Source organism: Marmota flaviventris, chromosome 10, assembly GCF_047511675.1.
Source record: "Marmota flaviventris isolate mMarFla1 chromosome 10, mMarFla1.hap1, whole genome shotgun sequence".
NCBI classification, from domain to species: domain Eukaryota; kingdom Metazoa; phylum Chordata; class Mammalia; order Rodentia; family Sciuridae; genus Marmota; species Marmota flaviventris.
In genome coordinates, this window is record NC_092507.1 from 121,984,042 (window position 1) to 122,243,000 (window position 258,959).

At 44.3% G+C, this 258,959-nt stretch overlaps 5 protein-coding genes, 1 long non-coding RNA gene, 1 other non-coding gene and 1 pseudogene across 30 annotated transcripts; 3 read left to right on the forward strand and 5 right to left on the reverse strand.

Annotated features, from left to right (window-relative positions):
• Positions 1 to 4,216: 4,216 nt before the first annotated feature.
• Positions 4,217 to 11,014, reverse strand: Riiad1 (regulatory subunit of type II PKA R-subunit domain containing 1). Of its 2 annotated transcripts, XM_027953875.3 has the most exons (5): positions 10,926 to 11,014; positions 10,389 to 10,465; positions 6,403 to 6,449; positions 5,082 to 5,210; positions 4,217 to 4,334 (listed from the first exon to the last, which is right to left on the reverse strand). In XM_027953875.3, exons 1-4 carry the CDS (start codon positions 11,007 to 11,009, stop codon positions 5,140 to 5,142), a joined length of 279 nt encoding a protein of 92 aa, XP_027809676.1. In that variant the 5' UTR covers positions 11,010 to 11,014; the 3' UTR covers positions 4,217 to 4,334; positions 5,082 to 5,139. The 2 variants fall into 2 exon arrangements, with proteins under 2 accessions (XP_027809676.1, XP_027809675.1); XM_027953874.3 differs by lacking the exon at positions 5,082 to 5,210.
• A 5,569-nt stretch (positions 11,015 to 16,583) lies between these two features.
• On the forward strand, positions 16,584 to 27,644 carry Celf3 (CUGBP Elav-like family member 3). Of its 19 annotated transcripts, none has more exons than XM_027953807.2 (13): positions 16,584 to 16,728; positions 17,861 to 17,943; positions 23,092 to 23,144; positions 23,515 to 23,642; positions 23,761 to 23,840; positions 24,873 to 25,016; positions 25,108 to 25,249; positions 25,415 to 25,564; positions 25,892 to 25,957; positions 26,227 to 26,285; positions 26,334 to 26,355; positions 26,601 to 26,744; positions 27,517 to 27,644. In XM_027953807.2, exons 1-13 carry the CDS (start codon positions 16,584 to 16,586, stop codon positions 27,642 to 27,644), a joined length of 1,344 nt encoding a protein of 447 aa, XP_027809608.1. The 19 variants fall into 19 exon arrangements, with proteins under 19 accessions (XP_027809608.1, XP_027809620.1, XP_027809605.1 ...); XM_027953819.2 differs by having other exon boundaries at positions 23,092 to 23,140; positions 23,514 to 23,642; positions 25,892 to 25,969; ... (1 more) ...; positions 26,337 to 26,355; positions 26,601 to 26,684; XM_027953804.2 differs by having other exon boundaries at positions 23,092 to 23,140; positions 23,514 to 23,642; positions 25,892 to 25,958; positions 26,222 to 26,288; positions 26,337 to 26,355.
• Positions 27,645 to 33,254: 5,610 nt separating this feature from the next.
• On the reverse strand, positions 33,255 to 108,784 carry Snx27 (sorting nexin 27). Of its 4 annotated transcripts, none has more exons than XM_071618425.1 (12): positions 108,309 to 108,784; positions 80,576 to 80,807; positions 65,600 to 65,792; positions 63,784 to 63,848; positions 61,003 to 61,107; positions 56,585 to 56,663; positions 54,838 to 55,001; positions 45,747 to 45,836; positions 39,914 to 40,063; positions 39,467 to 39,595; positions 39,072 to 39,131; positions 33,258 to 34,028 (listed from the first exon to the last, which is right to left on the reverse strand). In XM_071618425.1, the coding sequence occupies exons 1-12, from the start codon at positions 108,617 to 108,619 to the stop codon at positions 33,963 to 33,965; spliced, it is 1,644 nt and encodes a 547-aa protein (XP_071474526.1). In that variant the 5' UTR covers positions 108,620 to 108,784; the 3' UTR covers positions 33,258 to 33,962. The 4 variants fall into 4 exon arrangements, with proteins under 4 accessions (XP_071474527.1, XP_071474526.1, XP_027809496.1 ...); XM_027953695.2 differs by lacking the exon at positions 33,258 to 34,028 and adding an exon at positions 34,286 to 37,969 and having other exon boundaries at positions 108,309 to 108,783; XM_027953696.2 differs by lacking the exon at positions 33,258 to 34,028 and adding an exon at positions 34,286 to 38,961 and having other exon boundaries at positions 108,309 to 108,783.
• A 79-nt stretch (positions 108,785 to 108,863) lies between these two features.
• LOC114106712 (uncharacterized) lies at positions 108,864 to 117,984 on the forward strand. Its single transcript, XR_011708968.1, has 2 exons — positions 108,864 to 109,762; positions 114,424 to 117,984. It is a non-coding gene; the product is annotated as an uncharacterized lncRNA (long non-coding RNA).
• Positions 117,985 to 126,276: 8,292 nt separating this feature from the next.
• On the forward strand, positions 126,277 to 126,380 carry LOC114106753 (small nucleolar RNA U13). Its single transcript, XR_003585246.1, has one exon. It is a non-coding gene; the product is annotated as a small nucleolar RNA U13 (small nucleolar RNA).
• Positions 126,381 to 128,269: 1,889 nt separating this feature from the next.
• On the reverse strand, positions 128,270 to 129,343 carry LOC114106660 (RNA-binding protein with serine-rich domain 1-like; annotated as a pseudogene).
• A 6,463-nt stretch (positions 129,344 to 135,806) lies between these two features.
• Tuft1 (tuftelin 1) lies at positions 135,807 to 178,230 on the reverse strand. 2 transcript variants are annotated; one of them, XM_027953769.2, is made up of 13 exons: positions 178,115 to 178,230; positions 163,526 to 163,600; positions 163,030 to 163,131; positions 157,787 to 157,873; positions 157,015 to 157,104; positions 155,321 to 155,386; positions 150,563 to 150,676; positions 145,915 to 146,043; positions 145,155 to 145,249; positions 140,928 to 141,033; positions 139,374 to 139,457; positions 138,444 to 138,544; positions 135,807 to 137,355 (listed from the first exon to the last, which is right to left on the reverse strand). In XM_027953769.2, exons 1-13 carry the CDS (start codon positions 178,172 to 178,174, stop codon positions 137,292 to 137,294), a joined length of 1,173 nt encoding a protein of 390 aa, XP_027809570.2. In that variant the 5' UTR covers positions 178,175 to 178,230; the 3' UTR covers positions 135,807 to 137,291. The 2 variants fall into 2 exon arrangements, with proteins under 2 accessions (XP_027809570.2, XP_027809571.2); XM_027953770.2 differs by lacking the exon at positions 163,526 to 163,600.
• A 2,452-nt stretch (positions 178,231 to 180,682) lies between these two features.
• On the reverse strand, positions 180,683 to 200,329 carry Cgn (cingulin). Its single transcript, XM_027953873.2, has 20 exons — positions 199,472 to 200,329; positions 197,901 to 198,001; positions 197,724 to 197,790; positions 197,515 to 197,613; positions 195,163 to 195,290; positions 192,442 to 192,574; positions 191,767 to 191,979; positions 191,197 to 191,345; positions 190,814 to 190,946; positions 187,232 to 187,441; positions 186,834 to 187,040; positions 186,317 to 186,574; positions 185,280 to 185,450; positions 184,268 to 184,429; positions 183,276 to 183,365; positions 182,725 to 182,808; positions 182,515 to 182,633; positions 182,113 to 182,221; positions 181,296 to 181,459; positions 180,683 to 181,190 (listed from the first exon to the last, which is right to left on the reverse strand). Exons 1-20 carry the CDS (start codon positions 200,318 to 200,320, stop codon positions 181,049 to 181,051), a joined length of 3,588 nt encoding a protein of 1,195 aa, XP_027809674.1. The 5' UTR covers positions 200,321 to 200,329; the 3' UTR covers positions 180,683 to 181,048.
• Positions 200,330 to 258,959: the final 58,630 nt, after the last annotated feature.

Below are 258,959 nucleotides of genomic sequence, written 5' to 3' on the forward strand. Positions count from 1 at the left end.
TAGAAAGATCTGGACCTAACTTTTCTATGTGTTTATATATGAATACACCACTAGTGAAACTCCATACCATGTACAACCACAAAAATGGTATGCTGGGCTGGGGCTGTAGCTCAGTGGCAAAGCGCTTGCCTAGCATGCATGAGGCACTGGGTTTGATCCCCAGCACCACATTAAAAAAATACTAAACAAAGATGTTGTGTCCATTTACTACTAAAAAAAAAAAAGTTAAGAAAAAAAGAATGGTATCCTAATTACAATAAGTTATACTACATGTATGTATAATATGTCAAAATACACACTATTGTCATGTATATCTAAAAAGAACAACAAAAAAATAAAAATAAATAAGAACACTAGCACCCAGGAGTAGTGAGTGGCACACACCTGTAATCACAGCAGCTCAGGAGGCTGAGGCAGGAGGATTGCAAATTCAAAGCCAACCTCAGCAACTTAGTGAGGCTCTAAGGAACTTGGGAAGACTCTGTCTCAAAATAAAAAAGACTAGAGATGTGTCCCTGTGGTTAAGCACCCCTGAGTTTAATCGCTGGTACTCCCCCTACCCTCCCCCCCACCCCCCAAAAGAAAACAAAAAAAAAACCCTCTAGCTGTAACAGAATGAGTTGGGGAGTGCAGTGGGGCACATCCTGCTTTGGGGCTGACCACTCCTGACCACCTTTTTCTCTCTTCCCTGGTCTCTGTTGAACTTAGAGTGAGCCACTTAACTCTGGTCTGACCCAAGAGACACTGGTGGGGAGGTCTTTCAAGAAAGTTGGTCTGGCTCTGTCCCCTTCTCCTGTCTGCAATGTGGAAGTGACTCCTGGGAATGCAGAGGCCTTACTGCAACCAAAAGGTGGAAGCGATGACTGGCAGAGTCAAAGAGAACAGGCCTACTCTTGGTGACATTTCTAAACTTTGACCCTGCCTGCTGCCAGATTTCTCATTAGGTGAGCAAAATAAGTCCCTGTTTGCTTAAGGCACAATGAACTGGTTTTCTGTTACTTGCAGCTTAATACATGCTCAACTGCTGCAGTGGACAGGAGAGTTGGGAGGGGGTAAGAAGTGCTGAAGGGGTAGGGGTGAGACAACAGTGACAGACTGTCGAGACTGTCTCCCCATCGGCTTTCCGTTTCTGTCTTCACTCCCTCTAATTTGTCTTCCACGTGACCACACTTGCTAAATGCACGTCCCCTCATGAGTTCCTCGGGACTTAGAATTCTTGGCTGGGTTAACGGTCGTGTGTTTTCTCTCCTATGTGGGAGCTAGAGAGGAAAAAGGAAAAGAAAGGTGGGGACAGAGATCTCACGAAAACCAAAGGGAGATCAGTAGAGTCTGGGGACTGGGGTGGCAAGTAGCGAGTGACACTGGCCCAATTACTACGTCATGTGTAGAGAGGGATGTGTAACAGATTCCATTATTAAATACAACTATGATGCACCAATAAAAAATGTGGGGAAAGTTATTGGCTGGCTCTCCATTTCCTACAAGATAAAAATGTAACCTCCTTAGCTTAGCACACAGTACCCTCTGTGACTCACTCACCTCATCTGCCATCTCCTCTCACTACTCCCACCCTTGCAATTTACACACCTCCCACAAGGCTGGCCCACCAGTGAACACCTCCCACGCGACAGGCGATGTATCCATTCATGTCTAATCCAAGCAACCTCAGAGGTGGGTATTGCAAGTCTTGTTTATAGATGAGAACCTCAAGTGTTGGCCAAGGCCACACCTCTAGCAGGTGGGGGTCAGGATGTAAACTCTGGTCTGATTTCAAAACAGAATTAAAATTCATCATTCTTACCAAGAAGTCTGAAGGTAGGGATCGCTCTGCTGTTCAGGTACTCAAAGGTACCACCAGGACCCCAGGATTCTCTAATCTTTCAGATGTTTTAGAGGACTGGATTTCTTTCTTTTTTTGGGGGGGGTGTAGATGGACACAACACAATGCCTTTATTTTTATGTGGTGCTGAGGATCGAACCCTGGTCCCGCCCGTGCTAGGTCACTTCCTGGTCTTAAGATGGCTGCTCAGTTCTAGACATCACATTCAGGTCCAGATCAAAAAGGAGAGCTACACCAGCTCAATCAGTTGTACTCACTCCCCCTTTTTTAAGAAAGCTAAGGCTTTCCTAAAACCTCCCCCACCCCCAGTGCCCTTCTACCTGTATTCATGGGCACAGGGGAGCCGCTAGCTGCAAGGCAGGCTGGGAAATCAGAATGTCAAGAGTTACGGTTGGCCCAGATCAAATATGACCCACCACTTGAGGTTGAGCCCTGCTGCCCTTGACAAATCTGGAGTTCTGTTAGCAAGGAAGAATAGGGCAGTGAGGGTAACCAGGCCACAAACAGGGTCTGTTCCCACCTCCTACTTAGAAGAATGAGAGGCGCTGTGGTGCTCTGATCATCCCCTTCCTCCTTAGGTCTGCCGGGAAAACCTTTCTTGCGCATCACATATCCGTGTCTACAAGACTCCCTCACTCCCCCACCCAAACCTGACGCTCACTCCTTTGCTTTCTTCTGTATTATTACCGGCTTCTCTCTATAGAACTGCATTACAGCAGTTAGTGCATTGTAAGGTGACTGCTCATTCCTTATGCAGCATTCGTTCTCTCCATAAATGCTGAGCACTTGCTCTTTGCCAGAACCTACTAGGAACCAGGAATTCAGCAGAGAACAAGTTAAATCTTTAGGTTTGGTTCTTGCCCTCATAAAGCTTTTAGTCTGATAAAGTCATGGGAGGAAGAAACTCCTCTCCTCGGACCATAAACAACTATATGGCAGGACAGTCATGTCTCACCCCCAGGACCTAGCAAGAGCATCTGACACCAAGTAGAAGCACTACCTCCATGTGTTAAATTCATTCTTTCCTCAGGAAGGCTTTGAATCCATCCATCCATCCATCCATCCTTCCTTCCTTTTAAACCAGGGGCACTGTACCACATATTTTTGATATGATCTTGCTAAATTGACCAGACTGTCCTTGAACTTGTGATCCTCCTACCTTAGCCTCCCAAGTAGTTGGATTACGGGCCTGTCCCACCATGCCTGGCTGAAATGTATTTTATTTTTTTAAAATATTTATTTTTTAGTTGTAGTTGGACATAATACATATTTTTATGTGGTGTTGAGGATTGAGCCCAGGCCCTCACACATGCCAGGAGAGCGCTCCATCGCTGAGTCACAACCCTAGCCCAGAAATGGATTTTAAATGTAAACATTTTAAGAGAAATGTAGTCCTTGTTTCTAACAGGAAACCCCCAAAGAATGAGCCATCTACCCCCAGTGTTCCACTGTGACTCAGGCACCCTTCCCACCACTGCAGGTCTCTTCTCCCAGGAAAGGGTCCAAGAGCATTCACATGACCCTTCACACCAGAGGCCCTTGGTGGGTGTATGCTTTTGCTGAAGGCTTTGTTGGGTTTTCTAAACAAGGATATCTCATTGTCAGTGTGAGAGCTGCTTGGGTGTGCTCCTTAGCTCCGCAGGCCCCCATCCCACAGCTTATTGTGTGAAGTTTTAATAGTCCCCTAAACACCCTGTTTTGCCCCTTCTCTTCCTCAGGTGATGGCAGTTGGGAACAAGGCAGGCGGAGGCAAGGGAAATAAAAATAACAACCACTGCTTTGGTCTGTGCTTCTGTTGCCATAGTGACGTTGACAGGTGACACACAGGTGAGCGGTTCTTCCTACAATGGAGCCAATGGACAGTGGAGGCCAGAGAGGGATGACATAAACGTAAAAGACCCCATGCCTCCTAGCTTCGTGAGCCTCTGGGACTTCATGAGACCATCTGGTCCATTCCCTGCCTCTTAGCCAAAAATCAAATGGATGGACATTATTCCTAAATACCCTCAAGAACAAAGTCCACCACATCCTAAGGCACCTGTTAGGCTCATATTTCACAAGATTCATGACCTTGAGTGGGTTTTAATGTCTGATACCATTTTCTCTCCATGTCCTTCCAGCCCAATTCCTCCTCCACCGAAGACACTCAAATCTGGACTCACTTGTTCCTGTCCCACCGCAGCCAGCTGTGGTCCTCTCAGGGTCCCCAGCCCTGTTCTCTGCTCTGGAGTGGGAATGTGCCCTGCCATAGCAAGAAGCCCCTGACCACCAGAAACAGACACAGACACAGACCTGCTGCCTAACAGCTCAGAGTGGGGCAGGGCAGCCCTCCCAAGCAGGAGGTTGTCCTCCTTCCCAGTGAAACCAAGCAGAGAGAACAGGAAGGTCTGGTTTTAATGAGGATCTTTAAAAGCCTTTGCAATAGCAGAGAGAGCCCAAGGCAGCTTGGAGACCCGCACTGATGGCAACAGGGCTCTTGTAATTCCAGCGGACCCTGCAAAACAGAAGTGGCTCTGCTAGGTTAGGAGTGTGGCCTTCCCCCCCCCAACCCCCCCGCCATTAAAACAAAGAAACAAACCAAAAAGCAGCTTTTAAAATTGGCTCAGGAATTATCTTGCTTAAAAACTGTGTTGGCCTTGTGGGTGGGGCTAGGGGAGAATGGAGGACTATGGATTAGACCAGGGGAGTAGGGGGGGATGGGTAGGAATGACAGTAGAGCCAATCGGACATTCCTAGCCAGTGTGACGGATGTTCCGAGGCCCGTGTAACCTACAACCAGAAGATTAGAAGTTACACTCCACTTAGGTCTGGTGTGTCAAAGGCAAGCGCTCTCGGTAAGACTAATTAGAACAACAACAAACACCATGTTGGCCTTAGTGGCCCAGCCTGGGTTAGAGAGGTAGAAAGCAGCTGATCCCAGGAGCACCCGCCGGGGAACTGCTTCTGTTCACTGCAGGAGCACGACTGGGTGCTACATCCCGCCCCATCTCCACCTCTCTCCACCCCTCCCTGCTCCATTCTCTTGATCCACTTCACTCAGTAGGAAGAGCCCTGTCACTGACAGGTTGGACCAGCCTAGCCCTCTCTTCACTGTCCCTAATTCCCCAGAACACTGTCAGGATTTGAGACACTGGCACTGGACTTCTCTGGTTTCTCCACTTGATCTCTTCCACCCTGGACCAATAAGCCACTGCTTCTTTTCCAAGACTGAGGCCGCCTCGAGGGTGAGGCTGACACGCACCCCAAGGCTGACTCCGTCTGGTGTCTCCCAACAGCTGAGCATCGTGTGATTTTGCTAATTAAGCCGCTTTCTTGTCTTCAATTAGCTGCATGTGAATCTTGTTGGGAAGTCTTGGATCCGTGAAATAGTCTGGGATAAAAATCAAAAAGAAGAAATCCTCTCGACTCAGGGGAAAAGACTGGGAGACAGCTTCCTCTGCTAAAAAGCTAGGGTGGCAGGGTCCTAGCCACTGCTGGTGGCCCACTTTCCAACATAATGGGTGGTCACAGCAAATCCCCATGGTCACTGCCCTCACCAGAGCAGCTAAGTGTGCAGGCTCAAATGGCCCTAAGGGGTTGGGGATTTAGCTCAGTGGCAGAGCACACGTCTAGCACGTGCAAGGCCCTGGGTTTGATCCTCAGCCCAGGATTTAAAAAAAAAAAAAAAGGATCAAATGGCCCTGGGTAGGGCTGACACAGGGTGGCTCCTGCTCCTGCCACACCATGCTGTTTGTCCTTTGCTGACTCACAAGAAGCCGTCATCAAAGGGCTCAGGGATTCTCTGGGTTTTCTGCTCCCAGCCCATCTTGGGGCCCAAATAAATGCCAAGAAGTATTCTTGTCTCCACTCAGCTAGCCAGCTCCCGTCTCTGAAATGTACGCCTTCTCTGAGAATACCCTCCCAAAGGAAAGCCAGGCTCTGCTGTCTGACGACAGAAGAGGGTTTTATACACCCGCAGAATGTGAGTCAGGCAGCATCTGCCGTGGCAGCAAAGCGTACTTAGATTCCCTTAGACACAGTTGGAGGACACAGCCAACTCCCAGGGTTAACTGCACCCCAAAACAGCCCTCTAGATACCGCTGACCTTAAGCCATCTCGCAGCCAAGGGCATGACAAGCACCTGGGGAGCCTTTGAAACTCTGGACGCTGGGCCTACCCCAGGCTAATTAAATAAAACTCTCCAGGGGTGGGGCCTGAGCATCCGTGTTCTTTTGAAAAGCTCCCCAGGTGATTGTAATGCACAGCCAGGGTCAGAACTGCTTTCAGAGTCTCAGGGCAAGGGCTGCCCATAAGTTCCTTTGGGAATCTGGGAATTCTGAACAATCCCCACCAAGAGGAAGTTCTGCCTCATTTCTCATCTGGCCTCATTTTGAGGAGATGACAGTAGAGCTAGAAGCCTTCTGAAAACAGCTCCCTTGAGGGACATCAGGTGAAGGAGGACCCCAGACTCTGCAGAGAGAATCCTGGGCCGTCGGGAGTCTAAACTCCCAGGCATATTCCTTGCACAGGCTTTAGGACAACGCCCCACCCCGCCCCGGGGCAAACTGACCTGCCCTACTCACCTGCCGCAAACTCTAGGATGTTGTCTGGTCTTTTCAGAAACATTTCTCTGGAAAACATTAAGGGACAGGGAAGGAGATAGCACAGGTTTAAGAAGGCTGTGGCCACTGCTTCCACCCCAGGCTCTCTCATAGCAGATTGTCACACCCATTCCAGAAGTCAGTAAGCCAGGGGACCAAAGACAAGGACCTTTCCATTTGTGATTTTTCTTCAACTTGGATCTAGGCAAGGAGTAAAACATCCTAAGTGGGAACACGGGCTACTGCTCAGTTCACAGAAGAGCTGCACTGCTATATACATCTGGTCATCCATTCAACAAACATTTTCACAAAACCAGGACCAAGCCAGGGACAGAGAGCAAACTTGAGAGTGTGCTGCAGGTTCCTCAAGGGACACCAGTGTGATGGGACAGACATGCAGACCCACAGTGTCCCAAGGAAGTCTAACTATGAATTTCCATGGGGGAGCAGGAAGGTATACAGCAAGTCCAGCTGTATACCTATATTCCCAGTGGGAGCACTGGAATATAGAGGCTCTGGGTTTGATTTCCAGCATCACAACAAGCGAAACAGGGAGAATAGTAAATAGCATATGGTACAGTCATACAATCAGAAGAATGGAAGATCTACTAGATTCTGAGCAAAGAAGGCAGGCACAAGGGACACATTACAGAATTCCATTGATGTAAGATTCCAAAAAGACAAAACAAATTGGGGCTCTTAGAAGTCAGCCAGCGGCCTGGGAGGCTGAGGCAGGAGGATTGAGAGTTCAAAGCCAGCCTCAGCAACTTAGTGAGGCCCTAAGCAACTGAGCAAGACCCTGTCTCAAAATAAAAAATATAAAAAGGGGCTGGGGATGTGGCTCAGTGGTTAAGTGTCCCTGGGTTCAATCCCTCATACCAAAAAAAAAAAAAAAAAAGAATACTGGTTATCATTTGAGGGGAGTTGTGGGAGACCAACTTTACACGTGACTGAGTCACATTCCCCGGCTGGGTGCTGAGGCGCTCAGTGGCAGAAATGTGGCAGATCTTTCCCCACCCTTCTTGGGTGCGAGAGTGGAGGGTCGGTGTCTCGTGCATGGGTGTGTCTTGCTACAGCCCCATGGGTGAAGCTATGCTCACCTGTTCCTGTGTAATCTAACCCCTTGCCCTGTTTAGGATAGAATCTTCCATGGAAGTGCCTTGTGTGTGTCCCCTTCTCTTACTGTGCCCTTGGGTGTGGCCTACCCAGGTGTCAGCCAACCTGCTGACAAGTGGACATCATGAAGATACTCTGCCCCCTGAAACCTGACCCCTTGCCTCATTTGAATAGCTTCTCCTCAATAAAAGGGGTCAGCGTGTGCTCTTGCTCTCCGTTCCTGCGGACCCTTAAGGTCAGAGGAGCCGTCACAGCAACCCCAAAGAAAAAGGTATTTGTGTCTCTTGTGGGGTTATTGTGCGCAGCCCAGTCAGCCCAGTTCAACTGGAGTGACCCCTGAGCCAGCAGGGAGTGTCTAGAAGGGGCCACAAAAGGTCTTAGGTGCTGCTAACATTTAATCTATTCACCTGGACACTAGTAGCATGTGTGAGGACAAGTTCATCCAGCTTAGAATATGTCATTTCTCTATATATTTTGATAAAATGTTTGGAAACAAAAAAGATAAGGTAGAGTCACTGAAGATTTTTCCAACCAAGGAGTAATATGACCAGTACTACAATTTGGAAGTTTCATCTGCCTAGGTTTTTACCAAAACATCTAATAAAGCTTTCTACAGTTTCACATATGACTATCATATCTCTGGCCCCAAACCTTTAGTTTCTGGGTGCCTAAAATAAATTTGACCTCTACTCTTTTCATTATTCAGGTCCAAAATTGGAAGAATTAAGGTAAGGATTCTGTACAGCATATTTCTGTTATAGACTGGAGAGGTGTGGCTGAATGACCATCAATCACTAGATTCCAGAAAATTCAAGGGGCAAGTTCACAAAAATGGTTCTGAGCTTCTCTTGGCTTGGGGCAAGTAGAGAGCAGAGACCTGCAAGATGGACAGAGACAGGCAAGCTGACCTCTCCACACCCTTCCTCTTCTCACAGGAAGGACCCTGTGAAATATCAGGTACAAAGACGGGGCAGATTCTGGCTCACCCTGCTATCACTCAAAGGAAATCATAGTAACCCCCACACAAAGCAAACCCTGCAGCTTGTAACATTGCCCTCTTCCACCCTAGAAAAAGGCCTAAAAAGGGCCAGGAGGAGTTCATGCAGGGGAGCTTCAGGAACAGCAAAAGGAAGAGCCTGGTGGCCAACCTGGTCTTGGGAAGGGGGGTGATGGTAAGGAAGGAATGGGAGGGCGCCTGGGGCTGTCCCTGCAGCAGCCAGGCCCAGACACCAGGCCTCCTCCTGGAAACTCTTCTGTACAGAGAAGCAGGGCATCCCCAACATGTGACTGAAACAACAGCCCCCTCTTCACTCACCACCCCCAAGTGTTCTAACCCTGTTGTTTGTGAACAATGAAATGGTGATTTAATTCAGGCTTTTACCGTTTATACCCAATCTCCCTGCTGGAACCATTCCTAACTTGGATTGCACACTCCCTAGCATAAGAAACCATGTCCCTCTTTGTTCCCTTAAGAGGAAAAGATGCAAAAGGGGGTGGCCTGATCCCAGGTCTGGTACTGACAGATGACTCCTGTGCCTTTATCCCTGACCCCAGGAGCCCACTTTCACCAGGAACTGAACAGGTTTCAGCTTTCCCTGCTGCTTCCCTGCCGTGTGAGGCTGCTGCTGGGAGAAATGGCTAAAATATGAAGAATAGCGAGACCCAAGAAAACAAAAAGGGGCCTCCAGGTCTGCGTGCCTGTGTGTGTGTGTGTGTGTGTGTGTGTGTGTGAGAGAGAGAGAGAGAGAGAGAGACTCAGAGCCTCACTAGCCACTGAGCTCCACTCCAGCCCTGAGGCCCACTGAGCAGCCCCTTGGCTGTAAGCTGGCTCTCCTGTGGACCTGTGTTTACAGCACAATACAGTGGAAGAACCAAGGGTTCGAATCCTAGGTCAGCAACTTGAGGAAGGTACTTTACTTCTCTGAGCTTGACTGTCTCACCTGTAAAACAAAAATGATAATAAGCTATTTTTTGTAGTGTGGCTGGGGGGATCAGCAAAATGGAACCAAAATGCCAAACACTGTGTAGGGGTCAACACTGGAAACACACACACACACACACACACACACACACACATGGCTCCTCCAGCTTGGAGCTCTGGACCAGAAACAGAAGATTGGCAACACAATTACAACAGAGTGTGATGACTGCCCAAGTAGTGAAACAACACAGTGCCTGGAAATGGAAGCCATTATTATTTAAACCTTGCTGCTCTGTCTGTAGCCAAACAGTATCTGAGATTCTCTTGTCTGTTGTTTTCATCCTGATTGCTGCTCCGTAAAATTTTTTTTTCTTGCCTCAGTTTTTGCCTTTCCATTCAAGCAATGCCAGGCAGAAGGGGAAGGATACACTGGAAAATGGTCTTCTTTGGCCCAAGGAATTAGTGGCTTCTGACTCTTGCGGTTTTTCTACAACAATGTTCTCAGGTAGAGAAGGGCAGACATTTGACTTTTTTTTTTTTTTTTTTTTTTTTTTTTTTTTGAGGTCTACTGTTCATCTTGTTCAGTCCTTCTGATTAAGAATAGTGTTTACCCCAGTGGATGCCTGCTGGATTTCTCAATGCCAGATTCCCTCTTGATTCTAGTGTATACGGCATACATTTACCTTTACAGTTGAATGAAACTTAATATTTTTAAGAATTTAGAGATAACTGGAGGAAATCTCTAAGAAATAACTGAAGAAAACCCTTGGTGTGACAAATTCCAGAGTTAGAAAAAAAATTAAATCTTGGGATATTTTCCGACTTTGAAGAAATTAGAAGAGGGGGAATGACTACAGAGGTCATCCGTACTCCTCTGTCCCCTAGACCTGTGGGCTTTCCACGGTGCTCGGCCATCTGGAGAAGCGCCTACCTGAAGAAGCCACTGAGGAGCAACTCCACCTCTTTGTGTGTCCTCAGGTACCTTTCGTTGGCGATCCGGGTCTGGATCTGAGGGCAAGAGCAGAGGTCACGTCCCATCCGCAGATCAGGCTCCGCCCGCGGGGGTGAAGGCGGGGAGCCGCGGAAGCTCACCGGCTCCTCTCGGGGTGCGCCAAGGTCCAGGCCGCCCACCTTCGCACGGGCCTGACCTCGGCGCTGCCTCCTGCTCGGGCGAGCGGCCGCCGCGAGCCCCCGAGTCAGCCTCCGCCTGCCGCCACGTCGGCACCCTAACCCGAGGCTGGACCTCGGACCCACTGCTCGGCGCCACCCCCGCTGCCGCTCTCGCACTTGCAGACCTGGGCGGACTCGGTCCGGGGACCCAGCAGCCCGGAGAGCCGCCGTCCCCTGAGCCCTGCGCCCTCCTCTGGGGCAGCCCCGCTCTCCTCTCAGGGACCCTCCTCCCGCCCGGGCGCCTGTCCTCGCCAGCTACGACTCGATGGGCGTGGGCGCGGGGGCGCGCCGCTCGCACCTTGAAGTTTCGCAGCTGCTCCAGCTGCGCGGGGCTCAGCGCGCCGGGGTCCGGCCCCAGCAGCCCGCCCTGCAGCGTCGCCATCTTGGGGCGGTCGTCCAGGCGACGGGTCGCGGCCGCGAGGCCCCGCCCCGCCCTCGCCCCGCCCCTACGGGGGCGGGGCTGAGGGAAGCGCAGTGGGGTCCCCTCTGCCGCCGAGGAGCGAGCGTGGGAGGTGCGCCGGCTCTGGGGCTGGTTCTGAACTTAGTTTCTGTGAAATGAGCCTTCCTCTGGCCCCACCCAAGCGCCGTGCTTAGTTCTAGAGCAAAACAGGAATAAAGGTCCCTAGGGCAGGGTCCCCCGGAATCCGGTCCTGGCGGAGGCAGAAGCCGCAGGACGCCTGGTCACCGGGCGCGGAATCCACCGCCCCGAGGCCCACCTGCTGTCCGTCCCCAGACGCGGACGTTGAATCTCGCGTCTCCCCGCCCTCGTCCCTGCCCCCGTCCCTGCCCCCGTCCCTGCCCCTTGACACTGGCTTTCGAACCCAGGGCCTCTCGGCGTGGGTCACTCTACCACTCAAGTACCTCCCCAGCACCCAGACTTGCTCAGACTTGTGATCCTCCTGCCTCAGCCTCCCGAGCAGGGCGAATCACCGGCACCGCCTCCACGCTCTCGGCAGCCTTGGACTCCTAAAACAGGGGAGCGCCCCGGAGCTGGAGTGAGGGGCTCTGCAAAGGAAGGGGCCTTCCCAGAGAAGGTGTTGGAAAGGACCGAGAGGGCACCCTGGCAGAATTTCCCCTCTTATATGTAGATTAATATTCTCTTCACCCTGGGTTCCCCCAAAATTCCGAATTATTTCTCTCACTCCCTAGGGGATAAGGGAGGAGAAGGGGAATGGGCCTTCTAGTATCTGATTAAGGAGGGTTAGGGAGCTGAGAGTGGCCGCCTGGAAAGGGCAGGAGCCTGTCAACACGCACACGCTGAGCTTCCACACCCACGGGGTCTCGCGCAGCAGCAGCCTTCAGAGGCTGAGAGAAGCCGACAGGGATTGTGAACCACTGCCCCAAGGAACAGGGAAACAGCACGGGAAACCAGCTCAGCATTAGATGGGCCCTCAGTCGTCTGCAAAGACTCGGAGAGGCCGTTCCCAGCCAGGGAAAGAGGTACGCTAGCTACTGGGCTGCAGACCTCTTCCCGGAGCCTCCTGTGGGTTAGTGATCATTTTGGTTGTTTGTCTGCTTTTTAGGAGAGAAGGTTAAGAGAGTGAGAGGGAGAACAGTTAACAGTTCTGTCAGAACAGTTAGTTTTCCTGCGGGAGCAGAGGTTAAGCAGACTCGATGGGTCCTGTTGGCTAAGATCTATTTCTCCACCTCACGCTGCCCAGAAAAGCTAACGGTGACCCCTGCAGATCTGCACTAGCCAGTGTGGTCTCTTAGAACCACCCATGGCTCTGACACTTGAAATGTGGCTGTAGGTGTTAGATGTGCTGGAAATGTAAAAGACACTCTGGATCTTGAAGACTTAGTGTGAAAATAATGTAAAGTATTTTGCTAATAACTTTTTATTGATTACCTGTTGAAATAGAATTTGGATATAGCAGGTTAAAAAATATATATACTATTGGGCCAGAGTTGTGGCTCAGTGGTAGAGCACTTGCTAGCATGCATGAGGCACTGGGTTCGATCCTCAGCACCACATAAATAAATAAATAAATAAATAAATAAAATATATTTAAGAATTAAAAAATAAAGACAGGGTCTCGCTGAGTTGCTGAGGCTAACTTTGTACTAGTGATCCTCCTGTCTCAGCCTCCAGAGACACAGGGATTAAAGGTGTGCACCACCACACCCAGCATTCCTAGCCCTGTTTATGTATTTATTAAATATTTTTGAGTTGTACATGGACACAGTTGCTTTATTTTATTTATTTATATTTGTGTGGTGCTGAGGATCAAACCCAGTGCCTCACGGGTGCTAGGCAAGCGCTCTACCACTGAGCCACATCCCCAGCCCCTCTTTTTATGTTTTATTTTGATACAGGATCTCACTAAATTGCCAAGGCACCACCATGCCTGGCACTTTATCCTTTCTTGACTGATCACTCCCTATTGTCCAGATGCCCGTATGTGAGAGAGGCTACTTTGGCTTTCTGAACAGCATCTCCGTTCTCACTATTACAGATTGTGTTTTTCTGTCTCACTTCCCCACTTGGGGTAGAAGCCACTTGAAGGCAGGAAGGTTCCATAATCTGTCCTTTGTACTTTCATAATTCTGCTGCAGACGTTTTCGTTGGGTTCAGTGAAGCAGTAAGTACTGGATGATCAGCTGCTCTGCCCACATAGGCCATCACATTTTACCTTTTCTAAAAAATATCCCAGTTATCTGGCATTTCTCACTTCCTCAGAATCTAAAACCAGGAACAGGACTCTTCCTTTATAAAGTCAATGATCTTTTTACACTGGGCAGGTAGCTTTGACTGCAAAGGAATGAGAAAGAGGGATGGTAGGCAGAGAAAGTATCTTGGAAGAATCAGGGCGTGAGGCCTCATTTCCTCCTGGAGAAAAATTCCCCAGAATACGCCCCTGAGTCATAGGGTTCCACCCCCCAATCCTTACCTCACAGGGCTTCCATCCCCCTGTCCTGAAAGAACATGAGAGATGTGCCAGGAGGGTCTGATGAGAGCTCCCCCCCCTAAATCCAGCTTCTTTTCTCAGACTGACACCTCCCATCTGGGGCCACAAATAAAGGGAAGGATCAGAGGCGTTTTGTTGGCTGCCGCTGTCTCCCCAATTACTGACTGGGAGGAGGACTGAGAGAAGTTCATTGAAATTCATTTTTGTGAATGTTTAATATTTCAATTAATATGATTAGGTCCAAGCCTGAATGAGCCTCAGGGCGGCAGATCTGCTGAGAAGACACAGAGTAATGAGATCAGTGGGCTGTGGGGTCTTCCCTTCTGCATCCTCAGAGGGCGTGATCTATTTAGCATCTCCATAAATACCAAGATCAGATTAGAAGGCAGGAAAGCAGCAGCGGGGGTGGGCAACTACTACCTGACTCAAAGCCACTTTGGAGATAGGATCTGAGGGAACCTGGCCCCTGAGTTCCTACTACTAATACTACTGCCCTCACCCCATCTCCATCTCAGGGTCCCCTACTGAGGGCCTGGGCATCCACAGGATGAAGTGTACACAAATCTTCACACACACACACACACACACACACACACACACTTCCACTCAAATATACGCACCTGTCAGAATGTAGCTTCAGGACACAAAAACCCAGGTTAAGGAAGGATGGCAGGTGGTCAGTATGGAATCAAGCAGTAGAAAGAAGGACTGTCTCACCCAGGGCTTAAATGAAGACAGAAGAGGAAGAAAGGTCAGGGTTAACCACTGGCCCCACTCCCAAGAGGAATGTTTGATGTGGGAGTTAAGTGCGAAGACTCAGGGGCCAGACTGCCCAGGCTCCAATCTCAGCAAGACCTCTTTCTAGCTGCATGGCCTGAGGCAAGTTATTTAATCGCTCTGTACCTTGGATTCTTCATCTCTGTTTGGAGATAATGATAGAATCCACCTCGCAGGGCGCAGGGCGGTGGTGAGGTTTTAATGAGTTAGAAAGTAAAACACACTTGGAACAATGCCTGGGACAATGTAAGTGCCATATAAGTGCTGTTACTATTATTTCGCTTCCCGAAGAGGAGACTGTCAGCCTCTGGGATTGGGCTGGGACACATTTCAAAGACACCAGCACCACTGTGAAGACATCAGCCCCACCCTGGGGTGAGGAAGGGAATGACAGGGAGGGCGGGTGTGAGTCAAAAGCTGTGAGTCCTGGTAGGAGAGCCTCTGACGGCCACCACTGTCGCTGAGTGGGCCCAGTGAACGCAGGAGCAGGTTCCCTCAGATCCTGGAGCATGCCAATCATGCATACAGGTATAATTGTTTTCAGGGAATAATGGCCCCCAGAGGTGCTTCCGCACTCCTTTTGCTACCTGACTCAATCAGAGCGAGTCCCATCCAAGGAACTCACTTGAAGGAAGAAGCAAAGGAAGGAGTAATTTGGCTTTGCTTCCCTGACAGGGACTTGGCAGCTGTGTTTCTTCCCACCGAGAGAATCAGGAGTCCACTCTTGTCACGAAGTGTTTGTTAAGCACCTACTACGCTTGAAAAAGACACGGTGCTAGACACCGGGAACAGTAGAACCCTGGATTGAACGCTGTCTTGGTCTTGAAGGCGCTTCCAAGTGCGACCTCCCGCTGCGCCTCCCTGCCCACACACTTACACACCCGAACCCCGAGAGAGACAAGGGGGTGTCGGCAAAGGCCAGCAAGCGACAGTGCTTCTTGGTTCCTTTTCTGGAAAACACACAGTTCTCCTTCTGCCCTCATCCCTCAACCTGCTCTTCCTCTTCCCACCTCCCTTTCCTTTTTCCTCCCCGGGTCCCTTTTGCTCGGTCCCCAGACTCTGCGACCTGTGTCCCTCCCTGTCCATGCCTCCCTCTCTCTCAACCCGCCCAACTGTTGTATCCGTGATTTCCTTCCCGTGGTTTCTTTCCTTGGATCTCCACTCTCAGGCTCCCCCCATGCCGACTCCCTCTCCTCCCCGCCCCCAGCTCCCATCTCCTGGGTCTTCTTTCCAGCACCGGGGACAGCTCCAGCCCCCGGAACAATGGACCCCACCTTAGGGCTCCTCTATAAATTCTCCATCTTAGTGCCTGGCCCAACTCCTGGCTGGGGCTAAGATGGGGGAAGGGTTGTCATCAACAGGACCAGCTGCTCTTCTGGGGGCGGGAAGGGAGTCCGGGAGGACCGAGACGGAAAGAGGGCGTGGCTCTCGCCTGGGTTGTGCGTCCCTCTCCAGGGTAGAGAATTTGCATTCTGCCCCTGAGACTGACATCACCGCTGCCGGGGGAGAGGGGGTGGGAGTGGGGAGGGGGTGTGGAGGGGGAGGTTTTTGTTGAGGAGAGCGCGGCCGGAGAGCAGAGCTCCGGGACCCAGGTGACCGGGAGAGCAGGCGGCCCGCGGCGGGAGCAGCCGGCAGCAGCCCAGGCCCGGGGCCGGGGTGGGGTGGGGGGGCGAGGGAGGACCTGAGGGGGCGGCAGGGCCACAGGGACCCCCGGAGCCCTGCCGCCGTCCGAGACCCAGCGTCTGGCCTCTTTCGGACCCCGCAGAAGGACCGGCCACAGGGAGGTGTCCTCCCTGGGGAAGCCAGCGAGAGATCCACCTGCCCCACATCAGGAGGGCCCCCTCTGACGCCTGGCAGCCCTGTCAGTCTCCGCCCAGCGCCCGGGCCAGGCCCGGTCCCCCACCTCCAGCTCCCTCGCCGCGGCCCCAGCCCTCCAAGTCCAGCGCCCCGGCTGCGCCCCAGCCCTCGGGTCTTGGCCACACTGACCCCCATCCTGGGATCTCTGCCAGGTCTCCGGGAGGGAGACCGTGTGTGGGGCTATGCCCCCTGGTGGCGCGACAGTGTCTGCCTAGACCCCTGACCCCTCGGCCCGGCTCCCTGGGCCTCCTTTGTGTGAAGAGCTGCTCCTCGGCTCAGAGTGTTTGGGGGCCAAAGGGAAAGCCAGCCCAGGCGGGGCCCCCGGCCCCCACCACTTGCCTCCTGGTTGGGCAGCTCCCCTGGCTTTGGGGCCTCTCCCTGCTCCCCTCGGCCCCTCCTCGTGGGCCGCCCCAATGAAGGAGCCGGATGCCATCAAGCTGTTTGTGGGGCAGATCCCGAGGCATCTGGAGGAAAAGGACCTGAAACCCATCTTCGAGCAGTTTGGTCGGATCTTCGAGCTGACTGTCATCAAGGACAAGTACACCGGGCTGCACAAGGGTGAGGGGTCAGGCTAGGCTGGAGGGGTGGCGGTGGGTGGACTGGGAGGTTGGGACGAAGGGAGAGGCCAGGCTGGAGAAATGGAGTGACTGGGAAGGGCTGATCTGAGGGAGAAGTGCTCAGGCTCAGGGGACTCCGGATGGAGGAGGTGGACGAGAACTCAGGTAGAGTGACCAGGGGACTGAGGATGGGGGACTTAGGGGTGCGCTTTGGGGTGAAGAGTTTTCAAGAGGCTGCAAAAATGTGGATCCCAGAGATGAAAGGAGGTGTTGATGCTGTGGGTGGACTCCAGGAAGAATGAAGAGACAGGAGAGCTGGTCTGGAAGACAGGGAGCTGGAGGGGTGTGTGTGTGTGTGTGTGTGTGTGTGTGTGTGTGTGTCTTGGGCAGAACTGAGACTCTGAGTAGCCTCAGATAATGTTGGGACGTGGGTCAGGGCACAGAGTCAGGTGCCCAGCCTGTGGAAATGACCTGGGCACGACAGCCCCAGGACTGAAGAGGGGGACCTGAGAAGTAGGGCATGAAGGATAGATTGGTGAGGGTCTGAGTAGCACAGGGGACTTAGAAAGTTAAAAGGGAGGATGCCCCTGAGGTCTCTCCAAGGACTGTGTGGCTAAGCAGGGTTGACCCAGGGTCAGGGCTTGAAGAGCTCCAATCGCTGGGGAAAGGAGGGCCACACTCCCTCCCTCCCACTACTGGGCTCCGAGAAAAAGCACTTCCGGCTAACTGCTCTCTCCTCTCCTTCTCCGATCCACTCTCCACCCTGTACCTGCCTCCCCTGTCATCAGGGAGACATGAGAAAGCAGGCAAAACTGGAGAGCAGAGGGGTGGCCAAGATGGAGGGGAAGGAAAGGCAAGGGAGGAAGAGGAAGGAGAGCGGATGAGGAAGAGAGAACCAGGCCATGAGCTCTCGCCTGGGCCATCTCCTAAGAGCCAAGCACCCTCCCTGGTCCACCTCACCAGCAGGCCCACTTCTGAGACGGAGCGTCCACCCCTCAGAGCTCCCCAGCCCAGCAGGCAGGAGAGGGCAAGATGGGAAAAGCCCCCCCAGTCCTCCGTCTCCTGGGGGAGCCCGTCAGGGAGGGAGGCCAGGACTCACCCCCACCCTGTCTCTCTGCCCCTGCCGTCCTCAGGATGTGCCTTCCTGACATACTGTGCCCGCGATTCAGCCCTGAAGGCCCAGAGTGCCCTGCACGAACAGAAGACGCTTCCAGGGGTGAGTGCCTGCCGTCCTGTGCAGGGCCAGGAGGCCAGAAGGTCTTAGAGGTGGCAGGGGACTCCCCCCCTGTCATCACCAGGAAGTCCCTCTCTTCTCAGCATCCCCCTTTCTTCCTGCAGATGCATGCATTTTCCTCTTCTTACCTGGAGAGGAGGAACAAGAACACCTTTAGTGGAGTAAACTGACCTTTCCTTTCTGAGGCGCAGATGCAGCCCCCCCCCACTTCCCCACCTGCCCTCAGGACCGCGCTGGAGGGATGACTTAGTGGGGAGTGTGGGGAGAAGACCCTGGACCAGGAGCCACGGGTCGGGGTTGACAGAGGCACCCAAGCACTCTTTTGTGGCTCTGGAGAAGCAGCCTGGGGGGCTGTGAGATGGGGGAGGGGTGCTGCCACCCTGGGACTAGGCAGCTGGGCCTGCTGGTTGGCATCCTAGTGCTGGTTTCTGAACTCAGCCATGCTCCCCTCGGGTCTCCAAGGAAGAGCCCTGGGAACAGAGGCATAGGCCTAGGGCTCGAGCAAGGCCTGGACATGGGGACGAGGTAGCCAGGACAGGGCTTGCAACACTGTGGAGAAGTAGGCCTGCCCCTGCCCAGTGCGCCCAGGGAGGCCGGGATGGCCCTGATGTGGTGTCCCCCCCGCCCCCCCCCCCCCCCCCCCCCCCCCGCAGTAAGGTCACATCTCTTTGTTTCTTTTCTCAGTTGGCCTTGCAAGACTTGGGCTGACAACTGAGGTTAGGAATAAAGAATCTCAGACTGCCCCCCACCCAACTCATGGAACTGAAGGGAGAGGAGACCCCCATTCCCTTTTGCTCTGTCTGCTTCTGTTTTCCCCAGACTGTGAATCCCAGGAAGTACTTCCTGAGATCTAACCCCACCCCTGCTCTCAGCAAACATTTGCTCAGCACAGTCTGGGTGCTGGAGACACATCTGGCCTCTATTCCTTCCCCACGTGGGAAGCAGAGAATGGTGCTGATCATCCATCTCTTCCTGGGAGGGAAACAGACAGAACAGATGGGGGCGGGGAGGACAGGATCCAAGAAAATCAGAACTGTTCGAACCTCTCCCAACCTCAAACCCTTCCAGGTCCTCCCTGGCCTCTGCCCTCAGCTGGGAAGGTAACCCCGCTGCCCCTCCCCCATCACCTTGTCCCACTCAGTAGCTAGAACAGCGTCCCTGCACCGCGGAGGACCAGGCCTGTGTGCGAGAGGCTCTGGGGTCCAGGGCGAGCATGTGTTCGTGCACGCACGCATGTGAGCCCCCAGCAGGCCAGATATGGGGGGGCACACATGAGCCTGGTCCCCACTGAGCCCCATCTTTCTTTCCCTCCCTTCTCTCTCTGGAGGTCCCTAACAAATCAAAGAGTTTTCACATCCATTGCCATTAGTCTTTCCCTGTTGTCTCCCTATTTCAGAGTCTCTGCAGACACCAGAGGGGATCAGGGGAAGAGAGAGAGAGAGAAGGGAGACCAAAGTGGGGACTTGGAGACAGGCAGGGGTGGGTGTGAGTCCCAAGTGTGGGTCCTGCCACTGGGGGTATCTACCCTGTGTCCAGGACACAGAGACACTGCCTACCCTTCTTAAGGCCCCAGGGAGGGGGAGGGAGAAGGGAGCCCAGGTTAATGATTGTCTAGCCCTTCTCCAAAGCTTCCAGGTGACTCAGAGTTCCCACGTTGGCCCTTGCCCCAGGGGACAGAATCTAGAGAGATCTGACAGCTTCCAATAAGAAATGAGGGGTCCCACTCTCCCACGGGGTGCCTCTGGCCGGGGGCTTGGGGAGCAGACCCAAGGAGCTCAAGGCAAGCAGGTGTCTGCAAGCAAGTCCTCCCTGGCCCTTTTTACCCTCCTGGTTCTTTGCCACTTGCCTTTTCCCTTAGATAGTGCGCGCGCGTGTGTGTGTGTGTGTGTGTGTGTGTGTGTGTGTGTGTACAGTGTGTCAGCTGCTGCATGATTCTGTTGGGAAGTTCTTCCTACTCTGTAATCTCCAAGCCCTCCTACTGCAGGTCCCCTTCTGCCCAGTACCGTGGATTGACCCAGGGGTGCTCAACCACTAAGCTACAACCTCAGCCCTTTTTATTTTTTATTTGGAGACAGGGTCTCACTAAGATGCTGAGGCTGGCCTCAAACTTGCCATCCTCCTACCTCAACCTTCCAAGTATCTGGTATTATAAGTATGCACCACCATGCCTGGTGCAGGTTCTTTTTTAAATAAGGGCATTTAACCCTCTTTCCTTGCTCCCCATCTTTTTTATGCCCAAATCTAGAGGGTGCTACCATATTAGAGTAGTGTTTGGGGCTGCATGAAGAAAGAATGGGGGTTGCATCTATGCCCATTAAGGCCCACTTCCTCTTCTCTCCACTAATAGCTCCCAGGGGCTGCTTTGCTACAGGTTCCTGAAGGGTCCTGTGAGCCAGGTGGGGTCTCCTGGAGGATGCATCTGTTTGTCCTCGTCTTTTTCCTTTACTCTGTGAAATCCCACTCTGTGGACAGGGAAAGGTGGGCTCTGGCCCCACCTGTGAGTGGTCCCGGGCACAGAGAAGAGTTGTGGAGTCAGGAGTGGAAGACCTGCACCCTGGAGACAATCAGACTTTGTGGGAACAATGAGCTCTTCTCGAAAAGGGGGCTTTGCTCTTGGTGGGAAGAATGGGGACTTAAAAGTGATCCTGTCCGAGGCAGCTCAGCGATTCTTGGTTGGGGTATAAGTTGCCCCTTCCTCTTTGGGAGGCCCTGGGGAGGGCTTATCACCTGGCTGGTGGTAGCTAGGGAAGAGGCGCCTGCCGGGTTGCCAGGTAAACAGGGCACAGCTGGACTCAGGGGAGGGGGCAGGTGTGCCTGAGCTTCTCACAGGAAGTGCTGGGCCAGGAGGAAGGAGGCTGGCAGTGGGCACCGGGGGCCTGGAGGGAGTGGCGGTCTCCCTCGCCATGGTGCCCGCTGTGGCTAGGCACAGGAGTGTCTGAGAATCCACCTCAGCCGTGCTGTTTACTGTGAGCTATTTTCATACCTGCAAGTCTGTGCAGGGAGGGAACCACATCCTTTCTCTCTGGGTCCCAGGTTCCCGTCTCCAACCAGAACAGCAAATCCCCAAGAGCCTGTTGGGAAGGGGTTGGTGCCACGCATAAGAGTCCCCTGTGCTGAGCCCCTGGTGGGGCGAGCTGGTTCTGCCAAGGTGTCTGTGAGGAAATCTCCTGATTGTTTTGGCTGCGGTACAGGAGAGGAGGTGAATGACCATGAAGCCCCTGGCTTCTGACCCCAGACCTACACACACACACACACACACACACACACACACACACACTCCTAAGGAGATTGAGCCCCAGATGGGATAATCCCAGATTGGTGGGAGATAAAGCTGGGGGCTGTTGGCTGGAGGATTTGTGGACTGTGACCTCACTCCCCCACCAGCTGCTCTCAGATCCAGAGATCTGGGGGTGGGGCCTGGCCTGGCGCAGGAGTGCCCTTTGAGGTGGGTTAGGGTTGGTCCGAGGCTGTGAATGCCTTGCAGAGTGCCAGGCATGACTTGGCACATGGGTCCAGCATAAGGAGGTGCAGGGGCAGCTGTCATTTCTGCATTTTGTGTTGAGTGATGCCACACAGAGTCTCCAAACGCTGGGACACCAGCGTGGAAGGGAACCTGACTGGAGACCACCTGGTCCGCCCCCTTGGTTTTCAGATGAGGAAGTTGAAGGGCAGAGCAGAGAGTGACTAACCCAAGGTCACACAACTAGTGGAAGGCTGGGCTGGTTGGTCCCATGCCCAGGTCTCCTAACTCACAGCCCCACCCCCAGAAGGCAAAGTAGTTTGTCTACTTTTTTAAAAAACATTTTAGTTGTCGATGAGCACACAGCATCTTTATTTATTTTCATGAGGTGCTGAGGATCGAACCTGGTGCCTCACACGCGCAAAGCGGGCGCTTTACCACTGAGCCCAGCCCCGGCCCCGACTCTTACTTTTATTTATTCACAGGCACTGGAATAGGACTGCCCCACCATCAGGTGAATGAGGGGGACAGGTGTGGTCCCAGTGGTCAGAGTCCTCAGACATTGCAGCTGAGTCCTTCTCCATTTCCGGTTCCTACCAAGCTCCCCACCCTGCTAAGGAAACCAACCTGTGGGAGTCATTTCCAAGTCCTCTCACCAAACAAGACATGGAGAGTGGAACTAGCGATTCCCCATCCCCACTGAAGACTGAACAAAGGGGGACACTGCAGGGGTCAGGGAGAGGGGAGAGCTCTGGGGGACTTCTGAGCCAGGGAGAATTGCGAAGGAGCTGGGGACATCGTCTGTTCCTTCAGCGCTGTCTCTGCAGACAGCGGGATGTGCTCTGGAGGAGGGAGGCAGAGAAGGGGCAGTGTGGCCCCCACGGGCTGGCTCTGCACACCTCCCTCCAGGACCAGGACATTTTCCTGGCCCCTCCCCCACCTCCCAGCCCCCACCCAGTCCTCCACCCCAGCAAACCCTGTTCCCACCCCCCTCCCCACTCCTGCTCCGGGTGTGTGGAGCAGCCGAAGTGATGACGTCACCACGGTCGCCAGGGCGACGGGGACGGATAAATCAGGCTGAGTGGGCGGTTGCCATGGTGCGCATTCTCCCGTTGCCACGGAGACTGGGCATCTGCTCCCTTTGTGCTGCCCGAGTGCCTTCCCCCTGGGGTCAAGGGGTGTAGGGGGGCAGAAAGAGAAGCAGACACACCTCCAGGGGTCAGAAGGAAGTCTGGGCCTCTGTGGGATCTCCCTCAGTCTAGAGTCCTTGGGGGCTTCTCCATGGGGTGGCCTGTGTTGCTCCGACTTTGTAGAAGGAAGGCAGTTCTTGAATAGTCCCTTGGCTGGGTTTTGTCTCAGGACCTGGGTCCTATGGGCAGGACCCCTTCTTCCCTAGGAAGAGTAGCACTCGTCCCTGGCCCAGGCACTAGGGCCAAGCTGAGCCCATGTGCCCATGAGCATCTTCCTCACATCCTCTCTCTCCTGCCTCTAATCCCCTCGGGTCCTAATCCTAGACAAGATTAGGCCCGGCCCTTGCTGCCCATCGGGAAACTTAGTGGCTAGGGAAACTGCCTGGGCCTGGGGCTTGCTCTCCCAGCCTCTGCAGGCCAGCGGGGAGGCTCCTGGGAGTTCTGGGAGGCCCTAGATCTGCCTTCTCTTCTCTCCTTCAGATGAACAGGCCGATCCAGGTCAAGCCCGCCGACAGCGAGAGCCGAGGAGGTAGGTCCGCACCGGAGACTCCATGCCTCTCTTCCCACCCCAGGCCCAGGGCTTGGGGAGGTGAGGGGCAGTCTTCCTCCAGGAAGAAATTCTGATCATTCTGAAGAGTTCCCAGGCCAGATGGAGAGGGGAGTCCTTGTGGTTGCAGGGGATGGAGATTGGCCTCGGGAGAGATGGCCACGCGGAGGCTCGGTGGAGTGCAAGTCCTTCCGAGCCGCCAGCACCCTACTCCCAGTCGGCACCCACTTCACACCCTGGCGTTGGTCCCCAGGGCGGGAAGTAGTGGCAGACTCCAGGGAAGAGAGGCGGGGAAGAGGCTGGGACAGTAGCTGGAGGCCTGAGCATGTCCTTCCTCCTGTGCCCTACCCCCCAGAAGACCGGAAGCTCTTTGTGGGGATGCTAGGGAAGCAGCAGACAGATGAGGACGTCCGGAAGATGTTCGAGCCCTTCGGGACCATAGATGAGTGCACTGTGCTCCGGGGGCCAGATGGCACCAGCAAAGGTAGTTACCTGCCTCTCTCCCGGCTGGCCTTCCTGTCCCTCCCTGCTGGTCCCTTATCAGTAGGTCTCCCGTGGCCTTGAGGTGGGGCTCACCCCTCTCTTTATCCCCACCTCTCTAGGCTGCGCCTTCGTGAAGTTCCAGACCCATGCTGAGGCCCAGGCCGCCATCAACACCCTCCACAGCAGCCGGACCCTGCCTGTGAGCCCAGCCCCCTCCCCAGCCTCCCCTCCCCAGGCCCTGGCGCAGAGGGGCAGTCCACTCAGGATAGGATTCTTCACTCATTGGTGGTGCTGGGGATGGAACCCAGGGCCTCGTGACGCGAGGCAGGCACTCTACCAACTGAGCTAGTTCCCAGCCCTCTTCAATTATTTGAAAGGAATGTCTTGGCAGAAAAACAGCCCTCTAGGGCCATATGTCAAAGAGCATCTCCCCACCTCTCTTCTCCTGTACCCACCTCACCCTCAGTCCCAGTCCCTCACCTCCTCTTCCGCCTCCTTTCCTCAGCCCTTCCAACCTCCTACATGGCTTTCAGACCTGCCATATCCCCACCCCACTTGCTGGGGTGCCAGACTCTTGCTTAGAAGCCCCATGCATGTTGACATTGGTGTTGGTCACCTGAGTGCCTCTGGGAACTCCCAGCAGAGCAAACCTCTGAACGACTCCCGAGCTCTGAGGGGCGGCAGTTGTCTCCAGCAGAGCTGGGCAGCCTTGAGCAGGGCTCGGAGGGGAGGAGACAGCATGGGATGGAGAACCCTGTTAGGTGACCCCAGGCCCCTGCCACTCTAGAGCCTAAGATTCTATGACGGTCCTTGAAAATGTCCCAGTGTGTGTTTAACTCAGCTCAGGCTGGTGTTAGAGCCTGAGGCTGCATCCACTGAGCACACCATGAGGACCAGGCTGTGGGGCAGGAGCCCTATAGGGAGGTGGGGGCAGCTCTGGGGCAGGAGTAGACTTCTGCTGTGGCTCTTCCACCAAGGGGAGGACTTCCAGGTGTGGATCCTCTGGAGGAGCGGTGACGCCCTTTCACGGTCCCCGACTCTTTCTAGCCTTTTGCACATCCTGGCACAGGGAGCGGGTAGAGCAGAATCTCCCCATGTGGCGTGGACCAAACGGTGGCTTCTGATCCAAAGACACCAGTGCAGGAGGCGGGACGAGGCCAGGGGCTGGCCCCTGGGGAAGAGAGGTGCTGACTGTCTCTCTCTCTGACCTGCATGTGGGGCCCGTGCCCAGGGTGCCTCATCCAGCCTGGTGGTGAAGTTCGCTGACACCGAGAAGGAGCGCGGTCTGCGACGCATGCAGCAGGTGGCCACCCAGCTGGGCATGTTCAGCCCCATCGCCCTCCAGTTTGGAGCCTACAGCGCCTACACCCAGGCCGTAAGCACTCGCCCTGGCTCTCCTGGCCGCTGTGTCCTGCCCCATCTTCCTGGCACATTGGGCCTAGCCCACCTTGTGTCCCTCTTTCCAGCTGATGCAGCAGCAGGCGGCCCTGGTAGCGGCCCACAGTGCCTACCTCAGCCCCATGGCCACCATGGCTGCCGTGCAGATGCAGCACATGGCCGCCATCAATGCCAATGGCCTCATCGCCACCCCCATCACCCCCTCCTCAGGTGAGGCCTGTGCAGGGCAGGGCGGGGCTGGGCATCACGGGGGGCCAGGGCACTACGGCCTGGTGGGGCCCAGGGGGCTCGTCGCTCCGCTGCCCTCAGACTTGCTGACTGGGCCTCCGCCTCTGCGTCCCCTTCTCCCCTGTCTCTGTGGCTCTCTCCTCCCAGGAACCAGCACCCCTCCTGCCATCGCTGCCACGCCCGTCTCTGCCATCCCTGCTGCCCTGGGCGTCAACGGCTACAGCCCGGTGCCCACCCAGCCCACTGGGCAGCCTGCCCCCGACGCTCTGTATCCCAACGGGGTTCACCCCTACCCAGGTGGGCCCTCCGCCTGTCACCCTGCCTGGTCCTCCTCCAAGCCACCTGTCCCGTCCTGGCAGTCACGCCACACTGCCCCATCTAGCCCCAGGGTTCCGGTCAGGCTCCTCCATCCTGGGCAGGGGTACTCTCTATTTCTGACCAGGGAAGCTGGGGCTCAGAGCTGGGACCACACCTCCAGGGTAGCACGACAGCCAGACCCCAGTCCTTCCTGCCTTATGGCCCCGCACCCCGTGCCCAGCGGAGGCTCTCCTCCCCTGCCCGTCTCTGCTTGGAGCTGGTGGCTCCTGCTGGGTGCCAGTCACTCAGGGTCCCTGCTCTCCGCAGCCCAGAGCCCCGCGGCCCCCGTGGACCCCCTGCAGCAGGCCTACGCAGGGATGCAGCACTATACAGGTGAGGCTCCTCGCACAGGCCCTGCCCAGGTGGGGGGACCACAAGAGGAAGGAGGCCAGGCGTGGATCTGGGCTTCTCGGCTCTGCCAGTGCCTCCTTGCACTTTCCGGACAAGCCTTATCCACAGGATGGGTCTGGGGGGCTGAGGGGCTTTTCCTGACAGACCCTTAGCTCTGGGGATCCCACTGGCCTGGGTGAGAGGAGGGAGATCTGTCCGTTAGCGCTCTCTGTCCCCCCCAGCAGCCTGCCCTCGGCTCTCTGTCCCCCCAGCAGCCTACCCGGCAGCCTACAGCCTGGTTGCGCCCGCGTTCCCGCAGCCTCCCGCCCTAGTGGCCCAGCAGCCTCCACCTCCGCCTCAACAGCAGCAGCAGCAACAGCAGCAGCAGCAGCAGCGAGAAGGTGCCAGGCCTGGGCAGGGTCCCCATAGCCACAAGCCTTCAGGGATAGGAAGGTCCTCCTTGTGGTCTCAGGGACTTCCGATTGCCCTGTGCCAAACCTAGCTCCTGCCCGTGTGTGGGGATGAAAACAAATGGGGACGAGGTGGCCGGAGCCCTGGCCACAGGCTGGGCTAGGAGTGGAGGGTCCTGCGGGGTCTGCTTCCTGGCACCCTGTTGCTCACGACCTCGGTCTCTGCCGCCACCCAGGCCCTGATGGCTGTAACATCTTCATCTACCACCTGCCCCAGGAGTTCACGGACTCAGAGATCCTCCAGATGTTTGTCCCCTTTGGCCATGTCATCTCAGCCAAAGTCTTTGTTGACCGGGCCACCAATCAGAGCAAATGTTTTGGTAAGAATACGATGATCCAAAAGACCAAGTGTAGACATGTTGTTGTTGTTGTTGTTGCCAAACTCCACGTTAGAACACGGTCTGATACCACTGAAAGCGCTGTGGTCACGATGGGCCCTGTACCTGAGATCCTGAGTGTCCGAGGGCAGGACAGGACCATCTCTGACACACCCTGCATCCCATACTTGTTGCACCTGAGCTCTTCTCTTCCTGTAGAAAACCACAGCTTCGTCCTTGTTAGGACCAACGTTGGCCAGAACATGGCTGGCTGGTAGAGCGGGTGCTTAGCACGCCTGAGGCCCTGGGTTCGATTCTGGGCGTGTACATCCACAAAAGTTTGCCCGCCAAATCCATGCTTGATGGAGTCAAGTAGGCTCAGTCTGGGGAGTTTGGTTTTCCAAAGGGGGTAGGTCTTAGTCGCTTCACATCTTTGAAAGGCTGCTCCAGGGACTCCAGGGACTTTGTTTCAAAGCCATGTAAGGTCTGGCGATGACAGTTCTCAAAAGGCCGATTCAGACATAACCAGGCGGAGGAAGAGGCCGCCCTGCAGAGAGTGCTGGAAAGCGTGTCCTCATTCTGTAAGTGGCTGCGCTGGGATCGCGCGTTCAGCCCATCCGCCAACACGCACTTCCTGATGCCCACGGTGTGCAGGCAGTATTCTAGGCATTAGCGAGACCTAGAAGAAGTAGGTCTGGAAAGCCGGAGCGGCAGCCCTAGGCCCACGGCAGGAGAGGGAGGTGGGCCGGCTGGCCTTATGCCCCTCTCACCCCAGGCTTTGTGAGTTTCGACAATCCGGCCAGTGCCCAGGCGGCCATCCAGGCCATGAATGGTTTCCAGATCGGCATGAAGCGCCTCAAAGTCCAGCTAAAGCGGCCTAAGGATGCCAACCGGCCCTACTGAGGGCTCCAGGTGGGTGCTGCTCCGGTGTTGTGCCCCCCTCTCCGACCCCCACACTGCAGCCAGGGCCCTCGAGTGCGCCACCCACCCTTCCCACCATCCTCAGGGGCCACCCCACCTACCCGGCTCTGGGCATGGGAAACGGACCTGGGGAACTGCCTCAGCTGTTGTTCAGTCACCTCTCTCTCTCTCTCTCTCACACACACACACACACACTCACACACTCACTCACACTCACTCCATGTGAGCCAGGAGGAACCGAGTCTGTCTGTGTCTGCCCCAGAGCTTCACACTACCTGTTCTGTCTGTCCGGTCAGTGTGTCCATGTCTGTGTCTCTCTCACTCTCTGGTTCTCCTTTGGGTGGATGAAATTAGGAGAGCAGGTTTGGGGGAGCAAGGTTTGGTTTAGGGTACTTGAGGGTCCTAGAGTCACTGGCTTCTGGAATCTCTGTCCTCCCAGTGGTGGAAACACCAGGTCCTCACTGCCCTGATGTCCAGGTGACTTCCACTCAGAGCAGTGCACCCTGGCCCCTGGGCCAAGAAAGGGCCCAGGGCCGACTGGGGCAGCCCGAGCTGCAGGCCTCGTGGGAGTCACTTTGGTTTAGGTGGCGGAGGTTGGAATGTTGCATTGCCTGGTGAAGTTCGCTTAGCAGCCCCTCACCCCACTGTGGGCCAGCGTCCCAACCTCAGGGCCACAGATCTGTGCGCCTTGGTTATTTTTGTGTTAATCTCCTTTGGACTAAACCCCTGGAAAAAAAAAAAAAAAAGCACACAACCCAAGAACAATACCCACGTTTTCTGTTTCTCCCCTTTCCCCCCAATCCTGGCTGCTTAACTCCCCCCACCCCGGGGGCCCCCAGCCCAGGGCCCGTGTCCATTGTCGGCTGAAGCCCCCATCCCCGGACCCCTGCTCCGGGCCCCTGTAAGTTGCATGGAACGAGCGTGTTGTCTTTGGAGCCAATTGTTTGTTATTTGGGGAGGGGCCGTGGAGGGAAGCTTCCCCCCAGCCCAGGGACAGGGCCGGGGGCAGCTCGCGGGATGTGCTTGGTCAACAGTGGTTGGTGACTGTGGTCTGTGTTCTGTGCATTTCTCTTGCTTTTTCTGTTCCTTTCCAAAAAGGAATGAGAGCTCTGCTTAGAGGCGGGGCGGTCTCACCCCGAGACTCGTCCCTAAGCCCAGTCCGGGTGGCCCTGGCCTTGCGGAGGCTCCTCTCCAGGTGTCTGTCTGTCTCTCACTCCTCCCTTCTCCTGGTCCCCCTGCCTGCCTGTTGCTCCTCATCTCTTGCCTCCCCTCTGGCTCTGCAGCCCTCACTCTCCCCTTGGGCTGTCCGACTGCTTCCTTCCTAATGGCCTTTGGCTTCTGTCTCCTCCAACGCCCCCCATCCCCTCTGTTCCTGGCCTTTGCTCTTGTGGCTGGGGGGCCGGATGGTTCCGTTTGGAATGAGGCCTTTTTGATGACCTGCCTTCTCGGGCAGCCCCATCTTGATGCCACCACCCACCCCAGCCCCCTCCCTCTGCCCAGAGCCTGCGGCCAGCACTGCCCCCATCTTCCCCAAGCTTCACCCGTGTTTCCTCCCTTCACAGGTCTGGAGATGCCAGAGGCAGGGGTGCCTCACACCCTCCTCCCACAACTGGCTCCGGCCCTCTCTGCACATCTGCCCTGGGCCTCGATTGGGCTCTGGGGCCAAAGCTGCTTCACGGCCCCGGGGGCACAGGACACTGGCCTGCTCCTGCTGCGCACCTGCCTCTCTGACGGCCGTGGCTTGGCTTCCCTGGCTCCGCGGGCCTATTCCTCCCAGGTGCCCTTTGGGCCTTTGCGAGGGAGCAAGGAATAGGCTGGAAGTTTCCAGGGTACCTGCCTTCTGCTCGGGCTCCTGTGGTGGGCCCTCTGTGCCCAGTGCTCACACCTGCCTCCCGACCAGTGGGCCTGCTCTAGTCGTGAAGCCCAGGGTGGGCGGCGGGGCTCCCACACTCCCCAGCCCACCCTCACCCCAGCCTCTTCCCCGCAGTAGGGGCTCCTCAGAAGCTGGCCTCACACTCCCCTCCACCCAGCTAGAGGTAGGATATCCCTGAATCCTGGGCTCCCAGCCCTAAAACTCACTGCCTCCCCCAAGGGCCCCCTCCAAGGAGGGTGTGGGGGAGCCCTGAGGGCTGCCTCTCCGCCAGTCAGCCACAGAGACCCTCCTCCTTTCTCGAGGAAAAGACCTCCCCCTGAACCCCTAAAAATGTTTACAGTCTCTGCTGGCCCCCTCCGTGTAAATACCACGACCACCCGTGCGTCACCCAGCCCGCCCGGCCCGGCCCGGTCGCTGCCATCTCTCTTTCTGGGAGTTTAGACAATTTTGCCCTTGGATTTTTTTCTCTCTTGATTTCTCCCTTTGCTTTTGGGGGGTAACTGGGTATTTGGGAGGAAGGGAGTGGGGAGGGCTAAAGGGGTTTATTACCTGATCATTTTCTTTAGGAAAAGGTTTTAGGGAAAAGAAAATGGGGTGGGGGTGGGAGTGGGAAGGGGAGACTGGGGAGTCAGTTTCAGACAGTTCTCTATGCTTAACTTATTTATTTATTGCATTTTACTTTTAAAGAGTTGGTCTTTTCTGTCTAAATAAAGAAAAAAGTTTAAAAGCATCCAGTGAGAGTCTTGGAAAGTTGAGGGCAGGGACCGGAGGGAAGGAGGGAGGTTAAGAGAAGGAAGCCGGGGAGCAGCTGGGCAGGCGGCCCAGCCCTCCTTCAGCAAGTCCACGCCTGTTCGCGGCTCTGTGACTCTATTCTTCACCCCTCTTTGGGGCTTAATTCCGGAATGTTCTGTAGAATTGGGCACAGGGAGCAGACTCTCGGGAGCCCTGTCCCCAGGCATGTTCCATTCTGGACCTCTATTTCGTCGACCACGTTCTGTGTGTCCTCCTGTTCTAGGCCCTTCGTGGATATTCCTTCATTCCACCTCCAACAACCCCACGGGGTGGGACAGAACTTTGCAGACAGGGAAAGGGAGGCTTTGAGGGCAGCTGACTTCCCCGGAGTCACAAGGCCAATAAGGGAAGGCTGTGGGCCGTCTCCAGGCCCCACGATGCTGTTCTCACCTGTCCTCTGAGGCAGAGTCCCAACAAGTAGGGAGCAGATTGCTGCAGTGAGCTCCGTCAGGTAGAGGGTGGACTCTCTGAGCGCTAAGGTCCCTCCAATTCCTAGACCTTTTCTGGGCCCCTCTTTAGGGCTGGCTCAGGAGGAGCCCACAGGTGTGGCCTCTGACTTCATGGTACATGGGTCACTTGCTTTCTTATAAACTGCTCACCTTCCCACTTTGATCTGGCCATTACCCTGGACAGGAGTAAATCCCCATCCCTACCTCACTTCTGCCTCCTCTTCCAAGTGCCCCAGACTAAGACTATTTAAAAAGAGAAGCAAAAGGGGAAGTTCTAGGAGACAGCTCTGTGGATGTGGTTTCAGGGGAAAACGACTCTTGGGTGGTAGAGGCCAAGAATGGGACACTTCAGTAGGACCAGGCAGGATTCTTAGCCTAGTTCATAAAAAAGTCTCAGTTCCACAGAGACGGAGGTGTGTGTGGTCAGGGACGGGAAGGAGCCCAGAAAAGGACCAACAGGAGTTGGTATCTCCTATTATGAATTTTCCCTTGAGCCGTCTCAGCTTCGGGGGTTTGAGAGAACAGAAAGATGGAGAGGTAGGTGCTGGACCAAGAGCACCTGCCTCCCGGGATGCGGTGTGCGGTAGGCGACCACACTCCTCCTTCCTCCCTCTCCTCTGAGCTCAGGAGCTGAGGTGTGGCCGCCCCTCGCCCAAGCGCAGCGCCGGCCTCTACTGCTCTCTTCTTCTGTGATAATCAAGCTGTGTCCACTGTTAACAGCAGCATAAAAAGAAGGCAGATAACTTCTTGAGGCAGAAGAGTGGACTGGCTGTCACCAGCAGGGACGGGGAAACTTTCAGGCGTAGAATGAAAACAGACATTTAGAAAAAGGCCCTCTGTTAGGGAGACCGAGGTGATCAGAACATGGCGGGGCTCAGGGAGAGAAGCCCTGACGATTTCTTCAATGTGTTCTCATCCCCTTTCTGTATTTTTAGAGCTTTGAACTGTACCCACGGACCCAAGGCATCTCCTTTCCTTTGGGGTCGGACCCTGCTGGCTTGAGAGCCATGGCCTCTCTTTCAGGGTTTCCTTCGTCTTTCAATTCTCTTGCCAAAATTCCAAAGCCCTCCACAGCTTTAGCTTCCAGGGTTTGTGACTGAAGGAAGCCCTTCCACAGCCAGGCTCCTTCTCCTCCAAACCGGAGAACTTCCACGGCCCTGACCCACACTCTTGTTTCTAACAAACCCCTTGCCCTCTGCCCTGTTTTCTCTCCGCCCTGTTTTTTCTCCATGCCCTGCGGCCTTCACCACCTGATAGGAAGCAGGCGCAGCCAGGTGCTCCCAAGCTGGATTGCCTCCTAAACTGAGTTTCGTTATTACCTTTTCTCTTAGTCTTCATTAGTAAACAGCTCTCGATGTACCCATGAGAGCCTGAATCTGGGGTACCCTTTCTCCCACTTCGCGTATCCAATCCAGCTGCAAAGCCCCAGCGGGTCCACCTCCAAGTCCCTCGTCTAGTGCGGCCTCGCCATCTCCCGTGCACATCCACCCAGAGGCTGCAGTGTCTCTCCTCCTGCTCTCCTGTGGTCTCAGTTCTCCAAAGGAGCCGGAGTTGATGTGAAAAGCCAATTCAGGGACATTTCTTGAGGACCTGCCCTGTCTTGTTCACCACTGTATCGCCATTACCCTGGACAGCGTCCAGACACTACGAGGTGCTTGGGGAACAATTGATTAATAATGACTGCTGACATCTGGGCTGGCTTCCCACCCATGCCTAAATAGTCCAAGGCTAAAACTGTTTCTCTCCCAAAAGTCTCAACTCTTAAATATTTTTATATTCCAGTCATACAGACGTAAAGCCTTGGGAGTCTTTTTACTTCTCACATAAATTCAGTGTTATTAAATCATGAAAGATTTTACTTTCCCATTTTTTTCTCATATTTCCTTCCAATTATCCACTGCTTCTACTTATTAATTCAAACTGATAAGTTTTTTTTTTCTTCTTCTTTCTTCTTTTCCTCTTCCCTGACCCCTCTTCTTCCTCACACCTCCCTGGCACCAAAAGCTCTTCAAGGTCTTACTTTCACTTCATTCTACATCCTAAGCCCTGCTCCAGCAGGACTCTTGCATTTCTCTGGACAAGGCCGATTCTTTTTACCCCCTTCTCTTTTCTTTTGGTACCAGGGATTGAATCTAGGGCTGCTTTAACCACTGAGCCACATCCTCAGCCCTTTTTTGAAGACCTCCTTTTTGCCCTCTTCCCCAGGTCTCTCTGTTCTAGTCCCTCCTTCTCTAGTCCTTATAGCAATCTGAAACCTGCCACTGTGCATTATGGCCATTTGTGTTTCATTCTCTGTGAGGCTATAAGCGAGCAGAAAGTTTTTCTTTGCTTTTTTATCTGTCGTAGTTTCTTAATACAATGCCCAATACATGGTAGATATTTAATGTTTGTTGACTTTAATCTAATTCTAATTTTGTAATCCTACTTTCTACTTCTCCATGTATTCTTGTTAAAAAAAAAAAAAAAAAAAACTTTTTCCCATTTACATAGTAATATTTATCAGATTCCAAATATTCAACGCCAGTGGCTGGTGCATAAGACCCTGAATGACAAAGAAAATGTCAAACTGGAAGCCAGGTACAGTGGCACAGGCCTGTAATTCCAGTGATTTGGGAGGCTGAAGCAGGAATATCACAAGTTGAAGGCCAGCCTCAGCAACTTAGTGAGGCCCCAAACAATTCTGATCCTGCCTCAAAAAAAAAAAAGGCTCAGTAGTAAAGCACCAGGTTCAATTTCCAGGACACCTCCCCCGAAAACCAACAACAACAACAAATAACCAAACATCAAACTGCTCCTTGCTCTTATATCAATTAAGTACCAAAAGTACATAGTCAGGGATTATAAAAACAATAAGCAAGATTTATAAAAACAACAAAAATGTCTGATCCACTACAAATGCTTTTCAGAGCTGGTTCAGTCCATAAAAGAGCAGGTGATCTTGAGCAGGTAAGTGGAGCCACATCCTCAGAGATGTGGGCAGAAGAAGGGATACAACCACCCCGAGTGCCTAGTATTTCCTAGGCATTCATTAGGGGTAATGTGTACTTTTCAGTTCAGATCCCCGTAAGAGAAAGCTTCCCGAGTTCCTTGAAAAATGAACGTGTGGCTGGGCTGGGCTGGGCTGGGCTGGGCTGGGGGGGTCCAGTGCCAAACGCTGTCCCAAGGGCTCTGGGGCCTTAACTGTTCTCAGCTGGGAAGGAATGCCTCGAATGACCAGCAGACAGGAGGGCCAAGCTCAGTCACCTCTGAGAACTGAGAGAGAAAAGGAATTTTCAAAGGAGCTACTGGGCACAGAACTGCAAACCAGGGACCTCCCTGGATTCTCTCTGCTATACTCTCCTTCATGCCCTGCCTTCCAAAGACTGCCCCACTAGTTATCCGGTTAGATAAAAACTGGTTAAATGTTCCTTCTCACTTTCAGATTGACCACTCTAAACTCAAATCTCAAAGGTCCCTCTTCCCTTCTTCCCATACAACCCAAAGGATTTGTAGTCTAGGAAACCAAAGAATTGTTTCATCAATAAATCAATTTATTTAAAAGAATATGTTACAATTAATTACACTAAGTGACATTACCAAACAATTTTAGAGTGGTTAGCTCTAGAACAAGGAATGAAAGAAACACTGTTAGCCATTATGTGTCTGTGTATTTTCTCTTCACATTTCTTAAATCACAAATAAAAAATACAAGATACTGCAGTGAAAATACAATTAGAGTTTCTCTCAAATAAATTAAAAGTATGCATGGCCTGGGAAAAACTGAAGCCCAGCTCACCAGCTGAATAGGGGCATGAAATAAAACTGGTGTCCAAGTTTAGCAGTTGGCCAAGTGCCCCCAGCCCACGTCACTCCCCTGTTTAGGTTTGTCCCTCCCCAAGCCCTAAGCTTCCCCCATACCCTAGATTATTGCTGAGGAGTGAGCTGCTGCCATCCTGCAGTGAAGGAGGCCTGGCAGGATGCAGCAGGAGGGGAGAGCTACAGAAGCACACCCCCCCCCCCCCCCCGCCTGTGCTCAGCCACCTCAGCCCCCATCAGAGGAAGCCAGTGTGGTCCAGCGGGGCTGGAGAAGGAGCAGCAGTGTGCTGAAGTCTACTGCTGAGCCAGTCCAGCCGGACAGCGCGATGTGGACAGGGAGACTTCAGGTCAACTAGCATACGGTTCCCTTTAAGAAAACTGCTAGGCTTACAAGTTGGCAAATTCTGAGATGAGAGAGAAAGGTGCCACCTCCTGTAAGTGCCCTATTTTGCTGTTCCAAGCACAGGGTTTGGAGCTTCAAAAGGGGATAACCCAAAGCTACTGGCCCAGGTAACTAGAGAACTAACTGGGCCAGGAATGAGGATGCTGGAATATTTATCTAATTCCTCCCTGAGGGCTCTGTCCAGGCCTAGGAGCTGCCCGAGCACACACTTATCTGTACCTGTGCTGAGCTTAGGCCTAGGGCAAGGGGAGGGCAGAGAAATGGAGAATAGAATGAAAATACACAGAGCAGAGCACTCAAAGCGTGGCCCAAGGGAACCTTTCCACAGGGACAGGTTTCTCAGGGCCTACATTTTCTGCTGCTCCATAAAAAGCTGAGCTTTTGCCCCAGAGGACAGAAGGCCAGTATGGAGGGAACAACAGCGAGAGGCCAGGAAGACCCTGTGGTTCTGCTCGGGTGAAGCTGGGGGACGGGGAGCCCCATTTCCCAGAGACAAACTGCAAAAGAAGACTGGGTAGACACCTCCCTGGGCAGAAGCCAGGACCAAGAGAAAGAGCAGGAATTAGAGAAAGGAAGTGCAGGGGAGGAGGGGAAAGTAGAGTCACACCTGACACTGCTTCATGCAAAGAAGGGCTCGATCCTGTGGACCTCCACAGCCACAGCGACCTCTGCCTCCATCACTGGAGGCCTGGAGTACGTGAAGGACAAGATGCCACCCTTTAGGGTCTCCCTCCTTCCCACCTGCTTGCTGCAGCTGGGTGCTTTGTCTTGGGATACCCCTAAGTACAGGCTGTTCCCCAACAGATTCTGCCAGCAGGCTAACTACCTATGAGGCCCTTCACCCAGACTCCAAAGAACCAAGTAAATGCTAGTCAGAAAGGGAGCGCGCACCATCTGCCCACTCTCAGGGGCCTTCAAATCTCTGGGCGGCCTGTGTGTGGGAGGTCGGCATTTGGGCTGCGCACAGACTCACGGGTGTGTTCATCCCTCTCCCTCTAGCGGAAGGAGGGGTGCACTGCTGCTATTTTTACAGTTTAAACAAAGCTGGTGCCAAAAGCCTCTGTATCTGTAGCATCTTGAAGTGGAAATAAACATATCTTCTTTTTAGGGTCCTTTGGCTCATTATTAAATTCATTTAAGCCAAAAGGAGTCAATTCTGTATTAAAGCCTTCAAACCATGAGTACCCTCGGCAACTTTAAACATTAACATTCTTATGTTTTATATGCTGATTCCACTTGGGTTTGGAGAAAGGTCCCCAGGGCAAGTGGCTGCCAGGATAACAGGGTGTCAGAGAAGGAAAAGTGACCTCACAATAATCTGTAAAAACAAGTTATAAAAAAGAGAAACTTCAAATCACCCCACACTGCTCAGTGGAGCCAACTACAACCAATTCTGATCGATTTCCTGGCACACAAAGCAGACCATGCCATCCTGTGGAGGTTTTTATTTCAAAGGTGAAGAGGGGAAAAAAGAAGGTTCAAAGGTGTGTTTCAGTTGCATCTAAGCCTGACTTCGTGCTTCTTACTCAATCGTATAGAGCTCAGGATACAGTACAGAGCCGGGAATGTGACTCTACTTATCAGACCTGGCTTTAGCTGCAAAATCAGATGAGGAACTTGGAGGGACAAAAAGGTTTTCCTTCCAAGGTGGAAGTAAAAGGTGGAGATCCAACCCAAATCTACCATAATCCCACGCCTTCCTGGGTTCTTAGCTGGTTTAGGCAGGCCATGGTTTGATTAGACCACTTTCCCTTAAGGCCCTGAAGACACTGTCAGATCCCTCCCCAACGCTCTGCAGAAGGAAGTCACAGGGAGTTAACAGTTCTGGGGGTTCTCGGCAGGAATGGAGCAGGTAAGACCTGTCACACAGTACCCCTCCCTCCCTTTCCCTCTGTAAGTCCCACCTTCATGCCTAAGGTGTCTGTGTGACCTCTGGTCATGGATACTCTCCCTGCGGAACAGGCAGGGAGCTGGAAAATGACTACCGGGAGGTGCTTCGGGTTCCTGTGGCATCAGTGTCCTGAGCCCATGCTCAACTTGGCTCTGGGCCAGTTAAGGGAAAGCACATGAGGTGCCCTAGAGAAGCAGGAAGGAGATGCACAGTGGGCTAGAAAGCCATGAATGGGAGCGTGGGCCAGGAACACTGCCCTGGAATCAGATCACACCAAGTCTACAGACTCTCCTGCAGATCTGCGGCCTTGCTGTCCCAGAAACACACCTCCTTCTCCTCCCCAGCACCTTCTTGGAAGACAGACACTCTATGCTCCTTGCTCCTCAGACTCTATGGCAACCCATGAGCCAGAAACTGCACTCGATACAAAAAAGGGGGGAAAAAACCCAAGCAGGTTGTAAACTTTTCGAGTCCTTCATGAGGAGAGGTATTTTCCCTGTAATTTTTTTTTTTCCTTTTTAAAGTTTGTTTCAAAATAAAGAGAGCAAGAGAGAGGTCATGAATTCTAGTGAAAGGTGTGTAAAAACACAAGCTAAAAAAGGTACTGCCATCAATATGAAATTTAAAAAGAAATATATATATGTATATACGTGCAGTTAATTTGTGTATATATAATTTTTTACATACATACATATATATGTCTGAACAGTGCAAATGGATGAAGTTCATAGTTCCAGTTTTAAAAATATAGTACAAGGAGAGTCTGTCGATGTGAGGCCCAGGAGAAAGGACAGACACCTTTGGCGAGTTGGCTGGGCTTACTTCTTTTCCTGTCTTAACTCAGTGGACTTCTGGTACTGACCATCTATTGTTCTCTACCAGCTCAATTCCAGATACATGAAATTCAGAGGGAGTTATTAAGAATATTTAGATTAGGGCTTTTGAATATAATGACTTTTTTCCTTTTCTCTTCTTTTGTGTTAATGGTTACTCTGTCTGACATGGGAGACAAGAAGGATAAGAGGAAGAGGACGAAGGGAAGGGAAAAAGGGAAGGCTAGGTGGCCACATCCCTCTGCTGTGACCTTGCCATCTGGAAAATGTTCTGAAAGGAAAAAAAGAAAAGAGTTACTGGGAAGCTACATCTCCTCCAATCTCGAGACAATCCCCAACAGAAACTAAAATGGTGTACAGCTGGATGATTCAATCTCTTTGGCCTCTTCCCCTAATACATCTCCCATCTAGAATCACAGACTTTTAGAACTAAAAGGGTCCTATTTTATAGAAGAGGAAACTCAGGTCTAAGGAGGTTACTCAAAATTACAGAAAAAGAAAGCCAGGAGAAAACCTAGATATGAGTCCCAGAATCTAATGTTCTTTTTGCTATATGAATACAAACTTTCATATTCTGATTTAACCTCCTGATCCTGATTTTCTTTTGAGTACAGCAGCTAATTTTTAAAAAATATTTATTTTTTAAGTTGTAGTTGGACACAAAACCTTTATTCCATTCATTTAGTTTTATGTGGTGCTGAGGATCAAACCCAGTGCCCCGCGCGTGTTAGGTGAGTGCTCTACTGCTGAGCCATAATCCCAGCCCCACAGCAGCTGATTTTTAAGTTTGTTTTTGTATTTCAGTTTTTTTGGGTTTTTTTTTTTGGTGATGGTGCTGAGGCTCGAAACCCAGAGCTTTGCCATTGAGCTGCATCTCCAGCCCCTACCTAATTATTCAGAATATTCTAAATTCTGCTCTAGCACTGACACCTACAGATGGCAGTAGCAAAAACTTCCCCCTGCATACACATTCTTTGTTAATTTAGAGACTATCATGACTCATCGAGTCAGACAGCTAAATCTGAGGACAGCTGCCCTTCTGGGTCAGGGAGAACATGGAGGGTGATTTGATTCAAAATAAAACGAAACAGGAAGAAGAGAGTCCATGAAGTCATGAGAGATGGAAGAGCCTGTAGCAACCGTCCACCCTCTAGACAAGGGAAGAAGCAGGGCCTTTTTCACAGCCCATTCACCATCCAGAAGCCAGCCTTGCTGGAAGAATGTCCTGGCTCACATGAGATAACCAGGCTCTAACTAATATTCCTAGAAAGACAGAAATGGAGGTGAGGGTCCCAGGTATTTGGCCATGGGCCTACAAATTTTAAATAAACAAAAAAAAAAAAATGAAGAATTCAAGGATTTTTCAAAATTACCTCTTTTCTCCACTTGAGCTCGCAGAACACTCTCTCGAAGCATTCATGCATGTAATTGAACTGGGGGAAAAAAAAAACAGTAACACTCACTACTTCTCAGAGCCAGGTCACCCATTCTTCCAAACCCACTCAGTACAGAGAAAACCCTGGCCATCTTCTGTTCTCTAGCTCCCCCTAGTGGTAACTCTGTGAGCCAAGTGGGATGGGAAACTGTTGATCCTGGTGGGCCTAAAGGAAAAAACAGGCTGAACCAGGGGCTCTAGGATTCAGAAAGGTTTCCATCTCAAGAAAACTCTGTGTCTGTCTGTCTCGGTCTCTCCATTTATGTACGCAGCCTGAAGGAAACCTAAAGCCCAATCTACTTTCCCTAAGTATGCTCCCCATCTCCCACTCACATATGGTGTGAAGATTTTAACCCATCGGGGCTTCTTCTCTGCTCGCGCATATTCAAAACAGAATGCCATGCCTTCTTCATCTGTGTCCCATCGCTGCATCTCCTCCCATTCAAACGCTATGACCTGGTTCTGGACAACCAAGAACGAGAGAGTAAGGCCTACAGTTTGAGTTTGAGAGTGCGGGGAGTGAGGGAAGGGAGTTCTGAGCCGGGAAGCAGAAGATAAATGAGTGGAGATGGCTGCAGCATTTCAGGGCTCAGACAGTGACAAGAGAATAAAGCGGGGGGGGGGGAGGAGCAGCCAGTGAAGTGAAGGGTCAGTGTGGATCCCATCAAATCACCCCAATCAAAACACAGTTCGGATCTCATTTTCCTCACAAGGAAGCACTAGCACAGCAAGCCAGCAAGCCCGTCTGCAGTGCTGAAGCCCGGTCCATGGGAGACTCACTTCCGGCTGTCCTTCTTCAGTGCAGGCATGCAGCTTAAAGTGCGTGATGCTGATGGCTGTGATAACATGCCCCTTCCTTCTGGAGTCACAGGCACAGTGGGGGAAAATGATTTCATTGTAGCCCTCACAAGTCCTTAGCATGTTGAGGTACTAGGCGGAAAGGAAGGGAAACAGTGTTACCATGACACTGAAGCACAGAGGAGAGTTGCTGAGAAAAGCAAGGGGAACCCAAAGACCTGCCCTGGGGCTCAATCCCTTCCTTGACTGGAAAGAATTCCAGGGCAGCCTTTACCCACTCCCAGCTTCTGCCTCCACACTGCCAATCCTCTTTTCTCTATCTAAAGACATGTAAGTAAGAGACAGAAGAGACACTGTAATCAAGACCTCAGAGCTAGAAAGCACCACTGCACCATTCAGTGTGACCCTCTCTTTCCCTGAGGGGTGGGATCTAATCTGACCCCATGACTTCCTAACAGTGCAACTCTAGGCAGGTTACTTAAACTCAGGCAAATTCATCCCAGGAGGCTCAGTTTTCTCTTCTAGAAGGTGGGAAATAGTAATAGCACCTATAATGTTACTGCATTCAATTTAAATTATTTAGTATAGTATTTGGTACATAATTATGTATTTAATAAATGATAATTAAAAAATTTTAAAGCTCTATTATCATTAGTCAACCATTTTCTCTCTCAAGAACACCCTAGAAAATTAAATACTTGGGGGGGCTGGGGATGTGGCTCAGTGGTGGAGCGCTTGCCTACCATGTGTGAGGCACTGGATTCCATCCTCAGCACCACATAAAAATAAACAAAATAAAAAATATTTAATTTTTTTTAATACTTGGAAATTATATTTATGGATTCTAGGGACTTAATCCAGGGCCTCATGCATGCTGGGCAAGCATTCTTATCACCGAGCCACATCCCTTGTCCTGGAAATTACTTTTAAAAACTCCAGGAAAAGGGCTGGACATGCAGCTCAGTGGCAGAGCACTTGCCTACCAGGTATGAGGCTCTGGGTTCAATGCCAGCAGAGAAGACAAAGGAGAAAACTCCAGGGGAAAATAAGCCTATGACTGAAATAGATGAAACATGAGTGGAGAGCTGAAGGCTGCTGAAGCTGGAAATGGGTGCATAAGGGCTGACTGGGCTATTTATTAAACCTAAGTCCAAAATCAGGAAAGGTGAGCTCCTGCCAGGTATGGGGGTGCATACCTGTAATCCTGGCTACCAGGGAGCTGAAAGCAATAATAGCTTACTGTACTAGTGTATTTGAAAACTTTTTACAATAAAATGTTAATGGAAAAAGAAGTTCCCTGCAACCAGACCTTCAGCATACAGTCCAAGCCATGACCCCCTCAGAGTTATCAGAAACCCTGACATGCTTAGTAAGCAGCATTTCTGCTCAATGATATTAAGACTTCTGCAAATGCCAGTGGATATCATGGAGCCTTAAGATTGGCCCTGCTCATCATGAAATTCATTTGGAAAAATGAGAGACCCAGAATAGCCAAAGAAATCCTTAGAAAAAGTGAAGCAGGAGGTATCACAATACAAGATTTTAAATTTTACTACAGAGCTATAGTAACAAAAACAGTATGGTATTGGCACAAAAATAGCCATGAAGATCAATGGGATGGAACAGTACACACAGAGTTATCTCATACTAGACAAAGGCACCATAAACATACAATGAAGAAAAGATACCCTCTTCAACAAATGGTGCTAGGAAAAATAGAAATCCATATGTGGTAGAAAGAAACTAAACCCCTCTCTCTCACACTGCACAAAACTCAACTCAAAGTGGATCAGGATCTAGACATGAGACCAGAGACCCTGCACCTAATAGAAGAAAAAGTAGGCCCAAATCTACATCATGTCAGTTTAGGAACCGACTTTGTTATCAAGACTCATAAAGTGCTAGAAGTAAAATAAAGAATCAATAAACAGGGGCTGGGATTGTGGCTCAGTGGTAGAGAGCTTGCCCAGAATGTGTGAGGAACTGGGTTTGATCCCCAGCAACATAAAAAGCAAATTAATAAAATAAAGGTCCATTGACAACTAAAAAAAAAAAACTTTAAAAAAAGAATCAACAAATGGGATGGTATCAAACTAAAAAGCTATTTCACATTAAAGGAAACAATCAAGAGTGAGAAAAGCCTATAGAAGAGGAGAAAATCTTTGACATCTGTACCTCAGATACAGCATTAATCTTCAGGACATATAAAGAACTCAAAATATACTAAAATGTATTTAGTATAGTAAGGGACATTATGTAAATGTTCAATATTCAGCAAGACAGGTAAATACATAAATAGGACATTTATTAATACAGAGATTCAGTATTTAACAGAACACTTTGGGAGAATGAGTCAAGGTCCATTCTGAAGAACTCTCTGTGCTCCTCAACCTCCAAGGGTCAAAACTGGTCTAAAACTGAAACAAAGGCTTGAGAGGACTCGAGTACCAACTCTTCCTAAGCCCTATAGAGTGATACTGGAGTATCTAAGATTTCAGAATTACCAGTGTGCTTTATGAAAAAAAGATCCCTAGGTCCTACCCCCAGAAGCTCTGGCTTAGTAGATATGAGGTAGGGTTAAAATCTACATTTTAAGGGGCTTCCAAAGCGATTTCCGTGGAAGTGGGCTGGGGACCACACTTTGAGAAACACTGACTTTCATACATACTGCCTTGTGTGAAATCATTACAAATTGTTCTGAGAAACATTAATAATATAAAAACTCTGTTTAACAATGGTAAACAGGCCACCTCAACATAAGCAAAGCATAACTTATACATGTCTATCATTTGTATGAGCCGAAAAAGAAAGAAGAGAGCATAAGCAAGAGTAAGGAAGGAGGCAGGGAAGGAAAACAGACTTGTACATTATATTCTCAACCAGCCAAATTTGAGATTCATTCTAACTTGGTGATAAGAAGATTAAAAAAAATGTTTTTGATGACACTGGGTATTATAAACCATGGCAAGGATATGAGCTGTCCTCTATATTGAAGGACACGGGGAACGTACACAAATCTTATTAACTGACTAAGAATCCTGAAGTATTTTGTCAAGATTCTATTTGATAGCTGACAAACTGAATATTGGCAATTTGTGGGAAAGGAACTAAAACTGAGAATCTTATTGAGTTGCTGCAGATCTCATGGTAATTTAGCAACTAAATGTAGTGATTTGGCCTAAGTGCAGTCCTATCAAACCACGCTAAGTTACTGTAGTTAGTGTACCAGGACCTGAAGGGCATGTCTGAGATGATATTAGCTAGGCTGTCTTTGAACACAGATACTTGAATACATAAAAATTCAAACTTTGGTGAGATTCCCTTCCCAACATACTTACATGTTGGCTAAGTTTCCAACACAACAGAATTCCATAAATGTTTAAGCATATTTTAAAGTCCTTGCCTAAAATGACTCATGGGAAAACATCTGTGTATCAACTAAACTCTAGTTCTTAACTGGGTGACTATGAAATTACAAAACTGAGTCTAAAAATGACTTGATAATAGATTTCTGTGCTTTAATTAAATTCAGATTTCCTATATTTTGCTAAAGAACAATCCAAACCTATTTACTTCTCTAGTACCTTGTACTGTGTCTGGTACATACTTGGTGCTCAAGAAGTATTTTTTTGTTGAACATATAAATAGAAGGATAGTGTTTGGAGTCCTGTTTATACAAAGAAACAATATGTATTGTGAAACTACTTTGATTTCTATTATCTTTTTAGGAACAGGAAGACTTCGTTGGCTTTGGCAAAATCAAAGAACTACTGCAGAGGTTTAGGCCCTTTAGTATTTAGCCCTCATCACCAAAAAGATGTAAATGTATTAGTTAGAATGATCTATTAACATACAGAAGAAAATGTCATTATCTTAAAACAAAACAGGTGGAAGTTGCATTTTAAAATCCTGTCTCAAACACTGAAAAATTTCCTTCCCCAAAATTCTGCCAAGATTTAATTATATTTAAAAGATTTTTGCATTTTCTATTTCAGCCTCTTGATATGTACAAGAGGTAAGACAGCTCCCCAATCTTTGGTAATTTTCTGGGCCAAAAAGAGACTTATTACTTTCCATCAGATACATGATAAAATAACTATCCTACCTAGATATGAGATTATAGACTAAGGTCAATGGTTGACTTCTTTGTAGTCTTATCCAACTCAATTAATTTAAATAGATGAACATTCCCTCATAAAAAAGCATACAGAAGGTACAAAATAATTCAAGTGAGCTATCAGAATCATTACAAATGCAAGTACTACCCCATGTGAAATCATGAAAAATAAACGGAAAAATTTCAACTACATGTGAATCAGCCAAAAGAGAAATTCTAAGATATGAGTGAAAATTTTTGTATGTTTTCTTTACTAATTTTTGACAATTCCCATTCCAGTATTTGTAGCAGATGCAAATTGAAAACTAACTTTAAAACATTTAGGGAACATCTTAAGCAACACTGTCCAACAGAATTTTCTGTGGTAATGAAAATGTTCTACATTTGTGTTTCTAATATGACAGCTACTAGCCACATATAGCTACTTAGCCCTTGAAATGTGGCTACTGCAACCAAAGAAATGAATTTTAAACTTTATTCAAATGAATTTAAATCTAGATTTAAATACTCACATGAGAAATAGTAGCTGCCAAATCAAACACCACAACTCTAGGATATCAGACAAACCAAAGCACAACTAAGCATAAATGTCCAATCAACTGCGGAAATGCAAGTTGTAAAAACAAATTATTTTGCTACTGCTAAATCACAATTAAAAAAACTTGTAATGTTAAAAATCTATCTATGGGACTGGGGATGTGGCTCAAGCGGTAGCGCACTCGTCTGGCATGCGTGCGGCCCGGGTTCAATCCTTAGCACCACATACCAACAAAGATGTTGTGTCTGCCGAAAACTAAAAAATAAATATTAAAAAATTAAAAAAAAAAATCTATCTGTGCTCAGTGGCACACACCTGTAATCCCAGCAGTTTGGGAGGCTGAGGCAGAAGGATTTCGAGTTCAAACCCAGCCTCAGCGACTTAATGATGCCCTAAGTACAATATAAAAAAGGGCTGGGGATGTGGCTCAGTGGTTAAGCACCCATGGGTTCAATCCTGGGTTACAAAACAAAACAAAACAAAAAAAGAAAGTCTAAATGTCGTTATTAGGGGCTAGGGATGTGGCTCAAGCGGTAGCGCGTTCGCCTGACATGCGTGCAGCCTGGGTTCGATCCTTAGCACCACATACAAAGAAAGATGTTGTGTTTGCCAAAAACTGGGAAAAAAAAAAAATTAAAAAATTCTTTTTTTTTTTTTTTAAAGAGAGAGAGAGAGAGAGAGAATCTTTAATATTTATTTTTTAGTTTTCGGCAGACACAACATCTTTGTTTGTATGTGGTGCTGAGGATCGAACCCGGGCTGCATGCATGCCAGGTGAGCGTGCCACCGCTTGAGCCACATCCCCAGCCCTTAAAAAAATAAACAAATAAATGTCGTTATTATACAATTTTATCTTCAGCATATCATAATGTTTTGTGTATCTCTGTTTTAGCACTTCTTTTATAAAAAATGTTTAGTTATTATTAATAATAAAAATTATATGCCTAGGTATAGATGTATAGTAATCCAAGCTTTCTGGGTGCTAAATGGAGGAATTACAACTGCCTGCATCAACACCTACATATCCCTTCTTCTTCCTTTTTTTTTAAATTAGTTAAGTCACTTATCAGGCTACAGGACCTTTCAAAAATGACTGGAACAACAGGTTTAAGAGGTAAAAGGGGGCATTTTATAAAAGTATTATGGGGACATTAACTTACCATGACCATTTTCCTTTGTTCATATAGTTTTTGTAATTGGTAAGACTTTTCCTCTGCTTTGATGTAACCTTTCTTCACATCATCGACAGCCTATCACCAAGACAAAGGCAGGGAAGAAGGAAATGTAAAAGTCATTATCAAGTACATTTTTGATCAAAGTAAAGAGATAGATGCAATCTCAGAAAAACCTGTATCCATTTGGATCATCATTACCATCACAGTGAACTGCTACATGGGTATATTTATTGGAATAACTAGTATTTAAGGAGTACCTGGTGGGGGAGGAGCATGGGAGTAGGAAAGATGGTGGAGTGAGACCAAGATACATGTATGATTGCACAAATGGTGAGATCCTACTTGGGGTACAATCAGAGAAGTCAAAAATTGTACTCCATTTGTGTACAAAGAGCATTCTGCTGTCATGTATAACTGATTTAGATAAATACATAAGTAAATAAATAAATAAAGAGTACCTGGCATGTGTGTTCAAGGATTGTTCTAGGCATGTAAGGGATTTGATTTCTCTTGTCAAGAGACTTAAATTCTGGCAAATTTATCCATGTGAAAACAATTAGCACTGAAATAATACCACATTAAAAGTAATAATGATACAGAAAAAATATACAGTACAGACTATAAGAGAAATGTGCAGTCAAAACAGAAACACTTAAAGCTAATCATAATTACAAGGAAGGCCTTGGATAGACCTCCAAAGGACAGGCTGAATAAGAGAAAGTACACAGTGAAGACAGGAAGCAGGAATGGGTTTGAGCTTAAAAAACACTTAGAAAAGAGATATGCCTGATTTCAACAAAGGACACATGTGAGGGGAAAATGAAAGATAATGCTGGATAGATAGCTTAGCAATAGATTATTTAAAGATCCCAAAAAGCATACACAGGAATTTCATTTAAGGAAACAGGTTTAAGTAAAGAGCTTTATGAAAAAAAGAAAAAAAAAAAAGCAATAAAAGTTTGTTTGTTTTGTTTGCAGTCCTGGGGATAGGACCCATGGTCCTCTATCACTGAGCTACAGGGTTTAAGTCACCCAAATTGGCTCTAATTTGTATTCCTTCTGCCTCAGCCTACCAAGTAACTGGGATTTTTTTTTTATTGCTCACTCAAAACATTACAAAGCTCTTGACATCATATTTCATACATTTGATTCAAGTGGGTTATGAATTCTTATTTTTACCACGTGTACAGATTGCAGGATCACATTGGTTATACATCCACGTTTATACATACTTCCATACTAGAGTCTGTTGTATTCTGCTGCCTTTCCTCTCCCCTTCCTATCCCCCCTCCCCTCCCCTCCCCTCCCCTCCCATCTTCTCTCTCTACCCCATCTACTGTAATTCATTTCTCTTTTTTTCCCCCTTTCCCCTCACATCCTCTTATATGTAATTTTGTATAACAATGAGGGTCTCCTTCCATTTCCATGCAATAAGTAACTGGGATTATAAACATGTGCCACCACACCTGGCAAAAATTTGTGGATTTTTTTTTTTTTTTTTTTAAAGAAAGACAGATTTTTGTCTGAGTGCCAAATGAATTAAGCTGAGGAGAGAATCAAAGTGAGATCAAAGATGCTGTGGTACTTAAGGTAGGAATTATTTCCCATAGTCTTAAGGGAAAAGAGTTGGACAGTAAAATGAGTTCAGGACCAAATCAAGACACTAGTTCAACCTTTACCTCTGTCAACTACCAATATGTACTTGGGAAAGTCATTTAAACTCTCAATCTGTAAAACATGAATAATGCTCATCTCTTCAAAGACAATAAAATGAAATAATAGATGTTAAGAATGTTTAAAAGTATATAATCAATATTAGTATCAATGGTATTAGTATCTTTTTGCTCTAAGAACCACATAAGGATATGAACATCCTGCCAGGAACTGTTTAGTAGAAAGATTATGCCAGACTCTCCCTAAACTTGGCCATACAAGTGGGGCTCACTTGAGCACAGAAGATCATAAGTACAGAGGGGATGCTGAATAAGAAATGCTATGCAATGTCCTAAAGAACCCGAACATTTGCTATTTATCATCACAAGGTTGTGCTGTTCCTGGCCAAATTTAAATAAAAGCTGGGGCAGAAGTAAAGAGGGCAAATAAACAAATGCTGGTTTATCCAGTTTCCATCCATGTTTTTGGGTTTAGCATGTGCAGATTCAACCAATCACAGAAAATATTCCCCCCAAACCGTGCCTGTACTGAACATGTATAGGTGAGTTTTCTTGGCATTATTCCCTAAACAATACAGATGAGAACTAATACAATTTAATCTTAGCACTTAAATTGTATTAGTTCTCATCTAGAGATGATTTAAAGCATGCAGAAGGACGTGATAGGCTACATGAACATACTATGCTATTTTTCAGAAGGGACTTGAGCATCTCAGATTTTGGAATCCATGGGGGTGAAAAGTGAGTCCTGAAACCAATCCCTGAGAATACCATAGGTAGACTATAACTTAAAGTGTTATTTAGCTAAGGGAAAAGGCTTTCCAACTTTTTCTGATGACCAAATAAAAATACTTGTTTCTATTTTATTCAGATCCCAATACCTAGAGTGGTGTCTGTCTCATAGTAGTACTTATTTGATAAATATTTCCCCAGGGCAGAGGTGGGTCAGAGCAATTATCAATTCCATTTAGCTACACTGAATGAGCTCTATTTCACATGAGGCAGTAAAATGTTCTCTCCTTTTTCATTTCGAATCAAGATTATATTGCTGGACTATCCCTGAGTGGAAAATATAAATAGCACCACACTAGACTCCTTTTCTTCTTAATTAAAAAAAAAATATTTAAGTAAAAGATGCACATAATTTGGGGCTGGAGTTGTGGCTCAGTGGTAAAGCTCTTGCCTAGCATGTGTGAGACCCTGGGTTCGATTCTTAGGACCACATAATGAATAAAATAAATGTTCATCAACATCTAAAAAAAATTTTTTTAATACACATAATTTAAAACTATTACTAAAAGGCTCCTAATAAAAAGAGCAGTCTCCTGATCCAGAGCTTCATTCCATAATGGCAGCTACTTTTAAGCACCTTAAGCAGTTTTTATGATCATCCTTCAATAATTCTAAATGTCATGCTTACACTAATAATTTCTGACTTACTGATTTTAGACACTGTTGATTTGCTGTGTCATACACATTGAGCTCTAGCTCTCATATAACACCCAAATACTCCCTCTTCCTCTTCCCTCAACCTCTCAATAAAAATTTAATCAATTCTCTACATTACTGTGAGCGTGTGAACAGCACTCAAGCTAAGGCACTGCTGTACTCTGCCTTCCTTTCTTGTGTGTGTGTATTTGTTTTGCTTTCTCTGACATTAAACTGCTTCATGTTTTTGTTTGTAACTTTCTATTTACAAACAATATCCAGTTCTTGTCAACCACTTACAAACAGTAACCAGTTCTGCAACCCCTATAACCAACACCAAACACCAAAACTTCTCTAGAGTCATTCAAATATTTCCTACAAATTGTAGACAGTTATCATCTGCTATGGTGTCCTCTCCTGTTCTCTTTGTCCTTGCAGGTTTATGACCTTTGACAATCCCATTACTGTTCTTTTAGTAAATTTCAGGAAGGAACAGCTTAAATGTGTATATGATCTACCAGGTTTATCTAGAATTTGTGTCGATTTAATTGGCAGCTTTTTTCTTTCTTAGCAATACATAAAATATTGGTGTATCTTATAATCTATAACACTTTAGAAACACATTAGATATTCATTCCTATCATCAAAATAATAACACAAAGGCCAGGTACAGTGGTACACGCCTGTAATCAGCAGCTCAGGAGGCTGAGGCAGGAAGACCTGGAGTTCAAAGCCAGCCTCAGCAAAAGCGAGGCACTAAGCAACTCAGTGAGACCCTGTCTGTAAAACAAAAAAAAATAAATAAGGCAGGGCTGGGGATGTGGCTCAGTGGTTGAGTGTCCCGGAGTTCAATTGCTGGTACCCCCCCCAAAAAAATATAATTCAAAAATAACTAAAACTAATTAAGGGAAAATGAATATTACTTTCTAAAAGATACAATCAAAATATCATTTGAGCCCTGTACAATGTCAGCAGAAATATGAAATGAAGCAATCACTATGGAAAACAGTATAGTAATTCCTCAAAAATTAAAAATAGAATCACTATATAATTCAGTAAAGCCACTTCTAGGTATTTTATTTTATTTTATTTAGTTGTAGTTGGACAAAATACCTTCAATTTATTTATTTATTTATTATGTGGTGCTGAGGATTGAACCCAGGGCCCCACAGGTGCTAGGCGAGCACTCTACCACTGAGCCACAACTCCAGCCCCACTTCTAGGTATTTTAAAAAAAGGTATCTCAAAGGGATATATCTGAACCTCATGTTCAAACAGCATTATCCACACCTACCAAGAGGTGTGGAAGTAAATTGCATGTCCATCTACAAATGAACGAAAAAATAAAATGCAGTGTATACATACCATATATTATTAGTGAGCCTTAAAAAAGGAAAGAAAATCTGTCATATATGTACCTTAAGTATATTTTGCTAAGTGAAATAACCCAGTCCTCAAAAAAGACAAAAACTCTCATTCCACTTACATGAGTGAGGTATCTAAAGTAGTCTAATTCATTGAGATAGAAGAAAGGTAGTTATCAAGGGTGGCAGAGAAAAGGAAATGAGAAATTGTTATCTAATGGGCAGATAGTGTCACTTTTGCAAGATGAAAAGGTTCTGGAGATCTGTTGTACAACAATATTAATATACTTAACACCACTGAACTACATGCTTAAAAATGGTTAAGAGGAACTGGGAATGTGGCTCAGTGGTAGAATACTTGTCTAGCATGTGCAAGGCCACAGGTGTGAACTCCAGCACTATGAGCACACACACAGACATAAGCAAATAAATAAATAAATAAAATTACATATATTTACATATATATTTAATAAAGTTAAATAAAATCAAACTGTATATCTTAAATATGCATAGCCTACTGTATATCAATTACTTCAATAAAGCTGTGAAATAATTTGGGGCAATAAGAAGAGTTCTAAAAAGCTGCTGGTATGAGATACTGCTACAACAGCAATAGCTTTTTTATATCCCTAAATTATACTTTTGTCTTACAGGTTTATAATTCATAAAGCAATTTCATATGCTCGGCCTCATCTAAATTCTAATACTCACTTAATAAAAACAGCTGTGAAACACTATTATTCCTCTCTAATACACCAGAAAACAGACTTCATCAAGGCTCTGCTAGGGATTTACTCAATGTAAAGCTTACATTGAAACAAATATTCTGACTCCAAGCTAATGACTTTTTCACTCCAACAATGAAAAAAATTCCACTCATAATAGCAAAAAAAATGTAAAAATTTGGAGAATTAGTTTAAATCACATGTGAAACAAAACTATAGAACTTTATTTGAGGAAAGAGGAGTTGAATAAAATAGAAATCTTATGTATTTAGTTGGGAGTATTGCATTTAATAAAAACAGTAATTATTTTGGGAAACTATAAATTTAACAAAATTCCAACTGGAATAGTTACAGGGTATCTTATAAGGTATTACAAAATGGGATAAAAATCATTTGGTAAATCACAAGTAAAATGGGCAAGACTACTGAGTGTTTTAAAAGAGGAGGGTGCTATATGTAGATGGATGTTGAATGTTCCCCAAAGGCCTGTGCTAAAGGCTTGGTCCCCTGGGTGGCACTATTAGGAGACGGAGGAACCTTTGGGAGATGGGGCATAGGTCATTGAGGACTTGCTCTCAAATGGTACTTTAGGACCGCAGTCTCTTCCTTTCTCTAAATGCTTCATGGTTCATGACAAGCAATTTGTTCCATCATGCACTCCTGCTATGAGATGCTGCCCTGGCCAGAAGCCCACAGCAATGAGGCTATCCAATCTTGGACTGAAACCTCCAGAATTGTAATCCAAAATGAATCTCTTCTCTTTAAATTAATCACCTCAGGTATTCTGTTATAGTAACATGAAGCTGATTAATACAGAAGGCTTAGCTTTATGAAATATTATCACACAATAGTATCATAGTATCACACAAATAAATAATAACCAAAATGGGGAGCTTTTGGTGCTAAGAGTGCTCCTGCAAACATGGTAGACATTCCTAAAACCCCTCTAGACTTCCTTTCAGAAGTGTGTCAAGCACCAACCTCAAAAACTGACCTAGGATGGGTGCAGTGGCACATGCCTGTAATCCCAGTGGCTCAGGATGGTGAGGCAGGAGGATTGAAAGTTCAAGGCCAGCCTCAGCAATTTAATGAGGCACTCAGCAACTTAGCAAGACCCTGACTCAAAATTAAAAATTATTTTAAAAAAGGGCTAGGGACGTGGCTCAATGGTTAAGTGCCCCTGGGTTCAATCCCCGGTACAAAAAAAAAAAAAAAACTTGGGAAAAAAAATAGGGGATGTTGAGTCAAAAATAAAAGCAGAAATCAACAGAAAATCCAAAATATAGACTATCTGTGTATGCAGCATCTCTTAATTTTTCACACTAGCTTTTTCCTCTTTCATTCCCACCACATACCTGTATCCTTTTCATCTTTCTCATCCCCATAGTAGAGTCAAATTATAATATCTGTTAGATAATATTCAGTGTTTATGATTATTGCTCTAATAATTATGAAATTTACAGCAAAGTCACATAATAGATACTATTTTTAGTTTTCATCTCTTTTATAACATTTTGCTTTTCCTCAGCTAATTTTATCCTCCTTCTTCATTTGCTTAATTTTCTGTGTTCTTGTAATTAATTGGTGGTAGAGTGAGTGCATGCCGAGCATGTGTGAAGTCCAGTACTGAGAGCCGGCGGCGGGCTGGAGGTGGGGATGTTCTTATTACTGTACCATTTTGTGTGGCTTTTTTTTCTTTTCAGTCCTAGGGACTGAATCCTGGGCTTTGCATAAGACAAGCACTCTGCCACTGACTACTGTACCCTGGTCATTATGTGACTTTTTCTTTTCTTTTCAGAAGCCTATATAATTTTTTTTTTTTTTTTTTTTTTTGTCTCCATCAGTCTTGCTGGGCACAGTGGCACCGGCCTGTAATCCCAGCAGCTCAGGAGGCTGAGTCAGGAGGATCTCGAGTTCAAAGCCAGCCTCAGCAAATGGCAAGGTGCTAAGCAACTCAGTGAGACCCTGTCTTAAATAAAATACAAAAATAGGGCTGGGGATGTGGCTCAGTGGCTGGGTGCCCCTGGGTTCAATCCCTGGTACCAAAAAAATAAAATTTAATTTAAAAAAATCCAAAATCCATTAGTCTTAAATTTCACAAACACAAGGCTTGCTGTGGATTTATTTTCATTTATTATGTTGAGTGCTGTGGATTTATTTTCATTTATTATGTTGAGTCCTGTATGGGAAATCTGTGTCTTTTCTGATCTGGTTTTTTGAATTGTTATATTGATAATATCTAATTTTTATTTTTTTGACTCTCCTTTTGGAACTCTTAATATTCTGATAAGGGACTTCTTGTTCTGACCCATTGTGTCAATATCTTATCTCTCACATTTTTAATTGTTTTCTTGGTCTATTTTTTCCAGAACTTTCTCAGATTTATCTTCTAGTCATATGGGTATGTAATGAGAATGGAAATGGGGGAGGAAGAAAACAAGTATCTCATCTTTGATGGTAGAAAATTAAGATATACTGCATGATCTGAAAAATTGAGTAGAAGTAATATAATTCCTTGGTTTTTCTGTGTCAAAGTTGGCCATAAGGAAATTCTCAAGCCAGGAGCAGTGATACATACCTACAATCCTATCATCCCACCAGCTTAGGAGGGTGAAGAAAGAGGATTCCAAGTTCAAGGCCAGCCTCAGCGACTTAGTGAGACCCTGTCCCAAAATTTAAAAATTAAAAAAAAAAAAAAATTCTCTGATAATAAGATCCCCATTTCAGATGGAGTCCATCAGGAAGGAATGCTGCACAGAGCGGCCAAGAAGAATCTGAACAAACAAGCCTTGCCGGGTATTCCCTCTTGGTCTATTAGCATTAGATTGTAGTATTTTTGTCCAATTCCATTTTGACATGGTTGTCTATACTTCAATTATGCCCATGTAATAAAAGTCACCACAAAAGCCCAAAGGAGAGGGTTCTGGGAGCTTCTGGACTACTGAATACATGGAGATTCATAGGGAGGTAAACAGAACATATCCATGTGCCAGGAGGGGGCAGGAAGATGGAAGCTTCTGCACTCCACACCTTTCCAGACCTTTCCAGACCTTGCCCTGTATGTCTCTATATGTCTCTCATTTTATGCTTACTTGTAGCCTTTAAAATTTCTTTATAATAAGCCAGTAAATGTTAAGTAAAGTGTTTCCCTGAGTTCTGTGAGCTGCTCTAGCAAATTAATCAAACCTGAGAAGGCGGATGACCACCTACTTGTAGTTGGTTCAGAGGCCAGGATTTGTAACTGGGTCAAAAGTGAGGGCAGACCTGGAACTGAGGCCATGACCTTTGGGATCCTGATATTATCTCCAGGTAGACAGCCTTAGAACTGAGTTAAATTTAACAATGCCCAGCTGGTATCCACTGTAAAATTGCTTGCTTGCTAGAGGGAAGCAATCCCTATTCCTATACTGACTATGGGATGAGAGAAGAGGGGAAACAAGTAGTTTATTTTTCCCACACAGTATATATAATATTGATGAAAAAAATTCTGAACAGGGCTGGAGATGTGGCTCAAGCGGTAACACACTCGCCTAGCATGCGCAGGGCACTGGGTTCGATCCTCAGCACCACATAAAAATAAAATAAAGATGTTGTGTCCACCGAAAACTGAAAAATAAATATTAAAAAATTCTCTCTCTTCTATCTTAAAAAAAAAAAAAGAATTCTGAACAGACACCCAGCCATAATGCTCATTTCCTGTTGTTTAAAAATTATTTTACCTCTAAAACTTATGACATCTTTTGTAAAATAGGATAGAAATTTTATAAATATAACTCAGACCCAGGAACAAAGTGGCTTACCCAAGGATTCACAATGAATTGGCAAATTACCAACTATAACAAACAGAAAAAGAAACCAGGATTTTCAGGAAGATCAATTCACCCACCTGATGAAAGAAATAGGTAACAGCAAGGTCATTGTCATTTAAGAGGATTTCTTCTTCTGTTGTAAAAAGCCACTTTCGAATAGTCAGGCAGGTGCCTGGCACAGCGGATGTATAATTTTGGACGTAGAGTTTATGAGGAAACTCATTGGGAGCCAGCTTACGTACTGGAGAAAAGACAAAACAAAGAAAGCTGATATAAGGAATTTTCCTAGTATGAACTATGCCAGGCAGATCAAGAATGGTATGTTATCACTGACCAAAGCATCGGCTCAATTTCACCAAGGAGCTCTGCCATGGGAACACAAAATAACCATGTATTTAGCTAAACATATCCCTGCTAACTGTAACTATGACCAATCAAGCCTCAAACTGACTGAAATTTATCACTTGAATGGAGGCTCCTTCAGTTAACATGATGACTCTGTGGACAGCATGAACTCCAAACTGAGTTAAAATACCTGATCCATTATCTGAACATCTTCAGAGCAAGCCTCTCCTCTTACCCAACTATGGGCACTCACAAACTCTCCTGTGGCCATTCTCAACGAACTTTTTATTAAGACCTGAAAAGCTCTTCCCATCCCACCCCATCCCTGAAACCCTAAGGCTTCCATCACAGAAAAAAGTGTGTTCTGTATAATATTACTTCTCCCTAACAGTGCACAGCAGGATAAAACACCACCACTTGGGGCTGGGGTTGTTGCTCAGTGGTAGAGCAGTTGCCTGGCATGTGTGAGGCCCTGGGTTCAATCTTCAGTACCACATATAAATAAACAAACAAATAAATAAATAGATGTTTTAAAGCCAAATAGACATATTCTTGATGTCTATTTGGCTTTAAAACATTGTGAAAGACAGATTTAATATTTCTCATTTTATACAAAGTGAAACCTCAAGCTAACAAAGGGATAAGATTAGAATCCAAGTATTTTGGTACTCTAGCATCCTAGATATCCTAGTATTATTTTGTAACATAATTTACAACTTCCTAGTTAGGCTGTTGAGAGTTGGGAAGACAAGTAATAATAGGGACACAACTGCTTTGGAGGAACCAAAGTTGCTCTACCTTGACCAGGGATGGCAAGGCTCCCCATATTTATCACCCCTTCTCCTGGGATGAGGAAGGCCTGATATTTCTAGTCTTAACCCTGTGTAGGATGTGGAAAAGATCCATGAAGTGTAAAAAAATCCATGTCTTTCAGAGCAAGTCCTCAGATACCCTCTTCTGTGTAGTCTCGATGCAATCCCATGTGACCACCATCCCAACTTTTATAAAATAAAAAATTCCTGCCATTATGCAATATAACTTTCTAGGAAGAGGAAATTTATTCACACAGAAACTTAAACATAAGCATTAAAACAAAGGCTTTTAATCAATGAATCTCTAACTTCTGAAAACAAAAAACTATTCTTAAAAATCTTTACAAAAAACATAAAGTATATTGAAACCACATGTGGTTAAAGAGAACTTCCCCTTTTTAAGGCTATTTCATTAGAATATATGAATTTTGAACCTCTGATTTAGAAGAACCTCATGAAAGTGTAAAAACCTTTTTGTACTGACAACAGAGGCAGAAGAATCAACAGCAATCATGCATCTTTATGACCAGAACTAACAAGATTGGCCTGGTCTGGTTATTGTAGATAGTTCTGATGAGTGGGATCTCGCTTGTCTTCAAGCTATTTTCTATCCAATGGTATTAGACTAAAATACCCAAATAAAACAATATCAGCCACTAGCACTTACCAAAGGAATGATTGATCACTTCAAATAAGGCAAAGTAATTCACTGTCGTACTGTCCATGCCAACCTTTGCTGCAATAGCCTAAAGTTTAAGCAGGAGAGAATAGTTTCAGGAAAACTAAATCAGACAATGAACGCATGTGAAGAGGGGAGTGGGGAGAGGGCAGCCCATTTTGGTTTCATAAAAACTATCTGGTTCAGAGTTATCTTTTTATTTTGTACTATTTTTTATTTTGTACTTATTTTACACTAAGCTATATCCCTAGCATCCCCCCCCATTTATTTATTTATTCATTTATTTATTTAGAAATAGCATCCCATTAAGTTGCTGAGAATCTCACTAAGTTGCTGAGGCTGGTCTTGAACTTGTGATCCTCCTGCCTCAGCCTCCTGAGTTGCTGGGAGTATAGTGTATGCCTGTACCACCATGCCCAGGCAGAGCTATCCTCTGTAAGTGTACATGCACACATGTATACAGATATATCAAGAAAAGGAAAAAAAATTCCTTTATTTAACCCAGTTGTGATCTGAGTTTCTCCTTTCCAATACAAGCTAGTAACAGTTGTTTTTTTTTTTTGTTATATCAGTTTTCCTATGAAATATTACACAAAGATCTTCTTAAATATCTTATAAGAAATGTACTTGGTAAGTACATACAAATAAAAAATATTGTGACAAGAGGCATATTAAACAATGATCAGTCCTTCTCTCCAGGAACTAAGGTCTTAACATGACAAAAAATAAATCGAAAGATTCCATGTGCAATAAATGAAAATTGAAATTACATACAAACAACAAAGCAAAAATAGTAACAAAATCCCTTTTTAAGATCAATCCTGATATAAATAAGGTATTAACTTAACAAGATAAAACTGCTGACTATTAGTACCCCAGAAAAGCAAAGATAATTATATCCCTTCTTCTCCTATCTGTTCGAATATCAAGCCTAAGTTCATCACTGATGTGTTATGGGAACTGGGAATTAAAATACCATTTTGTACTGAACTGAATAGAAACCGAAATGCACTCAAGGTTTAGAAAATATCTTCTAGCTAAAAGTCTCAGTACTAGCACAGGAGAAAAAGTATTTAAAAAAAAAACCAAAAAACCTAGGCCTAAATATTTTCTGATATGTGGACACTAATCCACAATGGGGGTTGGGGGGGGTGGGACAGAGGTAATTTGGGCTAAACAAAGGGGAGTGAAGGGACAGGAGCGGGCATGGGGGTAGAAATGATAATAGAATGAATCAGACATTATTAGCCTATGTGTATACATGATTACATTACCTGTGTAACTCTACATCATGTACAACCAGACAAATGAGTAGTTATACTCCATTTATGTATGATGTATCATAATGCATTCTACTGTCATGCATAACAAATATATCAAATTAAGAAAATATATATATATATATATATATATATATATATATATATATATATATATATAACCTAGGCTTAAAAAATTGAGAAACGCAAAGAAAGAAAACAAAGAAGCATTTTCTTGGCAATTACTCCATCATTGTATAATTTTCAAAATTGCCTATTTTTATTTTTATATATTCTACATTTGTCCTTTGTCATGATATACAATAGATGAATAAATGTATGAGAAAAATATATTTTTGTTTGCTATAAAGGAGAAATAAGCACAGATACCCAGAAACCTGCTTGTCTCACTGAAAATCCTGATAGTTAGGTCTAAAGGCATACAAAAGGACTACAAGCAAGGATTATACCCAGCATATGATCTTTAAATACCATTTCTCACTAAAAAGAACCAAGATTCCTTAGAGAAATGACTTATTATAGATCTAGGGTAAGAAATGTACAAAGATGAGCACAGAATATCTTGTTATACCAAAAAAAAGGAAGAATGACATCATAAATTAATGGACTGCATCAAGAATAAACAGTTGCAGGTATGAAGGAACATCCACTGGCCAAAAATGGACTCGTTTGCCAGGCACGGTGCCTGAGCCTGTAATCCCAGCAGCTTGGGAGACTGAGGCAGGAGTATCCAAAGTTCAAAGCTATATTTACTAGCAAGGATCTCAGCAATTTAGTGAGACCCTGTCTCTAAATAAAATACAAAAAAGGACTGGGGATGTGACTCAGTGGTTAAGCACCCCTGAATTCAATCCCTGGTACCAAAACAAACAACAACAACAACAAAAACAACCCAGAGGAGCATCAAAAAAATAATACATGATTAAATCACAGCTAATTTAAAAACCTACATGACATTAAAAAATAAAATGTGGGGCTAGGCTGTGGCTCAGTGATAGAGTGCTGGCCTGGCACACATGAGGCACTGGGTTTGATACTCAGAACCACATAAAAATAACATAAAGGTATTGTGTTGTGTCCATCTACAACTAAAAATATTTTAAAAAATTAAATGCAAAAATGCGGATGCTAATTCACAATAAAGAGGAAGCTAGGGAAGAATAGAGTTACTTTAGATTAAGTAGAGGGGAATAAAGAGGGGGAGGGGGTATAGGAGTAGGAAGCATAGTAGAAAGAATGAGACATTACTACCCTATGTACATTGATGTATCCATCAAAGTGCATTCTACTGTCATGTATAACTAATTAGAACAAATAAAATAATCATAATAATAAAATAATAAAATAAAATGTAACAATCATCTCATTGGACATCATTGGAATCAAGTAGGGTCCCAATTCTTTACACTGAAAATTGTCAATAAAAGAAAAGAATTAAATATTTATCCTTTCCCACAAACTGCATTTAGGATAACTAAACAACCTTAGTTGCTAATAAAAAGATATGTACAAAGAACTTTGGTGACCTAGAGTGGTGGTGCACACCTGCAATCCCAGGGGCTCCAGAGGCTGAGACAGGAGGATCGTGAGTTCAAAGCCAGCCTTAGCAAAATCGAGGCTACTAAGCAACTCAGTGAGACCTGCCGCTAAATAAAATACAAAATAGGGCTAGGAATATGGCTTAGTAGTGGAATGCCCCTGAGTTCAATCCCTGGTACCAAAAACCAAAAATCAACCAAACAAAAAAAGAACTTTGGCTATATAAAGAAATGAGATAATTAGAAAACCAGAACTATGCAACCTTTATGAAATCATTGGTGAAGGCAATAATTCTGGACTCACTCATTTGATAAAAGAACAACGGGCAATTTTACAATGGAAAAATCAGATTACCACTAAACCTACTGATTATTCTTGTTACTACTAAAAGTGGAATAACCACATATTGTGTACTGCCTGTTGTGAAGTAATGATAATATATTACACTAATTATGGTATTTGTACCAAAAATACAGAACCTGAAACTAATCAAGCCACTAGAACAAAACTCATTTATAGAAAATATAGGCAGAAAGAAGGACATATTAAATGACACCACTAGGAAACAAACAGATGAATTCAGAATGTGGAACATTCCACAGGACACTGACCCAATTTCTGCAATAAAATAATGGTGTGAAAAAGGTTGGGGAGGCCAAGGAGACTGCTCTATATTAGAAAACCAAACAAACATGTATATCAAATGTGGTATAAGAACCTTGTTTAGATCCAGATTTTTAACAAACGAACTGTAAATATTCACTTCAGATAAATAGAAAAATCTGACTTTGGAAAGAAAATGGTGCTAATTTTTTAGGTCTGATAATGTTGTGCTTATGTAAGAAGAATGTTCATATTTTTTAGATGTATACTGAAGTACACATAGGTCTAATAATATGGATTTTGCTAGGAACCCTTAAATGTAAAGGAAAAAAGGATACATGGTAAAAATGTGGCAAAATCTTGATAATTATTAAACGTAAGTGGTGAGAACTGGGAATGTAGCTCAGTGGTAGAGCACTTGCCTAGTATACACAAGCCTTGGGGTCAAACCATAGGACTGCAAAAAAAGAAAGGAAGGAGGATTTTTAAAAAGAGTATAGGGATGCTAAGACCAGTGGCACATGCCTATAATACCACAGACGGGGGAAGCTGAGGTAGGAAGATCACAAGTTCAAGGCCAGCCTCAGTAACTTAGCAAGACTTGTCTCCAAATTAAAAAAATAAAAATCCTAAAAAGATAGGGATGTAATTCAGTGGTAAAGCACTCACGGATCCAATCCCCAGCACCTAAATAAATAAACAAATAAATAATATAGTATATGGAGAATTTTTACAATTCTATTTTAATATAAGTAAAAAGAATAGTAAAATCAAAAAGAGGAGGGGCATTAGCTCCTATACCTTGGGATATTTACGTACTATTTTTTCAAGGAGGGCAAAATTCTTTTATATTAATAACAATAATTTAATAAACTGATTATGTGCCTGATACTCTATTCACTTCATATGTATTAATTCATTTAATTTATGTTTCTTAGTTTCACACTATCCAATGTCAGATCAATGTGTTCAAGTATGACTTACCTGATATACTTGGTCTGTAGTACTGTTCTTTTTAACTCTGACGGTAACTGTTGTTCCATCTGGTAATGCTACTCTCAGCTCTACATCAGACACACCATTGTAGTTCTGGAGAAAAAGACACAGAGAAAGAATTTATGACCCAGTATAAATCCTCACTCTCCCTGTAACATGTTAGCTAAACAATAGACATGTGATGGAGAGGAAGTGAGTTCCAATAAAAAGGGGAAAATGACATCTTAAAAGTCAATATATTTACAAGTCGTAAAACTGACTTCAGACTGCAGCAGAAGTTAACCTTTAAGATGAAAAGGGAAAAAAGAAGCATATTGAAGCCAATGTGTTCACATTTCAAAACAGACAATCGTGTGAAGCAGTCTAGGTCAAACACAGATGAGATTTTTGGTTCACTTCTGTCACCCATTCAGAATTCACAAATGAGAAAGAAAACAACTGAAAGCAGTAATTCCAGCAAATATTCTCTGGTCTTAAGGGTTAAGAATATAGTCTGGCTCAAAGGGTATCTATCCTAAGTTCCTTTCTGAACTCTGAAATAATCGGGACAATTTAAAAAAATTTTTAAAAAATATTTTTATGTATATTTTTCATTGTAGATGAACACAGTATATTTATTTATTTTTATGTGGTGCTGAGGTTTGAACTCAGTGCCTCACACATGTGAGGTGAGCGCTTTACCACTGAGCTATAGCTTCAGCCCCATTTTAAAATTTTTTAGTTGTAGTTGAACACAATATCTTTATTTTATTTATTTATGTTTATGTGGTGCTGAGGATCGAACCCAGGGCCTCTCACGTGCAAGGCAAACGCTTTACCGCTGAGCCACACACCAGCCCCTAATCGGGACATTTTTAAAAGGAAAAATGGGACTTGGTTTTGAACTAGTTTAATGCCCAATTTTCTTCTAGCAAAGAGTAAACAATTCTTATTCTCTTTAATTCAAAAGAAATACTTATGGGGGGGTGTGTGTATAGCTCAGTAGCAGAGTGCTTGCCTAGTATGTGTGAAACCTTGGGTTTGATCCCCAGCACCAAAAATTTAAGAAATAATAATAAAATAAAATAAAATCACCTCATACTGATTTTAATGACTAATCTGTTTCTTTTAACAAATGTTTGACCTTGTAATTTTTAAAAAAGTAGTTTTATTAGATTTTGATGGACCTTTATTGTATTTACTTATTTATATTTGGTGCTGAGAATCAAACCCAGTGCTTCATGCATGCTAGGGCAAGCACTCTACCACTGAGCCACAATCCCAGTCCTGACCTTGTAATTTTTATTAGAGATAAATAACTATTTAGCAATCAGTCCATCTTCATTCACCACTTTTTAAAAAATTACTATTCATTGCCTAAAACATCCCAAGAATTACAGTAGTCTCCGTTACTCCCAGTGGATGACAGAAGGATAATACTAAATCCTATAATGCCTTTTCCTTCTTCATTATTCATTTATCATGCATTGTGCTCATACCTTTTGCAGTTTGAATTGCCACCTCAAAACTAGCATGAATTTTCCTTCTTCTTCCTTTTTTTCTGCTACCAGGGATTGAATCCAGGAGTGTATAACCACTGAGCCACATCCCCAGCCCTTTTTATTTTTTTATTTTGATACAGGGTCTCCCTAAGTTGTTGAGGCTGGGCTGAAACTTGTGATCCTCCTGCCTCCACCTCCAAAGTTGCTGGGATTAAAAGCATGAACCACCATGCCCAGGTTAGCATAAATTTCCTTTTCCTTCTTCATAATAGATATCTTTGATAGATGATTCATTCTTACGCTAGACCTTAGCAACCTCAGGATATGATTTTTAAAAAATGTTTCTTATTGTGAAGAACTTTTACCTTTCAAACTTAAAGAAAGCACTCTATGACTCCTTTTAGATATATCTGAATTGCTAGCATCAGCACTCCTATAAAATAAGGATTACTTGCAATATAAGCACTGTGATATCCGGGCACTCAATCTGATAATTTACCCAGCTCCTAAGTGGCTCATAGACAGGTGGCATATACAGAGTGCATATGCTAGACAAAGGATGATTCAGATCCCAGTGGCACAGGCTTCATCATGCTACTGGGAATAGCACACAATTTAAAACATATGAAATGTTTGTTTCTGGAATTTTATATTTAATATTTTTCAGAACATGGGTGACCACATGTAACTGAAACTGTAGAAAGCAAAACCATGGATAAGGGGGACCATTGTACTTAATTATAAGCCCTTATCTAGAAGAAACTCAAGATCTAATTGGAAAAAAACAAGGCATATACATATGAAATAACTAGTGAATGATATATTAGTATTACATATTCATTCTTCTACTCAATTAATATTTATTAGGCACCTACAACATGCTTGATGCTGTGGTAAGGCACTGTAATATAAAGATGATCAAGATTTAGCTCTTACCTACAGGTAGCTCACACTCTTGTAAGCTAAAAATATAAAGTGACAAACTGATTATATGTATAAAAATTAGAGAATGAGATAGCAAGAAGGTAATAACTGAGTGGTACTGACTGCAGAAATTCTTCATGAAATGAAAAATTGATGACCTGAGTCATTAAAAAGGCTTCAACGAGAAGGTAGACCTGACACCAGGTCTTAAAGGGTAGATAAGCAGGATATGTATGGAAAAGAGGTAAAAGAAATAGTCATTTGGAGAGTTTATTGAAATCCAACCCATAATTGATATCTTTGACTTATTTTTCCCCTTAAGGAGCTAAGAGGAGAACAATTATTAAAGGGGGTATTCACCTACCTCATCTGACTCTGACAGGAACTCCTGCATGATGTCACTCTCACCAATGACTCGTATTGAACACACTGGAGAAAACAAAGACAGAATCTAGCAAAAGGCCCCAAAATCAAGAACATAAGATCAAGAACATAGCAAGATTTAAAATCAAATCATTAGTGACAAGCAATGAGAAGGCAGCATGTACCCTGGTGTATGAGATTTTTTTTAAAATATTTTTTTAGTTACAGATGGATGCAATATCTTTATTTTGTTTATTCATTTTTATGTGGTGCTGAGGATCGAACCCAGTATCTCACATGTGTGAGGCAAGTGCTCTGCCACTGAGCCACAACCCCAGCCCCCTGATGTATGAGATTTTTAAGGCATAACATATATTCATCTAATTATGATCTAGAACAGAAGAATAATAGAAAATACAAAATTTTGCTAAAAATATTAAACATATCAAAAAAGAAAAAATTAAAGTACAGTAAATCTACTGTGCAGTCTTGTATGACCTATTAATATCCAAAACAACAGAACATGAGGGAAAAGAGGCAGTGGAAAAAAAGGGTCAATTAAGAATGAACCAAATAAAAAACTGAAACACTAGAGAAAAAATATCTATTTGGCCTAGGAACAGGTCAGAGAACAATAAACTTTTAATTGAGTATTAAGCTGAGCACATCATTTCACCTCACTGACGTTAGCTTCAAAACAATAATTAAAAAAAAAAAAACACAAAGGGAGGAAGAGCAAGGGAGGGAGGGAAGAAAAAAGGGTGGGAGAGCAAGGGAGGAAAGGAGGAGAGAAAGCAGGCATGTAGATAGCTAATCGTCTAAATCTAAGAAAGTTAATTTCCTGACACTCTCAAGAGGATGGTAAATTACACTGATGATTTTACTTCATTTGATTAAAAAAAAAAAATGCACCCTTTCTCATTTCCCTAGGGCTGTGTTGGAGAGGCCAGTTCATGTTAGGAAAAGCTAAAAACAGATGAGGAGTTCCATTACCTTCTGTGGGGGAAATGATTTTTCTTCAGGGATAAGGATCCCTACCAAAATTTTTAAAAAATTCAAGTAGGTCAATTAGTTCTTACACGAGGACGTAAGGACACAGAATTACTAAACATCACATATGGCCATTATTCTGTTCAACTAATATTTTAAAGCAAGACCTACTGCACAGCTAGAAAGTAAGGTAACTCTATAATGTAGCAAGGCAAGGCCTCTTCTGTTTTGGAGCCACAAGGTGAACTACCTCATTGAGGAGACTTGTGTCATTTCTCTGCCTTTCTAGAGAAACAAATATTTTGACATTCATATCCATAGACTCCCAATGTATCACTTGGAAGTTCTGAGATTAAAAACTTGCAAAAGTTCTGCTTGCTTAGAAGGGGACTTTTGGATTACTTCAGCAAATCTACCCATGAATACTTGTAAAAGGAATAAGGCATTTTCATGTAAGATATGCTAGTGAAACAAGAATCATTTAAATGAAAACATCTTAATACTGCTCACTTAGTTCCCAATTTCTATGTGTTTGCTGGCAAATAGTATGATCCTATAAATAAGGTCCATTAAGGACCATCAATGCTTCAAAAACAAATTATTTGTTTTTCTGTTGTTAAAGGCTCAATGAGCCATTAAAACAAGCTACTAATCACTGTGCTGGACATTTCAGTTTTCAAAGCTCAGATCATTCAACCCTCATAGTCAGAAACTTGACTCACTTTGACTACTGAGTTTCAAGAAACAGCCATGCAGTACAGGAGTTGCACTATCTATACTAGAACTTATGTCTATTCAGGATGGTAGAGTTTAATAGGCTAGCTTACCTTTTTCTAGATATTCTTCCAACCCCCGACGTCGAGCATCTAACTGCTGTTCTGATAATGAGAATGGCCACTTTCCTGGAAGTCGAGGGAATGTAAAGTTGGCAAACTCTCTCTTCAGGTTCTGGTGTAGGATGGCAAACTCCCGGTACCGCTTAGAACACAGCTGCCTCCCTGCCATGTAAACATTGTACACCTGGTGAGGCAGAAGAACAAAGAAAAGCCTACTTACTATAAATTAAATCACAGAATCATCTAATATCAGGCTCAATGGATATTGTTTAGGTGGTATTTCTATGCACTTAACAGAGACTATGTTAGAGACCATTTTAAAACAAGACTTTTTTTTTAAATATTTGTTTTTTAGCTGTAGGTGGACACATAACCTTTTATTTTATGTGGTACTGAGGATTGAACCCAGTGCCTCATGCTTGCTAGGCAAGTGCTCTACTGCGGAGCCACAATCCCAGCCAATTAAAACAAGACTTATTTTTAATAAACATGCCAAAAGCTGTATGTACAAAAGAGAGCTACTATCTTCAAGGAGGATATGATCTTATTTTTGAAGATAAAATTACCTCCATTATACTCTTAAACATTTTCAAAGGCAATTATCAATTTTTAAGCATGGATAGTATTTTTAAGCTTGGATAGAAGCTATCATATCAACCATTTTCATCAATCCCTTCCTTTTTTCTCCCCCCCCCCCCCCCGCTTGTTCTACCCCCTTTCTATTTATTTTTCCTTTGAGACAGGATCTCACTATATTCCCAGGCTCTGGGCTCAGGTGATCTTCCTGCTTCAGCCACCTGAGTAACTGGAACCACAGGCATATGCCACTGGGCCTGACTGCTTTTCTTCTTATGGTTGTTGCTTTGTTTTTGCATTTATATATATTTCGTAAATTTTTATCTTCTATTTTAGCTTTTACAGGTATTTTAATTCTATAAAAACAGAGTATCATGTTGAGAGTTTGGAGATTCTAGCAGGGGAGCACAGTTACTGATGCTGTCTTTTTTTTTTCTTTGTTCTAATTAGTTACACAAGACAGCATAAGGCATTTTGATTTATCATACACAAATGGAGCACAGCTTTTCAGTTCTCTGGTTGTACATGATGTAGAGTTCACCATTTGTGCAATCATACATGTACCCAGGGTAATGATGTCCAACTCATTTCACCAACCGATGCAGTCTTGACCAAAGAACAACCCTTCTCTCTCAGGGAAGGTCATCCTCTTCAACTAATTGAAGATAATAAAGTAGCTTCAAGAGGGACACACATGGAATGGTAAGGGGACAAGGGGACAGTTGTCAGCCAGCTCAGTCAAATCAATCCTGGCAACCAACGAGACAGCCAGATCGCCCTTACAACCCAGAGTACCACAATGAATGAGACGTCTAGGGATTTACTCTTAGCACTTAACATTAGTCTACATCCACAGTGTTAATATCTTTGTCATTTCTTCCATCTTCCATCTTCCATGGCATTTTGTTGTATGCATACATCATATTTCTTTCTTTTTAATCGGTTCTCTGAATGATGAGAACTGGGTTGTTTCTGACTCTCTGCTATTCATTGTGAATAATGCTGCCATGGGGCTGGGGATGTGGCTCAAGCGGTAGCGCGCTCGCCTGGCATGCGTGCGGCCCGGGTTCGATCCTCAGTACCACATACAAACAAAGATGTTGTGTCTGCCAAAAACTAAAAAATAAATATTATTAAAAAAAAAATAATGCTGCCATATGCATTTGTATACATGCTTCCTGTTGTACATACAGAAGAGATATTCCTAAGTACACTACCTGAAAGTGCAACAGCAGGGTTAAAATATATATGCACATTCTACTTCAGGATATTAATGTCAAACTGTAAGCTAGAGTGGTTGCACCAATTTATTCCCCTTTCAGTAGTGTATAAAAAGATCCTTTCAATTTTTGCTAATGAAGGGGTGTGAAAAGTTATCTTTGTGGTCCTAACTTACATTTCCTTAGTTATTAAAGATGCCAAACATGTCTTCCTACATTTATTGGCCACACGAGTTTATTTTTTGTAAAATACCAATTCATGTGTTTTACCTGCTACATACTGGATATTTGTGCTTTTCCATGTATTTGTAGTTTTTCTGTTTGTTTGTTTTTTCATTTTGTTTTTCATACAAAGTCTTGCTATGTTGCCCTGGCTGCTCCCAAACTCCTGGGCTCAAGCAATCCTTCTGTTTCAGCCTCCATATAGTGGGGACTAGGCATACATCACCATGTCCAACTCTATATGTTCTTGACATAATCTTTTTCAGTTATGTGTATTGTGAATATTGACTCCAACTTGTCACCAGCACTTTCAGTTTATTTAAAAGAAATTTTGAATTTTAAAGATCTCTTACTTTAATAGTTTAAATTTATCAATCTTTTTTCATAAATAACTGTTGTATCTTAAAAAAACTTTTTTTCTATCACCAAGATCTAAAAGCTACACCAATATTTTCTACTAAGAGCTTTAAATTTTTTATTTTGTCATTTAAGTCCTTAATCCATTTGGAATTAATTTTCCTATAAAATATGAAGTAGTGTTTCATTATTTCTTTTAAAGTCAAGAATATTTAAAAATCAATTTCTTTTTTTAAAAATATTTTTTAGTTGTAGACAGACACAATACCTTTATTTTATTTATTTTTATGTGGTGCTGAGGATCAAACCCAGTGCCTCACACGTGCCAGGCAAGTGCTCTACCACTGAGCCACAAACCCCAGCCCTAAAAAATCAATTTGGAATTGAATTATCCCTAATATAAAATATTCTATTTTTACAAGAAAATCCCAATCTGGAAACTTCCAGGTGGTCTGTAACTAACCTCTCACTATAAACAAATAGAAAACTAGACGCAAAACAGGAAATAACTATTTTTCAGACACTGGGCAACAGGCATCTAAGAATTGTGGTCCCTGAGAAAATGGAAACAAGCAGAGGCCTACTATATATAATCTTAGCTTTCTGGTTAGAAGTAACTTCTAAAGCATATCTCAGGGAGGATCACCCAAACTGAATTTGGCAACTTCACTAGGTTTAATAGACAGACTGGAGTTCAAGGAGGCCAAAGTAGCTAGAATTAGCAAGACTGAAAATACAAGAAAGAGCTAAAGAAAGGAAGAACTCAAAAAAATCCTCACTGGGTCACCTTGAATTCTGATTGAATCAACAACCTAAGGAAAGAACTATTATGAGGTAAGGGACTGTAAATGAACAACTCTCAGAGTTCCAACAGGATTATGGAACCATTCAACTTTCCTCCAACCAGAATAAAAACACCTCCCTGAATCTACATGGAATTCATAAGGGGAACTCAAATAGGCCATGGTTTAGGGGCTAACTAAATTAATTCTAGAGAAAAACTACTCTAAACTATCCTAAAAGCTTAAAAACGAATACTGAAAGGACCAGAGTAATCTGGTAACTTATTGCATGCCAGGAAAAGAAAAAAAAAAAAAATCAAACTCTCTTCAAAGGAATATAAAAAATCTAGGGCCAAGGTATGATAGCAAACAAAAATTACCAGACTTGTAAAGAAGCAAGAAAATTTGACCTGTAACCAGGAAAAAGAGTAGAAACAGACTCAGAAATGAGAGAAACAAAAAAGTTAGTAGGATTGGAGTTGTAACTCAGTGGTAGGGCATTTATGAGGCCTTGAGTTCAGTCCTCAGAACCAACCCTGACCAAAAAAAAAAAAAAAAAAGGGCTGATAGATGAGGACATTAAACCACTCTCAGTCTGCTTCTGCTTCTGTTTGAGATTTAGAAATCTGAAAGAAGAGCACTTCCACCATAGGCACAAGGATACATCCCACTTTTATGCAAGTCTTTTCCATGGGCTTCTCCTATGCTCACAAGAAAGACTAAATAATACAAAATATTCTGTACTTCTAAGGAGAGACAAGAAACCATTATTAGGTCCTGGTTCCCATACTGATAAGAAGAGGTCAATTATAGCCGGGGAGGAAGTAGCAACTCTTTTCCAAAAGAACCATACATACAAGGATGTGACCGTTTAGCTACAGTAAGGAGAAAGGGCAGAAGAACTAAGAAACAGAGACACAGACTCCACCTTAAACTAAAGCTAGGCCAGACAATATCTACCTCTACCGTGAATCTTGCCAAAATCAAAACCAAGAACATTCTACCAGTGGCAGGGGACGAGAATGTGGAGAGATAATCTGTCTGTGCAGGCAATGCAGAGGTAGCTGAAAGCTTAGGGAGGGGTAGGTTTAGGAACACAGAGAAAAACCCTCTAGAACCCCAGCCTCAACTCTAAATACCAGGTGATAGCAGCCTACAAGAGGAAATGGAAGCATGGTGCAATAAAGACAACAACAGCTCCAACGAGACCCAAACCCAGCTCAATTAATTGACTCAATTCCCTAACAGAAAAGATCTGCCCTTTTCCAGATTCAAATACTATTTCGTTCTCTACTATTCTACACATGATGTTTAGCAGTCAATTATATATATTACAGGACAAAAAAAAAAAAAAAGGCAAGAAAACAGAAACCCTACATGAGATACATCAGTCTCAAAGATGATATAGGTATTGCAACTATTAGACTTTAGACAGTGATTAATATGTTAAAGAATCTAATGGAAAAGGTGAAAAACATATGAACAGATTAGCAAATACAAAAATTAGAAGCAAATATCAAATGGAAATATAGAAATAAATGTATGAGAAATGAAGAATTCCTCCAATGATCTCATCAGTAGACTAGACACAGCTAAGGAAAGAATTAGCAAACTTAAAGACAGTCAATAAAAATGAACTAAACAGAACTAAACAGAAACAAAAGAACATCCAAAAGCTCTTGGACAGGGCTGGGGCTGGGGCTCAGTGGTAGCGCGCTCGCCTAGCATGTATGAGGCCCTGGGTTCGATCCTCTGCACCACATAAAAATAAAGATACTGTGTCCACCTATAACAAAATAAATCAATAAAAAATAAAAGCTCTTGGACAATATAAAATAGTCTAATATATTTGTAACTGAAATCTGAGAAAGAAAAGAGAAGAACAGAGATGAAGAAATATTTGAAGACAGACTGGCTGAAAACCTCCCCAAACTAATATATCAAACTACAGATTCCCAAAACAGAACAAATACCTGTTTATCTTGTTTTATCAAGAAACATCCACTAGACACATTAAAAATCTAACTTATAAAAACCAAAGATAAAGGTGGCAAGAAGGGGTCAAAATATTACATAAAGAAGATCAAAAATTAAAAGGAGCAAGTTTCACACCACAAACTATACAAACCAGAAGACTGAGTGGCATTTTTCAAGTACAAAAAGAAAACAAACAAACAACAACAAAACCTATCAACCCAGAATTCTAAATCCTGTAAAAAAATTAAAAATTAAAAAAAAAAAATTTCAAACATAAAGGTGAAATAAAAACTTTTTCAGACCAACAAATGCTAAAAGGATTCATTGCCTCTAATAGACAATGATGCCAGGTGGAAATTGGATTACACAAAGTAATGAAGTATACTAGAAATGGTAAATATATGATTAAATATAAAGTACTCTTTTTTCAATTTTTGGGGTGGGGTACAGCTCAGTGGTAAAGCATTTGCATTGTATACACAAGGACCTGGATTCAATGCTCATTACCACTTCCCCACCCACTCCCACAGAGTAACTACTTGAAGCAAAGAAAACATCATACCATGGGGTTTTAAAGGCGTGAAAGTAAATGTATGACAACGATTGCACAAAGGATGGGGTAGAAGAAATACATTCTTTTAAGAGTCTTGCATTACATGTGAAGTAAAAATGGTATTTGAAGGTTCACATTTATAAAGATGTATACAGTAAACCTAGAACAAATACCAAGAAAACAACAGCCAAGTGGGGGTGATGCATGCCTATAATCCCAGTCACTGGTGGGGGACAGCTGGGGACAATGGTGCTGAGGCAGGAGGATCCTGGGTTCAAAGCCATCCTCAGCAAAAGCAAGGCTGCTAAGCAACTCAGAAAGACCCTGTCTCTAAGTAAAATACAAAACAGGGCTGGGGGTGTGGCTCAGTGGTCGAGTGCACCAGTACCCCCCAGCCAAAAAAGGGGGGGGCGGCTGGAGATGTAACTCAGTGGTAGAGTGTGTGCCTAATATGTGCTGGACCCTGGGTTCAATCACTAGTACTGCCAAAACAAAAACTAAAAATAAAAACCTCCAATATAAATCCTGACATCTTTCTGGCTCAAAGAAATACAGAATAGATATAGGAAGATAGGGAACTATGTGTCACCAGAGTGAGCAAAGAATCCCAAAGGAGAGAGCCAGAGAAGGGCATCTCTTAATTCTGTGAATGAATACTTCATGTATCTCAGACTAAACTCTCCTTGAATGATGTCTTTAGATTCAAAGAAATACAGCAAAGGCTGAAAGAATTAAACTGACAGAATTAAGTTAAAAGAATGACTACAGCTCACAGGTGACACAGCTTAGATCGACAGATAAAACAAAACTATCAGAGGAATACTACAGGACCCAGAGTCTACACCATGTACACTCACAGTATCCAGAATACAATACAAAATTATACAATATACAAAGAACAAGGAGGATATGACCCATTTAGGATAAGACTCTTAAGAGGCCAACCCGAAAATTATGTTGAGATGTTCACATATAGTCAATGGAACAGAAAAAAGTCCAAAAAAAGAACGACACATAACATGGGTCAAATGATTTTCCATGATAATGCCAATGTATTTCAATGGGGGAAAGTATATTATTTTCAAAATAAGTGGCACATAACATTTAACATCCTGTCTCTTGAGATCAACCCTGAACCAAGAGGGATTTTGCTCAGCAGAGAAAAGATAAGCAGTCCACTCATGCCGCAGACACCTGAAGCACTTGCTAGTGGAGAAGAATAGAGCCCCTCATAGGCCCTGAGCCCAGTGTGGGGAGCTGCCAAGTTACCACGTCACTGTTCATCACAGAAAAACCTCAGCCCACATTGTCTCCATCCTTACGCAGGCTCCTACTGCACAGTGCCGTAGTGAGACTTTGCCCACCAGGACCTCACGGAGCAGCAAAGCAGCTGCCACCAGCAACTTGATGGATTCAGTCCCGCAAACTGGCCTCCTCACCGTCCCCTGGCCCCAGGAGTACGAGGGCAGCCCATACTGAGTGACTTGGCCCACAGAGGCCCTGGGAATAACAATCAGGCAACCTTCTATCCTGGGAAGCAATTAGGCAACCTACCTTGAACAGGTTGGCCCCTGGAGGCTCTGCAAAGTCCACCCCACAATCCTTGGATACTACTGATGGTCACCCCATCTGGGCCCACTGATGTGGCCTGGCCCTGCTCCCCCAGAGCAGGACATGTACCTTGCTCTGCTACCAAATATGCTACACCTCACCCATTAGGCGGTCCCACGCCTGCATGGCCCTTAGAAAGTAATGATACCACAGCTCTGCTGTTACAACATGTGCACCCATCTGCAGGCCTGTCAAGAGTGACCCCACCTCCAAGTAGCCTGCAGAATTCTAAGCCACTGAGATATCCACACACACCACCAATATAGATTACAGCTTAAGAAGCTACTCTCCTGGACACTCCACTAAAGCACCCACTATAACCAAAGCCAAGGCTGCCAATCCAACTGACACCCTAGGACACACTGCCAAGAGAAAGTCTTTGACTACGAAAGCCACCCTATTAAACTGGAAGAGGCAAATGATCCGCTAAATGCACAATATCAATGTAGGGACACTAGAAGCATGGAAAAACAAGACAACGTGACACCTCCAAAGGAACAAATAAGTCCCTAACAATGTACCTCAAAGAAAAGGAAATCAACAAACCACCTGAAAAAGAATCCAAAATAATGAATTCTTGCCTCTACTAATTTTAAGGAAATTTAATGGGATACAAAAGAATACACAGGCAATTCAATGAAATTAGGAAGAAAATTCATTAAATGTTTGAGAACTTCAGCATTCATAAAAGAGCCACACAAATCTTAGAGCTTAAGAACTCAATACATAAAATAAGGAATACAGTTAACAACCTCAATAGAGAGTAGAACAAGCAGAAAGAATTCCTGAGTTTGAAGACAGGTCTTTTGAAATAACCCTATCAGACCAACAAATACATTTAAAAAAAAGAGGATAAAGAAAGACAGAATTATGGGACACCCTTCAGCAAGCAAACATTTACATTATGGTATTCAAGAAAGAGAAAAAAGGGAAGAAGGCACAGAAAACTTTGCAAATCTGGGGAAACATATAAGACATTCAGGTCTGAATCTAATACATTTGGCCAAAAAAAGAATTTCTGAGGTATATCATAGTAATACTGTCCTAAGTACAAGGCAAAGAGAGGATTCTAAAAACAAGAAGAGAGCCATGTAAGAGAACCCCCATTACACCAACAGCAGACTTCTCAGCAGAAACCTTGCAGACCAGGAGAGAGAATGGGATAATATAGTCAGTTCTGAAAGAAAAAACTGACAATCAAGATACCTATCCAGCAAAGCTATCCTTCAGAAATGAAGAAATCAAGCTTTCTAAGAACAGCAAAAACAGGGGGCTGGGGGTGTAGCTTGGTGGTAGAGTGCTCGCCCATCACATGTGAGACTCTGGGTTTGATTCTCAGCACCACATATAAATAAATAAAACAAAGGTCCATTGACAAATGAAAAAATAAAATAAAAGTGAGGCTTGGCCTCCTTTCTTGAAAGAAAGAAAGAAAAGCAAAAACAGGGAATTCATCACTACCAGACTGAACCTACAAGAAATGCTTCAGGGAATCCTACACTAGAAGCAAAAGGATAAAAACTAGCATCAAGACCAGGCGCAGCAGCTCATGCCTATAATCCTAGCGGCTTGGGAGGCTGAGGCAGGAGGATCATGAGTTCAAAGCCAGCCTCAACAAACTTCGCGAGTCCCTAAGCAACTCAGTGAGACCTTGTCTCTAAATAAAATATAAAAAGGGCTGGGGATGTGGCTCAGTGGTTAAGCATCCCTGGATTCATTCCCAAGAACCACAAGAAGAAGAAGAAGAAAAAAAAAAAAACTACCATCATGGGCTGTGGCTGTGGCTCAGTGGTAGAACCACAGCCACAGCCACAGCATATGTGAGGCACTGGGTTCAATCCTCAGCACCACACAAAAATAAATAGATAAAATAAAGGTATTAAGAAAAAAAAAAAAAGAGAACTAAAACTACCATCATAAAAATGTGTGAAAGCACAAAACTCAATGGTAGAACAGTTTCACAGAAAAGAACCAAACCTTATCAATATAGAAAACTACCAAATCACGAAAATAAACAAAAAACAAATATATAAAACAATTAGAAAAAAAAATCAATAAAATGGCAAGAATTTCTCCTTACTTTGAAAGTGAACAGATTGTTTCCTAATTAAAAGATAGAGACTGAATGGATTTTAAAAAACAAAATCCAAAAGTACACTGCCTATAAGAAATTCACTTGACCAGTAAAAACAAATATAGACTGAAAGTGAACAAACGGGAAGAGATATACCAGGCAAATAGAAACTAAAAGTATGCAGGAGTAGTAGCTGTGCTTAACACAAAAGGGACCTTCAATCCAAAAATATAAAATGCTACAAAGATGGTCATTATATAATGATAAAGGGACCAAGAGGAAATAACCATTGTAAATATATATGTATCCAACACTGCAGCACCTCATTATATAAAGCAAACATTATTAGATCTAAAAGGAGAAATACACTCTTAACACAGTAGTTGGAGACTTCAACATCCCACCTTCGATATCCTGATTATCCAGATTAAAAAAAATCCATAGAAAATATCAAGCTATGTTATATACCAAATGGCCTAAAAGACATTCATCGAACATTTCATTCAAGAGCTGTAGAATATACCTACATTCTTCTCATCAGCACATGGAATTCTCCAGGACAGACTACATGTCAGGCCACAAAACAAGTTTAAACAAATTAAAAAGAACTGCATTTATAGCATTTATCTTCTCTGACCACAATGAGATGAGACCGGAAATCCACAAGAACTACTTTAGAAATTATACATTTATAAAAATTACACAAAATTCTCTCGAGTAACCAATGAGTCAATGAAGAAAACAAAAGGGGAAATTTAAACATTTCTTGAAACAAATAAAAATGAAAATACAATATGCCAAAATCTGGGAGATACAGCAAAACAGTACCAGGAGAGAAGTTAACAGCAACAAGTACCTATGTAAAAAAAATGTGCAACAAAATAAAGAGGTCATTTGAAAAGATAATAAAATTGACAGACTTTTAGTTAGCCTATCCAGGAAAAGAGAGAGAAGACAAAGGTAAATATAATCAGAGATGAAAAAGAACACATTATAGCTGATAATACAGAAATACAAGGATGATTAGAGACTATTATGAATAACTATATACCAACCAATTATAAAAGTCAAGAAGAAATGGATAAATTTCTGAACACATAAAACCTACCAAATTTGATCCATGAGGACAGAAAAAATAGACCAATAACAAGTAATAAGATTGAATCAGTAATAAAAAGTCCCCTGACAAAGAAAAGCCCAGGACCAGATGGATGGTTTACTGCCGAATTTCAACAAAATTTAAAGAACAAGCAATACCAATTATTCTCAAACTATTCCAAAGTATTAAAAGGAAGGGACCCCTTCCAAACTCACTGTATAAGTCCAGCATTACCCTGATACAAAACTAGACAAAGGTATAACAAGAAAACTACAGAAAGATGTAGTGTTCCTTTCCTGAGAAAGATGCAAAAAAACCTCAATGAAATACAAGCTAGTTAAAGTTAACAGCATATACAAAAGATCAAATCATCATCATTATCAAGTGGAATTTATCCCAGGGATTCAAGGATAGTTCAACACACACAAATCAATAATGTCAATATAATGAAGAATAAAAAATGTATGATTATCTCAACAAATGCATAAAAAGTATTCACTAAAATTCAACATCCCTTCATGATATTAAAAAAGAGAAAATTCAAAATTTAGGAATAAAAGTAATTCACCTCAATACAATAAGGACAAACCCACAGCCTATATCATACTGAATGAGGAAAAGCTGAAATTGTTTCCTCTAAGATCAGGAACAAGACAAAGATATCTAGTTACCCTTATATGATCATTACATATTATATACACATATTAAAATGGCACAGTGAGTCTGGCATGGTGACACATGCCTATGATCCCAGTTACTCAGGGATCTAAAACAAGAGGATTGCAAGTTCCAGACCAGCCTGCCCAACTTAGCAAAGTCTCAAAATAAAAGAATTACAAAGAGTTGAGGCAGGAGAATCCCAAGTTCAAGATCAGCTTCATCAACTTAGGGAGACCCTGTCTCAAAATAAAAAGGGCTCGGGATGTAGTTCAGTGGTAAAGTACCCCTGGGTTCAATCCCTAGTACAATTTTTTTTTAAAATTTGTTTAAACTTATACATAAATGATTAAAAGAAGCCAGGTACAGAGACACACACCTGCCATCCTAGCAACTTAAGAGGCTGACTTAGGAGAATCCAAGTTCAAGACCAGCCTCAGCAATTTAGTGAAGCCCTCAACCACTTGGCAAGACCCTGTTTCAAAGAAAAAATAAAAAGGGCTGGGGACAAGGGGTTGGGGATATAGCTCAGTTGGTAGAGTGCTTGCCTAGCATGCACAAGGCCCTGGGTTCAATCCCCAACACCCCCCCCCCAAAAAAAAAAAAGGGCTGGAGACATAGGCCACCCCTCGGTTCAATCCCCAGTACCAAACAGAACAAAAACCACTCATTAAGAGTAGTATTCATAATAGCCTCAAAGTGGATTTTTTGTATATTCTGGATATAAATCCTTTATCAAATAGATGTTTTAATAAATGTTTTTTCTGGTCCATGGATTGACTTGGCCTTTCTTTCTTTCTTTTTCAGTACTAGGGATTAAATCCACTGACTACATCACCAGCCTTTTTTTTTTTTTTTTAGTTGTAGATGGACACAATGCTTTTATTTTATTTATTTATTTTTATGTGGTGCTGAAGATCAAACCCTATGCCTCACGTTGTGCTATGCAAGTGCTCTACCTACCACTGAACCACAACCATTTGAAGAATGGAGAGATTAAAAGTTGTACATTTGGTAATAAAAATGAAATACTGATACATGCTATAACATGGATAAACTTTGAAAATATTATGCAAAATCAAAGAAATCAGTCACACACAAAAATCCTCATAACGAAATAATAAATTCAATTTTTTAAAATGTTCAGAAGGCTTAAACACATACTTCACCAATGAAGACAGATGAATGGCCACTAAGCACAGGAAAATAAGCTCATCATCATGAGTCATTAGGTAACTGTAAACTAAAACCAAAATGAGTTACGATTATACCCATGAGAATGGCTAGAAATAAAAAGACTAGGAGCTGAGGATGCAGCTCAAAGCATGTGCTCAGGTACACAACAACAAAAAAGACTGACAAGGGGCTGTGCTCAGTGGCAGAGCGCTTGCCTAGCACATGTGAGGCATTGGGTTCGATCCTCAGACCAGAAATACATAAATAGATTAAAAAAAAAAAAAAAAAACCACAAACCAATTAAGACAGAAAATACCAAGAGTTCAAGAAATTTTGGATCAACTGAACTCTCTACAGCAAATGAGAATGAAAACAGTAGTACATCCACATTGTAGAATAGTTTGGCAGCTTCTTAGTTTCCTGTAAGTTTTAAACTAAACTCTTATCATAAGAACCTACAATTCTGGGCTGGGGCTGGGGCTCAGTGGTAGAGCACTTGCCTAGCATGTGTGAGGCACTGGGTTCGACCCTCAGTGCAACAAAAAAACAAAATAAAGGTATTGTGTCCACCTACAACTAAAAAAATTTTTTTTTTAAAAAAAAGAGAACCTGCAATTTCTCTTCTAGGTATACACTCAAGAGAAAGAAAAACATATCTTCAAGAAGATCCATACATTAATGTTATTTCATGGCAGCTCAGTCGTAATAACTGAAAGCAATTCAACTGTGCATCAATAATGAGTGCATAAACAAATTATAGTAAATTATTTAATGGACTATTACTCAGCAGTTAAAAAGGAAAAGGGCTGGGCTGGGGACATAGCTCAGTTGGTAGAGTGCCTGCCTCGCATGCATAAGGCCCTGGGTTTAATCCCCAGCACCACAAAAAAAAAAAAAAAAAAAGGAACAGGGCTGGGGATAGATAGCTCAGGGGCAGAGTGCTTGTCCAGCAAGCATGAGACCTTAGGTTCAATCCCCAGCATCACCAAAGGGAAAATAAAAAAAGGATGCAGCCCCAAAATGAAAAATCTAACACACATTAACATGTAACAGTGTGTCAATCTTGTATCAATCTCAAGAGGACTATACTAACTAAAAAAGCCAGACACAGAAAAATACATTTTGTATAATTCCACTTATTTGATATTTAAAAAAATAAAACACAGTGACAGAAAGCCAATCAGTGGTTGACAAGGGCAGTACTAGGGAGAGAAGACTGGAAGAGGGCACAGGGAAATTTGTGGGGGGTGCTGAAAATGTTCTATCTTTATCGTGGCAGTGCTGAAGGTTATAAAACTATGTACATTTGTAAAAACTCATAAAATTGGACATTTAACTGGCTGAATGTTAAAATAGGTAAAATGTGCTCAATAAGGTTGATTTTTTAAAAAAGAATAATTAGTGATTTCAATCCTTTTCCCAAGTCCATAGAAATTCTCAAGATCTTAGGGTTCCCAAAAGGTCTCAGCAACCAATCTGCTCTACTTTGAAAACCTGACCCTGACTTCAACTTCTTATCTGCCTTATGATTCAAAGTCTGCACTTCTGAAACACAAACCTCTAAAATTTGAAGACATTTCTAAAACAGGTATGCAGATATATAATCAGATATATATGCAGATATATAATCTATGTGCTATAATTTCAGCTGATTTAGAGAAGCAAACAGTATTTGATTCCTCGGCAACTTTTCCAGCTTTCTTGCTTTCCCATTTTCCCACATTAAAAAAAAAATACTATAAATGTTTAGTGGCTCATTCCTATGGAGGGGACAGATTCTAGTTCCAGAGAACTTAACTTTAATCAGCAGGTCAGGCTTAAACGCTTGCAGTCTGTTTGCCAATATCTAACCCATGACATTATCTACAAAGAATAAAAGAATTCATTAATGAACGCTTTTCATTATATCAACATTCCCAATATAGTCAAAGGCAAATAAAGCCTACTGCAACCAATAGAAAAATATGTAGAGTGGGGTGTTAGTGGCAACTAGGTGCTGAAAAACAAACAGCAGCACTCAGGAAAGGGGCTAGCACATATTACCTTGAATTCAAGGTGGATTTCCTACATATTGCCAACAGCAGCAATTTGGAAATGTGTAAAATAGCTCATGGAAATTGCATTCAGAGTGCTAGGACCTTGGGAAAGACCAGAGTTATTCATGCACAAAAACACCACCAAAGAAATGGAAAAAAAAACTAAATATGAAGAAAGTGTAGGGAGGCCTGGAATCCAAAATACACAAACCTCTGTATTACCCCGATATTTTGAAAGACAGAACCTTTTTAAAATTAATCTTGCTCTATGCTCCAAAGTGTCAACAATAACCAAGCCACTACTATTAGCAAAGAAACATGACAGCCAATAAAAGAACAAACAGGTAAAACAAGCTCACACTTGTTTACTACGGAGCAGAAAGCAAACGTGAAACGGGAAATAAAATGGAATCGTGCTTAAGCAGAAATAGGACTCTTCTTCATTACTGTAGTTCACTCCTGGAGATAAACAGGGTTAGTTTCTTATTTATGTGTGAACCCATCTTTCTGATAGACAAACTGACCTAAGCTGCAGTCTTTTATTCTACTACTCTAATGTATTCATAATGGTAAGACTGCAGGAAAAGAAAGCTAGATGTTTGAGAATCATGTTGGGCTGACACTCACCACAAATTTCTCACCATTCTGCTCCACATGTTTGTATGTGGGGACCGATATGGGCACTGCTTGCTTTTCTGTGTAATCATAAAATGATTGTCCCAACGAGTCGTCACTGGGATCTAGGTTATCCGCCTCATGAGGAGGTACAGATAACACTGTCAAGATCAATTCCTTCTCGCCTGCTCGGATCAGGTCCACCACCTGCTTGTGTGTCGCCCCCTCAACATTCACGCCGTTCCTAAGGGGAAAAAGGGAAAAAGACAATCCCATAAACCAGAAGGGTCCAAACACTTTGTATCTCCACCCTCCTGCCCCCACTCCAGTGTCACACAGTGTGAACCATAAAATCAAAAGATTCATTTGGTTCTTTACAGATTCTACAGTGAAGAGCCGTTTGTGAACTTACAGCAGGGGAAAAAATGGAAACCTGGGAGAGAACTTATCCTTCCTCTGTTCTAGAACCCCCCCCCCCCACAGCTTCAAGAAAGAGCATGGGAAAGGGGGGAAGCCCAGGAGAAAGCAAAGCTTTTTAAGCCAAACACTCCAACTTCCTCATCATAATTAAGCACGTATACAACACAAATGGCTTTTGACAATCTTGCCATTTGAACTATTCTCTTCATCCTTTTAAAACTCGGGGGAATTTTATTAAAAGAAACTTCATAAAATGCATTCCCTTGATTTGTAAATAGGGACTCAAAAAATATGACTCAAAACAGTTCCTTTTCAATTAATATCCAGTTTCTCTCCATATCTTCAAATTAGTCAATTTTCCTTTATTACCTTGGGAGTTAAAGAGTACTAAACTTCATACACGCTAGTTTCTTCTAACACTTGGCTTTTAAAAGGCAAGGACATTTTTTTCCTAAACTTACATTATCTGACCCAACTTCCTTTGTTCTCCCAATCACTTCAATTAATCCCTCAGGACTTACTTTTTTTAAAAATATATATTTTTTTAATCGTAGATGGACACAATATCTTTTTTTAATTTATTTACTTATTTAATGTGGCGCTGAGGATTGAACCCAGTGCCTCATGCATGTGAGGCAGGCACTCAACCACTGAGCTACAACCCCAGGCCAGGACTTGTTTTTTCGACTCTGTGCTATCTCACTTAAAGCCCTGTGTAATCTGTCCAAGGAAACAAAACAACAACAAACAGCTAAGGTTAAACAGTAAATCAACCTATTCATTCTCCTTCCTGTTTCACTGTATACAAAAGGCTGAAATAGGAAAAGTACAAATTTGTAAAAAAAAAAAAAATGATTTTGCCAAGAAAGATGCTGAGTCTCATAAAACTTGCTCACTCCCCAGAATGCTGACCCAGCCTGTCCATCTCAGCAAAAACACTGGGCGGCTCGCCTGGAGGTTCCCTACCACGGCTATCCCAAGAGAGACAGGAAAGACACACCTGGCCTCTAATCAATTTAATATTTAAAACTTATCTACCCTTTTGGAGTTAAATTCTTTTTCAGTTCCGTTCCAAACCATTAGGGTTTTTCCTTCCTGAAGATGACACTAAGTTTAGTAACAAGCCTTCCACAGTCAGTCACTGGAATTGCTTTTGTCAGACAGAGAGAGTCTGGTATCCGAAACATCCACTTATATAAACACAACAGGCAAGAGATCACTCAGCTTGCATTCTTCCTTATTTTAGGTTTAACAATCTAGCCAGTAAATTCAGCACTCTTGACATTTCACAACCTAGACTTATACAAAAACAAACAAACAAACATTAGGTTTTATTTTTAAATAAATACCATAGAAGAACAAAGAGAGTCCCTTTTACTGATGGAAACTTGGACTTTTATTCAGACCAGGTTAGACTAATGATCAAAAACACACACTCAACTCTTATCATACAGCAGAATGGTAAAATGGGGAAAAAAAAAAAAAAAAAAAAAATATATATATATATATATATATATGGGCTTTGAACCTAGATGTAAGTGAACAAAATTCTGGCCCTGGCTATTAAATACCAAAATTAGTCTTGATAAGAGTTATTTAATGTTTCTTAGCCTTGCTTTTCATATCTGTGAAAAGGGGACAAGAAGTCCCTAACAGAGTCCTTGTGAGGATTAATGTAATTAATTAACATGTCTTGAATAATGCCTGCACACTCACATCAGAATATCTAAAAAGAAAAGGAGTACCAGGAAGCTAGAACGTAGCTCAGTGGCAAAGTGCTTGCCTAGCATGCATAAGACCCTGGGTTAGACCCCAGGACCACCAAAACTAACACAGAAAACTCTGTATGAAGCCATTTTAGTTAAAGAAGAAATGGAAACTGAAAGTTAGGGGTTGGCAAAGGATTCCATCTAATTCTTTGGCTTTGGCAGTTCTGAGGAAATATTTTATTGTAGAATAAATAATCAGAAATAATCAGAGAATCTATCCATCCTTAGGAACCTTTGCTTACTCACAAATATCCATGTTAATAGTTTGTTTAACAAAACAGGTGAAACTAGCATCTTAGAGACTGAACAAATTATCTTACATATTAAAACAAAATTTTTGGTTAAACAATTAATTTTATTTAATGAGATGAACATTTGTAAAAAATGTTTAAGGGCTAATTCTCAAATCTTACTTTTCAAACCCTAAATTTTCTTCCTTTAAGGGATTTTAGTCTGGGGATACTCTGGTAATAGTTTTGAGAGATCATCAATCTACAGAATTTGCATATACAACTGAATTCACAGACATGTTATGCATTTTCTTACTGGGAAAAGATTACATTAACTCTCATCATCTTTGAAAAGGAGTACGTGGGGCTAGGTTTGTAGCTCAGTGGTAAAATACCTGCCTAGCATGTGTGAGGCCCTGGGTTCGAGTCTTAGCACCGCATATTAATAAACAAAATAAAGGTCCATGGACAACTAAAAAGATATATTTAAAAAAATATGTTATCTCCAAAAAAATGAAGAACTACTGCTTTCAAAACACACCTCTACCCACTCATTTTTCAAATCAAAATGCACTGCTTCTTGGCTCTCTCACAAAAATAAGCCCTAAAAGTCTTCAGAGAAACTTAAGTGAGGCTTAACTTAAGAGGAGCCAGGGAGTAAGGGAGCTTGCTTAGGTTTTCCTTATTAGTAAGACTAAGCTTCAAATGGCTAACATCCCAAAAGCCTCATTTAAAAAAAAAAAAAAATAGGAAATAACTTGCAGTGCCATATCCTAAATATACTGATAATACTTACCTGGTTCAACTACAGAAGGAATGCTTCGCATTCCACAACTTAATACAAAGAGGGATCTTCATTCTTCAGAGAATGAAGTGAGGTCAGTAAAAACCCTAGGACGTCTGATTTGAAAAAGAGTCCTCCTTCCTCAAGAATTAAGAGGTCTTCACAGCCATAAAAATATTTTTATAAAAAAACACTCCATCCTGGGCTGGAGCTATAGCTCAGTGGCAGAGTGCTTGCCTAGCATGTGTGAGGCACTGGGTTCAATCCAGAGCACCTATACAAATAAAATAAAGGCATTCTATCAAAAAAAAAAAAAGCACACTCCATCCCATAAGAATACTATTAAACCAGGCTCAAATTAGGTGTGGCCCCAAAATTTGTATAATTCTAAAGATATGAGTAAATGCAAAATACAAATTCTGCAATAAAGGAGAACTTTCAGTAAAACAAACTCCTAGTTCAAAGCACAGGTTTTAGAGTCAGACACACTTGGGTTTTAAAACCAATTGTACCATTTACAGGTGGGACCTTAAGTAAATTACTCAATCTCACTAAACCTCAATTTCCTAATCCCCACAAAATGTGGCTAGTAATTTCTTTTTTTTTTTTTGAAATTTTTAATATTTATTTTTCGGCGGACACAACATCTTTGTTTGTATGTGGTGTTGAGGATCGAACCCGGGCCGCACGCATGCAAGGCAAGTGCGCTACCGCTTGAGCCACATCCCCAGCCCGGCTAGTAATTTCTGTAGCTAATGGAGATGTTGGAAGAACTACTCGCTTAGAGTCTCACTAAATTGCTGAGGCTGGCTTTGAATTTGCTATCCTCCTGCCTCAGCCTTCTGAGTTGCTGGGATTATAGGCATGCACCACCAAACCCAGCTTCCTCTGTTTTTGAAACATAATCTAGATGGAATTCATTTGAAAATAAATAGTTGAGATCTAAACCAATGATAATCAGGATCAAGAGATAGTCGCCAATTTTATATGACTATTTCATCAGAGAACCACTAAGTCCTACATGCCACACAAAAGTACCCACTGCCCAGTAAGATCTACCAATTTATGTTTCTTCCAAAGAAAGGCAGTAGCCTACACTATACAAAAAGTTCAACATGGGCTGGGGTTGTGGCTCTGCGGTGGAGCGTTCACTTAGCACGTGTGAGGCCCTGGGTTTGATCCTTAGCACCACATTAAAATAAAGGCATCGTGTCCAACTACAACTAAAAAATAAATATTAAAAAAAGTTCAACAGATATGTGATTAAGCAAAATCAGCTAAATGTTAATTACAGAATTGAAGTGGTAAGTATACAGGCACTCACATACAATTCTGGGGGAGGTGGCTGCCTAAAATTCCAACAATCCACAAATAAGACCAGAATTTTGTTCCCTTAGGCATCCAAATGAGACCTAAAGTACTCTATTTTCAGGAAGATATATACTTGATAGTTATAACAAAATTCTCATTTTTACATAAGACCAACATTTGATTACAAAGGAGAGGTTTTTAGCTAGATAATGGGAGTGACTTCAAATAAGACTTCTATTCAACCAAAGTTAGCCAGTCCAGGAAATTGGAAAGCTAATATAAATACTCCCAGAAGTAGAAGAATAAACCCTAAATAGGAATTTTATACAGCTTTTGAAGGAAGCTTAATATAATGAAATCTAGGTAGGAATGGAAATAGGACAAAAGCAATAACTACACTGTTTGGGAGCAAGGAGCCATTCTACATAGTAAGCAGAATACTTTTTTGTTTCCTTGTGACATGCAAAAAGTAATTAAATGGTAATTAGTCCCTCAGAAGCAGCCCATTAAAATAGATAATAAATCCCTATAACTGTTAAGCAATAAGACATATTTTTCAAATCTGCAGATAAAACACAATGGCTACACGCCCTTAAGAATGACTAAAGTTGGGGTTGGGGATGTGGCTCAAGCGGTAGCGCGCTCGCCTGGCATGCGTGCGGCCCAGGTTCAATCCTCAGCACCACATACAAACAAAGATGTTGTGTCCGCCGAGAACTAAAAAATAAATATTAAAATTCTCTCTCTCTCTCTCTTTAAAAAAAAGAATGACTAAAGTTAAAAGGGCAACAATACCAAGTTTTGCCAAGGATGTGGAATAAATGGAATTCTTGTATAATGCTGATGAGAACATAATACAACAATCTAGCCATTTCTTTTTTATTATTACTAACATTTTTTATTTTTTTCTAATTAATCTAGTCATTTCTTACAGTACATTTCTAGATGACCCAGCAATTCTAGGTGTTTGCCCCCGAAAAACTGAAAATGTGTCCACACAGACAAATGTAGTTGACCTGTTCATTGCAGTTTTATTCATAATATTCCAAAACTGAATTTCTATCAAAAGGTAAAAAAATAAACTGTGGCATATTCATGCAACAGAGTATATTACACCACTAAAAAAGAAACTACTCATCTCCACAACATGAACGAACACAAAAAACACAGGGAAAAAAAAAAAGAAACAAAAGGGTATGATTGATTTGATTCTACTTATAAAAAGTTCCAACATAAACAAAACTATTCTGTGTGGTAGAAGACAGATCAGTGGTTATCTGGAGAGGAAGGGATGATATCGCATGCAAAGGGACACGAGGAAGCTTTCTGAAGTGAGCAAAGGTGTTCTGCGTCTTATGAGGTGGTGGTTAAACGGGTGAACACTTCTATCAAACTCGGACTCTGTAGAACTAGAGACACAGCTCAGTGGTAGAGCACTCGCCATGGACAAGGTCCAGGTTCAATCCTCAGTGCCATCAAATAGTCAAAAACAAAACCACTCAAACTCTACACTTACTCTATATGCATTTAACTGTATGTAAATTAACTCTTAATAAATTGATTTAAAAACAGAAGTTAGGCCAAGCACAATGGTGCATGCTTATAATCCCAGCTACTAGAAGGCTACACAGGAGGATCACAAGTTTAAGGCCAGCCTAGGCAACTTAGTGAGACCCTATCTCAAAAAAAAAAAAAAAAAAAATTAAAAGAGGGGGGTGCTGGGAATGTAGCTAAGTGGTAGAGCATCCCTGGGTTCAATCCCCAATACCAGTAAATAAATGCAGAAGTTATATAAATATCTCATCTCTAAATGTGAAAAATATTTTTACTCTGGAATTTTTTCCAGTTATTAATAATATTGTCATGAAGATCCTAGTAGATGAATCTATAAATATCTCCAGCACAAAACTGTTTAATGAATAAAATGCATGCTGCTTCCTTCACTTTCCATACCTTTGTGGAAAAATAAGCTAAACTTTGGATCAATTTCCAAGTCTTAGAAGCTTATTTCATGACAAGTAATAAAGATAACATTGAGCCAGAGGTAGTTTTCATCCTACAGACAGATGATAGTATATTGGCACCACGAACCACACCTCTCAAACATTCTTCCCTCACACAACAGTGATCTCCCAGCAAATTATGAGATACTCAAAGAGCATGATGCGGCAAAGCTCCACGGCTCTACTGCATCCCGGGATGATCTCTGCAATAAACATCCCCACCAAGACCTCCCTGCCCGTCCACATGGTCCGGTCCCAGTTCAACAAACTCTTCATGAACAGGGTTTGCCTGGGCTTCATAGCACTCACCAACTCCAATGAAATCTAGGGACAGGAAGATGGAATCCAGATGTACCAAGAGCCTGAACCTCTGCACTTGTTGTTCAGCATCATTCTAACCATTGATTTTTACCACCAGCTCAGGATAATCTTGCAAGCAATTTCACAGATGATAAAGAATTTTGAGGGCTAGTGCTAATAACCATGTTCTCCACCTTTCACTGCTGGCCCTACCCCTTGACTCTATAATGCCTTTGTGCAATAGTTTATACTCACATCTGTTCACAACAGGATTCAATGCAATGCTCACATTCATGTGGGGAGGAAAATAGGACACATTATTTCAACCTTAGTAAAGAATCTCACTAACAGAATATTATGAAGTGAACCAGACAGCAGCAGCATCTCTCAAATCTGTCAAAGTCATAATTTGAGAAGAGTAAAATTCACCAAATATTGCATTAATATCATATTTCATTATAAATGTAATTCAGACTTCATTTCTTGGGAGATCTAGATTTCACTTGTTAGAATGTTAAGCTTTCGAGACTGTAAAACATCTTCTTCTGACAGAGTACTTGAAAAAGAATTCAGCCAAATATCTAACATGAAACCTTTAAGTACATCAAGCATATGGACTACATATCTCTTTAAAAATGCTCCAGAAAAATTCTTTAGTTAAATGCTAAAAACAAGAGACTATAACTTGTTTTTTACACATTTAAAATTAAAATATTGCCGGGCACGGTGTGGAAATAATCCCAGTGGCTGGGGAGGCAGAGACAGGAGGATCATGGATTCAAAGGCAGCCTCAGCAAAAGTGAGGCACTAAGCAACTCAGTGAGACCCTCTCTCTAAATAAAAGACAAAACAGGGCTTGGGGTGTGACTCAATAGGTTGAACTCAGGTTGCCCCTGAGTTCAACCCCAGTACCATAATAATAATAATAATAATAATAATAATAATAATAATGCCCATTGTTATTATAAGCATATAAAATATTTTTGCCCCCAAAAGGGGTATAATAAGCAAAATATAACAACAGTTGAGTTAGGGTAGCTGGAAATATGAGTAATTTAAAATCCAACATAGCTGTTATATAATCTTATCAAGTATACAATTCTTTCAATGCCCTTCCTACCTTTTCCATATATATTCTTTTGGAAACTGAGTGAAAAACCTCACAAGTTGGAGAAAACTAGACTCCTGATACATTGGAAGAGAGACACTTCCTTTGACTTTACACTGGTTCACTTCCTGCTTATTCTAGAAACTAGATTGTTAAAAACAAAAAAAAAGTGGGCTGGCAATATGGAAAGCACTATGGAGATTCCTTGGAAAATTGGGAATGAAACCGCTATTTGACCCAGCTGTCCCTATTCTCCGTCTATACCCAAAGGACTTAAAAACAGCAAACTACAAGGACACAGCCACATCAATGTTTATAGCAGCACAACTCACAATAGCTAAACTGTGGAACCAACCTGGATGCCCTTCAGTAGATGAATGGATAAAAAAAAAAAATGTGGCATATATACACAATGGAATATTATTCAGCAATAAAAGAGAATAAAATCATGGCATTTGCAGGTAAATGGATAGAGTTAGAGAAGACAATGCTAAGTGAAGTTAGTCAATCCCCAAAAAACCAAATGCTGAATATTTCCTTTGATATAAGGAGACTGATTCATAGTGGGATAGGGAGTGGGAGCATGGGAGGAACAGACAAACTCTAGATAGGGCAGAGGGGTTGGAGGGGTAGGGAGGGGGCATGGGGTTAGAAATGATGGTGAAATGCGATGATCATTATTATCTAAAGTACATGTATGAAGACATGAATTGATGTGAGTATACTTTGTATACAAACAGAGATATGAAAAATTGTGCTAAGCAACTCAGTGAGACCCTGTCTCTAAATAAAATACAAAATAGGGCTGGGGATGTGGCTCAGTGGTCGGGTGCCCCCGAGTTCAATCCCTAGTACCAAAAACAAAACAAAACACTTAGCCAAAGAAGGTGAAACTTGAACAGGTCTGAACAAAATTACCATTCTGGACCACTAGATGTCAAGAAGTTTTTAGAATACTGTTTTCAGAAATAGTAAAATTGTGCACCTTACATCTGAGAACATCTAATTTTTTAATGGGATAGGAGAAGCACAAGAAAGGAAGTAGATGCCCAAATGTTTCCACAATGTTGAGTTTCTTCTAATAAACAGCAAAATCTGGTCAACAATTTTAAAGATGTAAAATTATCTCAATTATTTTTAACATCAACTTCTATCATCTGGAATATAAAATTATGACTTTGTGAACAGGTAAAAATCCTTGTAGGAAGCCAGGTGCACTGTAATCCCAGAGGCTCGGGAGGCTGAGACAGGAGGATCATGAATTCAAAGCCAGCCTCAGCAAAAGTGAGGCACTAAGCAACACAGTGAGACTCTGTCTCTAAATAAAATAGGGCTGGGGATGTGGTTCAGTAGTCAAATGCCCCTGAGTTCAATCCCTAGTACCAAAGGGAAAAAAAAAAAGAAAAGAAAAATCCTTGTGGGAAACAATTTCACTGGTAAAATGCATCTAAGGTCATAAAAATATTCATATTATTTCAACTCATAATTGCATTACTGGGCTGGGGATGTGGCTCAAGCGGTAGCGCGCTCACCTGGCATGCGTGGGGCCCGGGTTCGATCCTCAGCACCACATACAAAAAAACAAAGATGTTGTGTCTGCCGATAACTAAAAAAATTCTCTCTCTCTCTCTCTCTCTCTTTAAAAAAAAATAATAATTGCATTACTGAGAATTTGTCCTAAGGAAACTACCAAAATATCAGCTCAATAAAGGCAAGACTTTTCAGTGACAGAATAGTGTAGAACACTCAGTAAATGGGGAAGTATATGGGAAAGCGATAATCTTAAATAGAAAAGTTCAACAGAAACACATTATTATTTAGACTGTTTCTAAGTTTCTTATAAATAGTCAATAGGGGGATGAGTGGTCATGGTAGCACAATAATTTGATAAACAATAGAGCAATCATTTAAAATTATAAATATGAACAATAAAGTAATCTATGTTTGTGCTAATGCTATGTTAAAAAGTGTATTGCATAGCCAGGCGTGGTGGCACAAGCCTATAATCCCAGCAGCTCGGGAAGCTGAGGCAGGAGGATCACAAGTTCAAAGCCAGCCTCAGCAACTTAGCGAGGCCCTAACCAACTCAGTGAGACCCTGTCTCTAAATAAAAAATACAGAAATGGGATGGGGATGTGACTCAGTGGTCAAGCACCCCTGGGTTAAGTGCACTGCAGGGCTGAGGGGGTAGCTCAGTGTTACAGCACTTACCTAACATACCCTAGGCCCAGGGTTCCATCCTCAACAATAAGCTGGAGTGTATTGTAAAAATGAAGATCTATAAAATTTCCAGAATACAGGAAAAAGTCGACATGACTGTTCACAATTTAGATGTGCCCCAAAAGCTCATGTATGAGACAATGCAAAAAAATTTAGAGGTGAAATGTTTGGGTTTTGAGAGTTTTAACCTAATTAGTGCATCAATACCCTGGTAGGGATTAACTGGGTGGTAACTGTAGGCAGGGGGGTGTGGCTGGAGGAGGTGGGTCACTGGGGGCGTGCCTTTCGTTTGTAGTGAGAGGAGTCTCTCTCTGCTTCCTGGTGCCATGTTCCCAGCTGCTTTTCTCTGCCACACTCTTCCACCATGACGTTCTGTCTTACCTTGGGCCTGGAGCAACAGAGTTGGCTATCTGTGGACTGAGACTTCTGAAATCATGAGCCCCAAAGTAAACTTCACCTCAACTGTTTGTGTCAGGTCTTTCAATCACTGACTAAAACAGTAATTTTGAGTATACAATGAGATTTTAGATACCATACCAAAAGCACAGTCCATGAAAATAAAACTGCTAAATTGAACTTTACTAAAATTTAAAACTTCTGCTCTGTAAAACATTAAGAAAACAAAAAAACAAGCCACAGAATAGAAAAATTTGCAAAACACATATCTGATAAAGGACTTGTATCCGAAGCATACATGAACTCTTAAAACTCAAACAATAAGAAAGCAAACAACCCAATTTAAAAATGGGCAAATTATCTGGACAGACACCTTATCAGATATACAGATGGAAAATAAGCATATGCAAATATGTTCAACATCATTTATCACCATGAAATCTCAGATCAAAACAACCAGATAACATTACACACCTATTAGAATGGCTTGGGGCGGGGAAACGAAAAGGATGTTGCTCCACATCCTTACCAGATGCTGCTAAGGATGTGGAGCAACAGTGACCTTCAATCATTGCTGTGGGAATACAAAATGACAGTCACTTCAGAAAAGAGTTTGACAGATTCTTAACCATATGATCCAACAATCATATTTACTTCTAGGTAATTACCTAAGTGAACTGAAAATTTACATACATCCATACAAAAACCTGCACACACATGTTTAGAGCAATTTTATTTATAACTGCTCAAAATCTAGAAGTAACCCAGATGCCCTTCACTAGGTGACATTAGGTGACAAACTGTGAACATCCATACAATGGAGTATTACTCAGCTGAAAAAATAAATAAGCTATATAGTCACAAAAAGTCACATGGTGGCACACACCTGTAATCCCAGCAACCTGAGAGACTGAGGCAGGAGGATCACGAATTCAACTGGACAACTTATTGAGACCCTGTCTCCAAATAAAAAACAAAGAGGCTGAAAAGAAAGCTCAGTGGAAGAGCACCCTCTGGGTTTAATTCCCAGCATCACACAGATAAATAAATAAACAAATGTGAAGAAACTTAAGTGTTTTGTTTTTTTTTAAGGAAAAGTAATCAATCCCAAAACGCCACATACTGAATGATTCCAAACATCAACATTGAAGAAAAGGCAAAGATCACATCAGGGGAGTGAAGGGACAGAGGGATGAACAGGTAAAGTACAAGGGATATTTCAAGTAGTGACACTATTCCGTATGACACTGTAATGGTGAATACACAACACAATGCATTTGTCAAAACATACAGAACTCGATGTTCACTAGGAGTGAACCTTATTTTACACACATACATATTTTAATTAGAGGTCAGAGGCATCTTAGACTGTGACAAGACTCACAAGTGCTTTACCTCTGAGCTACATCCTGGCCCCTCCATTTTCTTAATTCCTATTGTTCAGATCCTGGTTTTTAATATCATCCTCCAATAAATGAAACAAGGGCCTCTTGGAAAAATTCTAGGACTGGGGCAGGAAATATATAAGATAAACCTAGAGCTTTTTGTAGTGCCAGAAAGAAAGAAAGGAACTATTGAAAACAAACAAACAAATACATACATTGATGGGGATGTGGCTAAAGGGCACAAGAGCCAAATAAAAGAGCTACCAAAGGCTAAAACTAGAACAATTAGAGCAAAAAGAGGTGGATCATAATATTTAAGTATAAAACCAATAATGATGAACCCATACTGATATAAATGATAGAATAAGTAAGGGGAAGAAGAGACAATCTCCTATTCAAAATAACCCCAAATAAATCATACAGATATTCCAGCCTAAAGAAGGGGGAATGCAGGTGGGTACAGTGGTACACACCTGTAATCCTAGCTACTTGGGAGGCTGAGGCAGGAGGACTGCAAACTCAAGGCCAGCCTGGGCAACTTAATGAGACCCTGTCTCAAAATAAAAATAAAAGGGCCTGGGGATATAGTTCAATGGTAGAGTTCCCCTGGGTTAAATCCCCAGTACTGCAAAAAAAAAAAAAAAAAATGGGGGGTGGGGGAGGACATAACTCCCTAGTCCTTAAGTGTACACTATGCACAGTGACTCCTTTTCAAAGAGCACAGTATGAAAACCGGGGTGGGAAATGGGGAGGATTTCACAGTGGAGAAACCTGGCAAGCACTACTTTCAAACATCAACAGCTATAAATTATATTGGTATTATACACCTTCAAAATGTAGAGATGCTAATAGTATTTTCCCTTTGTGATCTTTAGCCCACAAAATTCATAACCCCAGTCTAATCATGAAAAAGAAAATCAAATAAATTCAAGTCAGACACCCTACAATACACCTGACCAGGACCCATATGCCTCAAAAACACAGAAAGACTGAGAAACTTTCATAGCCAAAAAATATCTAAGGAGATATGACAACTAACTAAATATAATGTGGTATCCTGAAGAGGATTCTGAAACAACAAAAAATTAGGTAAAAACTAGGGAATGATGAAGAAACTATGGACTTTAGTTAATAATAATACATCAATGTTAGTTCATTAATTTAAAAAAATATGGTACTGTCAAATGTTCATAATAGGGGAAACTGTGTAGCAAAGCCAAGAAGAGGGAAATATTGGAATTCTACACCATTTGTTCGATTTTTCTATAAATTTAAAACTGTTCTGGTAAATAAAGTCTATTAACATTCAAGAGATTACAATTGAATTGTATACAACAGTATGATTTCAACTTCATAAAAAATGCATAAATACAAAACAGTCAAAACACAATAGCGATTGTGTTACATAAGATTATGGGGTTTTTCCCCCCCTCTTCTATAACATACTTATATTACTTTTCTAATTTAAAAAGGGACAACTCGGGAGGCTGAGGCCCGAGGATCACCAAGTGCAAGGCCGGCCTCGGCAACTTAGCAAGGCCCTCAACAACTAGCAAGACCCTGGCTCAGAAGTAAATGAAAAATAAACAAAAAGGGCTAAGGATGTGCAAATCACCCCTGAGGGTTCAATCCTTAGTACCTCAAGTTTGGGGCCAGTCTCAGCAAACTAGTGAGGCTTTAAGTAATTCAGTGAGACCCCTGGATTCAACACCTACTACCAAAAAATAAAATAAAAAATGAATTTTAAAATTCAAGAATAAAAAGAACCTCAAAAAAAAAATCAAAGTTGATATGAACACCCTTAAACACTAACCCCGCCTGTCAGATGACTTGGACTCCATATAAGTTCATAATGAATAGCTCAATAACAAGACAAAATGAGCTATTCCACTTTCTGCCGTGAAAATAAAACCAAGATCTGAAATCTTCAAATCAGAAAGATGTCATATTTCAGGAGTTAAATATTTTATTTTCACTTAGAAAGCCAGATGCACAAAACAATTTCACCAACTATAAACTTATCTGTTTCTTTGTCTACCAATAAAAAAAAAAATTAAAAAAACAAACAAACAAAAAAAACCTATTTTGCCTCTCTCAGTCATGGTTTAGTATAACCACTGTCCAGCCTCAGCATCTGCCTAATACAAAGGAGCTGGCGTGTATCTCAGGGCAGAGTACATGCATAGCAGGCATGAAGCTCTGGATTTTAAAAAAAACTACATCAAAGTCATAGGGTCCCCAAATTATAATCAATTTGTTTTCTCAAAAAAGTTGGGGGGTGGGGCTGGGGATGTGGCTCAAGCTGTAGCGCGCTCGCCTGGCATGCGTTCGGCCCAGGTTCAATCCTCAGCACCACATACAAACAAAGATATTGTGTTAGTGGAAAACTAAAAAATAAATATTAAAAAATTCTCTCTCTCTCTCTCTCTCACACACACACACATACACACACACTCTCTTAAAAAAAAAAAAAGTTGGGGGGTAAGGGGCTGAGGATTGAACCCTGAAGGGCTTTTCCACTGAAAATATATACCCAGTCCTTTTTATTTATTTAATATTTAATTTTTAGTTGTAGGTAGGAACAATATCTTTATTTTATTATGTTATTTTTATATGATGCTGAGAATCAAACCCAGTGCCTCATACACGCTAGGTAAGTGCTCTACCACTAAGCCACAGCCACAGCCCCTTATTTTTTATTTTTGAGATAGAGTCTCCCTAAATTGCTGAAGATGGTCTTGAACTTGCAATCCTCCTGCCTCAGCCTATCAAATCACTAGATTACAGATGTGTGCCACCAGGCATAAATGCAAGTGTCTTTACACAAATGATAACCAAGTTACATACAATACAAAAACCAATAAATACAAAACAAATATAAAACACCTTATCTTACTCTAATTAGGAGTCATTTTTGGTAAATGAGGGTGGAAACAAATATTAACTGCATATAGATCAAACTGAACAAACTTCCAGCATACTTCACAAATCTTTGGTGCCTTTTTTAAGAATCAAAAGCAACATTCAAAACTTATACCAATTTTTTTTTTTTTTTAAACAGGATCTCATTAAGTTGCTCAGGTTGGCCTGGAACTTTTGGCTCAAGCAATCCTCCCGCCTCAGCCTCCCAAGGAAGGTGCTGTATGCCAATATTTTTAGAGCACTTAAACTTAGAAATTTAACATGGGCAAAAGGGAGTGTTAATAACAGTAAAGTTTGACCTTCACAAAGTTGAGAAACTGAAGTGTGTCAATCAGCATGTGGTGTTCCCAAAATACGAAAAAAGAGAATAACTAATTTGTTGAGTAAGCAGCTTACCCCATCACAGAGATTTACCTTTGGCTGGATGTTCTACTCAAAAAGAATGCTGCCTAGGGGCTGGGTTGTGGCTCAGTGGTAGAGCACTTGTCTGGCACGTGTGAGGCACTGGGTTCGATTCTCAGCACCACAAATAAATAAATAAAGGTTCATTAATAACTAATAGAAATTAAAAAAAAAAAAAAGAATACTGCCTAATGCAGGAAAAGTACAAATAAAGTTTATCTGTTTTTAACCTTATTATCTCCAGCCAGAAGTAACCAGGCCTTATTACTTGCAAAGTGATAGATTCCTCAAAGACTCTAATTCCAAGACAATCGGGCTACAAATATAACCTACTCAGGTAGATTTATTTCTGAATAAATGAATCATATTTGTCATTCAGGAAAAAAAAAGTAAAATAAAGCTTCAGGCTTTAAGATACTTATAAATATAAAAATATAATCAAGCTATTCAGAAAAAAAGTCATTTGATAATTACCTGTGAAGTCAACATAATTACTCGTCATCAAGAATAAAATCAAACTCATTTATTTTTCTCCCAGTAGAATTAAAACTCCAGTCTTCAAATTTTAAAATACACTATTTAAAATTATTAAGGCTATAAATCTTGTTTCAGGTTGCAGGACACACCTAGTTTACAGCTCTTGTCCTGGCATAATTAACTAGGTTCCTTTAAATTCTCAAAATTATCTTTCTTTGTATGATAAACTACAATATGATCCTCCTAGTTTTAGTAGATTCTGTCTCTGGGAGACTCATGTTAAGATACACATGGGACAGGTGCAGTGGCGGCAAGCCTATAATCCCAGCGGCCTGGGAGGCTGAGGCACGAGGATTACAGGTTCAAAGCCAGCCTTAGCAACTCAGTGAGGTCCTAAGCAACTTAGCAAGACCCTATCTCAAAATAGAAAATAAAAAGGGCTGCAGATGTGGCTCAGTGGTTAAGTGTTCCTGGGGTCAGTCCCCAGTACCAGCAACAACAAAAAAAGATACACATGGTCTTTGGGCACCTAGTTCAGATAACTGATGGCAGAAATATATTTTATAGGAACTTGGAAGAATTGTCCTGGGTTTTCTTGTAGGGCAGGGGCTGGCAAGAGACTTCAAGTCAACTGGATCTTAAAAAAGACCTGAGGCTACTATCCTTACCTTTCCTACCAACCCCTGTCTAGTAAGGACCACCTTCTGTGTTTTCTTGCCTTTCCCAAGTTTACTCCAGGACTACAACTGATCTGCTAGATTCCCCCAGATCCTAAGCTTCCTAATGATAATGACTACACATTACACAACTTCTTGTCCCTACTGTCTAATGCCATATTTGTCATATACTAAGCATTCACTAAAATGTTTTTCTGAATAAATGGGAAAAAATTAAGGCAAGCACACAAACACAATGTTTTCCTCTTTACATACTTCTTTACATTTCATTACTTCTTTAGTTTTCCAACTGGTTTCACTATTTAGAGGTATTAAAAATATTGTGCATGCTCAGGCCAAGGACATAGTTCAGTGGTAGAGTATCTGCTTAGCACATGCCAGGCCCCAAATTCAATCCTAGCAACACACACACACACAAAAAAAAAAAAAAAAAAAAAAAAAAAAATACTGTGCAGGCTCTACATTTTTCAAACTTTATTATTAATGGTAATTTTGCTTTATACTACGGCAGGCATATAGAAATTATATATAAGATCAGAAAATGACATTCCACTATGTAAACAATTTCAAAATAAGGATGCTTTCCTTTACTGAAATGCAATGAAAACAGTCATTCGTTTTAATTTTAAAATATAAACATCGATACCAAGGACAGCAAAAGCAAATAAGGAGAAGGAATAAGAAATAAACAGTTAATGATATAAGTGAAGCTGTAGCCAGGTGCAGTGTGGCACACCTCTAATACCAGCTACTGCTGAGACTAACACAGGAGAACTGCAAGTTTGAGGCCAGACCGGCAACTCAGTAGAGACTATCTCAAAACTAAACAGGGTTGGGGATGTGGCTCACTTGCCTAGCATGCCAGAGGCCCAGCGTTCAATTCAAAGTGTGTATGGGGGGTGGTGTGACAGACAAGCTTCTTATTTTATGAAAACTATGAGAATGTTATTGTAACTGGGCGTGGTGGTGCACATCTGTAATCCCAGCAGCATGGGAGGCTGAGGCAGGAGGAGGATCATGGTTCAAAGCCAGCTTCAGCAACATCAAGGTGCTAAGCAACTCAGTGAGACCCTGTCTCTAAATAAATCACAAAATAGGGCTGGGGATGTGGCTCAATGGTCAAGTGCCCCTGAGTTAAATCCCTGGTACCAAAAAAAAAAAAAAAAGTTGTAATTACTTTTTTTTTTTAATATTTATTCTTAAGTTTTAGGTGGACACAATATCTTTATTTTACATTTATATGGAACCCAGTGCCTCATGCATGCCAGGCAAGCACTCTACAACCAAGCCACAATTCCATACTGCTTCACCTCATGAAAACTAAATGCACCACACTTGATATTAAAAAAAAAAAAAAGACACGCCTTTACTCACCTGTGAGAGGCTAAATAATTACCACTAATGTTTTAAAGACTGTTCTGATATTGATTTCAAAAATATAACACTGATTTATTTTGTTTAAATAAGACGTTTTTTTTTTTAATTTTCATTAACTTTATCAGCATATAGCAACTCTATGATAGTCTATTAAAAAAGAGAAGGAGGGGAGCTGGGGCTGGGGCTCAGCAGTAGAACACTTGCCTAGCCCGTGAGAGGCCCTGGGTTCGATCCTCAGCACCACATAAAAATAAATAAATAAAGATATTGTGTCCATCTACAACTAAAAAATAAATATTTAAAAAAAAGAGAGAGAGAGAAGGAGGGACTGGGGTTGAGGCTCAGTGGCCCAGCACTTTCCCTAGCTTGTGTGAGGCACTGGGTCTGAGCCTCAGCACCACATAAAAATAAATAAATAAAACAAAGATTGTGTCCATCTACAACTAAAAATTTAGAGAGAGAGAGAGAGAGAGAGAAGGAGGCTAGACTTAACAATAGGTTACTTCTTCACATGCAGAAAAATGAATGTTAGAAATGGAAAGGTGGGGCTGGGGCTGGGGCTCAGTGGTTGAGCTCCTGCCAGCATGTGTAAGGCACTAGGTTCGATTCTCAGCACCACATAAAAATAAATAAATAAATAAAAATAAAGGTTCATCCACAACTAATGAAAGAAAGAAAGAAATGGGAAAGTTGCGGGGGGAGGGGGGGCTGAACATCTCTCTGTTATTCTGTCTTTTTATTTTAATATTTATTCTTTAGTTGTACACAATACCTTTATTTTATTTATTTTTATGTGGTGCTGAGGATCGAACCCAGGGCCTCGCACGTGCTAGACGAGTGCTCTACCGCTGAACCACAACCCCAGCCCTCTCTCAGTTATTCTCTAGCAAAACAAATACAAATCCCAAATCATTTCCTAACACCAACTCAGAGTTTGAGATCTGCTACATTTTGAATAATTGCCTACACATGGCCAATTTAAGCACAATCCCCAAATGTTTTTGATTTGGTAGACTGATTACAGTAAAAATTAAAAGAATAAAACCTACCAGTTTAATCAACAACCTTGGTTTGCAAGTCAGGTAAACTATCAAAGAAGGAATCAACCTTCTGAAATTCAATTTCACTACAATTTCTAAATTACTATAGAATGAAATTAAAAATATTATTTCTCATGTGATATGATAAATTTATTCTGGGGCTACAGAACCACCAACCACCCATTTCCTAAATATTCAATTCTTCAATTCAACCCAAGAGGCATTGTGCATGGATATGAATAGTAAAGCTATCACTTCTACTACTACTACTACTACTACTACTACTACTACTACTATGGAAGGAAGGAAGGAGCTCAATCTTGGTCCATGAAAGATAACCTTTAAAAATTAATAACAAAAGATTACTTTTGAAGGGATATAAAGCTTTAGCACTCAAATAGCATCTTTTAATAGAAATTAAATTTGGGCAATTTATTTTGGAAGCTGAAGAAAAGAGACTACAGTTTCTGTAAGCCTATAATTAGAAAAAAAAAAAAAAAAGAAAGAAAGAAAGGTACAGTAGTAGGGCCTTTCTCAAGTCAGTAATTTAAAAGATAGTTGGATAGACAGGGAAATGTAGAATAATCTATTAGCACATAACTCACGAAGGAAACTTTAGTGTCACATTTCCTTGGACTCAAAATACCAAAGAGACAGAACAAAACTACTTGCTGTTTTGCAGGTTACTTACCTTAGAAAAACAGATTCAAAACATTTTTAACCCTATCAGACTTGAAATGACTATAATATTGGGTAAAAACTAAGCAATCCTCAGAGTACATTCAGTTGACAAACTTTACAAGTGATAAATTTTCTAGATTTTTAAACTGATCAGCAAAAGTAGTAGAAAAAGTTTCCAAAATTTCTAAGAGATCATCACATTTTCCAAGATATCCAAATACTTAATCCATCTCCCAATTTTTAAAACATACTAAATATAACTAAAACTGGTTAGACACAGAATATAAAAGCACTGCAGTATGGGGAGGGGTGGTTCCTCGGTATTTTCATTGAATAGTTCTGTAAGAATAATCAGCCTCTTGAAAGCAGCTGGAGAGTATCCACATAAGCAGCTGACTCTCTGCAGATGGCTCTGTACTTTTCCAAAGGGAAGTAAGCAAATTACTTGTGTATCAAGTCCATAGAATACACAGATCTGTTGTTCTAGCTCTGAGGTCTGATACAACAATTTAAAAATTTTTCAGATAAGGCTGGAAGTGTGGTAGAGTGAATGCTCAGCTATGTGAAAAGTCCTGGGGTCAACACCAAAAAAAAAAAAAAAAAAAAATCAGATAGCTTAAGCAAAAATGAATGATTTCTTAAAAGATGTTTTCATAACAGAAGTTCAAAGGAGGAAATACATATAAGGGCACTCAAATACAGCTCCTTACTTAGCAACTCAATACCTAGCCAATAGGTACACTTCCTCAACTAATAATTATTTAGCTGGCAAACAAGTAATGAACAAGACATTAAATAAAAGACTTAAATTAAAGTAGTAATCATCAAATCAGAGGAACAGAGTTGGAAAAAAATTAAACCTAAAACAAAACATCAAGAACAAGTGGGCCTGTAGCCTATAAGCATGAAAATATTGCCAGGCATGATGGAGCACACCTATAATCCCAGTGAGGCAGAAGGCTAAGGCAAGAGGATCATGAATTAGAGGCCAGCCTCAGAACTCAGCAAGAACCTCAGCTAGCGAGACCTTATTTCAAAATTTAAAAAGAACTGGGGAAATAATTCAGTGGTACAATCAGTGGTTCAATTTCTAGTATCCAGTACCAAAAAAGGAAGAAAAGAAAATATAATCAACTGTAAACCCAACAATAATCATTGTTATTTAAAACATAAGACGGGCTGGGGATGTGGCTCAAGCGGTAGCGCGCTCGCCTGGCATGCGTGTGACCCGGGTTCGATCCTCAGCACCACATACACACAAAGATGTTGTGTCCGCCGAAAACTAAAAAATAAATATTAAAAAATTTCTCTCTCTCTTTAAAAAATAAATAAATAAATAAAACATAAGACAAAGAAATACGATGTTTCGGAAACTGGATTGTAAAATGTATGCCAACCAGCTTCTCATCAGCTGTTTCTAATGCTGTGTGTTAGAGCTTAGTTGTTCTGTTCCCTTCTTTATATAGTATAAGACAGTCCAAGAGACTGGGTGCTCTGAAATTCTTCTAATTCTAAGTGACTTTCCTCTTAGGCCTTGGAAAAGCTATTCAACCTATTCTGGTAAATAATAATAAATAAATTCACAGGAAGTCTTGGGTATTAATGCACATACAACTATATTCTAAGCTCATAAACAGAAATCCAAACATCTTAGCATTGCATTCAAACCCCTTTTTGATCTCACTTCAACCTTCCTTTCCAGTTTCTATCACCACATTGACTACAAACAGAAACTTCAGGCCCCTAACTTGCCTAAGAACTTTTCACATCTTCCTCTCTTTGGTCACACAATTTCCTCAGCCTGTGAAATCCTTCCACTTTCTCTGCTACTGGAATTCTACTGTCTTTCAGTTACAGTTGAAAAGCCTCTATGACCTCTCTTCTCCACTAATACTCTAAGCACATTCACTTATTCCTTTAAATTCCCATTGTGCATTTCATTCACCTACGTTCCTTCATTTTGCTTTACATAAAGTAAATTGTTATTTGTACCTTCTCCACTGCAGTGTAAGCTGCTCAAAAGCAGGGACACTGACTCACAAGCCTAGCAGTACTTTCACATAGTTTGTGCTTAATTGTGAAACCAGATTGAACACGAGCTAGTAGTGGGCCAACATCAGGAAAAGTGATGCCTAAATCAATGTTTTTCAGACAGTGAATCACAACCTAACAAGTTGTGAGATTAATGTTATGGGCCACCATTCGCATTCAAAAAACAAAAACTAAACAAAACAACCAAATATTGAACAGACTAAAAAAATACCAGAATCCCTGATACCGTAAATACAGTTTTGGTGAAACTTGTTTGTTTCAGGTGGTTTGTTGTTGCTGCTGCAAATGTACTGGGTTGTAATCTCTTGCTGTGAGATGCAATTTTTGAAAAAATATTTTAAACTGCACAAACATTTTTTCCAAATGTGGGCTAGAATTGTACCACCCATAAATAGTCTCTTACTGAACTGCCTGACTGAAGCACAGAAAGCATCTACATGGCTGACAGCTGAGAAACAGAATAAACTTAACTGGCTCTTACCTAAACCACTACAATATCCTTTGTCAGTAATGCCATCATCTAATGAATGAACTCACCACAGTTCATGCTCAAAAAGCACTTTGCTGTGATCATAAATTATAAAGTGTTTGCTTGTCAATTAAGTCTCTTTGCTTATCTACAAGATCGTAAGAATTATTCCCAATGAGACTTATCTTTAAAAATAATTATCCTTTGAGAGCATGGTAACAAGCTCTAAACTGAAACAAACCAGGAAAGACAACTGTTCACAACAATTTATAAGACCCAGACAAATCTTTATGCTAGTAAAGAAAGATCTTTTCCTGGTTACTGCAATCTGTGGAAGTGATTTCTGAGGAAAGTGTAATGCTGTTTTCAAATCAGTATTATTTGTTTGCAACTTTAACTACACATGAAATTAGAAGTATTTTTGAAGTTACAATTATGATTGTCATGCTCTCTTCACTGACAACCAGTAAAGATACCAACAATAAGGACAAAGAAGATTGCTTTGGTCCCCCATCTCTTATCCAATTAACAACAGGAGATAAAGGGTAAATAAATATATAAGATTATTACATTTCACTATGGTAGAACCAAAGTTCAATTGCTATCCAAGTTTATAAGAATGTAACTGAATTTTAACAATTATAAATTAAGTAATAACAATCAAGAATAGTTGACTATTAATAGTCAATAGCTGAAAAATCAAAGAAATGGAAAATATTTAGAATGCAAAGACCTGCCTTTAATTCTGACTGCTACTCATTAGTGCAAAACTCAGTTTTCCTCTTACAAAGTGGGGTAATTTTACTCATATTCAGTCAGCAAGTATTTATTGGGAAATACCTTCTATATGCCACCAGACATTTGGCTAGAGGGTCAATAAATACAGAATGTCTGATAAAATACCTGCCCTCAAAGGAGTTTATAATTTCCCTCCCAGGGCTGTTGTGAAGTTCAAATGCAAAAACAATGCAAACAGTTAACACACTGTACACATTGCAGAGCAGAATAATGATTATGATTGTTTGTTCTACCTCTTAACAACCCACCTTTATTGCAAGAGCTTAGCAAGATCCAATAAGTAAAGTATACATAATCAGGTAGAATAGTTAGTACTTTTCTGATTTTCTACTTAGGCTGGAATTCAAAAGCCTAAAAAAAAAAAAAAATCACTATTTGTTAGCATATTCTTTCCTCATGACTCTCAACATAACCATAGTGATAAAATGAACTGAGAATGATGGTACCTCTAGTGTTGCTCTGGGCATGTGGCTCTGTATGTGGGTTGCATTCCCTAATCTGGCAAAGGAGTAAAAAATACAGATTTCTAGGTCTCATGCAAGACCTATTTAATCACAATTCTTAAAAGGTAAGCCTGAGAATCTATGCTTTCAACAAGAACACCCAAGTGATTCCTACATGCACAAAAACGAGAACTACTGCCATAAAATCTTCCTCTGATCAATAAAGCATTTCAAACACTATTACCAAAATCTACCTGGAAAATGTGAGCCAAACAGAATTCAGTTACAATTAAGAAAGCAGCTCTTGAGAAGTTACTTAGCAGTCAATGTTATATGAATCACACAACTTGTAAAAATACTTCTTGTGGCACCAATGTCGTATCTTTTTATTCAATGATGTTCAAATTTTCACACAAAACAAAGCAAAAAAGTTGACTCTCAATAAGAAAATTTATATAGGTACCCTAATTTAGCTTATGGTTTAATTTTAACAAGGGAAATCTGATGGGTGTATTATCTGAAAGCTATCGAGTAGGAAAACGTTTATTTTCTGATTAGTGTAAGTATATCATGTGATTTTGAATGCTAGCAAACCAACCATAGGGGTCCATGATTAAAGATCACACTATCCAAATACCAAAGAGACAAAAGAAACAGCCAAGAGACAAATCTAATCCCTCAAAAATCTAGGCAATCCCAAATCCAAATTCACAGCACACTAAAAGCTTCATAAAGGCATTCCTCAAGAAATCAAAAGCCCTTGGAATTACTTTAACCTTAAGAAAATTAACTTGAAGTCAATTACTTCACATACTATGTAATTAGCACAAAGACATTTATTTGGGGTCCATTTGTTGAAAGCATCCTTCACACATTAGCCTCCAGGTACACACACATCAAAGGGAAAACACTCAGTGTATGTTACACCTGGAAAAATTACAAGGTGGAGACTAATGTTGCTAGTCAAGAAAACTTTCCATCTGTAGTAAAATTCAGAGCCCAGAGGGCTTCTTCATACTGCACTACCAAGTCCTGCAACATGAATCTCTCTGGAACCAGTTTTGATAGGAAAAAGGACTAAACCAGACTGACTCCAATAATAGTTTAATGATAGTTCCAAGATTCAGTGAAGACAGAACCTTGATAAGCAGATTCTAAAAGGATCACAGAGACTCAGCCTCTTACTTGTATCCAAACTTATATCCCCTTAAATCTCAGTCACTATTCTTTCATGCCTCTATAAGTGTAATATATGGAAATTGGAATAAAACAAATTTGTACATAGAGGGAAAAGGTTTAAAATAGGCAAGTCTTAAACAGCAAAGTCCACCTACAACCTGACACACAATAATCTACAGAATGATAATCTACCTATCCCTAACTCAGACCCCACCTGGCACTTCATCAACATGGAAAATATTCCTGGGACAACAGAGAGGCTGACTTAAAGAAGAGGCAAATGAAAGTTCTAAAGAGTGTTGTCTAAAGAATGCTTATGGAAACTCAGCATCAATCAAATCCGATCAAAACAAGCTGCAGGTACAGAAAGAACAATGTCTTTTTGGTGGTTTATTTCCTCCTCTCACATGAAAACCTAAGGAAAAGATGCGGACAAAAAAGGAAACAACAAACAAACAAGAATCTATATAGATGAGGTTTCAGAGATTTAACCCTTTGGTTAGTTTGTGTTACAACTATCACTACCTCCCACTACAGTATCAGAGAAGTTCCAAATAATTTGGATATCAAAATATAGTGGGAAGGGTGAGAAATCAATTCCAGGAAGATTTCTGATCATCACAACTTTCCAGAGAAGATTGTCCTATCCCCCTGCCCTTTAAAGGAGACAAAGTTCTCCACTCATTACTAGGGATGTGCTAAAAAGAAATGTCTTTTCTCTAGAAGGAAAAGACTTCCTAGGTTCCTAGCTTGGAACCTAGAGCTGAGGCAAGTCCATCTACCTGTCCTACAGGATCATCTGGGGTCTCCCTTACAGCACCTAATTTATACCTGGGCTTTACTGCAGAAAGTATAATAAAGGAAAGAAGCCACCAACTTCGTTTGTGTGTGTGTGTGGGGGGCGTGTTTTATATATATATATATATATATATATATATATATATATATATGTGTGTATATATATATATATATATATATATATATGTGTGTGTATATATATATATATATATATATATATATATAGCAGATCACCTTAGCTGTAATCACCTACAGAATTTTATTTAAGTTTGGTTCCTTTAGATCCTATAAAGAGTAAATAATTTAAAACTTTATAATAGATCTTGCTGGGGGCAGTGGCACACACCTATAATCCCTGTGGCTGAGGCAGGAGGATTGCGAGTTCAAAGCCAGCCTCAGCAAAAGCAAGGTGCTAAACAACTCAGTGAGACCCTGCCTCTAAATAAACTACAAAATAGGGCTGGAACATGGCTCTGTGGTTGAGTGCCCCTTGGTTCAATCCCTGATACCAAAAAAAAAAAAAAAAACTTTATAATAGATCTATAATTTTAAATACATTGTCTAAAAATAAACAGCTGGATCCAAAGGGAAAGGAAAATGACAATTCCAAGAGCTTCTATCAGAAGAAAACATTAACTACAGATTTTCAGTTATCTTAGAAATCAAAGGTCATTATTATATTCTATATATGAATGTCCTGCCCCTCCAAAAGACTAAGAATATATTTGCAGATTACTAGAAAATAGTATGTAGGACACTAATGAGAAAAGAAATCATCTATTTATAGAAAGAACAAGAAAGGTATAATATCTTCAAAGACATATTTTGGTGACCTATTCTTTTTGAGGTAAAAGAGATGAGGAAGAAAAAATGAGTAGATACTCTAGATTAAGACCATCAAGGGTAAGAGCAGAGGCACAAGATGAATAAGAAGGGACTCCTATATAAGACCAGACTCTGGCTGGCTGGCATTGTAGCTCAGCGGTACAGAGCTCGCCTAGCACATGTGAGGCACTGGGTTCAATCCTCAGCACCACATAAAAATGAAATAAAGATACTGTGTCCACCAAGAAAAAAAAAAAAAAAAAAAGATCAGACTCTTCAAGATACCATATCTTTACAAACCTTGGGTAAACCTGCTATTTTAAAAGAGCAAAGACAGATAGTTGTGGAAATTACAATTAAAATGTTTTTTAAAAATTGAGAGACTTGTCAGCATGAAGCAAGACAATAAAAGTAAAAAAAAGAATATATAATATAGAGGCAGTAAGAAGAGAAGTACAGAATTGAAGATTGCTAGAGAGAACGGAGACAATGAGAACATAAACCTCTCCAAGTCAATCAGCAACCACGATATGAATTTTAATACCAAGTACAAAAATATGAATGTAACACCTAGATTAGGGCAGTGGAGGAAGTCTGCATAGAAACTGCAAGACAAGACAGCAATCTCTGAGCTTTAAGGGATGCAGTGGGGAACTAAGGATGAATGATGGGGGAGGGACTGCAGCAGGGGAAGAGGGTGGGTTGCAGCAGCAGAAAGGGCCTTAAAAAGAGAAGAAAGGGAGTACAACCTATAGGAGAGAAATGGGATAAAGTCAAGTATGGGATCCCAAGAGCATGGAATAGAAGAGAAAATGGAACTGGGCATGCACTAAAAACGTGCAGAAGTCAAGGACCCAAAAAGGGGTTGTAGTTTGGGGAAAGTAGAAGCTAGACAGCTCCACCATAAACCGTACTCAAAAGAAGTGTGAGTCTAGGGCAGCAGTGAAGATAGGAGGTCAGTACAGGGATGCACTCAGATGCAGTCAGGGTATAATACCAGAACTACGGAACCCCCAGTTCACCCCCACCAAAAAGCATGCAAGGGTCAGAAAAGAAGGTGTACTGTTGGGGTCATGAATACAAAAAGGAGGGGAAGAAAGGACAAGAGGTAAATGGGAAACACTGGGGGTGCTTAACCGTAAGGGAAAGGGTGACGGGGAAAGAAAAAGAAGTGGAGTAAGAGATGTTTCCGGAGGTGAAGTGGGAGCAGACCGAGAGGTCCTGCTTACTTGGTCTAGAGGGCAGAAGGGACAGTCCACAGGGACTGAGGGGAGTGGCGGGGAACAGGAAACTATGATGCTAAAGACAAGAACTTGAGGAAGACACGATCCTGGCTGGGTCAGAAAAGGGGATGCCGTTAGTAAGGAGCAGAAGACGTTCGTTAGGAAGCAGACCAGGCGCAGTGGGGAGCAAAGACGGCACGCCAAAGGGACGGAAAGCAGCCAAGGCATGGGGGCAGGGGTAGGAGCACTGGGGGCGCAAGGACGTGAACTGGAGGCGACAGACAGGAGTGTGGGAGTCGCAGAACCGGGAGAGGTGGGTCGACTCACACGGAGGGATCGGGCAGCGTAGGCCGGGGGAGGCGGGGGTCCGGAGACCCGGGCAGGGTTGGGAGAGGAGCGGCCCGAGGGTGACAGGGAGGAGGAGACGCGGGGACGGCGCGGGGCCCGGATACTCACACCTCCAGGATGCGGTCCCCCTTGCGCACCCCGGCCCGGTCGGCCGCCCCCCCGGGCAGCACGGCGCTCACATGCTGCAGCGGCGCGTACAGCTCCCCGTTGATGCTCCGCAGCTGCCCGCCCTCGCTCACTTGGCCCCGCACGTTGAAGCCGTAGCCGGACTCGGACTTGACGATGCGCACGACCCGCGGGCCGCCGCCTCCCCCGCTGCCGTTCCCGGCGCAGTGGAGCCCGGACCCCCCGCCGCCGCCGCCGCCGCCGTTCCTGTGAGGGGCTGAGGGGTGAATCCCTTCCCCGTCCTCGTCCGCCATCTTGCGAGCAATCGAGTCGTACCCCCGCCCCCCTACGCCTCCACTCCCTCCCAGCGCGCGCTCGCCCTCCTCAGCAGCCGCGCGACCCTCGGCGCGCGCGCCCGAACCACCGGCCGCGGGACCGAGACCGCCACGGAGCTGCCGGCGGGGTGAAGGGGAGCAGGGGGCGGGGGAAAGCGGAAGGTTGTGCACCGCGAGGCCTCACGGGAAATGTAGTTTCCGGCCGCGGGGGCGGGGCGAGGCTGGGCCCGGCCTGGGCGGAGCTCTAGGGCGCACGCTCGGGAGCAAGGCCTGCTGGGAGTTGTGGTTTCTCCCCTGGGGTCTGTGAGGAGATCCACGTGCTGCCTAGTGAGCCTCCAGCCTAACGCCGAGCCTGGCCAGGTTTTGGTCCGCTGGCTTAGGGCAAGGTTCTGTTTTTGTTTCGTCCTTTCATTTCATAGCCTCCAAAAACGTTAATTGGGCTAAGGTCGGAGCCCAGAGGAGAGACGTGGAGTTTGTGCGTGGCCTGCACGAGGACTGGAGTGGATCCCCAGCCCCGTGGTGGCGACGGGAGAAGGGACAAAAGGAAGAGAGAAAGAAAGAAACCCAACGGGGTTCGTAGTAGGTGATGTTTGTGATTCAACACGAACCTAACTTGCTTGGTAACTCGTGTTCGTTTTATTCCACGACCCAGAACCACCTTGTGAGACAGCTGGATCTGAATTCGTTTCCCTGTTTCACTCATGAGGAGACTGAAGCTCAGAGTGTCCAAGGAAACCGGATGTTGAGTAACCGGAAGCAAGGCCTAGCTGTGTTTGCGCAACTGTCCGAACAGTGTAAGAGCTGCACCAACTAAACCAAAAACGTGGAAGGAAACAGCTCTAACTGGGTGTTAGAGCGGTCCAGTAATGACTTCAATTGTGCAATGGTTTTGACGTTACCTTTATTTTAAATTCATTGTGTTTTCCCCAGCAGAACAATAGAATTCTTTACAAATGGTGGCAATTGGTGGCTTTGGCTGCCTACCAAAAGACAAACTTACAGATGTTGTGCAAAGTGCCTGGTGAAGAGAAGTAAAAAGAGTGAGAGTAAAAAATGGTGAAGATAAGCTTATTTAAGCCATTATTACTCCAGTCTGACAATTGATTTCATCCTACTGATAAGGTAAGTCTGTTTACTGTTTCATAGGTGTTGTGGAAGACACAAGATTTCTGGGTCAGAGACACAAGACTGTCTATTACTCAAGACCCAAGAAGCAAGGAGCTTCAGCATGTTTGTGTCAGTTCCTTTTGCCCTTCCCACCTCCTGAGTAACACATGCTTGAAACAAAGGGCCCAAATGAATACTGTGCCCTTAGTGGATTCACAACACAGCTAAGAAACACGGAACTTGAGGAAGCTGCCATTTTATAGGAAGCAGTAAGCCAACCTGTTCTTTGACCTAGAGGGAGATATTACTTTATCCCTCATGGTTGCTCATACAAATACATCCCCGCAACCCTGAAATATAACCCCAGTGAAGAACAGTCAGGACCTTGCATTTTTGGCATACCTAGGAAGATGAAGCATGAAGATTACAGTACTGGGCTGGGGTTGTGGCTCAGTGGTAGAGCACTTGAGGCACTGGGTTCAATCCTCAGCACCATATAAAAATAAATAAAATACAGGTGTTGTGTCCATCTACAGCTAGAAATATTTTTAAAAAAACAGTGGCTTAGGGATGCAGAGATAAATAAGATGATATCTACAAACTCCATGAAGGGCACTAGTACGTGGTCAAACTAACAAAACACATATGCCTTGATCTGGCAGTTCCACTTCCAGGAGTTCATGCTAGTATTACACTTTCACAGGTGTAAAATGACTTTGTGTGTGTGTGTGAAGGGAAGTTGTTGCAGTACTGTTAGTTTCCAATGGTTTGTGAATTCAATCTAACAGTTACTGGTTAAATGATACATCCACAATGGAAAACTGAATCATTGTAAATAAAGAGTAAGGAAACTGTTTATGCACTGATGTGGAAAGATCTCATGGAGACTGTATATGGTTAAGGTAGAACAAGGTGCAGCTCAGACTAGACCACATAATACCATCCTGTGTGAAAGAGGAAGCATGTATATATGTATATATTTAGAAATATCACAAGAAACTGATAACATTATGCTGCTGGGGAGGGAGACTAGACAGCTAGGGTGAAGACAAGGGTAGAAAGGAGACTTTTCACTTTATTCCTGTTTTGGTTTGGATCTGGAATGTACCCCCAAAACTCATGTATTGAAGTCTTGATTCCACTGCATCAGTATTTAGAGGTAGGGCTTTTAGGAAATCACTGCTCACATCCTGCGCTAGTGATGGGATCAGGGTCACTCCGCAATGAAAAGACCACACAAACACAGAAGTACATTTTGCAGGAGTCAGGGATGGCTCTTCGACCTCGAGGGTCAAGCTCCCACGCTGGACAGCACTGGAAAAGGTCACGAGGAGCAAGAGAGAACACACCAGAAACCCTCTATTTATTAGGAAAAAGACACTCCTTAGAATATTCCACTCAAATAAGGAAAGGGATACAATTACAGAAAATGGGGGTGGGGGGGATGCCCAAGCCCAAAGCTAAGGCACTTCCTTGCCCAACAAAGGTAAGACCCACTTGCTTCTCACAGCGTGCAATGCCAATTCAGTACCCCCACTACTCAAGGTTGAGGGGGTGTGCCTAGCTTGTCTGCAGGGCAGCCCTGGCAGGAAGTGGTTGGATCATGAAAGCTTTAACCTTACCAATGGACTAATCCATTGATGAATTCATAGCTGAATGGACTTTTGGATGGTGGTGGAAGCTGTAGGAGGCGGGGCCTAGTTGAAGGGCATGGATCCCTGGAGTACTGTATCTTTTCTACAACCCCTTCTCTTTCTCTCCTCTCTGCCTCCCTGTGCTTTCTAGCTGCCATGAGGTTAACAGCTTTGCTCTGTCACTCCCTTCCACCACAATGCTCTGCCTCATCCCAGGCTCAGAAACAGTGGAGTCTGCTGACAGTAACCTGAAACTGTGGGCCAAAATAAATCTTTCCTCCTTTAAATTGTTTTTCTCAGGTATTTTGTCACAGCAATGAAAAGCTGATTAACACAATTCCTTTCTGTAACAGTTCTCTAACTTCTGCATTTTTAGTCATATGACTATGTTGCCCATCCAGAAAATAAGTAAAATATTAAGTAAGAATCAGATTGGCAGAAAGGGTGATCAGATCATCAAAAATAGAGAATAAGACACCATGATTATTTTTGAGAACTAACAATCTAGCAGAAGAAGCAGCAAAATACAAAATGATTACAATACAGAGGCATGCACAAGCTGCTAAAAGGGCACATAAGCAGGGACTCTCAAGCATCCAGAGGTTAAGGAGTTAAGGAAGATGTTTCATAAAATGGGAGAGCTTAGCTGAGTGATTAGAGAGGAGAAGAGATAGCAAGAGAGAAGAAGGGTGATGGAAGGGCATTTTTGGAAAGGGGAACAGCATGTTCAAGAGATTTAAAAGAATAATAGTAAGGGATAGGAAAAGCAGCAGAATACAACAGACACTAGTATGGCAGTATGTATAAATGTGGCTGTATAACCAATGTGATCCTGCAATCTGTACACGTGGTAAAAATAATAATTCATACCTCATTTGAATCAAATGTATGATATATGATATGTCAAGATCATTGTAATGTTTTAAGCAACCAATAAAAAAAAAAAAAAAGAATAATAGTGCAGTGTAAGAACATTCAGTCCAGTAGGATAAGAGCAGAGGCAACAGAGCAGGAAGTACGCTAGGGAGGTAGGCAAGAGTTAGATCTGAGAAGGCTTCAGACACTGAATTCCATGCCCAGGAGTTTGAATTTCATGCCTAAGAATTCAGGGCCTCTGAGCCAGGCACAGTGACTCACGCCTGTAATCCCAGCAGCTCGGGAGGCTGAGGCAGGAGGATCATGAGTTCAAACCAGCCTCAGCAATTTAGCGAGGCACTAAGCAACTCAGTGAGACCTGTCTCTAAATAAAATACAAAAAAGGGCTGGGGGTGTGGCTCAGTGGTTGAGCACCCCTGAGTTCAATCCCCTCAGAATGTTTTTTCAGCAAAGCAGAAGTATCATCAGATTTGTGCTTCAGAAAGTTCACTTCAGGATATGAGGAGAATGAATTGAGATAGATCAGTTAAGAAGCAATTGCAAGGGCTGGGGATATAGCTCAGTGGTAGAGCACTTGCTTAGCATGTGCAGGGCTCTGGGTCCAATCCCCAAGGGTCACCAAAAAAAAAAAAAAAAAGAAGAAGAAGAAGCAATTGCAAGCTAGGTAGATTACAAGCCTGTAATCCCATGGCTCAGGAGGCTGAGGCAGGAGGATCACAAGTTCAAAGCCAGCCTCAGCAACTTAGTGAGGCCCTAAAGCAACTCAATGAGACCCTGTCTCTTAAAAAAAAAAAAAAGGCTGGAGGATGTGGCTCAGTGGTTAAGCAACAAGGTTCGATCCCCAGTACTGGGGGGGAAAAAACCCTACAATTGTAGTGATTCAGGTGAAAATTAATAGGATTCCAATTAGGGAGTGGAAATACAAGGAAGGAGACACCTGGGAGAGAAGGGACTTGGTGACTATTAGGATCTCAGTTGCAAGTGTGGCGGGGAAGGAAGGGTGTATGATTGATTCCCCAAGACAATGTATGAAAAAGAAGAGGTTGAGTGGAAGAAGATAATGAGTTTAGTTTCGGGCCTGGTGGATTTAAAGGCTCTGTGGAGATTCAAGAGGAATCATCCAGTAACTGTGGATGCATAAGTCTGGAGCTAGGGAAAGGAGTATGGGTCATGCACAGATTTGGGAGTCTTTGACTCTGGGTGGTGGCAGATGAGAGTACCAAGATAGGCATTGTAGTAAGATGAGAGGATGGGGCTGGGGATGTGGCTCAAGTGGTAGCGTGCTCGCCTGGCATGCGTGTGGCTCGGGTTCGATCCTCACCACCACATACAAACAAAGATGTTGTGTCCGCTGATAACTAAAAATAAAATAAAATAATTTAAAAAAAAAAAAAAGATGAGAGGAGTGTCATGGCCAGGTTCCAGGGAATCTCCACCAACCTCCTCCCCCTAAGAGGAAGGAGATAGAGTGAAAGACTAAGAAAAACCAGAGAGCTGGGGGACCCAGAGAGAATGAGGTCCTGGATGTCAGCTTCGTTGACATCCAGGACCTGGACCATATGCAGAGCACTTTCCAAGCAAGGGCTTGTTTCACCATGCATTAACAAACAGAAGTATTCACATGAAACTAGGCTCAGATAACCATCAGACCCAGTCACATTGCTAGTTAACAGGGTAACTGAACCTTGAACCCAGATGTTCTGACACCAAGGTCAGGGCACTCTTCACTATCTAGCTTCCTTTTGGTTAATTATGAAAAGGTTCCACCTGCCCTTTGTGACCTGCAGAATTAGCAGGTTTCTGTTCCCTTTTGTGTGGGAATTCTTAGGTGAGAATTCCACCTCTGAACTTTTGCTCACATGATCCTTGCATCCTAGATATTCTATCTTTTCTCTCTCTCTTCACTGGTGTGAATTCTACTCATTTTTCAAGCCCTACAGAAGTCCCTCCATTAAGCCTTCCATGAGGACTCCCGTTCACTCTGACATCTCTCTTCTAAATTCCTGAGGAAGATACACCTTCATGTGACCCCCTTTGAGCTCTTGTGTAATTCCCTCCCCTTGAGGGTAAATGGGACCTGTGACCTCTTCTAGGCAATAAAATATGGCAAAGGTGATGATGTGACCCTCCCATGATTATGTTACGGTATTTAACATTCCTCCCTAGCAGGCTAAGTGAGGAGGTTCTCCTGCAGGCCTTGAGAAAGTAGCTGCCCTCCTGAGAAGTGCCTTGGGGACACCACACTGTGGGGAACAGCAGAGACCTCCAGAAGCTGAGGGACAGCAAGAAAACGGGGCCTTCAGTCCTGTACTCTGAGGAAATTCTGCCAACAACCACATGAACTTGGAATAGGATCTTGAGCTCCAAAAAGAAACAGCCCAGCCACCACTTTGATTGCAGTATGACCTGAGCAGAGGATCCAACAGAGTCCAGATTCCTGACACCGACTGAAACCACGAGACCAGGGATGCAGCTTGGTTTTGTTTGTTTGGAGTTTTTTTAATTTTATTTATTTTATTCATTTTAGTTGTTGAAGGACCTTTATTTTTTATTTATATGTGGTGCTGAGAATCAAACCCAGTGCCTCACACATTTGAGGCAAGTGCTCTACCACTGAGCCACAACCACAGCTCCTGCATCTTGTTTTGTGTTATTGAATAACAATTGTTGCAGGTTGTTACACAGCAATGGATAAATAATATACCTCCTATTGCATTTATGGTCAGCACTATTCAAGTTAGACCAGAATATAATGCCTAGTTTTGCTTTACCTTTCCAATCTGAACATAAGCTTCTTGAAAACAAGGAACTGGTTACATATGATTTGTCATGCCCCCATAGTATATGAGAATGAGAGATGTTTATGGGATGTTAGTCCAGGAGCTGGTGCTGTGACACACACCTGTAATCCTAGCAGCTTGGGAAACTGAGGCAGGACAATTGTGGGTTCAAAGCCAACCTCATCAACTTAGGCCCTAAGAAATTCAGTGAGACCGTGTCTCTAAAGAAAATATTTAAAAAGAGCTGGGAATGTGGTTCAGTGATTAAGTGTCCCTAGGTTCAATTGCTGATACCAAAAACAAAGAATGTTAGTCCAGGAAAAGATTCAAAAGTGGCTGACCCCTGCTGCATAGGACCTTGGGGGGGACTCACACGACTAATGTGGAGAACACGGAACAGCATGCTTAGGACATAAGTATCATTAACAACACTGTAAGTCAGGCATGTGGTACACCTGTAATCCCAGTGACTCAGGAGGATGCTTCAAGAGGATCCCAAGTTTGAAGCCAGCCTCAGCAACTCAGCGAGATCCTGTCTGTCTGTAATCCCAGCATCAATCCCAGCGACTCAGAGGCTGAAACTGGAGGATCGTGAGTTCAAAGCCAGCCTCAGCAACTGCGAGGCACTAAGCAACTCAGTGAGACCCTGTCTCTAAATAAAATACAAAAAATAGGGCTGGGGATGTGGCTCAGTGGTCAAGAGCCCCTGAATTAAATCCCTAGTACCAAGTAAATAAAATAAAAAGGGCTGAGGATGTACCTTAGTCACAGAGCACCCGTGGCACCCAACACTGAAAAATAATAATAACACTAATGTCACCTCTAACCTCATTCCCTCTTTTTTTTTTTTCCCTAGTAAAGAAATAGCTTCCCCGATCGACCAACCAAAAAAGACCCAGCAAAGCATAGCAGCTTGTCAAAGGTCACAGAGCAGAACAGTGGTCAGAATTCAGCCCTGAGAAGACAGATGACTTAAAAGAGGCAAGGAAGCATTCCATTACCTGTGGCGTCACGGGGCGAGGAGAACAAAGGACCCTGCCCTCATTCCCTCCTCTTTCTTCACTACTTGTCTATACTTGCTCCACGAAGACCACATGAGAAATTATATTTTTGGTAAATGGAGTAACTGACTCTCACAGGAAAACCTAGAGACGAGAAGGTTTACTAGTCAAGAATAGATTAGTTGCAAGCGATAGAAATCAACTAAATCCTCAATTCAAACTAACTTAAGCGAAAAAGAGTATGTACATGTTCACAGAGCTAAGGAGGACACAAACCACCCCAAAACCTAACGGCAAAACCATCATTTTATGCTCACAGCCTCTGGGTCAGAAGTTCAGATAGGACTCAGTGGGGATGGTTGTCTCTGCTCTGTGAGCCTCTCTGAAGAACTCAGAGCCTCAGGGTGACCTGGCGACTGGAGTCTGATTTCATTTGGAAACACATATGGTGGCTGAGGCTGGCTGCTGGCTGGAACCTCTTCTCGGCCTGTGGTCTGCCCCCACCCATGGCTTCTCCACATGGCTACTCAGCTTCAAGCGCATGGCGAGGACCCAAGGAAGAAACCAGTAGTGCATGTGGCATCTTTATAACCTGACCTCAGAAGTCATATAGCATATGGTTTTGGCCCAAGTGGTCACAGAACGTGGCCTAGGTGCCAGGGCAGAGGACTTAACACCATCCTCCAGTGGAAGGAGCATTACAGCATGTGAAATGAGATATATCATGAGATGAGATGTATATTTTCCACTTTTGGGAAATAGAATCGTCCACACTGGGGTAATTCATAGCAAGTGCTGCAAGAACCAGGCCTTGGGGTTGGACACAGGGAGCTCAGGGAGACTTCTCTCTTTTCATCTGCCTCTCAGTTTTACTTATCTCTGTTTCTCTTATAGGAAAAAGAGCCACCACCCCCCTTATTTTTCTCAGCATATGTATAGTTTCCCAGAGAAGGACTTTGAATGGCCCTTACTTGATCAATTAAGGCCCACCACTTGGATCAATTAACGGTACCTGAACAGCTCTGATTATCCACACCTGGATTACATGCTCAGGTCACATACCTACGAAGAAAGCTTATTGGGCAGACTGTAAAGAACAGCTAGTACAATGAAGTGCACACCTGTAATCCCAGCAGCTCAGGAAGCTGAGGCAGGAGGATCACAAGTTCAAGACCAGTCGAGACATTTACTGAGGTTCTAAGCAACTTAGCAAAACCCTGACTCAAACTAAAAAGGGCTGAGAATGTAACTCAGTGGTAAGCACCCCTAGGTTCAATCCACGGTTACAAAAAAAAAAAAAAATAGAATAGAATAGAAACGAGCTAGAACAGTCTACCACAGGTTTAACTTCAGTAAGCCTCTCTGTCAGCTTGGGGTGCGACCATAATTAGGCTAGTTCTCTACCACGCTTCTGTTAGCTGTACTGTTTCTGAGTCTTACCTGATGATCATATCATGCACTATCTTCTACGTGGCCACACACCACGACTCTGAGATTTTTGGATTTCCCTTCAGAGGGAAAATTTCCTGGACCTGACAGCCACCCTGGCCTGCTTTTCTCTACCATTCCCTCTCGCCACACCTGACTACCATGTTTCAAAGAGTCGACATTCCTAAGTAGTCACTTTTCACCATCCTTGTAGGCAGTTGTCACTCTGCTAGCTTCCCAGTAACTCCCCATTTGCCCCCCTCACAATCAAACTCAACTTTTCAAGGGCCCTTTATTCCCTGGAAATTACCTTCCAGAGCCAACAGTTGAGAAATAACGCAATACATCAAGAGATCGCATGACCAAAAAAAAAAAAAAACAGGGTTTCTGAGTTGTCAGCATCATCCAGTGGAAAAGGGTATGAAATGTGTGTCATCCACATTGGCTCCTATCTAGCTTTAATCCTTAACATGTCATTAGGATGCTTTGGATTGCAAATACAGAAAATTTAAAAATGGTTTTTTTTAAGATCTTATTCATTTATTTATCTATTTTTTTTTTGGGGGGGGGGTGTTTTTTGTTTTTGTCTTTTTTGGAACGGGGGTAGAGCCCAGGGCTTTGTGAATCAAGGCAGATGCTTTTGCTACTGAGCTACATCCCAGCCCTCAAAAATGATTTTAAAAGGAAATGTATGGTCTCAAATAAGTAGCAGGACTAAAGGTGGTAAATTCCAGATCAGTTAACTCAACAGTTCATCCATGTAAAGGATTCATTCCTCCCATCTCCCATGTCTGCCACCTTCACTGTATCATCAGGACCGTTTCACTAATGCCTCTCATGGTGGCAAAATGGCTGCTGAGTTCCAGGCATCACCAACACACATGGCTACAATATTGAGAAGCAGGAAATAGGAAGTTTCTTATTGAAGCTTGCCACAGTCTGGCTGGGCACAAATCACGAGCCACTGAAGCAGGAACAAACTTTATTTCTGAACTCCACCAGCACACTCCACACACACTCCCTGGGAACTCTCCCGAACACCACGAGGCTCCTCCAGGAACCACCAACCAGAAATCCCTCCTCCGGCATTTCCCCAATCAATTCAAACTCTTCAGGAATCCCCGGTGAGAGCTCAACCGGAACTCAACGGGAACTCCGCAAGAACTTAAAAGTCATCATCTTAATGGCTTGCTGGCGTCACCTCTCAACCACTACTTCTGGCAAAAATGCCATGCGTCATCCGGACTCGGCTGTGGCCCTCAACAGAAGCTCCTTTTTTTTTAAGTTGTTGATGGACCTTTATTTTATTTATTTTTATGTGGTGCTGAGGATCCAACCCAGCGCTTGGCACATGCTAGGCCAGCTCTCTACCATTGTGCCACAACCCCAGCCCTCCTTTTTTTGTTGTTTTTCTAGTCCTGGGGATTGAACCCAGAGGCAATTTACCACTGAGCTACATCCTCAACCCTTTTTATTTTTTTTTTAAATTTTGGGACAGGGTCTTACTAAATTGCTAAACCTGTCCTTGAACTTGTGTTCCTCCCATCTCAACTTCCTGAGTTGTTGGGATTATGGGTGTGTGCCACCATGCCCAGTGTTCTTGTGTTTGTTTGTAAAAGCAAGAAACTCCTCTCCATATCCTTGCATCAGCTTTCTTTCATGTCTCATGAGCAAAAGTGTATCACGTGCTAATCCACTAACTCAGTCACTGGCAAAGGAGCCAAAATTACTGTGGCTGACTCAAACTAAGAAAGACTTACTCCTGGGGCTAAGAGTCGACTCATCCCTGTGTGCCTCACTCGCCAGTGAAATCCAGAACGATAATAAACTAGGGCTTTGCAAAACCAAAGGATGGGAGCTAGGAGGGAGAAGGCAGGATGCTTTTAGATAGGCAGCCAGTTGCATCTAATGCCCTTCCCCTTGGCTTCTCCAACCATGAACTAGAGATGATGGTACCTGCTTCATCTGTACATGGAGATATTTTTAAAAATGGGATTTTTCTGGACACTCATCAAAATAGTTTAGTTAAAAAGTAGTGAGAGAACTAGGTGCAGTGGCACACGCCTGTAATCACAGGGGCTCAGGAGGCTGAGACAGGAGGATCACAAGCTCAAAGCCAGCCTCAGCAATTTAGCAAGACCCTAAGCAACTCAGTGAGACCCTGTCTCAAAATAAAAAAACACTGGGGATAGCTCAGAGATAAAGAACCTCTGGGCTCAATTCCCACTACCAGAAAAGGATGGGCGGCTGGGATTGTAGCTCAGTGATAGAGTGCACCTGGGTTCAATCCCCAGTACCAAAAAATAAATAAATTAAATTAAATATGGGTCTGGGTCTGGGGCTCAGCAGTAGAGTGCTCACCTAGCACGTGTGAGGCCCTGGGTTCGATCCTCAGCACCACATAAAAATAAATAAAATAAAAACAAAGGTATTACAAAATTAAAATAAAAGGACTGAGGAAGTACCTCAGTGGTTGAGCACCCCTGGGTTCAATACCTATATGAGAAAAAGTAAATGGTGACCATGGTAAATTTCATGGTGGCTCAGTGGTCGAGCGCTTGCCTAGCATGTGTGAGGCACTGGATTTGAATCCCAGCACCACATATAAATAAATAAACTAAAGGTCCATTAACAACTAAAAAAAAAATTTAAAAATGATAAATTTTATGTTATATATTTTTTTTACCACAATAAAAGAGTTTAAGTAAAACAGTGGGGCTCTTTAAGATATACAGCAAAGGAATTATGCTAATCTTGAAAAAATGCGTAAGTTCATGGTATTCTCTAATAACCATAATGTTGACCTTTTACCCGTCTTTATTTGTGAGTGATAACGGGCCTCATCTGTCACTTGTTTCCCAGTCACGTACCATCCTTCCCTCCCATTTTCCCTTAGATCCACAATTGTTTGTTGTTTTGTTTTGAGAGAGCCTCCCTATATTGCCCAGGCTGGCCTCTAACTCCTGGGCACAAGAGATGCTCCTGCCTCAGCTTCCCAAACACTGGAACTATCGGTGTGCACCACTGCACCCGCCGCATATCCATGGTGGTTTTTTTTTTTTTTTTAGTTGTTGATAGACCTTTATTTTATTTATTTATATACAGCGCTGAGAATCGAACCCAGGGCCTCACACGTGCCAGGCGAGTGTGCTACCACTGAGCCCCAGCCCCAGCCTCAATGGTTGTTTTGACTGAGAAATTCCACTCTCAGAAAAATGCCCTGCCAGGGAGTCGGCTGCACAGAATGGAACCGACTGTGGCCCGCGCTTACCTCTCCCCTCGAAGGCCACCTACACCTTTGCACCTTTGTCTTCTAGTCCTCTTCAACCCAGCTCTCCCCGTGTCCATGCAAAGAGCTTTGGGACCAGGAGACACAGCGGACGGACCACCAGCACGAAGCAGCAGCAGGTGTTGGCAGCTGTGGACGACTGTATTTACTGACAACACATCTGGACTGATATTTACCACCCTTCAGATGTTTGCAAGTGAGTCAAAGCTGTGAGGAGCCATGCACAGAAGCGGCAGCATGATCTGACCCCAACACCTATCCCCGGAGGATCAGGACTCTCTGCCTGAAGCTACCAGTGTCCCACCCCGTTTCCAATACCCAGGGCTGGGTGCAAGGCCCATCCAATTAAACTACCTAAACTGGGAGTCAGATGTCATCTATCCATTTAACCAACTCTCTCTAGTTTTTCCCCAAATGTCATAGATGATAAAGACTTTCAACACAGCTCCCACCACCCGCTTCTATATACACCCCAGTGCTTCATCACATTGCCAGAAAGCTGCCCCTTACATGGAACCCTTCTGTAACTACAACAGGTTCCCAACAGCGGCCACCAAATTTTGAATGCTGCACGCCTTCCAGAGCACAAATGGTAACTGATAGCATTAAATCCTCTGCATTTAGCCCCTGATGCCAGGCAGGTGCCCCAGGGCTCCCTCCTCGGTGATTTCTTCAGTGACCTGGTTAGCCACCTAGCAGAACATCTTGCTGGTGATAGGAAAGAGGATCCACTTCTTCTAGTCTTGGTGGAGTCCACACAACCCTCCAGGCACTGGGCCAGGGCTGGGGACATGGAGAGGATCCACCCTGCCCCTGCAGCAATTCTCAGATCTGGGTGGAAGGGCCAGCATGGAAACAAACAAGTACCTGCAGGGTGTTGGGTTTTGCAACAGTTGCTAGGGGAGCACAGAGGAGGGTTGACTGACACTGTCTGGAGAGGGAGATGGGGGCGGGGAGAACAGGGTTCACAAAACAGTGTCATCTGCGTGGGGTTTTGAAGGATGACTAAAAGCTTCCCAAAAGGATAAGGCAGGAAAAAGAATCCAGGAGGAAGGACTCACATATGGAAAGGCAGAGAGGTAACAAAGGACTTGCTATGTCTCAGAAACAACTGGCAAGGTAGCAGAGGCCCAGAAATGAGGCGGGATGAGTAAGGCGCTGGGCAGCTTCCTTCCAACCAGCGCCGCTCCATGCTCTGACAGCGGGGCAACAGCAAATCGAAGCTCTACTCTGTAGCTGCTAAGGAAATGGTAGAGCACACCTTAAGTCTGTTCTGTGGTGTGCAGCTCTTCTGCTAGCTCATAATCCACTAATGGGAATTGTCTTCTCAAGGAATCCAACTCTTTCCTACTTGAAAAGACCACTGGGCAGATTATCTGAACCTTTAGGCAACTGTGATAATGTGAAATGTGATTATTACTTGACTATAATTTTGAAGAACCTGACATTTCATAGAAGAGGGATCCAGGGCTCCGGGAGATGAAGGGACCACTCAACCCTATCATGGCAGGATAAGCCGGGTGGCACTCAGCTCTCCTTACCACCCACCCTGAGCTTCCTCCCTTTCTTTTTCCCCTTAAGATGCCCAGGCTGGTGCTCTTCGTTCAGTGGACACATGGTAATCCTGGTTATTTGATCCTTTCCAGAAGGAAAAATAGTGTCTGACTTGGTGGAGCTTTCTGAAAACTTCCAGAACCAATTCTTCTCTGAGTAAGGGCTTATTTAACATGTGAAATGAACTAAAATTTCTCAGGAGACTCTAGGAAAAGTTGGTCTAGCATACAAAGCCTTAGGCATTTTAAAAATCATGTTTCAAGGGCCCAAATAGAAATGGGGGAAAAAACAGTGGGAAAGGTGAATTCTCTCCCTTTCTTATTGGGCTGAGACATTGATCTTCTCTTGCTGTCAGACATCAGAGCCCCTGGTATGTGGGCCTTTGGAGTCTGGACTTTCACCATCAGTCCCTTGTTTCTTAGGCCTTTAATCTCAAAGTTGGAGTTACACTGTCAACGTCCCTGATTCTCAGGCTTTTAAACTTGGACAAAATTGAACCACTGGCTTTCTTTATTTTTCATCTTGAAGATAGCTTATCCAAACTGTATCCAAATCATATCCAAACCATAGCATCCTTTTGGTTCTGTTTTTCTAGAAAATTCTGACTAATGCAGAATTATTGTATATCTTGATTATTGTGGTAGTGACATAAATTTACATAATGTAGTAAAATTGCATAGACCTAAATACATATGCACACAGCATCCACAAAAGAGCATCTCTGGGGGCTGGAGATGTGGCTCAAGCGGTAGTGCGCTCACCTGGCATGCGTGCGGCCCGGGTTCGATCCTCAGCACCACATACAAAGAAAGATGTTGTGTCCGCTGAAAACTAAAAAATAAATATTAAAGTTCTCTCTCTCTCTCTCTCTCTCTCAAAAAAAAAATATATACTCATGGAGATGCTACAGTGTGCTAAGATATTGCTTCTGTTTAAAAAAAAAAGAGCATCTCTGGGGAAGCTGAAATAAGGTGTGTGGACTAATCAATGTCAGTTTCCTGGTTATGATATTATACTTTGGTTATGCACTAGATTACCATTGAAACTGAATGAAATGTATATGGGTGTCTATTATTTCTCACAACTGCACATGAATCTGTATTTATCATCAAATAAAAACAAACACCAAACAAAAACAAACAAACAAAAATCATCTTTCAGTCTTCCAAAATTTTTACCAGTCTGGAAAATGCTCCTAGAACTCTACCTTTGATGATGTGAGCTGTAGGTAACCTGAACTAAGTACATTTTCAACTTTTCATAAAATATTTACTGTCTCAGAATCATTTTCTTTTTAAGACTGGTCTTTATCTTTCTAGTGCCAGACCTAATTTGCAGAACTACCCTCTCATCTCACCCTAACCTGGCTGGCTGCTCTTTGCTTAAAAACTGAAATTGGTATTAACAACAAGAAACTCTAAGAGACTCAACTAAGGTCTGAGACAGCTGCTTGGTGGGGGCCCCCATAGTGGCCACCTGCTCAGGTGCTCTGGGACCTGCTGCCCTCTAGTGGTTGCAACCTGGGGATGCAGTAATACTTTCAATTGACAAAAGGGGAAAAAAAATGTGCTCCTCCCTCCTGCCAAACTTCCATGATTTTAGAGCTAAAAGAGATCTTAGTCCGGTCCAAGGATCAGGAAGATTATATCTTTCAGCTAAGGAAAAACCAAAGTTAGAAAAGTAGCCTGGAATGGAACCCCTTATGGAAGGCAGGGAAGAGAGAAGTGGTCATCACTTTTGTGTGTGCGCGCTGGGGATTGAACCCAGGGACACTTAAAAACTGAGCCACATCCCCAGCCCCCCCCCCCCCTTTTTTTGTTAAAAAAAAAAAAAAAAAACCACTTTATTTATTTATTTAGATGTGGGTGGACACAATATCTTTATTTTATTTTTATGTGGTGCTAGGGATGGAACCCAGTGCCTCATGCATGCTAGGCAAGTGCTCTAACTCTGAGCCACAACCCCAGCACCCCCAGTCCTTTTTTTTAAAGAAAAAATATTTAATTTTTAGTTGTAGTTGGACACAATACCTTTATTTATTTTTATGTGGTGCTGAGGGATCGAACCCAGGGCCTCACATGTACTAGGCGCATGCTCTACTGCTGAACCACAACCGCAGCCCCCACCCCAGCCCTCCTTTATGTATGTGTGTGTGTATAAATAGATAGATATATAGATATATATATATATATATATATATATATATATATATTTTTTTTTTTTTTTTTTTTTTTTTTTTTAAATTTAGAGACAATGTCTTACTGAATTAGTTAGGGTCTCACTAAGTTGCTGTTCAAAGATAAAGCTGTCTTTGAACTCATAATCCTCCTGCCTTAGCCTCCTTTGCTCCACTGGGGTTACAGGCGTGCTGCCACCATGTCCAGAATCACTTGAAATTTAGAAAAACACAATTATGATTAAGAATGTGGACTCAGGGGAGCCAGATGAGCTGAGAGGTTCCTGGGTCTGTCCATCAGTCACTCTCTGCCTGCCCCCCCACCCCCAATCTTCTGTTTCCCAAGGAATGCCCTCTGAAAGTGATGCCGGCTGGGATAGGGACAATCTTGGGACTGGCTTTTTTGAACACTTTCCTTAGGCCAAGGACATGGCATTTCAGTTAGATCTAGATTCTTGTCCAAACTTCAACCTAAAGTAACTCATCCCACCTCCACCTTTGAGCCTCGATTGGATTGGATGCTTTCTAAAATTTATTTTAGATTGATTGTTTGATTGTTTGCCTCTTGGCATAGAGATATCTGGTGGCACTACTAGATTAGTAGCAATTTGAGGACAGTTTCTTTCTTATTTATTTATCCTTCATTACTAGGGATTGAACCCAGGGGGCTCTACCACTGAGCTATACCCCCAGCCCTTCTATTTTTTTTTTTATTTTTTATTTTGAGACAAGGTCTTACTAAATTGCTGAGGCTGGCCTCAAACTTTCAATCTTCCTGCCTCAGCCTCCCAAGTAGCTGGGATTGCAGGCATGTGCCACCACACCGGCTTTTTTCCTCTTTATTCCTCAAAGCCTAACCCTACATGTTTGACATACTAAATGCTCTAAAATACTTACGGAATAATGACATATTCATTGTACACTGTGTGCCAGACATGTGTCTTATGATCCTTGCATATGGCTTTGTGTGGACCATTGTTGCAGTTGTGAGTGTGTAAAGCACAGAATTACCCACAAGGTTCTAGGACCTGATTATTGCTTGTGATCTGTGCATCCTTAGATGAGGAACTTACTGTCTCAGTTTCCTCATCTGTAAAATGGGAAATACATGACAGCACCTGGCACACTGTAAGCACTCACTGAATGTCTTATTAAGTAGACATTATTATCTTGGCTTTACAGATGCGGAATTAAAGCATGCACAGTAAAGGATAGATCTAACATTATAAGCAAGATCCCAAACCCATGCTAACTTTTTTATTTTTAGGGATTGAACCCAGGGGTGCTTTACCACTCCATCTCCTAACTACATGCCCAGCTCTTTTAACTTTTATTTTGAGACTGGGTCTCACTAAGCTGCCCAGACTGGCCACAAACTTGCAATTCTCCTGTTTCAGCCTCCCAAGTCACTGGGATTACAGGTTTGCACTACCACACCCAGTCTATGCTAACTCTTTAAATTCTATGCTACTCTGTTCCCCCATTATTGAATGACTGAATGAAAAAATGAGGGAATAAATGAGATTCTGTATTGCTGATGGCAATGGTAATAGTTGGTATTTGACTTTTCCAGGAGGAGGATATTGGTACTTAGGATCTATGTCCTGGGACCAACTAAGAGAGTTGAAAACAATTCTAAACAAATAAATAAATAGAACTAAGTGCTATCTTTAGCACAGAGGAGAATCCAGGTTTCTTTTAAGTCAATGAACACTTATTATGCGGCATCTTCTAGGACTGAGCACTGTAAGGATTAGAGATAGCCTTGATTTTTAAAAGCTTGCAATTTAGATCCTTTTTGGTTCATAAGTGTGATGATTGTGTGTTCACACTGTTGTGTGAGATGTGCCTCCCTCTAAACCTTGTTATGATGTCAACACATTAACCATCTTATATGGGGGGGGGGGAAAGCTTGCAATCTAGTTGAGGAAACAAATACAATGCAAAGTCTGAATTATAATCATGAAAATACATTATTGTCTCCTTCAACAGAGTGGTACAGATTGTTTATGTTAACTGAGTTCAGAAAGGAAACACAGCACAGGCTTGGGGATTCTGGAAAAGGCTTCAAGAAAGAGAACTCAGGCAAAGTCTTGAAGAATGAGTCATTTCCTTTAATGTTATCTTTTATTCTTTTCTCTCCTTCATCTCCTGAACCCAGTTGGTTAGTCACCAATGTGCATCAGCTATTTCCAGGTGATCTGTGTACCAGTTCCTTACCTTCAAGGTCAGAGCTGTATTAGCTAGCTTCTTGTTGCTGAGACTAAAATACCTGACAAGAACAATCTAGAGGAGGAAAAGTTCATTTGGTCTCACAGTTTCAGTTCGGTCCGTGACTGGCCAACTCCATTGTTCTGGGCCCGACGTTAGGTAGAACATCTTGGCAAGGGGCCACAGGGAAGACGAACCCTTCCAGGACACTCCCCAGTGACCCGTCTTCTCCAGCCGTGCTCCACCCATCTACAGTCACTACTTGGTTAGTTCATTAAAAAGAAGACGGACTGAAGAGGTTTGAGCTTTTACAATCCCACCATTTCACCTCTGAATATTCCTGCATTGGCACAGGAGCTTTGGGGGGACACCTCGTATCCAAACCGTAACAGCAGCCACGGTCCCAGTTCAGCCTTCTTATTACTTCAGGTTTGGAGGTGCTCTGACATCTGTGACTCGTCTCCTTGCCACCAGCCTGCACCTTTTCAACTCCTTCTAATCACCTCTTTGGGATCAGCCTTATTTATCACGTCACTGTGCGATTCATTCATTCCACTTTCCCTTTAACTGATATTTTTTGAGTGTCTACCATGTGCCAGAAACTACTCTTCTAGACACCAGAGATTCAGTGCTGAGCAAGATAGGCCGGAAAGATTCCTGGCTCCCTAGGATTCGGATGCTAATGAAAACAAAACAAGATGAAACCCCGAAACCAGACGTTCCCCAGGGGAGACGCTCCATCTCTCTCCCCCACTTCCCCTCCCACCATTTCCCACAGAACACCTCAGCTCACGGTGCCCCACACATGCCGAGCTCTCTCCCTGCCCTTTCTCTGGGATCTACCTGCTTCGATCCTCCAAGGCTTATCTAGCTCTGCAGCCTCCCTACCCTTCTCTTGTATTAGGATTTCTTACAAACACAACCTTATCTAAAATGCTACAAAGTTACAAAACTCAAAAAACAAATTTTATAGTACTGACTGTACAATGAGGGGAAAAAAAGCAATATACACGTTGCCAAGGTATCCTGCAAGACCCCCACCAATGGCAGTCAGAACAGGGGCTCTGTAATGACCTTGCAGAGCTGGCTCTCAACTTGCTCACCAATTTGAGAGAGTAAGGGATATGTGGGGCAGGGGCGTGGAGAGGAGATGGAAAGACAGAACCATTTACAGCAATTAACAGGTGGGGGGACAACCCTAGAGGGTGGAAAAGAATTCAAGTGTGTGGGGGGGAGGCCAGGCCTAAGAGGAATGGCAGCTTGGTCCCCTGCAGACATAGCACAGCATCAGCAAGGGCACAACCAGGTTTGCCAGACTCGCTCAGGTCATCTGTGAAAAAGCTGGGCCACACTGCCACCTGGAAACTTGCTGGTCCCTGCTGGCTCTGCCACTGAACAGACCTAGGAACAGGAATGGGTGAGCTTTCTAGCCAGAAAACTGCAGGCCCCTGAGTGGGCACAGCCCTGAACCATGAGCACTTCTGCAGTCAGAACCTGCCTGCAGAGGAAAGGCCCCAACTGCTGCCTCTGAAGCCTGCCAAGGGAGGGGTCCTTCCTGCTGACCCTCCTTCAGCTAGCAAAGCGACACGCTGAGCTGGGTGGAATATGAGGTACAGATGAGCTTCAGGAGGAATGTGAACTGGGGCGGCTTCTGTGGGGAGCGGGACCGCCCGCGCATGGGGGACCTGCGTCTTGGAGAGCGTGACCTCCTCCTCATCCGTGGGGGTGACCTACCGCCTGGGGGGTGGCCTAGGCCAGGGGGCCAGCACAGCAGTAGCAGCCATCTCCTGGCCATCAATTTGTCCTCCATCCACGCGCTTCAGCGCCTTCTCACTTCATCCGGACTCTCGAACTCCACACATGCACAGCCTCTGCATGGATGAGGACGCATCCTTCCCACAGGCGAGCCAGTCATTTCAGTTTTCCATAGGTAGAAGGTATCTCCGTGAGGTGATCCTTGGTCACATTCCTGGTGAGCCTTCCAATATGCACTTTGGTAGGTTTAGGGGAAGGGCTCCGCCTTTTCCTTTCCTTCCCTTCCCTTTAGGTGGCCTGCATTTGGAGCGCCGCGCCGCCTGTTGTGCCTGGGAGATCCGGGAACAGCCGGAGCTGCGGGAGGTCCTGGAGCTTCCCGAGGTGCAGAGGAAGGGCTGCAGCCACTGCTGGAGCCTGTGCTGCTCCCGGATCCTGAGCTGCAGGTGGAACTGGACCGAGTCCTATCCCTGCCCGGTCCTTCGCCTTGACTCCTTGGTGGTCCCTTTGCTTTAGAGCCATCCTTGGCTTCTCATCAGAGCCGTCCTTGCGTTGGTAGGAGAAGGAGCCCTAGTGCTGGACTTTCTATTGTTTTCTTTGACTCCTAGCAAGCCCTTCTTTTCCACTCGGATAAATCCATTCTCCCCTTGAGGTGTTCAAAACAGCAGTGGCGGCCTCACTTATCTGAACTCTCACTTCTAACTTGAGTCTGAGAAAGGATCCCTAATCGATTGCAATTTACGCCAAAGAGCAGCATCTTCCGGGCGCCGCCACCTCCTTCTGCTCTCCTCAGCCTTCCATCACTGTTGACCGTTTCAGGGGTGTTGTTCGCGCCCTGTGCAGCTGATAAGATGGTAAGCTCCTTGAGGGTCACAGCCCTGTTCTGATTTGCCATCCTGACCTCCCCAATAGTACAGGACTCCATAGTATGCAAATAATGTGATCTTTTCCTCCAGTCTTTCCCTCCTACAATACAACTAACACCTGTAAAGCACTTTACAAAGTGTTTTCATAAACATATTTTCTTCCCAAAGCTACATGATATCCTTGTATCAATTATCAATAAATATTTAATGGATTCATAGGTCAAAAGGGGAAGGCATACACCAGCAAGAGGACAAAGACCGGGTCACTCAGCACGTGCAGGAGGCAGTGAGAACACAGCCCGCTGGAGAGAGGATGGGGAAACCCTAGAAAATCTGGAAGATGAGAACTGAAGATAACAGACAAAACCTACCTGGCTACTGTGGTTAGCGTTTAGGTGAATTTATTTCTAGACTTTTTAGAAATATTTTTTTTCCTTTGGCAGAGCTGTAATCAGTCTCCATAAAACTCTGTGGCCTACTTTTTTCACTTAGCATTCTGAGCACTGTTCCCTGGTGCGACAGTCTTCATAGCAGCCATTTGTAGTGAATGCATAATACCCAGAGAGGCTGCGTCCTCTTACCCTTTTCCCATAACACTGTAATGAGCACTGCAACAACTTGTTGCATAAGAAGTGGAAAGAAACTGGGTCTTGGGAGACCCCAGCGGCTTGATGAAGGCTCACCTGGGGCTGACGTCTCTGGACCTTTCCATTCCGTGAGCCAGGAACACTATGCCCTATTGCTTAAGCCCACGGGAGTTACAATTTTTTTTAACTTGCCGTCATGTCACCCACCTAACGCAAGATCTCCAAGGGCAGCACCCTGTTTGTCCTGCTCACCGCTGTAGTCCCACTTGAATCCTCAGTCAAGGCACGGTGGCCTGCACAAAGTGTAGGAACTAAATAAATATGCAGAAATAAAATAATAGGACCTCTCTTTTGTAGGACTGGGGACTAAACCCAGGGACACTCACTCTACAACTTAGCTACATTCTCAGCCCTTCTTGTTTTACTTTGAGGCCGGGTCTCACCAAGTTGCCTAGGCTGGCCTTGGATTTGTGATCCTCCTGTCTCAGCCTCCCAAGTTGCTAGGATTACAGGGGTGTGCCACTGTGCCCCCCTTTTAGTTTTTTAATTAAGAAAGTTGACATTTTGGGTTGGGGATATAGCTCAGTTGGTAGAGTTCTTGTTTTGCATGCACAAGGCTCCGGGTTCAATCCCCAGCACCACCAAAAAAAAAAAAAAAAGGAAGTTGATATTTTATTTTTATGAGCCAACATATCTTCCTTGTCCAAAGTACATATATGAAGACACAAACTGGGGCTGGGGATGTGGCTCAAGCAGTAGCGAGATCGTCCGGCATGCGTGCGGCCCAGGTTCGATCCTCAGTACCACATACAAAGATGTTGTGTCTGCCGAAAACTAAAAAATAAATAAATTTTTTTTTTCTTTTTTTTTTAAATTTTTTATTGTGGGTTGTTCAAAACATTAAAAAATAAATAAATTTAAAAAAAAAAAAAGAAGAAGACACAAACTGGGTGTCAACATACTTTATAACATACTTTATATAGAGATATGAAAAATTGTGGCACATGTGTAATAAGAATTGTAATGCATTCCACTGTCATTTCTTTTTTAAAAATCAATAAAATAAAATTGCTAAGTATAGAAAAATTCTAAAATGTATTTCCTTTCAGACTTAATATTCAATGTATTTTCTTCAAGTTTTTCTAAAGTTAAATTTTAATGTTTAATTAATTACCTAGAATTTATCTAGGTGTAGTATTTAAGACCAGTCCTTTTTTTCCCCAATTTTTTAATTAAAAAATGATTTTATGGATTGGGGTTGGGGTTGTGGCTCAGTGGCAGAGCACTTGCCTTGCATGTGTGAGGCACTGGGTTCCATTCTCAGCACTGCATGTAAATAAGTGAATAAAAATAAAGGTCCACAAATACTTTTAAAATGATTTTAATTGATACATAATAATTAAACACATTCATGGATTTCAGTGTGATATTCCAACACATGTATATAACACGCAATGATCAAATCAGGATAATTAACATGTCTTTTTTTCAAAAATTTTAACCAACTGTTCAAATGCGTTTTCCTCTGTTGAGATGCAATGCTTCTTTTATCCTTTCTAAATGCTTATATAAAATTGGGTCTATTTCTGCCTAACTAATCTGTTAAATTGATGTGTAAGCAATGTAATGTTTTACTATTTGGCAAGGCTTAATTCTCCTTCCAATTAAGTTCTGCCTTTAAATTTTTCTTTTGCCCTTTTCTCCTGTTTATTCTTCCGGATGAATTTTAAAATAATTATATTCGATTCTAAAAAGACTCTATTGAATTACAGTGTCATTTTCTGTAATTATTTTTTTAAAAAAAAACAACAAAATAAATTAAGTCCAGGCTCAGTGGTCCATGCCCAGCTACCTAGGGAGATAGGGCAGGAGGTTTACAAATTTGAGGCCAACCTGGCTACTTAGCAAGATCCTGTCTCAAAATAAAAAATAAAATGGTTCTGGGGATGTAGCTCTGTGGTACATCACTTGCCTAGTATGTGAGGTCCTGGGTTAAATTCCCAGTGCCACAAAAAATAAAAAAAATTAAGGAAGAATTAATTTTTCTTCAAGTTTTTCTATCTTTTTATATATATATAGTTTTTAGTTTTAGGTGAACATAATACCTTTTTTTATTTTTATGTGGTGCTGAGGATGGAACCCAGTGCCTCACTCATGCTAGGCCAGTGCTCTACCACTGAGCCACAACCCCAGCCCCAAATCTTTCTTTCTCAAGAAAAGTTGAGGGGCTGGGGATGTGGCTCAAGCGGTGGAGCGCTCACCTGGCATGCGTGCGGCCCGGGTTCAATCCTCAGCACCACATACAAACAAAGATGTTGTGTCCACCGAAAACTGAAAAATAAATGTTAAAAGGTTCTCTCTCTCTCTCTAAAAAAAAGAAAAGTTGGCAGTTTTCTCACATAGATCATCAACATCTCAAGAGTTATCCTAGGCATTTTTATTTGTCCTTATTATTTCATGCTGTTTGGTAACTGGAAGATGCTGTAAGCAGGGAAACCTGATACAAGAGCCCCCTCCACTCTTCACTGTCAATGCCTCTTTCCTTTCTTAGCCGGCTCCCTACAATGACCACCCACAACTCTGGATGTTGCCCTGTGTAGCTAGAGGGAGTACAACTGTTCCTCCTCTTAAGAGACAGACTTTCATCACTAGAAACTACTGTCAAGTTTTTCCTTTTGTCCTTGATCAATTGCCCCAACTGATGGAATGAAAATAGCATTTGGAAAAGATTCAAATGTCAGTGGTAAGAGGGTGGATTTAGGTAGAAGACTAGAGGTGAGGGACAGCAAGGACTGGCTTCCGGGGTAATCCAGGCTTAAAGAGATGACTTACTTGGGCTCTGACCATGAGAAGGGGCCCATGGGAGAGATATCTAGAAGGAGGAGACATTAGAGCTTGTTGACAAACTGGATATAGCTGGATATAGGCATGGAAAGAAAAGTAAAGGTGACTTGAAAATATCTAATCTGACTAGGTGCAGTGATGCATGTCTGTAATTTCAGCAACTCGGGAGGCTGAGACAGGAGGATTGCAGCCTCAGCAACCTACAAGACCCTGTCTTAAAAATAAAAGGGCTGAGGATGTAGCTCAGTGGTAAACTGGGTTCAATTCCTGGAGAAAGAAAAGAAAAGAAAGATCTAGTTGGAATCACTGAAGGTTTATGATTTTTCCAAGAGTAAGTATGAAGAGATTGAAAAGGTTAAACAGTTTGGGAGGGAATCGATTTTGGACCTCTTGACCTGAGATGACAAGATAGGCTAGGAGAGTCTGTTTTATACACCAGTGTTCTTCAAATTTTTTTTACCAAGTAAGAACTGTTATTTTACATAGCAAGTCAGTTAAAAGACAAACACATACTGAAAGACACAGAAAGATCGCAAACCTCCCACAGACCTAGACGAGTCTGGACCTGGGAACCCCGAGAGAGGTCCGACAGAGCAGGGTTGAGTCATCAGCATTGCATTGATAGATCAAGTCATGAGGATTAATGATTTCCTTTCCCTCAATTGTCAGATCCTGTGGTCTAAGACGTGGCCACCAACACTCTCTCATGAAATTAACTATCCCGTCACCACCTACCCTCAATCCCATATTCCAGAGGGATCCAGGGGAAGAAAGATTCCGGCAGAAAGGTCACACACATTTTAGACTATAAGTAGGTCTCAGTGCCAGCACACACAGCATGCTAATCTAGAAATTACTGCCCTTTAAGAAGCATCTCTTATCCTTAGCCTGAATGAGGATTTTCCCTGGAAGAGAGGGGCGAGAGAATATTTAGGTCTCCAAATTTTGAGTTTCAAGGCCACGGTGCTTAGAACTGGGACAAGACAGATAGGAAACAATTACTCCCTGCAAAGCTAGAGTTCTAAATCAAAGCACGGAAAAGAGGCCAAGGGCCCTCGGCTAACATCTGCAGTTGGGTCAGAGCCTGAACAAGCTCGGGCCCAAGCTCAGCAGCTTGGCTCTGAGGCATGAGGGAGCCCAGAGAATTATTAGAGGCCTCACAGAAAAAGACCCACGTAGTGAATAATTGGCTAGAGAGGGAAGCAAGCTGCTTTTCCAGCCTGAAAGACATCACTTCCCTCGGTCAAACTGAATTTGCTTTAATCTGTTCCATGTCAGAGCATCTTTCCAAAGTGGGAACCCTTCTTAGTGGGGCATTTCACAGTGAAAGGTGCTTTCAAATAGAGCTAAAAGTAAGCCAATCCGTTTTTGGTCTTAGAAACGGTACTTTCGAGTTGCAGAGTGCCACTTGGTTGAAATGCCACATCCCTGTCAGGCTCTTTCCTGTTCAGGGAAGGGAAGGTGTGAAGTGGAAGGCAGGGCAGCTCTAGGGAGGCCAGGAGAGCTCCCGCACGCTGCCGTCCCCAGGTGGGGCCTGCTGGCCAGGTTCACCGGAGGCTGCTGACGGCAGCTACAAGTCTGGGCAGCTCTTAAAACCCAGCTCTGAGAAACAGGCCCTCATGGCAAAGGTCCCAGAGAGGAAGACTCGATCCTGCCTCAACAAAATCTGGAAGCAGCACAGAGGAACTGGCTTTAAAAAATGACAAAACACAGGCAATAAACGGGCCTCAGCAGCCAGGAGCAGCCTACTCACCACTCTCTCAGGCCCTGAGCACCTTCTCCTGAGCCGCCCACCCACCTCCACCTTTAACTGAAAAGATCACCAACGTATCAACTAGCTTTCCATGGCTGCTTCCTCTCCCACAAACCCTCCTCATCCCCTCGGCAAGCCCCCCTTCCTTTTGACAGTGGTGTCTAAACTCTGGGAAACAAACACCAGAGGTACTTTTCTGTCCCAGGACTCTCTTAGAGCACTAGTTCCAGGCTCCAGACCATTTTACCGTCTCTAACCCCAATCCCCGCCCCTCCCACCAAGCCCAGGAGGCCCCTTGGAGAGCCTCCTTTCCTGCAGGGCAGCACACTCGCTCCCCTCCCACTCCTCCAGCCGGGCCAGTCTTCTTGGCACCGTGGCCAACCCCTCCCTGCTTCCACCCTGTTAGTATTCTGAGACAAGCACAGTCTAGATAGACCCATGCCAAACAAGACTGCCGGGGAAAGAAGAGACCCAGCTGTCAGAACACAGATCCAGGTCCGTGGAGGGTTTCTGGTGCTTTGTGAAACCTGTAGTGAGAATTAGCTGGGAAGCAGAAGGGGAGGAAAAGTAATAGGAGGAAAAGTCACACTCTCCACCGAAGGATTAGAGGGGACTAGAATGAAATAGGGCAGGAAATGGGGATTGGTGTTTCCGGTTTCTTTGGCCCAGAGAGGGGTCATGTAAATTCAGCTATGTCCCCAATTAGCCCTGCTGTTGACTGCCTTTTTGGCAGAAAGAAAAAAACAAAAAAACATTGGACTAATTGGATGATGCCCAGAGACAGTCAGAAACTCAACCCTTGAACAGCTGCAGTCAGCATTTCTGTGGGGTGTTTTTCCTTTCTGCCAAGGACGTGGAATTGCTCATTTCCCTCCAGGGCTGACTGGCATATCTCTATGTCATCTCAACACCTCTACCTCCAACCAGCTCTTTTCCAAATGAGGAGGACACAGAGTGGCCAAGCTTAGGAATCCACAGGCTTCTGCCTAAGACAGGGTCAAAACTAAAGGTAGGGGCCACCTTCTGTGATGGGGACTCAACTGCAGAGTTGGTCTGCTTCTAACTCCTCTGGTGGCCACAGCGTCCTCATACCACAGTGCTGGGACATTTGGACCACGCCTCTCAGATGTGAACAGGCGCCCATCTTTAAGAGGCACTAAAATGATGCTTGAGTCCCCCCGATACTGGGGATTGAGCCCAGGGCCTCATGCGTGCTATTGGGCACTCTGCTGTTAGGCTACATCCCCAGGCCCTAAATTACGCTCTTTCATCTTCCCCCAAAAGTAAAAAGGAAACCAGACCAAGAGGTTAAAGAGACATATTAACATAATTTATTAAGCTCACCATACAAAGCATATGCCACAGGGGAAAAAATATGAGAACTGGAGGGACATGGAGATCACCTGGCCCAGCACTGTCATCTCACAGATGAGGGGACTGCCTGGAGTCCCAGACACCACTAACAAAGCCAGAACACGAACCCAGTCCTGATCTGATTGTGAGCCAAGTAGAACCTAAGACTTAATCCATATTTATTTTAAGTTCTGTTTCCTAAAGCATCACACTCTTATTATGATTATATACTTCTTAGGGCTGCAGGAAAGTCCTAAAGGAAACATGACGAGCTATAGGGTCATTCAGAACCAGGCTTAAAGACAATTATAAAGCAGAGCCCTTCAGAGGGGCCGGGGGAGAACCCACCCCTGCTCTGAAAGAGTCCTGATCCCCCTGTTCCTCCAAGCAACACAGCCGACCCCGAGCCTCAGGGAAAGTGCACCTGCCTTCCTGAGTACAGACCAAGCTTGGAGGAAAAAGGGAGAAGAAGCAGGTGGCAGAAGGCAAGTAAGATCCATCACCACCCATTCTGAACTCAGCAAGGCCGAGGGGAACATTCTTTCAAGTTTCAAGTAAATTCAAACACCCCAAAGAGAAGGCCACAGGACTTTGGTATTAAATCAATGATGAGATGTAACCAGAAACACCAATAACTTAGCAAATAAATACAACGAGGGTTTTGCTGGGACTGACATAATTCAGTGAAAACACAGCTATGAGGCGCCGGTCAGAGAGGCTGAGGCGTGCCCTGCAGTGTGCCTCGGGGGAAGACCCGAGAGAGCCCAGGCGCTTGCACAACAGAGAAGCCGAAAATAACTTCCCGCAGTCCTACGGAGTCCTGTTGCTTTAGCTACTCCCTTGTCCCCAGAAAAACAAGGCTGTCCAGTCAAAGTTAGGTTCTCTGACTAACCAGGCCTCAGCAGGTGGCCCAACTGTCTGAAGGACGCCCAGGTCCACATGGGCTGAGGGTGGAGCAAGGAGAAAACAAACAGTTAGTTGCTAAGAACTGAGCTGTTTGCAGAGGAACTTCATTCCTCCAGGACATGCCCCAGTCACTCTGGACATCTGGGCCTCCAACTTTTAGTGTTGAGACAAATCTTATACCTCATCCCGAACCGATGAGGGCCTGGCTTCTGGTGCTGCTGGACTCCAGTATACAGAGAGAGGCTCGGCTACAGAGAAAATAATGACTAGAGGAATAAGGATATCGCCCTAGCTCCTGCTAGCAAGATAAGTCCTCCAAGGGGCCGCAGGGCCCAGAGGAGGTGCTCATGCTCCGTCTGCCCAGCAAACAGAGGACAAGAGCTTGGGGACAGTGAAGCACACACGCCCCACGTCCTGGGTGTAGCCAGGAAACAGTCATGAATGAAGTCAAAGTCAATGTTAACAGCCTACAGGGAAGGTGGGCTTCTCCGCAGGTGACAGGTGGCAGCAGTGGCAACATCCATCTCCTGGAGCTCAGGTTTCCACCACCCGGATCAGAGGCATGGGCTTAGGGCTGGGGGGCTTGGATATCCTAACACTGAAAACAAAGTTGGAGACAATGAGTGCATATTGCTGCCCTCCCCGCACATGGCCTCCCACCCACATCTGCCTCTGGAATCTTGCACTTCAGCGCTGGAGATCTCCAGAGTTTCAAGTGCTTTGAAACAGTAAGTTTTAGAAACATCTAAGAGAAGATTTAGGGCATGATACATGTGTCTGGTGACATGGGGATGAAAAGACAGGGGCAGCCAGGTGTGGTGGCAAATACCTATAATCTCAAGGACTCAGAAAGCTGAGGTAGGAGAACCCCAAGTTTGAGGTTAGCCTCAGCAACTTAGCAAGATCCTGTCTCAAAATTAAAAAACAAACAAACAAACAAACAAAAAACCCAGCACAGTGGTGCATGCCTGTCATCCCGGCAGCTCGGGAGGCTGATGCAGGAGGGTTGTGAGTTCAAAGCCAGCCTCAGCAAAAGTGAGGCGCTAAACAACTCAGTGAGACCCTGTCTCTAAATAAAATACAAACTAGGGCTGGGGATATAGCTCAGTGGTAGAGCACCCCTGGGTTCAATCCCCAATATCTCCCACCCCCCAAAAGATAAAGACAGTTAAACATCTGAGAAATGGGCTGGGGTTGTGGCTTAGTGGTGGAGTGCTCGCCTGGCATGCACGAGGCACTGAGTTCGATCCTCAGCACCACATAAATATAAAATAAAGATATTGCATCCACTTTAAACTAAAAAATAAGTATTTAAAAAAAATCCAAGAAATGGATATACCCATGATTCTTGATTTTTTTCAGTACTTTGGGCCCTTTTGTGAATCTCTATAAAGACCCTCTCTTACAATATACCAATATTAACATACATATTTATAATATGCAAATATTACTAATAAACTTTGCATGCAATCTCAGGAGGCTCATTCACCTCTAGAATCCACCCATGGACCTTCCTGGCTTCCTGATATCGGGCTTTATTCTAAATAGGCTAGAAAATGGGTCAGATCAGAGACTGAGAGAGCAAAGTTCAATTTCAAGAGCCTTGTCCTTGCCTTAGTACCAAAGGTTTTGCACAGGCCTGACCCTTCATTCCCCCTCCCGACCTGGGCCCACATAGGCGCTCACCTGCCCAGGTTCTCGGTCTTGGCCCGGGTCTGGGTGCTGAAGTTGCCGTGGCTGATCTGCTTCTCTATCAGGTGTTCCATCCGGTCGTGCATCTCTAAATTCTGCAACACAGGCTCTGGGGTCACAGTGGCCCTTCTCTGGCTTGCCGTGTGTCACAGTTAGCTAGCTCCTTCTGGTCTCTCTACCTATGTCTCCGCTGCTCTTGCCGCACCCCTACCATGCACCCCACCTCCTTTCTCCCCTCATTCCTGTCACTGTAGATGGCTCTCTTCCTCTAACACCTGTTTCTCAGTAACTGTGCAATCATTCCCGTATCTTCTCTGTACATATTTCCTGTGTGTAGCTTCTTGACGCCAGTTGCGATTTCATGGGTCTCTATCTCTATACTATCCTACTAAGTATTCTTTTTTTTTTTTAATGTATTTTTGTCTCTAACTCTATAGATTACAAACTCACTAACGATACAACCTGTCTCCATTTGTCTCCCCCACTACAAGAATCATTACACAGTGGATGCAAAATGATCTTCAGGTGGTCAGCGGACAGGAAGGGCTCTGTAGCAAAGCAGAAGTCAGACTAGGAAGACAGCCCCTTAGCCAACTGACCTCATGACCTCAGCCATGAGAAGACTCCAACTATGGAAGGCCTCCTCCTCCTTCAAAGCCCGGCTCCACTGCCAGACCTCTGAAGTCCAGACAGTCAGAGGTTTCCCTGGCAGGTGACTTGCACCATAATATTATGTTCCTTGAGGGCAGGGGCTGGTCTTACCATTGCCAGCAAGTCCCTAAAGGTTTTCAAACAATGACCCCAAGCAACCATCACGGATATGGCTCTCTGCTAAGTAGCAGCTAGACAGGACCAAGACCCCTCCCATCACTGCTCCCTCCGTCAAGAGCCCTGTTTGCAGCTGGAGCTGCCCAGTACACAGACCTCTGCCTCCAGATAGGCGACCTTCTCCTGGAGTTCCTGGATAGTGGCATCCTTAGACTGGATCACAGCTTTTGAATTCTGGAGCTGCAAAGATGTAGGAGACACTGGAGCTCCTTTTGCAATGACTCATTACACCAAACTGCACCCCATCTACTGGGGACGCCAGCAGAGATGAAAGGAGGGCTGTGCAACTCTTCTTTTTTTAATATTTATTTTTTAGTTATAGTTGGACATAATACTTTGATTTTATTTACTTATTTTTATGTGGTGCTGAGGATCGAACCCAGGGCCTCGCACATGCTAGGCGAGCACTCTACCGCTGAGCCACAGCCCCAGCCCAAGCCACAACCCCAGCCCTGTGCAACTCTTGAGTGACTTGGGAAGTATGAGGGGCACATCACTCTGATAATCCAAAATACATTAATATATACTCTATTCCATTTGGCTCTGGAAAATACAAATTATTTATTCATTTGAGAAACATTTATTAGGAAGGTTGTGGTGTATACCTTAATCCCAGATACTTGGGAGGCTGAGGCAAGAGGATTACAAGTTCAAGGCTGGCCTGGGCAACTGCAAGATCCGTCTCAAAATGAAAAAATTAGGGGGTGGGCCGTGGCTCAGTGGTAAAGCACTTGCCTAGCATGTGTGAGACACTGGGTTGGATTCTCAGCACTGCATATAAATAAATAAAGGTCCATCAACAACTAAAAAATATATTTCATGAAAAAATTAAAAAATAAAAAGGGGTGGGGATATAGGCCAGTAGTAGGGTACTTGCCTAGCATGTACAAGACCCTGGTTCAAACTCCAGTATCCCCAAAAAAAAAAAAAAAAAAAAGGAAAAAAAATTGAGTGCTTAACTGCATAACAATACCCAATACCTGTTCTAGACAGGGAGACAGCAGAACAAAAGAAGTGACACTGACATGAAGGAAGCAGGACCTCCCGACTAGGGGTGTGGGTGTGTGTGTGTGTGTGTGTGTGTGTTTTAGTACTGGGGATTAAACCCAAGGATGGCTTACCACCGAGCTACATCCCTAGCACCTTTATATTTTTATTTTGAGACAGGGTCTCACTGAGTTTCCCAGGCTGGACTTGAACTTCTAATCCTCCTTCCTCAGCTTCCCAAGTGGCTGGGATTATACGTGTGTGCCACCAGCACCCAGCTCAATTCTTAAATTCTCTCAAAACAGTTCTACAAACTGGCACATCTGGAGGTGCTACCCTAAAGCTCAGCACAGTAAGGGACAAAGGCTGATGATCTGCACAGAGACAACTGGGTTTATTATGGCTCAATTACTCATTTTCCAGCACTCTTCAAAGGATAAGGGAGAAAGACCTTTTCCTTCCTTTCCCATTGGATAGCAATATCCAAATGGCCAAAACAAGTAGAAGGAAAGTAAATCCCAACAACTCAAACCCTAGTAATTGGAAGATATAAATTTTTTATGAGAAATACATGAATCTGAGCCAAGCTACCGAGGAGAATAAATAACTAAAAGCACAGACTTAGGGAAAACCCAGGGCAGGTTGAGGTCTAGCTCTGCTCACCTGCTCAATCATTTGCCGGACTTTCCGCTGCTGGCTCTTGAGCATGTCGTCCAAGTGGTGGATCTTCTCCCGCAGCCCAGCCACTTCCTTTTCCAGGGTGGCAACCCTGGGAATAAAGACCAGAAGCCTGAGGCAAGGGGGAAAAGATGCCAGTGACAGAAGAGGAGACTGAACTTGAACTTGGGAGGTTCCCACCAAGTGTGATTCCCTCTGATTTCCCCAGCAGTTTGCCCTAAAGGATAGGTGATTAGACACCTTAGAACATCACATTAGAAGCACAATCAGATCATCTAGTTCAAATAAGGAAAGTGTAGTTCAGACAGGCTAGAAGGGATAAGTCATTCTGGATAGCTCTAGAGGGTAAAATTAGACCCGACAAGTAGACAGACGTTCCTGGGAGGTGGTTTTTATATTAATACAGGAAAAATTCTCAGTATAGAAGCTGTCACGGAGTGAACTGCCTGACGTGTAATAAGTCCCTCATTACTGGGAAGCTTTACATACGAACTGGGATTTCTTTTTCTTTATGCGTCCTGGGGTTTGACCCAGAGGTGCTTTAACACTGAATTTCACCCCAAGCCCTTCTTATTTTATTTTGAGACAGGCTCTCATTAAGTTGCTGAGGCTGGTCTCAAACTCACAATCCTTCTGCCTCAGCTTCCTGAACCACTGAGATCATAGTTGTATACCACTGTGCCCATCTAGAACTGGAATTTCTATATTCAGTGCCATGAAACTGGCAGGAATTTTGTATCAGGAGGGAGACAGGATTTAAGGATACTTTTCTTTTAAATTTTTTTATTAGCTGCTCAAAACATTACAATGATCTTGACATATCATATATTTGATTCAAATGGGGTGTGAATTCTTATTTTTCCACGTGTACAGATTGCAGGATCACATTGGTTATACAGCCACGTTTATACATACAGCCATACTAGTGTCTGTTGTATCCCGCTGCCTTTCCTATCCCCCCTCCCCTCCCCTCCCATCACCTCTCTCTACCCAATCTACTGTGACACTTTTCTCTCTTTTTTTTTCTTCCCCCTCACACCATCTTATATGTAATTTTGCACAACAATGAGGGTCTCCTTCCATCTTCCATCCCATTCCCCTTCTCTTTCCCATTCCCTCCCACCTCTCGTCCCTATTTAGTGGTAATCTTCTTCTCATGCTCTTCCTCCCTGCTCTTTTTTGAGTTGCCCCCCTTATATCAAAGAAGGCATTTGGCATTTGCTCCTTAGGGATTGGCAGGATTTAAGGATACTTAAAGCCTCTATTCTAAATCTCCTGATTCCTAAACCACTGTTGCTTCCTTTGCATTCTAAGGAAACTGAGCCAAGTTCCCTAATAAGAAATATATATTTGGTCCTTGTCCCCAGTTCTTTATTTTTTTTTAAATTTTTATACCTTGATTTTATTTACTTATTTTCATGTGGTGCTGAGGCTTGAACCCAGGGCCTTGCGTGTGTTAGGCGAGCACTCTACTGCTGAGCCATAACCCTGACCCTGGCCCCAGTTCTTGACAGAGAATTCCTAAACTCTTCTAATTTCCTAACTAGAGGAATGATAGTAGAGGTGTGTTTTAATATTTGGTTTTTGTTTCTAGTTCCTGAAAAGACGCTTAGGATCTCCAGGAATGATTAGAGTGTCTTTTGTAGGCTAATGAAGTCTACACTGACTCTAGGCAGTCAGTCTCAGGTTGAATTAAGTTCGTAGGGTACTCAGTTTATGTCGACAGAGAAGTGGAGAATTGCTGGTGTGCAAACCTACACATTTGCAGTCAGAAGTGTCATGAGAAGAGAAACAGTTTTCCTTTAGTCAGGTTTGGATCCCTAAAGAGCTGCTCTTACCAGTTACTCCCAGTTCTGCTTGAAAAAACTGACAAGCACATGCTGCTAGATAGTGGGCAGTACTCAGGGTTGGGTGGGGTAGATACAACCTGAGCCATCCCACATCCTTCCTAAACTTCTAATCTCCACCCTCAGCTCTGCAATGCCCTATTTCTCAGTCTCCTTTTATTTAGAAAACCAGCATTTAGAATGCATGGCTATCACCTGTAATCCCATGATTAAACAGGCTCACGCAGGAGAATCGCAAGTTCAAAGCTAGCCTCAATAACAGCAAGACTCTGTCTCAAATAAAAAAATAAAAAAATAAATACTGGGATATAGCTTGTGGAAGAGCACCCCTGGGTTCAATCAATTTCCAGTACCAAAAAAAAAAAAAAAAAAAAACAAAGATGCATAGCTATTTATTGATTACTATTTCCAAGCCTAGATTTGGGATAATCAGTCTTTTTTGTTTCTTATTCCTCCCCTCTCTTGGTCTCTCTATGAATGCCTCAAACACAAAGAAAGAAGGAGTACTGAATACAGACATTCCCCAGTATCCAAGAGGATTGGTTCCGGGAAGCCCAGGAATACTCAAGTTCCTTAGATCAAATGAGGTATCTACATAACCTCTGCATATTCTTCTGAATACTATAAATCATCTCTAGATCACTTATAACAACATATGTAAATGTTAGATAATTGGTTGTTATGCTGTACTGTTTTGGTAACAATGACTAGAAAAAAGTTTGCACAGATTTAGTACAGATGCAATTTTTATCCCCCTGAACATTTTTTTTCTACTTTAGTTTTTTTATTATTTTTTTAATTGTAGATGAACACAGTATCTTTATTTCATTTGTTTTTATTTTTATGTGGGGCCGGGGATCAAAACTGGTGTCTCAGGCATGCTAGGCAAGGGCTCCGCCACTGAGCCTCAGCCCAGCCCCTCCCCTTGAACATTTTCAATCCCCAGTTGGTTGAATCTGCACATGTGGATACAGAGGGCCAATTATAATTTAAAAGTCATTCTGATATAAAGTCAAATGAGAAAGGAGGCTACAATAAGATGCCTACAGTTTCCTTCCAGGAAGGACAAACCTAAGTTGTCCAAAAGAAGAGAAAAGGGAGGCTGGGCTGGGGCTCAGAGGTAGTGCACTTGCCTGGCACGTGTGAGGCCCTGGGTTCCATGCTCAGCACCACATAAAAATAAATAAATAAAATAAAGGTCCATCCTTTTTTAAAAAATTTTTTTAAAAAAGAGGAAGAGAAAAGGCCTCCTTAAGGCTGAGCGGTTCTGACTGTGCCTGTTAACCCTGAACTCCCTCACAAGGCCCTCTAGGTAATGTCTGCTCAACTACAAAACTGTCCATCTTATACAATGAAGATCATACCCAATATGCTGATGTTAAATCTTATTTATTATTTGAGATCTTATTTATTGTCAATGGCATAAATAATTTCCAAATTCCTGAAGATTTGGAAGGCATATTCTTTTCCCTTTCATTGCTCTGAAGCTTCTTTTCTCCTCTGATCAGAGGGAATTTGCAAAACCCTCTAACCTTGGAGGTGAAAAAGACCTCCGTTGGTGGAATGAGACAGACATCATTACCCTCAGTACCTGTATGAAGACACGAATTGGTGTGAATAGACTTTGTGTACAACCAGAGATACGGAAAACTGTGCTCTGTGTGTGCAATGAGAACTGGAATGCATTCCGCTCTCATACTTAACAACAACAACAAAAAGACCTCCGTGACTCCCTCCACGCCCCAGTGGACAGGTGGGTCTCAGGTTCTACCTAAATTGCTTCCAGGAACAGAAAATCCTTGTGAAGCTGCTCACCCTGTCTCTCATCAGCATGGCTGAGAAGGAAGTCACTCGGCCCTCAGAGAGCGGTAGTCAGATTCTGCTTTGGGGGTTGGACACCATGGAGTGGTACATCCAGTGGGATCACCTCTGGAATGAGAGGCTATGACAGCAGGGCTTTTCCAGCTCTTCCTCGACCTAAGCTATAAAATTGTAACAACTGGGCTGTGGGCACAGCTCAGTGGTAAAACACTTGCCTATCATGCACCAGGCCCTGGGTTCAATCCCCAGCACTGCAAAAACAGACAGGTATCTACATAGATAGATATCTAGATGAAAAGCCTTTCTTCTTAAAAAAATTTTGAAGTTATTGATTGCCCCATGGAAAATGAAATCCCAGCAGACAGCAGCCTTCCAAATAGCATCTCCCGGGGTGGGGCTCCACCTGAGCAAGCACACTGTGAGTCAGGGAGGGACGATCGGACGTCAGCACCAGCTTCCTCCCCAGACCTGGCCACCCTGGGAGCTGCGGGCTCATGGCCCACCCTCCTGTGCTCCCCAACTTCACATGGACAACAGCTCTTACTTTTCTTGTTCTGCTTGGCAGTCAGCGTTCTTGCTCTGAAGTTCCTCTAGGGCCACCTCCCCTTCTCTGACTTTGGCCAGTAAGGCCTGATGCTCCTGGGGGGCCAAAGAAAGAACACCCAGCATGGGCAGATGGCACAGTCTCTGGTCCGGGTAAGCAGGCACCAAGGTTGGGACTCAGCCCCTGCTGGTCCTGGGCCAGCTGCCAGAGAGCAGCAGGCCAAGCTGGTTTGATGGGTGCCCTCCCCAGGCAGGGAGAACCCTTCCCACCCTCAGCACACAGAAACTTCCCAGCCTCACCCAGCAGCCCGGAGGAAGGACCTGGCCCGACACTAGACAAGCCCATCGGCCAGCCCTGGTGGCCAGTCTCTGCAGAACCAGATCAAGTGACCGCTAAGGAACAGTCTCCAAAAGCCCAAAAGGAGCACCTAGCAGATGCCCATCTAGTAAGGGGCTCTGTGTGAACCCAGCTAAAGTGTAAATGGGTTCAGCTCGAGTGACGGGAACTGAAGGGAGGTGACGAACAACCTTCCTGGGCTACGTGGCCCAACACGCACGAGGCCCTGCTTCCATCTCCAACACCACAGGGAAAAAGACCGTCCGATTCCTTAAAGGCCAAAGGGTATTCAAGGGACTGTCTGAGCTGTGAAATGTGCTTTTTTGGAGCTGCTTGGGAAAAGGAGAGCTCAGCGGCCATCTTGGCTGATCCTTGGCCCCTCCAGCCCACAGGCCAGGCCCTGAGAACAAGACCCAGCCATTACCGTCTCCATGCCCAGCAGGCGCCTCTGCAGCTCCCCGATTTCTGCTTCTTTCTGCTCCACTCTGTCCTCCTCTCTCTGAAGGGCCACATTGCTCTGCTCTGCTTCTCGCTGGTACCGGCTGAGTGTGACCTGACACAGGAAGGGCATGTGTTCAGTGGGGGGGGGAGGGGGGGGCAAACAAATGAAAGCACCAGAAACGAACCCAGGAACCTGGGCGGGGCGGGGGCCCTGGAGCTGTGGTGGGAGACAGACAGCGATGGGGAGTGCACTGCCCCCCCCAACCTGCTCAGGACCCCCTGGAGGACCTTCAGGGACTGACCCCTCTCTAAGACTCACTAGCACAGTTCACTGAGTGCCACTTAATGTGACTCTTGGCTGGGTGTAGTGGTGCAGGGACTTATACTCAGGAGGCCGAGGCAGGAGGATCACAAATTAAGGCAACTTAGAGAGACCTGTCTTAAAATAAATAAAGCTGGGGATGTAGCCCAGTGGTAAAGTGCCCCTGGATTCGAGCCCCAGTATTACAAAATAAAATTAAATAAACATAAAAATAGAATAAAACAAAATGAAGAAATAAAATTACCAAAAAAAAAAAAAAGGGGGCTGGGGTTGTGGCTCAGTGGTAGAGCACTCGCCTAGTGCGTGCAAGGCCCTAGGTTCGATCCTCAGCACCACATAAAAATAAATAAATAAAACAAAGGTATTATGTCCAACTACAACTAAAAAATAAATATTAAAAAAAAACTTAAAAAAAAAAAAAAAAGCTGAGCACAGTGGCACACACCTGTAATCCCAGCAACTTGAGAGGCTGAGGCAGGAGGATCACAAGTTTGAGGCCAGCCTCAGCAACTTACCAAAGCCCTAAGCAACTTAATAAGACCCTGTATCAAAATAAAAACTAAAAAGGTATGGGGATGTGCCTCATGGTAAAGTCACTAGGTTCAATCCCCAGTACCTAAATAAATAAAGTGACACAAGTGACACTTCTGAGATGGCTGACTTTAACATCCCCACCAATCCTCCAATGCTAGCCGCGCTTGCTCCAATGTTGTGGCTTTCCTACTAATTCAAAAGCAAATAATCCACGTAAGGATATGCCCATGTCCTTCTTTTCTCCCCAACTCTTCCTCATTCCCATGGCAAGCAACATTTCAGAGCCTAGGAACTAGGGCCACCATGGCATTTAGAAGGGCTAGTGCCAGTCTGGAAAGGACAGAGCAGGATTTTAGACTGTTAGAATGAGGAAGAAAGTTCTCCACCTGCATCTCACCAACTCCTACTGATCTCTGAACTCTCCCTTAGACATCCGTTTGGAAGAAGCCCACAGGACACGCTGTTGTCCCACGCACCGAGCAGACTCTGCGCACTCTCCTGTGTGCTCCCGAGAGCCCTACAGGCTCCGTGCCGGCACAGGCCTCGAGCCGCACAGGTACCCTGCACCTGCAGACGGCTCCGTAGGTTGGGAGTAGAATGATGTTCCATTAATCCCATTCTGCCCTTTTCACAAGTGAAGATCAACGGCCCTATTCAAGATTGCCCAGCTAGGGACCGACAGGAGCGATCCTAAAACCCAGGTACCCACATCCACTTCAACTGAGTCCTCATCATTTGGTAAAGAAGAATGGAGGTGACCTCTAGAAGGCCTAGCCATACCCTGAGAAAACAGCAGCCAGATTGTCCGGCTCCTCCCAGAGTCCGGCTCAGCGAGGAGAAAGTAGGGCACAGAAAGGTGTGAGAGGATGTGCCCACACTACACCCCAGTCCTGTGCACAGCAAGTTCACTGTAAACCTGTCCTCGCAGTGAGAAGCCAGCAGAACAAGAAACCCATGTTTTTCTGTTGTTTTTTGGTACCAGGGATTGAAACAGGGCGCTTAGCCACTAAGCCACATCCCCAGCCCTTTTATTTTTTACTTTGAGACAGGGTCTACTAAATTGCTGAGGGCCTCACTAAGTGCCAAGGCTTTGAATTTGTGATCCTCCTGCCTCAGCCTCCCAAGCTACTGGGATTACAGGCACACATCACTGCGTACAGCAAGGAAACCCATGTTTAATGGCTGTTTATTTTTATGGTAAGTGTAGACCAAGAGGCCAACTCACTAGGAAAGTTGAGAAAGGCCTTCAAGTAATCCATGTGAGCCTGAAACAGGTTGGCTCCATAGGCAGGCACTTAAACACAAACGCCTTTCATGTCAGTAATAAAAATTACACCCAGTCAGGTACTGGCACAGTGGCACACACCTGTAACCCCAGGAACTCAGGAGGCTGAGGCAGGAGTTTGAGGCCAGCCTCGGCAATTTAGTGAGACCCTGTCTCAAAAAGAAAATAACAATAACAAAGGCAAAACGTCCCCAGGGGATTTAGCAGAGTGGCAGAGTGGTCCTGGGTTTATCTCCAGTGCAGCACAAAAAGAGAAAGAAAAAAAGGAAAACGGCACCCAGCGTGGCATATGCCCAGGTAAGTGTTTACAGGGTCTGGTCCCAACCGCAAACCCCCACCACAGAATCATGGAAGTATCTAAAACATAAAGACTACAGACTTCCTTCTGTATGTGTCCAGTAGCTCCAGCCAGGACCTGTGTGATGTTGTGAGTGTTCCAACTAGCCCCACAGTGGGACAACCCCAGAAGCGCCTCCCATTACAAGTGGGTACCGTGCACCATGGGGCTGAAGAGTAAGAGTCCCTCCTAGCCAGGCGTGGTGCGTGCAGGCTGTAAGCCTAGCAGCTCAGGAGGCTGAGGCAGGAGGGTCACAAGTCTGAGGCCAGTCATGGACACTGGAGAGACCCGTCTCTAAAAAGTCAGAAGGACTGGGTATGTGACTCCCCTGGTTCAATTCTAGTACTACTAAAGAAAAGAAAAGAAAAAAGCCTCTTCTAAATCTGAGAGCAGCTGGCAGCAGCTGGCAGGGGCCTTGCGGCTTTAGGCTCAGATTCTGGGACTTTTGCTCAGGAGCAGCAGACCCTGCCTGCAGGTTCAAAACCCATACTGTGTTTCTGGAATTTCCACAAGTTCATGGGGCCTCTCAGTGCAGAGGCTTCGTTCCAAAATCCACAATCTGGTCAGAGCTGCAGCCTCAACCTCTCCTTCCTCCGCTTTGTTTTTCCCAGGAAAGGTAGGTAAAAGCAGGTCACCAAACTGATCATAACAACCAAATCACTCAGATTGTGGAAGCTGAAACGCCTTCACCACATGGCTGCCTTTATTTTATTTTATTTTCAGTACTGGGGATTGAACCAGGGCCTCTGGCATGCTGGGCAAGAGGTGTATCCCAGCCTTGGCTGCAGTGTTCTGAACCACAAACGACTCTTAGCATTACCCTAAACCAAATCACTTACCATAGAGAAAGCTGAAACCGACCACCAAGAGAGAAAACGTGTTAAATATATGTACACATGTACTCATATGTACACACTTAGAATTGAACCCAGCGCCCCATGCATGCTAGGCAAATGCTCTGCCAAGAGCTACATCCTCAGCCCTTTTCACTCTGTTTTATTTTGATCCCTCACCTTAGCCTTCTGAATAGCGAGGATCACAGGTGTGCACTGCTGTGCCAGCTTACCAGAGCTTATATTTCTAAAAACCTTTTAGAATAATAAAGTGTCCTATGTGTACACTGCACAATCACACAATCCTCACACAATCCACATGTGAAGTGTATTTCATGACTCTTTTTGACAAAGTTGAAAAAAACTTTGTTTTTTGACTCTTTGACTCTACAGGATGTTAAAAAACTTGCTCAAATAAGATCTTAACCTTGAGGCAATTTATCATTCTCAGTACCTGTTTTCCTTATCCTCAACTTTAAAAAACTTTTTTTTTAGTTGTAGATGGACACAGTACCCTTATCTATTTGTTTCTTTTTAAAAATATTTATTTTTAGTTGTAGTTGACGCAATTCCTTTCTTTCACTTTTTGTTTTTCTGAGGTGCCGGGGGTCCACGCAGGCCTCACACGTGCTGGCGATGCTGTGCCGCCGAGCCCAGCCCCGCCCTCTTGTTTTTAATTTATGAAAAGCAGAGTTCAGGCTGGCGTTCTCTTTCCACCAGCTCCTGGAACACCCAGGCAGAATCTAGTCCTCCCATAACACATTTTGAAATAAAACCACTTTATTTGTAAACGAACAATAGCAGCTGACAGTTGCGAGGAGTAGTTAGAAACCACCCTCTGTGTCTCATTTTGTACTCGAAAGAATTCTCTAAAAAGTGTGGGAGACCTCACATCCCCCTAACCACACCAGGGGCTCTCACTGCTCACAGATCCTGGGTTTGCTGCTGCTGTGTGGGGTTAAGCCCAGGTACTCTCCACTGAGCGGCGGCACCAGCAGTTCCTGTGTAGTTTCTATTTTGAGACTAGGCCTCACTAAGTGGCAAAGCCTGTCCTGGAACCTGTGACCCTCCTGCCTCAGCCTCCCGAGTAGCTTTGCCACTGTACCCAGCTAAAATCTGACCTTTGAACTACGGACCATGAACACTGTAAATGTCCAAGAGAAGTAAAAACAGACAGGAAGTGCCCCAGGCCTCAAAGCATCCCCTTTCCAGTTGGTGGCACCAGCCAGAAAAATAATGAAGTCCGTGCCAAGAACGACACTGTCATGTGCGTCCAGTTGCCTATTCCTTGAGGACCTTTCCCCCAACCCCAAACCCTACCTCGAAAGCCGCGCGGTCTGACTGGTGCTGCCGCTCAGCCTCCTGCAGCTTGGCAAGCAGCTCCTGCACGGTCCTCCTCCAGCTGTCCACATCCTCGTTTGCGGAGGTGTCCACCTATAACCAGAGCAGGGAGGGGAAGGTGAAGCCGCGTGCAGAGAAGATCCCCCCGACACCCACAAAAGAATCATCATCACACAAGGGGAGAGCCGGTCTTCAACAGCCAAGAGTTCCCAGCCATTCACATGCAAACATCCTCCCTTCATATCCCAAAGGATTCGCTAGCCCCTGGGGGCAGTGGCACAAGCACTCAGTGGATGAGGCAGGGGATGATCTCAAGTTCAAGATCAGCCTCAGCAACTTAGTGAGACCTCATCTCAAAATAAAAAGTAAAAAGACTGGGGATGTTTCTCAATAGTAAAATGCCCCTGGGTTCAATCCCCAGTTCCTAATTAATTAAATAGATTCAATTTTTTAAAAAAGGGCTGGGAACGTAGCTCCGTGGTTCAGTGCCTGCCTAGCCTATGTGGAGCTCTGAGTTCAATCCTCAGTGTCATGAAAAAAGAAAGAAAGAAAGAAAAGTAAAGGCCCAAAGGAGCAAGTAGTAGTCAGGCAGCGACTGACAAGGAAGCTGTTTCTGTCCTTCAACCGGGAACTCTACCCTCTGGGTGAAGGTGTTGCCGCTCCCTGCCCTGCAAGACGGGAGACATTTTCTGTGGGACGCTCAGGGAGCTGGTGGTATCTGAAGCCTGGTGCCTGCGCAGCAGAGATGGGGGCGAGACCCTACATGTCAGCTCAGCCCTAACTACCAGCCCACGTTGGGCGTGTCTGGGAGAGACACTGAGCAGCACCTGGATGAGACACCTTTTTCTGTGTCTAATCAGACTCTGGGGTTCCTTGGGTGCTTTTGCCATAAACCTGTCCATCCCTGGGTGGTGACCTTTAATATGCTGACCTGTGCTGAGGTCAGCAGAAGATGGGCCTTTGGAATGGAGTGAGATAGTTCCTGTCCTTGAGGAAGTTTAGTCCAAAGGAGAACATGTCCCTGCTCCAGAGAGCTCTAGTTTGATGGAGGGAAGTAGGACCTACACACACTCATACCTGTGAAGAGATCGTCCAGGCTGGGCGCAGTGGGCACGCCTGTGATCCCAATGGCTTGGGAGGCTGAGGCAGGAGGATTGCAAGTTCAAAGCCAGCCTCAGCAACAGGGAGGCACTAGACAACTCAGTGAGACCCTGTCTCTAAATAAAATACAAAACAGGGCTGGGGATGTGGTCAGTGGTCGAGGGTCCCTGAGTTCAATCTCCGGTGCCAAAAAATAAAAAAGAGATCATTCAGTTAATTTGTGTATAAAAAAATTACTAAACTGGGTGCATTTGTGCACACCTCTCATCCTAGCAGCTTGGGAGGCAGAGGCTGAGGCAGGAGGCTCCTGAATTCAAAGCCAATTTTGGCAATTTAACAATGCCCTAAACAACTCAGAGAGACCTTGTCTCTATTTTTTTTTTTTTTAAAGAGAGAGAGAGAGAATTTTTTTAAAAAAAATATTTATTTCTTTTTTAGTTCTCGGCAGACACAACATCTTTGTTTGTGTGTGGTGCTGAGGATCGAACCTGGGCCGCACGCATGCCAGGTGAGCACGCTACCGCTTGAGCCACATCCCCAGCCCGAGACCTTGTCTCTAAATAAAATATTTTTTAAAAGGGGACTGGAGATGTGGCTCAGTAGTTAAGTACCCCTGGGCTCAATCTCTGGGACCAAAAAATAAATAAATAAATAAAAATTTAAAGATTACTGTGTGCCCTAAAATAGCTGGGTGAGTTGTGGCTAGCAAAGTTGTTTTGTTGTTGCTCCTCTGGTACTAGGGGTTGAACCCGGCAGCACTTTAACACTGAGCTACATCCTCAGCCCTATTTATTTTTTGAGCTCACTAAATTTCCCAGGCTGAACTCAAATTTGCAACCCTCCTGCCTCAGCCTCCCCAGTAGCTGGGATCGTAAGTGTGCACCACCTGCCCAGCTGCCTCCATTTCTTTATCTGTGAAACAAGAAGACTCCTTAGCATACCCTGCCGTACAGGCTGCTCAAAAATAGGCTAGCTAATATTCAGCGGGGCTTTGAGCTTATGAGAATTAAGAAGTTGACAGACATTACCATGGCATTATTACAGTCTTTTGCCAGCAATATATGGGCTAAACATAGTGATTCAAAGAAAAATCCAAACTGCAAGTCTAAAGCAAGTGGCTAGAATCACAACCTTTAAAATCTAGACATCAATGAGTTATTTTGTCAATTCCCTATATCCTCACCTAAGCAGCTGGGACATATCCATGATGTGTTTATTTCAAATATTGTTCTCATGAGACTAATTAATGCCATGGAAAAACTTTAAGAAAATACTAATTTATCATACAATATATCACAAAGGGGAAAACCCCCTGAGTTATAAACTTTATTTACATGTAGGAGGGAGAGCCAGGCACAGTGGCACATGCATGTAATCCCAGCAATTTGGGAGGCTGAGGCAGGAGGATCCTGAATTTGAGGTCAGCCTCAGCAACTTAGCAAGACCTTGTCTCAAACTAAAAAAATAATAAAGCAGGCTGGGGTTGCAGCTCAGTAGTAGAGTGCCCCGGGTTGAATCCCCAGTGCCCAGACCAAAAAAAAAAAACCAAAAAACTTTTTACTAACAAACTAGATTTAACACAGTAATATAAAATCTTAAAAAAAAAACATATTGGGTTAAAAAAATACAGAAAAAAGAAATAACACAAGTCCATAATATAAACTGAAAACATTTTATAGCCACATTTCAAGTCCTACATTGAATACATTAGCATGAATGGGGGAAGAGAGAAAAAAATTGTAAAACCAGAAGCTGGGGTATAGCTCGGTTGGCAGAGTACTCGTCTCAAAAGCAGAAGGCCTTGGGTTCAATCCCCAGCACCAAAAAAAAAAAAAAAAAAAGTAAAACCAATGAGAGGCTTTGAGGGGACCCATGATGATAATGTGCCATGACTAACAGGCAGATATGATTCAACTCTGCATTTGAGAGCTCAAAACATCCAATCCAAAAAAATACCCTTGGGGCTAGGGTGTAGCTCTATGGTAGAGCCCATGCTTGGCACGCAGGAGACCCTGGGTTTAATTCCCAGCACCTAAGTCAATATCCAACCAAAGAAACAAAAGATAAAGAAATGCTACATATGGGGGGCTGGGGCTGTAGCTCAGTGGCTGAGTGCTCGCCTCACATGTGTGAGGCACTGGGTTCGATCCTCAGCACCAGATACAAAAATAAATAAATAAAACAAAGATACTGTGTCCATCTACAACTAAAAAAATTTAAAAAAAAAAAAAAGAAAGAATTGCTACATATGGTACAATCTCAATATTGTAAATATATATTTTTTCATTGAAGAAAAGACAAATTTTCACTAAACTACGTTTTTCCCCCTCTGGGGAGACTAAAATTCACATTTTTTTCCTTCTTTCAGTTTTCTATGTTTCTACACTTTCCAACTTCCTACAATAAGGATGTCTTGTGTAATCACAAAACAATATAACAAACATAATTTCTTAAAAAGTATAGCCATGGAAAGAAATATCATGCAATTATTCAAAAAATGGGGTAGATCTATATGTAACTAACACGGGGAAATGATTACAATATACTACTTATTTGAACAAAAGAAAAACCATGACTGCATCTGCAAAAAGTATGTATGAACAGCACACATATATTTATGTATACAGGACATGCTTCATATATATATATATATTACAGTATCCAACTACGAGCGTCTGTGCACAGAAAAATACCCCAGAAGACTGGTTCCCAAGGTTGGCTAGAGTGTAGAAGCCCCTGAGGAGCCGGTCTTGATGCCCGGCCACATCTCAGAACAATTACTTCACAGGGTCTAGGGATGGGACCTCAGCATCATCCCGTTTAAGGCCCCCAAGGCCATTCCAATGGACGGCCAAGAACAAGATGCACTATGCTAGAAGCATCCACCCACTTCAACCTGTCAACAGAGAAGATTTCTAAGCAGTAGGTTGAGGGAAAGAGAATTTCCACTTTTTTTTTCTCTATTTCAGGGGAACTTTTATTACTGAGTTACATCCCCAGCCCTTTAAAAATTTTTATTTTATTTATTTATTTTTGGGGGTACTGGGGATTGAACTCGGGGGCACTCAACCACTGAGACACTATTTTTTTTTTTCTTTTTTGTATTTTATTTAGAGAAAAGTGTCACTGAGTTACTTAGTGCCTTGCTAAGGCTGGTTTTTTTTTTAAGAGAGAGACAGAGAGAGAATTTTAATATTTATTTTTTACTTTTCGGCGGACACAACATCTTTGTTTGTATGTGGTGCTGAGGATTGAACCCGGGCCGCACGCATGCGAGCACGCTACCGCTTGAGCCACATCCCCAGCCCAAAGGCTGGTTTTGAACATCCTCCTGTCTCAGCCTCCTGAGCCACTGGGATTACAGGCATGTGTCACTATGTCCAGCAAAAAATTTTTTTTTTATTTTGAGACAGGGTCTCACTAAAGTTGCTGAGGCTGGCCTTGAACTTGCAAGCCTCCTACCTCAGCTTTCCAAGTTGCTGGGATTACAGGCGTGCACCACTGTGCCTGGCTCTTGACTTCAAATTTTACACCAAACATTACTCTTGTATTTAGAGAGAAAGACAGAGACAGAGAAAGCAATGAAAAAGGGGGCCAGGGAGCGGCAGTCACATGGTGGGACCCTCTGCTACTGACCTCAGGTGGGCTGCTATACAGGCTTGTGGTATCTTGACTAAAACCATTTGGCTTTTCTAGCACCATCTGTTTGAAGAAAAACAAAACTGTTACTAAAGACAATTATTTTGGGGGGGGGGGTCTACTGGGGATTGAACTCGGGGGCACTCGACCACTGAGCCACACCCCAGCCCTAGTTTGTATTTCATTTAGAGACAGGTCTCACTGAGTTTGCTTAGCGCCTCGCCATTGCTGAGGCTGGCTTTGAACTCTCCATCCTCCTGCCTCAGCCTCCCGAGCTGCTGGGTTTGCAGGCGTGCGCCATCGTGCCCGGTTGTAAAGTCAATTGAAGCAACTTTGAAACATCATACTCCTAAGACCTCAGATCTCAGGAGAAGGAAGGAGGGCAGGAAGTGGAAAGGAGAGAGGGAGAAAGAGGCAGGAAAGAAAAGAGTGATGAGGAGAGAGGAAAGGGAAAGGAGGGAAGAAGACAGAAGGGAGGAGGAAGGAAGCACAGAAGGATGAGAGTGAGGAGGGAAGGAGGAGGGAGGATGTAAGGAAAGAACTCCCAGTGTCCCCGGAAAAACAAAACCAGAGGAAGGGTGGAACACGGCCCTGACAGGGACACTCCCACCCCTGGAGAGAAAGAGAGAGACTCGGGCTCAGACCTCTCAGCTGATTGGAAATATGTGGGCCCCCTCCTCCCAGGAGGACAAGCAGCTGCTTGCCAGCCTCCAGGGCTGCGGATGAGATCTGACAAGTATCCATCACAGGGAAAGCCGCTCTCGCTATAACCCTTTCTGACCCAGAGCTGGATCATTCATCCTAGGGCTGCTGGTTTGTACAGACAAGGGCTGGGCTTTGGGGCCGGTGTCCACCGAAGTTCTTCTGCCACCTGACAAAGCACCTCCTACCAGGCAAGTGTGAGATCAGGCACTACTTTCAGCCAAATCAAAATAAACGAGGGAATGTCCACCCCACAAACCTAGAGCATGCCTAGGACCAAGAGGAACGTTCCTGGCACCAGATTGGACCACTGTTCTTTCAGAGGGACGGGGCGGGGGCAGCTGAAGAAAGACCACCCTGCCCACACCAAAATGCAAACGAAGGAGATACAACTCAGAATCTAAAGAAGGAAGAAAGTCAAGTCAAGAAGACCTAGCTCTGCTCTGCTGAAGACACTGCTATTCTACAATTTTGGAAAAGTTGAAAAGCAGGGTTCCAGATTATCCATCCCAAGACAGACTTTCCAGTCTCTTGGGTCTAACATTTACTGACGTCTTTTTTGAATCCCACACCTGGGGCCAGCATCAGGATAAAGGGATAGGATGGTGAACCTCGAACTTCAAGGACTCTCCCACCCAGGAGAGACAGAGCTATACCCACAGACAGGCCACGGGTCAGACCAAGATTTTAGTTTACACAGATAGGTATCACTCAAATTCAATAAAATAAACTTATGAGAAGTCTGGATTTATAGGCGATTGCTTTGTAATTTTCTGTATTGCTGTACAATTGATTACAGAGTCCGTTGATAAAGAGGTTTCGCCAACAACATGATAATTTAATTTACACAAATTCAATTGTATGTAGTGTTTAAGGAGCAGCATGTAGGCTGACAGGTGTGACTGCAGTGCCCACCTGCTGGGCCCCTGCACAGGCTGCACCCTGCACCTTCTCCTCCCTGGCTGTGGTGCCGGACTCCACCCCGTTACCTGCGTCTCCTGTCGGTGGAGGGCGTCTTCCGGGTCCCTGTCAAGCTTGCTACTTATGTCCTCCCGGAGTTTCTGCAGGCAGCTTCTGGCCTGGGAGGGGAGGGCGAGAAACCTGAGCTCCAGGGTAGGGAAAGAAAGCAAACCCCGTGCTCCCTCCCCAGCCCACACTGCTGCGAGTCTGGCACGGCTGGAAGCACTGGCTCATGACTCTGGAGCCTTGGTCAAGTGGGGTGACAGCTCGGTCCTTCCTACACAAGCAACAAAATCAAGGACACCTTGCCTGGGTCATGGTGGCATTCTAGCTGGGAAGATGCACGAGAGTATATTTCACGGTGGTGAATGCCAAGGAGAGACAAGCCAGGGGTGCGTTGGGAAATGTTGGGGAAGGTGCTGAGAATGTTAGACAGAATGCAGGGAGACTGCGAGGCACCTGGTACTCCATAAGTATCCACTGATTAATGGACTGGATCCAAAGGGCTAAAAGCGATACGGAGGCTGGGGCTGTAGCTCAGTAGTAGCACACTTGCCTAGCATGTGTGAGGCACCGGGACGGATCCTCAGCACCACATAAAAATAAATTTAAAAATAAAGGTATTGTGTCCAACTACAACTAAAAAAAAAGTGACACAGGACACATGGGAGAGTGTGGTGGCACTTCAGTGATATAAAGTGAGAAGGGGAAAAAAACAGTCCCCATACAAAAGAAGAGCCCCCCAAATGTAAGGCTTAGCAAAATGGCCTAGGTACTTCCTCAGAGGGAAGGGGTACCCACCTCCTGGATATACTGGACCTCACTCTTTAGCTGGTTAATATTCTTCTCATGGACCATCTTATCTCCAGACCTCCCCTTCAAGTACACCTGAAAGAAGAAAGACAATGCTATTTAGTCAAGAAACCTCAAATTAAGCTAGGTGCAGTGGCGCACGCCTGTATTCCCAGGGACTCAGGAGGCTGAGGCAAGAGGATCGCAAGTTCAAAGCCGGCCTCAGCAGTTTAGCAAGGCACTGTCTCAAAATAAAAACTAAAAAGAGTTGGGGATATGGCTCAGTGGTTAGGCAACCCTGGGTTCAATCCCTAGTACCAAAAAAGTAAAGGAAAAAAAAGAAACCTCAAGTTAAATTAATTCCACATGAGAACACATCCTGATATACTGGTAGAAGGAGGATAAATTATTACCACCAATTTACTGGGTAGCAATTTGGTGATTCAAAACAGAAGAGATGAAAATATGTTTACTTGTGGAACTATTAAAATTACTTCTGGGAATTTATACTAGTGCAAAAAAAATCAATTAAACAACATATAACTATATGTTTTGTTTTTTTTTTTATATGGAAAAGGGACTGGAAGAATGAATAGCTAACTATTCACTATGGCTCCTTCTGTGAAAGAGGGGTAAAAAAGAGGATTTAAATACTTTGCATACCATGCTTGAATCTTTTAAAATTGAGACAATATTTCTGTATTACTTGCATTATAAATTACATACACAATTTAGTAACATATGTTCTGCAAAATATTATGCATAGTTATAAAAGAATGGAAAGAGACAAAATGTCCAACAATGGGTGATTAATTAAATTATGGTACGTCTTTAACAGAATATTATATAGTCATTAAAATGTCAGATACTGGGCTGTGACTGTGGCTGTGGCTCAGTGGTAGCGCACTTGCCTGGCATGTGTGAAGCACTGGGTTCAATTCTCAACACCACATATAAATAAATAAAATAAAGAAGTAAAAGAGAGGTCAATCATTGAAAAAAGAAAAAAGTCAGGTATTGGGCTGGGGCTGAGTGGTAGAGCACTTGTGCAAGGCACTGGGTTTGATCCTCAGCACCACATAAAAATATAATAAAGGTATTTAAAAAAAACCATACAATACTAAAAAAAGTCAGTTATTTACATTTTAGATATAGATGATGTTACAATATATCATTAAAATGTGGGCAGGGGAGATAATAAAACAGTGTAATAATACAATTTCACTGGTTTGAAAAAAAATAGATATGTACGGGAAGATATTTGAGAGAACACACAATAAGATGCTCACAATGGTTACACTGACAGAATGATAAAGTAGTTTTGCTTTCCTCAAGGGGCATGCAATGACTCTGAGTAAGAAAAAGAAAGTAATTAAAGATGCTGGCATAGGAAAGGAAGAAGTGAAATTATCTCTATTTGTAGATGACATAACCCATATAGAAAATCCTCAAAGAGAAAAAAACCATAGTATGAATAAGCAAGGCTTAAGGATACTAGATCAATATATACAAATTAGTTGGATTTCTATTTTTAAAAAATATTCTTTAGTTATACATGGATACAACATATTTATTTTGTTTATTTATTTTTATGTGGTGTTGAGGATGGAAGCCAGGGCCTCACATGTGCGATGCAAGCGCTCTACCACTGAGCCACAACCCCAGCCCTAGTTGTATTTCTATATACTAATAATCAACAAAAATTAATGAAGAATACATTTCCATTTATTATAGTATTAAAAAGGAAAAAAACCTTACAAATAAATTTAACAAAAGAAGTTCAAAACTTTTTATTCGAAAACTAAGAAACATTGTTGAAAGAAATCAAAGACCTAAAAAAAGAAAGAAAGAAAGAAACATCCCATTCTCATGGATTGTAAAACTCAATATTGTTGGGGCTGGGCTGTGGCTCGGCGGTAGAGCGCTTGCCTGGTATGTGCAGGGCACTGGGTTCAATCCTCAGCACCACACAAAGATAAAATAAAGGTATTGTTTCCAACTACAACCAAAACAAACACAAACAAAAAAAAAAACCCTCAATATTGTTAAGACAGCAATACTCTCCAAATTGACCTATGGATGAGCATAATTCCTATTTTTAAAATCCAGTCTCGGGGCTGGGGATGTGGCTCCAGTGGTATCGCGCTCGCCTAGCATGCGTGAGGCACTGGGTTCAATTCTCAGCACCACATAAAAACAAAATAAAGATATGTGTCCACCTAAAACTAAAAAATAAATATTAAAAAAAAATCCAGTCTGGCTTCTTTGCAGAAACTATAAACTGATCCTCAAATTCATATGGAAATGGAAGTAACCCTAAGTAGCTAAAACAATCTTGAAAAGGAACAAAGCTGAAGGTCTCACACACATTCTCCAATGTCAAAATTTACTATACAGCTACAGAAATCAAGACAGGGTACTGGCATAAGAATTGACAAGTAGATCGCTGATATAAAACTGAACATCTAGAAACAATAATAATACTGTAATAATACACTCAACTGACATTTTACAAGAATGCCAAGACAATTCAATGGAGTGGGAGATAATCTTTTCAATAAATGGTGCTGGGAAAAGTGGATACCTACTTATCAAAAATGAAGCTTGGCTCCTTCCTCATATTATACATGAAAATTAACCCAAAATGGATCACAGACCTACTCATAGAAATTTCATCATCAAAATTAAAAACCTCTATGTTTAAAAAGATATTATTAAGAAAATTAAATGTTAATCCACAAAATAGGAGAAAATATTTGCAAATCATATCTGATAAGGGCCTAATATCCAGAATAGACAAACAATTCTTAGAACTCAGCAATTAAAAGACAATAGGGTTTTTAAAATTTTTAATTGTAGATAGATACAATACCTTCATTCTATTTATTTATTTTGTTTATTTATTTATTTATTTTTTAGAGAGAGGGAGAGAATTTTTTTTAGTATTTATTTTTTAGTTTTCGGTGGACACAACATCTTTACTTTATTTTTATGTGGTGCTGAGAATTGAACACAGTGCCTCACACATGCTAGGTAAGCATTCTACCACTGAGCTATAAATCCTAGCCCCAGACAACTGGATTTTTTAAATGAGTGAAGGATTTTAATAAATATTTCTCCAAACAAGATAATATAAACAGGAAATAAACACATAAAGATGTTCAACATCATTAGTCATGCTGGAAATGCAAATTAAAACCACAACTAGATACCACTTCACACTCACCAGGACGGCTACAATGTGAAAGACAGGTAACAACAAGTGTTGACCACTATGTAGAGAAAGCTGGAAATGTAAAATGCGGCAGCTTCTTTGGAAAAAAGTTTGACAGTTCCTTTTGATTAAATATAGAGTTACCAAATGACCTAGCAATTTCACTCCTTGGGATATACCCAGAGGACTGAAAACAAGTTCACACAAAAACTTGCACATGAGAATTTATACCAGCATTATTCACAAGAGGCAGAAAGTGGAAACAACCCAGGTATTTACCAACTGATGCTCACTATTTCATAAAAGGAGTGAGTTCCAATACAAGCTACAGCATAGATGAACCTTCAAAGTATGCTAAGTGAAAGACAGAAGGTCGGGCTGGGGAGGTGGCTCAAGCGGTAGTGCGCTCGCCTGGCATGCGCACAGTGCTGGGTTCGATCCTCAGCACCACATACAAATAAAATAAAGATGTTGTGTCCGCTGAAAACTAAAAAATAAATATTAAAAAACTCTCTCTCTCTCTTTAAAAAAAAAAAAGAAAGAAAGAAAGACAGAAGGCCATCTATTGTATGGTTCCATTTATACAAAATACCCAGGGCTGGGGACATAGCTCAGTTGTTGGTAGAGTGCTTGCCTCACATGCCCAAGGCCTTGGGTTTAATCCCCAACACAACACCAAAAAAAAAAAAAAAACGGGCAGTGGCCCACGCCTGTAATCCCAGCAGCTCAGGAGGTGGAGGCAGGAGGATCACAAGTTCAAAGCCAGCCTCAGCAATTTACAGAGTTGCTAAGCAACTCAGTGAGACCCTGTATCTAAATAAAATACAAAATAGGGCTGGGGATGTGGCTCAGTGGTGAAGCGCCCGAGTTCAACCCCTGTACCCCCAACAAAATAAAGAAATACATAAAGAAATATCCAGAATAGGCAAATCCAAGAGACAGAAAGTAGACTATTGGTTGCCAGGAGCTGGGAAAAATAACAAAATATTCTGGAATTAGCGATGTTGATGATTATACGACTCTGTGGACATACTAAAAACCACTGAATACTGGGTCAATTGTACGGTGTGTGAGTTATATCACAAAAAAACTATTTTTACAAAAGAAATAACAAAAATTGTATTAATTTTGTTTTCTGGTACTGAGAATTAAACCCAGGGGCACCCTACCACTAAGGTACACCCCCAGCCCTTTTTATTTTATTTATTGATTTATTTATTTTGGGGGTACCTGGGATTGAACTCAGGGACACTCGACCACTAAACCACATCCCCCAGCCCTATTTTGTATTTTATTTAGAGACAGGTTCTCACTGAGTTAGTTGCTTAGCATCTCACTATTACTGAGGGTGGCTTTGAACTCATGATCCTCCTACATACACCACCACCCCTGACTCCCTTTTTATTTGTTATTGAGAAAGGGTCTCACTAAATTGCTGAGGCTGATCTTGAACTTACAATCCTCCTGCTTCAGCCTCCTAAGTAGCTGGGATTACAGATGTGCACCAATGCACCAGGCAAACTGTTTTATTTTATTTATTTTTGGTACAGAGATTGAACCCACTCTACCACTGAGGTACATCCCAGACCTTTCCATTTGTATTTTGAGACAGCATCCTGATACCTTGGTCAAACTGGCCTTGAACTTGTGATCCTCCTACCTCAGCCCCCAGAGTTGTTGAGATTGTAGACATGTGCCACCATGTCCAGCCAAATCATTTTAATTCTTAAAAGTAAGTACCATGAACACATCTCCCCGCTATCTCCAGAATCTCCAGTAGCAAAACATAGGCAAAGTGGACACGTACCCAGAAAAATCATCCCGTCCATCCCCGTACCCTGGGCCAGGCTGTACCAAAGTCATGACAGCAGACTGTGGTTTCCTGGTTAATTAAGATCTGTCCAGGAGACGACCAAGAACTAGCACTCAGGTCTAGTCCTTCCAGCCAGACCACAAGCTCCCTTTGGCAACACTCAGCTGTCCCCTTGCATGTGCCTGTAGGAAAAAGGAGGGAGGGGGAAGGGGGTGTCACGCTTACCTTAATGATCTCCTCATGTCCATCACTGGACTCCACCAGTTCCGAGGCCAGAGAATGACCAGTCGAACGACCAGACACCATGGCATAGGTCTTCCTGCCCACCTGCCGGGAAGGGAGACAGAAGAGCGGCTCACAGACCACGCGACAAGCCCAGAACTCCTGTCCCTTGACCAGTACTTAGACCTGCTCCTCAAAAGACATGAAGCGTTAGTTTGCTTCCCGTCCAAAAATTCATTTCAGAACCTCCAAAGGAAGCCACACAGCCTCAAGGACACTCGGTGGGATCATTAGTAGAAACTGCAGGTTAGTTTCACTTCAGTGGTCCCCACCCCCTAGAGCAGTGCGTAATGCTGAGCTCAGCTAGATGTGTGTGAAAGGAGAGGCTCCCAAGCTCACAGCAGCAGGGTGGCTTCAGGCAGCACTGGGGTGAGTGGTCAGTAGCAGGGAAGGAGAAGTGGCTGAGGGGTGAGGCCTTGACCCCCAGGAACCTCAATACCTTCTGGGCTATGTGCTCAAGCTCCTCTCCTGTCAGTTCACTCTGGAGAGTCAGTCTGAGAATGTCCACGCTGCCCTAACAATGACAATGACAGCAACAGTGACTCCTTACCTTTACAGTCTGCAGTACAAGTTCTGCTGGTGCAGGTGCATGTTAGCCAGCCCTGTGCAGTAAGCCTTAGGACCAGTCACTGCTCACAGGCGAGAACCGAGGCCCAGAGATGTGGTGTCAGCTGGCCTAAGATCAGTCACTCCTGGGTGTTGGCATGTCCCCAGGGCATCTGAAAGTCCTCTCTCTACCACACCAGACACTCGATGGCACATTGCTCCAAACAGCTCCAGTGGAGCCACTGTGGTTCTCACATCACAAGAAACACCAAGAGGACTACTCCCCATCCCCCAGGGAGGTCGTCCCTGGAGTGATCACTCCAATCCACAAGGGCCCTGGCAACCAGCCACGACGCCATCGCTGCACTTTACAAGACTAGGGAGTTCTTCCTGACCCAGGCTATAAAAAAATACCTGAATCTAAAACCCATTTCTCCGAGCCACACAGAAATTATCCAAATGAAAGCAGACAAGATAATAGGTATTATCTAGAGATCATCCTAATTTCAAAAGATAACGTAGATTTTCTTTCATGACTCAAAGGGTAAAAATTTAACTTTCTGGATACAATTTAAGAATGAGAGAGGGTAAAAAGGAGCAAGAGGGAAAAGCAGGGGCCATCTTACCCTAGAAGGTTTGAAGGAACCTTCTTTTCAAATGTTATAGAACTTGGTGGAGAAGAAGTCAGTCTTTGGTCAGACACTCAAATCTCAGTGTGGTCAGACAGTTAACTCAATGTTCTTATCTATAAACTGGAATACTACATCCAAATGAGGTTTTCTCTTTTTGAACCCAGGGACACTCAGCCACTGAGCCACATCTGCAGCCCTATTTTGTATTTTATTGAGAGACACGGTCTCACTGAGTTGCTTAGCGCCTTGCTAAATTGCTGAGGCTGGCTTTGAACTCCCAGTGCTCCTGCCTCAGCCTCCTTAGCTGCTGGGATTATAGGGGTACTCTACCATACCCTGGCAATGAGGGGGTTAACTAAAAATGTCTAGAGGGGAGCACACAAATGTTAGCCTATTCCCACTTCTTGGAATGACCCCAAAACTTTCCAATCCCAGAAAAGTAGCTGGTTTTATAAATACTCAATTCCTACCAAATAAAAGCTAGATCCTTAGGCAGATCCACAGGGGCTCTCCAGTCTGGTTACTCTCCTGCTGTGGTCCCTCAAACTGGCCAAGCCGCCCCATGCTTTCCATCTTCAGTGTCCTTGTTCCCGTCCTCCTTCACTTCCTTCCTGTTCTCACCTGGGGTAGGTTCAAGCCCCACAGAGTTCACCTCAAAGGCCACATCTTCCGCGAGGCTACCCTGCATTCTGGGCATCCTATTATCTTGTCTCTTCCATTTGAATGATTCCTGTGTGGCTCCCTAAGCACTCCAAGGCCTTCCAGGCATCCATGTCTCCGTTACCTGTGTTCCTTCTGCTACTACATCCTGGAGAACTGCCGCCTGCCACAGCCCTTGGGGAAGTAAAGCATTTTCTGAGTTTACAGTGACCGCTCTGTGACATTCCAGAGAACAATAGAAAAGAAAGAAGAGGAAACAATTTCAAAATAGGCAAAGAGGCTGCCAGTTCTTCCTCCTCAGGACACGGCATCACTGTATCTACCTGGAGGCAGCTGAGAAAAGCCAGGGCAGGGCATCTTTCAGCCAGAACAAAGGAGCTATTAGTTAATGAAAGTCATCAAGCCTGGCTTCTTTCATGAACCCAGGCATTCCAATTGGAAGAGCACAGGGCAGGAGGCTGGCTAGAGTCCCTGAGACACCCATTCATGTCATCAGAGACCAGACAACAGAGACAGGGATAAGTTGAAAAAGTACCCAAAGAGGGCTGGGGATGTGGCTCAAGCGGTAGCGCGCTCGCCTGGCATGCGTGCCACCTGGGTTCAATCCTCAGCACCACATACAAACAAAGATGTTGTGTCCACCGAAAACTAAAAAATAAATATTAAAAAAAAAAAATTCTCTCTCTCTCCCTCCCTCCCCCCCCCCCTCTCTCTTTAAAAAAAAGTACCCAAAGAAACAGGGACAGAGGGCTGGGCTGGGACTCAGTGGCGGAGCGCTCACCTAGCATGTGCAAGGCCCTGGGTTCAATCCTCAGCACCACGTGAAAATAAATGAAAATAAAGGTATTGTGTCCAACTACAACTAAAAAAAAAAAAAAAAGAAGAAAGAAAGAAACGCAAACCCCAAATAGAACAAACCTTAAAAAAATGTCATGATACATCATAATTAGGCTTCTGATAACTAAAAACAAATTTTTGAAAATCTTAAAAGCAGCCAGAAAAAAAAATAACACATCATCTACAGGGCAAAACAATTATAATAATAGTAGATTTCTTATTACAATGACAGAGATTAGAAGGAAGTGGAATATATTTTTCAAGTATTGAAAGAAAAGAACTGTTAATTCAGAATCCTATCCCCAGGGAAGGTATTTTCAGGAAGGGGAGGTAATCAAGACATCCTCCGATGAAGGGAAATTTAAGAGACTTTCTCATCAGACCTACACTAAAAGAATGGCTTAAAAGGTTCTCTAAGCAGAGGGAATAATAAAAAAAAGAAACCTTGGAATACTGGAAAGAAACAAGGATAGAAAAAATATGGTTAAATACAACAGGGTTTCCCCTTCTCAGGTTTCTAAGTTATGTCTGACGATTGAAGCTAAAATTATAACACCATGTAATATGGTTATACAGAGGAAATACTTAAATCAATATAAATGGGAGGGTAAAGAAATATAAAGGAAAAAAACGGATTTTTTTTGGGGGGGGAGGATACCAGGAATTGAACTCAGGGGCACTCAACCACTGAGCCCCATCCCCAGCCCTATTTGTATTTTATTTAGAGACAGCGTCTCACTGAGTTGCTTAGGGCCTCGCTATTGCTGAGGCTGGCTTTGAACTTGACACCCACTGGGATTACTGGCATGTAGCACCGAGTCCAGCCCCGCCCCCCACCACTCAAACTGGTAAAATGACACCACCAGCAAATTGTGATAAGTTACATATATAAAGCAATACTAGAGCAATCACCAAATCAAAATGGAATCCTAAGAAGTGTTCAAGTAATAGGGAGGCAGGCATAAGAAAAGAGAGATGGAATAAAGAGAGAACAAAATACAAAAAGAAAATGGCAAACTTACCATATCAATAAGTACAGTAAATGTAAGTGGTCTAAATACACCAAGTAAAAATGACCCATTCTTAACACAAAAAAAGATAACTCTGTGAAGTGATGCTCATGCTAATTAGCTAGATTCAGTCATTGCACAATGTATACATACTCCAAACAGTACATTGTAAATGGTAAATGCATACAATTTTATCTGTCCATTTAAAAGAAATGAAATAAAGTAAATGACCCAATAAATGCCATCTACAGGAAACACACTTCAAATATAAGGATAAAGGCAGGGTGAGAGTAAAAGGATATGAAAAGATATGTCATGTAAACACTGACCAAAGTGGCTTTACTTTGATAGCTCAGAATAACGAAAATTACAAAAGACAGAGGCAGACACTAGATATGATAAAAGGGTCATTTTGCGAAGACAGCATAGCAGTCCAAAACGGATATGCACTGAACAGAAGAGCTGAAAAAGAAGCAAAGACTGTAGAATGAGTCTGTGTGGTTGTATGCGATGCCTGTAATAATACTCGAAGGCTGAGGGGGAGGATGGCAAGTTTAAAGTCTGTCTGGGCAATTTAGCAAGACCGTCTCAAAATAAAAAATAAAAAGGGCTGGAGATGTAGCTCAGTGGTAGAGAGTGCATGCCTGGGTTCAATCCCCAGTAACTGGGGGAAAAACAAAAGGAAAGGAAGGAAAAAAAAAAATCTGAAAACAATTTAGATGCTTTCAATGGGTGAGTAATTAAACCAACTATTATATATCTACTGTCATGGAATATGACCCAGCAATAAAAAGAAACAAAACATTGGTAAATGCAATGATTTCCAGAGAATGATGATGGGTGAAAAAACCATCACAAAATGTCCCATACTAATGATTCCATTTATGTAACTTTCTTTAAATGATTAATTTATAAAAATGGAGAACAGATTAATGGTTTTCAGGAGTTAAAGAAAGGATGAGGGCAAGAAGAAACTGGATGTGATTCTAAAAGGGATCAGCATGATCTTGTGGTGAGTGGAAATGTACTCTATCAACAGCAACATTCCGCAACATGTTACCACTGGGGCAAACTGAGCCAAGAGTGCAGGGATTGCATGTGAACGTGGAACCATACTTTTTAAAAAAGCAATTTCCTGTCACCTAGAAATAGCCCCATTAGTGTATTCCCTGTGTGTGTGTGTGGGGGGGGGGGGGCTGTGTGTGTGTTGTTTTTGTTGGTACTGGGACTGAGCCCAGAGGCTCCAGGCACACTAGGCAAGTGCTCAGTCACTGCACTACATTCCCAGGGAATGCATTTTGACAGAACAAAATGGTACTTAGATCACCTTTCTCTCTCCTCTCCATAAAAAAGAATAGCATTTAGTGGCATGCCCTTCCCTCCCCTTGATGCCTTAGAGAATTCCCACTCAGCTTTCAAGACTCACAGGTGCAGAGCCTGCTAGCTGCACCTACTGCACCCTACATATCCTTTGCCACAACACTGACCCCATTCTTTTATAACTACTTATACATTCATCTGCTCCCCCAAATCACAAACTCCTTGAAGACATGGATAGCTCATATAGCACAGTGACTGGCCCAGAGTAGTTACTCAGAAGACATACGCTGAGCTGGGGATATAGCTCAGTAATAGAGTGCTTGCCTAGCAAGGGTGAGGCCCTGGGTTCAAGTCCCAATACTAGAGGGAATTAAAAAAAAAAAAAAAAAGATATGCGGTAGGTACATGAATTCCAGGCCATGCAAGTCAGGGATTATCTGGATCCTCTCCCAACCTTATTTATTTTTTTTTTTTTAAAGAAATCCAGACTTTTCAGTTTAGAGAAGCAGAATGCAATACTGGAACAAGCAGACCCAGAGGTGGGAGGATGGGTCAAGAAAAAATAAGCAAAGGCCAAAAAAGGCAACTCCAGGAAGAAACTGAAATGGTGACTGGATATATGAAAGATGTTCTACCTAACCAGTAATCAGGGAAATGCAAATTAAAATGTTAATGCTTAAATCCCTGGGTTTGATTCCCAGCACAAAAAAAAAAAAAAAAAAAAGATATCAAGGGGGAATTTTACTAAACCTGTAAATGCAACAATAATACATATGCAAGCATGGTTACAGAATTGCCAGCAATAGAAAAATATCACCAAATAAATAAATAAAAATAAAAAAGCTGGGCATGGTGGCATACATCTATAATCCCAGCATCTTGGGAAGATAAGGTGGAGGATCACAAGCTCAAGGCCAGCCTCAGCAATTTAGCAAAGCTCTAAGCAATTTAGCAAGACCCTGTGGCAAAATAAAAATAAAAAGAGCTAGGGATGTGACTTAGTGGTAAGGCATCCTAGGGTTCAACTCCCAGTACCCCCCCCCCCAAAATTTAAAAATTTAGATAAAAATACCATAAACAATCCAGGTAGCCCACTGACAAGAAATAAATTAACTCTGGTGTTTTAGTATAATAAATTACTATTCAGCTGTGAAAATAAATGAACTGTAGCAACATGCATCAACAAGAATAAATCTTAATGTTAAGTAAAAAAGCAACCTATAGAATATAAACAATAGGTATATAGAATTCAAAACATGCCAAATTAGACAAGGTATCATTTGAGCATGTCATAAAATTATAACAAAAAGCAAAGAAATAAACACAAAATTCAAGACAGTGATCACTTCTGTGTTGGAAGAAGGTTGCCAGGTGATGTGGCACACACCTGTAATCCCAGCAATTTAGGAGGCTAAAGCAGGATGATCACAAGTTTGGGGCCAGCCTCAGAAATTTAGCAAGACCCTTTCTGGAAATAAAAAATGACTGGGGATGTAGCTCAGTGGTAAAGCACCTTGTGTTCAATTCCAAGTAATGGAAAAATAAAATATGATTTCTCATTTATTTAAGTACATACATACATGTTCATAGTATCAGTAATTGCCAACTCCTAAACATAGCAATTACTATGTATCTGGGCCCTGTTCAAAGGGCTTCATAGTTATTAACTCATTTAATCCTCACAAAATATATTATATAGTAGGTATTATTATCAACATAGAGATTAAAAAACTCAGGCACAGAAGTATCTTGTCCAAAGTCACACAACTTTGTTCAAATCCAGAACCTACTGTTTCGGTCTGGGCTCCTAACCACCATGTCACATGGCCTTTCTTGGGGGCGGGGGAACCCACATAGGAAAAGCATAGAATTCATATACACTAAAGAGAGGCAGGTGAGTGAAAGACCTTTTGTTCTACATCCTTCTATTGTATTTTAGACTTTAGAAACAAACAATAAAAATTGTGCAATACTCCTATAATAAAACAAAATAAAGGAAAGAAAAAGTACTAAACTTGGAGTTAAGGGTAGGATGTGCAGTCCCAACTGAAATCCATTAATCCTTGAGCAAAACCCTTCATCTCTCTGGGCTTCGGTTTCTCTGTGTAAAGTGGAGGCACCCTTCCTGCTGACATTTTAGGCAGGGGAGGTAGATGTGCAGAAACAATGTGAAAGTGCTTTTCAAACCATAAACCACTGCACAGAGGTGAGACAGCAGCAGTTCTGGAGAGCCTGCCGGTCGGGGAGGGTGGTGGTGAAGCAAATTGTCTACATGGAGTTAGTGAAAACTCTAGGGCTCTCTCTGGCACCTCACCCTCCAGAACCAGAGAATGTCTAGTCTACAAGGCCACAGCCCCTCCGGCCCCCAACCCAGAGCCAAGGAGGGAAACCTGGGGCTTACTTCTCTTTTTTTTTTGAGAATTTTTTAATATTTATTTTTCAGTTTTCGGTGGACACAACATCATTATTTTGTTTTATGTGGTGCTGAGGATGGAACCCAGCGCCCCGCGCATGCCAGGGGAGTGCGCTACCGCTTGAGCCACGTGCCCGGCCCCCTGGGCTTTCTGGGCTTGGTGCGGTCAGCAGTGTTCTGGAGCTGAGCGACCTCATACCCGTGAACAGGCTCCGGGGAGCTTGAGAAATCCCCCAAGCTGTCTGGCAGGGTGGGCCCCACTGGGGACTCTGTGAGAGGCAAGATGGAAGTGGTGGCTTCTTCTCTAGGGAAAAAGCAGCCCTGATCACAAGGTAAGCAGCCTCTGACCTCATAAACACTCTGGGGGAGAAGCCCAGCAACCTCCAAATTACAGGCAGCCTCTGCACTCTGTTCAAACAAATCTCCAAGGGTGACTCACTCCTCAAAGCAGGAGGGTAAACACTCGGCTGAAGGTTCAGAGATCAAGACTCAGGGAGAAAAAGAGGAGAGAGGAGATAAGTAGGGAGGCTCCAGAGATCACCAGGAGCCCCAGGGGCTCTCATCCCGCAGGCTCAGGACAGTGGGAAAAGATAACGATTGGGAGAACCTGTTTCCCCAGGCCCCTCTCCAGGGTTCTGTGTGGCCCCTAGGACTGGGCAGTGCAAGGAGGACCCAGGGTAAAGTTTTTTCTAAGGAGAAGTAAAGGAAGTAGAGACTCTCTCTGAGTGGAAACCAGCATTCTGAATCCATCTTCACCCTGTACCCCACTCCTCCATTACTCTGTCCCTCAATTCTGCAGCCTCTCCCGCCCCAACATACAGCTGCTGCAGTAGCAGCCACTCAACTTGCCCACTCTGAGAAAGGGGAATTGTCATCCTCTTGTAACAAGAGGGAAGGATGGGGAAAGCCCCATAAGCCGGGTGGCGGGGAATAAGGGCCAGGCGGGTTGGTGGGGTGCCCATCCTGTTCTGGAGCAGACTCCCAACCACGCAGCTTGCAGGCTCAGTGTACGGTCTCGCCTTCTCAGTGCTCTCTCCCAGAAGTGGCCCTTTGTTAAGCACAATGCGAAGACTCACTCCCTTTCTTCCTCCAGACAGATTGGCCAACAAAACCAGTGTTTGCTTTTCATCTGGCTACCTACCCAGGGGCATGGGCTGAACAAACTCTAGGCGTGGGATGACCAGGGAGACTGGGAGATGAAATGAGAAGAGAGATCTGGGATGGTGCCCTAAATGGGACAGTCCTTCTCATGACAGGGAGCCCTGCACTGGGGCCTGGTGTGAGTTGACACACAGAGGGAAGCAGGCTCCTGATCCCCAGCTCTGCAGGAGACGCTCTGTTGCTGAGCCAGTTGCTCTCCAGGATACCTGCCTCCTGCCTAGCCAGCCTGGAATGAACAGGTAAAATCCCAGGGGCTCTTCCCCTCAAAGCGCTAGCAAAAGTGACTTTGCCTCTGTATTCTCTGTCCACTTTACTGTGTGATTTTAGTTTCTGTGCCACAGACCCTGGGAAACCATTTCCTTTTCCTTCCTTCATGTACCCATCCCATCTCCTCTTCTTTTCCTGCCTCTGAAACCAGGCTTAAATTGGGGTTATCAGCCTTCTAAGCGCACACCTACTCCACCAACTGAACCTGCCCACCTCTAGGAAACAAAGGCATTACACAAGGCTCTGTGCTGTGACCCAAAGAGGCATGCACCATAATTACCAGCAGGTGAGGAAGCCAGTCCCACCTGCTCTGAGCACACGTGTCTGGAACCGAAACCATCCAGGAGCATACCTGCCTCCACCCCAGAGCAATGTTGTCACCAAATGCCAATTGATTAGGTAACCAGGATGGTCTCCCAACAGTTCCCTCCACAGGCAAAAGCCCAGCATTCTCCAGATTCCCGGCAGGCTGGAAGGTATCAGCCACAGCGCTCCTGAAAGTAAGAAAATGCAGGAGCTGGATGGCGTGAGGAGAGACGTATGGGCTGAGTCTGGCAAGTCTCACGACTGGAAGAAACAGCCACCAAACTTGAAAGATTCCTCTACCCAGTTTTTCCCCATCCAGGTATCACAGAGCCGGAATCTCAGCACTTGAGAATTCATTCATTCCTTTAGAGTAAGCACCAAGGATCAGCCCTCTTTTAAACTGCAAATCCTGCAATCCAGCAATTCCACACCCAGGTATTTCTTGTCAAGGGAAATGAAAACATCTGTTCACATAAAAACTTGTACACCAAAGGTTGCAGCAGTATTATTCACAATAGCCAAAAAGTAGAAACAACCAAAATGTAGTTACAATGTGGATGAACCTTAAAAACAGCATGCTCACTGACAAGAGCCACAAAGGATCACATACTGCGTGGTTATATTTGCATGAAATGTCCAGAACACTGAATTCATACAGAAAAGAAAGCAGACTGGTAGTTGCCTAGGACTAGGGGGAAATAGGGAATGACTGCTTTTGGGTCAGGATTTCATTATGAAATAAAAAAAAAAAAAAGTTCTCAAATTGACTTCTTTTTAGAAATTGATTTATTGATCACTGCACAATTCTATGAATATAAGAACCCTAGCCAGGCACCATGGAGCACACCTACAATCCCAGTGGCTCGGGAGGCTGAGGAAGGAGGATTGCAAGTTCAAAGCCAGCCTCAGCAACTTAGTGAGGCCTTAAGCAACTTAGTAAGACCCTGTCTCAAAATAAAAAATAAAAAAGAGCTGGGGTTGTAGCTCAGTGGTTAAGTGCTCCTGGGTTCAATCCCTAGTACCAAATAATAAAAGAATAATATTTCAATAAAGCTGTTATAAAATATATATATATGGGGCTGGGGCTTTGCTCAGTGGCAAAGTGCTTGCCTAGCATGCGAGAGGCCCTGGGCTCGATCCTCAGCACCACATAAAAATTAACAAATAAAATAAAGGCATTCTGTCCATCTACAACTACAAATTTTTTTAAAAAATATATGAAGCTTATGGTAAGCCTTCAATAAACCAGAGTTCTAGGTTTTGAAAAAGTGGGGCTCAGGAAAGATTTGGCATTATTCAATTTTAGCTGAGGTCCTACAGGAATATCACCTACTCCATGGCAAAGACAAGAGTTCACATTACCGATGACGAATTCCAGATCTACCATGCTGTTGAAAGAACCTCTCTGGCCAACATAAATCAAACACAACCCAACACAACACTAGGGAGGATGAAAAAAATGCAACTGCTCTGAGGAAGGGTGACACCAACAGGTTACTTAAAGGGAATCACTAATCAGGGGACAACAGTGCCTTGGCTCTGAGGCCAGAAAAAGGAGAAGAAAAGGGCCAAGAGGGACGCCAATAATGAACCCTAAACACACCCCCATTTAGGACCAGTCCTGGCCGAGTAAGGACTTAGCAAAGGTCACCCACATCTTTGTTCTGGGTCTGTCCACAGGCCTTCTCTCACTCTTGGGGTCCTCCAAGGGCAGAGGGATCTAAATAATCAAGGAAAGGGAAAGGAACAGATAAGAAAAAACGAATGTCAACAGAATGAGGAGCACACCTCGACCAAGCCCAACAGGTCCCCGACTTTTCCCCCATCCTTTGGCCAGGGTGCTCCAAGGAGGTTAAAATAGTGGAGAAATGAATAGAAAATATCAGCTAACACCTGAGCACTTAGCAAGCATGTGGCAGGAAGTGTGCTTAATGTTTTGTATGTATTATCTTACTTAATCCTTACAACAACCTCATGAGAAGGTGTTAGTTATTATCCCTATTTTACCCACGAGGAAACTGAGAATGAAGAAATTAATTTACCAAAGTAATTCTGGTCAAAGAAAACATCAGAGCCCTGACTAAAGCCCACCTTAAATTCCCAGAGCCATGCCTTTAACTATAATGCTTTAAACAGAAACCATAATTCAGCTAAAAACTGTGGGATCATGGGAAAGGAGAATGTAAGGGGTGGGAGTATAAGTCCTCCCATAATTCCTACAACAGGAAGTCAACAGATGCCTACGACTGATAAATCAAGAAATATCACTGTAAGCCTATGAGCATGTTATTTAACATGGAGGCAGACAGGAGACAAAATAACTAAAAAAGTTGAAAGCGGCTATTTCCACGATGCAAAGCTTGAAGTTGAGGTCCATTATATTATTTTAAAGCCATTTGGTATTATTTAGATTTTTAAAAAACCATGCACATATACTCTTTCCATTAAAAAAGGGGGGGGGGGGAGATCATAGTTCATCATGCTAAAGTCAAACGTCACAGACATCTTCTGTTCTCCCACAACTTCTGTTCTCCTCTGGTAACACGGATTTTGTTTTGAAGAATCTCACTTCTTCACTGAGTAATCTTGTGGGCCTGTCAATCAAGGAACCCTCTCCCTGGCACCCTCTCCGTGGAATCTTGGGCAGAATGGCAAAAACAAAATAAATAAATAAATAAAAATACCTAAAACAGTTGGAACCAATTCACCCAAAAGTAGAAAATCTCCCTTAGTTCCTTCCACCTTCTGAGGCCCCAGAACTCACTTCCTCAATTTGGACTTAAAGTTTTCCCTTAAATTCTGTGCACTGCCCCGTTGCCTTCTAATAAATTCCTCTTCTGTTTAAGTTAGCTAGAGTTACTCTCTGTTGTTTTATCAAAGAAAGTTAAAGGAAATGTCTAATAAAAATGAGTTTGAGCTGGGCTCAGTGGCTCAAGAGGATGAGGCAGGAGAATCGCAAGTTCAAAGCCAGCCTCAGCAACAGTGAGGCAGTGAGCAACTCAATGAGACCCTGTCTCTAAATAAAATACAAAATAGGGTTGGGGATATGGCTAATGGTTGAGTGCACCTGAGTTCTATCCCTGGTACCCACCGCCCCCACCAAAAAAATGAGTTTGAGCCTTACTTTGTACTTTTATATGTTGATATAACCTACCAAAATGGCTTACAAACTTTTTAAAAAAATATATTTATTTTTTAGTTGCTGGCGAACACATATCTTTATTTCGTTTTTATGTGGCGCCGAGGATTGAACCCAGTGCCTCACGCAGGCTTGGAGAGCACTCTAGTAGCACTGAGCCACAACCCCAGCCCCTTGCAAACTTTTTTGACCTAAAAAATAAATTTTACATCAAGGTTCAGTAAATAAACATGCATATGTTAAAAGTACATATCTAGATATAACTGAAACAAAGTTTTGCCAAAAAAATCTATCCTTACTAAAACTCAGAGTGTTAACAACGTACTTCTTTTTTGATTCTGGTTTTACCCCACTATGGTGACTTCAGACCCACTAAGTGATTAAGATCTACGGTTTTGAAAAACACTGGCTTCTTGTACATGCTGCATCTGCATCCAACAATAAAAATAATCCAGCCCGGTGGACTGGCACACACCTGTAACCTCAGCAACCTTGGGGGCTAAGGCAGGAGGATCGCAAGTTCCAGGCCAGCCTCAGCAATTTAGCAAGACCCTGTCTCAAAAAATAAAAAGGGCCAAGCACAGTGGCACACACCTGTCTGTAATGAAACAATCCAGAAAGTGTATTAGCTATATTCCCATCTCCATATATGGGGTACTAAGGCACATGATCTGGCTCATGAGCAAACACCAAGATCCAAGATCCTGATTTCCACTAGAACACTCCAATCAACTGCCTACAATGCCAACTCCAGAAAAAACATCTGTTCATTTATTTATTCACTCATTCACTTTTCACATATACTGAGCATGGTATGATTGTACGACAATTTTCTAGGGACTGTCCAAAGCCACAAATTCTATCTGCAGGCTGGCTCAGAGAAGAAGAATTCAGGACAATGCCTATCTCCTGACTGATTGTTTACCATCTCCTCCCCCTCCTTAAGAGCCCAGGAATGTCTTCAAGATCAAACCCAATGGTTATTACATTCCCAGCTTTGGTGTAAAATAAATCTCAAGTTCAACCTAGAAAAAAGGAATAAAAGGAAATTTCTCTTCCTCTTGTTCTTAGAGATCTCTGGTTATCTATGTCTGAATTCCTTGCTCATTATTTTCCTACCTGTTCTTTCTGCCACACCAAACAAGCAGTAAAAAACATCAAGGGAAAGCAGAGGGTGACAATTCATTCTCAGTGCTGCCAATGTCACAGTTTTAGACCTCTTTCTGGATCTCTTTTCTACAGCAACAAAAAGAAGAGGAAACACCCCCCCTATCCTTCATCTCACACCCTTTTCCCTGCCTCAACCATTCCAAAACAGTAAGATGATGGAGTAGGACTTTGGGCTAGACACAACGGGGGATGGATTTTTTTTTTTTTTTCCTATCTCTTCAGCATCCTACAGCTGGAGAAGACTGAGATGTAGGGGACAGAAGTTGGACAGTAGCAAGATTTGTAAAGCAGCGGAAACATTCATAAGCCTAAACAGAAATAGCAAGGGAACTGCAAATAGAGTTAAAAGATCACCTGTACCCTAAAATTCAAATAAGCATCTATTCTACTAATACTCTACAAAGAAGAGCCACAATCCTGCAGCAGTTGGGAAGCTGAGTTAGCTCTACCTCCAGGGCATGCTGAGACAGGCAGAGGTAAGGAAATCAGATGGGGGAGGGGATCAAACTAGCCATCACCTTGACCTCCATTTCACTCTCACCACAACAGCTTAGAAATTGATGAAATATTACACACTTATGCTAGGTTAGGTTCCCCAGCAGAGCCTAGAAATATTCAGCCACAAATTATCCTCCTTTGCCTGTGAAGGGGAAAAAACATATGGTCAGCCAGAGGGGGTCATGGCACAAATGTGCAAGGACTGAGAGCCAGGAAATGAGAGAAGCAGGGCACACTGGCTTGCACTAGAAAAACGACCTCCATCTCTTCAGCCTTTACCGAGTCCAGAAACCCTCTGGAGGTTCGCTTCCCTTCCTTTCTCAGCCCGGGTTCTGCATCCCTTCATCCACTTGCCCTGGGCTTGGCGGCTGGAGACAGAAGCAAAACCAACAAACCGTCCCAGGAAGCTATCAGTTGACCGACTGGGGGAGGGGAGCAGGAGAACTGCAGGGGGCAAAAAGGAGAAATTCAAGAAAAAAGGTGAGCACCAGGTAGAATGCTCCATCCTTCTTAGGGAAAGGTAAAATCCCTAGCCAATCTCGGAGTAATTCCATTCCAAACTCCAGGATTTCACCCTCCACCCCTGTTTCTTGTATCCTGTTACTGATCATCCAGAGCACCATAAAATTCTCTGAAAGGCCTCTGAGGTCACCAGGACCCACAGAAAAGCCTACTCCGCCTTGGCGGGACACAGTGTCCAAGGCGGGACAGGAATCCGGTCCCTTGAGTTCTGTCTCCCACAATCCAATCTAGCTGCCCACCGGACGCCTGAGTAATGTGCACTGGGACCCGCGGCCCAAGCAAGGGCTCACGCGCGCCCAGTCCCGGGCAGAAGCCGCAGGGTTCTCCCCAAAAAAAGGGGCACCTCCGGCCCCCGAGACTCCGACGTCTTCCTCCCGCGCCACCGCCCCAAGGCAGGTCAAAGGAAAAGAGAGAAAAGCTCCGCGAAGGGCTGACCGCACGAGTCCAGCACCAGGTGATGTCAGCGAACTCGGAGCCGGGCACGGGAGGGGCGGAACTAGAAACCGAGGATACTAAGTGGGGAGAGCGTTTGGGCGCTTTTTCTTACCGCAGTCTGGCCCTCCGGGTCCACGTCCACCAGGGTACACCAGTTTCGCGTCCCGTTCATCGTTTTCCCGCAGGGACAGCCACACGGGATCACCCCTCCTCGGTGCCGTCCGGCGTTTTCTCGGCGGGCGGGCGCGCGCGGAATCACCCCCTTATATAGACGCGTCAGGGGCGGGCTGAAGATAGGCCACGCCCCAGAACACTGCTCGCCAATGGGCGAGCGAGAGAACGAGGTGGGCGGTCCCAGGACACGCCCTCCGGCGCTCGCTCAGATTTACATATAGGCGGGGCTTGGAAGTGACCTCAGGCTGCTCAACTGCCCAGTTCTGTCTAGGATGTGTGGTTTTACCTCCACATTCTTCTTCGGTCTCCTTTCAATTCCCCAGATCAGGGTCGGCCAGAGGAAACCACCCTATGTGCCCCTCTATAGGGAATGAGGACGTGGAACCTGCACATAACCGCCTTCTCCTCTCCCTGGATATTCCAGCCTGTAGGCTTGGGAGAGCTGAGTAAACCTTTCCAGAGGTGGAAGGGTAGGCACCGCCCAGCAATGTGGCGCACGCCTGGAATCCCAGCCACTCGGGACACTAAGGCCGGAGGATGGAAAGTTTTTAAGCCAGCCTCTGCAATTTAGGAAGACCCTGACTCAAAATAAAAATAAAAAGAACTGAGGATGTAGCTCAGTGGTAAAGCGCCCCTGGGTTCAATACCCAGTATCTCCCCGTCTCAAAAAAAAAAAAAAAGGCGGGGCAGGCACCAAAGGCCAGCTCACCCAGACTAGCCTAAGCCAGTCTGGCAGGTGCCCTTCCCTGGCAAGATGCCGAGGCCAAAGTCAAAGCCAGCCAGGCTCTGGGTGGGGCTTGTTTTGCAGAAGCTATTAAACCAAAGCCACCCTTATATGGTGGGGAGAGGCGGGACACATTGCCTTAAAAGGAATTTGTATTCTAGAAGAAGAATGAGCCTCACCTTCTTCAATAGCACTTGCTACCTAGGCCTAGGCTGGGATCTTGAAGGCTTTTAGAAGACAGGGGGTTGGCCCAGCAGGACCCTGGAGTTTCTTCCCAGCCCAGCTATTCTCAGCAGATGGCTGGTCTACTTGCCTCCGGTCCACATGGGCAGTAGGCAGAATCATTCAGGAGATCTGACCCACTCTTAAACTTGAGAAGTACCCCATCTGGCAATAGGCTCTGGTGAATGGCCAGCTCCTTCTTCAAACCAACACAAAGGCAGGGATGGCAGAAACTCCTCTACCTCCCAGGTAAGTTCCCATGCCAGTTAGTAATGAATGAGGATCTTTTTGCCTGGGAGGTGAATGCTAGGGATACCCCTGGGAACCAATGGAATAAAACCTCAAAGAAAACATTTTCTGGCCTTGCTATTCTGAGAAGATTGTACAGGAGAGAATATGAATGCTGCTATAAACACTGCCAGGTTTTCTAGGTACATATGACCATTGGTAAAAGACAACATGGCCGCTAAGCTGTAGAGTTAAAACAACTTCTTTGTAAAACTTAGACCTCTAAATAAGCCACACAAAAAAAAGAAGACAAGGATTTCAATATAGCTATATAATCTTAATATTTAATTTAAAAATAAAAACAAGGCTGGATTGGATTAGGAGAAAATGTCTGATTTGCAGAATATAGGAATTTTTTTAAATCATGAAATTACAAGTCATTGGTGAGAACAGCCTTCTTCCACAGGCTCACGAGGCTCCCTATAGAACCTGCTTTGGAAATAAGAGGTGAATCATCCCCCTTACGGCCTCCCCACCAGGGACTGGCTCTCCCCAAAAATCCAAAAGAGGAATATAAAACCCATCACATCTTCTGATCTGTACCAAGAGTCAGCTTCTAAATCCAGGGGAAACCCTAAATAAGGGCCCAGTTCTTGAATAAATAAGGATCCCTTGGTTCCCCACTGAGGTTGGACATCCCTAGTCAGAGAAACCACAAGGAAGGCCACAGGAACTGAGACCTTTGCTTTTAAACTTGTACACACAGTTGTTAGGGTTCCCAGGTTCAACCACTTTCTAACCACCATAGTCACAGAGGAGGGAGACAAAGGAGGATGGAAACCCTGAGCAGAACCAGGCCTCCACCATCTTATTATGGCCCTACCAAAGTCCCTTACCCAGGGCTCACCAGTAGAGCAGCCAGTAGCTTTTGACCAGTCACTGAGGAAGCAGGGCAGGATGAGGGTCCCAGATGGGAAAAGGATGGTTTTTGGAGAGGTCTGAGTGTGCAGGTATAAAAGGCAAGAAGAGCATACTTATCTCCTCACCATGGCTAAGGCACTGAGAGGAAAGAAACAAGGTAAGAAGGGTGAAGATGGAAGGGGAGAGGCTGAAGGGTCCCCTGGACCCATTGGCTTGAAGACAAAAAAATATAGGAATTGGAAATGGATGGGACAACCACATGGGCCCCACAACTGTGCAAAGAGAAGCATTTGAGAAGTGGGTAGAGTCACGCCTGCGTGCTCATTACCCATAATGTTCCCCTCACCCTGCTCCAGAGTGGGAGAAAACTAGGTTGCAGAATAGCATAGGGTATTTCCCTGAGCCATAGGGCTAATGGCTAAAGAAACAAAGCTTCATACATGGCAATTTCTACCCTTTCCTTCCCTTCTCAGTCTCTCTCAGTCTGTATGCTGACTATCCTTCCACTATAGAGAGATGAAGGAGGAGTCAGCATCTAAGAGAAGGACTTTACAGGCCTAAAATATCCACTTCTCCAATGGAAAGGCCAAGTTCATCCATCAGCTCATTCTGATGTCTTTTTTTATCACCATCACTTGGACCCATCCCTGTCTTAGGTCTGAATAAGTGGGTCACCCACAGGAAAGATGAATCCAAGGCCGGCAGGGCAGAGCAGGGCAGAGCGGGGCTGGCTGGGGTAGGCCTTGAGCCTGTTTCTGGACCCTTGAAGACCACGAGTTAACAGGAGCTGGTTTGCAGGTTGCTCTCCGTAAGCAGTGATGCAATGGATGAGGGGTCGTAGACACCGTCAAATTCCTCATCTGAGCTCAGGCCCTCGTGTTTGAGGGTCGACTCAGCCGCTGAACGGGAAGTTTTGCGCCTGAGTCAGAAAGAATACCGGTAAGGAAGGGGACGAGGCTGAATCCCCCATTTTGGAGATTCTGTGCTGCCCCCATGGAGCTGGGAGCAGAAGGGCAGCTCATACCAGGCGTCTTTCTCCAGGGATTTGATCCGGGCCTGGAGCTGTTCATTGACCTCATGCTGTTCCTCCAGCTCACGCTGTGCTTTCTTCCTCAGGCCATCCAGTCGCTCAATCTCTTCTTCTGCTTCATCCACCTGCCTCTTCAGAGCCTTCACCCTCAGGCTTAACTGGACAGGATACCAAGTCCCACGTTAGAAAGGCACCTGCTACCATGGCCTAGAATCTCCTCTGTAACAATCTTTTTTTTTAGATACTGATGAACCTTTATTTTATTCATTTATTTATATGTAGTGCTAAGAATCGAACCCAGAGACTCCCACATGCTAAGCAAGTGCTCTACCACTGAGCCACAACTCCAGCCCCTAGAACAATCTTTTTTAAAATATATTTTTAGTTGTAGATGGACACAATACCTTTATTTATTTATTTTTATGTGGTGCTGAGGATTGAACCCAGTACCTTATATATAGGAGGCAAGCGCTCTACCACTGAGCCACAATCCCAGCCCCCCTGTAACAATCTTGACAAGGGATAATTGCCTCTGAAAAAGTGCAATCATAGGCAAATTCTCTAGCCTCAGAAGTTGCCCTGGGATTAAATGAATCAATGCATGCATAATACTTAGCAAGAGAAACCAGCATTCAATACATATGCTAACTATGACTGCTCTACTCTCTCCTTTCAATGTAATCTCTCTGTCCTTACACAAGGAAAGTTTAGGTTCGAAAACCTTACAGGAGATGGAGGCCCCCTTTATCCTTCAAGCAAACACATAACATATTTGCCCACGATGGTTTGGCCTCAGGGTCCATGTCCTTACCTGGTCTTTCTGGTCATTGACATGCTGCCGCTCATCATCAATTTGGATAGACAACTCTTTAACTCTCCTTTCCAGTTTCCGGTTGGTAGACTGCAGAACAGTCTTCTCCCTGGGAGAGGAAGGTAGAGGGGTATCTACAGCTATCACCATTTCTAAGAGAACCTTGCTTGGTTCTTTTCTTCCTCCAAGGACTTCTCTCCATCATGAGCCCCATCAACAGAACAAGGAGGGCTTAGGGAAGATCCAAAGAACTGGGGGAATAGAGGACACTGACATCTCAGAATTTCTGCAACTCCTTCTGCTCTGTGTCAGGAGAAAAGTTGGCCAGGCCTGAGGTGGAAGATGGGGGAGTCCCAGACAGAGGGAGGAAGGAAGGGGCAAGGAAGGACAGGCTCGTGTTACCTCTCTTCAGCTTGGAGCCGCTCCTGCAACATCTGATTTTGGGACTCAAGCTGAGAGAAACTGGCACTGGGCTTCTGGAAGCCTTCTAAGTTGGTCAATCGGGTCTTCAAGTCCTTGTTCTGAGGACAGGAAGCCCCCTGGGTCAGTCTATACTCCACTTGGTCATTCTACCCACCCCCAGGTCTATCTCCCAAACCCTCCCTCCTTTACCTGTCTCTCCAGGGAGATCTTGTCGCACTCCAAGTCCTGCCGAGCAGACCTCTCCTGCATGAGCTCTGCCCTCAGCTGATCCACCTGGGGGATGGGAGACAGGGACTAGCACTGGGGAGGGCAAAGAATGAGCCAGTAAGCTGAGCCAAGTAGGACAGAGCCCTGGTGGGGCACACCCCTGGAGGATGGCCTGTGAACCCCAAAATTCCCAAGCAACTAAGTCATCACAGTCTATCCCAATGAGAGGAGCCAGAGACTGAGGCAGAGCTTCGTTAGTCCCAGCAGGAACTAGCAGCCCTTCCTAACTGCAGCAGCCCTGAGTCAGGTCGGAATAGCCCAGGCCAGCAGGACTCTCCTCCACTCAAATTCCTGGCTTCCTTCCACTTGAGGAAACCTGCCGACTCCTCCTAAAGTAGAAGAGACCCTGAAGTAGACCTAGCCACACTCAAGCCTGCAGCCAGAAGTCTCCGGATCACAGAAGACGTAGGGTAGAATGGTTGCTGAGAAGGCCCAGAGGTCACATAGTCGGGAGCAGACACAGTGGGAATCACCTGGTCCCGGCCACGGTTCACGCGGTCTGACAGCAGCTCCACGGTGTTCTTCTCCTCGTCTAACTCGGCTTCCAGGCGAGAGGCTTTCTCCTAAGGCAGAAGGGCAAAAGGTCAGTTCTTCCCTGAATGCTGGACACGGAATGCCAAGCTCAGACCAGGGCCCTGTCAAACTCCAGCCTCCACTGCCTTCCCTTTGCCTATGCCCAGGAGCCTTTAGATCCTTGCCCCTGCCCAGAGCCATCGTGGACCTAGCGCCCTCTTCTGACCACACGTGGCATGGGCAGCAGACTGTGATCATGGCAGGAAGGCAAACCCCAGAATCCATTCCTCATGGGAGACCCCTTTTTCCCTTATGGGAAAACTGAGATAGAAACCCAAGTACCAAGGCCAACAGAGACTCAGAAACCAAAGCACCAGAGTACATATTGGGGGAGCAAATTTAAGCCAGGCAGGCTAAGAACACGGACTTGGGACTAGTCTGTCGGGTTTGAAGATCATACTGGGTCTCAGTATTCCTCATCTGTAAAACGGAGAAAGCGAGACTATCTAGCTCAGGGTTATCCTGAAAATGAAATGAGGCTTAAGTGCCTGGCACACGGCACAATGTATGTTTGCTGCGGCTGCTACTGCTGTTATTACTGTTCTCAAGTATAGCAGATTGAAGACCACTCTTCACCCTAAAGGGGGGATGCACTGCTCAGCTCCAGTCAACTGTGCTTTGCAAAACTCAGGTCTAGAAGCTCAGTGTTACATTTTTTAAAGAAGCCAGAAATCTAAATTCTTATATGACACCTATAAATTTCTAAGCATTGGAATTTAGTTGAAGACTGCTTAAAATCCTGCAGCCCAACAAAACCCATCCACTTGGGGTGCCAGTACAGAAAGAGGCTTAGAGTACCCTGGTTCCTTTCCCCACAGAAGGCCACCTGTGCCAGGGCCCAGAACCCCCTCCTTGCACTCTCCCCCAAAGGACAACCCCCCGAGGTCCTCACCTCAAGGTTTTTCAATTGCCTGATCCTGTCATCCTGGGAGCGTTTCTTGTTCTCTGCCTCTTGCTCCAGGCCCTGCAGCCGCTGGACCAGAAGTTCTTTATCCAGTAGCGCAGTATCCCGCTCAGCCTGGGAGGCCTGCAGGGCCTGCCGCAGCCTCTGGATCTGCCAAAGGGGAAGATGGAAGAGTTCAGTGTAACATGGAGGTGGGAACTGAGGGGTGAGATCAGTCTGCCCTTGAGGGAAGAAATCAGTGACATTCTTTTTATTTATTTTTTTAATATTTTTTAGTTGTAGATGGACACATATCTTTATTTATTTATTTTTATGTGGTGCTGAGGATCGAACCCAGGGCCTCCCCCATGCAAGGCAGGCGCTCTACCACTGAGCCAGAGCCCCAGCCCCTCAGTGACATTCTTTAGAATTGCCAGCACAACATGATGATAAAAAGCAGACTGAATTTTAGTTCATTTTCATTGTTGTTTCAAAATTCTGTATACAAATTAGAATCACTTGAGGTCTTTGAAGGTAGGGGTGTAGGGATGTGTGTGTGTGTGTGTGTGTGTGTGTGTATGTGTGTGTTTGTGTTACAGTCTAGGCTGGCCTCAAACTTCTGGGATCAAGGGATTTTCCTACCTCGCCTCCCAAGTAGCTGGATCTATAGGTAAATGCCATTGCACCTGGCAGCCTAAGGAGTTTTTAAAAATACTGATCCTGATTTAAGTAGTATGGGATACAGTTTGAGCATTGAGATTTTTAAAAATCTCCCCAGGTGACCAATGTGCAGCATAGCTTAAAAACCACTGCTCTTGAGACCATGCATTCCCTGCCGTCTGTACCTAGGACAGGAAACTCCCTCTACCATCCCCCACTTTCATGTGTCATTCATTGCAAGTGTTTACAGCTGAACCTCAGCCCCAGGAACCCAGGCCACAGGGTCATTTCAGAGGCGGTGACCTTCAAACCTAAGGACATCAGACCGACATTCCCATCCGCCTGCCATTCAGGCTCCCACCTCATCCTGGAGCCGGCTCAGCCCCCCAGAGGTCTTCTCAGCCTCACTGGCCCAGTCCTTCGCCTGGCGCTGGGCATCTGCCACTTCCCGGCGGGCCTTTTCCTTGTAGTCCTCCAACTGGGCCTGGAGCTGCTTCAGGGCTTGCTTGGAGTCATCCCCAATCTGTTCCAGCTAAAATGTACCAAAAAGAGTTTTCAGCCCTGCACCTTGTCAGGAGAGACTCTGTCCCCTCCCCAGGCCCCACTCACAAGACTCTGCCTAGAGCCTTGTCCCTGCCAAGGCGGCCCTCTCTTGCTCTTTCCAGGCCTAGGGCCCGAGCATGGAGAGTGGTTGTATACACAGGTTTGGGGTCTAAGCTCTGGCTCTACCACTAGTGACCAGTGGCATGGTACCTATCCTTTCTGGCTCTGTTCCTATCTATAAAATAGGATAACAATAGTACCTACATTGCAGAGTTGTCAGAGAATGATGCTAATTACACAAAGAACTTTCCTCAGTGTCTGAAACAAAGTGAACCTCCAGTGACCGCGTTTCAGCAAACCCAAGGTGACAATAATCGTAAGGTGTGACACTAAGAAAGAATCTGCCAACTGAACTGTAACATACCTATTCCAATTATAAGACGCAGTCCAATTTCAGAAAGGGTAAAACGTGTACTTTAGAACTGATACATGAGGTGTTGGTCTTGCATTGTAAAGCAAGGAATTGCGAGAAGAACCTTATCAGCAAAAAGCAATTCATTTCCCTGCCTCCCTCTCTCCTTTCCCTCCGTCAGTTTAAAACTCTATTCAGGAAGATTCTTGAGTTTGGATCTTATAGACTTCTAAAGCAGAATTCCAGGAAACAGCCCCCAGGAATGAAGACTATGAAGAGCAGGTTGTTGGGGGGCAGGAGAAAACAGAGGGGGAGCCAGCGACACCTGAGGTATCTCTGAAGCAGGCAGATGCCCCACATTCTGCCTCACCCCAGCCCACCCCTAGGCAAGCTTCTGTATCAGCTGGGCCTCTTTCTGAGGGCCCAGAACACCCAGGGCCCACCTCCTTGTTGAGTCGGTCCACAGTTCTGTCCAGCAAACGCTTTTGCTCCTCCAGTTCCGCCTTGCTCCTCCGCAGTACCTCCCGCTGCTTCCCCTCCTCCTCCAGGGCCCGGCTCAGGGCTTGCTGCTCCTGCCCCAGGCGGGCCAGCCCTCTCTGGGCCTCCTCCAGCCGGACCTCCAAAGCCCGCTTGGCTGCTACCAAGCTCCCCTCCTCCTCCTGAACTTCATTCAGAGCCTCCTGGAGCCGAAGTTTCTCCGCCTGGAAGAGGGGAGGGTGACGGGTTTGGGCTGGGAAGGGGCAGAGCTTGGGTTCAGGTCATCTGGATGTGGGCGCATGGGAGGGAGGGGAGGCAGGTGGTTATGAAAATGGTGGGCCATAAAAACTGGCTCCCCAGAACCGGCAAAGAGATCAAGACACAGAGAGCAGGCAAAGGGGGGAGATCAGAGGTGAAAATACCGGAGCCCGGCCTGAAACATTCCCAAAGTACCTGAGGGACAGGTCGGGAGGAGCCACTAACCTCCAGGCGCTGCACCCGGTCCCTGAGCCGCGCCTCCACCGCCTCCCCACCCTCGGCCAGGCCGTGGGCTTCCTTCAGCTGCTGCTCCAGACCCAGGATGCGCCTGCGGAATTCGTCGTTCTGCTCCTGGGTCTCCCGCAGCGTGGTCTCCGCGGCTGCCCGCCGCTGCCCCAGCACCGCGGTCTCGGCCTCCGCCGCCACCTTGGCCTGCGGGCAGGGGGAGCAGCGGCTCAGACCTCGCAGGGGACCCAGGAGCTCGGAGGCGGGGTCCCAGGCAGGGCGCCCTGGGAATCCCAGCCCTGCCCAGACGCGGTGGGTCCTCGGGTCCAGGGTCCCGCAGAGCAGGGCACTCTGCAGCCCCCGGCTCCACCTCCAAGCCCGGCGCCCACTGCCCTTGCCTTGGAAGCCTCTTCACAGTCCCGCGTCAGTTGCTGCAGGGTCTTCTGCAGCTGGACGTTCTGCTGTTCCAGCTCTGGGACTCGGTCGGCCTCGACCCTCAGGACCGCCAGCTGCTTCGCCAGCTCCTGGTCGTGGTGCCGCCCAGCCGCCTCCTGGTTCTGCCGCTGCGCTCGCAGCTCCTGGAGCTCATCCTGGGCCCAGCGAAGCTCCTGGAAGGGAAGGGCATTTCTGAAGGAACGAAGAGCCAGACTAAGGTTCTAGAAGATGGAAAAATAGAGAAACTCTCGCACATTTTACAGGAAAGAATATTAAAAAAAAAAAAAAAAAAAACAATGATGTGGCCACTTTGGAAAGCAGTTAGGCAGTTTTGCAAAAAGTTGAATACCCTCAGGTGCAGTAGCACAGGCCTGTGATCTCAGCTCCTCGGGAGGCTGAGGCAGGAGGATCACAAATTCAAGGCCAGCGTGGGCAACTTATTGAGACTCTGTTTCACAATAAAAGAAAAGGAATGGGGATGTAGCTCAGTGGTAGAGCACCTCCCTCGCACGAATAAGGCCTTGGGTTCAACCCCTAGTACCACAAAAAAAAAAAAAACACACACTGACTATAAGGCCCAGAAACCCCACTCTTCAGTATATACCCCCAAAGAACTGAAAAATGTATAGTTTGCATAAAAGCTGGTACATGATGTTCATAGCAGCATGAGTCATTATACACACGTCAAACAGAAACGACCCAAGTGTCCATCAGTTGATCAATGGACAAAATATGGCATATTCCTAGAGTAGAATCTTCTTCGTCCATAAAAACGGGATGAAGACATTTGCTACCACATGGAAGAATTTTGAAAACATGTCAGTGAAAGAAACAAAAGGCCACATGTTGTAGGATTGTGCTTATATGAAATAACCAGAATAGGCAAAACCAGACGGACAGCGGCTCGGTGGTGGCCAGGGGGTGGAGAGAATGACTACTAAGGAACAGAGGGCCTTGTGTTGTACCTAGACAGTGGTGGCGGTCTCACAACTCTGTGATCACAGTAAAAGTCACTGTACACTTTAAAAGGAGGAACTTCACGGTATGTAAAATATAACTCCATTTAAAAAATTATGCAGGGGGAGAGTGGGTTAGCTGATGGACAAAACAAGATTGGTCATCTATAAAATAGTGAAAACCAAAAATGTTATGCTATAAATATTAGGACATCTCTAATTTCTTTTTAAAGGAAGATTAAAATATGAATTCTTTAGCTATTAGTTACTCATACAATTAAAAAATAACCATAATTAGGCTGAAGGACCACGTAACGTGGTGAATCTTCAAGGTAAGACACTAATAGGACTAATTATGAAGAAAAACAGCACACTGAAAGTTCTGTTAGACTTGTTTAGTCTGTTTTCCCAATGTATGTTTTGTTTATTTACTAAATATTTGATAAAATACACTTACTATATGAGATAAATTAAACACTAGTTATTGCTTTTTCGGTTTTACCCAAATAAAAAATTGACTAAGATTGTTGAGAGGTGGCCAGGCATGGCGGTCACACTTGTAATTCCAGCAACTTGGGAGGCTAAGACAGGAGGATCTCAAGTTCAAGGCCAGCCTCAGCAACTTAATGAGACCCTGTCTCAAAATAAAAAAATTAAAAGTGCTGGGGATGTGGATTAGTGGTGAAGTACCCCCAGGTTCAATCCCTGATATAAAGAAAGAAAAAAAAAGACTGTTGAGAAAACTGTCCAGGTTCACTGTCAGCTAATGTAGTGAAGAGATTTCAGACTATCCTTGATAGTTGTTAACTTCAAAACAAGTAATAAGTATTTAAGAGTATTTCTAACTTCACCATTCTTTGGGAAGCTTTTGTGAGAAAAAAATAAAATTTCTCTTCTTTTTGTTACTAGAGAGTGAACCCAGGGGCTTTCTACCTCTAACTACACCCACAGCCCTTTTTATTTTTTTATTTTGAGACAAGGTCTCCCTAACTTTCCAGGCTGGCAATTACGTAAGTAAACTTACTTAATTTTTAAATTGCTTGCTTACTTAAATCCTCCTGCCTCAGCCTCCTGAGTACCAGGATTACAGGTGCGCACCACCACACCCAGCTACCTGGGAAAACAATTTTAAATTACATAACCGACATAATACTCATCAAGGTATTTTTGGCTAACATTTTTTATGGATTCTATTTTTTGGGGGTGGTACTAGGGATTGGATCTAGGGGAGCACCCTGCCATTAAATCACATCTCACATCCTAGCCTGTTCTATCTTTTATTTTCAGATAGGATCTGGTAAGTTGCTGAGGCTGGCCTCAAACTTGTGACCCTCCTGCCTCAGCCTCCTAAGTCACTTAGTTTGCAGGCATGTGCTGCCATGCCCAACTAGCATTTTTTTTTAATGTTTTTCTCCACCAAATATTTTGCATAATCTTAGGTTCTTATTCTTGCAAAATAATAATTTATAGCAATTTCTTTCTTCATTTAAAAATATAGTTGTTTTAATTCCACCTAGGCAGTTTTTTAGTAGAGTTGTAATAAACAAGCATGGATTAACTAATACTTGTTAACTGAGCATCTACTACATATCCAGGACTGTGGATCAATGAAGCACAAGAGCTAAAAGAATCTTTAGGAGGCCATAAATGGAAGAAAGTATTTTCTTTTTTTTTTTTAATATCTATTTTTTAGTTTTTGGCGGACACAACATCTTTGTTTGTATGTGGTGCTGAGGATCGAACCCGGGCCGCTCGCATGCCAGGCGAGCGCGCTACCGCTTGAGCCACATCCCCAGCCCAGAAGAAAGTATTTTCATTAATTATAGGAAACTAAGTTATCTAAGTCATCCAAAAATAATTATTGCCTCCTTATAAATGAAACACCAAGAATATGAAGAAATTATTTGTGTTCACTTCAGTTTTATGACCTTATTATTTGTGACTCTTCTATGAAATATTATCCATGCATGATTAAAAAAAAAAAGGATTAACTTTAAAAAAATAAAGGACAAAGAGGAAACTTTACCATGAACTTTAAGTGTTACTGCCTCACCAGCAAGGCTGTGCCTTGGAGACTGGAGAGATGGAGACCTTGAACACCAGTACCCCTTAGCTCCCCACGACCTGACTGTGTACTCTCTGAACAGCCTTCAGATTACAATTTGGCTTCCCCTGTAGGTCAGCTGCCCACGCCAATGAACGCACTCAGTCATGCGATGATATTTCTCATTAGGAATTAATAAACGGCCTTCTAACTGTAAACATTTGTTTCATCACGTAGTTAATGAATCCCCCCTGAAGGACAGCGGCTTTTGCTATGCTGACCAAATCACGTTTCTGAGCCTGTAAAAAGGACCCTGGAGTTTTCCAAATCCACCTGAATGCTGCTGACCATGAAGTCTCTTGGGGGGCAGCCAGCAGCCTCTGGCTACACCCCGACCTGGCTGCTGCGAGCCCTTTCTCTACACAGTGAGGACACAATCTGGCAGGAGGAGGCCTGAAGACAAGCACAGGAGAGGGAGCCCTGCAGGAAGTCCTGTGGATAGCCGAGGTGTCCAACGGCTGTTCTGCACCCCAGCTCCCACGTACCTTCTTGAGCTCCTCAAGTTGGAGATTATCTCTGGTACTGGCTCGAGCATGCTCCACTTCCCTCTGCAAGACCTCCACCTTCTCCCCAAGCTCCTCTTCCATCTCCTCCTTCTCCATCCGCAGCTGCAGGAGTCTGAGCCCAGCCAAGGTAAAATAAAGGGGAAAGGGAACAGGGTCAGACCTCACGTCTGGGAGAGGTGTGTTGGACAGTGGAACCCCCTTCCTGGAGGCCACTACACCGAGTACCCACTCTCGAGAGAGAGGAAGGTGGACATGGTGGACATGCATTTGGGAGATGGCAGAGTCAAGTGCAGCCCGGGGAGAAAGGCAGTGGGGACAAGAGTCACAGAAAAGTATTCCTGGAACAAGTGCAAGGTTCTCACTCCTGCTTGGTGGCTCTAAGCTCCTCCTTGTTCTTCTGGAACATGCTCTGCCAGTGTTCGGTCTCCTCTGAGGTCTCCTCCAGTTCCCTCTGCAGACCCCGTACCAGGGCTGACATCTTCTGCCTCTCGGCCTCCAACACTGCGTGGTCCTAGGTAAGGGGAAAGGTGGGTGCCAGGAGGCTTACTTCAAGGCAAAATGCAGTGTAGAGGGGGAAGCTGAGACCCAGAGGGCACCAAGCCAGCTGCACCCCAACATCCCGGTGGTACCTAGCACAATGCTAGCAGAAGGTTCTCTCCCCCCAGGTCACCTCCTCTTCTCTGTCATCTACAGGAAGCCTCCCCCATTACTTCCCGGCGGCCCTCTGGCCACACATCCTCACGGTGAGTCAGACCTGCTCCCCCTCCCCATGTCTCTATAGGTTTCCTGGCCCGGGTTCTGACCACATCTCACACATGTCCTTTAGGGAGAGGCCCTGTTTAAACCATGAAGAGTCCAAAAATGCAAGACCCCCCAAACAGACCCACTCCCGGGCAGTGTCCTGCCTCCCAGCCCCTGCCCTGGTCACGTGCCTGGGTGGCATCTTGCATGCTCCTGCGAAGCTGCTCCGTGTCTCGCTGGTACTGCTGGCGGACCTGCTCCACCTCCTGGTCACGGGAGGCCACCTCTTCCTTCAGGGCCCCCTTCAGGGCCGTCAGCTCCCGTTCCCGCAGCCTCAGCTGCTCCTCTACCCGCTGTTTCCCCTCTAAGACCTCTTCCAGAAGCTCCCGGGTCTCTAACAATTCCTGGGGAAAGGGAAGAGAAGAGCACAGGGGTGACATGTTAGGATCCTCTGTTTACGAATTCATTCATTCAGTCAAGAGGCATTTATTGAGGGCTGTGGCTCAGCGGTAGAGCACTTGCCTAGCAAATGTGAGGCCCTGGGTTCCATCCTCAGCACCACACAAAAATAAATAAGTAAAGGTATTGTGTCCATCTACGACTTAAAAATATTAAAAAAAAAAAAAAAAACATTTATTGAGCACCTTGTACTAGATATGTACCCAGGTTTTCCCTGCCCACCAAGATGCCTCGTTAGGATAAAGGGAACCTGTTGGCCAATCCCACCTCTGAGTCTGCCTGCACGCACACTCAGGAGTACCTGAAACAAGCCATCTACTCCGTACTTTGGGAAAACCATGAATGGGCAGACTTGAGCCTGCTCCAGGTAAGAGGAACCACACTGGGCACATACTCCCACTCCCTACCTTCAGCAGCACCTCCTTGGCAGGTTCAGAACCCTGACCCTCCTTCAGCTTGTTCTGCAGCTCCATCACCTGGGTCTCCAGTCCGTGCCGTAACCTGTCACCCTGGTCCAGGAGCAGCTTCATGTTCTGGAGCCTAATAATAGATGACACCATTGAACACCAGGTGTCAGGCAGTTTTCTAAATACTGCATATTCATTCATTCATTCACCCACCCCCCTTTTTTAAATATTTATTTTTCAGTTGTACAAAATACCTTTATTTTGTTCATTTATTTTTATGTAGCTCTGAGGATCAAACCCAGGGCCTCGCACGTCCTAGGCGAGCACTCTACCGCTGAGCCACAACCCCAGCCCCTTAAACCCCCTTTAAGTATGTATTCAAATCTTTTGTTTGTTTGGGTTCTATTTTGTTTTATTTATTTACTTATTTTTGACACTGGGGATTGAACTCGGGGGCACTCGACCACTGGGCCACATCCACAGCCCTATTTAGTATTTTATTTACAGACAGGGTCTCACTGAGTTGCTTAGTGCCTCCCCTTTGTTGCTGAGGCTGGCTTTGAACTTGCGATCCTCCTGTCTCGGCCTCCTGAGCCACTAGGACTATAGGCGTGCGCCACCGCGCCCAGCATCTATTTTGTTTTTTTCAGTGCTGGGGATTGAACCCAGGAGTGCCCTACCACTGAGCTGTATCCCCAACCCTTTTATTTTTTCCCACTTTTTTAAATTGGCGCATTATAGTACACATAATGGGTTTTATTGTTACATATTCATACTTGCACATAATTTAACAATGTATTTTGGCCAGTATCACTCCCCAGTGGTTCCCCATTCCCTCCCTGCCTCCCTCCCCCTGGTCCCCTTCACTTTTCTTTTCCTTTTTCCTCTTTAGCTCTCACATATGAAAGAAAACATATGGCCCTCGACTTTCTGAGTTTGGCTTATTGGGTTTATCATAATGTTCTCAAGTTCCACCATTTTTCTGAGAATGACATAATCTCATCTTTCTTTATGGCTAAATAGAACTCCACTGAGTATGTATACCACATTTTTCTTTATTCATTCATCCACTTAAGGACATCTAGGCCAGTTCCATAGTTTGGCTATTGTGAATTATGCTGCAATAAACACAGGTCTGCACATACCATTACAGTATGACTAATTCTTCAAGACAAATACCAAGGAGCGGGAGAGCTGGGTCATATGGTGATTCCATCCGGGTCTTGAGGAACCTCCTACTGATTTCTATATTGGTTGTCTAATTTACAGTCCCAACAATAGTGTAAAAGTGTTCCTTTTTCTACACATTCTCTCTAGCATTTTATTATTGTTTATATTCCTTACTTTTTTTTTTTTTTTCTTCTTTTGGTACCAGGGATGCAGGGGCACTTAACCACTGAGCTACATCCCAGCCCTCTTTATCTTTTATTTTGAGATGGGGTCTCACCAAGTTGCTAAGACTGGCCTCAAACGTGTAATCCTCATGCCTCAGCCTCCTTAGTTGCAGGGATTACAGGCATGCACCACCCCACCTGGCTACTGTTTCTATTCTTTTTTTTTTTTTTAATATTTATTTTTTAGTTGTAGTTGGACACAATACCTTTATTTTTATGTGGTGCTGAGGATCAAACCCAGGGCCTCACACATACCAGGCGAGCACTCTACCACTGAGCCACAACCCCAGCCCTGTTTGTATTCTTGACGGCTGCCCAACTAACTGGAGTGAGATGAAATCTCAGCGAAATTTTGCTTTTCATTTCCCTAACTGCTAACAACGTTGAACTTTTTTCATATATTTATTGGCCTTTTGCATTTCTTCCTTTGAGCAGTGTCTGTTTACTTCATCTGCTCATTTACTAATTGGGTTATTTGTTTTTTTGAGTTCTTTATATATTCTGGATATTAATCTTCTGTCAGGAGAATAGCTGGCAAAGGTTTTCTCCCATTCTGCAGGTTCTCTCTTCACATTCTTTTTTTTTTTTTAATTTTATCTTATATGGTGCTGAGGATAGAACCCAGGGCCTCACGCGTGGGAGGCGGACACTCTACCACTGAGCTACATTCTTAATTCCTTTGCTGTGTATATTCCCACCCCTTTTTATTTATTTCGAGACAGGGTGTCCTAAGTTATCCAGATTGACCTCAAAACTGCAATTCTCTTGCCCAGCCCCCCAGGTAGCTGGGATTATAGGTGTGGGCCACCACGGCTGGTTCCCTGTTCAAGTCTTAACCAAGGCTCTCCTGACCTCCTTACTCCATACTGCAGTCTGCCCCCCGAACACCTGACCTTCCTGATCTGCTGAGCCTGCTCTACTCACCATCTTCTCCTGTGTTACCAATTTAGTTCCAGACGATGCTGGTTTCCTGTTGGTTCCCTTTCTCGAGAAACTAAGCTTCTGGAGAAGAGGGTGCTTCTCTGCATCGCTCACTGACATACCCCGGGAGCTAAGACAGTGCCTGTCCTGCAACGTCGCTGGGAGAACACCTGAATCAACCCCGTGAGGCAGGCACGACAGGGAAGCTCAGTTTGCAGATCAAGCACCTAAGGCACAGAGGCCACCAGGTGGCCTGAGTCCGAGTCCACACTAACTCCATTACGAGAGAAAGTGAAGAGAAGGTCCTGGGTGAACCGCCCCCCTTCAGCTTCTGAAGACCCCCTCTGTTCCCTGGGACCTGGGAGGGGGGCCTCTAACGCCCCCCACGTGCCATCGCCGCACTCACTCCTTGGTGCTCTGCTGGGCGTCCCCCTTCTTCCTCTCCAGCAGGTCCTGCAGCCGGTCACACTCCTCCGCCTTCTCCTCCAGCTGCCGCTCCAGTCGAACCCGGGACGGCTCCAGCTTCTGTCGCTTCTGGGAAAGGGATGAAGACTCTCAGAAAGACCCAGAACGATGGGAACGACTATCATGCACCGGACACTCACTGCACGACAGGCACGGAACCAGGGGCCCTTCCGCGTCACCTGCACTGAGTTCTCATGACAAGCCTGGGGACCAGGGACGGTGTAGAACACATCCAGAGATTGTGATGCTCTGTTCAAAACGTGAAGCCTGATTCTGCTCCCCTTGAGGATGGGCTGCGTTTAGTGGCTCCCTTCTTGTGAATAGGAAAATGAGGAAGTGGTGTGTAAGTTTGAGATTGGGTCATAAAAAGGCATGGGGGCTTCCTCCTTGGATCACTCATTCTGAGGGAAGGTGGCTGCCATATTGTGAGAGCACCCAAGCAATTTTATAAAGCCATAGAGCCAAAAATTGAGGCCCCAACCCACAGCCATTTGAGAAAGTCATTTTAGAAGCGGATCCTTCAGCCTTACTCAAGTCTGCTAATGACAACGGCCACAGTTAAAAGCTCCACTGGGAGACCCCGAGTGAGAATGACTCAGTCCAGCAGGTCCGAGATTTTTGGTCATCAGACCCTGAGAAATTCTTGTTTTAAGCTGTTAAGTCTGAGGATAATTTGTTATAAGGCAACAAATAACTAAATGATAAATAATAGTACTATTATTATTCCCATTTTACATTTAAGGAAACAGAGGCTTAGAGCACATAAAGAATTCATCCAAGAGGCTGAGGGGATGGCTCAGTGGTTGAATGCATCCCTGGGTTCAATCCCCAACCCCACAAAAAGGAAAAAAAAGGACTGGTCCAAGGTCAGTTTCAACAAGACAATGGTACCAAAATCAGAACCGATTGACTTCGACGCTACAGTCCACTGCGTTGCTTTCTAGAAAACAAGGAGATCACAGTCCAACACTCACTGAGCACAAACAAGGCAATACTGTGAAAGACGGAAGCAGTATTATAAAAAGGGACAGAAACGGAAACCTGGATGCAGTGGCACATGCCTGTAATCCTAGCTACCGAGGAGGCTGAGATGGGAGGATCTCGAGTTCCAGGCTATCCTAATCCTAGGCAACTTAAGTGAGGTCCTAGGCAACTTAGAGAGACCCTGTCTCAAAATAAGAAACAACAAGGGCTGGGATGTGGCTCAGTGGTTAAGCACCCCTTGGTTAAATCCCCACAAAAAAAATTTTTTAAAAAAATTTTAAATGTAGCTCAGAGGTAGACCACCTCTGGGTTCAATCTTTTTTTTTTTTTTTTTTTTTTTAAAGAGAGAGAGGAGGGCGGGAATTTTTTAATATTTATTTTTAGTTTTTGGTGGACACAACATCTTTATTTTATTTTTATGTGGTGCTGAGGATCGAACCCAGTGTCCCACGCATGCCAGGCAAGTGCATTACCGCTTGAGCCACATCCCCAGCCCCTGGGTTCAATCTTTAGTACTACAAAATTAAAAAGGATACATAGTTTTTTAGAATGAGACTTGAATTTTTTGTTTCTTCTCTGCAACTTACTATCACAGATCACAGATAACTTACTTAACCTCTCTGATCTTAAGTTTTCTCATCAGAAAAGGGTCTAGATGGGCTGGAACTATGGCTCAGTGGTAAAGTGCTTGCCTCAGAAAGGCTTTCTTTAATTAACTTTGCAAGGTTTCTATGATGACTATATATTACCCAGGGCAGCACCTGCTACAAAAATTGTACTCAAAAGCTGGGCATGGGGGTGCATGCCTGTAATCCCAGCAACTCTGGAGGCTGAGGCAGGAGGATCTCTAGTTTGAGACCAGCTTCAGCAAGTTAGTGAGGCCTTGTCTCAAAATAAAAAGGGATGGAGATGTATCTCAGTGGTAAAGAGCCACTGGCTTCAATTCTTAGTATAAAAAAAAATATATGTTCAATCAGTGACAGCTACTAGTATGGCCGTCATTATTACATGATGAAAAGAACAGAGGCGAAGAATTTTAGTGATTTTTTTCAAGCTATATACAGCCAGTAAATAGCAGAGCCAGGATGATAACTCCCAAAGAAAATGCAATGGGAAGTAGTTGGATCCTAATGTACTCGGCCTCCTGAGTCCAGGGAACCCAAGAGTCCTTGCTGGTTCTAGTGCACACTCTTGTGTCGCCTCACGGGACACCTGAGCGCTCATCTCACTCTTCAAGAGCCGCCCAGTCCACCTTCAGGCCCCGGCTGGCTTTCCCCCTGCCTCCCTCTGCGTCTCCAACCCCCCTCACCTTCACCTCTTCCTCCAGTTTTTTCTGCAGCTCCTCCACTTTCCGGGTGACTTCACTCTGCCCTGCTATGGTCTTAGTCGAATCAGGAGGAACCATGTGCTGGAGGTAAGCAAGGAGGAGAGGGCGGAGTTGATCCAGACCCCGATCCCTGGAAACCTCCCAGCCCTCACCCGGACCCTTGCTCCCGCCTGAGGAAGGCCACTCACCGCCAGAGGCGCCATCTGCTCCAGAACCAAACTAACCTTCCTCCTAACAGAGGCTTCACTCTCTGAGCTTCTGGAAGGCAAAGGGATAGAAGCAAGGGTGAGCAGAGGAAAGAGGGAATGAAGAAGGAGAAGGGAAAAGAAGGGAAGGGTATGTCTCCGGTGTCGGTGGGCCCTGCCTACCCCTCCTTGAGGATGCCATAGATGGTGGCCTTCACGTGGTCTACACTCCCTGGTGGGGCCGTCTCCTGCTGGTCTCGGAGAAGGTCCGGAGTCGATTTGAACTGAAAAAAGAGAGAGAGAGAGAGAGAGAGAGAAGAAAAAAAATAGGAAGATTAGGCCAGAGGTGTGTATGGAGCCACCATGAAGTGGAGGGGGCAGCTTCAAGCATGATAAGGCCGAGCAATAGACCAGGGGGAAGTGCAGGCAGGACACCCCCCAACACACACACACTGTCATTACATTGTTATTTCCTCAGTAAGCAGATCTCAACAAGCCACGAGCTATGTCACCAGTAATTTGTCACTAGCGGTGGTTGATGTATTAGAGCTTCTGAATGATTTACTTTTAGAGTGAACATAACTTTGTCTCAAAGTAAAGTTGTTCCCCCACTTCCTTAATTTTTTTTTTTTTTTTTTTTTTTGGTACCAGGGATTGAACCCACGGGCACTTAACCACCAAGCCACATCCCCAGCCCTTTTTTATATTTTATTAGAGACAGGATCTCACTGCGTTGCTTAGGGCCTCTCGAAGTTGCTGAGGCTGGGCTTGAACTCACGATCCTTACCTCAGTCTCCTCAGCTGCTGGGATTACAGGTGTACGCCACCCTGCCCGGCTCGGCATTACATTCTTTTTTTTTTTTTTTTTTAACATTTTTTGAGTTGTCGATGGACCTTTATTTCATTTATTTGTATGCTGTGCTGAGAATTGAACCCAGTGCCGCACACATGTGAGGCAAGTGCCCTGTCACTGAGCTACATCCCCAGTCCTCGGCATAACATTCTTGATAAAGAAAGAAGGTGTGGAATTTTGGCAAGAGCACCAGGGAACTGCTCATATTCTCCAGGTCGGTCTTATGAAAACTGTAGACCTAGCCAATCAGTATTTGCAGGTGACTGAGGCCTGGTTAATGGCTGGGGCAATGACAAGTAACTCTCCATGCTTGTGAATAGTGATTTCTTTACTTTTTTCTTTAGCAGTACTCGGAATTGAACCAAGGGGTGCTCTGCCACTAAGCTGCATCCCCAGTCCTTTATTTTCTTATTTTGAGACAGGCTATGGCTAAGATATTGAAGATCTCGCTAAGTTGCCCAACCTGGCGTCAAATCTGTGATCCTCCTGCCCAGGATCTGGGATTACAAGTGTGTGCACTATGGCCAGGCACAGTGGCGCACGCCTGTAATCCAAGAGGCTCAAGAGGCTGAGGCAGGGGGATCATGAGTTCAAAGTCAGCCTCAGCAACTCAGCAAGACCCTGTCTCTAAATAAAAAGGGGCTGGGGATATGGCTCAATGGTCAAGCACCCCTGAATTCAATCCCTGGTACAAAAATAAAAAAACAGTGTGCACACATGCCTGGCTTGTGAATAGTGGTTTCAGAGTTAGTTCCACTTTCTTTAGAATTCTGCCCATAGAATTACCTCATATTTGTGAATATCACCCACTCGGGATGGAGAGCATAGGACGAGTCCTGGGGCTGGTGAGCCAGGGTGTGTGAGAGGGAGCGGGCAGAGGTGGGGAGGGACTGAGTCTGACCTGCAGCATGGTGGGATCCCGTGATTTCTCCTGTGGCTCCTCAAAACTCTGAATGACCCAGTCCTGAGCCGGATGGGGATGGCTAAGGCCCCGCACAGGGCTCGGGCTCTGGGAGGGCTGTTTCAGGCTGCCCACATGATTGTCATACTTTGCGCTAGGAGTCCAGTGGTCGGGGGACTGGCGCTCCCGTTCCTCCAGGGGGTCCTGTGGGAGCCGGCTGTCCAGGCTCTGGCTCCGTTTGCGCTGTTCATGGGGCAGTGTCCGAGTACGACGGCCCGTGCGTCCCCGGGTTTGGCCCCCAACTTGACTGTCAAATTTGTTGATGAGGGAGTCCACTGAAGACAAGGGAGCAGTGTCAATGGTGCTGTCTGGGGAAGTCTCTTTGGGTGCCAATTCCAGCAAGCTGCTGCTCCTGTTGCTCGAGTCCATAGGGATAGGGCCTGCCAGGGAGGCCTGGGACTGGGATCGGGGTAGTCTTCCATTCCAGTAGGACCCAGGCTCCTCATCAGACGTGCTGCCCTGCGAGGAGGCGGGAAACCCCTTCACCTGGGGGTAGGGGTTCTCAGGGAGTTCCGAATCAGAGCTCAGAGTTCCTGGGGCCCCTTGGTTGTCGGACCCCTTGATCTGGACCCCGAAGGAGTCACTTCCTTTCTCTCCACTGTTAAGCACCACAAAGGGCTGCCCAGCAATGCCCTGCACGCGCACGGCAACCCCGTAGGTATTGGCTCTTGCATCCTTAGTAGGGCGTCGCACTCCACGACGAATGGTGTCCATCTCTGCACCCCCCTCTGGCTCTGTGATAAAGCGGATCTGGACTCCATGGTCTACAGGGCCCCGAGGCTCAGCCATGGCAGATGCCTGCTCATGGGTAGGAGGGATCCTAGAAAATGAAGAAAAGAGTTTTAGCTGAATAACTTGCAACAGAAACCCAAACACCTCCACCTGCCCACCTTTAAGGAAACTGGTTGCCTTATCAGTTCCTTGTATACACCACAGTGGTTCTCATACTTTATCTGAGCAGCAGAAACATTGGAATGTGGGTCCCCACCCCCAGTTTCTGATTCAGTAGGTCTGGGGTGAGACTTGAGAATGTGCATTTCTAACTAAATTCTCCCTGGTGATGGCTGATACTATCTGGTACTATCTGCTGTTCCAGATAGCACACTTTGAAATTCACTGACCTAGAAGAATCTGTTTCCTCTGATACAGCCCTGGGGAGCCTGGCTTTGTCAAGAGTTTAAAGATTTTGCTTGATTTTCAAACATACTGTGCACATGTAACACTAAGTGCCTCCGTCCTCCTCTGAGTAAAGGCAGATCCCAGGCCTGCCTACCAGATAACCTCCACCCCCTGGAGGAAAGGGGGCCTCCTCTCCCAGAGCTCATTTAAAATACGGATGACCTCAAAATGTGGCATCCCATTTCTGAAAAGATATTCACACTGATGGCAGTGATGCATCTGCGGTAGGGGAATGAGAACTGGGGACAGGGATGGGAGAAGGGAGTGTTTCTATTCTCTAGAATAGAAAGGCATGGACTCTCTACTCCTTTTGCCTTTGAGACCATGTAGATACATTAACTATTCAAGAAAAGATCTACAGCTGGGGACACAGCTTAGTGCCAGAATGCTTGTCCAGCATGTGTAAGGCCCTGGTTTTGATCCCCAGCAAACAAACACCAGACGAAAAAGAAAAGACTTAAATTAGGTTTTTTAAGTGGGCCAATCCAAACACACACTCCCCACCCCCAATAGGTAGGCTTTTCCCACTCGAGGGCAGAGGCAAGGCTATCGACAGACTAGCTCCCTGGTCCGCATTCCAAGCTTGGAGTCAGCAGATGGAATGTTTCAGGTGTGCTCTGGCTCCAGGAACTTGGGGGAGAGGTTCTACTCCAAGAAAAAAAAAAGAAGAAGAAGAAAGAAAAAAAATCCAGCTTCCCCACCCCTTCTGCTCGTCTGTACCAGAGCCCAGCCCCAACCTCCAGGAGGAGCCTCGAATGTGCCAGACAGAAAAGTAAACATGCCCAACGCAACCTCCTTGTTGAGTTCTGGGCCAAGGAAACTTGGCAAGATCCCTTTTAGGAATTGTAGAAGTGCTAGAAAACCAGCAACCAGGGTGAGATAAGAAGGGAGAGGGAGAGAGGCAGAGGCAGAGCTCCAGGTGAGAAAGGGCTGGTGGGGGTCTCTAGCATTCCCAGCCCCTCTCCTCAGGAGAAAGGAACAGGGAGGGAGGGGTCCTTCTGGGGGAATGGTTCTTCATTTTGGGGGCGTTGGGACTAGATTTGAGAAAACTGCGAAAGCCATGCATCCTCCCCCAGGAGACACCCCACACAAATTTCTGCCACAAAATCTTAAAAGGTTTGAGAAAGCAGAGAGGTATAGTAGTTCTCCGAACCATTCATCTGGTAGAAAAGACACTGCAGTAGAGTTGAGATCAGGCTTGGAAAATCCTAGTTCTGCTCTTCACTTGATGTATATAACCTTTCGCAAATCACAATTTGTCTGAGCCTCTGTTTCCTCATCAATAAAATGGGTATAATGAAACTTCACAAGGTAATTAGCTGTGAGAATGACAATAAATAATTACACAGTGTATACGATTGCAAAAAGTTGTCAAGTTATGCTCTTAAAATTTTTGCACTTTATTACACTTATTAGATTTCACTTTAACAGAGCGAGCAAATGATAATATATTCAACATGAAGGCCCTGTCACAAATCTGACAGTAAATGCTACTGTTCACATAAATGACCTCCTTTCCACTGTAACTTCTTGGTTTTACTTGGTTCACAGAAGGATGTCACATCCTCAGAGAAGCCTTCCCTGACCACTACCTCCCACAAACCAGATCAGATCCACATTATGTGCTCTACAGTTAACCCTCGGGTGAGTTCATCTCAGTTTACATTGGAGTGATTGTTTTCTAGCTCCCCCCCCAACCAGACTATAAGTTCCTAGAGGGCAAAGACCATCAACATCTGAGCCCAGTGCCTCGCGTGGTAGATGTGAACAAATATTTGTTGAAGGTTGTATCCTGAACCAAGGCTGAGTCGCCTAGCAGCAGGAAGATTGTCCAGCGATAGCCCACAGCCATTTCTCTCTTACCCTACTAACAAGACCTCTTCCTGGTCTGAAGTCCTGGCCCTATGCAGTCATGATCTTAGAATCATATGTGCCAGGACTGCTACTCTCAAAAGTCACATGATTTATGCATGACAGAACTCTGTCCTGTCAGTACGTCTACAGCTCTTCCAGATCCAGGTCAAAGAGTTCCCACCTAGGCCCGGCAAAGTGCACAGCCCCTTGGGTGAGAACGCCAAGTTGTGCAAAGGTAGTATGGAGTACTCCCCCAGATCCCATGACTCCCCAGTCTCAATCACCTTTAGTCCCAAGGCATGTGGGTCAAGGGCCAGGAGGGCTGAGGGATCTTTGGGGTGGGTCAGACAGCAGGGTTCTAAATGATTCAACACGGAAAACCAGAAACCTACCCTCCTTCAGTTACAGAGGACAGCAGGGCGGGGCCAAGGGAACAGGGCAGCTCCAAGGCCTTGCGTAAGTCCCAGAGGCAGGTAAACAATGATTGGGCACCAGGCAACATGGAGCCCAGGGCCTGTGCTCTCACCAGATGCCCGACCCTGCTTTTTCCTCCCCCGGCATCTGCCCAGGGCTCTTCTCACCGACTGTACTCTGGGAACAGACTAGGACACAAGTTAGTTCAGCTTCATCTGTCTGCCTCTGCCATTCCTGCCTGCAGAGAGGAGGACCCGCTGCACCTGGGCCGACAGCCGCTTCTCCTGAGTTACTCATTAGCCTGCCCTGCCCCAGTTCCATCACCTCTGGCCCAGCCATAGGCATCTGGTTCCCAACTAGGAGTGACAGGGTCCCTGGACTTCTAGCAGGAAGTGGGGGTGGGGTGGTTTCGGGGTGTGTGGGGGGGGGCAGGCACACACACACACACACACAGGACAAACTGGTACACAGAGGGCCAGGCGATATGCCAGATGCCAAATAACTCGCATATTTAGAAAATAGGAGAATCAAAAGAGCAGAGATTAGAAGCCCCTGCATGGTAACAAATAAAGTAAATAGTCAAAATAGAAAAGGACAGCTCCCCTTCTCTTATCTCTTTCTTATCTCTATAACAAGGTTCCCCATGGGTCCAAATAGAAGCTTCTCCCCAAGTGGACTCCTGGCTAGGTCCACCGAAAAAGGCAGAAACCTGAGAGCCAGATAGAGCTGCTTGGCCAGTGGGGAAAAAAAACCACAATGAAGAACTGGGCCCCTACAAACTGGCTGGACTGGTTTGAGAGGCAAGGGGAAGGGGAGGGCCAGGGAAACTACATGGGCAGCTGGTACGGCAGACCAGAGAAATTCCATACCAGAGGAGGCGGGAGGAAGGGCAAGACCATGGGAAGGGCTCTGTCCAGCTTGGATGCCAAAGCCAAGGCTCCCAAGGAGGAGGCACCCGTTCAGGAGGGAAGAGGCAGGAGAAGCAGATGCACAAAGAACCTGGTGAGTGACAGAACAGTGTGTGACAGGAAGACTTTGTCTCCCTTCACCACTCCCTCTCAAGTTCCCAAAGTTGCATTCCTGATCCCACACTTACCTTACCACATCCCCAGCCAAGATCTCCCCTCCCTGGCCTGAAGAGAAGCAGCCCTACCCCCTCCGCACCTCCCACAAGGGTAATGGCATGCAGACCAGCCTGGGAACTGCAGGCAGCGATCTAGGAAGCCAGAATCCTCTTAGAGTCAGACAAATCTCTGGATTAGCAGGCCCCCAGAGCCAGACCCCTACTCCCAAATACCCCCAATAAAAAAAAAAAGAGGTGCTGTGGCACGTGCATGCGGACCATCTACAAACAGCAGTTGCTAATTATTTCCCAATTACAACCTTCCTCAGGCAGGGCATCAAAGGGGCCAAGCTGAGGTTGGCTCTGGTTCCATAGCTGCCTCAGGCAAGGAAATCTGCCTTAGAAGTCTTGTCTGGGCCCCAGTGAGCACCTCTCAACTGGCCTGGGGATTTGGAGGTGTAATTCCCCTCCTCTTTTGGTCTCCTGGGGAGTTCTGCCTATTTCCTGCACCACTAGTGCCTACTGCCAATCTGACAGCCATCAAGGATCGGGGATCAGGGATGCCTCAAGGGGTTTCAGGGAGTGACAAGGCTTCCAGGAAAACATCAAGGAAACAGATTTGGCTCCCAGACCTCACTCAGTGTCCCCCATCTAGAATTAAAGAAGAAATTACGTGTGCTTGGAGGAAAGAGTTCTCATGAGAAATAAGGATTTCTAGGTATTTTGTAAACCCATGGATCTATGCTTCTGCATATCCCTCTCTTGGAGAGCACATTCTCTCTCCGGGAGAATAAGGAAAAATGCTCCCTGGCATGAAAGCAAGGAAAGCCTTAGATAGTTTCACACCTAGCCAGGAGAGTGGGGGTGCCCTCTTGTTCTCCCCTCCCATATTTCTGCTGGCAGCTGCCTTCACCTGTAGGTGAATGGTTACAGAAAGATTCCGCACCTCAGAGCCATCTCCAACCCAGAGAGGTGTCTGTGGCCAGCTCAGACTGGCAATCCGGAAAAGGAACCTCGGGAAAACAGCACCTGCTGTTGCCCTCCCCTTAAGTCTCTGAACCTCAGGCAGCAGTTCCCTTCGCCCAGCCGGGACTAATTCTTTCACCCCACCGTCACCCCGGTCTCCAAGAAAAATTCTGCCCCTAGGGCTGGCACCTGACCTCCAGAGATCTCCTGGCCCTGAAATGCTTTCATGCCCTGGGAATAGCCTCAGCTTCAGGTGCCCAACGCTGACACCTTCTCTGGCACCTGCTCTAGCACCTGAGAGCAGGGGTCAACCCTTGATCAGTCCTGCCACCCGAGCGGACCTCCCCATCTCTCCTCTGCAACTCGGCACCTGTGCGATGCAAGTAGCAATCTCTGCTCGCCTGCACCCCCGCCCCTCGGGGCTCACCTGAGGGGCCGTCTGCCTCCCAGGTACCCTTGCCAGCTCCCAGGTCACTCACCCGGGCCAGGGTCGGCGCTCCCGGGCTGGCACTCCGCTCGGGCTCCGGCGGAGCTGCACGCGCGGCTCCGGCCCTCCCCCTCCGTGCCTCGCGCTCGCTCCTTCCCCCTCCCACCAACCTGTTACTCCCGTCCAGAGCTCCACCCCCATTGGCCGTCACCGCCCGTCCCGCCCCTCCGCTCCTCCGGTTGGTCCGCTCCTCCCAGGGGGCGGGGCCGCCGCCGTGGGGACCCAGACCCGGGGTCGCGAGCGGGGTAGACGGGAGGGGCTGGCTGGGTCACGTGGGCCGGCGGGCCGCGAAGCGCCGGGGCGGGGCGGCCAGGGGCACCGGAGGCCATTTTCGGGGCGTAGTGGCTGGCCGCCAGTGGCCGTCCCCCACCTGGGCCTCGGCCGTCTCCCTGCAGAGCATCTCTTTGGCTCTGTTGGAAAAGAGCCTCCTGCCCCCGCTTTCTCCACGGGAATCTCGGTCCTAGCCCTTTTTGTCCTTCATCTGCCTGCGCACAAGCCAGGACACTCTCTTGTCACTTTCTGCAGAAAATATCTCCCTTGTCCTCCGACATCCGAGCTCCCTCCACCCCAGTTCGTCTCGCTTTTCCCCAATCCAGACCTGAGCCCCAGCCTTGGTTCTCCTTTCCTATCTCCTGACCTCCACTATCATTTTCCAGCCTGACAGCCTTCTTTTTTTTTCTGAATATTTATCACCATAAATTTACATAATTCTAAAAAAATCATTTTCATCATTCTGTCGGGCAAGGATCTTCGGTTTTGCTGGCTGCTTCATCCCAAACGCCTGCAACAGAGACGCATTAGGCGCTTGATGAATAGCTGCCGAACGAATGGGTACCAGAAATGTACATTGACACGTATTGGAATGACCTTCGTCCTAAGCGCAAGGGGGCTCAACCCCAGGTTGGAATCCACCCTTCTTGAAATCTAGCTTCCAAGAAGTAGGGATATTGGTCTCAATTCGCAGAAAAAAGTGAAGGTTAAGAAATATTAAAGCTGGCCAGTCCCAGTGGACATATGTTTTACACGACTGACTTCGTTTTTGTTGCTGGGCTTTAAATCATTTCTCTCGTTTATTTGTTCAACGAATATTTGTTGTGTACCTATTTAGGTCTGAAGAGGAATCTTCGACGCAGTGAGCAATCCAGAGCGATCTCTGAAGCTTAGTTCCTCCCCTGCCCCCAGCTTTCAGAAGCTAGGTGTGGGCCTGAAGGGGAAAGTCCACCTACAGGATTGTAAAGTCCCGCATTCCAAAGGAAGCTTTTTATTGGGAATGGAGCCATGCCCTGGGGAGGAATAGCCAAAAGGTGCGGTGAGGGGTGGGGATCAGAAGAAGAGGTGTCCCTCCTGGATCAGATTACGTTCATTCCACAGTGATTTTTTGAGGCTATTTTTATTTTTATTAATGCGGGACTGTTGACTTGACCCAGATGGAAAAGTGAAAGTGCATGAACTCTCCTAGAAAACCCCTTAACAATTAGGATACTTAGTGTATTTGTAGTAAATACAAAAAGGTAGTTCCCCAACACTAGAAATGCAAGTTACAAGGAAAACCCGGGAACTCTGAGTCACTGTATCCTTGATCTGTTCCTCAAGGAAGCACTCAGTCTGACATCATCAGGCTCAGGTGGCAAAGGTAAAACCATGATCTTTTTCCGGAGTTCAAAAGAGAATGATCCCTCTCCTTAAGAAATGGTGCAGTTTGACTAGGCTTGGTGGCAAACTTTTAATCAAAGAGACTCCCTAGGCTAAGGCAGGGGTACCACAAGTTCAAGGCCAGTCTTAGCAACAGCAAGAGGTTCTGCAATTTTGTGAGACTGTCTCAAAATTTAAAAATAATAATAATAATAATAATTAAATTTTTAAAAGGACTGGGGATGTGGCTCAGTGGTAAAGTGCACCTGAGTTCAATCCCCAATACTAAAAAAAAAGAAAAGAAAGAAAGAAAGAAATTCTGCAGTTTGAGGCCAATGTAGTTGTTCAAGCCTGTACTGCCAGCAACTCCGGATGCTGAGGCAGGAGGATGGCAAGTTCAAGGACAGCCTCAGCAACTTAGCCAGACCCTGTCTCAAAATTAAAGAAAGATAAGGAGGGCTTCGGATCTGGGAATGTGAACTTAGTGTTTAAGCTCCCCTTAGTTCAATCCTCAGCACAAAAAAAGAAAAAAGAAAGAAAAGAAATAGTACAATATGACAAAATTGTCCAGTTTATAAACATACCAAAAGCAAAACATTAGAACAAATATAACATCCAAGAAAAAAAATTGATATATTCAAGAGAATAATTTTATTTTGTGAAATTGAGATAGGGATTTAGTATAAGGAAAGAGAAATTCAGAATCTTTTTTTAATATTTTTTAGTTGTAGTTGGACACAATACCTTATTTTATTTATTCTTAAGTGGTGCTGAGGATCAAACCCAGTGCCTCGCACATGCTAGGCAAGCGCTCTACCACTGAGCCACAACCCAGCCCGAAATTCAGAATCTTAAGGGCAACACCTTCCAGCCATTGAAATGCAGAAAACACAGTTATAAACTGTGTTTACAATGGCCCAAGCCATTGTAAAATAAGGGAAATACTTGAGGCTCAGGAAAACTGTCGAGAAATTGTGGGGCTCCACCCTAGATCTACCTCCAGTCCAGGCTTGACAGCCCTTCTATAAATATTTGACCCCAACCCAAGGCAAGGCTTCTCACCCTTGAGATAGCCCACATTTCCCTTGAGTGTGTATCTACCTTTCTAAATAAACCTCTGTCTATGCCTTTGTCTGGCACCTGCTGAAATTCTTTTCCCTTACATATGCCAAGAACCCCACTGGTTCTGACTTGAGTTCTTCTCCTCTGGGAACTCCTTGGACCTTTCTCTGGATATATCTCTTCTCCCATGATATAATGGGGTAGAAGAGAAAATTCTATATAAATTGGAGAAGATTTATCAAAGACATGCTCTTGGAGTCAAATTGCTGTTCTATAATTCTTTTCTGAATTCATTCCTGAGTTTTCCAGGACTCATCACTACCACTAACAATTGCACTAAAATTGTTCTCTCAAAGATTACTATTAGAAAAATAATAACTGAAGATGTATGTAGCTCAGCGAAGTATACTTGCCTAGCATGCTTGAGGCCCTAGGTTCCATTCCCAGCACCACTAATAATAATAATAGCTGAAGGACGTGATGCTACTGATTGAGACCCAAAGGACAAAAGATAGAAGGGACTGATTGGGAGAGAATCCAGAAGAGAAACAATATGGTAAATTAACTTTGGAATTTACCATGACGGAGGAGAAGTATCTGGGACATCTACAAAACAGTGCCTAAACCAGGTGCAGTAATGCACACCTGTAATCCCAGCAGCTCTGGTGGCTGAGGCCAGATGGATTACAAATTCAATGCCAGCCTCAGCAATTTAGTAAGACCTTGTCTCAAAATTTAAAAAAAAAAAGGTCTGGGGATGTGGGTCAATGGGAAAACACCCCTGGGTTCAAGTCCAAATTTTAAAAGAAAAAGTACCTAGCAAACAACTAGAGCTTAAAATAGAAGTCAGGCCTGAAATAGAGCTAAGAATCACTCTCATAGATGGGAAAGTTTGCAACAAGTACCAAAGAAGAAATTGAGAGAAATATAGGTCAGGTGGAAGAAAAATGAAGGGGAAACCAGTGGTAGAAGAGGAGGAGAGAAAGCCCTTTGAAGAGAACTGTTCCAGTAGAAGAGACTGCAGTAATGGGTAGTAGAAGTAATGGGTCTTCAGGTTTGGGCATAGTAGGAGGTTCTCAACTCAGAGGGCAATGTGAGCAGGATGTCAGTAACAGGGAAGAGAAGAGGGTACCTTGACTTAGAGAAAAACTGAAATCAAGTGGAAGTTTTGTGTTAGTTCTGTTTTGTTTTTTGTTTTCAAGGAGAGATTGGTTACGTTTTGAGAAGAAGCCACCGGAAGAATGGGCGAGATTCAAGAAATAAAAGGGGGGGGTAGTCTAAGCCTGGACTTAGAGGAGAAGGTGCATTCTGTTTTAGAACTTAACTTGGAAGAGCAAGTTTGAAGAAGGAGGAGTTGCAGTTGAGTCAGATAACTTTAGTTCACAGATTGCTGGACTGAGCGAAGAGCAGAGTAATGTTTTATCTTTGAGGCTGGAGAATTTGTAAAAAAAAAAAAAAAAAGTTTTGGGAGCTGTTGGAATTATCTGTAAGCCCAAGAAAATATATGATAAATGCCAATTGAATGACACAAATGAAATGCTTACTAGAGAAATCTCCCTTTCAACTAAAATATTGTGATATCTAATCTGGCCCTTGGAAAAAAACAGGCAGATGAAGGGGAAGCGAGAAAAAGAACAAGGAAAATGTCCAAAGACCCCGGGACAGAAAAGCATGTTTATTGAGGGAACTGCAAGGAAAGAGCCCTTGGACTGAATAAAGGGACAGGGGAGAGGAAATCAGATGAAAGGTCACTTTTGCAAGACTTTATTGGTAGGTAATCAGAGCTATTGAGGGTTTTTGAGCAAGAAAATGGCAGTACTTCAGAAGGCTAATCTAGGTCTCAGATAAGTGCAATGGTAAGGCTTGATTGAGGTGGTGTCAAAGGTGGGTGGGGGACAGTGACCGTTGACCCCATGCCCTTTTTAACACATTACTCATCATTTCTCTCTGGAGTTCATTTACAAATACTTTGCTCTCTTTTGTTTTTTTCTCTCATACAAGGGGTTAAACTCAGGGGCACTTTGCCACTGAGCTACATCCCCAAACTTTTTATTTTTTATTTTGGGAAAGAGTCCCACTAAGTTACTGAGGAGGATCTCACTAAATGGCTCAGGCTGGCCTGGAACTTACGATGCTCCTGCCCCAGCCTTCCTAGTTGTTGGGATGACAGTCGTGCGCCCCCATGCCTAGCCACCAATACTTGGCTCTTTAACAGCAGTGGTAACTTACAAGTATACCAACACTTGAGGCTGTTCCTGGTTGAGTAAAATTCCTATTCTGGTTCTGGCTAGGGACGATAATAAGAAATGGTCATGTCAGGTGTGTTGGTGCCTGCCTATAATCCAGCAATTGTAAAGCCGAGGCAGGAAGATGGAAAGTTCAGGGCCAACAGGGGCAATTTAAAGAGACCCTGTCTCAAAACAAGAAAAGGGCTGGACGTGGTGGCACACTCCTGTCACCCCAGCAGCTCAGGTGGCTGAGGCAGGAGGTTCTTGAGTTCAGAGGCAGCCTCAGCAATGGCGAGGCCCTAAGCAACTCAGTGAGACCCTGTCTCCAAATAAAAAATACAAAATAGGGCTGGGGATGTGCCCCAGTGGTTAAGCACCCCTGGGTTCAATCCCTGGGAAGAAGAAGGAGGAGGAGGAGGAGGAGGAGGAGGAGGAGGAGGAGGAGGAGGAGGAGGAGGAGGAGGAGGAGATGATGATTGAGGGGGGATAGCTCAGAGGCAGAGTGCTCCTGGGTTCAATCCTCAGTTCCACAAAAAAGAAAAGAAAGGGTCACTGGAGAGTCTTACTTCATATACCCTTCCAACCTTGGGGTTGGACCTCCAAGAGTCCCCAGAAGATACGTCATTCTTCTGACTCCTCCTCCACTCTGCAGTTGGACCAGGAAGCAGAGCTGCAGAGATCCTATGACATCACTGAGCAGAGCTCTGATTCAGGAGACCTGGACTCTAATTTTATTTCTGGGAAAGCTGGACTCGGAGCCAGTCTTCTATAGACTGTTTGGGATTCAGTTTCCTCAGAGAATTAAGAAGATATGGGAGGGGCCACATAAAAAAAAAACGAAACAAAATAAAGGTATAAAAAAATATTTTTAAAAAAGAAGAAGAAGAATATGCTCTCAGATGACAGACTTAATTTTTTTTTTTTCCCCTGCAGTGGAGTGTTTTAGAAGAGGCAGTGTCTGAAGCCTAATTTTACTTTTCTAATTCTGGTAGCTATTACCAGGAATTTTTGAAAGTTTTGTTGAAGTAGTCTAATAGTTTTTTAGGTAAAGAGCATTAAATTTTGCTATGTATAAATTTTTGTAACCTAACAGTGAATCAATATTTTCTATCGTGCCAAGGGCTTCCTGTAGTTCTATTCAAGTGTTACAATAAATACTTGTAGATAATAAAAAAAAAGAATATGCCCTCAGAATTCATAATTATATCATTTTCTATGGGCGGCGGCTTCTTCTCCTCCTCCTCCTCCTCCTTCTTCTTCTTCTTCTTCTTGGTAGAGTCTCACTAAGTTGCTTAGGGCTGTGCTAACTTGCTGAGGCTGGCTTTGAACTTGCTATCCCCCTGCCTCAGGCTCCTGAACTGCTGGGATTACAGATGTGCACACTGCACCTAGCTTTTCTTTCAGTACTAGGGATTGCACCCAGGAATGCTCTACCACTGAGTGACATTCCCAGTCCCCCACCCTTTCCCCCCAGACTAGACTCCAACTTGCAATCCTCCTGCCTCAGCGTCCCCTGTAGTTGGGAGTCCAGGCGTGCACCACTGCGCTCAGATCCATGGGCTTCTTCTTTCTTCCTCCCCACAACCCCACCTCCTCCGCCTCCGTTTTTCTTCTTCTTTATCTTTTGTACTGGGAGTGAATGTAGGGACACTTTGCCCCTGGGCTACACCCCCCCTAGCCATTTATATTTTGAGAAAGAGTCTCACTAAGTTGCTTAGGACCTCACTAAGTTGCTGAGGCTGGCCTCAAACTTGGGATTCTCCTGCCTCAGCCTCCTGAGTCACTGGGGTTACAGGGGTGTGCCACGTCACCAGGCTCCTGTGGGCTTCTCGGGGAACAAACAAACAAAAAAGCTGTTATGTTCTGTCTCCCAGCTCCTCCTTTTTGTCATGTGCTGGGTATGTGAATAAGTGTAACCATATCTGGTAACATAAAAGGGTAACTGTTTGGAACAAAGAATTCCAAGCAACTTGTTTTCAGCCTAATCAGAGTCACTCCCTGGGGAAAGACTCTCTGGAAGTTCCTTGAGTTGACTCACCCTCTAAACCCTTAACGTCCCAGCTAAGCACCTCTAATCCTTTGAGCAACTAACTTCCAGTGTGTTCCAAATGTCTAGTATACATTCAAAATAAGAGTTTTGTGCCAGGTGTGGTAGCTTATGCCTGTAACCCCAGTGACTCTGGAGGCTGAGGCAGGAGGATTGCAAGTTCAAGGCCAGCCTCAGCAATTTAGCGAGAACTTGTCTTAAAATAAAAAAAATAAAAAATAAAAAGGCTCCTATTTGTGAAGGGGCTGTGAATCTGTCACACTCGGGTGTTAACTGCCGGTAACCATTTGTTCTATTTCTCCTTTGTCTGTTTTCTTTTTACATCCCCAGTAATTTTACATTTAAACCTAAATACCATATTTGAAAATGGAAAAAAAAAATGAAAAATAAAAGGGGCTGGGGATGTAGCGCAATGGTCAAGTGCGCCTAGGACCAATTCCAACACCCAATATAAGTGACAGTGTGCTCGCCTAGCGTGCGCGATGCCCCGGGGTTCCATCCCCAGTCCTACAACAATGAATGAGTAAGAGTATCATTTAAAAGAAAAAGAAAAGCAAAAGAAGCCCCATATTTCCAATTCCAATGAAATTAAAGGATCAGATTCCTTCTGTGTATACATTTTTTATATTTTTTGAGTTGTTAAAACGCCATTCCGAGGAGAGAGCCAGCTTTCCTTCACACACCCAAACAACAGCTGATTCCACTCCCATCTTTCCTTCCTTCTCTCGTCTGGGAGGGAGACAGAAACTTGGCAGCTTAAACCTGAGCACCCATTGCCGAAGCCCCAGGATTCCTCCAGGTCTCCCTCGGTCCACTGGGGCAATGTTCCAGCAGAATTCCACTAACTTCCTTGTTTGCTTAGGTTCCTTATCTAAATCTTTCTCAAAGTCTATGTCTCATAGTCCAGAGGAAGGCAGTATATAGAAATAGCACTGGACTCAGAGACAAAAGACCTGATACAGCAACTCCCTTTTAGAGTCGCCATTCAGGTCAGGCGTGGTGGCCAGCACACCTGTAATCCCAGTGACTCTGGAGGCTGAGGCAGGAAGGTCACTAGTTGGAGGCCAGCCTGGGCAATTTAGTGAGATCAACATAAAAAAGGACTGGGGATGTAGCACAGTGGTAAAACACCTCTGGACTCCATCCTCAGTACCAAATAAATAAATACAAGAATCTGCCTTCAATTACTAGAATACAGTTAGCTACCACCAGCAGCTGCTTTACCTTGGGAGTCCACTACAGTGTCAGAGCTAGGGCTGCATTCCTCCCGGACAGCCCCTAGCCAATGACGGTGAAGCACAGTGTGAATATTAGGGTCTGGTCATTTCTGCCCACTGTTGGACTCCTCAATAGGACACTCTTTGCTCTGGACCTTCTCATTGGGTAGACTGCAACTTGGGAAGGTCTACATCATAGCTCGAGGTTCTCCTTGTTTAATTTTTTCAAAATCATCTGATACGTTTCACTACGTATCACTACCCAGAGGCTTTCTTGGCCTATTTCTGCTTCTTCCCCCTTTGTTTTCCCCAGGTATTACCGTTTGATACACCTTTGGACTCCTAATTTTTGTTTCCACATCTCCTGTCCAAACACCTGAACTGACTCAGTTGGTGCCAGCAGTGGTCTGAAAGAGCAGAATAAGGTGGGATTTGAGAACTGCGAAACTCACCCCTGGCACATACGTGTAGTCCCCCAGCTACTGGAGAGGCTGAGGCAGGATGACCACTTGAGCCCAGGAGTCCAGGGCCAGCCTGGGCAACATAGCGAGACCTGAGATTCTAGCTCTATAACGTTTTTCTTTTTGTGGTACTGGGGATTGAACCCAGGGGCATTCTATTATGGAATTATATCCCCAAGCCTTTTATTTTTTATTTTGAAGCAGGGTCTCACTAAGATGCCCAGGCTGGCCTCAAACTTGCAATCTTCCTGCCTCAGCCTCCTGAGTAGCTGAAATTATTATATAGGCTAGCACGGCTGCACCCATCAAGACTCTAGCAGAAAGAGAGAGAGCGAGAGAGAGAGAAGAAAAAGGAGGAGGAGGAGAAAGAGGGAGGGAGGGAGGGGAATAGAAAGAGGGGAGAAAAGAAAAGAACCCCTCCTGGATTTTGTAGGGGTACAGATACTCTTTGGGAGGAGAGGGTGGCTCCAGTTTCTTAAACTTTCACTGATGGTAAAGTGGAAGACTATGGGTTCGGCAGAGGGATAGCCCCAGTGAATACAGGGACAATGGAATTGGCTGCCTGTTATTAAGTTGCATTGAACCCTTGCAGGAGATCATGAAAAACCCAGAGCAGCTAACAAACATTGAAAATTAACTGTGAAGGCCAGAGGGCCTCTTTGATGACTTACAAAGAGGCTTTTATCTACAGCAGTAGGAAAAGAAAAAAAAATCTGAAGACTCAACTCCTGACTCCCACAGGCAGATCTGTACTCAAGGTCAGGGCCCTGGCTGGGAAAACCAGAGACTCTGATACATTGAATGGAAATATCTGGGGTCAGAGGGTGGGAGGTGACCTCAGAGATTTTGGTTCCCTCTACTCCCCTGGATTCTCAGAGCCTTCAGAGGGAGCCCCCCTCTACCTGTTAAGAGCTGGCACTCTCTCCTTGTGGTGAGATGCTGCAGGGGCCTCTGCCCCTCAGAATCTCCTGACTGTTGGGGTCTTAATTAGGATTAGGTTGCCCCATAGTCCAGTGAGAACTGGCTGAACCTGATAAAGGAAGAAAAGGAGATACTTGCAGATGTTCCAAAGTATCAAAGAACTAGCCAACGCGTACTGATAAGAGCTGGGGAGTAGCTATGGTATTGCCTTCTGATGAAGCTTAATCCAGGGGTTAAATGCAAGAGTAGATAAAGGAGCATTTCTTGACTTGGGGGTCACTTTCTTGGGGTGGAATTTAAATTCCTGGTAAGGACATGCCCCAGAGGCTTTTAGAAATATGGAGGAAGTTGATAGCTCTTGCTGAGTGAAAGTCCAATGCCTGAATTGCTGTAGTAATTGGGGGGAGAAAGGATAAGATGCCTCAGTGAAGGAGGCTGCTAGAGTCAATTGTGAGAGAGCAGAAGCCCCTCCCAAGAACGTTCCAGAGAAGACAGAGGAACCCTGGTTACCAAAGCCATCAGGAAGTGCCGGTGAGAAAAATACCAACATCACTAAGAAGCTTGGTGGCTTTCTTCTGTAAGCCACCCCTAACAGGAGAAGACACTGTCATTAGCTTGGCCCCTTTGTACCAACAGGGATGCTGGGGTCCTGCAGCAATAGAAGCTGGTGGCCGCACTTAGTCGCCAGAAGCCTGGGGGTCAGAGTTTAATTATCATCCTGACTGGTGAGGTCAAAGTGGTAGCCACGGGGACTTGATAAGAAGAGTGGGTCTCCGTGGTTAATAGAACATGGTATCCCCAGTGACAAGACAGATGGGAAGTCAAAATAAGGATATTGCTGAATATGTGTGATCAAAAGAAAGTGAGAAGGAATGAGCCGGACTCTGAGATCAAGATCCCAGTTTAAAAAAACAAAACAAAAACACTTACGTTCCTTTGTCTATTTCCCTGACCTGAGTCTACTGTCAGACCCCAAACTGATTGACTATAGAGAGGTGGACAGGTCCCCAAGACCGGCAACAGCATTAACGTCTGGAGGACATTGTAACGATTTCCCCAGTCCTTCCAAAGAGACTTGTGGATACTCAGGTGACTATACACAGAAAGAAGTTATCAGGCAATTTGAGGGCTGTTGGAAAGAGAATGGGAATTGACATTGATACCTGGAGACCCAAGTGTCATCTCGTCCCTCTGTTGGGAGTAGAAGCTTATAAGGGCCAGGTACAAATAAATAGTCCTAGCCAAAGTCCCGCTTATGGTGGATCCTCCCTGCTCGGTCATGAACGACTCTGTCTGGACATCCTACAGAACATCCTGTTGAGCAATGGGACATGCTGATCAGTAGGAGAAGCAAAAGACGCTAGCATTCTAGAAACCTTGGAAAGACACATAGCCTGTGTGTGCTCACCTTCCTTCCCAGCTACAAGGAAGCCTGCGGAGGGAGGGTCACTGAGCCCAGGAGCTCAGGACTAGCCTGGGCAACATAGTGAGACCCCATCTTAAAAAGGAAAGAGCCGGGCATGGTGGTGCACACCTGTAATCTCAGTGGTTCAGGAGGCTGAAGCAGGAGGATTGCAAGTTCAAAGCCAGCCTCAGCAACTTAGCAAGGCCCTGAACAACTTAGTAGGCCCTATCTCAAAATTAAAAATAAACGGCTAGGGTTGCAGTTCAGTGGTAGAGCGCTTGCCTCGCAAGTGTGAGGCCCTGGGTTTGATCCTCAGCACCATATAAAAAGGAAGGAAGGAAGGAAGGAAGGAAGGAGGGAGGGAGGGAGGGAGGGAGGGAGGGAAGGAAGGAAGGAAGGAAGGAAGGAAGGAAGGAAGGAAGGAAGGAAGGAAGGAAGGATTGTGTCCATCTACAACTAAAAAAATATTTTAAAAAATTAAAAACAAAAAGGTCTGGGATGTTGCTCAGTGGTTAAGCACCCCTGGGTTCAATCCCTGATACCAAAAAAAAAAAAAAGAAAAAGAAAAAGAAAAAAAAAGTAAAGACACACTGCTCTGACCCACACACTTGGTGGAAGAAAAGACTCTGCAGCTCTGAGAGGACCCTGGAGGAGGAAAGGAGCAGCCGACTTCCATTGATCCTGGTGATCCACAGGGGGACTTTGTGCATCCTAGCCTGCCACTCTGGCTCCTCAGGATTAGAGGTTCTGATCCCCAAAGGGCCACAATAAGCATCAACAACAGCTGTGGTTGCCACGTGGGCACTTTGAACTCCCTGCACAGCAATCACCAGGCCAGAAGAGAAATGACCATGTTGTCAGGGGTAAGTGGCCCTGATAGGAGAAGGGTAGGGCTGCTTTTATATAGTTGGGGCAGAGAGAAATGCGTTTGGTGACCCACTTAGGCACCTCTTTTGTACATGTGGTGTGTGTGTGTGTGTGTGTGTGTGTGTGTGTGGCACTGGGGTTTGAACCTAGGGTGCCTTACCACTGAACTACATTTCCAGCCCTTTTTATTTTATTTTGAGACAGGGTCTTGCTAAGTTGCCCAGGTTGGCCTCAAACTTGCAATCCTCCTGCCTCTGCCTCCCAAGTAGCTGGGATTACAAGTATGTGCCACTGTGCCCTCAGTCTGTTGGTACTCTGTTGCATATTTTGACCATGAATGGTTAAGTACAGCAAGCCTGGCCTGAGAAGGGGGCCTTAGAGAGCTCAGAATTAGGGTTTGGGCGATAGCATTAGATAAGCCACTGGAACTAGTAGAGAGAATATTGGTGAGGGGGTGTTATTTGTTTGTTTGTTTATATTGGGAATTGAACCTAGGGATGCTTTACCACTGAGCTATATTCCCAGTTCTTTTTATTTATTTTTTTTTATTTTGAGACAAGGTCTCCCTAAATTTCCCAGGCTAGCCTCCAATTTGCAATCCTCCTACCTCAGCCTCCTGAGTTGCTGGGATTATGGGCATTGCACCATCATGATTGGCAGGGAAGGGGAAGTTAGAGTGCAAGAAGGAATCTAACACCAGTGGCAGCCCTGAGACCAATAGCAGCAGTGGGGGCTGAATGTTATTCCAGTAACCTCCCTCATCTGAGTTTCTGCAGGAGAAGAGAAACCCAGGGGCCCTTACCAAATACATATGGAGAAGTGCACCTGCATGGTGCACAGCAGCAGCCATCGCAGTGCCCTACTTGGATTCCCTTCAAGAAAGTACTTTCCATTCAGCTGCCAAGAGGGTCATTGTTTTTCTCCTCCTCCCCCCCCCCACCCCTCCTCCTCTTTCTTCTTCTTTGACTGGGGTTTGAGCCCAGGGGTGTTTTCCCACTGAGCCACACCCTCAGTCTTTTTTTATTTTTTATTTTGAATCAGGGCCTCACTAAATTGCTGAGGCTTGCCATCCTCCTGCCTCAGCCTCCCCGATGGTTAGGATTACAGCAGTGCGCCACCATAGCCAGCATTTTTGTTGCTCTTTTAAAATGTCTTTGTAGCATTTCTCAGCCTCTGAAAGAATTCTTTTATCTGAGTGTTATCCATCTCTCCTACCTTAGAACAGAATCTCCTGGAGAGCTCAGATCTTCTCCCTGGTGTTTATTGCCACAATACTGCAAAATATTGTCCTCCCAGAGATGTCCGCATAGTGGATGTCCACATCAAAGGTCCCTGAATGTTACTTGACATCACAAAAGGGACTTGGCAGATGTAATTAAGTTAAGGGTCTTGAGATGGGGAGATTATTCTGGATGATCCAGGTGGGCCCAACGTCATCACAAGAGTTCTTACAAGAGGAAGGAAGGAGCATCAGTCAGAGGAGATGTGATTACAGAGGTAGTGATCAGAGAGAGGGAGAAGTATTTGAAGATGCTGATAAAATATTTAGAAAAATTAGGTGGTGCATGCCTGCAATCCCAGTTACTGGGTGAAGGTGGAGGGGTGAGGCAAGAAGATCCTAAGTTCTAGGCTCACCTGGATAGTCTGGTCAGAACTTGTCTCAAAATAAAAACACTGGTGACGTGGCTCAGCGGTAGAGTGCCCCTGGGTTCAATACTCAAAGCACAAAACAGAATTAATTTTAGACAAACTAAATTTAGCAGCGTTTGAGCTAAGTAGGATTTGTGAATCAGGAAGTTCTCAGAACCAGAAGAGATTCAGATCAGTGTGAGTAGCAAGCTTTTATAGCTTGTCACAGAAGCAAAGGTGTCTACCTTATGTGAGCCTGGTGTGATAAGTTAGCTGCCTGTGATTGGCTGAAATTGGCTGTTATACTCCTAAGTTAGATTTAGGTTCATTTACATATACTCAGTTTGGTTGGAGTTTTGTTTCCTAGGAACTCAAGGTATGCAGACGGTCTCAGGCTAATGGCCTCCTGCTTATTTAATTTAACCATGCCATGCTGCTAACTTTAAAAATGGAAAAAGGGTCCATGAGCCAAGGAATGCAGAAGCTTCTAGAAGCTAGAAAAGACAGGGAAATAGATTCTCTCCTAGAGCCTCTGGAAGGAACATAGCCTTGTAAAATTTTGAGTTTAGGATTTCTGACTTCCAGAACTGTAAGAAATAAACTTGTGTTGTTTTAAGCTACTGAAGTTCTGATAATTCGTTATAGCACCCATAGAAAATTAATACAAATGGTCAGTGTATAGTAGATGCTCAATAAATATTTGCTGATTGACATCTTCCTTATATCTGGGACATCAGCCAATAATAAAAATATTCACACCTTTCAGTGCTTTGTACAATAGCAAATTCTGTTCATATACTTTTTTTTTTGAGGTGGGGTACTGGGGATTTGACCCAAGAGTACTTTACCACTGAGCCGCATCCCTAACCCCCTTTTTTTTTTTTTTTTTTTTTTTTTTTTGAGACAGAGTCTTGCCAAGTTGCTTAGGGCCTCACTGAATTGCTGAGGCTGGCTTTGAACTTGCGATCCTTCTGCCTCAGCCACCCAAGCCTCTGGGATTACAGGTGTGTGTCACTGCGCCCAGCTCCAGCTTTCTTTCTTTCTTTTTTTAATAGCTTTATAGTTATACATAATAGTTGGGTCAATCCCGACAAACTCACACCTGCCTGGGATTCAATTTCAGTTTATGATTCTCCCTTTTCCTTCCCATCCTCCCTCCCCTCCCCATTCTCCTTCTTCTACTAGACTTCCTTTCACTCATCTGTTATATATTTGATTCATTCTTTCTTTTTTAAATTTTTTTTAGTTGTAGATGGACACAATACCTTTATTTAGTCATTCATTCATTCATTCATTTTTATGTGGTGCTGAGGATCAAACCCAGTGCCTCAACGTGCTAGGCAAGTGCCCCACCCCTGAGCCCCAGCCCCAGCCCTCGATTGATTCTTTCTATCATGCATAAAGGTGAAGTTCCCCGTGGTATATTTACGTGTGCACATAACATGTTTTTTTAAAGAACTCATTCTGCGTCGCCTCTCCTTGCCCGTCCCTCCCTCTGTCTCTCAGTCACTTTCTTCTCCGTTGCTGATCGTCCCTTTATCTTTATGGTATCCCATGCCTTCTTCCCCCTTGGTTTTATTTTACTCTAGCTTTCACATATGAGAGAAAATACTCAACTTTGGAGTTTCTGAGTTTGGCTAATTTCACTTAGTACGATATCCTCCATCTCCATCCATTTACCTGCAAATGCCATAATTTCATTATTTTTTTATGGCTGAGTAGAACTCCATTGTGTGCATATACCACAACTTCTTAATCCATTCATCTGTTGACAGCATCTGTGCTGATCTATAATTTAGCTCTTGTGAACTGTGCTGCTGTAAACACCCAGGTGGTCCTGTTGCTCTAGTGGGCTGGTTTTAGATCTTTGGGGAAAATGCCAAGAAGTGGGATAGCTGGGTCTTTTTTTTTTTTTAAATCTGTTTTGCATGACTTTATTACCCAGTGCATCGGTTTGGGTTCTCTAGGAAGCAGATGCTGAGACAAAGTTAGGAATGGAAGACGTTTATCGTGAGTAATTACAGCTGGGAAAGACAGAGAAGAAATGGGCCTGGACAAGGAGAGCCACAGACACAACAGATCTGACAAAGTCTCAGCCAACCCAGTGGGGAGATCAGGGCACACAGTTCCTGGAGGAGTCCCCTGCTGGTCAGAAACGGCCAGGCTTGGGTACACACACCATGCTCGGTCCCTGTCTGGGGTGTGCCTGGAAAGAGTATGGTCTTAACTTGAATTTAACAGTGAATTATGAAGATGCATTGAAAGAAGTGAGTTAGCCTGGCACAGTAGTGCACGCCTGTTACCCCAGCAACTGGGGAGGCTGAGGCAGGAAGAGCGCAAGTTCAAGGCCTCTTAGTAGTAGTCCACCCCTGGGTTCAATCCCAAATACAAAAAAAAAAAAAAAGAGTAACATGATGGAGGTGCCTTTCGAGCCAGATTCTGAATGATGAGAGGATGATGATAATCACCTGTGGCTCCATTCCTCCTGGACTTCTTAGAAGACTCTTTGGTAAATTTGAAGACAGTTAGTTCAGGAAGTTGGTTGACTTTTACCCTCTGCACTCATTAATGGGTTCTATTAAGCAGGCCAGTCTGAGCTTACAAAGCAAATATTGGCTTGTTAACCGTGTCCCACAGATTCACATCTCGAACCTTTCTGAATCTCAAGTCAATATCAAGAGCCAACCCTGTCTGTGCAGGAGTAAGAAAAGCATCCAGGACTGTTTTATATTGTCTGCTATAAAAGACCTTAAATTGCAATGGTGGCTACCGAATTGGGAGTAATTTAAATCCTCACCTATTTAACTTTAATTCCTTTGGAAATAATTCCAAAACACCTTCAGCAAAGTTGATAATAGTAGGTCTTCTTCAGCAAGGGTCTGTTCCTTGCTGAGTACCAGGAGCAGGAAAGCAGGCCCTGGATCCTTCTAGTAGGTGGGTTGCCCTGGCATCTCTCAAATTCTGTAGCACATCAGGATGACTAAGAAGTGCGGCCCTGGGGACCTGAAGAATAGCAGAACAACTCGCTTCCCCTGGAGAAAGCCATCTTCCTCTCTGGTCTAGGAAAGGGAGGATTTTCTGGAGGTTGACAGGGACAAGGAAAGGCTGGTCTCAAGGAGTGACTCAACCTGTTAAAAAGTTATAGGGGCTGGGGATCTAGCTCAGTTGGCAGAGGGCTTGTCTCACGTGCACAACACCCTGGGTTCAATCCCCAGTACCACACACACACACACAAAAAAAAAAAGTTATAGGGGTTGGAGTGTAGCCCAGTGTCGGGGTTAGCATGCTCATGTAGTGCACTTGGTGCCCTGGGTATGATTCCAGCACCAAAAAGAAAGAAAGAAAGAAAGTTCACAAAGAATACAACATTCTTACCCAAGGTTACCAAGCCAAGGACTATTTACTCTTCAATTCTCCCCTCCACCCCCAGGAGAGGGAGTGACTCCTTTATATGGCTAGAAATCCTACAATGACACTCTTTGTATTAGTATCCTGTCTCCCTGGGCTGTCCTTTGTTTTCCACAAAGTGATATTTTTATTTTAGAGCTAGAGGTCTAGTTCAGTGGTAGAGCACTTGCCTATGTGAGCAAGACCCTGGCCCAGCAAAAAAAAAAAAAAGTATGAATATATATGATGATATATACATATGTATATGATTATATATGTATAAAATATATGATTTTATTTCAAAATGTCTTTCTCTTTGACTATAAAGATGAATTAGATAAATGTATATATGTAAAATAAGCACATACAAATTAAGTATACCATCTCCGATTATAAAAATTTTATACATAAGATTCTCCCCCCCCCGACTCTCTCTCTTTTGAAAATAGCTTTATTGAATATAATTGAGTCAGGTGTTGTGACACACACCTGTAATCCCAGTGGCTCAGAAGGCCGAGGTAGGGGGAATGCAAATTTGATTTATTGGGGGCCCCTAAGCAACTTAGTGAGACTCTGTCTCAAAATAAAAAAATAAAATAAAATAAAAAGGGCCGGGGATGTGACTCACTGGTAAAGCAACCCTGGGTTAAATCTCCAGTACCAAAGAAGAAAAAAGAAATAATAATGATGATACATAGTAAACTGCATAAATGTAAGTGAACAACTGTCCAGATCTGACATACCTTTACACCCATGAAGTCCTTCCCACAGTTAAGATAATGAGCATGTCCTTCCCCCAGAAACTGGAGATGGGAGAGGGGACAGACATGTTCCCCTGGGCTTTGACCTCTTCTCAGCTCACTGATTTGTACTCTGGGTAATGAGACCAGATGACTCATTTACAAAACATTTTTTTTCCTACAAAAGTGGGCAGGGAAAAAAAACAACAACTTCCTACCCACTTGGCAGGTGATCAGTAGCTCATTAACATAAATCATGTCACCACACTGTCACTTGTGTTTTATCATTGTACACAGGCTCAGCTGAATTGCAAAAGACGGAAAAAAAACACCCAGTTGGTGTCCAGGCCGGCTCTTGGCTGCCCTGTGTGGAAGCAGGTGGAACTTTTGTGCCCTGGGTTCCTAGGATGCCCTCTCGCAGTCTGTCTTCAGGACCTCCCGTCATTCAGCCCAGGGCTACTAGCTCAGTCTTCCCTGGGGTCTGAGACAAAGAGATAATGAGTCCCTCTTCTTACTCTCTAGACTTAATTCCCGCTTGTCTCCCTGCTTTCCAACATTCAAGGAGCACCTACCAGATCCCAGACACTTTTCTAGGCTCTGGAAAATATAGTACAAGTCAAAATAGAGAGCGATTCCTGCTTTCCTGAGCTTAATCGGTGGGTTTCCCTTTGTGGGGAAATTAAAAGCTAGAATTTAAATCCCACTTTTAGAAGGTAACTTCTGGGTTATTTTCTTCTGCCCACAGAAATGTGTAAGAAAATCTTCTCGTGGCTTTGCAATGTGTAGGTGCGCTCCTATTTCTCCTGATGGGCCGTCTCTGAGCAGGTCATACCTGAGGGTCCCAGTCCTCTGCGCTCCCCTGGCGGAGCTCAGGAATGAGAGCCCTCCTCGGTCTCCTTTGTCCCTGCGGCCCACTTGTCACACTCCCTCCTCCTCGGCTTCCCGTGCCCGGCTCTGGCCTGTCCCGTCTCCTCCACGGGGTGATCCTGCCCCCGTCGCCTAACCCTGGGAAAGGCCCTTCCTCCTTCGCCCTCCCTTTGTCCTCCTGTGGCTCTTTCCACCTTTGCTTCCCGAAGCAGGCAGCTCTCGAATTCCTGAGCACCGACCTCCTACCCGTGTACTTCCAACTTTTTCCAGGTCTTCTGTCCTTGTCCCACACTGTTTGCTCTTTAGCCCAGAGCTATGGGGCAGGAGGACTCTGAGTGATGAAATCAGATGAATCATCTACAAAAAACGAAAAAAAGCGCATTTCACCTTTACCAAGATGCATATAATGAGGCGCACAAACTTCCCCAGTAGACCAGTTCTCCCTCCCAACCTCCTACCTCTACTGCTTTCCTTTTTAGTTGTAGATGGATGCAATACCTTGTTTGATTCATTTTTATGTGGTGCTGAGGATAGAACCCAGCACCTCACACGCACCAGGCATGAGCTCTACCACTGGCCACAACCCCAGCCCCCTCCCTCCACTTTTCAGAGCCCTCAATCTCCCCAATATTACAACAAGCAACTCTTTACTTAGAATTAGACTAGAGAGCAAGGCGCAGTGGCACACCTGTGACTCATCCCAGCCACCTGGGGGGCTCAGGCAGGAGCATCACAAGTTCAAAGCCAGCCTCAGCCAATTAGTGAGACCCCGAGAAACTTAGTGAGACCCTGTCTCAAAACAAAAAAATAAATAAATAAAAAATAAAAAGGACAAGGAATATTCCTCAGTGGTTAAGCGCCCCTGGGTTCAATCCCCAGTATCAAAAAAAAAAAAAAAAAAGAATTGTACTAGAGACCAGCTACTAATAAAATCTGTCAGATACTCTGAATGTGGGAAACGTTAAAATAAATACATTAAATAATAAAATTAAAATAATAGAATAATAATAGATAAAATAAAAACATTAAATAAACAAATATAAGGCAAGTTAAGGGATCTACTTGGTGAAGAAGGCTAGTAAGTTGTATTTGACTCAAAGGAAGGCTTGTCACTTGGCTCCAGTTGCGCGGTGGGTGGGCAGTAAATGAGGCGAGATGCTGCAGAATCTGCCGGGTCTCGTCAGGGTGCCCAAAGGACCATCAGCTCTGCTTCACGCAGACATCTTGAAAATGAAGTTCCAGACAACCAAAAGCTGATTCGGGAGGATAAGGGAATTCCAGTGCACCCGAGGGGTGGGGTAGCCGAGGCCCTCTGTGCAGAGTCACTGTGGTTCCTACAGCTGTGGAACAGCTTGTGCCATGTATCAGTTGGCCATGGCTTCGTCTCCCAAGAAGCAGGATGGACTGTAGTCATCTCAGCAATCATTTGGTTTAGTTTAATTCAGCTCTCTATGGACCAGTACTCTGATAAATAACTGAGCTCTTCTTTGGGGATCAACATTTATTGACTCGTACTAACTGCCACCCATAAAGCAGTCTTTACCATAAAAAAAGGAAGATTTGTCATTTTTAAAAAAATATATTTTTAGTTATACATAGACCCAATACCTTTATTTTACTTATTTATTTTTATGTGGTGCTGAGGATCAAATCCAGTGCCTCACATGTGCAAGGCAAGTGCTCTACCACTGAGCCACAGCCCCCAGCCCAAGGATTATTATTCTTACCAGGAGTCCTAGGCCTGAGACCGGAGTGAAGGGAAGGGAAAAAGAAAAAGAAAACAAGCAGAAAAGGAATGGTAAAAAGCAGCAAAGGAAACTTTAATTGCTCTGGCCATATTGTAGAGGAAGTATTGGAGTAGGGGCCCCAGGTATGCATGATTAAGCAGTCTTGATTGAACTGATCTGGTTGCTCTTGCTCTCAGTTCTGGTTCTGCAAAGTGGCTCCAGAGAAGTCCTTATCACTTTGGGGGCCATTTTCACCTGCTGTTTACCCATCAGACCTGTGATTCTGCAAGAGGGCAATTCTGTTTCTGTGAGATGATTGACTCTGCTCTTCCTGGAGGGCGCCGGACAACTACTGAGAGCTTGCAGGCTGCCCTCCAGGGGTCTGAAGCAGGATGCTGCCCCGCTCCCAGCAAATCTGGCCCCAGTCTTGAAGGAGGAGGAGATGGGTCAGGCAAATTTTTTTAGGGCTAATAAGCCTTGTATCACCACTTTTTAGATGAACACTCCTTAAATGATTAACATGCTAATGTGCAAAACTGAGCAGGGACCTGACCCAAAACTTAATGTAAGTAAGGAGACAGATGCAAAATGAAGGCAGAGAGACCTTCATTTTGCTTTCAGTTACCCACAGGGCATCAGCAGGTCTAGCTGCAGAGTCCCAGCTTTTAGCAAAAGCCGCCTCTCTAAGTCCCTGTAAGTCCTTGGGAAGTTGAAGTCAGAGGGTAAAGAAGGAATGCACAGGGCACTTGGTGGATATGGGGGAAGAGGAAGGTGCCTGAGAGTTTCAGAGAAGCAGGTGGGAGGATGGGAACAGAGAGCTGGGCTCGGCTTGCTGAGTCTGTAATCTGGGCCTGGTTATCTCAGATGGGTTTTTCTCCCCTTAGTCAGAACTGATGTGGAATGACGATAAAAAGCAGAAACTCAACTGTCGGCACCAAGAGGAGCCTAAGAAGTTATGAATATATATATATATATATATATATATATATATATACACACATGATGTGGTCGCCTGGGTGGGATCTTAGTACAGAAAAGGGATATGAGATTAAAAAGGGAATCTAATAAAGTTTGGACCTCAGTTAATAGTCAATATCAATATGGGTTCAATAATTGTGACAAAGGTACCATATTAAGGGAAAATGTTAGTGATTGGGGAAATTGGATATGGGTTTATGGGAATCCTCTGGAGTATCTTTGTAACCTTTCTGTAAATTAGAAACCACCCTCCCCACATTACAGAGATTAAAACCCAGGGGCACTCCACCACTGTACTGTATCCCCAGCCTTTATTTATTTATTTATTGAATTGCTTACTTACTTTAAGACAGGCTCTTGCTAAATTGCCCAGGCTGGCCTTGAACTTGTTTGTGGTCCCCCTCCTCAGCCCCTGAGTAACTGAGAAGACTGTGTGTGCCCTGCCTCTGGCTCAACGTAATTCCTAAAAGCAAAAAATTCATAAACAAATGCCTATCAATAAAAGACTCAATAGATACATTATGATACATCTATACCTTGGATGTTAGAAGGAAGTAGATTTGTTGTGTCAATAGAAAAAGATCTCCAAAGATAGAATATTGATTTTTAATTTTTTAAAAAAAGGAAGAAAGAAGCAGAATGCCATATAGTATTTATGATCTCATTTATAAAATTAAATACACACTCACACATGCATATAGGACCAGCTACATAAAATGTAGTCCAATGCAAAAATGAAAATGATAAAGGGCCTGTTGTTCACAAGTTAAAAATTTCAAAACAGCAGAGCATTCAAGCAAGCCTGAGACCCTTCCAATGTGACACTTGTACACATTATGTGCTATTTTATTTTATTTTGGTACCAGGGATTGAACTCAGGGGCACTCGACCACTGAGCCACATCCTCAGCCCTACCTTATATTTTATTTAGAGTCAGGGTCTCACTGAGCTGCTCAGAGCTTCACCATTGCTGAGGCTGGCTTTAAACTTGTGATCCTCCTGCCTCAGCCTCCTGAGTCACTCGGATTACAGGCATGCGCCACACTGCCTGGCTCTCACCCCTTCTTTGTGTTTTATTCACAGAAAGAGTCTCACTGAGTTGCTTAGGGCTTCGTTAAGTTGCTGAAGCTGGCTTTGAACCATGATAATTCTGCTTTAACCTGCCGAGCTGCTGGGATTACAGGTGCTCTTGAAGCCTGCCTTCTCTCCATATACAGTTGATCCTAATTATTTGATGCCATATTTACCAATTCGCCTACTAGCTAAAATTTATTTGTAATCCTCAAATTAGCACTCATAGTGTTTTCATGATCCACATGGACATGCACAGAAAGGCAAAAAAAAAAAATTGAGTCACTGGACAGTCATGTCAGCAGCTTGTCAGATAAGGTGACATTCCATCTTCTTGTTTCAGCTCTTACACTGTAAACAGTGTTCCTTTTGTGGTTTTATAAGTGGTATATTTTTTATGCTTCTGGAGAGGTGATTCCATTATTTTAAATGTCCCCCAAGCCAGGTGCATTGGTACACACCTGTCATCCCAGCAATGGGGAAGACTGAGGCAGGAGGATCAAAAGTTCAGGGCCAACCTGGGTAACTTAGAGAAATCCTGTCTCAAAATAAAAAAAATAAGAAGTCCTGGGGGTTTGACTCAATGGTAAAGCACCCCTGGGTTTGACTCCTGTACTGCAGAACAACAAAAACAGACAAAATGCCCCCAAATGTGCTCAAGTTCTGCCTCCTGTACCAGAGCCCAAGAAGGCTGTGCTATGCCTTATAGAGAAAATACTTGTGCTTGATAAACTTTGTTCAGCACACGAGCTATAGTGATGTTGGTTGTGAATTTAACATCAGTGAATCGACAATACATATTAAACAGGTATCTCTATTTTTTTATTTATTTTTTAATTTTTTTAGTTATACATTGACCCAATATCTTTATTTTGTTTATTTATTTTTATGTGGTGCTGAGGATCGAACCCAGGGTCTCTCACATGCAAGGCGAGTGCTCTATCACTGAACCACAACCCCAGCACTTTAAATAGGTATCTTTAAATGGAAACATGGCGTAGGTATTGATCAGTTGCACATATTGTAACCACAAGCTTGCAAGAACTTAACCTTGAATTTCCCCCAGTGCAAATATTTGGTAATTCAGTGTTTGTGACAACTGTATAGAACACAAATACCAACAATAAAAAGAGTCAACTTGCTGGACTCAGTGGCACGTACCTGTAATCCCAGCTACTTAGGAGGCTGAGGCAAGAGGATCACAGTTCAGAACCAGTCTTGGCAATTTAGTGAGACTTTATCTCAAAATAAAAAATTTAAAAAGGCTGGGAATGTAGCTCAGTGGCAGAGTGTCCTGGATTCCATCCCTAGTGCCACACGTGCACACACACAGAAGTCAACTCTGTGTGTGTATTAGACTTTTTGTTGTTGTTGTTTTAATACCAGGGATTGAACCCACTGAGCCACATCCCCAACCCTTTTCTGCATTTTGCGCCAAGGTCTTTCTGAGTTGCTTAGGGCCTTGCTAAATTGCTGAAGCTGGCTTTGAACTTACCATCCTCCTTCCTCAGCCTCTGGAGCTGCTGGGATTACAGGTGTGTGCCACTGTGCCCAGCTAGACTGGGGGTCTTGAAGAGAAGGGAGACTTGTATTTGATTTAAAACATCTATGTGTCATTTCGTTTTTTACTCCAAGTATAATCTTACCTTGATTTTCTAAAAAATAAATGCAGAAGCACATATCTCTCAAATCCTTCTGATCTCCTCCATGTCTTAAGCAACACTGAATTAGCTCCTAACCACCTCAAGGCCAGAAATTACCGCAACGACCTCTTGACCTTCTACTCTTTTCTAGTCTTTCTGGAAAACTATTGCCCGATGAATCTTCCCTAAAACACCACTTTCATCATTTCCCTCTGAAAAGTCTCAACACCTCCCCATTGCCTATTACAGCAAATCTAGTTTGCAGTCAATCAGGTCTCAAACTTAGGGCTCCCTGCTCCGCAGTCCTAATGCCTCTACCATGTCTTCTCACTCTCCGTTTCACCTGCACCCCATCCAGTGCCAGTTTCCGCCTTCATGTCTTTGTCTGTCCATCTCCAGATCCCGCTGCACCACTCCTTCACTGAAACCAACCAACCCTTTCCTCCCCCACCCCTCCTCCTCCTCCTCCTCTGTCTGTCTTTCTGTCTTTCATGCTGGGGATTGACACAGGGCCTAGCCCACCTACCACTGAAATACATCACCAGCCCCACTTTCCTATTTCTGAATTCTTACTGAGCTAAACCACATGATGACTATTTCACTTATGTTATTTTGAAATCTCTAATTATTCAGTGTATGTTTATTTATTTAAAAACACTTAAGCACTTGCTTAATTACTATTCTAATTACTTGACAAATGTTACCTCATTTAATTTTCATAATGACCTTACAGGGAAGTAGTACTATTTCCCTCTCTGTAAGTCATGAAGGTGAAGTTTGCAGAAAGTTAAATACCTTGCCCCAGGGCATACAGAGAGCAGCAGGCACACAACCCGGGTGCCTCCCAATCACTCTCTTAACTCCATGCAAGTCTGTCTGTGGTTATAGAAAGGGTTAATTATATGATGAGTTCTTTGGGGGAAGGGACTTTATCCCCTGTTTCTTCTCTTGAGAGCCCCACATCATGCTTGCAAGAAAGTGTTATCAACTGCTTGTAGTCTTTTGGGGCCTCATTTTTATGGGAGGCTGTCACTCCTGGCCCTGGGAATGGATTTGGGACTCAGAAGCTGAGCACTGAAGGCAAGGGGCATGGCTCAGTGGTACTGTGGGTGCTTAGTATGTGTGAAGCCCTGGGTACACACACACACACACACACACACACACAAAGCTGAGCACTGAACTAAGCAAAATTCTCTTGATCTTGCTAGTTGCCTTCCTTCTCTTTCTCTCTCTCTCTTTTTAAAATATTTTTAGTTGTAGATAGGCACAATACCTTTATTTTGTTTATTTGGTTTTTTTAATGTGGTGCTGGGGAATGAACCCCGTGCCTTCTTCATGCAAGGCAAGCGCTCTGCCCCTGAGCCACAACCCAGCCCCTCATTTTTTTTTTTTATTAGCACATATTGACCACACAGAATAAAAGGTTTCAAGCCAGGTGCAGGGGCACATGCCTATAATCCCAGCAGCTGGGTGCTGAGGCAGGAAGGTCACAAATTCAAGGCCAGCCTTGGCAATTTATTGAGGCCTTGTCTCAAAATAAAAACTAGAAAGGGCTGGGCACCATGGCACAAGCCTGTAATCCCAGCGACTCTGAAAGATCCCGAGTTCAAAGCCAGCCTCAGCAATTTAGCCAGGCCCTAAGCAACTCTGTGAGACCCTGTCTCTAAATAAAATATAAAAAAGGGCTGTGATGTGGTTAAGCTGGCTTCACACATACTAAGCACCCACCTCTGAGTTCAACCCCCAGTACCAAAAAAAAGAAAGGTGTGGGATGTGACTCAGTGGTAAAGTGCTCCTGGGTTCAATCCCCAAAACCAAAGGGAAAAAAAAAGAAAAGAAGAATGCGTTTCATTGCGGCGGATTTGTGCATATAACATATTGACTTCCCCCCTCCCCCATTACCTTCCCATACCCTCTCCTCCCCTTCCCTGGTCCTTTTCCTCTTCTCTAATATTCTTTTTCTATTTCATATTGTCTCCCCTGCCCGTATTCCACAGATGAGAGAAAACATGGAATACTTGTCCTTCCGAGTCTGGATTATATCACTTAACGTGATGTCCTCCAGTTCCATTAATTTTCCTGCAAATGACATGATTTCCTTCTTCTTTCATTGTGTAAAAATACCACGTTTTATTTATCCACTCATCTGTGGATGGGTAGCCTCGGCTGATTCCATACCTTGGTAATTGTGAATCCTGCGATGATAAACGTGCATATGTAGGTGTCCTGATAGTATGCTGACTTTAATTCCTTCAGATATATTCCAAGGGGTGGTATAGCTGGATCATTTGGTAGTTGTATTTTTTACTGCTGTTCTTCTCCACCCCAGTACTGGAGGCTGAACCCAGGGGCACTCTTCTACTGAGCTACAGTCCCAGCATCTTTAAAATGTTTTATCTTACACAGGGTCACACTAAATGGTCAAGGCTGGCATCCAATTTGCAATCCTCCTATTTGCAGTCCTCCTGAATAGCTGGGATTACAGGGGCATATTACCACACTGGGCTACTTTTAGTTTTTTGAGGATCCACCATCTCGATTTCCATAGTGGCTATACTAATTTACATTCCCACCAACAATGTATAAGAGCCCTGCCCAACCTTGCCAGCGTTTATTGTTATATTATTGATGATTGCTATTCTGACTGGGGTAAGATGGAATCTCAATGTAGTTTTTTGTTTATTTTGGAGATTGGGGATTGAACCCAGAGGTACTTAACCCACTGATCCATGCTTCAAAGTAGGATTTGGGGTTTTTGTTGTTGTTGTTTTGTTTGTTTGTTTGGTACTGGAGATTGAACTCGGGGGCACTTAACCACTGAGCCACATCCCCAACTCTATTTTGTATTTTATTTAGAGACAGGGTCTCACTCAGCACCTTGCTTTTACTGAGGCTGGCTTTGAACTTGTGGTCCTCCTGCCTCAGACTCCCAATCCGTTGGGATTACAGGCATGCGCCACTGCACCTGGCTCAAAATAGTTTTGATTTGTATTTTCCTAATGGTTGAAAATGTTAAACACTTTTTCATATAATTATTGGCCATTTGTATATCTTCTTTTGAGGAGTACCTGTTCAGTTAATCTGCCCATTTTAAAAAAATCTATTTTGCAGTATTGGGGATTGAACCCAAGAACTCCTACATGCTCTACCACTGAGCTGCATCCCCAGTCTTTTTTTGTTTTATTTTTAGTCAGGGTCTTAATAAGTTTCCTAGCTGGCCTCTAACTTATGATCCTCCTGCCCCAGCCTCCCAAGTTACTAGGATTACAGATATTTTGCCACTGTGCCCAGCCATCTGCCCATTTATTGATTGGGTTTTTGGCTTTCTTGGTGTTGAATTTTTTGAGTCTTTTATATATTATGTATATTAATCTGCTGTCAGAAGAGTAGCTGCAAAGACTTTTACAATTTTCTTTTTTTTTTTAATTTATTTTTTAGTTTTCGGCGGACACAACATCTTTGTTTGTATGTGGTGCTGAGGATCGAACCCGGGCCGCACGCATGCCAGGCAAGCGTGCTACCGCTTGAGCCACATCCCAAGCCCTCACCTACAATTTTCTTTGCTGAGCTATAGAATCCAAGCCAAGCCTGTTTCGGACTTTAGCCTTCCCTTTCTGGCCTCTTCCTCTACTGCCAAGAGTGCACATCGAGTCCTACAGCCACAAGAGGGCGAAAGGGACTCAGCTACTCCATTGGGAAGACTACACAGGGGTGAAAGGCAGGATTTCATTCATGCATCTGGGCTCCAGCACCACCCCCCATTCTATTAACTTTGGGTCCTTTCTAAATGCAGTGAGGAAATGCAGTTTTAAAAGTTACATGGGCCTGGATTTGAATCTTGGCTCTCCCATTTACTGTGCCACCTTAAACAAGTGACTGTGACTTTCTGAGAAACAATCAGGTCTCTGATGATTGTATGATTGCTAAAACCATATGTCTAACACTGAGCACTTACTCTAAGTCAAGCATAGTTCCAGTACTTCATGGTTAGGACTATGTGTGGTCTTCATAGCTCTATGAGAAGGTGCTATCATTATCCTCATTTTATAAATGAGGAAGTTGAGGCACATAGAGGTGAAGTAGCTTACCCATGGCCAGCAAATGACAATCTGGTCAATTTTGGTAGCACTTTAATGAAGATAAAAAGAGACAATGTGAGCCAGGTGAAGTGAGGCATACCAGAGACTTGGGAGGTTGAGGGAGGAGGACACAGGTTTGAGGCCAGCCTTAGCAACTTAACAAGACCCTGTCTCAAAATAAAAAAATAAAAAGGGCTGGAGATGCAGCTCAGTGGTAGAGCACCCTGGATTAAGTCCCCAGTACTACAAACACTTTTTAAAAAACACTTATTATTATTTTTTTTGTTTTGTTTTAGGTGGACACAATATCTTTATTTTACATTTATGTGGTCCTGGGGATCAAACCCAGTGCCTCATGCATGCTAGGCAAGCACTCTACCACTGAGCCACAACCCCAGCCCCAACAAACACTTTTTTAAAAAGAGGTTATGTGTATAAAATACCTGACATAGGAAGGCACTCTATAAATGCCCGTTATATTAGTTAGGATTAGATTTGGCTGCATAAACCAGAAAGTTTAACTAAGAAAGAGTGGTTTAAAGAAATTAAAAGTCTATTTCCCTCTTATGTGGAAAAAGGTAGAGCTCAAGTTCAACTTTTAAGAATGGTCGAATCACCCCATCTCCTCGGGTCTCGGTCCCCGCTAGCTCTCTGCTCTGCTGTCCCGAGCCCCCGATTCCATTCCTGGGGTTGCCTCCTGAGAGGGAGCACTAGCTGCGTCTCTAGATTCCACATCCCAGTTCTGCACGCGAGGAATGAGGATGAGGCAAGGTCAAAGGGCGACCTCTGAGTGTAGCCAGCCTGCTGGAAGGACTTTCCACCCGCGTCCCACTGCCACCCTTCTACAGTGGAGCCTGAAGATAGCTTTCAGCTGGCATTGTGTGGCCCTCAATCGTAGGTTAGTTTCTGTTACTACAGAAGTGTGAACCAGTCGATGGTAAGGAGGAAAGCCTTCCTTCCCCCTCTAGGTACCGAGATGTCGCAGCCCATCCTAGATGCCTGCACTTGAGTCTTCTCATTTGACAGTCTTTCTGAGGGAAGCTTTGGGTTTTTTAATTGTCTCCACTTGTTCTCTCTTCTTCAAACCCTGGACTCTTAGGAGACAAACAAGAAAGAGCCTCTACTCTCCACTCTCTCGATGGTGCAAACGTTGAAAAGTCTTCATTCGCTTGTCAGCTCTTCACTAAGCATCAGCTAGTGGCCAGAAGCCACAGGCAGCAGGGCACAGTGGAACCCATCTCCAGTCCAGTGACTTGAGAGGCCGAGGCAGAGGGATCACGAATTCAAGGCCAACCTGGGCAATTTAGCAAGACCTTGTCTCAAAATTTAATAAAATAAAATTAAAAGGATGCGGGTTGTAACTCAGTGGTAGAATAGCCCTGGGTTCAATCCCCAGTTCCTCAATAAATAAGAAAGAAAACGAAAAAGAAAAAGGTTCCTGAGATAGACCAGTGAAAAAAGTATGCTCTCAACCCTCGATTAGCTCCTAGTCTAAGGGGAAGAAGTGCATTCTTTGAGAAGATGGCCAGCTATTCATTACCAAACAGTTGTGGTTCCAATGAAAGAAAGGGGTTCCATCGAGCACCGGAGAGTCAAGGAGGTTTCAGAGGTGAAGTACCATTAAACTAAGAGCGGAAGGAGGGAAGCCTAGTGGGCGTACACAGGGACAAGGCAAGAATGTGTGAGAGTGCCTGCAGGCCACGGAAGATCTAGGACACAGGACACAGCTGGAAGAGGAGGCCAAGGAAGCAGGAAGGCACTGAACTGTGAATGACTTCATAGGCTTTTTTTTTTTTTTTTTTTGGTACTGGGGATTGAACTCAGGGGCATTTAACCACTGAGCCACACCCCCAGCCCTATTTTGTGTTTCATTTAGAGGCAGGTCTCACTGAGTTGTTTAGCACCTCACTTTTGCTGAGGCTGGCTTTGAACTCATGATCCTCCTGTCTTAGCCTCCCAAACCACTGGGATTACAGGCGTGCACCACTATGCCCGGCTTCATAGGCTTTTTATGATCAAAGTTTAACTTAAGTCTGTTAAGTGCTAGGAAATTATTGAAGAGTAACATGGTGAGATTCTCATGGTAAATAGTGGTAAAGAAGTTTAAGATTTTAGAAGTAGTGGCTTCTGTTGGGAGGCTATTTGGCAATTTAAGTAAGAAATGAGGGCTGGGGATGTAGCTCAGTGGTAATGCACTTGCCTACCATGTGTGAGACCCTGGATTCAATCCCCAGTATTGCCAAAAAAAAAAAAAAAAAGTAAGAAATGATTAAGTCATGATGGGGCAGATAGGAAAAGTCAGAATATGAGAGAAAAGAACAGCAAATACAGACAACATTTCTCCTCTGGCCATAGCAGCCAAATCCTTCTGGATGGTAATGATACAATTATCTGGCAATTATCTTCTGTCTGGATGAAGATAGCATTGATATACCTCCCATAGCTCAATCTCCCCACGGGGAAGAGAAAATCATCTCTGTCTCATGTCCACTGGACCACATCTCAGCTTCTGCTGTGGTTTACATGTGACCATGAGACTGAGCTCTAGCTGAAAGGATATTAAAGAAAATAATTTAAACTAGTGCTTCTCAAACCGTCTGTGAGGAAGGACAAGTTTTTTTTTTTTTTTTCTTTCTAATTCATCATGGACCAAAATTTTGTGAGATGTACTGCAGCTACTGAAAATGTATTTTAAAAAGGGAAAGATATCTAAAATTGTGAGCCCAAATTGCTTTATTAGATTTTTTTGGTGGTGGCAGGGGGCAGATGCAGTGGTACACACCTTTGAAGTGAGAGACTAAAAACCTATAATCCCAGCAGCTCAGGAGGCTGAGGCAGGAGGATCACAAGTTAAAGTCAGCCTCAGCAATTTAGCAAAGCCCCTAAGCAACTTAGTGAGAACCTGTCTCAAAATAAAAATTAAAAGAGTGAGGATGTGGCTCAGTGGTTAAGCACCCCTGGGTTTATCCCTGGTACAAAAAAAAAAAAGACTTGTGGGAGGAGTAGAGCAATTACCCAGCATGCACATGACCCTAAATTTGATTACCCCCAATACCACAAAAGAAAAAAAAATAGTGAAGAATTCCTAATGTTAGATTAGTGGCTTTGGGGACCAAGAAAACTTCCATTCCTGATGCTCAAATCCTATGCAGCATTGGGGTATCAAACATTTCTTTGCCTTCAAGTTTGACCTCCTCAGGACTGGCAGGCCAATCCAGTCTTGGCAATTTAAAACACACTGACCACCTGAGTAAAGCCTTCTCCAGCATACTGTGTGAAAAACAGTAGCAGGGACATATTTGGGACCGGGCAGAGGCAGAGTCCCCACCAGGTTAAGATTTTATGTCGGCCTAACACAGGCCTGTATCAACTGTGCTTATTATTTAATTTTATTTAATTTTATGTTTTTATTTGAGGGATTGAACCCAGAGGCTCTTAAACACTAAGTCACATCCCCAGTCTTTTTTAATTTTGAGACAGAGTCTCCCTAAATTGCCCAGGCTGACCTTGAACATGTGATCCTCCTGCCTCAGCCTCCTGAGTAGTTGGGATTACAGGTGTGAACACCTTTCCTGGTTTAGGAGCCATTATTTTTATTTGGGTCCATTCTTACTTGGAGCCATTATTTTTATTTTATTTTAATTGTGATAGCAATTAGTCTATCCTAACTGATACACAGGCTGCTATCATTTTTTTTTGCATAATTATATTCAGAAAGAAATCCTCAGTGAATCTTTGAAGTGAGAGATTAAAAACAAGCTGTTGGATGGAATATGGTAAACAGGCTTTGGATGTTCTCAGAGCAATGGGCAATGATGGGGAAAATGTCTCTGTGTGAGTTGGTTCTGGAATACTAAAGTACTTGTGCAGTTAGGCCTTACTTTGCAGAATCCCGTTTTATGGTAAGATGTCATTTGGAAAAATGTTGGAAAGTTTTTCTTGGGTTCAAATATTAAAATTGTATAATAGAAGGGTGCCGCAGTCTGGCTGGGCACAAATAACCGAGCCGCCACGAGGCACTTGTAGGTTCAAACAGGAACTACTTTATTGCCCGAACTCTCACCGGCACTCCACGCCCTCCCCCCCTCCCCAACTCTCCGGCTGTGCTGCAGAAGAACTCAACGGGAACTCCGCAAGAACTCAAAAGTAGTGGGTGCCTGAGGCAGCAGGAGCCGCCCTATTGCCCGTCAGCAGGTGTCTATATACAACTGAATACACAGCCTGTTTCAATCCAGCATCATCCAGTCACAGCAATTATACACAGCTTAACTTAATATCATCATCTTAATGGAGGCAGTGAGGGGGGTAACCGGCAGTGTCATCAGAGTCATAAACAGAAAGGTGACTACACATCCACTTTCTCAGGACTAAAAGGGAAAAACCCATATGCCTAGATTGGCTATTTCTTTTAAGCCAGACAGCCGGCCCTCCAAAGCAAATGTGTAAAGTTAAAGAGGCTATCAGCTCTCAGCACCCCAAAGCTTTATTTAATTAGGTATTTCATTTATCTCTTGACCTCCACAGACACTGAATAATTAACTGACCTCACTGCTAGATGCCACAAGGCAGCCACCATCCACTAAGATCAACCTAAGAGAGGCTTGGATGTGGGCAAGAGCATGGGTTCTTTTGACTGGTTTCAGTCACTGAATGATCCTGTGTACATAACTTTTCCATTTTCTCCTCTATAAATGGTGAAGGGGATTGTTTTCCTCCCAGGAGAAGATGGTATGTATTTTTCCATAGAAACAGGCTAATCTATGAGAAAAGTTCACTGAAGACCATGCTAGAGTAAAAAGCATCTTAATTTAATTCTGATAAAAGGTCAAGCTCTTCAGATTTTTAAATGAAAAACACGGAACACAGAAGTAAATAACTAAAGCAAAGATTTAGAAATCTATTTGCATTCAATATTATAAGAGGATAAAGTAGGAAGGAAAGTAAAGAAGGAAGAAAAACTTTCAAGAAAGCAAGTGGGGAGCAAGAAAGAAAATAGAAATTGGGGTCAGAGACAGAGAAGTGATAAGAGGAAGGATATAGCTGGGCGTGGTGGCGCAGGAGGCTGAGGCAGGAGGATCCCGAGTTCAAAGCCAGCCTCAGCAATAGCGAGGTGCTAAGCAACTCAGTGAGACCCTGTCTCTTAAGTAAAATACAAAATAGGGCTGGGGATGGGGCTCAGTGGTCAAGTGCCCCTGAGTTTAATCCCTGGTACAAAAAAGAGGAAGGACATAGTAAGAGGCGACTTTTCAGAGGCTGCTGTGGAAGTCTAAGAGATGATCTCGCTTGGTGAGAACAGCTACAGGAAGGACACAGGGAAACAGAGAATTACAGGGTATTCAGGAGGAAGAACTGAAGGAACTAGGCCACTTCTATATACTCTTTTTGAAAAAACACTTTTTAGTTGTAGTTGGACACAATACCTTCATTTTATTTATTTATTTATTTTTAATTTTTTTATTAAAGTAGATATATTTTTTTTTTAGAGAGAGAGAGAGAGAGAGAGAATATTTTAATATTTGTTTATTTTTTAATTTTCGGCGGGCACAACATCTTTGTACGTGGTGCTGAGGATCGAACCCGGGCCGCACGCCTGCGAGCGTGCTACCGCTTGAGCCACATCCCCAGCCCCTTATTTATTTATTTTTATGTGGCACTGAGGATTGAAACCAGGGCCTCCCATGTGCCAGGCCAGAGCCCTACCGCTGAGCCCCAGCCCCAGCCCTACTGCTATACACTCTTGATGTACTTTAGACCTCCATCATTATAGTCTTTATTATACTAAATTGAAATGACCTCTTCCCTCATCTGCATTTCCCTCCACCCATGAACTGCCCAGCACGGTAGCTACTAGTTACCTCTGGCTTGTTGAGAGCCACAGTTTAGTCAGAAATGATGGCATTTTGCTAGAGGGAATGGTTGAAAGGTGACCCTGCTCCTGGAATAGGGCGGATCCTGCTGGGATTAGGGCGGATCCTGCTGCCTAGGGCGCCTGCTACTTTGGGGTTCCGGGAGAATTGGTGCAAGGAGCCCTGTGGAGGGAGTGTGTTCCCAGGAAGTGTGTGTAGAGTGCCGGTGAGAGTTGGGGAATAAAGAGTTGCTGTTTGAACCTACAAGGCTTTGTGGCGGCTCGGTTATTTTGTGCCCAGACAGACTGCGGCAAATTATGCTGTTAGAAAATTAGAAAAACTTAATCCAAAACAAAGAATGTGGGGCTGGGACTGTGGCTCAGTGGTAGAGCACTTTCCCTAGCACGTGTGAGGCACGGGGTTTGATCCTCAGCACCACATAAAAATAAATAAATAAAGTCAAAGTATTCTGTCTACAAAATACTATTATCTACAAAAAAATAAAAGTAAAAAAAAAGGCTGTAAAATAATTTGTTAATTTCTATATTGATTACATATTAAAATGATAATTCAGATATATTTGGTGAAATAAAATACATTATTAAGATGAATTTTATCAGTTTTAATTTAATTTGATACTAGGCTAGGGATTGAACTCAGGAGTGCTATACTACAGAACTACATCTCCATTCCTTTTTATTTTTTATTTTTAAATTTTATTATTCTCATATTAAAATATGATTTATATTAAATGAACCCAATGGCGTTTAACCACTGAGCCACATCCCCAGCCCACTTTTTATTTTTCATTTTGAGACAGGTATCACTAGGTTGCACACAGCCTCACTAAACTGCTGAGCCTGGCTTTGAACCTGCTATCTCCCTGCCTCAGCCTCCAGAGCCCCTGGGGTTACAAGCATATGCCACTGTGCCCTGCTTTATTTTTTATTTTGAGACAGGGTCTCACTTAGTTGCCCAGGCTGGCCTTGAACTTCCAATCCTTCTGCCTCAGCCTCCCAAGTTCCTGGGATTGTTGGTCTTTTAATTTTTAATACGGCTACTAGAAATTTTACACAAATTTCATACAAATTGTAATTTTATCACAAATTCCGTACATGGTTCCCACGACATTCCTGTTGAATGACACTGTTATAAACAATAAGAACTGAGGTGTCTCAGGTGCCTCGCAGTCAGAATAAATCATAATCGGCCAGGGAACTGTTAATTTCTCTTCCTTTCTTCCTCTCCCTTCCTTCCCTCCCTCCCTTTTTGTTTGTTTTCAAACATTATGTGGGGCAACCCTCTATTGCCCAGGCTGCTCTCCAACTCCTAAACTCAAGAGATTCTCCTGCCTCAGCCTCCTGGGTGCTGGAACTCCAGTCACATGCCACCATGCCCAGATGGCACTCTCCGTGTTTGACTATGGGTATATATTAATGGCATTGCTTTGGGCTTCAATGTTAACATTTTCATGAAAAAAAGGAATGTGCCTTCTGAACCAGTTAGACCCAAACACTGCCTAGAATTGGACCAAAAACTTTAGAATACTTCTGCAATTCCGCTTGTCTCTAAAATTTCAGGGCTATATGTCTTTTTACACGATTCACTTTCAGCTCACTTAATTCCCCTGGAAACTGAATGTCATGGATATGACCAATAACTGAGGACCATTTAAAACCCATGTACTGTAAAAATAACTAAGCGTGAAAGAGTGCTAGCACTTCAAAACTTGGTGACTTCATTTTTATCAAATAGTTCAACATCTTGTCAGAATGTGAGTTTATATGAGCTCAGGTACTTCAGCCAAAGGAAATGAGTCCAGTAGCTGGTGGACTCGGTTGTCATGGCCACTTGTATGTCTCGGAACACATCAGCACTGCTCTGTGTTACCATCCTCCGGGTTTACATGAAACTGAACTCAACTGTCACATCACATCAGTAAGAAAGTACTATCTTATGAGCAAGTAGGGGTCTGGCACACTCTCTCTCTCAAAACCTTTTTAATTAATTCACTAGTCTGTAATCTAAGGAAACGGCTTTCAGTAAATCTCTTCAACAAGCTTCCACCGTTTAGCTGTCTGACGGCATTCACATAAACTAGATCTCTGTGTTCTGCTTCAGTCTTCTGCAGGCATAATAAAAACTGAATGTGGCTAAGGACAGAAACACAAAGAAAATCCAGATTTCATTTCTCTATCAAATCACATGACCTGCAGCACTCCCAGCACATACTTTCCTAAGGAATGATGTAATGGAAGCTGAGGCCCGCTAATTGCTTTTGACATGAATAACTTGAATAACTTGTAGAAATCTTTTTTCCCCTGATCTGTGTCAAGTGAGCTTAGCTTTTCCATATTTAGACAAACTTCTCAAGTCCCACACTGACAAGAGGTTAAGCCCTCCTAGCTAATTAGGCACACTTTTCCTTTGAAAATTTTAAATGACCCACATCCCAAGGTCAAGAGGGCCTGCATCTGGCAAATGACTGCAGATGGACACCTCCACACTCAGCTTCATTGATGAAATGAAGTCATTGTGCTCGAGGGTCTCATCCTGATGTTTTTTCTCTGTGAATCTATGGGACATGACACCTTCATTCATTCCACTAGTACTTATTGTTTGCCACATGCAAAGCACTTTGGAAGATATCAAAAGAGATAATATTAACACCTACCATTAACTGAGGCCTATATGCTAGACCCTTTTAAGTTCACAACATTGCAAGATGAACTTCATTTCATTGAGGAATGAAATGAGGTCCCTACATTTCAGGAATTTGTGTTTTACATAGATTTCTGGTACACAACATGACACAGACTATAATCATATGAAATCTTAAGTGCTATTTTTAATGAAGTCAACAAGTATGTCATATTGGTTAATCTATACAGTGTCCATCAGCCTCCTGAACTAAGCACTCCCCAAGTGTTGACAGTGCCAACCAGGAGAGGCTGTGTCTATCCTAAGAATGACACAGCAAAAAAATACTTAAAAATGTGTGTAGTAATAAATAAAATTTCCTAAAACTGAAGGAGACACTAGTGATATTATTTACCACTGAATTCTTTTAAAAAATGATCTGAATTAAACCTGGGCCAAGCTAGGTGTAAAGTTATCCACTTGAAGCAGGGGTACGGATTAGAACACAGTAATGCCGCGCGGCCTGTGGAACACACTTGTAATTCCAGCTACTCAGGAGGCTGAAGCAGGAGGATGGCAAGCTCAAGTCCAGTTTAGGCAGCATAATAAGACCCTGTTTCAAAATAAAAAAATAAAAATAAAAGGGCTGGGAATGTAGTTCAGTGGTGAAGTGCCTGCCTAGCATGTGCGTGGCCCTGGGCTCGACCTCAGAACCATAAAGGGGGGCAGGGGAAGAAGTCAGGCAAAACCAAGATCATCACTTAGTTAGCAGGCTGATGTTTGGGGAGTAGGCTTCCAGTCGGCAAAATTACCTTCACACCAGAATCTGGAGTCCAATGAGGGCAGGAGACAGCCTCCTCGCCTATTCTGGGCGCTTATCAATATGTAACTTACAGCTAAATTGGTTTGAGAGAAAAATGAAGTAGGGAAATCTGTATTTTCAAAATCTCATTTTTAATTTTTTCCCCCAGGTCACCTCATTTTCTGCACTTCAACTATGGATTCCTAAAAGATCATGATGCCCAAAACAAAAAACAAAAAACCGCACACCACCACCACCACACGCACACACCAACACAGAGACACACATGCCAACACACACCGACACACACACTGACATATACCAACACACACACATTGACACACACACCAAAAAAACCACACTGACACACACAGACTGACACCTATACACACACCGACAAACACCAACAGACACATTACACCAACATACACACACCCCAACACACACAGAGACACACACGCAGACACACCCACACCCACACACACTGACACACAGACACACACACACAGACTGACACACATACACCAACGCACACACACCCCAACACACACCGACACACAAATTGCCACACACACCGACACATACACAGACACACCCACACACACACCCGACACACAAAGACACACCGACACACACAGACACACACAAAGACACACCGACACACTGACACACACATACACCAACACACACAGAGTTCTTGAAAACCCGAGCCCCCTCCTGGGCTGCGACACTCCGGTCCCGCCCTCTCCGTCCGTGGTGGGCGTGGCCTCCGTGGGCCGAGGGGAGGACAGTGCCCGCCAGGGCGAGGGGCGCAGCCTGCAGACCCCGCCCCCGAGGCCCCGCCCCTCACCCGCCCCCGCCTCCCCAGGCCCGCAGTTCCCCCGCCCCCGCGGCCCGCCCCCCTAACCCGCACCCTCCCCCGCTCCCCCCTCACCCACGCCCCGCGCCCCGCCCAGTGTTCCCCCGCCGGCGCCCCGCGCTGGCCGCCCCCGCGGCGTCCACCGCCCTCTGTCCCTGAAACTTTCTGCACCGGGACTACTTTCCCCGCGCGTAACCTTCCACCGCACTGGAGGGAAAGTTCCCGGGCCGGGGGAGGGCTGGGGGCTGGAGGGGGCCGGGGGAGGGCTGGGGGCTGGAGGAGGGCTGGGGGCTAGAGGAGGCTGGAGGAGGCTGGGGGCCGGGGGAGGCTGGAAGAGGGCTGAGGGTTGGAGGAGGCCGGGGGAGGGCTGGGGGCCGGGGGAGGGCTGGGGGCTGGAGGAGGCTGAGGGCTGGAAGAGGCGGGGGGGGGCTGGGGGAGGCTGGAGGAGGCCCGGGGAGGCTGGGGGCCGGGGGAGGCTGGAGGAGGCCCGGGGAGGGCTGGGGGCCGGGGGAGGCTGGAGGAGGCTGGGGGAGGGCTGGAAACTGGAGGGGAGGCTGGGCCCCGGTGGGGGCGGAGGCCGGCGCCCCGAGGCCCGGTGCCGGGAGCTGGGCGGTGGCGGCCGGGCCACCGGAGGTTCGGCTGCGGTCCACTGTCCGCGTGGGTGCTGAATGTGTAAGATGGAGACTTTTAAGCAAATTGATATAAACAGATGCCATTCGTTGAATGGCTCTGGGCGTCCAGACCTACGGATTTTTCAGTGGGTTCTCACGTTACCTACCCCTCTCCCCTCTGGCTCCCTTAGGTCCCTCTGTAGGGACACCAGGTCTCCAGGAATGACATCCTGAGTCCTGGAGGCAGGTCAGACCTAGAGACCGCTCTTTGGGCACCTCGGGGGAGTTCTCGCTCTGCCCTGGGTAGGTGAGCCAACCTGCCAATGTGTCTGAGGATGAGGAGAACCCAGGAGACCTGCGTTTTCAAACTGGGTGGCCAAGACCATTCCGACAAGGAGAACTGGGAAGAAAAGAAGGAAGAAGCTGGAATAGAAGAGAACAGAAAGATGCTGTATAGTGAGGATGAACATTCTTTCATCAAATGTGAATCGTGGAAGAAAATGGAGGGTTGCTGAGCATATAGTACAGAGATGTAGAACAGACCTCTTACTGTTGGTTGCTGTCACAAGATGTTGAAAAACACTGCTAGACAGTGGAATTTCTAAAGAATGCTAAATTGGAAAGGTTTGAAAAGTCATGTAATTTATTCCTCTGTGCTTAGACAGTATTTCATTTTAAGAATAGTACAGACTTTAATTATCTTTCTTGCTTATCATCTTCCCATCCCAACATTTGCTGTTAATGATTTGTGAATAAGTTTTCTCTTTAAAGCTATTATTTCAGTTAGGAAAGCTATAAATTAAAATAGACAATTCTGCCACGCTTCTCTCTTTTCTATAGCTCCTCTTTTACCCTATTGCCTGGGAGGGGAGGGGGGACACATTCCAAATGTGCCCAAAGCCTGGCCTCCAGTGCAGTCCCAGAGAAGCCTGAACTGCTGGACCCTAACCCTAACCTAATCAAATGTCCTCATGGATCTATTTCATTTCAATTTGTTTTTAGACGTATACATTTCTTCATCTCATCCCCCTCTTTTAAAAAATATTATTTATTTATTCATTGTATAGTACTGGGGATTGAACCCAGGATTGCTATATCACTGAACTATATCCCCAACCCTTTTTATTTTGAGACAGGGTCTTGCTAAGTTACCTAGGCTGACCTTGAGCTTGTGATCCTCCTGCCTCAGCCTCCTGAGTATCTGGGATTACAGGTGTGCACCACCATGCTGGCTGCATTCCACCCTTTAAATATTTCTAAAAATTTTATCCTTCAGGGGCTGGGGTTGTGATTCAGCGGTAGAGCCCTCGCCTAGCATATGCGAGGCCCTGGGTTCGATCCTCAGCACCACAAAAAATAAATAAATAAATAAACAAACAAATAAATAAAATAAAGGTATTGCGCCCAACTACAACTAAAAAAATAAATATAAAAAAAAGAAATTTACCCTCCAGCTGGGCATGGTGACACACGCATGTAAGTAATCCCAGCAGCTCGGGAGGCTGAAGTAAGAAGATTGCAAGTTCAAAGCCAGCCTCAGCAACAGGGAGGCACTAAGCAACTCAGTGAGACCCTGTCTCTACGAAACAGGACTGGGGATGTGGCTCAGTGGTCGAGTGCCCCTGAGTTCAATCCCCAGTAACACCCCCCCCCCCCCGAAAAAAAAAGTTCTCCTCCTGTAAAGGTAACATGAAAGACTTGAAGTGCTTGAATTTGACTTTATCCTTCCTCATTTAGGGACACTCTTGCGTACTAACCGGGCTACAGCTGGTGGTTGAACTGTCTATACACATCCCTTTCCCACCTTACACGCAACCACTTCACTCCTGCTGCTTTTATCAGTTCAACATTTAGAGGGGAAGGACCATGTGCAAGTGTGGGTGAGGGTACTGAGAGCAGGGAACACTGTCGATAGTGGGTCACTGACCCACTAATGTTAAATGATAATGACAATATAATATTCACAGTTATATTGATAAGCTAATGTTTATTCAACTCTTCTGTGCTAACATTGTACGTGCATTAGGTCCATGAACTTGCCCTATAACTCCCATAGTTGAAACAGGCGTAGACAAGTTGAAGTAATGTGTTTGTGCTAATTAGTGGTTCAGACAGGGTTCAAACAGGGGTAGTCTGATTCCCCTGCCTCTGATTACACAGACTGGCAGGACCCTTCATCTGCTACCTGGGCTCTTTGTGTCACTGACTCACTGTTGGGTCTGAGCATTTGTTCCCAAGAATCTCCTGCTTAAAAGGCAGTTGTGACACCTCTCAGAAGTCTCATATTGTTAAATGGCACCTGCGATGCACCAGGCAAACTCCACAGATCTCCTTGCCTAGCAGGCACAAGGGGCTCATTGCTAAGGTGGATTTAGGAAGGGGAACCACTCTCAGAACACACTGGGTAAAACATTCAGAGTGCTGTACAAATACGTGCCTAGAGAAAAAGGAAAAGAAAATGTGGTGAACTTATTCAACTGATTTTATTTCTTCTATATGTTCAATACTCATTTCATTATGGATCAGAGCTGCTATTCAGCTAGTTCTGTGTCTTGAGAATCGATGCTACAGTAAACCTTCGAGTTTGACATATGGGGGTTATGGGGCAGTTGTTGACATATGAAAGGAAGGAACAAGAGATGGGGGGAAATTGAGAGCAATTTTAAGTGTAGTACTTTTTAAAAATATTTGTTTTCATTGTTGATGAGGTTTTTTGGTTTTTTAAAATATTTTTTAGTTGTGGATGGATCTTTATTTTATTTATTTGTATATGGTGCTGAGAATCAAACACTACCACTCAGCCACAACCCCAGCCCCGATGATGAGTTTTATTTTATTTATTTTTATGCGGTACTGAGAATTGAACCCAGTGCCTCATGCATGCTAGGCATTCACTCTACCACTGAGCTACAACCCCAGCCCAGAAATGCAGTATTTTGAAAAACTGTGCTTTCATATTTTCCTTTCTGAATAAATGACTTTATCCTTAGATGGCCCTCTGCATCCATCTGCCTGGAAGAAATGAGGATTCATAACAGAAACAATAGTCCGGGTAGGTGGGGGGAATACTGAGATATTCAATTCTGACATTCAAAATAGGATTTTACAGCCAGGCTTGGTGGCACATGCTTGTAACGTGTCACTGGGATGGTGAGGCAGGAGGATTGCAAGTTCAAAGTCAGTCTCAGCAATTTAGTGAAACCCTGTCAGAAGGAGAGGGAGAAGTCTGGGGATAGAGCTCAGTGGTAACACACTCCTGGGTTCAATTCCCAGTACAACAGAATTTTATAGCAAGACAAGGTTAGTGGCTTGGAAGATTTATTATTATTATTTTAGGGTTTAAAAAGAAGTTCTAAGCTTCCTCAGCTTAAGGAAGTTGCATATGGAGGACTTAAAAGGGAGTTCTCACAAAGGGTACAGAAGTCACACATACATGCCAGGCTGCGATGCCCACTGCTCAGTGTTGGAAGGACATGGAAGGAAGGAAGCCTGTGGTTTCTGGTTCTGGGGATCATGGGAAGGGGAAGGGGTTGAGAGAAAAAGAGAAAGGAAAAACTTAAGAATGTGCTCTGATGTCTCCTCTTCAGGCTTCGCGGCCTATAGATGAAGAAGTGTAGCAGATAACTAGAGGTAACAGGGACCTGTTCTTGTTTTAGCCCCTGGGAGGGGCCCAGGGTGTTCTGTGTCCTTCTGTGGCATGGTACAAAAGTGTGAGTAAGCCGTGTCAGGCACAGGGGACTCTGAGGTTCCATTTTCCTGGGGTGCTGTGAGAGCTTCAGTGGTCGAGGAACTCGTTCAAGGTAGTAACCTTAGGGGGTCAAGATGGCACTATAGTGAGGACTCGGAGTGCACCCCCTTATCCCACCCCAAGGTCAGGGTCAAAGGAGTCTTGTAGAACCGGAGAGCTGAGGGTAGGTAGAGGAGGAGCTATGAGGTCTGAGCAACCTGAGGGAGGCCAATTCACAAGTTATGTCCACACTAGTAAGGCAGTCAGTGGCCAGGGACAGAAGGGACATTGCCCCAGAGGCCAGAGGAGTCAAAGAATGCTGCATTGGGGATTTGTGGGTTCTTCTCCTTTGTCACAGGTTGGACAGCCAGGCTCATACCCTAATACACTCCGTCAACATCTTAAAGAAAAGCTGAGGGTGAAAGTCTGAGAATGCTGAGGAAACCAAGCATTGTTTTCCTAAAGAGGATGAGTGTTATCTGGCGCTGGGGTTGTGGCTCAGCAGTAGAGCGCTCTCCTAGCCCATGGCAGGCCCAATATATTGTGTCCAACTAAAAAATAATTATTAAAAAAAATAAAATGATTATTTAAATTATTGAATGAGAGTTAGCATTTTCTTTTTGCTTTTTAAAAAAATAAATTTTAAAAGATGACTATGAAGTAGTTAAGAACCTCAGGAAAATTACAAACAATATAAGGAGCCAGGCAAGGTGGCACAGGCCTGTAATCTCAGCAACTCAGGAGGCTGAGGCAGGAGGATCACCAGTTTGAGACCCAGCCTGGGTATGTTAGCAAGAGCTAGTCTCAAACTCAAACAAACAAATAAACAAATAAATTAATTAATTAAATGGGGTGGAGATGTATGTAGCTCAGTGATAAAGCACCCCTGGGTTCAGTTGCCAGTGCCAAAAAAGAATAAAATATAAGAAATCTTTACATCTACCACTCAGTATAAAAAAAAAAAAATTGCCAACACAGTTGAAACTTCCAGTGTATGGCTTCACAAATGGCACTTTTTATTGGGTCAAAAATGCTAGATTGATTTTGATCTATAAAAAAACTCATCAATTTAAATTTATTCAAGGTTATGTTTTATTTAAACTTTGTGGGTTTTACCAGCACTTTGTCATTCCTTCTCATGTGGAAACCCTTTCCTCTTTTTTTTTTTTTTTTTGGATGGGCAGGGATTGAACTCAGGGCCACTCGACCACTGAGCCACATTCCCAGCCCTATTTTGTATTTTATTTTAGAGACAGGGTCTCACTGAGTTGCTTAGTGCCTCACCCTTGCTGAAGCTGGCTTTGAACTAGTGATCCTCCTGCCTCAGCCTCCAGAGCCGCTGGGATTACAGGCGTGCGCCACTGCGTCTGGCTTCTTTTCCTCTTATCCATGTTATACCCATTCTCCCCACCCCGCCTATTCTCATTACTGGGGATTGAACTCAACTGGGATTGAACCCAGCAACACTCTACCACTGAGTTATAACCCCAGGCCATTTTGTGTTTATTTTGATACAGGATCTCACTAAGCTGCACAGGCTGGCCTTGAACTTGTGATCCTCTGCCTCCTGAGAGTCCTAGGAATTACAGATAGATATGCCTTGCATCCAGCTCACCTGCCATTCTTAAAGACAAGGTCTGAGCCCACTTCTTTTAAGAAGTCTTCACTAGAGACTCAAGCCTGCATACAAGTTTTCTTTCTTCTTCCAGAAGGTACTGTGTATCTCACACATTTAGCATCATTTTATAAGTTATACTGTTTAATTATCTGAACCACACACATTAGCACTTGGCAAAATTATGTTACCTATTATGTTCTTCTGTTAATTAACATGTGGAAGAAAAAGTAGACTGTTTCTAAATATTTGATTAAGGATAATAAACTACTTATTTATTGGAAGTTATTACTTCAAACGGTTTTATAAAAGATATTCGAGCCCCAGGGCTGGGGTTGTGGCTCAGAGGTAAAGCGCACACCTAGCAGGCGTGAGGCACTGGGTTCAATCCTCAACCCACATAAAGTAAAATAAAGATACCATGTCCACCTATAACTAAAAACCAAATATATATATTTTTAAAAAAGATGTTTGAGCCCCAGATTTGAACCATTTAGAAAAGATACCTTAAGGTGAGAAAACTGGGAAAGAGTCAGAATAGGGAGACCGTCCATCATTCATGACTATAGTCAAATTTTATTATGTCCCTCCAGTTAAATATTTATAATGTATTTTAAGAACTAATAATAAAAGCTATCATTTGTGGAGTAACTACTATAAGCCATGTTCTGACCTGGGCATTTTATATATTATACCTTTAAAAAAAGCAACCCTAAGATAACGTCAAGCACTATCCAGTTAGCAAGAGCTAGTCTCAAACTCAAACAAACAAATTGTTTGTTAACAATGCTGTCTCCGTTTTTTTTTTTTTTTTTTTTTTTTTTTTTGTGGTAGTGGGGATTAAACCCAGGGCCTCAAGCATGCTAGGCAAGTGCTCTACCACTGAGTATGTCTCCAGCCCTTTTTATTTTTATTTAGAGACGGGGTCTTGTTAAGTGGCTCAGGCTGGCATCAAATTTGAAATCCTCCTGCCTAGGTCTTCTCATTAGTTAGAATTATAGGTGTGCATCACCCGTGCCCAGTTTCTCTCCCTTTTTTTTTTTAACTGGGGATTGAACACAGGGAGCTTCACCACTGAGCTGTGTCCCCAGTTCTATTTATTTATTTTGGTACTAGGGATGGAAGCCAGGGGCACTCAACCACTGAGCCACATCCCCTGTTCTTTTTTGTTTGTTTGTTTTTGGTGCTGGGGATTGAACCCAGGGCCTTGCACAGGTAAGGCAAGCACTCTACCAACTGAGCTATATCCCCAGCCCCAGTTCTTTTTATTCTTATTTTTTTTTTTATTTTGAGAAAGGGTCTTGCTAAGTTGCTGAGGCTGGCTTCGAACTTGAGATCCTCCTGCCTCAGCCTCCTGAGTCCCTGGGATTACATGCGTGCACCACCTCACCAGTTTATCTCCCACTCTTAAAGTCCTGGTGGGTTGGGGATATAGCTCAGTGGCAGAGTGCTAGCCTAGCCCTGGGTTCAATTCCTGCTTACCCCTGCAAAAAGTGTACTGGGCATTTCTTTCTTTCTTTTAAGAATCAACCTTAGCTGGGTGGTAATTCTAGCTACTTGTGAAGCTGAGGTAGATAGGAGGATTGCAGGTTCAAGACTATTCTTCCACAACTTAGCAAGACCCTGTCTCAAAATAAAAAGGGCTAGGGATGTAACTTGGTGGTAGAGTGCCCCAGAGTTCAATCCCCAGTACCATAAAAGAAGAAAACCTTCAACCTTTATACAAATGTGTTAGTATAATTAGGGTATGCTGCATTAGTAAATTAATTTTGGAATCTCCATGGCCTAGCACAATAAAGGATTTTTTTTTTTGTATTATTCTGGTAAAGTCCAGTGTATGCCAGGTAACTCATTAGTTCAGCTGCCTCCATGGGATGACTCAAAGATCTAGATTGCTTCCATATTGTGGGTCTACGGTTTCACTGACTGGGAGGCACATTAACTGTAAATGCTCTAGGCTGGAAGGAATCCATCACCGGCCCTCGTATTCCCATTTGCAAGGACTCAGTCTTAAGGCCCTAACACAGCTGCAAGGGACTCTGGGAAATGAAGATAGCACATGAATATTCAGTGAACTACAGTCAATGGGTCAGTTAATGAAGTAAAACTAGGCATTCCAGGAGAGCAACTATACTATATTTTCAGAGTTGGAAAATCAGAAATAACCTCCTCAAAAACAGCTAGACCAAATGGTCATCTAGAAGTTCCTGGATTTTTCAGATGTTAAAGAACATCTTAGACAAAGGGCTGAGGGTTTAGCTCAGGGGAAGAGTCCTTGCCTAGCATCTGTGAGGCCTGGATTCAAAACCCAATACACACACACACACACACACACACACACTTTTTAAAATTGTATGCAGAAAGAAAGAAAGAGGGAGTGTGAGGGAGGGAAGGAAGAAGACTATCTTGGGCAAAGATAACAGAGGAAGTAAAATAATAGTAGTAGTAATAAACCATTTGTAAGAGAAGAGTCTCTAGTTCTTTGGCCGCAGATGTTCATGATCATTAAGAGATAACACCTCCCTGGGAAGACAGGGGATGAAGTATCTTGTCTGAGGAGCCCAGGGTCTGAGTTCCTTTCCTTGTCATTCATGATAGGCCCACAATAGGCGTAAAGTCTGAAAGTATTTGCAAAATTTTGTGTCCATACAAATGTGCATTTTTCTGGGTGAAGATAATCCATAGCTTTCCTAGAGATTTTTTGAGGGGTTCATAATGCAGAAAAGATTAAAGGGTAACTTTTCTAGGCTAGAAATAAAATCTCAGTATAGGTAAAACAAAGATCAGAAGCTGCCAAGAAGTAGGGTTGGGTAGGAAAGAAGAAACTCCTATTCACACCCGATTCATAGCGCTTCTACACACAAACCTAGAAATGAGAATTATTTCTTGGATGAATGAAGGTTAAATCATTTTCTCCTTTAAAATGACTTTAAATTTGATAAGTCTTGGCTGTTTTATTTTCAGATTTTATATTTGTGTTTCACATAACAGAAAAAGACATTAAAAATGAATCCATGAATGTCTCAGAAGATGGTCTCCATACTACTTCTGCTCCATATTGTACCTACTCAACAATAAGAAGATGCAAAAGGACCTGGCCACTTATCTCCACCAGAAACCTTTAAAACTTAATTCTGAAGGATACCTCATTCTCTTTAAAAAAAAATTATTTATTTTTTTGTTTAGGTGGACACAATATCTTTATTTATTTTTATGTGGTGCTAAGGATTGAACCCAGTACCTCGAACATGCCAGGCCAGCGCACTACCACTTGAGCCACAACCCCAGCCCCTCATTCTGTTTTATAAAAAATGATGTTAATCCTCAATCCTTCAAAAGAATGAATTGGGCTGGGTGTGGTGGTGCACACCTGTAATCCCAGTGGCTCCTCAGGAAGCTGAGGCAGGAAGATCTCAAGTTTAAAGCCAGCCTCAGTAAAAGTGAGGTGCTAAGCAACTCAGTGAGACCCTGTCTCTAAATAAAATACAAAAAAAATAAGTCTGGGGATGTGGCTCAGTGGTCAAGTGCCCCTGAGTTCAATCACCAGTACCCCCGCCATCCCCACCAAAAAAAAAAAAAAAAAAAAAAAGAATGAATTGGTGAATTATTTACTGTCCACAGTTGTGTTCTGGAAATTATTTACAAGTATAATGCAAAAATTAAATTTAAAAAGAATGTGTCCTACAGAAAGAAGGAAATTTGAATTAAACTTTACTCTGTAATCCGCTATAATGAACAAAACAGGTATCAAGTGTCTAGAAAAAAGATTTATGGAATCAATTTAATTACTGGATAAACATACCTAGTCAATTCCATAGCAACAACCTAGATGAACAAGCATAGCTTTCCTTTTGAGTCTCTTAAATAAACTCACTTAATTCGAAGTTAAAGTGAAATCGTGATGACTGATGAAGTTGCTGCTCATGCACTTCTTACAAAATATGTTTTGAAGATAGAGACTGATTTCTTCTTGCTGAAAGCAAATGAGAAAACTTCCTTTGAAAATCCAGTCTGAAAACTTAGGTTTTTCCTCACCTCCTGTGCCCCAGCTCTTCGACAGAAGTATAAGGAGATAGCAAAAATATTCCTAAACAAAATTCAGCCGCAGCTTTTAAGTTTCCTCTTTCTTTTGACACAGGTCCAATGTAGACCTTCACTTGCCTTTTATTTCGTGACAATTTCCCTGCCACGTCAGGCATTTCAGTGTCCTCCTTTCCACGGACACATATTGACTTCACTCCCAGATTCAGTGCAGTCAGCTGTCAGTCTCTTCAATCTGGGAGCTGCTCTGATGGTGAAAATCTCTCCACTGTTTTTTTTGTCTTAAATTTTTCAAAAGGAGCTCTCTTTGGTTCCCAGTTTTGACCATTCTGAGTGAGTTACAGAGGGTAGTGGCCTTTTTTTAAAAGAAACCTGACAGTGTTCCCTCAATGCAATGCTGCTTTTGCCTGAGTGGCCTCACCATCTAATACTCCCCACTCCCAACTACCCTTCCCACACCAACTCCCACTAGTTGCCCTCACACTGAACCTGAGGAATGAGTGATTGGGTCTGTATATTAGCAAAATGTCACCAGAGAGGGCACTCAAAACTGACTGCTTTTGAAGACATGTTGAAATCATTTGTCTCTCTGCCTTGACACTCTCCAACCTACAGGTGGTTCCAATTTTCAACTTGTGGCCGAAACCATAAGTCAAGGAAGCAAATCAATGTTTCCATAAGCTGTAGAAAAGAAACACCTTCCTGCTACCTGTGAAAAGCCCAACTTGGGACTTCCACTAACTTCTGACTTTCCTAGAAATCCAGATGGAGGGGCCGGGGGTGTGGCTCAAGCAGTAACACGCTCGCCTGTCGTGCATGGGGCACTGGGTTCGATCCTCAGCACCACATACAAAAATATAAAAAATAAGATGTTGTGTCCACCAAAAACTAAAAAAATAAATATTAAAAAAAGAAAGAAATCCAGATGGAGTGCTGGGCACCGTGGCACGTGCCTGGAATCCCGGAGGCTTGGGAGGCTGAAGGCAAGAGGATCACCAGTTCAAAGCCAGCCTCAGCAAATCAGTGAGATCCTGTCTCAGAATGAAAAACAAAAAGTGCTGGGGATGTAGTTTAGTGTTTAGTGGTTAAGTGCCCCTGGTTTCAATCCCTGGTTCAAAAAAAAAAAAAAATCCAGATGGTAAGAATTCAATTTTTCAAAGTTGGTTACTGAAGACTGGGATAGCACTATTTTAGGGGTATGTTATCAGGGTCTAATTAATTAATTAGTTAATTAATTTTGAGACAGGATCTTGCTGAGTTGCTTAGGGTCTCGATAAATTGCTGAGGCTGGCCTTGAACCTGTGATCTTCCTGCCTCAGCCTCTGGAGTCTCTGGGATTACAGGTGTGTACCGCCACACCCAGCTAGGGTCTAATTTCTTTAATGTATCAAACTGCACTGGCTTTCAGACCCCTCTCCAATATATTCTAGAGATACTTGTGAATTGATTTTTTTTATTTGTTCTAATTAGTTATACATGATAGTAGCATGCAGTTTGACACATCATACATAAATGGAGTATAATTTCTCATGGTTGTACATGATGTAGAATCACACCGGTCATGCGGTCATTATGTACAGAGGGTAATAACGTCTCATTCATTCCACTATCCTTCCTACCCCCATGCCTCTCCCCTCCTTTGCCTCCCCTATACCTAATCCAAAATAACTCTATTCTTCCCTGGCCGCCCCCACATTATTGTGAATTATCATCCGCATATCAGAGAAAACATTGACCTTTGGTTTTTTGGGTTGGCTTATTTCTTTAGTATGATATTCTCCAGCTCCATCCATTTACCAGCAAATGCCATAATTTCATTCTTCTTTAAGGTTGAGTAATATTCCATTGTATATACATACCACATTTTCTTTGTCCATTCATCTGTTGAAAGACACTTTTTTTTTTTTTTTTGGCACTGGTGTGGAACCCAGTGTCATTCTCTCACCAAGCTATACCAACCTACCCCCTCCTTTTTTTTTTTTTTTTTTGAGCTAAGTTCTCCCTGAGTTGGTCAGGTTGACCTCCAACTTATGATCAAACTTGGACCCTACAGCCATCAGTAACTTCATTCTAGAAACCTGTTAGCTGATGACAGCAAAATGTCTTAATGCTACCTGAATGAATATGGGCATTCCCTCAAGCCCAGAGAATAGGTGTCTATGAGTAGAATCATGAACTAGGTGTGATGGCTTAATGGTTAATGCTCTAGCTTTAATCCCTGGTACCAGAAAATAGAAGTAGGATCCTGAACTATACAGTGTTTTTGACTTTTTTTTTTTTTTTTTAAAGAATTGAACCCAGGGCTTTCTACCACTGATCTATATCCCCTGCCCCTTTAAACTTTTATTTTGATGTAGGGTCTCATGAGTTACTGAGGCTGGCCTCGAACTTGCAACCCTCCTGTCTGACCCTGCTAAGTCCCTGGGATTACAGGCGAGCACCACCACACCCAGCATCCTTTTAGAAATGCTGCACCAGTGCTACAAGGTGGCAGATTTTTCTTCAAGTTTCGCAACTCCTCCGAAGTTATAAAATGCCTCTGCCCACCATTTCTTCTTGTCCTCCATCATTCAGCTGCTCATCAGTTCTCCCACGGGCACGGTTAGGATGCTGTACTACAGTGTCCTACTCCATTCTCTAATTACCCGTTGATCTTTATCCATTTCCTCAAAAGTGCCTCCAGACCCTGTAGAGCTCTCATTTCCACCTTCAGCATGATAGCCTCCCTTTAGTTATCTGTGCAGGCAGAGCACCATCTCACACATCTTGATAATAATAATAATTGGTCAAAAGTGTTTCCCAAGGCACAAACTGAATGACAGGAAAATAGGCTACAGCACAACACCACAGAACTCACTCAGCTGAGGAAGAGACTTCACCACTCCCACCTGCGCCAGGCCACTGTCGTCTCTCACCTGAGTTGTTGCAATAGCCTCCGAATCGGTCTCCCTACATCAGCCTGCCAATATTAGTTGATGAAGGCTCAGTTTGTCTTGGAACCTAACAGTTATCCTCCACAAACAGCCAGAGTCATCTTCAGAAACATTAGGTCACTTCACTCTTTGGCTCAAAATCCTCCAGAGGCTTAGCTTTCACTAGGAGTGAAATCTGAACTTGGCTTCATTTCCTTCAGGGTTTCACCTAAATGTCACCATAGTCAAGAGGCTTGTTCCACATAAAACAGCAATTTCCTCACCCCCTTCCTGCACCAGACTCCTAGCCCTCCCACCCTCCCCTTTTCTCCTCTGTAGAACCTATCGCCCCGTCACATATATTTACTTATATAACACGTAGCAGACTATAGTTTTCAGGATGTAGATGGATTTTCCATTTCATGTACTTTTCTCAAAATGATGTGTCCACTACTCCCTTTGAGAGGGACATGGATCTCCACCACCCCCCCCCCCCCCCGACACACACACTCCAATTGAAGTGTAACTGTGGTGGAAGTGATGCTGTGTGACTTCTGAAGCTAGGTCAGAAAAAGGCGTAAATCTCTGTCTGGTCCTCTTGGAGCACTAGAACTTGGAATTCAGCCATTGTGAAAAGAGGAAGCACAGACCACATGGAGAGGCCACTTGTAAATGTTTTGGCAAACAGCCCCAGTTGTGACCCAAGCCAATAGTCAACATCAACTTCCAGACATGAAAGGAAGTTTTTGAGATGACTTCAGTACCAGTCACTGCAAAAGAGACTCCAAATGAGAGCCATCTAGCTTAGCCTTATCACCTCCCAAAATCATAATAATAAAATTATTGTTTAAGCCAGTAAGTTGGGGGCTGTTTGCTATTTGACAATAGATAATGGAATACTTTGTTTATATGTATATTTTATGTCTCTTTCTCACTAGAATATAAGATCCTCAAGTTCAGTCATTTTGTTTGTTTTTTGCTGTCCCAAGAACAGTGCCTAGTACTCAATAAATACTTGATGAATGAATGAATGGATGCATGATGCATTTTCAGTATGGCATGCTAATAGTGTTTGATTAATAGAACGTGATACAGTCTGCTGGGCTAGACCTCATTGGCCGAGAGCATAACTTGGCATATAGAACATGGAAAAATATGTTGGAATATTTCAGAGATAAATAACATATATAGCATTATACGTGTTATAACCAACATAATAAATTATAATAATTACCATAAGACAGCATAAAATAAGATTGGAGTTTCATGTAGAATTTGTCTTTTGGTGTTTGATTCTATAATCTCACTATAGGCTTCTCCAGATCTGGTCTGGAAAGGTCTCCTTAGTATTTTTAGCAAGACAAGTGATTCTCCCAGTTTAAGGAAGATATTTCTAAGAATGACTCATTGTAATCACTCACTTTTGATTTTGGTTTTGGAGTGAATCTGAATGAAAATGGGTGGTGACAGTGTATGAGTATACATATGCACAAATGTGTACATGTGAACAATTTGGAATGCCTATTGTTATGAAGCCAGATTTAAAGTTAGGTAGTCAGTGTAGTTAGGTAAATCGGATCTAATATCGAGTAAGATCTAAAATAGAGGCCATGTTGAGAATGAATTCCAGAAACGCAGGACAACTCATGAAATGTTAATGAAGTCCAGGAAAAAGCCCAAGGCCAGAGCCCATCCCAAAGAAGTGTTAATGAACAGCCCCAGCAAACTTGAAGATGCTGACTCAGAAGTGCCCAGATTACTTCTTTGGCCCACCTGTATTCCACCTCTCGGGCCTTCCCACCTACATTCCATCACTGAAAGAACTATAAAAAGGGAAACAAACGCACTTCCACGGATTCCATCTCTTGAGTCTTTTCTGCTGTCCTTTAATAAACTCCTAATTTCTACTCTGACCTTGCCTCGAGTGCTTCTCTGGTGTTATTCTTCAACATTGGGGAAGCAAGGACTCCTCACCTGTCAACAGCGGTAACAACTACAGACTGATAGTTTGCATGGTGTGTATGAAAAGAAGGAATAAACATGACTTTGGATTTCACCATTCTTGCACCAAGTACCTTGATTTAAAATTTTGTTTGGAGCAAATATTTGTGTATTGGTAAAGAGAATATTTAAACATTTCAGAATTTTATCATCTCAGGAAGCAGTAGAGGGCAAAATATCTTAGCTGCCTAGAAAAAAGATTAGTTTTTGCTTGGAGGAGAAATAACAGGTGGATAGTCTTGAATGAACTCATCAATTTCTTTGGGCCAATTCATCTTGGCCTTGAGTGGAACGAAAGCTTGGGGATCTATGGTTTCTTGGATCGGGGGTCTCTGCTGAGTCTGTTCACTATTGTTTGAAAGCAGAGCCCATCACAAGGATCGCCTTGATACGCAATTACGTGTGACTTCTTTCCAGAATCAAGACGGGCTTGGGGGTGGGTGTGGTAAA

Bases quoted from the DNA above. Each gene is read 5' to 3' on its own strand.
- Tuft1 (XM_027953769.2), bottom strand. From the start codon at position 178,174: ATGAACGGGACGCGAAACTGGTGTACCCTGGTGGACGTGGACCCGGAG. The intron at 157,874-163,029 runs GTAAGCGTGACA...TTCTTCTTTCAG, and splicing joins GACATGAGGAGATCATTAAG to GTGTACTTGAAGGGGAGGTC. The intron at 150,677-155,320 runs GTCAGTAGCAGA...CTCTGGTTATAG, and splicing joins TGTATAGCAGCCCACCTGAG to GTGGACACCTCCGCAAACGA.
- Cgn (XM_027953873.2), bottom strand. From the start codon at position 200,320: ATGGCTGAGCCTCGGGGCCCTGTAGACCATGGAGTCCAGATCCGCTTT. The intron at 186,575-186,833 runs GTTAGTGGCTCC...CCCCTCTTCCAG, and splicing joins ACCGGGTGCAGCGCCTGGAG to GCGGAGAAACTTCGGCTCCA. The intron at 185,451-186,316 runs GTGGGCCCTGGG...GGTACATTTTAG, and splicing joins TGGACCGACTCAACAAGGAG to CTGGAACAGATTGGGGATGA.
- Snx27 (XM_071618425.1), bottom strand. From the start codon at position 108,619: ATGGCGGACGAGGACGGGGAAGGGATTCACCCCTCAGCCCCTCACAGG. The intron at 80,808-108,308 runs GTGAGTATCCGG...TTTTCCCCTTAG, and splicing joins GGGGACCGCATCCTGGAGGT to GAACGGCGTGAATGTTGAGG. The intron at 61,108-63,783 runs GTAGGTGAATAC...CTTTTTCTCCAG, and splicing joins TCCTGTCAGAGTCAGATGAG to AACTACAATGGTGTGTCTGA.
- Riiad1 (XM_027953874.3), bottom strand. From the start codon at position 11,009: ATGGCGACGCTGCAGGGCGGGCTGCTGGGGCCGGACCCCGGCGCGCTG. The intron at 10,466-10,925 runs GTGCGAGCGGCG...TCTTGCCCTCAG, and splicing joins AGCAGCTGCGAAACTTCAAG to ATCCAGACCCGGATCGCCAA. The intron at 4,335-6,402 runs GTGAGTAGGGCA...TCTGTTTTGCAG, and splicing joins CATCCTAGAGTTTGCGGCAG to GGTCCGCTGGAATTACAAGA.
- Celf3 (XM_027953793.2), top strand. From the start codon at position 16,584: ATGAAGGAGCCGGATGCCATCAAGCTGTTTGTGGGGCAGATCCCGAGG. The intron at 16,729-17,860 runs GTGAGGGGTCAG...TGCCGTCCTCAG, and splicing joins GTACACCGGGCTGCACAAGG to GATGTGCCTTCCTGACATAC. The intron at 23,141-23,513 runs GTAGGTCCGCAC...CCTACCCCCCAG, and splicing joins CGACAGCGAGAGCCGAGGAG to AAGACCGGAAGCTCTTTGTG.